Source organism: Xiphophorus hellerii, chromosome 8, assembly GCF_003331165.1.
Source record: "Xiphophorus hellerii strain 12219 chromosome 8, Xiphophorus_hellerii-4.1, whole genome shotgun sequence".
In the NCBI taxonomy this organism is placed as follows: domain Eukaryota; kingdom Metazoa; phylum Chordata; class Actinopteri; order Cyprinodontiformes; family Poeciliidae; genus Xiphophorus; species Xiphophorus hellerii.
Window position 1 is genome coordinate 1,362,578 of NC_045679.1, and position 202,626 is coordinate 1,565,203.

Here is a 202,626-nt window from a genome sequence, read left to right on the forward strand (position 1 = left end):
TATACGGTGTTCACTTCCTTTCTTTAAATCAGGCGTGGCTGGAAACGTTTTTCTGTTTTTAAATTCACATCTGTCTGAAAACTGATGGAAAAGATGATTATGATTTATTTATAATTCATGTTTATGGTGTCGATGGCGACTTAAACGAGCACAAATGTTGACAGAATTATGAAAATAAACCCGCAATAAAAGAGTGTGTGTGGGGGGGTGCAGGGGTGTGTGTGTGTGTGTGTGTGTGTGTGTGTGTGTGTGTGTGTGTGTGTGTGGGTGTGTGTGTGTGTGTGTGTGTGTCCCCTCAGGCTGAAGCAGGTTGAGGAAATCTGTATTCCATTAACTGGTTTAGCTGGGATCCAGCCCTCCTCTCACCCGTCTTTGGTGCGCTGATGCTCACAACCTGCTGCAAAGCCACATCTGGTTGTTCAAAGGCTCAGCCGTGTGTGTGTGCGCGTGCGTGTGTGTGTATGGTGTGTGTGTGTGTAGGTATTTTCCCAGCAGCTGCCAGCAATCTTTGCAAAGTGCCTTGGTGTGCCTCTCTCGCACACATTGCCTCGCACAAACACACATTATTAAAACCATTAGTTGGTGTGAAACAATGTTTTTTCTGTGCCTCAGAGCGCTGCGCTCATGTACAGTAGGTGTGTGTGGATGTGTGTGTGCCGCGGCCAGCGGAGCAGGAATGCACACGTGAACCTATAAAAGGAAAAGGTTAATGAAAAGCAGGAGCTCTGCTCACGGTGTGCATGTGGGACGAAGCAGCTTGTTATTTAAGGCGAGCTTTGAAAAGTAACAATTAGCCGTTTGCTTTCCAGCGCTGTGGAGACGCTGGTGATGAGCTTTCTGCCACCACCTTGTTGCTCATTTAAAACCCAGCTTTTCACGTTATCTGGAGATAAACTCACCGATTGTAGAAGCAGACATTCACCTGGAGGTGTTTAATATCTGATCTCGATTTTTGGGAACTAAAATTACAACATGTGAGTCAAACCAACCTGTTCCCCTCCTGGCCTGTGGGGGCGCTGCACCAAGACCCACTGAAGGAAACGACACAAAAACCTCTGAAGACACTGAGAGCAACTTCCTTCTTCACCAGATGGAAACAAGATGGAGGAGTCAGATTTTGGCGGTTGGAGGATTTCTCTTTAGTCTTTGGCTGAAGACCAGGAGACATTTTTGCTGCTAGCGCTAGGCTAGCACGTTAGTTTTAGTTGTATTTACCCAGAATGCCCCGTGCTGTAGTCCACTTCCTGTTTTTGGAGCGGTCTCCAGTCCGCTTGGCGTTCACATTCAAACCGAACCCAGATTGAGTTTTGTGGTCTGATGTTTTTTAGCCAGTAGCGAAACATTTCTGATCCAGGCTAACGGATTCTGAGTCCACATGTTTTCTGCATGTTTAGTACTCATATAAACCCTTGAACTGGTCCAATGTTAGCTTCAATCTACCAAGAGATTTTGCTTTCAGGTGTGAGTTATTTCTGCTTCCTTTAGTTTGGATTGTAAGGATTCTCTGACATAATTCAGCCAAACAGCAGATAAAATGCTAAACTTCCTCTGTTTTACTGAGTGGGAATGAAAACCGTCTGGTTTTGTATTTTCAGATGTAGCCTTGTGTGAAAATGTCACCCAGTTTTTATCTGTCGGACCTGAACTGGTGGTGCTGAGACGACATGTTTTCCTCACCGTGTTGCATAATGGATGTTGTGTCTTCCTTTGTTTGGGCTCATGCTGACCGGCAGAAGGTTCTGGAACCGGCTCTGCTTTCGCTCCCGTCCTTGGACTGACTTTAATGTTACAACATGAGAACAATGAACAACTGGCCCACATCACATATGATATTATCACCTTTAAAAAACATTAGCAAATAATACAGATTTTAAAGTTTTCTTTGAAATTAAATTGAACAAATTAGCTTATATTTTTATTAAAAGTTAAGTTATTTTTATCCCTCTTTTATTTGAGGGATAACTTTGTAGTTATTTAGTTAAATCTTAACATGACAAGTTCACAGTCACTACAGTCAGTTAGCTAACAATGTAGCTTACTAGCAAGTTATTCGTAAAGCTTTTGTGCTAACTAGCTTATCCGCTAACTAAGTTTGCTTTTAACATGCAGAACAAGATTTAGCTAGCTTCACCTAGCTAGCTTATATATTAAAATTTCTCAGGTTCAGCATCACTACAGTCTTGTTGCTAAGCTAAATCAAAATGTTTGGGTTTTACTAGCTAGCTTCATTTATGTTAGCTCTCACAAGATGTTTGCTTGCTGTCTTTGCTAACTAAATACTTTCCAACATTAGTTCACTGTGAGCTAATAAATTTAAGTTAGCTAACCAGACAGAGAAATACCAACATGATTAGTTAGCAATCACAACTAGCAGGGCAGTAAGCTAAAGCTGGATCGCTAATTAGCTGGCTAGCACAAACAACACAGTTTATTAGCAAGTTATGTAAGCTTTTGGGCTAACTAGCTATTCTTTAACTAGTTGGATAGTTTGCTTATTTGCTAGCAAATATTTTTTGTTCTTACGTTCTGATTAGCCCGTTATCTAACAACTTAGCAACAATAATTTCAAAACTTATCAGGTTCATGGTTTTGTTTCCAAGCTAAATTAAAATGTATACTCGCTAGCTTAATTTATGTTAGCTTTAACAACAAGTTAGCTAGCTGGCTGCCTTGTCAATATATTCAATTCAATTCAATTCAATATATTATATTTGTATTTTGTTTTAACCTTTTAAATATATTTTCCTTATTATTATTGTTATATTTAAGTGAATTATACAGCACTTTGGTCAACATCTGATGTTTTCATGTGCTATATAAATAAATTCACATAATCACAACATTACTTCACTGTAAGAGGAGTTAGTGAGCTAATAGATTAAAGTTATTAGCGTCCAACTAGCTGGCTAGCTCGTAATTTGTAGCGCTAGCTTTGCATCAGTCTGATTTAAATCCCTGCAGTTTCTGTGCTAAGCTTAATATTTCTGGGCTGAAGCTAAGCTCGTTTGCCCACATTATTATTATTTGAAATAAAAAACAGCATTTTTGTGCACAATAATTGTAATAAAACTGACAATAATAAAAAGTCTAAAGTATTTCGGTGGAAAATAAAAAAAGACCAGCCAGCGATTCCTCTGCAATCTGCTCATTTTCAGCTCACACATATAGAAGCACAAACACGATTTGATGAGATGTTGGAAGCTAAGATTTCCAACAATGAGTGACCTTTTGTTTAAATATCAACAGGCAGATGGCGCTCCGCCGCGCAGCAGCCAAAACTCTGAGTCTGGGCTTTTACTGGAGGAAGGAGCTAAAAATAAATCTGCTCAGCAACGGATCTTAAAAAACCTGAAACACTCAGAGCATCAGAGCAGAACCTCCGACTCACCTGGAGGCTCCTCGCCCCTCAGACGATTCTCCAACGCAAATTCAGATTTAAAGATTTTATTTTTCATAAAGAGGAAAATGCTTATTAATCAGCATGAATGTACCAGGTAAATATGCAGATTTAGCAGCTAATTTTCTAGCAGGTTGATAGAAAACAGTAAAAATATTACAATTAATATGCAGAACAAGATTTATTTAAATCATAAGGAAAGTGAAAACAGTCAATTTAAATATTATTCTAAATATTTTGATTATGTAGTAAGGCAGGGATGCCCAATGTGTGGCCCGGGGGCCATGTGTGGCCCTCTGGACCATTTTGTTTGGCCCCTTTGTCCATAGTTCAAGAATGGAAATTTTCACAAACAAAATAGACATTTATTTATTTAGATACAAGACAAAGTATTTTATTGTATTAACAATGTTTCTGTTTTCATTGATTAAACTGGAGCAACAAACAAACCCTGCAAAACCTCTGATGCAAAAAATGTAAGAAAAAAGGAAAAAATGAAAACAATAAACCTAAAAACAAAACTGGAATATATTTAACCACAATTTAATAAAACTGTTCAAAACCGCGTTTATATTTACAGAAAATAAGAACTGACCTAAAATAACTTTTTCTAAATGTTTTCTACAGTCAGACATTTTACATGATGTCATTTTTACCTTAATAATTCATGTTGTCATCAGAGCTTTAGTATTTCTTTTTACCAAATACTATTTTACTCCTGAGTAAAGTTTCCATATTTTCTTAGTAACTTAGATGAATAAAAACTTATTTTAACCAAATATTCACCAAATTTAGACACACTTGTAGTTTTTGTTAGTTTATACTGAAAGAAACTGATCTGGAATTATCTTTTATATAAATTATTTTCATTTTGATCCTTAAAATACCAAAATTCCCACATAACGTTTTATTTTAGTCCATCAGTCGATGCTTTTAGTAAGTAAATCTATTTTTACTAGTTAATGTTTAAATCAGTTTGATGATCTGAAGCAGTGAATTATACCAAACAAGCATCATAACTAGTAAATCATGAAAACTTCATGTTTGTAAATCTCTGGTGATTCTCAGTAAATCGGCTCCTGAGTCTGTTCCAGGTTTTGGTTTTGACCTGCGTTGCCATGACGTTTTGTCCCGGCTGCAGCTCAGCGTTTCCTCTGAAGTGGTTCTGATCGTTTTAAGTGGCATCTGAGCCGCCGCAGCTCCAAATAAACACTCAGGAACCACGAAGGCCGGCGAAACCAAACTAAACCAAACACTGCCGCCTCCATTTCAGGAGGATTCAGCATCGACCGCTTCTTATCCTCCCAGAATGCCTTGCAGCGGCGTTTGCCTCTCTTCCTGCTTTCTGTTTGCTGACTGAGCAGCGTTGCTTTCAGCCTCCAAACACACATGGCGACACACACAACGACACACACAACGACACACACGATGACACACACTTCGACACACGGCGTTGTGTTAGCTCGGCGGCGTTGAGTTAGCTCGGCGGCGTTGCGTTAGCTCGGCGCGTTGCGTTAGCTCGGCAGCGTTGCGTTAGCTCGGCGGCGTTGCGTTAGCTCGGCGCGTTGCGTTAGCTCGGCGGCGTTGCGTTAGCTCGGCGGCGTTGCGTTAGCTCGGCGGCGTTGCGTTAGCTCGGCGCGTTGCGTTAGCTCGGCGGCGTTGCGTTAGCTCGGCGCGTTGCGTTAGCTCGGCGGCGTTGCATTAGCTCGGCGGCGTTGCATTAGCTTGCCGCGTTGCGTTAGCTCGGCGGCGTTGCGTTAGCTCGGCGGCGTTGCATTAGCTTGCCGCGTTGCGTTAGCTCGGCAGCATTGAGTTAGCTTGGCGGCGTTGCGTTAGCTCGGCGGCGCTCAGTCGCTCCTCCGTCAGCAGAATCTGCGTCTGAATCCATAAATCAGCTGCTGGTGAAAATAAACATGTTTTGTTTTGTTGTTTGTATTTTTAGGAAGTTTTTGGGGCTCTGGACTGTTTCTGGTGTACGGAAGTCTTTCAGTGCCAGATTAAAGGTTAAAATGAAATTGTTTTAATTTGAACCAAATGAATAAGAAAAATTGTAAAACAGCTTTTTAGACGTCGTCTGGAAGAAATGGAGAGAAAATTTGCTTCATTTTGATCTGCTTTATGCGTCTTTAATGAATCGTAATTTTACATTTTTTAATAACTTTTACATCTGCAGGATATTAAACTCATCTAGTTAAATTGGTTTCTCATTAAAAAGAGAAAATTCTTGTTATTTTCTCGTGTTAATGAGAAACTTTCTTGTCACAAAACGAGAAAGTTTCATGAAATGTTCTTGTTTTAATGAGGAACCTTTTATTTTATGAGTTTTTTATAGTTTCTCATTATAATGAGACATTTTAATGAGAAAGTTCTCATTGTAGCTTATTTTGTGTTTCACATTAAATGAAAGTTTTCTCGTCTTAATGAGAAATTTTATTACAAGATAAAAACTAGTCTCACTAACTGAGGTTTCTCATTTTAATAAATTTCTCATTTTCACACGATTTGCATCTCGTTATAAAACGATTTCGCTCTTGAATCTATTTCCAAGTTCTGCCAGACACCTAATTAAATATTTATGAAGAAAGAACGACATAGTTTAATAACGTAAATCATGAATTTACTGTAGAAATGTATAAAATGTAGTCAGAAAAATGTTTTTCTCTTTAATGTTTTCTGTTTCTGTATAAATGTGAGATGTTTGGAGAGTTTTACAGAAACTGACCTGAACTTAACCTCAGCTCCCTCCTTCAAACTCGTCACCTTCTGGCGAACACATTTACAGTAAATACAAACTGGAGACACCTGTGTAAACTGCTGCCGCCCTCCATCTGCCTGCTTCTGCTGTCAGGAAAAACCAAAAAACTCCCAGAGAGGACGAGTTAAAGCACCTCATGGAGAGAAGCTCTGTGTTTTTAGCTGCTAGTTATCGTCACGTCCACCTGAGCCATCAGGTGGAGGTTCAGCTAGCTGCATGCTAACACATCAGCCTCAAAGAGGACAAAATCATGGAAAAAAAATCTAATATGTACCTCACAATTAGCCTAAATAATGTGAAGTGAGAAATTAGAAATAATCATTTTCAAATTTTACACCAATAAAACAGAATATTTTCCACAGAAAACGTTTAAACTGACAATTTCAGTTTATTTAAAACTTTTAATATAATAGAAATTTGGTCTAAAAGTGAGAAAACATAAACACACCTTTACATTTTCAGGTAAACATCAGTTTATAGTCATGTATTAGCTTAGCTTACCCTAGCTAATCATTTCTTTAGATAATCTTAGCTTAGCTTCCCTTAGCTATCTTAGCTGGCTTAGTTAGCTAATCATAGTTAGCTCATTCTCTTCACATGAAGCATACATTACTTTAGTTATAGTTTGTCTTATCATAAATATCTTCTGTAGGTTTAGCATACCTTAATTTAGCTAATCATAGTTTATATCATATATCTTAGCCTATCTAAGTTTAGTTTATTATGTATTTTATTTAAATTAAGCATATTTTAGCTTAGCTAGCTGTGGTTTGTCTAAAGCTTTAAATGTTTTTATTATTTTAAAATTAAATCTGGAACTAACAGTGAAGTCTTAAAATGGCACCTTCACCGTTTTATTGATGTTTTGTTGGTTTGTTTCAAGTTTCTGCTAATAAAAACCCACTAAGACGTTCTGCTGTTGGTTGATATAACAGCAGAATAAATGAACAGTTTAATCCATTAAAGTCACATTTGAGAACCAAACATTGACAACAAAAGCTTTGCTGTGTACATGCAACTAATAGCATTAGCTGTTAGCTGTTAGCTATTAGCTGTGTGGTATCCAGTTCTCCCTCCTCACTTCCCACCATTCCCCACAGCTGGACGATTACACAGGTGTTTGGCAAAAACACGCTGTTTGGAGCACAGAGGGGATGTGTGTTTGTGTGTGTGTGTGTGTGTGTTTGCTTGCACAGCTTTCCTGCAGGGCTTTTGTGTTTAAATGTGTGTGTTTTTATTAGCACTGATTCAGAGCAGGAAGAAAGCTGGTCTGAATCGGTGCTAAAAACTTTCACCACACGTTCTGAGTTTCCAGCTACGTCTCAGTTGCGGTCAAGCTTGTAACGCTTCAAAACAAACCAGCGTGGTTCGGGTTCCTGCGCCGTCTAGCAAAACAAAATGAGACTTTAGAAATGTCTAAGCTTTGTCCTAACCTGGACTGTCTTATACTAGCCTGTCTTGTTATTTAGCTTTCCTAGCTTCTCATCATCTTTAAAATTAGCTCGTTAGCTTCGCTTAAAGTTGACTTGTCTTGCTTTTACATTTTTTCTTTTCACATTTCAATCATCTAAACTTTTTATTCCCAAATTGATTAAAAATGTTTTTTTCATGTTGGAGGCAGAAAATGCTACCAAAACACAAACAAACATGTCTTGTAAAAAAAAGCCTCAACTCTGTTAGCAAGTTAGCTAATGCTAGCACCAAGAACGTCTCTGAATGTATTTGGTTAATTTGTTCCCAAAGATAAAAATTATTAAACAATACCAAGCTGTTTATGTATCAATAGTATTGAAAATACGCAGAATGATTATATATTGAAGGAGCTAACAGTTAGCACACAGCGCTAATATTAGCAGAAAGCACGATGCTACTGCTAGAAAAACAACAGCTAGGATGTCACATCAACACTCAAGTTCTTTTTTTTTAAATCATATAAACTATTATTTTTAATTAAAATATTATAAATCTGTCAGTTTATCTTTATTTTATATAATATTCTGTGATTTTGTGAAATATGACTGGAATTACTCAGAAAATGATACAAACATGAAACTTTACACAAAGTGGGAAGTCAAAGAAAATTATAATCATGTTTGCTGGGAAATCTTTTCATTATATCATCATTTTCATAAAATAATTTAGCTAATCGTGATTTTCTCATTTTATTAAAGTGAAGCATAAATTAGCTTAGTTAGTTATAGTTTGCATTATTGTACTTAGCCTATAGTCATAGTTTGTTTTATCATATGCAGCTTTTCTAGATTTTGCATGAACCTAAACTAGCTTAGCTAATCACAGTTTGCCTCAACTTATCTAAATGTATTTTAGTTTAGCAAATCATAAATAGCTCATTCTGCTTTAGTTGTGCATACCTTAGCTTAGCTATAATTTGTCTTATAGTTAGCTTCAGTAGTTTTAATATACCTTAGCTTCTCTAATCATAGATTATATTAACTATCTTAGCCTAAGTTTAGTTTAGCAGGTTTATTTAATTAATTTTATTGAAATTAATTAAATTAACCATATTTTAGCTCAGCTGGTCATTGTTTGTCTTATCATGATTTTATTTTTTATTTTTTTACCTAAATCGTATTTTAGCAAAACAGATTATTATTTTAGGAAGGTGACGTTGTTCATTAACTGTTTCTGCGGTGGAAGTTATTTCTATTTTAAAGGTGGAATTTGTTTGTTTTGTTGATGTTTGAAAGATTTTGTGGTTTCTTGCTACATTTGCTAACATCCTGTGGGCTAAGGCCCCCTGGTCCTTAAAGCCTAGAGACGCACCTGGAAGTTGATAAACATAATAGAAGCAAAGAAATAAAACAAATTGAAAAAATGAGATAAACAGGAGCAACAGGAGAGGCTAAATTCAACCTTTCTGCATTTAGACAACAAAAACAATCAAAACAAAAATGTAATTAAGGCTTAAAAAGTTTTTAAAACCAACAAACGAGGAATTGTATTTATTCTTTCTGAACAACATGAAGAGAAACGTGGAAACATAAAGACAAGAGAAATACTTTTCTACACTTCTGTTAAAATTTATCTGATTTTATAATATCATAAGGCTGGAAACAAATGGTCTTAATTTCAGGATATTTTCTCAGAGTTGAAGTTTGGAGCGTCTGAGTGGAACCGGTCCGGTTCTGGACGTCACGCCAGGTGAAGCTGGTTGTTGTTTGACCCGCTCAGACGGAGATACGGCGTCAGGCTGTAACTGTTCGTTCTGCTGCGACTCAAGGATGAAACTCAGACTAAACTGTTGCTCTAAATCTTCTTCCCTCCTTTCACACGCTGATAAAACCGGTTTATTCTGCAGCTCAGACAGAGAAAAAATACAAAATAAACCCCATAAAAACGCAGGAAATGCAACAAATTACACATTTAAATCAGCAGTAGTTTCTTTTTTTTAGGTTTTTGTGATAATTTTAAATACTTCTGAAGTTTTAACTGTAGCTGTCATTTGTGTGTTTTTTTTATTTGTATTTTTTTGGTTGAAATATTCAAACATAATCTGCAGAATTAATCAATTTATAGTTTATTTGATGGGATTATCTTTCAGAAAACAGTAAACTTTAATACTTACTAGGTCTATTTATCTGCTAATATTTCTTTAATAGTATAATATGAAAATAGATTCATAATAATACAAAATAAAGCCGTAGGATTATGAGAATGAAGTCAATGTTTTGATTATAAATTTGTACAAAAATGGTTGTAAAAATATGAGAATAGTTAGAATATTTTAATAATGAACTTGTACAAGAATAAAGTTGAAATAAAGTGAATAAAGTCAATATTTTAAGGATAAATCTGTAATCTTACGATTTTATTCTCTTATACCTAATATTTGCTAACTTTATTTTTACCATGTGTGTAGTTCCATATAACTTCTGTATATCTTATTATTACCCACATGCTGCTACCAGCTAGCTGGCTAGCCCCGTTAGCTCCTGCTCACATTTGGGACTTTCAGGCATTCAGACCAACAAACCTCCTGGTGAACCTGGTGGTGGCAGCATCATGCTGTGGGTCAGAGAAAAAACCCTGAAGTACTCAGAGACCTAATGGAATGGTTTAGATCAGGGGGGTCCAAACTGAGGCCCGCGGGCCGTTTGTGGCCCTTAAAATTATGAAATCAAAGTTATAAAAGGACGAGAAGGAAATTGGCTTTATGTGAGAGTAAAGTAATAAAATTTAAAATAAAGTCACGAGAAATAAATTTTAAATATTACAAGAATAAAGTTGTACAAGAAAAAAGTCTTAATATTGCTACAATAAAATCAGAAAATTGAGAATAAAACTCAAATGAGAAAAAGTCATGAAAGAAAACGGCTTTAAGAGAAACTTTTAATGAATTTAAAGTAATTTACTGAATAATTTCTAAAGTTCTAAAAAATAATGTTATATTTATGATTTGTTTTGAGCCACATTCATAAAACTGGAATATTTACAGCAGGAAAACTCCAAGGAAATGCTCTGGGTTTGTGAAGCCAACGTGCAATACTCTGGTCTTCCACCAGGGGGCGGATGATGATAATCTGATCTGATCAAATAGTTTAAGAGCAAAGCAAACATCTACATTTAGACAAAAATCAGAACTTCAGACACTCTTTCATAATCCTCTGAAAGCTGCAGTTATTCTAGTTGTTTCTATTTTTCTACCACAGTTTTTCCTTCCACCTAACATTCCACCACTACGAACTGAGAGCTTCTTCAGAAATGAGGCTCCATTTCTTGTCCTGCTACATCATCATGTAGTTTTTACTTTGTAACTGAATCACTTCAATAAATGAACTATTTGTGGATAAATCTTTATTGGAATTATGTTTTCCCTGTTTTGCACTTTTTTCTTCCACAGTTTTTCCTTCCACTTAACCTTCTACTAATATGTCCAGCCAGTTCAACCTCAAACCCCAAAAAGTTGTTGTGGTTCATGAATCCATAAAATTAAATTGACTTTTTTAAATTTTTGTATTTCTTGCAACTAAATCACGTTAATAAATGAACTATTTATGGATAAGTTTGTTCTTTTTTGCACCTTTTTCTCCTGCATTTTTTCCTTCTACTGAACTTTCCACTGATATATGCCTGAATAGATCCATCCAGCTTCTTCAGCCGTTACATGTTTGTGGTTCGACATTCCTGTGAAGGATGTCGATTAATTTTTTGGTTTCCATTCTCAATAATTTTCAGTCATCAAAATTGTGTATCAAGGAAATAAAGTATTTTTAGAATTTATTTCACTTTTTTATTTTAAGTTAATTTTTGTGACTAAACCAGTTACATAAATTAAGTATTTTTGGACACGTTTGTTGTTTTTTCACTGTTTTGCAAATTTTTCTCACAGATTTTTTCCTTCCACTAAACTTTCCACTGAACATATCCAAGCGGTTTCTTCAGTAGTGACCTTTTTGCAGCTCTCCCTCCCATAACGGGATATTTCTTCTTTAAAAACACAGTCACGTTCTTGTTTCCTGGATATTTTTATTGTTTTGTGAGGAAACTTTCCGCTCAAATTAACGCAACTTGAAACATGTCCCCCTGCGTGGCCTGCGTGGGGTTTTTGATGGGAATTAATGAAATAAATGCGGGTTTGGGTGATTCGTGGAGACGCACCTGTGTTTGTTTCCTAATTATCGCGGATGAAAGCAGCCAATCACCGCATCAAACCGCCAGTCAATCAAAGCGTCTCGTCTGTTTTCTGCTTCTTCCAGCTTTAGTTGTGCGCTCAGAGTTTCTGCTCGCTCCTGCAGCCGCAGCAGCTGTGAGCTAGGTGGCCGCACTCCCGCATTTATCACGCAGCCAGCCACGCATCCAGGCAGGCAGCGCCGCGCATGGGCTCCGTCCTGCGCACCGGGGGATCTCCAGCAGCCGCAGCCGACAGGAGCGCACTGCCATCCGGCTTGGGAGCAGCGCGCATCCCGCCTGGACTCTCCCTCTGAAACACTCAGCTTTTTCTTTTCTTTTCTTTTTTCTTTTCTTTTTTTGGTGGGTTTTTTGCGGCTGGAAAAGAAGAGCGAGTGAGTGCGGAGTGAGGGGGGGAAACACGCGAAAACACTCCCCTCTTCTCTTCTTTTTATTTCCTGTCAGTTTGTTTTATTTCCTGCTGCCAGAAACCAGGAACCGGGACTGAAGCGAGCCGCAGCTCGGAGGATGAAGCCGAACTAGCCCCGCTGGTCGCGGCTCCGCGCTCGTTTTTCTGGATTTATTCCGCTGTGGAGGAAAAAAAAAAAGCAGAAGAAGCGACCCGGTGCGCACAGAGCCCCCTCTACTCTTCCTCTTCCTCTTCCTCTCCTCTTCCCCCCTCCTGTCTCCTCTCCATCTCTCTGTCCGTCTGCTGTGTCCATGTTTGTAGGTGATTTAGCTAAAATGCACCATCATCAGCAGCGGATGGCCGCGTTGGGGACGGACAAGGAGCTGAGCGACCTGCTGGATTTCAGCGCGGTAAGGAGACGCGCCTCCCCGGCCGCCGGCTGCCGCGGCTCGGCGCCGCTGCGGAGCTCTGACTTTAACTTCTGATGCTTCTGTTGTTTGGAGTAACTTGCTCTTACAGAAACAAACTCTGTGCATATATTGTTGTTTGAATTTGATTTTTTGCCTGTGTGTGTGTGTGTGTGTGCAGACAATTGTGATGCTGCATCAGTAATTTTGTTGTCTTGTAGATGCCAAACAGCGATTTGAAAATGTTCCCAACATCCATGGTAGTATATCTCATTTTAAGTCCTTTTCTTTCTCCCTGTTCATGTGTCGCCTGATGATTTATTCTGATTTTTACTTAGTTTCTGCAGCAGGATAGAAATGATCGATGCTGGATTTGCAAAATGCATGAAAAAAAACAACCCAGCAGGATTTTATCTCTCCAAACTTTTAATTTCTTCCTCTCTGTTTGTGATGAACAGCTTGTGTTTTGAACTTGACGGACAGGAAATAGAGTCCCCCAGCTCTCTGCCATGTTTTTTTTTTTTTGCGCCTCTCCCCCTCTGGGAGCAACTTTAGTGAGGAGGAGGGAAAAGAGAAACTGAAACACCCAGAAATGCGCCGCAGCTCGCAGGGAAAAGCTCAGATTATGAAACGTCCGGATGCAAATCGGAAAGAAAAAGCAATTTAAGAGATTTAATAAATAATGTTTAAAATTACACCTTTAAAATAGAATGAGGCCTGCAGGAAAATATGTAGGGAAATATCCACAAATTATTTAACATTTTTCAAATTCACCACAAATTGACTAATTAATTCTTAAAAACCGTAAAGAAATGAAAGAGTTTTTTCATGTTAATTATAAAGAGTTAAAAACTGAATGTTCTTGTTTCCGTCTGCAGCAGGTCCCAATAAATCTGCTTATAAAAGTAATAAAATCACTGTAATCTAAACATCACCGTTTATTCCTCTAATTCTTCCACTTTTTTCCTGTTATCCTCGTATTTCTGCAACATCCTCCTGCGTCACAAAAACCCGTCAGATTAATGACAAACTTCATATCTAACATGTGAATTAGAGGATTTCTGGTGCCGTAGTTTTTATTTTCTGTTTTTGTTGAATTGGATCAGCATCCTTCGTCAGCGCGATGAAACAAAGGAGGGCAGCAGCAGCAGCTAAAACCAGCCTCCTCTCTAATTTATGCGATGATCTGCCTTCATGGCGCCTCACAGCCGTTTATCGATGGAGACGCTGATAATCCAGATTATCATCTTTTCATCCCCACCAGAAAAACGACTAAAACAGTCGCGTTCCCGCATTTCTCCTGAAAATCGTGGAGTTTTCCGTCAGGGTCAGGGCGCCAGCCGTGTCGCCGCTTTAACTCGGCTCGTGTTTCTGCTGTACATGTCTAGAGCAGGTGGTGACTAGGTGTGATGGTTTTCTGCAACGTTTCAGTCTGAAATGGATCGCTTCACTCCAGAATAAACCGGCACGTTTGTCCAAAGTGACTCCTGAAAACTAGTTTTACTCCTCCTGTGTTTTTGTCTCTTTATGATGACTGGGCGTTGATCGAAACGAGTCAGAGAGTCGAGTCTGTCCTCGTCCTGAAACACCTGAGTGAATTATTTCAGAGGTCATTGGTTCGGCTGTTGGACCAGAGACTCGGCTCAAAGTCGTCGGATGGACGACCTGCTCCACGTGTTTTTGTTTTAAAAGTCTTCAGACGAGACAAACATTCAGACTCGACCTTGATGTGGAAATCCTTGAGTTTGAGACGACTTGTTCCCAAACTTTCCGGCTTCAAACCAACAAACTCGTGACAATCCCAACTTTCTAACCTCTTAGATTTTTGGCTTCTTTAGACAAAATGAACTGACTGAACTTTGTGGACTTGATCTTTGACTAGGTGGCCCGTCTCGTAGTAAAAGCTAATCGGGTTTCCTGACTGTTTACCTTGAATTTAACTGAATAAAGAGACTTGTAGGCATAAGACAAGTCTTAACCCTTGTAGCCTTGACATGTTCCTGACTCGGGGATCGTAACTTGTATAAATCAGACTTCATGTTGTGTTTGGAGGTTTTCCATCGTGGATTTACTGGTCGCTCTTTTAGTTTCATCAAGTCTTTGATTTGGTGTACTAGACCTTTGACCTGACTAGATTTAGGAGTTGGGACCTGACTGGATAATTCTGGGACCTGGTGTTTGGATTTGCCTCTGGATAAGGAAGTGTTGATGTTGAACTTTGGATGCATGAAGAACTTTAGACCCATTTTCCGTAAACATAAAGTCACCATTTCGGGTTTGTCTGTAAATGAGGCGGTGCTGCTGGACTTGGACTAGGTGACTTGTACCCTGTAACTGTCTTGATTAAGAATGTGTGTCTGCATTAATCGGTCGTGGCGTTACTCTGTATAGACCGAGATTCAGATCTTGAGTCTTGGTTTCACCGTAACTTTGGACTCGTTGGATTGGACTTGGAACCTGACTCAGTTGGGATTTGACTCTGGATCCATTAGTCTTGACTGATCCTGCCATTTTTATACATGATCTGTTCTTTGCTTTGGGTTTACTCACCATACCGTTTGTCTCTGGACAGGACTTGGACTTGGGTCAGGATTGGCTCTCAGGATGCACCTGTTTGTCTTTATTTGGGACTTGCTACATGGGGCCTGACTTGGATGTTACTCATCTTGACTTAAGACTTGAATCTGGATGACCTGGCATTGATGTGTACCAAGTCTTAGGTCAGAAACTAAATGCTGGTCGTATTGAGTCTCTGTGTTCTTCAGACTTTCTAACCAGATCTTGACATCATCTGGATTCTTTGTCTGGGTTTAAAACTCATTGACTTGTTGAACTGTTGTACCTTGTCTTGGACTCACTCACTGTATTTATATTCATATTGGACTAAACAGCCCTAACCACGATGTAGCTAATGTTGACTAAGCATTTCATTCCAGATAAGATCATGATTTTTGGTGTGACGCTGTGGAAATCCAGTTTCAGGGCCTGAGACTCGCATGCTAGTCTTGGTTTGGTTTGTCAGGCTGCTGCTGTGACTTACCTTGGACTTGCTTATAACTTTTGCTTGTTGGACCTGGAAGCTACCTTCCTTTAGCGAGGATTGGTCTCTGGACATGTTGCCTTTGTCTTGACATTTCTCTTTCTCTACCATGGACTTGTCAACCGTAACTGTGGACGTATTGAACCAAACCTGAGGTCTCAATAGTTTGACTCTGGATGAATCACTCTTGGTGTTGTACCTGTTAGACTGACTTGTAGTTTCTGTGCCATAGACCTTCCTGTTCCTATTGATTTAGGACTTTAACTTTAATTTATCCGACCTTATCTTGAGCTAACCTTAGTTTCAGGGTCCAACAGAGTTGGGTGTTGCTGGTCTTGACTAAGGATCCTCCAAGCAACGTCTTGATATTGGACTTGCTCTGCAGTTTCATGGCCCTGGAGTTGCTTGTTATGGCACTTGATTGTACCAGATGTTGGCTGTGAGGCAGATGTTGTCAATCTTGAGTGAATAATGGACATAAACAGTTATTGGACCCTCAAACTACTGTACTGGTTGGTCTTGAGTTGAGATTTCTGACGTCTTAAACATGAACTGTTCCTCATGATTCACATACCCACAGTATCTTTGGACTTAATTGGCCAGAATCAAGACCTGGTTCAAGACTTTGACCCTCTTGGTGTAAGATTTGACTCGCAGTCAGTGGTGGACCTTCCAATTGACATTTGACAACATGTCAGATCTCCTACCTTATACTTACTTATAACTTTTGAGTTGTTAGATTGGACTTGAGAGCCGATCCTAGACTTTAACTGAGCCTTTTTGACTTGATGTGAAACATCCCTGTGACATGAAGACTAGGGTTTATAAAACTAACCCCAATCATGCATCAATTAGGACATTAAGTGACGCTGCCTGATGATCAAACCCAGTCCAAGTCATTATATGAAGACAAAACTATTTAAAACATGAAGATGACCTGAGAAAAGGCAGCAGATGTGCTGACGTCCAGCTGCAGTTGGGATGTTTTGGAGTGAAGCGTTTCATGCCACAGTGCAGTGATGTGACTGTAGAGATGTTTCTTGCTGTTTGCAGCGTCAGTGCTCTCAGAGGTAATCTGTTCTCTGTTTGTCTTGTAGATGTTTTCCCCTCCTGTTAGCAGTGGAAAGAACGGACCCACCTCCCTGGGGAGCGGACATTTCTCCGGCTCAAGTACGTCACCATCACCCCCCTTCCTCTCTTCTTCTACTTCCTCCTAATCCTTTCCTTTTCCTCCATCCTCTCTCCTTCCCTACACCTGCTCGCTGATGGCTGTTTGAATATTCCTGCAATGTTTGGGTTTTCTACTGGAGCGTCTTGTAGGCATTGCTGAGAAATGAGCTGCTTCTTTATGCTGAAGAAGTCTTTAGAGTAGTTGTACAGAGTAACTATTAAAACTTGTTGGTTAGTTTTTGACTGGAGGTTTGTGTTGTTTTTGCTCAGACTGTGTTTGCAGCACATTTTCAGTGTTATGTCCAAGGCTGACCAAAACCCCAAGGTGTTGATACGTATTGTCTTTAATTTTGCTGTGATGCGTAAACGCTGTTGCTCATGTTCACTCCTCATGGAGACTTCCTGTTTTTCTGATTTGCTGCTCTTATCCTTTCCTGCCGCTGTGTGTTGCTGAGATCGGAACATAACTCTGGTGATTACATTCATTGTTTGGGTTCAAAAGCAAAGAAACAAGCTGTGGATTTTCAACATGCAGTGTAAAGTTTCTCATATCGCAACTTTTTCACTCATTTTATTCTTCTGTTGCCACTTTCTGCTGTTTTTGATGGTGGTTGGTGCCGTTTGTTTTTTTGTGAATGTTTGTGTGTTGATGCTTTTAAGGTCTAAAGCTGGAAAATGTGACAGAAGAAGCCATGAAACGCAGTTTGTTGTTGTTCAGACTGTTGACAGCAGCAGGAGCTGATGGCGTTAAGGAATCAAAAACCTGAACTTTTAGGATTATTTTCATGCAGTTTGAAGATAAATTGTTTGCTGATTTATAAAATCCACATTGCTGTATTTGTGGGACGGCATCCAGGCAGCATTTAGGTGAAAACAACAGCTTAATGTGACCCAAATACGACTTTTTCACGGCTCGGTTCTGATCTTTTCACTCCCCAAAACATCTAATTTGAACCAGTTCACATGTGGAACTGAATCGTAAATGATGATTTTTAAAGATTGAAAGTTTTGTGGTGTTTTTTTTGTCTCTGAATGAGTTAGAAATGGATCGGTAGGCGGCGGCGGCGGCGGCGGCGGCCATGATGACTCGGTAAAAACGGAGCGCTGCTGCGTGACGTCAGCGGGAAGCTTTGGGGTCGTAAACCGTTCACACAGAAATCTGTAGTCGCATTTCATTAGTAGCAGAAAACAATCGGAGTTTATTACCAAGATCTGCTGTGGGAACCATTATATATGGGACCCATATGGGTAGAAAATACTGGGAGAACAAAATGGCTTCCATTCTGAGAATTATTGATCTGAAATGGCCAATATTTTAGGAAATGTGGATGAGAAAAGTTGCCAAACTTTCTGCAGATTTGAACCCCATACTGGTAGGAACTGGGACCCAGATGAGATGTTGGGTCAGTCTGTAGGCAACTGGTTTGATACAGAACTGTGGGTAAAAATGGGACCCATATGGATCTTAAACATGTTTTTCTAACTTAAATGAATTTCTTTAGTACCTGTTGGGAACCAGGATCAGATCTACATGGTGTCTAACTGGTTTGCAGTTATGGGACGTGTTTGGTAAATCCTACCAGTAGAACCAGTAGAAGGCACCATAAACCTAATTTAGTAATTAAGTTGTTTTAAGTGAAAGGAAATGATTTGGCTCCATCGTTGCAGGAAGTGTTTACCAATCTTTATAAAATTGTCATATTTATAACCTTCTGTTTGCTGGTTTTCTTATTTAATCAGAATTTATTTTCCTTTAAAAACCTTTAAATAATTTTATGTTCCCTTCATGTGTTAAACAAAGTGTGATTAGATTTAAAGCTTGTTTCTGTTATCAAAACAGTTTTTCCACATATTAGCGCTCACTAGCTAACTCATTCTCAGCTCAGACATAAAGTTAATTTATTTTTTAGCCATTAATAAAATCTAAAGTATTTTAAACTCAATCCAGACACCCCAACCTTTACACTCGACATTCATTTATTAGAAACTTTGTTCATGGAGTCAGACTCTATTCCAGCTAAAGAACATAGCTTTGGCTAATCGTTAGCTCTAGCTAATGTAGCTAACAGCTAGAGGAGCAGAGATAAACGGATATCTTTAAAGTTTTACTGAAAAGTAAAACTCATCAGATGATGTAGGAAATGGTTGAGGTTTAGCATCAGTTGGCATGAGGCTAAGCTAATGGGTTCAGATGAGGCCTGTAGCTAATGGAGTTAGCATTAGCTAAGGTGTTAGCTGTGTTTGACGTTTGTTTTGTTTTGCCTGTTGAACATGGATTACAGATGAACACAGCCCGTATCATCACCGCTCCACCACCGAGCTTTACAGTGAAATATTTGTAATTTTTGCTGCAACATGTTAGCATTAAATCAGAAATATTCTGTCATGGCTACAGAATTAATAATAACTGGATTTCTCTGCGATCAGAAATCATTCAATTCTTCCTCTGCCGCCCGTCGGTCCAACTCGACACTTCCTGTTCTAACGTCCCATCAGCAGCGAATCGGGTCGTCTTGTTGGCGCTCTGCCTCCAAGCGAAGCTCGGAAGCCATTTTGTTTCTTGGCTGGGAAGCAGAGGGACGGCGAGGTGTCGCCTTTGTTTACCGCGCCGATGTGCCTGGTTGTTGTTTTCGGAGAGGTTGTCTGCTCCCATGCCGTGAATGCAGATCGGAGGGAAGACGACAAATTTACGGATTTGGCAGCTCGCTCGCCCTCTCTCTCTCTCTCTCTTTTTCTCTCTCGCTCGCTCGGTTCTGTTGGGCCCGAGGTTCTCTAACTCATAACCGGAATGTTCCTTTAATTTTGATTCACATAGTTGTATAAGACAAACATACGTGCACCGCTCTCCTTGGACAAATCACACCCTGGTTCACACACACACACACACACACACACACACGCGCGGCCTGCCACCCCCGCTGTGGCTTTCTGCAGGCCTCGGCATTTTGATGAGCCGGCTGCTGTTAGTGAATGCAGCTAATTAGAGCCCTGTAGGCTCACACAACCACCAGGCTGGGGTTCCCAACCGCCGGGGCGCGGCCAGAGGCTGGGACGGGCCCAGAACAATCGGGGTCCTTCACACCTTTCAGACATGACTTTGGCTTTTTATCCGTAGTTAAACGCATGAAGAAACATCTGAATTAAAAATCTGCCTTGGTTACGATTTTCACTTAATTTGAGAAATATCTTTCTTGGAGCAAAAAGGGAATTTATTTGAGTAATCCAAGTCAGTTTCTCTGATTAATTAGAAGATCAATGAAAATGATCAGTTATTGACAAACTGCAGGGTGATGTAGCCAAGTGTAGGTGGTGGAAAGTTGAGTGGAAGGAAAAATAGTCATAATAATACAAGAATATGTCGTACAGCAAGTCAAAATATTTCATTAAAATAATGAAAGAACAGCTTTGAGGTCTGAGATGTTTTCCTCTGGGGAATGATGAACTGCAGGTAGCCTGGAGATGACCTTTGACCCTTCCCAGGTTGATGGGCGGCTGCAGCTCTGGGGTTCTTGCTGATGTTTTTCCACCCTGACATTGTTAACACGTCCGTTTGACGCAAAGTGGGAATTTTAAAATGTATTTACTTTTTTTTTATTTTTTTATAAATTGACATTTTTCATAAATATAATTGCAAAAATATGTTTATAGTTTTTATTTGCTTATCTTTCCACCTTAGCATTGTTAACTTGAGTTTGTGGTCCAAAGTGGCATTTTTAAAAAATTTTTATTTACATTTTTAAAATATGTATTTATTATGCATTTCTATTTTTCCAGGATTAGGATGTTTTTCTTCTTTTTTTTAATTAAGCTCTTTATTAATATTTTGGCTTTTGCACTTTAAAAAATGCTCCAGTTTCTGTTTTTGCAGCTAAAAATCATTTCTAGTAAATGTGTATGGAGGTATTACTCTGATTTGTTCGACTAAAGGAGAAAATATAATTAATTTCTGACGTTTTCTGTTAATTTATCATTTTATTCCAGTTTTAGCCACAAACGTTCCCAGCCTTCATTCCTCCTTTCATTTCCTCTGCTGTCATTTCTGTCTGAAAATCTGCACATTGTTGCTGAAGCGTTTAAATGAAAGCCGTGAAGCGGAGGTGAAAACATGTCGGATGCTAAGCTAAATCAGGCCCAGGCTAATGAATAAACCACAAAGAGCGACTTGTTTCCTGATGAGATTGGATTCCCAAATGACAGCTTCCCTCTGAATTAACGCCTTCATTCCGGGCCAGAAACTCCCCGCCGCACAAAGGCCTCCAAACACGGGCGAGCGAGGGGCGAGCGAGCGGTGCGGCCCACGGCGGCGGCGCCCACGTTCACCGCCAACCAGGAAGTGGATTAGGAGCTTTAATTATTGAGAGATTTCAGCGTTGTTGTTTATTTTGGGATCATCCCTGGAAAGATAAAGACACAGAGTGTTTCTTTATGTGTGTGTTGTAGTGTGTGTGTGTGTGTGTGTGTGTTATAGTGTGTGTTTCTTTATGCGTGTGTGTGTGTGTGTGTGTGTGTGTAATCTCCTGGATGAAGTCGTTCGGCTTCACTCCGTCCATCAGAACCGCCGCCGCTCGTCCTTCCTGGTTTCACTGGGAAACGGCAGAATGTTCTAGATCTGCTGGGAGTCCAGGTCAGAAAGAGCTGCAGAGGTCAGAGGTCAAACCAAGCGGAGCGGAAACCATGGAAACAGAAGAAAACGATCCACTGGTTTATGGAAGAGAAGAAACGAAAGAGACGAGAGAAAGTTCTGATGGGGATGGACCGGATCAGAACCACCGTCCATCCATCCATCTGTCTGTCCATCCACCAGAATGTTGAAGTTGCTTCTTCATAGTTTTCTATGTGAATCTGTTTAGTGCGGAGTGCCTCTGTCTCATTCTTCCTCTGCAGGTTTTCACTGGTTTCTCCTATTTCTGCTGATCATCTTCAGCTCAGACAGGTTGGGGAACATTTGAGAACATCAGTCTCCTACTGATTCTCTTTAGGATTCAGGTCTGGACTTTGACTAGGCCGTTCTACCCCATGAATCAGCTTTTACTTGATCCATCCCATAATATCTCTGGCTTCCTGTTCAGGGAGTTGAACCTCCAGCTCAGGCTTTCTTCAGGTTTTCCTCCTTTTCCGTAAACTCTGTCCCGCAGAATGATACTGCCACCGCCATGCGTCACAGTGGAGTTTATTTTTACCGATTCCTGTTTCTGATGAAACTTTTCCTGTTTTTAGTCGTAAAACTGGTGGCAGCTCATTCTGACGGAGTCGGTAACCGAGGCCAGAGACCGTCGCCGTGCTGCAGTAAAGCGGATTAAACTGCTGCGCTTCCACCCTGACAGCACCAACAATGCTCTTTCTCTGTCAGTCTCAGCGTTGGAGTTTGTATTATTTGCTCTGAATGTATTAATGCTTATAAATATCCGCTCCTTTCAGTGGATTTCACTCCATTCATTTCTCTTTTCCTCGTCGAAACCTTAAAGACAAACGCGGCAACGCGTCGCCCGCCAGCGAGCGTCACGCGTTAGCGGGGGAATCTGGGCGCACGCGGCCCGATGGCGCGCCTGATTTTTGTTCCCCTAATTGGCATAGCTTATTAAGTCACAGTTGGCAGCGGGGCAGAAAGGGGGTTGCTCTAATAACATCCCCTCTCCGTTTGATTTGATGCACTTGTTCGGAGGCCGATAACGCCGCCCCCGCCGCCGCCCTCCTGTCTTTATCCGGTGAAATGTGGCTCCGTTCCGCCCGTCACTCAACGCCGCCGCGGCTCACGGCGTTCAGAATAGAGCAGTCCTCGCCCCCCGCCGCCGCTCGCTGCTAAATTGTCTCGTTTTCCCCGGCATGGCGGTGCAGAACGGCTCACAAAAACACCCAGCCATGCTCCTAATTGTGCCTGGATTAGGGATTAATAGGCGTTTTTAGCTATAATGGCAAATATTATTAGCCCCATTTGCTTTTCTAATGCTAATAATGACTTTACTAATAAAGGCAGTGATTTCAAGGTTAGCGCCTGTGAGCTCCGATCGCAGCCGACGGTTTTCTTCCTTAAGCTCAGGAGAGCGGCGCTCCGCCGGGCCGGCGCGCCGCCGAGTCGGCAGCCAGATGTTTTCCCCCAAGATGAGGCCCAGAGGTGCTGAGCTGCTAGCTTTAGCTCCACTTTGGGCTCGAGAATCATTTCAAAACAAGCCAAACTTTACACTTTAAGTGTCTTTTACTTGGTTTTTATGTTTGTTTTCTGGGCTTCTAGCTTTAGTTAGGCTTTCAAATTGTTTAACTTCAAGTCAAATTTAAAATTTTACATCTATTTTAACTGTTTTTTATGTTCTTTGTGCTCTTTGCTTCCCACTTCAGGCTCCAAAATCAAGTCAAACTTAATATCTTAAACCTGTTTTTAGTTTTTTTTTTATCTTTTCTTTGTTGTTGTTCTCACTTCCCACTTCAGGCTCTAAACTCATAAAGTCAAATTTAATGTTTCAAATCTGTTTTTTTGTATTCCTAACTTTAGTTCCAACTTCAGGCTCAACAGTCATTTAAAATCAAGTCAAATTTAACATTTTAAATCTGTTTTGTTTTTCATTTTTGGGTTTTGTAAGGTTTCTCATTCCTATGCATTCACTACTTTAGCATGGATACCTGCAGAGGGAATATATTTATCCTCAAGTTAAATTTAATACCTTCAGATTAAAAAACAAAACAAACTGAACTCTGACTGGAAAGTGTTTCTAAATATTTATTCATAAATCACTGCTTCCACGTGAAAAAGGGAAAGTTTTATATGATTTAACTTCCACAAGGGCGCAGGAGGAACAAAAAAAAATCACTTCAGTTTTATTTATTTTCATATATTAAATAAACAAAGCAGCAGCGATATTAGTACTACTAAATGAGAAGTTTATTTTATGGCATACATTTTGATTAATTGTACAATTAATCACCCAAAACCCACGCGCTTCTCTGGTAGAAAATAAAGTTAATAAAAATACCGGACCAGGACGGACTTCCGGTTCCGGTTCGTGGCTGCGTGTTTATTTCCGGGTGGCATCGACGCTGTTTTTTGTAAGTTTTTCCTTTTTTTGGATTAATTAAAACTCCGGTTACAAACCAAGGAAAACGGAGGTTAGAGGTTTACGGATATCGGTGTGGAGTCGGACTTTTACGTGAATAATGTCGCTCTGTGTGTTAGAGCTAACGGTTAGCCAAACAGCTAACTAGCGGCTAGCCTGTTAGCCGCTATAGCGAGGCGCTGAGTCATGGACCGTCTGTCACAAAAATGCTTGTAACTTCATTATTTCTTATCCGATTTCTAAACAATATGGCATAAATTAAAGCTTAGAGAATCGCCGATATTTTGCTATGTAAAACACATTTTCTCCTTTAAACTGGACAATTTCATTTTACATAATTGAATTAATGAGTGAATATACTTTATTAATATGTGAGGGAGGTTCATAATTGCAGCTGTAGGATCGATAATTTATTATATATATGTTATGTTATAATGATATGAATGGTCCAGTTTTTGTTGTTTGTTGAACTTTCAGAAATGAAAGCGGCTGCAGTTCGCCACAGCAAAGGGGAAAATAACAGAAAAACAGATGAAGACACTCGTATTCTGCTTTTCTTTCTCATTCACTTTGTGGACTTTACTGTTCAAGCACACCTGTTGCCATAGCAACCGACTGACAACAGCCCCACTAACCCACAGAGTGGAAATCACTCATTCAGGTGTATCAGGAATGGACACCAAAAAACACGTAAAGAGCAGAACATTGAGTCCGTTCCAGTTTTGTTTTCAAGTTGGATGATTATTTTCTAATAATTAATAATAATCTGAAGTTTGGTGCGTTTGTTGCCTTGTTTCAGTGAAGTTTCCTAAGTTTCTAAGGTCACTGCTGAGGCCTTCCCGCCTCGCCGTTGCTGCAGTGAGGGTGTACTTATTTTCTTTTTGTCATCCTACCTGTAATTAGGAAACTTTTTCTGAAGCAGGTTTTTCTCTTTGCACCTCATGACAGATTTCAGGAGACAAACACAGATGATTAACTTATTTCCTGAATTCTTCTTCTTCTGCTCCATAATCACATTTCTGTTCATTCATTAGAACTGATTTATTATCTGAAATACCTGAAAACCTAATGACATCACCCTGTACTTTGCTGTTTGGAGCTGATTAGAAGAAGGCAAACATGTCGGTTTCCACGGCGGCGGCGGTGGCGGCTCTTGTTGAGCTATTAGCTGCATTCACAGGTGTCTTTTCTGTCGCTGCTGCCTCACAATCTGCTCGTTTCCTCGCCGCACTCAGCCTCACCTCCACGCATCGCGCTGATCTTCAGCTCCCAGCCTTTTGGTGAAGCCGCCGGCTCTCCTCGCCGCCGCCGCGGTCGGTCCGTGACGTCGGCGAGGTGCCGGCGGCGCCGCAGCGCGCGCGTTAGCGGCTGCTGGTTCCCACACCTGTTCGCTTGTGATGGTGGCTCCGGCGGCTAATTACCCGGTCCTTAAAAAATAAAGAGACAGGGAACGTCAAACCCGCCTGCTTGGCAATTACAGCGACGCTCAACACCTCTCGGCAACAAACACCACTCCAATTACAGGCACAGGATTATTCTGGGAGGCGGCGGCGGCCCGTGTTTATGCTAGTGGGTGAAAGACGGTGACATGCTAACTTGTTTTGGGAGCGTCAAAACTTGTGTGTTTTGGGTTTGGGAGAGGTGCTCCACCGCAGAAAATCACAGTCTGACCTCTTCATCCTCCCAGTAAACTGGTTACAGAGAACATATTATCCATAAAACCAATAAAATATATTTTAAAAGAGAAATCTGGACCTGCTGAAAAGATAATAGCTGTGTGAGTAACTGCATCGGTGCGGCGTGGCATGGAGGTCATCAGCTTCAATCTGCTCAGGAGTTTGGAAAAACTTCAACTACATTATTTATTTTGGTGTTCACACTTTTTCCTTCCACTAAACATTCCGATAATAAACTTTGTGAGCATCTTTAGGGATGATTTTTGTGTGGATTGTTCTTCTTATGGAGGCAGTTTGACTGTAAAGTCAGCAGTTACAACATGGCCGAACCCTCATGCCTCAGGATTAAAATTCTGTTTTATTTGTCTTATTTTTTATTATTCCAACTTTCCAAAGAAACTGAATTTAGATTTTTCATCAGATGGTTTCAGATTTCTGCCGTGACTCTTTGGGGTATTTTCACTCAAACATCCTGTCCTGCTCTGATGTTTGGTTCTTCTGCTGTGGTCCAGTTTTACTCCTGACCTTCAGCGTTTGGTGCGTCTTCCTGCTGAGTTTCCTCACTTCCTGTTCCGGTTCCTCCTCTGTGATCTCAGGAAGACCAAACAACAGAAATGAACTAAAATCACACTTCAAACTCGAATCATCGTCTGTCTGCGTTTAAACCTGGGAGTTAGCAGGACGTCCAGGCAGAGAGAATGTAAAGCTAAATGCTAACTGTTAGCATTCATGTTTCAGATATTTTTTATTCAAAATTTAAGTTTTCTTTTTGTTTGGATTGCAAAAATCAAATAAAAGTATAATTCTTCTTATGAAACTACTTTTAATTGATTAGATCCTTTGAAATCCTCCCAATGCCTGATTTCAGCTACGCAGCATTTGGTGTTAGCTCGTGGCTAATTAGCCAAAAACACTGAAAATGTAAGTGTTTTTCAGCCATTTCTGCTGTATTTGTCACATTATTTTTACATTTCTTAAATAAATATATATTGAAGGAATTATTGAAGACTTTTCTACATGAGAAACAACAAAGATGCTGACAACATTTTGTCTTTAAGCTAGCTACAACTTTTAATCATTTTCACATTTTATGGAACAAACTGTGTTACAGAACCTGAAGATTTTTCTTTTTCATATGTACACTGTGTAAAAGAGAAGACATGGATTATTAAACAGAAAAATGCTTTATGGTTTTATTTTCAGCTTGTTTCTCATTGGTCTTTTTCTTGTGTTGTTCTCCATTGACATTGTGAAATCTAATGCATTTCTATATTGTGTTTGATCAGCTCAGTGTTCAGATTTTCAGTTGGTTCCTGGTCAGTGGAGCATTGGTCTGTCTCATTTATATTTTATTTTCAGTCAGACATTGTTGCAGAAATCAATGCAACTAAAGATAAATTAATGGATCTTATTTTGAAAATAGATTTTTTAATCCTGTAAATGTTCCTCAGGAGACAGAAGGCCGACTTTGTAACCATCTTTATGTGGTTCTGAAGATCCAAACCCAGATTTCAGCCTGATCTCTGGTTTCCAGCTGTAGTAACTGAAACTCGATCGTTCCTCCAAAGATAATAACTTCAGTTTTGTTTCTGTTCACCTGGAGAAAGTTTTGGCCCCCAAAGCATCAATTGTATTAGACACAATATGCAAATCAAGCCACTTGATTAACTTGAGTAAAACTGTGTTGTTTTCTTTGCTGTTGGATTTACTTTTCCACTCGTCTTAATTTGGACCAGATCAGGAAGATGAAGCTTCAGTTCAGTCCATCAGTCAGTGAATAAAGTCTTTTGTAAGCCTGCAGTCTGAATCCCAAACATCCTGTTTCCTCCTCCGTTGTCATCCCAACACTTCCTGTTCTTCTTCCTCTCGTCTCACTCCGACTCGTTCTGCAGAGACGTCGTTCCTCGTTGGAACTGTTCGTTCGTTCGTTTGGCGGGTCGAACCATCCGGCTCAGAGCGAGGGGCGAGGCGGACGGTGGTTCAACCCGGCTTTTGTTTTAGGCTCGGCTTTTGGCAGCGCTTGCAGCTTCAGTGGCAATGCCAAGTTTCTCTCTCTCTCTGTGTGTGTGGGTGTGTGTGTGTGTGTGGTGGATTTAATTCACTACCAACCCCCTCTTTTCCACACACACACAGTCTGTAAATTGTCTGGAACACCCCTAATGCCATCTGGTCCTGTGACGGGCCAGACAAGCTACATGAGGGTGTGTGTGTGTGTGTGTGCGTGTGTGTGTGTGTGTTTTACATGCATGAGTAAAAACATAAGAAACACAAATTTAATGCACCTTTCCCCTGTTTTCTCTCCATGCATAAACATTCACCCAGATTAGCAGGATCTGAAATTTGTGCTAATCTGAACGTTTTCCTCCATATTTCCATCATATTTTTCATTATTTCTTTTGTTTTGTGTGTTTTAGGAATTAATTTTATGATTCGTTGTTGCAGTGCTGTGATTCGTTAAACTGTAACATCAAACAGAAAATGCCTGAATAAATCTAAATGCAGGAAGTGGTTTTCAAACAATGATTTTGTTTAATAATGGAGAAAAAACTGGTTGATTCCAGTTAGTTCTTCCTTGTTAAATCATGAATTAATTGGGATTAATCACAGCTTAGGTTCAACTTTACCAGCCACACCAACTTATCGAGTACCGCCTGACAACATGAAGTAGGCTAAAAGTTCCCAAAAAGCAAAACACCAGACGGCATTAAATAACTTCAAGATGAGAAATAAATCTTCTGAGATCTATTAGGATAAAATGTTGTAGAAACAGAAGAAACAATTTTAAAGTTTGTATTTATTAAACTCACTGGGTTTAACATCAAGCTAACTTTACTCTGTTTCAAAGCAAACAGAAATGTAAGAGAAATTTAAACCTCGAACTAAAAGTCGTATCAATACTATTGTTGATTATGGGACATTAATCAGACCATTCACTCAGTTTTTACTGGAAACGGAGCTGAAACCTAGTGGGAGTGAATGGAAGTGATGTTGGTGTAAAACTTCAGCCGAGTCAGAGAGCCCACAGCTGTTGTGACGTGAAAAACGGACGACGACATTAGCTGTTTCCAACCGTCATGCACGTTTTAGTCAACCTTTCAAGTGTTGCAAAAAAAAAAATTACTCAAACTTTTTATGAGTTTGGTGCCTCTGGTAAGGCGCAGACTCACAGTGGAGGGGAGAGTTTGCTGAGACAGAATTTATTTATCACAATAACTCTTTTTCAGAAAAATCTAGAGAGTAAAAGCTTCTTTTGGTAACTGAGTTTAGAATTTTGTGCTGGTGCTGATGGTCTAAACAGGAAGCGGTGCCACCAAATTAGATCCAGCCCAGGGCCCTAAAAGAGTTTGGGCCGGCCCTGGTAGATCAAACGTCGTTAATAAATCAGAAAAATTTGACTGTGATTATGTAAAAATGGTCAAATTGACCAAGTTATGTGGTTCAAAGGCAAACTTCCTGTTTGTGGATAAAAACTGAAATGATGGCGGACGTATGGAGCTCCAACGATGGAAAAGTTTTCCTTCTGAGGGGAATTTGTTTGCAGATTTAGTAAATCTCATGTCTCTGTGTTGAAGACCCCAAAGGAACGTAGCGTAGCATGCTGCGTTTTCGGTTTGGTTGGCAGAGATCAGGAGAATTTAAAGAGACGGAGCGGATTCACATGAATGTGAGGATCATGCGGGTTGACCTGAGGAGACCAGGCTGCTGGCTCCTCATTGGCTGATGAACATCTGGCAGTGTGTGTGTGTGTGTGTGTGTGGGTGTGTGTGTGTGTGTGTGTGATACCACATTGATCTCCTCTCTCACATTCCACTCTGTCAGGACTGAAAAGCAGGAGCTCCTCACTCCAAACATTTCTCTCTTCCTCCATCTCTCCATTACTCTTTTTTCCTCTTTTCTCTCTCCTTCATCTTCTCCTCAAACATGGAAGAAGATTCTTTTAATTTTAATAAGTTAATTTAAATTGTGTGTATCCTCTACATTGGAAGCAGCACTTGGTCAAAAATCTGAATTTTTTTCTGTTTTGTATAAAAACTGAATCAGAAACTTGTTGTAGTTCAGTCTGTAAACATCTCGTCACCTTTTCCAGTTTCTTCTTGTGAACAAACATTTGAAAACATCTGCTTGATGCTGCACATCAGTTTAGTTTGGTACCTTTGTGGAACTCAGTGGAAACCCCAGGTTGTTTTTTTCACATAGGTTTTTCTTTGGAACGTAACTGCAGATTTATTTTCCTTGGCGCCGAGTCGCTGAACCATCAAGATATTAGGAGAGGAAGATCGTGGATGTTAGCTTCTGTGGTAGCGCTAAAATGGTTTCCATTTTTTGTATTAATGCATATTAAGGTATATTTAGTGTTTGAAATATTAAAATCAGTAGTTATAGGTGTTTAAGACTTGGTCTCACTAATTTTAGTTATTCATGGGAGCAGAAATGCTAAATTGCTTCACTCTCTTCAAAATAAAAGCATGAACATGAACGGCTACTTGAAGAGAAGTCAATAATTAGTTTACCAAACAGCTAAGTAAAATGTTGCTTTTAAATTTATTATGAATAATCGCTTGATGAAGAACTAAGTGCGTTAAGCATTTTAAAAGTTAGCAAAGTGCTACATGACTAATTAGCGATGCTATTAGTGCATTAGCAGGTAATAAGTGTGCTTCCCACTGTCTGTTCAGGTGGGTGACTGTGGTTTGGGTGCTTTGAGGTGCCTGTTGGTTCTGGAACGGTTCTTTTGGGTCGGGTTCGTTTAACACACCTGGTGTCAACTTGACCTTTCACCTCGTGAAGGCTTTAGCCCCAAACCGAAGGTCTCGCCCTGAAGCTTCTCTGTCCGGGTTAAAACCCGCCTCTGAATGACATCTGCTGCTGTTTTTGAAAACTATCCAAGCTGCAGAATGTTAATTTAAAAAGTTGAGTTTGCCTGTTTTGAATTAGTTGTTATCTGTCTTGTGTGACAGGTTTGTGTTTGCAATAACTTGAGGCTGAAACCCCGTCTCTGCTCAGCGGTTTTAGCCTTTGGTTAAGAGGATGTTAAAGAGGACATTAGATGGCTGTTTAGAGTTTCCACTTCTCTCTTATTTTCCGGCTTGCTGCCTGTTGGATTGCCGTCCTCTGACAGCTTGAAGCCATTTGAGGAACCAATTATCCAATAATGCAGCTTTATGAAGTTCCAACCCTGCTGCTGTTCTTGGAAGGCAGAAGATTTACGACACCGGAGCTTTATGGGGAACAACCGTCGTTTGGAAGTGGGCGACATCCACGTCTGCAGAAAAACATTTGCATTAATGTCCGTCATTATCTGGGTTTAATATCTAAAGCAGCCGTAAATAACAAACACGCAAAACGCCTTGTAGCCCAAAGTTTGGTAGAGGCTTTGTGGTGTTTTTAGATTTTAATTATTGATTTGTTTAAAGATTTTAAGATGTAATCCTGACTCATGGTGACCGCAGCTTTTCAACGAAGATTTATTTTTGATCTTTGAGCCATTTTGTTTCCTTCACTGGAAAAACTTGGTTTTTATTCACGGCAGACATCTTGGACCGACCTGAGAGGAAGTCGGTGTTTGGATGGCATCAGGATGCCAGAAACAATCAGAAGATGACAAATTAAATTTATCTGTACAGCATTTTTTAAATTTCCTTTAAATTCTAAAAAGACAATTAACCAAAGAAAATTACATTAAATGGCAAAATAAGGATAAATAATAAACAATAGTAATCCAGTCTAGAATGAATCATTTGTTAAAGTTGTTTTTAATCAGAATCAGCTCTGACCAGCTGGGTTTTTAGTTTTGTTTCAAAGGAACTCAGTGTTTCGGCTGTTTTGCAGTTTTCTGGAAGTTTGTTCCAGATCTTTGGTGAATAGAAGCTGAATGCTGCTTCTCCATGTTTGGTTCTGGTTCTGGATGCAGAGCAGAACCAGAAGACCCGAGAGGTCTGTAAGGTTGCTATGGCAACAGCAGCAGATCTTTAATGTTCTCCAGCTGATAGAAGGCTGATTTTTTAACCGTCTTTATGTGGCTCTGAAGGTCCAAACCCAGATTTCATCCTGATCTCCAGTTTCCAGCTGTAATAACTGAAGCTGTCTGCAGACTCTAGATCTATAACTCTAGATCCATAACTCTAGATCTATAACTCTAGATCGTTCCTCTTTGATAATAACATCAGTTTTGTTTCTGATCAAATGGTGAAAGTTTTGTCACATCCACATATTTATCTGTTCAGTGATTGGAAGGGTTCAAAGGTCACCTGGTGACATCATAACATAGAGCTGTGCATCATCTGCATAGTTATGGTAGCTTATTTCCTGAGCTGGTGGGAGCATCTAGATGCAGAATAAGAGGTTCCCAGGATCGAGCCTTGGGGAACCCCACATGTGATTTCTGTTTGTTTCAGTGAAAACTTTCCTGCTGAAACATGCTTTGACCTTTTTCTGATTTTTATTTGTAGACATTTTTGAAAAACATCCTGTTTTTCATCCAGTCTGCAACTGGTCCAATAAAATGGATCAATGTTCTATCAATCGTTATTTGATCAGTTTTTCTGATGAAATGTAACCAAATGGATCTAAAACGATCTGCTGCATCTTTCTTGAACATGCACGCTTCACGTTGTGCCTGAATGTCTCATTCTGCAGCAGATCTGTGAGAATGTAACCTGAGACCTACACACACACACACACACACACACCCACACACACCCAGGCATTCCCACAATACCTCTCTCTCTCTCTCTCTCTCTCTCTCTCTCTGTGTGTGTCAGATGTAAGCCTTTTGTCTGCTCTCGACCTCGCCGCCCCCCCTCTCCGGCGTTGCAGGTGTTCATGGTGAAGCAATAAAACAAGTAGTGACTGTTCTCCGATCCGTCCCACGCTCAGACCCGGCTCGGCGTCGGCTCTGCAGGCCAGCGCCTCGCTGCAGCCAGCAGCCTGCACATTCACACGGATCCATGTGTGATTGTTCATAAATGGGTCAAACAGAAACAAACTGGACCTGCTGTTATCACTGCAGTCACTGGATGCATGGGGAGTTTAAACCACTGCTCTGCTGATACACTGACTGCTTTTCCTCAGAGTTTAGCTAGCTGTTGGATTCTTCTGTTTTCTAGTAAATGTTAATCTGAGCGAATGTTACTAACAATACTAGCTGCACTTTTATTAACAGTAAAATTGTTAAAAGTGGAATTATGAAAATTAATTTGCTTAATGGAAACAGGGAATTTTTTTTTTTTTTGCATCATACAAGTCGCGATGAACAACTGGATGTTGCTACTGGCAGAAACGGCAAAGAAGACAACAGGAAGTGGAAGCAGGATGATGTTTTTAACATGTTTTTTTGTGCAATAATGCGTATTTGTGAGTTTAGTACATATTTTCTGCTGAAATTGTGAAAACCATTTGGTTTAAGTGATGCTAACTCCCACCTGCAGGGGGCAGTGTTTCTTAAACATCATTGATGCCTCAGCCTGACTTGATGTCAAGTTACCAGCCTTAAAAAGTCTTAAATTCATTAAATGAAAATCAAATTTGGCCATAAATATGTTCATAACAGACAGCAAGTCGTCCAATAGGAACGTTTCATTTAAGTCGGCGCTGGATGCAGCCGCCGGATTGGTCTGCTTTGACTCTGTTTGCTAATTTCTAATTAACGCGCCGCATTAGCTTGGATAAAAACAGGAAGTTGCTCTTGGCTCTAGGATTGTCACGGGCATTTTTCGCATCAGTGTGTGGGTCAAAGGTCATGTACCTGCAGGCTCTGCGGTGGCTGCAGCGGTGCAGCGCGGCGCATGAATGCGGTTCCTGTTTGCCGTTTTGGCGGTGAGCACCAGACGGCCTTTCTCTTAATAATAATGATGTGAAATGTGAAACAGCAGGTTCTGGTCTCTGTTGGCGTAATGAGTCTGGTAATCAGGTCCGACAGACACACACACACACACACACACTCTGTGGTCACACTCAAACTCACACCTTAGGCATAAAACCACTGGATCACAAACTCTCTGTTATAAAGCGCCTAAAAGTTGCTAATTAATTTACTAATATTGAGAATAAAACCAAAAAAACTGGTGACATTTTTTAAGCTTTTTTATTTATTTAATTATTTTCTACTTTTTACCCCTGAGGTGCTGGAGTGCCCTCTAGTGGCTCAATGAAGCATTACCATTGGCTAAATTTACGTTTGATAAAATATTTGATGCCTCCTGGACATTTAAGAATGAATTGGGACAAACCCAGATGGTTTTTAACTTTCCCAGTTGGTTGTTTTAAGGTCTGATGTCTTTCCATCTTATTAATATGCTAAAATTAACTGATTATTATTATTATTATTATTATTATTATTATATTGAATCATTCAAAAGCAATTGAACAGCAGCAGCTGGTTATAAATGGGCTAATTTGACTGTTATAAAGTATTAGCTTCAGTGATTAGCTATTATGCTACTTGATAGGTAGAAGCATAACTCTGATGAGCTGTTAGTGTGGATGATTAGCAGTTAGCATTACTCCTCATAGCTTTTAGCAAGACTGGTCAGGTGATGGCATAACTTTAACTAGGTTATGTTGACTCTGATTAGCTGTAGGCATAGTTCTAATAGGCTGTTAGCTTGACTTTTGGTAGCTGTTAGCCTGTCTTTGACTAGCTATTAGCTTGACTGATTAGCTGTTAGCTTGTCTTTGATTATCCATTTGTATAAGACCAATTGTTGACTCTGATTAGCTCTTAGTTAAACTCTTAGCTTGCCTCTTGCTGATCTTTTCCATATTTAATCCAGTGGAAGAAACAAAGGTGTACTTATTTTTCATACAGCTTTTTGGGTTTTAAGAAAAAAAACATTATGGTTTGTGACATTCGTGATTTGATTTATGTAATTTTCTAACTTGGTCCAGATCATATTTATGACATTTCTGAACTGACTTGGACCATGAAAGGCCATAAAACTATTTTTACTTAAAAGAGAAACTTAATGAAAACGAGCCGCCTGTTTGTAACTTAAATCATTTTTGTTTGGATGATTGCTGCTGTGGCTCCAACACAAACGCAGACGCACACATGGGCGTCCTTTAATGCGTTTAGAGCGAGCTGCAGGGCTCTCCGGCCTGCGTGTCCAGACATGTCTTATGTGGTTTTCAAAGGGGAAGCCTTCACTTCACTTTACTGTGTGTGTGTGTGGGTGTGTGTGTGTGTGTTTCAGCCTGTTAGTAGGTTCTCTCTGAAAATCAATGCAGTTATGGAGTGCTGCACACACAGAGATACACACAAACTCCAGCGAGGCCTGTTCTCAGTCAAGTGTCACACTTTGCCCTCCTGACATCTGGTCCCTGAATCTCCTGTGTGTGTGTGTGTGGGTGTGTGTGTGTGTGTGTGTGTGCGTGTGTGTGTCTGTGTTTAATTTAACCAACCATTCCTTGTCTGTGTGACAGACTCTGCCAATACACTTGTACGTATTGTAAACCAAGCCAGCGTAGCCTGCTTGCTGCTCCGCGGTGACATTATTTGTTTAAAAACACCGACCTTTAAATCATCGGGCCGTTTCCTGTACGAACCAAGCATTCCTCAAACTCCAAAGAGTGTTTACAACGTTTTATAAATTCTGTTTTGTAATAGCTAAACATTGCATCACTTCACCATGAACTAATATTTCAACAATGCAGGATGGTTGGTAGGTTTGCCATACGGTTTGTGGAGAACTAAACTGAAATTTTACATTTAGAAATTCAGTAAAAGCAGATAAATACAGGTTAGCATTAGCACTGGAGCACAGCTAGCTGCTACAGGAAGTTAGAATCTCTTTAGCTAATGCTGAAGCGCTATACCAACACTGTATTCAGTTGAAGATTTATGGTCACTGCTTTAAATGAATATTAGCTTCATGCTGTTAGCTTGACTCTGATTAGCTGTTAGCTTGACTTTCTGTAGTTATTGATCTAAATCCAGACAGTGGTTAGCTTGAGCTAGTTTACCTCTCAGGTTGACTCTGATATTCTCAACAGTGGCTGGACTTTCTGTAGTTATTGTTCTACAGAGCCATGATTAGTTGCTGGCTGGGCTTCGAGTTGCTGTTTGTTTTTGCTCTGAATTGTTGTTTACTTACCTTTTGCTAGCAGTTTAGCTAACTCTGTACAGCTGTTAGCTTCACCTTTTATCACAGTAGCTGTTACCTCTATAGCTGTTGATCTAACTATGGATAGTTTGACCTAGTTCATCTCTTAGGTTGACTGGTGAATAGCTGTTGTATTAGCTCTGAATAGCAGTTAGCCTGGATCACATTAGCTGTTGGCTAGGCATTGAGTAGCTCTTAGTCTGACTCACAGTAGCTATTTGAGTAGCCCAGCCTGCCATTCAGAGCTGTAACCCTCTGCTTACCTTTGGGTAGCTGTCACTAGTTGTTGAGCTAACTTTGTGTAGATGGTAGCTTGATTTTTGCTAGCTGTCAAGCTAACGTTTGGTAACTGTTAGCATTACTTTGACTCGTTATGTTAAATCTGATTATCTGTTAACTTAAGCTAGTTAGCTGTCAGTTTGACGCTGAGTAGCTGTTAGTTTTACTTTGTTTAGCTGTCAAGCTAACATTGAGTAGCTGTAGCTTCAGATTTGCTTTGATTAGCTGTAAGCTACCTTTGAGTAGGTAAACTCTTAGTTTCAGTGTAGTTAGCTCTTAGCTTGACTCTTGCAAGCTAACACAGACAAATGAAAATATTAAATATGTTCTTATCTCTCTATGCACAGTGAATAGATATGGACTATTTTTTGTCATTTTCACCTAATTTTCAGTTTCTCTTCTCTCTGCTTTATGATAATTTCAAACTGTTAAAATTAAACGAGAATCAATGTGAAGGAATTAAAAACAGAGGAAGGAAAAGGGAGGCAGATCCCAGAGAGAAAAGAGGAACTGAGATATTATGAGGCTTTCAGGTGGGAATGAAACATGAAAAGTGCTTCCTCATTAAAGTGGTATTCTCCTAAAATATTTAAAGGTTGGATGAATGTTCATAATGAATCTTTGCAGCCATTAAGCTGTAATTGCTCTGTAATGCAGAAACGCGTGCAGGTCGGTCTTACTGACGGGTTTTTCTCCAGTTCTGTCGTCGTGGTCCGGCGTTCGGGGGGGGAGACCTTGACGAGGAACGAGGGGAGGTTGAGGTGAGTGGGAGGTTTGGAAGGACAAATGAAGAATGTGAGAGAGATTTTTTAACACCAAGCCGATATAATTTTTCACAGGTTACTTTTAAACGTGCTGCTCTGAAATAAAGCCTCACTTACCAACAGAAATAACTTATGTTTAGTTTTTTTCTCCCATTATGTGGCCTATTTTAAATGAAAGCTGCAAGATGTCGCTTTGGGAAAATAACGACCACCTGCTGAGCAGGTCGTTAAATAAATATGATAAATTTACCACATTCCTGGAGAGAACTGTATGGTGTTTTTCTTTTTTTAGGTCAGGGGACTTTCAGATGAACATTAGCTGTTAGAAAGGCCACAGTCTGGGAGCTGGAAAGCTAAAAGCTGCAAGTCCAAGTCATGTACGAGACATATTGGACTTGGAAACATTTCAACTAACATAAAACATAAACTTGGAGGTTTATGCTAAAGAGAAAGACAAACACTGATGGCAAGGGAGGAACAACTAGAGTAGCATTTTAGAATTGATCTGTAAAAACTAGTTAGGCGAAGCTAAGTTAGCAAGACTGCTAAACAAAGAATTAGCTCCGCTGTTAGCGTATTAGCGGATAAGCAGAAGTTTGCCCTCTGCTGCTTTGATGTTTGTTTTTATCTTGATATGAAGTAATTTGTTGTGTTTAGACATAATACTTGTGATAAGATGATTTTTTAAATTCCTGAATGATTTATGAGTCAGAAATAAGTTACTAAACAAGAAAGTGAAAATTTTTAGAAACTCAAAGTCTGAAGAATTGACAGATTACAAGAAAGACTCAATGATTTGATTTGAAGCATCAGATCAGAAGTGATTTTAAAAAGTTCAGCAAACATTTTAATCAAAATGTCTCGTCTCCAGGCTGAACAGAGTCCTTCAGGAGGGACTCAGAACCAGAGATGGGTGAAAAAATGTCAGAAATGCTTTGGACTGGCTGATGGCTGCGCGGGGCGGTGTGTTTAGGAACAGCGTGTAACAGGCGGAGGCTCGCCCCGGTTCTTGTTGAGCCTGTCAGGACCTGAATCCTGAAGCTCCCAACAGCTGAACTCCACAAAAACCAACATTTTTACTTTTCAACACACAAACCGAATCAGACTGACAGTTTCTGAACGCATCGTCCTTCTGATCTCATCAAACGCTCGACAACAAGTGCTAAGAGAGAAAGAGAGACTGTCTGCACACACTCTCTCTCTCTGTGTGTGTGTGTGTGTGTTGGTTTTCTACGTGTGTGTCCCTGCAGCTTTGCACCCATGCAGACATGCTAACTTGTTAGCGGCTTCTCACTCCTTGTTTCCAGAAAGGGAGGTGGCATCCAGGTGGCAGCTCACGATCCACCTCTCCCCGGTCGCCGTTTACGGTCGCCGTTGGTAACAACCTCGTCATGAGAAAAGAGACACAGCAGGGAGTCTTCAGGCCACAAATAGCTCTCACAGCTTACCGTCTTAGTCGCATTTTATTATGAAATATTGATTCGCTTCGAGCTAATGGCCTAAATTCTGACGACTTTGTTGACATTTTCCAATTGATGTTTTTCTGTGGCCTAATTTTAAATTCAAACCTGCAGCAGTTTAATTATTTTCCTAAATTTTAATTTAAAAAAAATACACAAATTATTTAAAGCATAAAAACCTCCGTTCCAATTTTAGGAAACACATGAAAAATATAAATAACAAACATAAGGAGGAAACCATAAACATGAAATTATTTCTGTAGCAAATGTGACTAAATGTGATATTATCTGAAACTATTAAACTGATGATCGTTTTCTGGAAGCAACCAGGAAACTAAACCCGAGAACCAACTGATTGGAAGAGAAAAGGGAACTAAATATTTAGCTTAATAACTAAAATATTTAGCGCCAAATATTTATTTTTACTAGCAGACAGTTTTCTTTAAGTATTTAGCTCTAAACTAAATATTTACTTAGGTATAAATTTTGTAACAACTAAAGATTTTTTTAACAAGCTAAATATTTAGCTTCAAAATAAATATTAGCTTGCTAACTAAACGTTTAGTTAAATTAGTTTAGTTTAATTAAATATTTAATTTGAAGCTAAATATTCAGATTCTAACTAAATATTCCTTTGGTGAAAACATTTTTTCTCTTGTGACAGGCTGAATAATGCTAATTATTTTTGACTAACTTTGCGAACAGCGCCCCCTATGCTCTGTGGAGTTCTGTGGTACTGCATCCTTCATCTTAATGAAAACTGTTGTAAAATTTGCTCCAGCCTTTAATCAGAGGTTCTGACTGATGTTCAGAAAGTTTTAGCTGTTTTAGTTGGTTAAATAAATATTTAGCTCTTTATTTGAAGCATTTTTTCTCCCTCATATTCCAGTTTTTGTTCATGTCGATGCTCAGACTGCAGAACAATAACCGAAAGTTATGAGTTAAAATCAATGTTTAACGTCGTCACATTAATTATCTTTTGATTTGGATCTGAGAGGAGAGAAGACCAGACGAAGTGACGGTTCCTTCCTCTCTGTTAAATAATTACTGGGAAAGAGAAACAAACACATTAGTTTCACTCTCGCTTATAATCACTCAGCCTGTGTGAAACGTTTGTAAATTAACCAGACCGAAAGTTTTCCTTTCTGAGCTCAGATCACTGACACTTGTCACTTTTATCATCAATTATTAAGAAAAACTCTCATTTTATCATTAAAAATAAAACTATTTACTTATTTTAGATGGTCCAGATTCTGTATCTGTGCTCGTTTCCAGTTTATTATCCACCAATATTCATTTTAATAAATCAGAATGTCTCTTAATGAAGTTTATTTGTCAGGTAAAAACAAACAAACAAGTTTTCCTTCATTTAAATAAAAAAATCACTGAAGTGTGTTCAGAGTCGTTGTGGAAGGTGGCGCTGTGGGCAAGAAGGATCTCCTGTAGCAGTCAGTATCGCAGCCAATACGTAGAAGCCTCTGACTGAAGAATGTAGCAGCATGACGGTTTCATGCTAACATGCTAACAGCCCAGTATCTGGGCACCAGAGACGATATTTCACAGTAATATGTCCTGGATGATGTCATCAGCTGCTAGCTAGCCGTGCTAATCCACTTCCTTTGCTTTTGCCGCCTTCCTTCCTGTGTCTTTTTAAATGAAATGAATGGAAGAGACGTTTGAACTTCCTCCTTCTCTCTGCTGTCAGGTGTTAGCAGAGCTTCCTTAAGATGCTAATTAGCCTCTCCCAGCAGTAACACCTTGTTGCCACGGTAACACATAACAATCGCATGAAGGTTAAACAATAAGAGCTAAAACTGATGTAGCTGCTCATCATCCAGAACCGAAGGGAAAAAATGTCCAAAAATAAAACGCCTGAACACAAAAGTAAAAAAAAAAACAAATCGGAGCGACTGCATCAGGCTGAACAATGTTCTATAAAAATTATTAGTAGCAAAGATTTCTGCTTTGGAAATTATTTTGTTTTTTGTCTCATGTAATATTGTAACGTTAAAGGTTTTAAATGTTTGGAAGCAGAAAATCATAAAAATGAAACGATCAGCCTGAGTAGAACTGATCTGTATATTATATTATACATTATGTTTTATTAAATTCCTGAAATAAATTAACCTTTCAATAATATTATAATGTATTCAGTATGACTATATAGTAATATTATTCCCTGTTTTTGGTCCAATACGTATTTTAATGATTAGCATGCTATTCTGCTAAATATTAGCATGTTAGCATCTCTACTTATATTTTAGTCATTTTAAATTAATATTGAGCTCTGTATGGGTGGCTAAGAAAAATAAAACATAAAATAAAGACATTAATTAGGAGAATTTTACGAGAATAAACTCGTACAAAATAGTCGAAGGAATACAAAAATAAAGTTTTAATTTTACTAAAACTACGACTTTATTCTTAATTTATTTTGATTTTATTCTCAGAATTTTATTTTCTTAGTGGCCCTAACACGCCATCATAAAATGGAAATTAATTATTAGATTCTTTTAAAATCATAAATAAAAATTACTTTTCTTGTTGGAAACTTTAACATTTGATTCACTTGTAAGAAATTAAAAATTATGCTGGTTTAGAAAACTGAACATATCTGCAGCTTTTGCCATTTAATAATGTCAGAAAGTGATTTTAAACCATTAGTGATGTTTAAAAAACCTTTTGAGTATTAAATTTAAAATTTGAGTTCACCTGAATATGAACTAAATAAACTCTGATGCTGGATATTCTGACTCAGCTGGTATTTTTGGTGAACTAAGTCGGAGAAAACGTTTAAAATCAGCCGCTGTCAGGCTGGAGGTTTGAGGTCGTTTCGTCGGCTCTGTGAGTGCCACTGATTTTCCCAGTAAATGGTTTCAGTGGTCAGCTATTATTAGCACTTTGGACCGGCGCCGGCACAATTCACCTGAGCCCCATTTTCACTTCCCCAGCAGCGCTGCAAGCCGACTCGCTCATAAGAGATGTGCAGGGCTTTTCCTGTGCAGGTGCAGCTGGTCGGCCTGTGAGTCTGCAGCTTTTATTTATACGCCGTTCCGACCGCAGAGACGCAGGACGCATAAATTTAGATGTGACTGTCGCAAAGGAATCAAGTTTCTCTCATCTACTGGTCATAAAGCTTCAGATTAAAAACATAACACAGATTTAATGTTTTTACTTCAAGAACTGTTACCTGAACTATAAAACATATGAGACGATTATTGTAATACTTAAACATTTATTCACCCTTTGGATGTTGCAAATCAATTATAATCAACAAATGTTGACGTTTCTGACAGAGAAAAACCCCCAGAAAGTGAAACTCTGCAGTTTTTGATTGTTTTCCGCTAATATGGAACTTTAGCCATAACTTCTGCCAAACACCATGTTGGTTTAGCGCTCTATCGCTAGGAATAATGTTGGTATACTGAATTAGCATTAGCTTTTGCTAAGAACTGTGTTATTATAGTGGCTTAGCATTAATGTTAGCTAAATATTGTGTTGGTGGTTAAGAGCTTTAGCATTAGCTTACTCTAATAATAATGTTGTGTAGCTCTTTAGTATTAACTTCTGCTAAGCACCATGTTGGTACAGTGCAATAGAATTAGCTTCTGCTAAGCCTTCTGTTATTATAGCACGTTAGCATTAATTTCTGCTAAATATTGTGTTGGTGCAGTGCTTTAGCATTAGCTCCCACTAGTAATAATATTGATAAGTGCTTTAGCATTAGCTTTCAGTAAACACCATGTTGGTGTAGCACTTTAGCATTAGCAGAACTAATGTGTATGAGCAGCGCTGTAGGGTTAGCGCAGCTAGCATTTTGGCGGTGCTCGCTACTGATATTTATCTTACTAACTGACTGAACTTTAGCCAACATTTATCCACGACTTTTGATTATTGTTAGAAACATTTCCTGCAGCTTGTTGCTGATTTTGATTCCTAAGATTTTCTTTTCAAAACTCAAAATTGCCGTTTTATGTCTGTAAATTTCCCTTGCTCCTCATTTCCCCAGTTTGGTTCATAAAGATGTTTGTCACATTTCCCAGCAGCCGAGTTCTGATTCTGTAGGAAAACCTGGTCGCTTCCTCACAGGAATCAGCGGGAAGAGCGTGACTGGAGGACACGAGCAGAGGAAGAGCTGATAGGACTCGAACCCCTCCGGCTTGGCGCTCAGCCATGTTTACACTTGACGACAGGACGCCATGAAAGAGCGAGGAGAGGCGCGAGATAAAAGGGAAGAAGAAAGGAAGTAGAGAGGGAGGGAGAGATGAAGGGAGGAGGCAGGAGGGTGAGAAGAAGAAAGGAAAGAAGAGGAAAAAGGAGGGAAAGGTTGTTTCTAGTGGTAATAAAGTCAGATAAAGGTGTAATGTTGGGTGGAAACTGCAGCTGTGACCTTTTTAAGCTAAATGCTACAGTTTAAATTTGGGAATTTATTAAAAACAAAATCAGAAAATCACAGTTTACATCATTTTGATTTATGAAGGCGTCTAAACTAAAACGTCAAGAAATGCAGCTATAATAAGGTGATTATTGGTAGATTTGTCCTAATCAATAGAGGCTAGCCTCCGTTTTTATATGTATATAACAGCAACAAACATGAAGGCTGAATATGGATCTTTAAAAACTGAAATGTTTGGTATTTCTACCAGAGTTAACCTGGAGTAATTGATGCGTGTTTGGCTGTTAGCATTACATACGATAGCTCAAAGTGGGAGGTAAAGACTGCAGACTTGAGCGCAAGTTTCCAGTAATCTCCACAGAGAGCGTGAATGATGCAACACGGTTGACTGCAGCTCGCTGCAAGGTGTGCAGCGACGCATGTCTGTGTGGGTAAACCCCCTGCCTGGAGGTTCATGTCTGCACTTCAGCTCTGCTGAGAGGCTAGCAGATCAACGCTGGAGTTTCTTTGGGTCTAAACGGCTGAAACAACAAACAGTGGATTTTTGTTTTCTCCAAGCCTCTCATTTAGAGCAGAGTTAGCCGTTAGCTTCATTTGAAGGTTTGAACTTGAATGAGAAACTCACCTGGTTCAGTGTGTAGCGCGCTCTGTGGAGCTAATGCTGCTATGTTATTCATTTTATTTATACATTAAGTAAATATCACATATTTATTGTATGCAAGGACAAAAACATACTACAGAAGAACTCAAGTGCAAACCAGTATTTTTACTTAGCTAACACATGTTTGAAGGCATTTAGCCATAGCTAGCCTAGCTTGTTTCAATATGCTAAAATAGTTTCGTTTCTTCATATCAGCATCAGAGTGGAGAACTGAAAGTGGATTTCTAATGAAACTTGTTAAATAAATCTCATTATTATTGTAGTTTTGAAATTTCCAAAACTCTTTGGTCAAGCTAAGCTAGGCTAAAAAATGTAAATAATTTGTTTTGTTTTGTGAGCAACGGCAACAACAAAAATCATGACAAGGTGAAATATTTGACATGTTTTTATTTATGAATCTAAGACTTTAATTAGATTTTTATGGGATTTTTTTCACTTTAATTAGATGGCTGAACCAGTTGATGAGCTAGGTTATGCTAAGCTATGCTACTCCATATCTAGTTTGTTAAAAAAAAATTTAAAAGGCCCAAAATAGCTCATAGTTGTTAAAATATTTATAAAGTACCTGTTTTCATTTTATAAACTGACCATATTTATTGAAATATTTGCCACCTAAACAAGGGTTAGCCTGAGATAGCTGTACAAACTTTAAAGCGCTAAGCTAATATCAGGTAAAATTATGGAAACTGTGACTCATTTGATACAAAATGATAATCTGTAAATGCTAGAATAAAGTATTTTATATTTTTAATTTTTGAAGGTAAAGTTGTTGTTAGGCTAAGCTAGGGTAGGCTAACGCACATACTGCATCTTTATTTACTTGAATTAAGCTTCAATTTTCCACAGTATTCTTCCAGCAGGGCAAATTTGAAAGAAATATTCCTCAACATCTGAAAGTTTAAGCGTTTCTCCTCCGCAGGCGGCTTTCCAAAACGCGAGCCAAGAAACCTGAATTATCCACCTGCTTTTGTGGCTCCGGAGCGGCTTTCTGGTGCAGGAATAACTACTTCGCTACTGTTGATTTAAAAAGGGGAAAATGGAGAAAAAGCGAAAGCTGTTTTTTATTTTCTCTGCTAATTAAACACAGATGTCCCGGCACAATTCTCTGAGCATGTTTAACACAGCACCGCTGTTTCCTGATTTACTGTCGGCCATCTTTCCACTTGTTGAGAAACCGCGCGGCTCCTCCTCATCCAGCCCACTGGACTTTCTCCAGCTTTCAGAAAGCTCTCCGCTCCCCTCTTCCTGTGTGATTAAACTCACTCATATCTGTGATTGCGTGAGCTGTAAGCTGGCAGGTGTCTATATGATAGAGTTTTACAAAGCCAAACACAAAAACCTCCGCTGAGAGGAAGGAGGCTTAATTGAATTGTCAAACACGGATCTACCCAGAGACTCGGTCTGACAAAAACTCATCCAAAACAAACCTTGTCTGTTTCAATATCACAGCGTCTCACTGCTTCATTGTGCGCCAACCTGTCTGCCTTTCTGCTGGGCTCCGGTTCTGTTCATTAAGTCTGGGAAATCCAGGTGACACTTAATGGAAATAAGGAATCAAGCAGATGAGAGACGGATGTTTCTGAAAGATTTGGATGCCAACATCAAATTGAAGGAAGTTTGATTTTTAATGCTGATTTCTGAAACTTCTCAGGTCAAAATGCTTCTAGATAATATCTATATTTTAATTCTCCATACTGGAACTAGTTACTACGCTGTACTTTTTACTTTTACTTTAGTAAGTACTACTCTTATTTGAGTAAAATTGCTCCTTTACCCACTGTGAGTAACTCGATTGAAGGAACAAATATGTTTTAACCACAAATTCACCAGATACACATCTGCAATTCTGGTTAAAGTTTATTTTGAAAGACTGATCTGGAATTATTTTTCTTTTGCCTGCAATTGTTATTTACACGAATTATTTTTACTTTGATTCATAAAACCCAAAATTTTCCATCTGATGATGTAATTTATGATGTTTTGATTAGTTGCTCAGTAATTCATTCGCCTTTTTAAAAATTACGTACTTTCTTACTTGAGTATTTTTTTGCGTGACAACTTTTTACTTTTACTTGAGTACAGTTTTTGGGTAATTTATCGACTTCAGATTAAAATAAGTGTTGTTGCTTCACTGTGAGCAAATTTTCTCTAACTGAGCAGTTATTGGATGGATTAGAGCGGCTGCAGCGATCCGGACAGGCAGGTATTTCAGTTTACCTTTAAAGTCCCGGGGATCTTGACTCACCTTAAGGCCGCAGCGGCGCTCAGAGGAAACTTCTAGAACTGTAAGTCCGGCTAGCTAGCTAGCTTTACTGAATTCAGAGTTAGCTTTGTTTTAGCATAAAACAATAACATATAGATTAAATACTAAGATGAAGATGTATTGATATGTGTTTATTTATGAATCTAAGATGTGAAGTATTCAGTTTTAGAGTTTTAAAATTGTTTGAAGGTTAATGAAATGGCGGAACCTGTTGCTCAGTTAGCCTAGGCTAAGCGGAGCTAACGTAACCTAGTTTTGTTCTAAACAATTTGCTAAAAAACGGTCAAAATCATTCCATAGTTATATAAATATTTACAAGCAACCAATAAAAAAAGCATATTTATGAACTGTCCATATTTATTTTAATATTTGACATTTAAACGGTAGTCAGAGGCATTTAGCCCGAGGTATTCCTGCTAACATTATAGCTTTGAGTCTGAGTGCCATAAATCCGGTGATATTACAGAAACTGACACATTTTTGGATGGATAGATGAACAAATTGATGGATTGTTGAACTAATACAAAGTAATTAGTTTTTGCAGCTTGTTGTAATTATTAATCACAAAGCCTTGTATGTTAATATTCGTTGGCATAACAAACTATTAGAGCTTGAAGTCCCATGTAGCTTCAGTAACTTCAGATTTTTGTTGTTTTTTGCTGCTAAAAAAAAGCTAACATAATGAAATGAGAAGATGAAGCTGTGTTGACGTGTTTTCATTTATAAATCTTAAATGTTTATCTTTCAGCTTTAGTTTTTATTTTTTATTTCATTTTTTATTTGGTTTATGAAATAGCTGCACCTGTTGTTTAGCTAGGCTACGCTAAACTACTTCATATCTAGTTCTGTTCTAAACACAGTTTGCAAGAAAAAAAATTAAAAAGTGGTTCATAGTTAATATTTATAAACTACCCACATTTATTGTAACATTTACAAAATGTCCATATTTATTCAGATATTTCACTCATAAACTATTAGCCCAGGTTAGCTAGCTCTAATGTCACATCTTAGCTAGGTTTATGAAGGCCATAGAATATCTGGTAAAATTACAGAAAATATGACACATTTTTGGATGGATGTTGGGATAGTTGCAGTTCACTGTTATTATCCATCACAAAGCTTTATGTTAATATTTGGCACAACAACAAAAAATAAATAGTAGCGCTTTAAGTCTCAGCTAGCTTTACTGACTTCATAGTTTCTGCTAGCAGCAAAAACAATCTCAAAACACTTATGTCATATGAAAACTGTATTGAGATGTTTTTATTTATGAATTCAACTTCAGAGTTTTGGATCGTTCAGCTTAATAATATGACTGAACCTGTTTGAGCTATGCTAAGCTAGTTCTGCCTTAAGCACTTAGATTGCTTAAAAAGTAAATAATCCCAAAAAGTACTTAAATATTTACAAACTACCCATGTTTGTTGAAATATTTGGGCAAAAAACAAGTTAGAGGCTATTAGCCTGAGCTAGCCCTACTAGCGCTGTAGTGGTAAGCTAGGTTTATGGAAAAGTTAAAGAAATTTGACTCATTTTAGGTTATATTGACAGACTAGCTTAGTGGTGGATGTATGAAGTTTTTCTGAAGCAGTTTTCATGCCTCAAAAATCTGATTTATTTCCATTTTTGAGTCATTAATTTAGCCTCCATCCCAGTTTGCGCTTCAGAAAAGTTGAGCTAACTTTCTAGCTTGTGACCAGTTTGCTCCCAGATCTTTGTTTTGGTTTCCTTTTTTCCGCCGGTGTTTTTTTGCTTTTGTTCTCCTGGTTGTGATGGTGTGCAGAGATCTAAGCCACAGTTGGCTGGGCTTCACATGGGCCGGCGTGGGGGGGGTTGTCAAAGGAATTGCCGCTCCGCTTATTCTTCCTCCATCACAGCGACGAAGACGAAAAAACACGAAACAAAAAGGATCGGCCTTCTTATTATCAATATTAATCTCTCTTTTTGGAAAGGCATCTGTAGGCTTTTAAAAACGGCGCATTCAAGAAAGCCATGTTTGAACTTGCTAATGTTTTCCCTCTCTCTCTGTCTACACAAACTATTCTCCCTCTTCATTCAGCTTGCCATTAGCTCTCCAAGCTGTTGTTTGTTTTCCCGCTTTAATGTTCCTCTATGAACAAAACGGCAGAGAGAAAGGGCCTGAAACATGAAGCGTGCTCGGTTTTAGTGTCTGTGTGCCATGCAGCGCGGCGGTTTGCTGTGGATGCCGCCGCAGAAACCTATTAGAGTCCAGATGTTCTAATTATAGAACGGCTCTGCTGCTTAATGACAGGAAACGCCGGGTGAGGTGTTTCAGCACAGAAACATGAATGAAACCGTCGAGCTCCACCTCAAGGCTGGAAATCGGATTTCCGTTTTCGGTGTCGTCCTGCTGGATACGGAGGGCTGGGGGAGGAAAACATTCGAGGCGCTCTATTTTCGTTCCTCCAGCTGTTAGAGGCGCGGCTCGGGAATCTGGGCGTGGTTCTGGTCCGTTTGGCTGAAATCACAGTTTGTCTCTTAGAGAAAATGTTTGGAGGCGAAGACACAAGCAACACTAAAAAAAGCGACTTTAGCAGAGCGATACAATTTGTACGGAAGAGGATTAGTGCCCATAATCTGTGGGGCGCGGTTTGTGAAATTGTAAAAATTAACAGCAATAATTTGGGTTGTTTAGACTGTCATAACAGAAAAACATGGGGGTTCGTTTTTCAAAGTCATATTTTCACAATGTTATTCATTCAATGTTAGTTTAAAAATGCTGTGAATAGTTAAACTAAATATTGAACCTGGTTAAACATTTAGTTTTCTAAATGAACTTTTAGTTTATACATTAAATATCTATGTTTTTAGTTTGATAGCTAGTTAGTTTGAAGCTAAATGCTTTATTTATTTTGGGGCTTAATATTTTGTTTGTAAATAAAATATTTAGCTCCAAACTAAAAATAGTTTTAGTGTGGAACTAGTTAAAATTTTATTTTTAAATCTATTTTTGATTTTTATTTTTATTTTTTTTCTTTTAGCAACAAATTAGCAGTAATTTAAGTGAAGAATAAGCAAAAAGGAAGATAAATGAAGAGAGAAAAGAGGAAATAAAACTAAAGGAGGTGGACTTCCTGTACTGGATGATGACATCACTTCCTGCTTGCTCAGCCACTCACACTGAGGGATTGTAGGTTTTAGACATTTTAAGCAGCTTTAATAGAGATGTAATCTGATTCTTAATTCTTACTGTCTTATTTCAGCATGTGTGTGTGTGTATGGGCATGTGTGTGTGGGGTGGGCGTGTGTGTGTGTGTGTTCTGGATTAAACATGATTGTAGTTCAGTAAAGGTACAAGAAGCTTTTCCTCCTCCGCCTTAAATAAGACGACTGAATTAAATGTTTGTTTCTCCGTCTGGTTTAACGTCCATCAGCTTCTCTTCTCATTTCTCTGTTTCTTTATTTATTTTTCTGCTCTAAAATATTAACCCCTTAAAGTTCCTGCAGTTTGAGCTTTTGAGCCTCATGCACGACATTCGGGACATGTTTTATTTTGTGTCTCACTTCAGTGTTTCAGAATATCAAACCAGTTTAAATATTTGCCAAAAACGACACAAATAAAACCATAATACTGTTTATAGATTAAAAGGTTTACTGAGAAAAATCATCCAAATCTATGTCAGAAACCAAAGATGAGTTTTGTCTTACTTACATTGGCAGTTTTGTTTTAAATATTTAATTAAGATGATAAATATTTAGGGAATAAAGTAAATATTTAGTTGATTCCCTATTAGCTCCTAGTCTATTACTAAGCTAAATATACTAATTATTTAGTTAAACAAAATATTTAGCTTTTGCTGTAGTTTAATTTCTCTGTTTTTGAAGTCTGATGGGTTTTGTTTCTTTGGTTTGTGTCGAGGTGATGTGATGATCTCAGAGGTTTCAGGATTAAATTAAACAAACTGACATGTGTCAGTTTAATTGTTCCTACGGAGCTCCAAACAGGTGCAGCGTTGGTGGCCCACATCGTCACCGCTGGCCTCATTTCTGTCTGTCAGAAACCTTTTATTACAAACGTCACCATGTTTACATCACGCGTTCCCCGGCTGCGGCTTTCCAACCCACTGACACCGTTTGGACCCGGCAGGTTGGAAAGTTTGATTCTCTGGGTTAGTGGGTCAAACGGACGCATCGTGGATTCATGAGTCCAGAAAAATATGTCAAATAATAAAACAGAAATCAGTAAAACAAGTTTGTTTCATTAATGACCTACAAGAATTCAGGTTCATTTGAGGTTTTAACGTCTAAAACTGTTTTTACAAATATTCAAACATCAGTTTGAATTTACACTTTCTTTTTTTTATACGGTTTAGTGTGATCATCACTTTTTTCGGGCTGTTACTAAAGAAAATATGTCTATAAAAGTACGGAGGAATGAAAATGTAACTTCCCTTAACTCAGTTTGTTTGAATAAATTGCAAAACTCTAATTTTCTTGGGTTTTGTGTAAACTTTCAGTTAGACAAAGTTCACAGTCTGTTGAAGTTTTGGTTTTTGTAATTCTTCAAGTAGGTAACCATTTATATTCATGCTCTTATTGTGAAGTGGTGGAGGCTGTTTACTGTTTCCTCTCCTTCCCTAATAACTTTATTTAAAACAAACATGTAGGAACAAAATAAAAAAATAAATCTAATGGTATAGAACATATGTGTATCAACATGGTTGAATTTAGCGCTTTAGATTATGGTAAACATGTTGGTCTTAGTAGAAATAATGTTAATGATTAGCGGTTTATATTAGCTTCCACTAAATACTGTGTTGTTTAGCAGAACTGTTTATGATTAGCACTTTAGCATTAGCTTTCGTCAAATATTATGTTAGCATAACAATTTAGCATTTCCGTTGCTAATGATAAGCAGCTTAGCATTAGCCTCCACTGAATATCATGTTTTTGTAGCACTTTAGCAATGGAGGAACTAATGTTTATGATTAGCGGTTTAGCATTAGCGTCCAGTAAATACCATGTTTTTATAGCGCTTAAATGTAGCACAGCTGTTTTTTGTTTTTTTTTCCATTTTTTTCTCCGAAGAGTTTTTGCGGCGCTAGTGGCTCGTATTTTTTTCTACAGTAGGCAGACAGGAAGGAGTGTGAGGAGAGGGGGAAGACATACAGCAAAGATCGTCGGGACCGGGAGTCGAACCCGCGAACCTCCAAACTTGGGGCGTGCTAACCCCCTGCGCCACCACAGCACGCCCCAGCACAGCTGTTTTTGATTAGGGTTCTAGCATTAGCTTCTGCTAAATACTATATTGGTCTATTGCTTTAGAATTAGCAGAACTTTTTTATTATTTTTGCTGTAGGATTAGCAGGTAACCTTTTAGTTAGCTTCGCTCACCGCTGATAACTGATTAGTTTATGTAAATATTCCCTAATTTTGGCAGCTTCAGTTCTCCATACAGGATGTTACCTTTGTGACACAAACAGCTCAGGGTGTAGAACTGACTTGTTGAATATAAGAAGAACTGATTTATTTTAGAACTGAATATTTTATCTATAAGTTGATATTTTTCCATAACATCGCCATAGAAAAACATGACTTTAATTTAAGCTACTTTATGACATGAATGTATGATTCATGCAGATTTTCAGACAACAGGCTGGGTGTGTGAGTGGTAGTTTTTGGACACTGGTGTTTTTGTCCACTCTGATCCCCACACATGCACACATGGGCTAACTGTATTAATAGGAGTCTGTTTTGTGTCAGGCAGATCTTAATAGGATCATTGTGAGAGACATGGGGCTGTCTGTCAGTCTAAGTTCATTAACTGATGATAGATAACCTGCAGAGTGTGTGTGTGTGTGTGTGTGTGTGTGTGGTTTTCGGACTGTGCCTCCCTGTTTGTGGGTCTCTAGTGTAATTTATAGCCCTCAATTGGACGCCTTATCAGGTGCAGGACACATGGACGCCTCCTTCTCTCCTCCTCCTCCCATCCTTTAACTCCAACTTGGACTTCTCTCTCATTTTCCTCTCATCCATCCCCCAATCCTCACTTTTTATTACCCAGCGATGCTTTTTATAATTGCTGCTCGTTCTTTCCTGATGTCTTCAAAACTTGTCAAACTTCTGTTTTGTTTTGTGAAAACGTTTCTGCAGCCGGACTGGAGACGTTTGGGTTGATGTTAGAGAGTCGATTCTGCTGCAGGTTCAGATGTTTAATAAAACATCTGGACGTAAAAACTGGAGTCTGTGGGGAAACGGGAGCGTCCATGGCGTTTCCATGGTTACTGAACACATGCAGCCGGGAATAATAGGAGGGTTTGCAGATATGATAAATGAATAATATCAGATATACTGAGCCTGGATGGATGGGAACATCTGGACCATCAAGTTTCTGGTTTTCCAGAGATCAGTTCCAGTTGCAGCTTCCCAGACCCGATGGTTTCTGTATTCAGTAAGAATTAAATAATTTCCTGTACTGAACTGTATTTTGAGCTAACGTTTTTCTTGTTTCCGTCCAGGTATGGAGGAAAGAACAAATGCAGCTTCATGGGCGAGTGGAAGTCGCTCCTCTAAGGTTTGTTTTGTTGCTTTTCTTCCAGTTTTATTATCAATCAGAAATACTTTTAATCAGAAGCATTTGATTTGGTTTTAATAACAAAACAACTGTTTTCATGTAGAAATGATCGGGTGTGTTTGTAAAGTTACACTGTCAAAAATTAACAGGAATATTTTTGGTTTATTTCATAACAGAAAAATTAGGGATCCATTTTTCAGTGTTATATTTTGACCATGTTATACATTTATAAATGTCATAGTTTGAAACTACATATGTAGTTATATGTAGTAAATATGGCTACAAACTTAATAATTAGTTTGAAGCTAATTATTTAGCTAAATATTTAATTAAATATTTAACTAACTATATATTTAGTTTGGTAACTAGGTAATCAGTTAGCTAACAAATAGTTAAATATTGATCTTGCTAACATTTAGTTTTCTAATGAATGGTTAGCTTGGAGCAAAATATTAAGTTTGAAGCTAATTATTTAGCTGGCTAACTAACTAGTTTGGAGCAAGTTCAGAGCTAACAAACTAAATATTTAGTTAAAACCTAAACACTTAGTTTGAAGCTAGGTGATTAGTTGGCTTATTAATTAGTTAGTTCAAACTAAATATTTATGTTGCTAACAAAATATTTTGTTTGTACATAAACTAAACATGTAGTTTAATAAAATTATTAGCTTGGAGCTAAATACTCCCATTCAGCTAACTTTCTGTTCAGCTAACTTTCTGTTCAGCTAACTTCCTGTTCAGCTAATGTCCCGATCAGCTAACTTCCTGTTCTTTCTGCAGAGTTACGCCGACGGATCGCAGTTCATGGCGTCACATGACAGCCTCTCGCCTCCGTACTCAAACTCCAGGCTAACAGGTCGGCTAACTTCCTTCGTCTCTTGGTTTGTCGTCCGACAGCCGCGGATCGGCTGCTTTGTTTTGGCTGCTTGTGTCTGCGAGTGGAGAAACGCCAGCCGGTGTCTTCTCGTTTACCCATGATGCTCTCTGCCTCTGGCGCCAGTTGTGAGCAAATGGCCACTGACACAGATAATCTGCCTCACACACAGCAGAGCCTAATTACCTTTGACTGGATGCATCAAATATGGAAGACCCTCTCTGACTCTACCTGCCGCCTTTCTGCTTTTCGCTGCTTTGATTCATACCGAACAAACAAACATTTTTATTTTACATGTTCTGATGGAAAGTTTAGTGGAAGGAAAAAGTGTGTTGCGGGAATAAATTCACATGCTTATTTGGAATTTTATTAATTATTGAATTGATGAATATTGTTGATCTTAATTATGTTATCTATAAATAATTATTTTCAATACAGAAAGTGAAACCAAATATAGACCCACTAAGAAGTCACATTTTGAGGACTTATTTCTGTTAAGTTCTGCTGTATCTAAGCACTTTAATGGAAAGTTTAGTGGAAGAAGAGTTTGGTTGAGGTGACTCAGGGCGCTATGTCATCTCCTGCTGTTGTTCCACTTTGTGTTTTATTCTTATTTTTATTCTCCAGCAAGATGTGAAGCCTGCAAACGCTGCCAAAAGTACCAATATCTGCTTTCATGATCATGATAAACTAAAGTAGTTGTTAAAAACAACCTGGTCTCAGGGAAATTCATACCTATTTCTAGGTATATAATTGCCTTTGTGACTATAAATTGGTGAATATTTAAATGTTTGTAAGTAAATTGGCTAAACAAAGAGAACAGTAGATGATATTTTCTTTAGTTTATTTTGTGAAATTTAATCCTAATCCAGTAAAGGCTGCTGGTGGAGCAGCAGGAGTGATCCATTGTGAGCTGGATGTGTTGTGACAGCGTTGTGATTACGGTTTGTGAATCAGAAAGGGAAATATCAGATTCTTCATCTGCAGCCGAGGAGCCGCAAATTTACTTTTATGATGCTAACGCTAAGAGACGGCGGCAGCCGGCGAAATGCGGCACACAGAAACATTTTCACCTTCTACCTCTGGATGTTTGGGTTCACACAACCAGATCACTAAATGATGGTAATACCACATCCTGTTGCTATGGAAACTACTATATATGTAGAAAATGTTAGCGCTCATTGCTAGCCCGCTTAATGCAGCGATTCCCAACGTAAAGGTTCAAAATGAGACAATATTTCCACAGACTTTCCTTTATTAATATTAAAACAACAAGATAAAACGATACATAAATGCCAACCCATAGTGATTATCAACCTTATTAGCATCATCCTGTAGCATTATGCTAGCAATTCAACATGAGTATTGTCCACTCTGCCCTCTAACGCTCTCTGGTTGCTATGGTAACCTCCTGGTTTTGTCTGTTAAATGTGCTGCTCTTCTGTCTCCTTCCCTATTGTAAAGAAAAACTTTGTTTTTACTCATTTTGCTAGCTTGTTGGGTTTATTTTTAGCGCCTCACGTGAACAAGAAGAGCGACTTGAAAGTCACAGGCAGAGAGAAGCCGGTCAATATAAACACTAAGATAATAATAAAAAAAGAAATACTGTAAGTTAGTTATTGTTTTGCTACCAAATAACCTGGATTAGGAGCCCTGGCTTAACAGACATGTTGTTTGTAGCATGCTAAATGTAAAGAACTACTGTAAACTAGCTAAAAATCGCTATAAATACTAAGAAAGCTAAACAAATTATCCCTAAGTCCATTGGGGTCAATTTATGTTTGTGTTTTTGATTTTTAATTTCACACATTTCTGACCTCATTTACAGTTTATCGTTTGGTGAATTTTGCGGCGGATAAAATAAATGATTTGTTCCACAGCTCTGAAAGCTCTCTGGTAAAACTAAACCAAGGGATTTTGCAGTTTTATCGTCTATTGTGAACATCGCTCTGGAGTTATTTCTGTGTTTGAACTATTGCCTTTGATAATCCCTTTCATTTAGTTGTAAATGACAGTTGTCTGTTTGGATTATACGCAGAGTAAACCCTAAAAGGAAGCCACAGTTCAGAGTTAAATAAACCCAACCTGAACATGTTAAGTGTGAAGCTGTCTTTCTGCCCCCCTCCCTCCTTTGTAACCTTGTGTGTCGTCTTTAAACCGACCCCCCGTGCAGATTAGAGTGATGTTATGCTCTAGATAATCAGCGGAGGGATTAGTGTCATCTGAGCGACCCCACTAGATTAATCTGCAGCTCCACACACACGTTCGGTGATCTAGCAATGAGAGGATGTGTGTGAGTGAGGTGATGTTTCTGTTCAGCCACGCCGGGCATTGAGTCAGCGGTGACTTCTCTGTGGTTTAAATCTGTGAGTTTTCAGTGAAGTGGTTGACATTTCTTATACTTTAGGGTGTTTAACACCAGCATCATGACCATGACCCCATATAAACACCAACACGCACACTAACTGTCACAAAACAAAACAGAGGTTCAGTGGTTTCAGCTCACAAAATAATGGTTAAATATATCAAATGTTTGCTCAACTTGTCTTGTTTTTCTGTATTTTTTACTCTAATAAGCTATTAGCTTGATTTTGATTTGCTGTTAGCATGATTCTGAATCGTTTATAGCTTAGCTCCCAGTAGGTGTTAGCTGTTAAATTATTCTGAGTAGCTGGCGTGTGTTTAACGGTTGGCTGTCTTTAACAACTAACGATTATTGTTAGCGTAACTCTCAGTAGTTGTTACCCATTTCTAAGTGGATGTTAGCTTAGTTGTCAATGGTTTTTAGCATAATGAGCTACTGTTTAAGGTCATGGTAGCTGTTAGCTTAGCTCTCAGATATTGTTAGTTTGAGTCAGTAAGCTGCTAGCTTGACTGTGCAGATTTAAGGTGGACTTTGAGTCATCCTTAAAGCTTGTTAGTTATTCTGTTAGCTTTATTCTGAAAAGCTGCTAGTTTGACTCTGTTTGGTTTCAGAAGAAATCTGATTTGTTCGTCCAACAGTCAGAGCGTTACACAGTTTGTCATCAATTTTTGTTGAGAAAAAATTGGTCAATAAAATAGTTTGTGGATTGTTGATATCAATGATGTTCCGTAATTCCAGCTTTGTTTCTTTTGCTGGCTACAGGCTGATTGAAACCTACGTTCTCATTTGTTCTGACTGTTATTTCATATTTTAAAGTAGAAAGCGAAGGCAGGAAACAAAAGGAGAAGCTGCTTATGTACCTGACGACGTGGCTCTCCTCCTGCTGTTGGTGCTGAAACGCCGTCTGTCTGACCTCTGTGCGACCTTATTAATGAGTGTTGAGCCATGAGGCCGGACCCCCTCTGAGGAGGTCACATCTGGACACTTTATTTAGAGCTACATATATCTGTCTCTCTTTTCGTCGCTCTCACTCTGAAACATTTCTGTTTTTCTCTTCCATCTTGTTTTCTTCATTTCCAACCTGAGTCGTCACTTTCCTCCATTTCTTGTGTTTTTGAGTCGTTAACGTTGAGTGTTTCTGTCCTCTTCTGATTTCCGTATCCTCCTCTCGGTGTCCTTCTCCACCCCAGGAGCTCATCACCGCGGCTGGGTGTCGTGCCTCGGTTTTCCCCTTTGGCACCACGCTGTCCCAATGTGCTGCTTTCAGCTGCTTCTGCTCTGAATGTTTAAACAAAGACAATAAATAACCTGAACCAAAAACATGAACAAAAGTACGCAAAACTTGTTGATATTCCACTAATGTCAAAATAACACAATTTCCCAATTGCGGTGTATCCAATAAATAAGAAATTCAATTAAAATCAGTTTGGTTATGCGATAGGTTGTTAAAAAACACCATCTTTCTACTACTTCCTGTTTGTCTTCGTTGTCATTTCCGCCAGTAGTAACATCCAGTTGTTGATCATGTGACTCGTGTGATGGGAAGAAGTGTTTCCATTGCAGTTTTTCAAAATATACTAACTTTGACCTATCAAAATGTGTGTTTTTTTTAAATTGGCATTTCCATCATTTTGTTATTCTAATTTGCACAATTTTATTGCAATTTTACTGAAATACACTAATACACCTCATCCTTGCGCAAAAGCTTCTTTTTTGTTTGAAAAACATATTTTTAAAATTTGTGTTTCTGTTCAACTTCACTCATTAAACTCAGTGGGCAGGATTAGACGATACCCTGTCGTCTGATTGGCTGCTTCAAACAGGAAGTCAAGTTAACTTCTTTCAATTTTGCTATGACTCTGTGCAGAAATAACTTTATTAATAATAATTAATACATTCTTTCTGTTTATATCCAGTTTTAATAAGCTAATGTTGCATTGAAATAAGTATATCATATGTTATTTTTTTACATTAATTTGGCACTCTTTGCTCTCCATAACAGGTATGTTTACACCAGAAGCCATTTTCCCATAAAAATCAACACAGGTTTACCTTACTGGAAGGAAAGGTGAACCATTTTCTGACAATAAAATGGGCTTTTATTATTATTTACAAAAAAATATATAAACATATGGGACAACAGTAATACCAAAATTGTATTCCAATTAAAAAAACATAGACTTGTGACTATATGTGAGATTCTTTTAAAGATACATTGTGAACTGGGTTTAAAGAAGGCAGATTTTTTCCTTCCTGGACGTTTTTCCGGTTCTTCTCGGCTGATTGACGTCGCCTCCGTCTCGTTCTCTGTGTTTTCAGTGGATGTCATAAATTGATTAGCGCTGCATTGACTTGCCTGCATTAACAGGGCGTGCTTTGTGAGCCGCTGTGGAGTATTTAGCGTATTATTGTTTTGAAGGGGCCGTGCATTACGTGTAAATGATCTGCTGTAATTAGATCTGACACGGTAATAATGGCTCTCGTCAAGACGAGAGGCGGAAACGCCAAACAGAGACGACTTTAACAGTTTCACGTTCTGCTCCCAGAAAGTTTTACTCTGACAAGTTTACTGGATGTAGCTAACCAGATTACACCTGCTTTCAATCATTTCATTGAAATGTTGGTTTTGTGAAGAGAAAAGCAGAGAAAACAGGAATTAGAGAGAAAAGTTTGAATTCAGTGATAATTTTCTCTTTTTATTCTAAAAATTAATCCTTTTATTTTGCAGGATATTAGGAAAATCTGTAATTCTGATGCTACTCCTGAGAATTAGTGAAATATGGTTCATATTGACATTTGAATGGTATGTTTTTGTCCAGTGTTGGTTATCTGACCCATTTAAATTGTATTTAAGCTAATATGAGTTTGTGAAAACAGTTATGTTACTGTTGGCTTAATCTCACAGCAGCTGTTGCAGCTTTATGTTTATATTTTTACTAATTTTCTTCCTTTTGTGTCTTTTTTTCTTGTAAAGGGAGGTCAGGATTTATTCTAATGTTATGACTTTATTCTGGAAGTATTACAACTTTAATACGGAGATATTATGATTTTTTCTCATTATTACAACAAGTCTGATAATATTATTACTAAATTCTTGTTGTTCTGATATTATCACAACTTTATTCCGATATTATTATGACTTTATTCCGATAATGTCACGACTTTATTCTCATATCAAGTTAATATACATCCATCTCTTCCCGCGTTCTCTCCCTCTGTTCCTCCGTTCTCCCTCCATCCCTCCGTTCTCCCTCCGTTCTCTCCCTCCATCCCTCCGTTCTCCCTCCGTTCTCTCCCTCCATCCCTCCATCCCTCTGTTCCTCCGTTCTCCCTCCGTTCTCTCCCTCCATCCCTCCGTTCCTCTGTTCTCCCTCCGTTCTCTCCCTCTGTTCCTCCGTTCTCCCTCCATCCCTCCGTTCTCCCTCCGTTCTCTCCCTCCATCCCTCCATCCCTCTGTTCCTCCGTTCTCCCTCCGTTCTCTCCCTCCATCCCTCCGTTCCTCTGTTCTCCCTCCGTTCTCTCCATCCTGTCATCCGTCCAGATGAGTCCCTCAGAGACCGAGCTCAGGTCACTCATGTTGCTCTGTGTGTGTTTTCTTCATGCTTCCCTCTCTCTGTGTGTGTGTGTCCTTTATCTTCCCATCTCTTCACGGCTCTGCTGTTATGTGTATGTACAGCAGTGTGTGTGTGTGTGTGCGTGTGGGTGTGTGTGTGGATGTGACAGACTGTGAAATGGTGCGTAGTAGCACCTGGGCCCTTCAGTGTTGATTGATCGGCTTGGTCATGTGGAAGAGTCCCATCTGGCCAGCTACGCTACTGTGTGTGTGTGTGTGTGTGTGCGTGTGTTGGTGTGTGTGTGTGTGAGGTGAGAGTGATAGAGATGTGCAGCATTAAGCAGTGTGTTTATTGTGAACGAGGGAGAGAGAAAGTGCTCCTCAGTTGTAACTGTGACACCCAGAGGCCAAAGATGAACCGGATTCTATCATCTGAGAGACGAACTGGGAATCAGAACTGGGAACCAGCGATTCATTAGTGATGAACCATTCATGGATTCATTTAGGTTCTATACAGAACCATTCATGGGTTCATTTAGTGATGTATAGAGGGACGAATGCATGGATTTATTTGTGTTGTTGCATCTTCATGTCATATAGAGACGGATTCCTGGAACCAGGCGGCAGAAGATTCACTGTCACCTTTGTATCAGATTTTCAAAATAAAAGCTTTAAGTTGTGAAAATGTTAGGGTCAGAGTGAGAAAAAAATAGTTTTAACTACAAGAATAAAATTATAATATGAGAATAAAGTTATCATGATCATTCATATTATGAGAATAAAGTCTCAATACTGCGAGAATGAAGTAATGATAAGTAATAAGAGTTGTATCAGTACGAGAAAAGTCATAATAATGACAATAAAGTAGTAATTTATGAGAACATGATAGAAAACTGAGAGTTTGCTCTTGGTTTTAAAATGATGAAATAATTAATGTTTTATCACATCAGAATGTTTCTGTGAATCATATTAGCATCGGGATATAAACCAGAACTTTACCTATATATTTTTATTGCTTTCTGAAGTTAAATCAGATAAAACTTCTCATGTTTTAGGTTTGCTAGAATCACCAAAGTTATTTCTATTTGCTAAATGCCGGGTGACGTAATGAGAACATTACTTATTGATTTTATTTTGACGTTCTTTGGTCACGTTTTGTTATCGGGGATAAATGTTGTTTGATTTGTCTGACTTTGGTCAAACCTTCTGGATTAATAAATAAATCTGACAGATTATTTCTGCCAGTTTTGTGGCTTTTATCAAGTATTAATAATTTTATTGATTTTAACTGACCTGAAATATGAGATGTTTGGTTTAACTATAAAAAATTAGAAAAAAACACAAGTTAGTTTAGATTATTTTCCTAATTACTGAAGACGTGGATGTCATGTTCTCCTGTCTTTCCTCTTTTGATGAAAATGAATGTTGTGTCTTATTTTTACCCCAGGAAACAGAATCAGTTCCAGTTCCTGGTCTAAATGTTTGAATGTTATAGGAAATGTTGGGAATACTATTATTGATGACTGTAATGGTGATGACATCACCATGATAGGGATGACATCACCGTTATTTCTTCTAAATATATGTTCCCAAATTAAAGAAAAATTAAATTCAAATAAAATGATTATACTTAATAATTAAATTAGACATTAAATTAGAATATAATTTTAGTAAATTGATATTTAAATATATTTAAATTATTGTAATTCAAATAGTTACATTTAGATTATTTGATTTTAAATTAATGTAATGTATTTTATTTTTAAGCCAAATTTAGAGCAATTTTTTAATTTAATTTAGTTCTTTTCACTGACAAAAACTAACCTGACAGCTGAATGTTTACTGGATAGAAATGATCGTTTAGGGTTAATTTGACAGATTCTTTAATGTTGCCTGCAGATTATATGTTATTACAGCTTCATGTTCTGTAATCCAGCTTATTATATTACAATCTCAACCTGCACATTGTCGCATAAAAAGCTGGTTTGTAAAAAGGAAAAAAGTACACAGTAGTGGAAATCTAAAATATTTAACTTTATTTGAGGTTTTATTGAACTTTTCACAGTTGCAGCTCATTGTTTTGGTTCAGCGACACAAATAAAGACAGCAGTGATGATGATGATGATGCAAAAATTCAAATATTTTAGGTGGTTTTAGTAAATCTGACATTTGAGGTGTATTTTATTATCCTGGTTCCAAATAATTCTCATTCTAAAGCTCTAAAAAATACAAAAAACTTTTGTTTTGGGTGGATGAACAGGTCTGGGTTAAAATGTGGCGTTAAATGTGACAGAAAGAAAAGCACATGCTGGTAGAAACTAAGACGGAGAGACAGATTAGGAGCGAAAGACGGGAAAAAGAGTCGTTTATTTGAAACGAAGCCAACTGATAATTAATGCCTCTGACATCACGGTGTTCTAATTAAGCCTGGCACTCATTAAGCCGTGTGTGTGTGGGTGTGTGCGTGTGTGTGTGTGTGTGAATTGGGGGGTGTCCGCTACCAGGTTTTAGAAAGGGGGATATGTTTATTTTTTCAAACAATAGAAAACCAGAAGTGGAAGAAACAACAGAATCAGAGTTTGGACTTGGCAGGGACGGTGCTGAACAAAGTTGTTGAGAGTTTGCTACTAGCGTTAGCCACACATGGCTAATTGTACAACTATCAAGATGGCTGAATTTCCTAGAAAAACACCCAGTTATCTTTGATTATACAGCAGCCTATAAATGTGTGATCCATTTGTTTTTTATGATTAAAGAGTTGATGCTGCAGTTGTAAAACATCTTCATAAACTTGATGATAGCTAACTGGCTAAGCTGCCATGTAGCGACTCACTAGCTAGTCTAAAATTAGCTAACATTCTCTCTGATTACTACGGATAACTGGGTTGATGTGTGATTGGTAGCTAATTGGCTAGGCTAACAGATTATCGCTAACTTACTGGGTTAAGAAATCCCAACTAACACACAGAAAGTAACTTCTACTAAATAAATCTCAGGAAATTTAGTTGCCAGTTATTCTAATAGGCCATAAATACAAGAAAACTCCCAGTTATTCCTTATTTATGCATCATCTTAATCAGTTTGTTTAATAGTTAAACAGCTAGGCTAGCAGGTTTTATTTACCAGGCTAAGCTAACACTTTAAACATAACAGATTATAAAAAATGAACTTACACATAATTCCTGAAGGTCAAAACAAATTACAGCTAACTGGGTTATAACTATAGGTTACAGCTCAATGAGTAAGCTAGCACACGATGGCTAAAGGGTTATGCTAACATATAATAGTTAATCTACTAGCTTAAGTCATGATAGCTAACTGACTATTAGACTGTCTTATTGGCTAGCCTAACAGATCTAATACTGCAGCCTAGATCTATTTTTGAAATTATTAGTATTTTAATGTAGTTTATAATATTCTAGGCTCAACGCTAACTTAAAACATGACTATCACCAGAGTAAGCTAAAGCTGCACATTTAAATTGCTAGCCCAACAAATACAGTATAGTTGCTTTAAGTTGTTTAGTTTTAAATATAAATTTAATGTTGGTTTTAACTGGCTAGGCTAATATTTTAAAGCTATCTGGCTTTTTAAAAATTGTTCAATTAGCTATAGCTAATGAGCAGGACTAAAAGGCCAAAGCTAACTTACTATGTTAAGACATGATTACCATCTGAATAAGCTAAAACATTACAGCTAAGTGGCTAGCCCAACACATGCAGTACATTTGGTTTAAATATCAGTTTTGGGCTTGGCTAACAGCTCATAGCTAACTTGCTCGGTGAAGATGTGATTCCACACCAACAACAGGCAAAAACTTTTAAATTCCAATCAATCGTTTTTAAACCCAGAAGATCCGGAGAGCCAGAAATTCAAGATTAGAGTGGAAATGTTGAGATTAACGAAGTTTAGTGGCTTTTAAACTGTTGGAGAAAATCATAAACAGCATGAAGTTATAATGAAGTTTGATGAGCTAGCATAAAGTTCTCTGTGGGATGCAAATAGTTAACTTTAATTAATTGAGTGAAACAGACCTGAACTTGGTTCAGACCTAACACTCTGGTTTAGGGTTAAATTACAGTCAACTAGATGATCAATAAGAAATAAACCTATAAGGTAAAAAACAAGAGATGTGTTGAAAGTATAGGGCAAACAAAATGTAAATTTTAGTGGAATCAGCAGTGACGGGTTCACCAGGACAGGCAGAGGTACCGGATAAAAAGTAAAGTTTTGGGATCTGTATCCATTTTTTTGATCGGAGGATTTTCAGATTGCTAATTAGGCATGGAGGGCTAGCCATCGACAGCTGCATTCATCATCATAAAACGTAATAATTAATGACATTCCAACAAAGAAAAATATGCAAATGAGCTCCCCTCATTAGCATTTTCATATTCAGCTCCCATAATGCTTTTGCTGACAAGGTTGTAATTAATGAAAATTCATGTCTCTTAGCTGAGGTCTAGATTGGATCGCATTCATTCGCAATCCCCCAAACGAGAAGTGGAGGAGAAAAAAATAAAAACCACGGCGGGGATCTCTGCCAAGTTTTTAGTGAGACGAGCGGCAGGGAGGAGGGGGCGCGAGGAAAATGGAGGTGGAGGAAGGCAGATGGCAAAGAGAGCGAAAGAGACGAGGAAATGGAGAGAGAGACGCAGAAAGTTACGCTACAGCTCAGACAGGAAGACAGGAACTGTACCAAAGAAAAACATTGTGATGTAACGTTACAAAATCACTGTGTTTGCAACAATGTAACTACAATTATATTATTATTATTATTATTATTATTGTAGTTACATTGTTGCAAAAAAACAGCGTAAAATGTATTTTTTACAATTTTTTTGTGCATTCCTCCTTAAAATATTTCTGAATCTGGGTTGATATTAATAGTGATAATTATTAATATTTTAAAAGAATTGTTATTTTGATATAATATGTTTATGATCTCATCACTTTAGTTTAATAATAAAACTATGAAAAGCTTTTTAAGTTCAAAACATTTCTGACTTATTATGATTTGTGCTTCATAAATGCCACAATATTTTTTTTATATATACCACAATCCCATAAAATAATACAAGTATAATAAAAAATATCAATAAAATGCACTGAATAAGATTAAGTTCAACTTCCTGATTTTATTGGTTTGATCAGATTTAATATTCTAATAATATTAATGGTTTATTCTTACATTATTTCAACTTTATCGTCACATCAAGGCTGAAAACCTTGAAGCTGCTTTTGACTCATAACTGGAACATTAATCAAAGTATTTGATATGTATTGATGAGTTTGATAGTTTCATAAAACGTTTGTTTCACAATGTTTTTATGATATTTTTATGATTTTAAGCACTTTGAACTGCGTTGTTGCTGAAATGTGCTGAAGAAACTAATACTAACAAACTTTGGTTTTGATTTATTCTTGCAAAACAACTTTTGTAAAAAACAAAACCCAAAACTGATTTTTATTTTTTTTGTACTCGGGCATTTTTGATGGCAATTTCTATAAAAATACAAAAATAGTTTTTTCTAGAAAATACAAAGAAATTTTTGAGTTCAAAAGTTAAAAATTTGCTCGTAAGAAAAACTCAGAAATTTTCTGATTTTCAAAATCAGAAATTTTGTAGCAAATTTCTGAGTTTGAAAATCTGAAAAATTTCATAAAAAAATAAACTTTTGAGATTAATTTGGAAATTTTCAGATGTTGAAAATTGTTTGCTTTTCAAACTTGGAAGATTTCCAAAAGATGAAAATTTGGGAAAGTTTCAAGTTAGAAATTCCCTTGTTCTAGAAAATGTCTTAGTTTCATCTCAAAATTTCTGAAATGAAAGATTTTTGAGTGTTTTGGAAAAAAATTTACTGTTTTTCTTGTTTTCCTTCTATGTAAAGTGGCCTTATTACGCTGCTGTACGTTGTAGAGTTGACCTGGATTCAAAGTCCAAATAAATAGAACCGGTAAAACGCGCTTGTCAGACAAGATGGCCGCCCTGTGCGTGCTGACATCACTGCGCTCTGAAAACCCACAGAGAGCAGCAGTGGTGGGAAAAAACCCAGATTTTCCTGGACTGAGAATCTGATTAAACCGTAACAAAACGTTTTCATCCAGAACCTGCTCAGCGATCCGGATCCTTCAGCCGTCGGGTCGCGGTTCCCCGGCCCGTCTCTCCGGTCAGGACCGGTACGGGTCTGGAACAGAGGGGGGCAGCATCACCCTGAAGCAGCGGCTGGTCAGAAAGCAGCCCGACGGGCCGGAACCAGAACCTGGAGAACCTGGAGAACCTGTAATGATGATAATATTTATCTTGTTGGACTCAGGGTTTCACAGCCTGCAAAGCTTCTGATTGGATCGACTTTAATGTTGCTTTTTATATTAGTGGAGTGGTGAACATGAGGCCACATAAAGCAGATCTGTTCTCTGTGTGTGTGTGTGTGTGTGTGTGTGTGCGGGGGTCGGTGTGTGTGTGTGTGTGTGTGAAGTGTTGGCAGCAGATAGCGGTTGCCCCCTGGGCTTTGCCAACGTGGCGCTGCCCCCTCTGCAGCAGCATGGCACAGCCTCCGTCTTTGTTGTGAAGCTGGCGCTCTCTCTCTCTCTTTCTGGGTTGTTTTCTTTTCTGCATATTATCAAAAAAACAACCAACATTTATTTAAAAAAACATAATATTCTGGATTTTAACAGTGGTTTAATTTTGTTTTATAAAGAAAAGTTGTAGAAAAGCAGATTTGTTTTTAAAAAAATGAAACATTAAATCTCATTTTGTGGGGGAAAATGTTTGATTATCATCTATAATCAGATAATGTAACTTCTGATGAATATCAGTGATCAATTCATTCAAATGAAATCAGAGGAACAAAAAATGTTTTTTGTTTTCATAAATTCAGATTTTCCAGGATGCAGGGACTTTAAGGTCCAGGATTTTAACCATTCAACCAGTTTTATTTTTGTACATAAATGGATAAATATTGTGTTTAAATCTTAGACTTTCTATTCTGATAATAATAATAATAATGAACGACTAAACTTTGAGTTTAATAAGACAAAAGAACCTAAAATTAATCAGCAGATATAATTAATGCTTCAAACAAATAATCCTGGAGTAAAAACTATACAGTATATCAAAAACAATCCATAACCCTCTGATGGAAACATATTTACATATTTTATAGATAATTTATGTCAGAGTTAAAGAGGAAGCTCAGTTTCTGTTTGTGAGGAAATCAGTGGGATTATAACAGGATTCAGAGTTTGGGATAATTTCTCTTCACTCTGAGCTGAACTGAATCCTGCAGCACTGCATGAATCTACACAGAAATATCTACGTTTTGATGCATAAATCATGACTGCTCATAGAAATACAAACATGACAACGGTTAAAAATAAAAAAATTAAAAAGGCATCACACTCAGCTGAACATTTAAAAAGTTACAAAACATAAACTGGGATTAATTAAAACGACTTTCTGTCAGCTGTTTAATAATTGAACAATGTTTCTACGGGAAAACATAAAAACTTTAAATGGCACAAATACATTTTATTTAAATCAAGAATCATTTTCAGTTTTCACTGGATCAAAATCAAAAATTAAGTGTAAATATTTTTAGGAAGTAAATAAACATGAATTATCAGAAAAAAGATGTAAAATAAGGTTTCTGTTAAACATGGCAGAGTGATAATTAGGTTGGCTTCCTCACCTGGGAGGAAAGTTTAAAATGCTCTTTGTTTTGTTCATAAAGTGAATAGTTGGTGAATAATGAGGAAACGTTGCTTTTTCTGTTTTTCTGCACCTGCATCAGAACCGGCTGCGTAAAATCAGATAAACATGAAAAATAAGCATCAAAGCTTTATTCAAAAAGAAATAAGATGTGAAAACTTTTGTAAAAAAAAAAACATGAAGAAGTACAAAAGCTTTTACTTTAAAAAAAAACATGAAAGCTTTTATTAAAAAGTATAAAATAAAGGTGAAAGCGTTGGCAGCAGTCTGAGTCGAGGTGCTCTCTTTGCGGTTTCGTCTAAACTGAACATGTTTATATTGTGTGAACAGATGTTTCCTGTGGTAAGCTTTTAGGTAACAGACTCACCATCTCTGAGTGAGTGTGTGTGTGTGTGTGTGTGTGTGTGCGCGCTGACACCAAGCAGGAGGGGAAAAGGCATTTTTTGGTTTCATTGTAACTGCTGTCGCTTTGTACAGCTGAAAGTGTTTTTGTTAAATATTGCAGCTTTCGCTTCTCTGATTGGCTGAGGAACAAATTCATGGTTTTCAGTCGACACTGAAGGAATTTCACTGGATTTACTGTCAAAATGTGGAGAAATTACAGATAAAATCTCACCCAGAAACTCAAAAACACCTGCATTTGTTGAACTCATGAATTATTTTAAGTTTTTATTGGCAAAAGTAGTATAGTGTTTTTAATAATGTCTGATTTAATGAGCTGCTCATATAATCTGAGATGGTTTCTAGCTGGATTAGATTAGGGGTTTCCAAATTGTTGGGCTCAAAAATACCAGCAGGCCTAAAGAATATCATTTATTAAAAACTGGAATCCCCACATCACCACTCTGCCACCACCGTGTTTGACTGCAGAAATGATCTGAACTTCTTCAGTTGTGTTGCCTTTTCACATTTTGTCTTGTTTCTAACTTATAGGAAACTTTTCAGAGAGAAATAAGAGCTTGTTTTAACTAAATAATTCCCTAATGTTGATGAAAAAATACTAATTCCATTTATAATAACTAGTTTTAAGTGAAATAATTGGTAAAAAATATGTTTTCACCAATATTAAGGAATGACTGACTTAAAACAAGCTCCTATATCGGCCTGTCACAATAAATCAATGAATCATATGATAAATTAAAAGAAGCTCAATACTTTTTATTTACAATATTTATAGTTTTTCTGTTTTCTGGATGATCAAAATCTTCAGTTTGATGTTTTGGTCTCAACTAGCTTCTTTTTTTGAAGGACAATTTTGTTTGCAGAGACTCTATGATTAATTTTATTTGTTGTTTTGTGTATTTATTTTGGATATTTAAAATGTCTTCCAGATCCAGTGATAAAATATTTATTATAATTTAAAGTTTATTGATCTTTGGAAATGAGTTCATTCATTATTTTGCCTGAAAATATTATCGTTTATTATAATAAGTTCTGGGACAATTTATCGTCCAGCTAAATCAGTTATTGTGACCTGTAGGTTATTGTTTATTATTTGCATCATTTATTTTTTTTGCAGCGTTTTGCAGTAATAATAATAAATCTGATTGCAGGAATGTTTCTTTAAGTCTGGATTTGCTGCAGCCTCAGGAACATCTGAGCCTTTTCAGGTTGTTACTTACATAAAGCAGAAAGCAGAATGTAGATTAAGAACTCACACCTCAGTCGTAACGCTCTACATCCTCCCTCCTCTTCCTCGCTCTCTCTCTCTCTCCCCCTGACGGTAGCCTCGTTCGCCCTCCTCTCTGGCTCGCTCCGTCTCTGTACCATATGGCGTAGCATGGTACATTTAGCTTGTCAGTGATAATGGATGACCATGGAAGCCCAGTTTTGCTTTAAGCGCTAGCTTGCTGCTTGCCGACTCGCTGTCTGTGTGTGTGTGTGTGTGTGTGTGTGTGTGTGTGTGTGTGTGTGTGTGTGTTGGGTGATGATGCTTTCGGCTGTGGGATGAGTGATCATGAAGCTGACGTTCACTTAACACACACTCTGACACACACACGTGGTAAACGTGAGGTTCGCTGGTGTTGATCCACTGCTGAGACGAATCTGATTGGCTGTCAGGAGGAGATCCTGATTTCAGTTTTTCTGGACTGATTCCTCAGGTGGTTCCCACCAAAATAAATGACGATATCACCCTCCAAAAAATCTGAGAAAACTATAATTTTATAATTTTCATTATAAAATAATAGGCAGGGCTGGATTTACGAGGATGGGGGCCCTGGGCTGGAAACATTTTGGTGCCCAATCCACTAAAGAAAAGTTATTTTGCTAATTCAAATATGCATAAACTGATTATACCAACTGATAATTTAAGCGTTAAGGTTTTTAGCTTTTGATTAGCTTGCTAGCTTAGCTCAGTTGCTAATGTCGCTATTATAAATTCACAAAAAAGCTCAGAATATTACATTTTTCTTGACTGGATCAAAGAGTCCAAAATGTACTGAAGTTAATAAAATATAACTGTTTTTCAGGGAGCAGATTTATTTCTATCATTTCATAAAATCGTTGCTGACATTGTAGCTTAGCTTAGCCGCTAACGCTAATTCAGAAGTTGTAAACGACGTAACTTTTTTGAAAATAATGCTATTTTACAAACATGTCATTTTGTTAGAGAGCAAGGCAGCTGTCTTCTTCTACTGGTTTTATATTAAAACTTGGTGCATTACTGCCCCCTATAGGATGTTTCCTTTATTTCACGTCATTTAAAATGGGACACGAACTTTTTGGTGATTATTTGGTTTGCAAATATTATACAGTGAAAAGTAAATTTCAGATGAAATTATGTTGAACTTCGGAAGTGATAATCTTCTCTTGGGATGGGAATTAATTATTTATCTTAATTTTTTATTAGCGTTTATTGGAGTTTATTAAATTAGTAAAAAGTCAAAATTTTCTCTTTTTGCCTTTTTCCCCTCATTAGCACCAAAAGTGTTTAATTAAATGTTGCAGGGTAAAATAGTATCAATAAAAACTGATGAAATTAATGAGCAACAAAATTATTTCACCAAATTTAGGAATGAAAAACTCAAACCAAAGCAGCTGAGGGTGAAAAAATCCAGTTTCTCTCTCAGATTTAGTTTCTTTGCGTAACGCTGCTGTCGGTTGGTTCCTATGGCAGCAGATGAGGGTAAATTAGTCGCTTCTCTTTTATTTTTCTCGTGTTTCCACGACTTAGCCAGGAGAAAGCAGAGGTCATGACCCCTGCTGGCACGCTGTGAATGGGAAGGGAGCTGAAAAAGAGCTGGAAGAAGCATGCTGGTGCTGCTAAAACCGGCCCGGATCCCAGCCGCTCTAACAAAGCGGTGTGATACCGCCGCCGTGCATCACCTAATACAATCACTTCTTATTCCAAATTTCCCTTTTTTTTCTCGTCTTTTAGCGGTTTGTGCATGTGCGGCTTGGCGATGGATCGTTTCCAGAGTGTGAAACAAATCAACGAGTTATCAGCAGGTGGGACTGGGAAAGGTGGCGACCGGCAGAAAACAGACTGAGAAAAGGTCAGGAGAAAGATCGCAACTGTAGCCGAGATAAACACGGGCATTGTTAGTCTTACTTTTTAGGAAAAAACAGTCACATCTTGGTTTAAAAAGATCAGTTTGAGAGGCTTATTCTCAATAAAATATCAAAATTAAAATGCAAAATTATTTATTTTTCCATTAATTTTCCTAAACACACCAGCTGGATGGTAATATTTTATACTTTTTGGGTTGTTTGGAATTTAAAAATATACATTTTATTGTCCAAGTTTATGCACAAAAACAAGAAATTTGACTTTCAGTATTTTAAGTGCAAAAACATTAAGAAAAAACCCAACAAAACATTTCAGTTTGGGCAAAGTGCAACTTAAAAACGATTTGATTTGAACTAAATGAACTCAAACAGCAACAGTAAATGTTTTGTCCTGCTGCTGATCCTGTTTTCTAATCAGCTCCAGTCGTTTTTTTTCTCCAGTTTTAAATGAATAAAAATCTCCATCCGCTCGTCGTTAACCAGAATCTTTGATTCGCAGTTTTTAGTTGTTTATTTTAAAACGTCATTTTCGCCGTCGCAGAATAAGTTGCAGCACATAACCGCCTGCAAACATAAAACCGGAGCGGACTGCATGTTCTGTTCCTTTGTGGGAAAAAAATGTTGTTTTGTTTTCCTTCGTTCCAATTCTGTTTGCTAGCGTAGCGGCCGTCAGCCGGTTGCCACGGCAACAGGAGGCGCGTGTGGAGGGGGGAAAAAAAAGCAGAGCGGTTTCCAGTTGTTTTTAGGTGTTATTTTCACTTTGCTGTGTCATTTCTGAAAGTTCAATAAACGATAAAAACTCCACTAACTGCATAGTCCCTTCGTAAAAAGTCCAGATATTTTTAACAATCATTAAAAGGTGTAAAACATTTCAGAAAGTCTTAAATTAAGTCTCATACGTTATGTAAGTTATGTAAAGAAAGTAAACCAATTCTCCACTTTGCTCAGAAACTAAACTGTTTATAGATTTCTATCTAACTCAAAACATTGGTAATTTTCTCAGCTGTAATTTAAGAAACATTTTATAGAAATCAGATGAGAAATAAAGTCGCTTCCAACATTTTTGTGACCGATTCATTCTCATCCCTCATCGGAGCAGCTTGGTTTAATAATGGCGCAGATAACCTAGGTGAAAATGAACTCAGCGTTTCGGCTGTTTTGCTGTTTTCTGGAAGTTTGTTCCAGATTGCTGGTGCACCAGATTCTTCTGATTTAAAAAATGTCTGCAGTTTCTACGATGCGAGAGAAGCCGTGTTTTCAACGGGAGGGCCGTTTTGAAAAACATCCCATAAAGTTTTTATCTTAAATTTTTCTGTTATTCAGTCAGATTATTTTTTATAAAACATTAGTTGAAATAATTTATTTAACTGTTGGCTCCCAGTCAAATTCATTAAGCTGGCAGGAAATGGAAAAGTTTGACAAGAAAAACTAAATTAGGCATCTAAAAAATCCTAAAAACTGTGGGAATAAAATAAAGTTTGATGTGATTAAAATGAAATATTTAACATTTCCTTATAATAAATGTATTTTCAAGTAATAAAGCCTTATTATTATTATTATAACTCCCAGCCAGCTAAAATCAGACGTATGAGTTAGCATTTATGCTAAGCTAAGTCAGGGGTGTCCAAAGTGTGGTCCGGGGGCCATTTGTGTCCCTTGAAATGATTTTGTTTGGCCCCTCACCACGACTCCAGAATGGCAAAAACAGTTGACCCAAAAAATGTCAAAATTAAAAATGTTTATTGTTGAGCAAAACAATAATAAACATTTTTGTTTTAATTTAGTGATTTTTGTCCCCCAGTGGGAGTTTAAATCTGCCAGCACTGTCGGCTAAATGAATGTAACATTTATTGAATAGTGAATAAAAACTTTCTAAAAGTTGATGTTTCTTTGCATGTTTTGTCTCGTTAGCCGTTTAGCTTCCTGAACCTGTGACTCCTGATGGTTTCCATGGAGAATAACCTCCCAACAAACTTGTTTACCCGTTCGTTACAGGTGCAGTCATTTTTTATTTCCTTTCTGAGCCGTCCCTCTGTCCAGCTTTTTCCGCCCTCGCTGTGTAATGTCAGGTGGGGTCTGCCCCGCTGCGCCGGCACCGCGCTGATCACCGGCTCCGGCGCCGTGTGTGGGAGCTGATGTGTCATTACTGAGCTGCCAGGTGGCTGAACTGAAGCCGCGCGGCGACATCGGCGGCGGGACGCGGCCCCCTCGGCTCCAGCTATAGGTTAGCCCGCGTACTGAAGGCGTCCAGGTGTTCAGGCGCTTCGTCTAAATACAGGGAATTACGCTCTGTCACCGACGGGGAGACGTTCTCCTCTGCAGACCGCAGAGAAACTCAACTAAAGTTTTACCAAACTGATGCTCTGCACCGCTGTGGGGAAGCAGTTAAACCTTACAACTGGAGAAAAATGCAAAAAACTGTTTTAAAATTAAGATTTTGTTGATTTAAAGTGAAACCAACCAAAATAAAGCTGCTCTTATTGGTTATATTATTCATTTTCTAGAATTATTTGGTCTAACTTCAGCAGCTCTTAAAAAATAAATCATTTAAACAGAACTGACCTGGCAACATGAAGCAGACTAAAAAACCACAACTGTTTTCCCAAGTTGTTTTTTTCCAGTTTATTCCAGGCGTTTGAGTCGAGATCATTTGTCTGTGAACGTAACGGTTGGAGGTTACAGCTTAGAAACGACCCAAACCGTCCGTCTGTGTTGGTCTGATCAGATCCCTGACATGACGCCACATAATTCATATCAATATCTCATAAACAGCGTTTCTCCTTAAACTGGAGAAACCTTCAAAACGTACAAAAGTCTAGATGCTAACCAGTTTTTTCCATGCATGCGAGGCTACATCATGGTGGGGCATCGTCTCCATGGTTACGTCCTCCATAGCACAGTGTTTGATTGCGTCTCTCTAACCCTGTTTATATAAACGTTAGTCTTCTTAACTTGTAAAAAGTGTTGACTGTAAATCTGTGGTTATACTGAAGGCTGGCGGCTGATTGACGGCTGCGATTCATCGCTGCCGAATCATTACTTGTTAAAAGTTATAAAGTAAAATAAATGTATTTTCTCTCCTTGTCTGTCTGTGCAGCCGACGGCGCAGCATCCTGCGACCATTTTTAACTAAATAAAACTGTTACGTTACAGATGTCTGTTTATTTGACAAGTTTTGACGTCCGCCTAGAGTTGGAGTAAAAAAAAAAAGTAGCAAATTTACGGTAAAATACGGGGAGCACTGATTGCCAGTATTTTACCGTAAATTAGAGACGTTTTTTTTTTTTTTACAATGTTACATTTACTTGGTGACATTTACTTGAGTAACTTTTCTTAAAATGTACTTCAGTATTTTTACTATGCTGTACTTTTTACTTTGACTTGAGTAATTTTCTTGAGTAAAATTTCTGTATTTTCTTCCCACTGAATGAAAAACAAACACAAAATTCACCAGACACAGAAACACACCTGCAGTTTCTGTTAAAGTTTCAGAAGTTTTTTATTGAAAGAAAAAAATCACTCCCTGATTTTATTTTTGTTAATTATATGAATTATTGTCATTTTTGTCTTTATATTTTGGTCCGTCTGATGATGTAATTTTTAAATATGAAATGATTGATAATTTGATCAGTTACTCAGTACTTGAGTAACGTTTTACCAAATACTTTTTTACTCTGCCTTGTATTGGACAGATACTTTTACCTGAGTGAAAATATGTTGAAGTATTTCTACTTTAACTTGAATATGTTTGGCTGCTCTGCTCTGTATCCGTCATGGCGGCCTGAGCTACGGTCTGAATAGCGTGATGTCACGTGGAAAGGGTCAACAGGTCAGTCGGCTGAGCGATGAACTGATTTTATGAAGCTTTTGGTTCTGCTACAGCTACAGCTAGCATAGCCTGTCATGAATGCTAAAGCTAGTTAGAAACCAACTCAACTCGACTCCAGTTTGACGTTACCTGAACCAAAGGAATTTTAATAACGTTTTACTTCTTATTTTTAAACATTTTCAAGCAAATGTATTTTTTTTGCTGCCCTTAAACTCATAATAATTTAGAAAAATGAGGAACAAAAAACAAACTGGTTTAGGAAAGCATAAAGGAGGAGACTCAACCAGCCAGCGTAGTGACAGAAATCAGAAAGTGATGCTGAACCGCAGGATCCTTTCACCTTTGACCTCTTCAGTGTGACAGCACCTGACCCTGCAGGGTCATTCCTCTGCCTCCATCTACAGGGAGGCGGAGAAATCACAAACTTCACTTTGGAGAAACGGAAACAGACGGTCTGTTTCACAGCGACGTGTGAGGGACAAGGAGATGTTTACGTTTAAATGATCAGAATAAAGTCATAATATTAAGAGAATAAAGATGAAATATCACCAGAAAATGTGTAAAATGACATGAAAATATAAATTTCTTACTGTCTAGTTTGTGATTCTTTGAAACGCTCAGTTTGGACAATCGTTTCTAAGTCCTGCTACTGATGATAATATGATGCTGATGTGTTTAAAGATGATTTAAATAAGTTCTGTTCATTAAATGTCACCAAACTATAACTTTACGAAAAGCTCAATATTTGCTTAAGTTTTTTCCTATTTTTAGTGATGCAGTTATAAAACGACTGCTTCGCTCTCCTAATATTACGATTTAACTTTTTTATTGTTGTGCCTTTTTTGATGCTGTTTTATTATTTTATTCTAGGAATATTATGACTTTTTGTTGTTCAACTTTATTCTAACTAAAGCTAATATTTAACAGCAAACTGAATATTTAGAATGGAGCTAACTGTTAATCTTGAAGCAAAATATTTAGCTTTAAACTATTTAGTTAGAACTATAACATTTATAAATGACTTATCATTTCGTATCACAGGCTAAATAACCCAAATTTCAGGTAAAAAATTTCTTATATCCTTCTAATAAACATCAGAAAATATTTATTATTATAATCAAACTGTTTTTTCTCCAGGTTTTGTTTTTTGGTTGGAAGAACACTTTGCCATCACCCTAATCTTTAGCTTCTTCCAGAGATTCTCTATTTGATTCAGGTCAGTTTCAGTTAGTCACAATCAATGATTTGAACCAAATTTGCCACCTTTAAAAGAACAATTTAGACTTTATTTAGATTTTTGCTGTAGATGTTAAAGACTCCATCTTGATTCCCAAAGAATTTTGGTTTTGGAGAAACAACAAATAAATAAATGAAAAGCCTGATTTTTCAAAGTGTTTACAGATGATTGTAAAACAATCAATACATTCTGGTATAAAGAAGTCAAATATTGATAAAAAATAATGTTTTCTGTCTCTAAATATATCCTAGATCACATTATATGATGCTATAAACGCCCCAGCAGTTGGAGCTGCAGTTTGCTTGGCAGTGTCAGTGTCGGCGCCGTACAGAGGAACTATTTTCAGTTTTCATGTTGGGTTTGTTTCTTGGCCTTCCCGACACTGCGAGCATAAAGGCGGCGTCTTTATTCCTCCGTAGAGTCAGGGAAGCAGCACGCCGCCGCGCCGCTCTCACTGCTCTTTGTGCCGCACTTTAATACTTCCATATTGTGCTGCTAATTCCGAATTTCACACCTTTTCTCTGGAAGCTACCTCTTTCTTTATCTGCCGTCTCAACCCGAAACGAGAGGAAACGTGTTAAATCCACCTCTAAGATCCTCTCAGTTCAACATTAGCAGCCGTCATCTGTCTGCTGAACAATAACACAATTTACAGCTACAACTGGAGCGCGCTTTGTTTACCGCGCAGCTAAACATTGTTCCATCAATAATGGACTCCAAACACAGAATCAGGCTTTGACTTGTAGGTAATCCTGAATGTTTTACAGGGATTTTTTCCTCCCATTTTGCTTTGTTTTATTGTCTTTGGAGCATAATTAGGGTGTTTCCTTCATTTGTTTTAGGTTTTAGGAGGAACATGGGCGCTGTGCCTCGTGGATGTAACTCCAGATGCTTTTTTTGTCCAAGGTATTTGAGGAAGTGCTGCCCGAAATCCTCAAGACAAAGACGGCAGATATGGTTGCAAAATTATAAACCCGGAGAGAGCAGAAGATGTTAGACTGGAAACGAGAGGCGGAAACAAACTACATCAAATCGATGCTCTAAAAACATTTTTTATGACTTTTTTGTTTATGGTGCCATTTCTGCTCCTCGGATCAGGTTGTACTGAAATGTGAATTTTCAAAGACGTTAAACTGGATATAAAAGACAAAAACACTAATTATACAAACTCAACATTTTAAAATGTTATTTTTTAGATTACAGTATCCTGTCTTCCAAGACTGAAAGGTTAATACTCCATCAGCTCATGTTAGACTTCGTGGTGGGATTACATCAAGCCTCCGTTTTTAAAAACATTTTATAATAATTCTTTGTTACATTGCCCTGTTTTCTGCTCCTCCTGTCAGATCGAACACCGAAAATGTAAATTTTCTGATGCTAGACTGAAAACAAAAGGAGAAACAAATGACATGAAGTCACCGTTTCTAAAAACATTTCTAAAAACGTTTTTAAGTTTACGTTACGCTGTTTCACAAGACTGGAAATGTGAATTTTGTGTGACGTTAGACTGAAAATGAGGCGAAAAACAAATTTAAAATCATTTTTATGAAAAGTTTATTATTATTATTGTTTTGTTGTCCTGTTCCTCAGATCAGATTAAAAACTGAAAACGTGAATTTTCCATCAGCTCACGCTAGACTTGGTGAGCGGATGGATTAAACTCAGATTTTAAAACATTTCTGAAAGCATTTCTTGTTACGTTGCCTGTTTTCTGCTCCTCAGATCGAAGCCTGAAAACGTGAATTTTCTGTGTTGTTAGACGGAAACGAGGCGAAAACAAATTACATCAACTCCCTGTTTTTAAAACATTATTTTATTTTGGTTGCCCTGTTTTCTGCTCCTCAGATCAGATGGAAGTAAAGACAGATTGACAAATTTACGGGTGTCAGAACTTGCCAAGTCGAGTCTGACCTCGACCAAAGTAAACGCCGTGCCACGAAGCGAGAAAAGAGAAGAAGAAGAAGAAGGAGGGATGCGCTGGGCGGAGGGTACGGAGGGAGGGAGGTTTGGGCTCTAATGCCAGCCTTATGCGTCTTTTAGTCGTTTCCGCCGTCGGGGCTTGGCACCGGCGCAGCATTGTCAGCACGCCAACAAAAATCTGCAGTGGCTGCCGCATTCAGTCTGAGCCCGACACACACAGAAACACACCGTGACGCACGGTTCGCCGCCAGTCGCCGGCTTTCGCTGAACAGAAGCTTCGTGAAGGGGGAACGTCTTAAACTCGATTCCAGTAAATAAATAAATTCACGTAGATGTCTCACTTACTTTTTCTGTTATTATTATTTCACATTAATGTTGTGTTTCTGACGTTGCGAACGCAGCATCGAAGCGTTTGCGGCGTTGTGTGGAGGTCCTGCTGCGCGGACGGCTCTGAGGCGCGGCCCCGGTTTGTCGCCTCCTTGTTGTTTGTGTTTGTGGGCTGATGCCAGGGTGGAGGAGGGTGGAGGAGGGTGAGGTTGGTAAAGGGGGGCAGCTTTAGATAATGAAGGTTATTTGGTAAATCGGGGAGGGGGGCCCCATTCACATCAACCAGGAGCAAATTTTGGTGCCAGAAGCTTAATTTTCATTCTGTCCGCGGCGTCCCGACCAAACAAAGAACTCTGGTTGGTTCTCCAACATCTCAACCTTTTATCTTATTTCACTTTTCATTCTGTTTTTGTTTAGCTTCGTCTTTGGTGATGGAAATGAGTAAAACTTGTACTGGTAGTTTATTTTTCATTGTAAAGTCGTCCATGTGTCTTTAAACAGAGCAGTCAGTGTTCCTACTGCGTTTCTGTCCCTCTGACCTCCATCCACATGCATCTTTTGAAACATTGAAATTTGATTTCTACTTTAGATTTTTTTTCTTGTTGCTGTTCTCTGGGTTGAAATTTGTTCAGTAAAACTACCAAAATCAGTGTGTGTGTAAAATTCTTAATAAAACAAGAGCCACAAATGGAACAGAAACCATAACATTCATTGTATTTCATGTCTCAGCAACAATATATTCATATTCACTCATTCATGCACATCTGTCCATTTTTGTTTGTTTTATTTTGTGATAAATTATAAACATTTGAACAGTTTTGATATTTTCTCAACTAGCTTAATGACGTTTTACAAATATTATTTTTCTGTCTGTCTCAGAAAAATGTCATATGAAAACAGTGAATAAAGATTGTAACCAATATATTGTTATAAAATATGCAATCATGTTGAATTCACTCATTTATTAATGCAGAAAAAACACCAGAAAACTTTGATCCTTGAACAAACGACTGAAACGAAGGCAGACCAGAAATTTATTATGAAAATGTAGAAAATATAAAACAAAACAGAAATAAATGTAAAAAGTTGAAGTTTAAACACTGAACATAAAGCAGTTTAATGTTTTCTACTCTACTAAATATTAAACACAGATTCCAGAAAAAACACATTTTAAGCCATGATCCAAAAAATGGGAACATCTTGTATTTTAGAGCTTCAACAAAATGGGTTTAAGACTTTGTTCTAATATTTATTTACTCATATTGGGCCCACAAGTTCATAAATGAGTCATATTTTTAACTTTAAAGCTATTAAATATGCTGTGCATAGTTGAGTTTGATCATTTTATTGTTCTAAAATATGCAAAATAGTTAAATTCAGTGGATTTATGAATGATAATCAATCACACAAAACAAGTGGGATCTTCCAACCAAGTCCAGAAACTCACAGTGAAAGATCCCAGCAGCTTTACTGGTAGAAAGTGAATATAAAGTGCTGTTGGCTTTACTAGTTAGGTTTTATATCAGGGATGTAAATCAAATGCTCCAGTAAATGAAAGCAGAATCGACTTCATGAACAATGGAGGTTTACAGCACAAAACAAAGCAAACGCAGCCAGGATGAAAGGTGGATACGTAGAAAATGATAATAAACAGGTCAGATCTGACAAAACAAGAACTTATTTAAGAAGGATTTTTACAAACTAGACAAATAAATTAGTATTAAAAAATAAAGCATCCTGGCTTAATTAGAACAGTTATTGGGTTTTTATTTAGATATCAGACAATAGAACATAATTCACATTATTGTTAAACTCAAAATAGACAACTTAAACACAGACTAAAACATTTCATTTACTCTAAAGTTTAAATTTAGAGCAGATTATTTTCAGATGAATAAACTGGAGGAGCTGAAGGTGGAAGGAAAGAAACAGAAATAAATGAGTAAATAAAAGCCTGGTTTAAACGCCTTACTTGGTTTTTTAGGTGGAAAACAATAGAGCAGAATTCACATCATTTATCAAAACACACAGTTACCTTCAAACAAACACTGGTTCATTAAACACATAAACTTAAGCAGATTAAATCATTTATTGTATAGTAAAGTATATATTATTTTTAAATAATGTGGTTGAACATTGAACCTGAAGGCAGAAGGAAATAAACTGAGATCAGACAACAGAGCAGAATTTGACCGTTATCACTGGTTCATTAAAAACTTAAACACAGACCCAAACATTATATTTATGTTAAAGTATGAATTTACAGCAGATGATTGTAAAGGAAGCGGAGGGATCTGCGGCTGAACGCGACGTTTTGCTGAAGGTAGAAGGCGACAGATGTGAGATGGATGCCACGTCTCTCAAGTTGTTCTCGGTGCTCGTATACATTCATCTGTTGTTTGATGTATTCAGTCGTTCCGGTGCCAAGGAATCGGTGCCTGCTGGGATTGCAGTGGGGGGGGTGGTGATGGCGGCGGCGGGCATGTCACCAGGAAGACGGTTCCTCATCGAGTATCTTCTGTTAAATTAACGGTGATCTCCCGTAAAAACGCCGAACGCGGGACGACATGGCCGCCGTATTGAAATGCGGTCGATGCTGTTGGTGTGTGTTGGTTAGTGTGTGTGTGTGTGTGTGTGGCTACCTCTCAGACTTTGTGGAAACTTCTGGACCGGTGCCCGGTGGTGTCATGGAAACGCTTGAATCGCTCAGAATGATTCATGTCGGCTCGGTCTAACCCTCCCCCAACACTCTGCATCAGGAGGAAGTTTAACCCTTCTCCTCTCCTCTCATCCCTGCCATCCTCATCAAATTGAACTATTAGTCATATATTTTATTAAAATGGACTCATTTTATGGGTGTCAAAGAATATCATTTCTTCCGAGTGCTTCCTCTCACACAGAGAAAAGACTTAATGATTCATCTAAACTCAGGGGGAAAATGGAGCTCAGGCATTTACTACTCGAACAACAATCTTGTTGTTTTCTTCCTTTGGCATCTGACAAATCTGAAACCAATCCAGAAGCCGATCGCTGGCAAACGTGACGGACGCAGTCAATCACCGCAGAGGAGAAAGGCAGAAGAATATGGCAGGTTTGGCTGGAAAAACACCTGCATCAGGAAAACACAAGAACATTCAAATCAAGGCAGAATTCAAATTAAACCAAACAATTTAAGTGAATCCAGAAACTTCTGAAACAATACAGCTGGTCAACGTTAAGAGCATTCTGCGTTACTATGAAAATTTAGCAAATGAAAAACATTGCAGGAGACACTTCAGAAACAAAGCTACAGACTGAAACTTGGTGTTTATTGTTACTAAAATGTGGAAAACTTGTGTTTTAAATGAACTTTTATCTGTAAAAATTCAGCTCAGCAGCCCCAACTGTCTGCATGTCTTTATTTTTTCTTTAGAAAACGAGTAATTAAAAAAAGTAATTACATTTTCCATTTTAATTACAACTAAAACGTGAATTTTTCTGTTTTTATTGTTGAAACTGGATGAGTAGAAATTGTAGTTTCATTTTCTACTTTAGTTTTCATGCTGCTATATTCTGAAAGCCGCCATAACTCAAATTTCATTGGCTACGTTTGTCACCGGAAAGACCATATATGGACGTTTGTTTTGGTGCCAAGGCCACAACAGCAGCCAACAGTTTATCCTCATCCAGCTAACATTTATCAGAATGTCAGATATGCGTTTATTGTACGTAAAGTCAATTATCTGTATTTTTCATGTTAAAAAATAGTGTGTACTGAAGAAACGGCGCCCCCTACAGTCACAGAATGCAATAAATGCAGAACGATGTTCCTGGCTAGAAATATCTAACTTTTTTCCCGCCATTTTTTAACATTTAACACAAACTTTCAAATTAAATTGTATTTTTAAAGGATAAAGCACAATAGTAGAGTAACTTTGCTTTTGTTTTCATTACAAGTTTATGAAACATGATCAAAGTGCCAAAACTTGGAACAAATGCACAAGTTAAGAAATTGATTAAAAAAGATAAACCTTTGGATTTATAGTTTGGCAAATAGATACAACCCTGTTGTTCCTGGAAGAGCCACAAACGTGTTGGTTATTGGTTTTTGAACCCATAGAAAAACACATGCAGTCCTGAGAGTTACTGATATTTATAGCTTCACATATGTATGCTTTTAACAAACTCATCATTGAATGCAGAGCAGTGACACGTTGTGAGGATTCTCCATAAGGAATCCAGATGCTCTCTGTTGGCCCAATCCAGTGAAATTAAATTAAAACAATGTTTATATGGAAAATAAAAAGATAAGGGGCGTTCATTTTCCCCAGGTCAAATTTAATCCAACAGATCAAGTCATCAAAACCCACATGTACCTGTTTTATTACAATACATATAAAAAGAATGAAGGAGGCTCAGTGCTGGCTGGCGGACCTGCTGGGTTTTAAAGGTTTCTGCTGTTGGATCAACAGAAATCCACCGTCTACTCGCTCGGCTTTGTGTTCCTGCTGACCTTTTGTCAGTTTAGCACCTGCCAATGAACCAGATAATTAAAAAACTCCAAAGGAAATGTTAAATAATTTCACTGACCTTTTAAACTTGGCATAATTTCAGGCAAAAATAAGAAAAACAACTTCTGTTAAACTAATCACCAGTCTGTGTGTCTTCAGTTCAAGTTGAGGATTTTAATCCTGTAATCTTAGATATTATATTACAAAGTATATATTAAACCAGCTTGTATTGTTTTTTGATAGGTTTTGTTCCTGTCACACCAGTGCAAACAGTGAAGCCCAACAGTGTCATCAATAATAAAGCCCAGAAAACTCTTGCTAATAACACCAAGCTAGCTAAACTCAGTTACCTCGTTGTAGAAAAGTAACTGATGTTCTTTATGCAACTTTACAAGTTGGACAAGTTTGGAAGTTGTTCCATTTCTGATTGTGATTCTCTACTTGCATGTTTTGCATGTTACACTTAGTTTTTTGTTGCGTACTTTGTAGTTTATGTTGCTTGTTTATTTAAAATTTGGTTAATTTAATTGTCAAAGTCAAGCTAGCATAACTGATCTACTTCCCTTTCCCTCACAATATTTATAATTAAAACTTTTTCCTGACTTTATCTAGTCATCATCGTGTTGACAAAGCACTGCGTCCCTTTTTCTTTTAGATGTCATGCATTCATGTCAGATTTGGGCCGTTATATTGACAGTTTGACTGCTAAAACCAATGCTAGTCATTGTTAGCTAGCAGCTTTTCGACGGCAGGATCTCACATTGCAATGTGTCTGTAGTTCCAGTTTGTTAAAGTTTTCCCCATTAATTACAGTTTTTGTTTATTTCAGTTAAAAATGTTTTCTTCATTTCAGTTTTTGTTATTTTATTAGTTTTAGTTAACAGTAACAACCTTGGTTGGACTGAGAAATGTTTTTCCACCTACATCCTGTGAGCAGGATCTTCTTATGACCACAATGTTTCCAGTCAATCTGACATAAATCAGCTCCAGTTTTAATGTAAGATTATATTGCTGGAATTTGGAAAAGCATCCAAACTTGACCCAATCCAGAGTTAATTTGGTCTGTTAGGAAGCGGTGTCATGATATCTAATAGCCCAGCTGAGCTTCCTGCTTCCTGTTAGCGCTCAGCTTGTAATGGAGCTGATTTGTGTTTCCTCTGTCTCTCTGCGCTGTGGATTAGCAGGGATTTGGTCCTCCTGGCTCACCGACTTCTCTATGGGCTTTATATAGCAGAGTGGCTTGGAAAAAGCCCCTCCTCCTGGTTGGGTATCTGCGGCCCGCTCGCTGGCCGACTGGGCCGCTTCGTCTCTTAGTCACCCGTCATTGAGCCTCTTTGGGCCGCCTGTCTGGGGAGAATGTCATTTGGGGTTAGCAGGGGAAATGCCAATCTTTAAAGTTTGGCTTTTGAGAATTTATGGAGTCTAATGTTTTCCGTTTGGGATTTTGAGGCTTTCTCTTAAATTCCCAAAGTCACCGGGTCATTTCTATTAACGGAAATCATTGGATTATAATGTTTGGTATTTGTTTAATGCTTAGCGTTCTATACAACTTGTAAGATTTAAACACATTTTAAATAAACAACAACGTCACTCTTTTTGTTATTTTAAAGGACGTTGCATTAAATCCAGGATTAGTGTAACCGTAGAAAAATTGGACTCATCCTTAAAGACCAGAATGACTGTAGACGTTGATGACACAACGTCAGAGTTTTGAATAAATTTATGGTCCAGTTTGAGGTGATTTCTCAGGCAGAGTGACCTTCATATTTATGATTTCTATTTCCTAAAGAAAGCTTAATTTAGACTGTGAGAATTGATTTCTATATGTTTCAAATCCGTTTCTGCCCTCAGAATAGATTCTTGTTGACTTAAGTGTTGCTGATTGTGCTGAAATCAAACCTGATCCGCCATTTTCTGCTCAACATGGCAGCATGTTGTGTGTCCAGACAAAAAGAAGTTCCAAAATTATAACGTGTATTTAAAACAAACTTGGAAGTTTCTTCTAATTTAGAAAAATACTTTGTTTTCTTTCTGGGTCTGTCACTCTCATGGTTTTATTTACAAGGTTTAGTTCACTTACATGAAGCGCAATGTGAAAGCAAACCGCACTAAAGGAAAAGTCCACTTTGAGTCCAGACCAAACAAAACCACTTCCTTCATCTGAATCAATCTGAATAATCCTGAGAGGTTAATCATTTTAGTTTTAACTTTGGTTCAGTTTGAGATTCAATAAAACAAAAATGTACAACATCATCAAAATGCTTTTGTTTAAAACTGATGATTATTCAAGCTGCTGCTGAAAAAACGTGCATTTTAATTATTAATTTGAGTAAATTATAACATTTACTGATTTTCACCAACAAAATCCACATTAAGGTGTAAAATGTAATATGATAAAAGACACATTACATTAAATATAATTTCAGTTTTCATGTTTTTATAGTGGAGAATTTTTAAAAATATAATATATTATTATTCTGTTAGTATTATCTAACAAACATAACAGGTTTGACTAGAAAAATTGAAACCACCCAGTTAGTTTTTCCTGTAATGGAGAACAAGTGTGGCGACCAGCAACAGGTGGGGGAGGGGCAGTGATACAGATGAGGAAGGCTACTTATGTTTTCTGTGACCTTTAATTTGAAATTCTTTAATCTGTGAAAACTCTGACAGGAAGTTGTTGTGGTAACCTTTGACCCCGGTATCTGCTCTGGGAAATCTGAAACTTAAATAAGAAAAATGCTCAGTTAATGTCAACATGGCTTCCGTTGTGTACATAGAGAGAATGAATCAAAACATTTTAATTTAAATCTTATTTTAAAATCTGGTTTTCCATTTGTGCAGACAGAAATATTTGGATCTCCTGAGAAATGGAAACTAATTTACAGAGTAATAATTAAGGTTATCCAGTATCTGTTATTTTTTCAAAGCCTCTCTGAAAACTAATATTCCACTTTAAAACCATTCAATTAAGATATGCTGTGTATAGATTTTTTTGCTGATTTCTCTCCATGAAGTAATTCATTTTTGAGGTAATAATTTTTCTCTGAAGGTAGAAAGCACGTATATTTTCCAGAAATATGTTCCCCGTCCAGAGGACGGGGGATCTGTGGCTGACCGCTCGGTTCCTGCCCCCTCTCCGCTTTTTAATGCCGTTCTTTCTTCAGCAGCCAAATTAAAATACCGAGCATTTTTGTTTGTGTGCTCGGCCCGAGGAGACGATGGACGGTGAAAATAAAGAGCCGTGGCTGAATTTATTTCAAAAATCTTGATTTAAAAATGTTTTGATAAAATTTAAAGCTCCTTTTGTAGATTTAGTGGATTTTCTCTTTAACTGAGGATTTTATTTTGTTTTCATGTAAATTTCTTTTAAATGTTTAGAAAATGATGTATTTATTTGATGATGACAGAATCAAACAGAAACAAATGAAAGTAGAGATGATTCCCTGAGTGAGTGTGAGCTGACAGCGTCGCTACGTTGACTCTTCGTGTAAAAGAGGCTCTTTCTGTCTCTGCTTCCAGGACCACAAAGAAAACAAAAAAATCTTCTCAAATGAAATAAAAACAATAAAAAACATGAACATATTTTTATAGAATCCCAAACGGATCAGTTCTGCAGTATATCTCCTGCTTTAGACGATGTGTTTATGGATGCGGTTTCCCCATGGGTGTTCTCGCCGCCTGCACATGTGTACTCCAGGTATTTTTACATAAACGCAGCGCTGCTCGCTGCTTGGCGATGGGGTATTTTTATTTAAGGCTGCTGTGCCAGACGGGATGAAGCTGCTGCCAGAACCCCCACAGCCCGGCGACTTGCAGCTCCATGCTGGACCCAGGCCTCCACTTCCACTTTAACACCAGTTCAGACGTCCGTTTTAAACGGTTTTTATTGTCTTCACAGTCAGGTGTTAAGTTATTTTTTGATTTTTTTGTTGTATTTTTTTTAAATTTGCAACATTTACAATAAAATCTCTTTCAAGGTATGACAATATAAATTTTCAGTACCAGAAATTTTGCTATTGCTTTTTTTTATCTAACATGATTTATTACAATTAAATGTAGATATTTTTACACTTTTAATGGCTTTGGTTCATATGAACCAAAACTTTGGTTGTGTGTATATATATATATATATATTTTAAATGTAAAAATCTGTTTGAATGAAATAGATTTTTTTTTACACTTTTAGCTGCTATGTTTCATTTTAATGAACCAAATGCTTTGGTTGTATGTATATATATATCAATATATATATATATAGATATATATATATAACATCATTTATTTGAATGAAATAGATTTTTTTACACTGGTACATTTTAATGAAACAGAAAATATATAGAGAGAAATATATATCTATATATTTTATATATACATCACTCTAACGTGATCTATTTCAATTAATTATATTTTTTACATTTTTGCTGCTTTGTTTAATTTTTTTGGACACAACCGTTGGGGGACTGTTGGCTCCGGGTTTTTTTGGTAAACGTACTCCAACGTTGCTGCGTTTTCTGGTGTGTGTGTGTGTGTGTGTGTGTGTGTGTGAACGGAGGAGCTCCAGTAAGGTATAAATATAAATACGTAGTGTATTCTACATATTTACATGTGTGTGAGAGGGAAAGCGCACATCTGTGGCGGTAATTTCCTGTACTTTGTGTGTGTGGGGGTGTCTTTGTGTACGTGCCAAACTGGTCCAGCTGGCATCGGTTGTAGCTGAATCCGAGGCCTGTGTATTGGACACACACACCCCCACACACACACACACACACACACACGGTCGACCACATTCCTATTCTATACGCCTGTAATTATCAACCTCTTCTGCATCGACTACCATGTTGGCATGCATTCAGCGCTGGTCTATACACGCCTGATTCCAGCCCTGCAACACGCTTCATCCATTTCATCCGCACCGACAGCAGAACGTAATTACACACTAACTGCGGTTTGATATTTAGACTGGCTGCAGATTTAAGGTTTTTTTTTTATCCAAAAAAGAAGGTCTGCGTGGTAAAAATAGTAATCGAAGCGGTCCCGCGGCTCAGAGAGGAGGGAAAGCCTGTTCAGGAGCCGCAGAGGAAATTAGCTTTGTTGTCTACACACAACGGCAGCCGGTGCGTTTTCTGAATTCATCAGACACCTTTTTCACAGCGACGCGTTGGTTCGGTTTGGGGTTTAAAAATAAAAGTTCCTCTCGTCACACGCTCATCAAGCTCTGGCCTGCTTCTACAGGCTCTGGACGTCTGATTTTAATCACACCAAAGATGTTCGGCGCAGTGATGAAACGGGGATCAGCTGAATGTAACGCATCTTCTGCAAAGGTTATTTCTCAATGTAATTATGTCTTTATGTTTCATCCCTGTAACAAAGACTTGACTGAGTTGGATTAAACTGAGATGCTGGAAAAAACAACAAAAGAAAAATATGGGAAAGAGAAATCAGTGTTTCCAAAGTGTGGCTCGGGGGCCATTTGTTGCCCTCACAGTGACTTTGTTCATCCTCCAACTGGGATTGAAACTTATGGGGAAATGTTTTATCATAAATGAAATCATCTACCACAGGGACTAGTACTTTTTAAAAATCAATATTAATTAAAACAAGCTCTTACATCTTGCTAAAAAATTACTTTTAAGTTAGTTTTGTTTTATTTCAAGTAGGCTAATATATTTGCACTAAAATACTTGGTAAGAGTTTCTGTTTTTGCAGTGTAGTATTGTAAAACAGAAACCCAACCCAATTTCATAATTTAAAAAAACTTAGAGCCACAAAAAAAACACGAGACTCGATGTTTTCCAGGAGTGAAGTCCTCTGCAGTCCCACTGGGATTTGGTTCTGGTCGGGATAAAATAAGACGACCAAAACCTTCGTGAATCAACCGTTTAAATTCCATCGTTTGTCACGTGTGAGGGATCTCTGCGTTTCCCATCTGGGCCGTTTACCTCTGCAACCGGTCCAGAACACAACGTATGAAGTTGAACCAAAAATGGCCGCCAGCAGCGATCATGTAGTGCATGTGTCAAACTCAAGGCCCGCGGGCCAAATCTGGCCCGCCGTAAAGCTTTATGATGTCCCAGAGGGACACGGAAACAGAACCTGGAAAATAACCGTCGTATGCTTAAATAATATTTTATCAATCAAATGAAAGCAGTTTTCAATGGGAGGATTAGAGAAAACAAAATCTGAAATTCTGACTTTTTTCTCAGAATTTTGACTTTTGATAAAAAAAAGTTTTCTTCTTCCATAGTTTTCATATATATTCTGCCAAATTACCAATTAATAATGTTCAGTATTAACTTTAAGAAGTACTCATTGACTGCAGAGGCGACTATTTATTCATATTTTAATGGCTTTAATCAATACATTTTACCACAGCCGGCCCTTTAAGGACATCCATAATCTCGATATAAATTTGACATCCTTGATTTATTGTTACTGCGTCTCTAACTCTTCTTATCAGCTGAGGTTTGAAGGAATGTGAAACCTCAAGTGGAAAAGCTGAAGCTCCTAAGTGGAGTGAAGGAAACATAACCACGTCTCAGATGTGCGTGTTCTTCGAGGGTTGGCTATTTTCTGGATTTGGTTTGTGACGGTTGCTTAGCAGACGCACTAATGAGTCTCTGAAGACAAATGTTTGTCCAGTGAGGCTCAGAGAAGAAAGAACAATGGCATTATAAATAAGAAGGCTTCAAAGTTGAAGATGCGTTTTGTAGTCCTCAGTTTATTCAACAGATATACCAGAGCAGATCAGTTCAGAGGGTCCAACATGGCGTCAATGTTTGGTGCAAACCCAAAAGGAAGCGTTTGGTTCTTGTGACTGTCTTTGCTTTTTGTGTGGATCTCTGCTTTCCGGGCAGAGCAGATGTGTGTTTTTAATTTTGCTGTGAGATCAGGGAACAGAAAACATGAACGCTCTGATCAGAACCGGCTTTGACTGTAATAACTTCTGAAAGCTGGTGGAACGGGATTAGTGTACTTAGGCCTGTGGCAATAAACGAGAAATCGATTAATCGTACGATAAATTAAAACTATCGACGTCATTTCAATTATCGGCATTATCGTCTCTTCCGACCTTTTTCTCTTTCTTTTAATGACACCGAATGAAAAAAGGCTCAACTCCGGTTCTCTCCACTGATCCTCCCTTCCTCATTTCCTTAGTGTAAAGCCCAGCGCACACTACACGATCTTAGAGCTGTCGGCCGATTGTTTGCCCATTTTCAAAACCTGACAGACCCACACATTAGCCGACAGAAATCCTAGGTATAACAGTTCGATCGGGTTCGGTCCTGTGTGGTGTCCAACAATGGGCACAAAATAATGGCTACAAGTTCAGTGAACTAATTTTAAAACCAGGCATTAATCAATGCATTACTACAATCTACCTGCAATGCATGTGGCTAGTGTCAGGTAAAGTCCTGACTGAATGAAAATCATTATAACCTATTTACGTCACGTTAACGAAGAACAGCTGAAAAGTTACCGGGTTTATCAACTGCGGTAGCAATTTCGCTCCAACTCCTCCTCTTGTCATCTCTATATTCTTTGCATGTTGAATAAACATTAATGTTGTTTCCACGTCGGCTGGACTTCGGGTTGCGCCGTGTCAGCTGTTTGGGATTCCCCGACGTAATTTCCCCTCAGAAAACACGGAGGAGAATCCGTGCTTTCTGATTGGCTGCCTGTCACATTCAACAGGAAGCGTTAAGCTCCCAGTCGGGGAAAAAACCCTGATTTAGATCGGAGCGGCAACGAGGATCTACCGTAACACACCACACAATCTTAGGAAGACCAAAGGTCTAAGATTGTTGTATGGGGAAAAATAGAAGCAAAAAGTCATGTAGTGTGAACTATTGCATCAGGTAGTTGATGTGCCCATCTTCTCTATTTAAATCTAATTATTACTGAAGAGCAACAACTTCATAATCTGCACTCTTTGGGTTGAATGCAGTATTTATTTCCACTTTGGCTTTATGTTGTTTAGTTTTTATCAAGTACATTTTTTGTTAATGGAGACTGAGAATCCATTTTGTTTTTGGTTGTTTTGTTTATTTTGTTTATCAGCTCCAGTGTTAAATATTCTTTTGAAAATAAAGTGTATCTATCTTTGGCAGGAAATCACATGCATTATTACGTCATTTCCATTAAATCAGTGTAAAAAGGTCTTCAGACAATATTATCGTTTATCGCAATAATTTTTTGAGACAATTAATCGCTCAGCAAAATTTGCTATCGTGACAGGCCTAAGTGTACTCTGTTCTCATGTCGCTGGGAAAACAGACCCGTTAACACACACACTGCTTCATTATTACACTGCACTGTCTAGTTTTTATAGGAGAAAGTTTAGATGATGTTCTCCAGAAAAATTACCTTTAAGTTTCACAAAGGCTCAGAGATTCCCAAGAAAAAACCTTTAAATTCTTGAAATATGGCCAGTATTTCTAAAAAAAAAAAAAAAAAAAGTGTTTTTCAAGTTCCAGGATGGAAAATGTCTTTTTATTTTCTGAAAAAAAATCTTCAAGTTTGGTGAAAAGAACCTGGAATGTATAGGGACAATCTAGAAAATGGTAGAAAGTTTAGTAAATTTTAGAAATGAAGGTTTCAGAAAGTAGTACAAGTGGTTTGGTGTAAAGTCACAGAATTGGTAAAATAACTGGTGAAACAATATCTGGAAGTCAAAACTAAACATTTTATAGATATTTTGAACTTTCCTGGTACCAAATGTACCAGGAAAGTTACTTAATAAAACACTCGACGTTTGGACAAGTGACATTCAGAAACTAGTCTGTAAATTTCACACTTGTAAGTATACCTGGAAAATGACCTTGAAAAGTTTGAGAAATTAACCCATAAAGTTTGTTAGACAAACTGTGTGTTCCAAAAAATACCAAGTATTTATTCACCGTGTAATGCAGCCCAGTTTTAACGTGGTTCCAAAAGTCCTGACGCTGAACGTTCTCTAAAAATAGCAAGTTCAAGGAAAGTAACTGTAGTTTCTGGTCCCTGTAAATTCTGTAAAATTAGTGTTTGAAATACAACCTATAATTCAGGAAAGCACCCTTCAAGTTTTGGAAAGTAACCCACAAGTTTGAGAAAAATCCTTTCTAAGTTCCTGCTAGCAATCTTTAAGTTTCAGAAAGGTAATTAAGAGTTAATTTATGAGAAACAGTATCTATATTCTGGAGAGTTTCCTGTAAGTTTCAGCAAGTTTTGTGTTTGTTCTTTAAAGTACGGCTCCAGGTTACCTCATAATATAACCAGAAAGTTTCTGAAATTATTCTAGAAGTTCTAGAAAGTAATTTGTAAATTTTAGGAAAGTAATCTGTAGGTTTCAGGAAGATAATCGTAAAGTTTGGGGAATTTCTTTGTTCATTGATGTAAACTGTAAACCCTTGAAAGTACCATTTAATAGAAATGTACTCTGTAACGTCATTGAAGTTTGTTACAAGTCATGGAAGTAGTTTAGAATAATCTCAGCTATTCGCGGTTCAGAATCTGTACAATTTTCTTATAAATAATTTACAGAAAATCCGTTTATTCACAGATCTCATCATAGATCTAAAATATTTAAAAGAAAATACAGTTTGGGGAGCCGAGATAACTCGGCTACATGCTAGTTGACACGCTACTAGCTAGCGTTTGCAAACCAGCCAATCCAGGAGCGCCATTTGTTTTCCTTGATGCTGATTGGCTGAACCACTGAGACGGTTTCCACTGCGCATATTAAAGCATATTTAGGTATTTAGGTGCAATCAGCCTTTTTAGAGGCCGTCTCAAGTATTTGCACGTAACATTTGCGCTAATCCCGACCAATGTTCATGTTGTTTTCTCTATGTTTGGTTATATGAAGAATAAATTGGTAAATATATGATTTCTAACATAAGTTTCACCTCTTTCAACACAGGAGAGAGAAATGAAATGAAGTGTGAAATGAATGACTACAAACTGTGTTGTCTTTTTCTCATGTAGGTAAATCGGAGAGGAGTTCTTACCCGTACGGCAGGGAGTCCAACCCACACTGCCATCAGGTCAGTGAGACTTTAAATGTGTCTTTTATCGGCGCCCAGCAGGCGAGAAGCCGGCAAGACGCTGGCCTCTGTTGCTGCTTCGCTGTGGGTGGAAACGTCTCAACTGGAGCAAAAACTCAAGAGCAATCTGGGTGTTCATCACTTTAACGTCCTGAATGACAGCAAACCACCACAAAATCACCCTGCAGCTTCTGACCACTTCTTCATCAAAACCTGGTGGGAAAGAATGTAAAAGTGCTGAAAAATCAACATTTACTGAAGTTAATTTACTTTAGAGTAAAGAAGTTATCACCAAATTCATTCCAATCATGATTTAATTCAGAATAAAAGTTCTTTGGTTTTAGATCAATTGTTTTGAACTTGGATTTCACTCCAGTTAATCCATTCCCAATAAACGAAAATTATTTCTTTAACAGTCGTTCAAATCATTATTATGTTTAATTTGAAATAAATTAAAAATATTCGCTCCATATAATCAAATTCTAACCTCATTATTTCCACTTGATTCCAAATAAATAAATTCAATTTAAAATTTCATCCAGTTCAATTTGTAAAGTGGAAAAGAATTATATTTATTCATAATATATAAAAGTTTCTCATTTTAACAAGTTTTTTTTAATATTAACAACTTTATCTCACTATAAAGATAAAGTTTCTTGTTATAACCAGTTTTATGTTTTGTTTTGAGAAACGTTCTGGTTTAATCAGTTCTATATTTTGTTATAACGGTTTTCTGCTCCTGAATTTACTCTGTAAATTCATTCTATTGAAATGTATTCAAATTCAAAAACACTGTATAGATCCCAAAGGAAAATTAAATAATATGTAATCAGTTTGTTTTAGTCCTACAAAGAGTCCAAATGTGTTAAATTATTAACATTTGATTCAAATCCGTCCAATTAAAACCAGTTTTATCCTCCAGATGATTTTAAAGCATTTCATACAGTTTGTTCAGATATTAGAATCGATTGTCTGAGATGGACAAAAATGAATCAATAAAGAAAAAAATATATATTTATATTTATATTTTTCCTAGAAAAGTTTTGATCTCCTAACTGCATGACCTCTGTATGTATTTATGTGCGATTATTCAAATTTAAAATACAGAAAAGCATTGATTGATGTGTCCATCTTCCTCATAAACAACATCTTTGAGGAATATTTTTATATTTCTCACAGAGGCTCATAACGTGGCCACTTATTTCCAACTTTACAAACTAACTGTAATTAATTTTAAATGCAAGGATGATATTTTGCAGATCATAGCAGCAGGTGTTATTAGGACTTTGGTGAAAGCTTTGTTTTGAATCTGCTCTCGTTTTCTGCTCATTTCTGGTGGAGCATATGCATTCATGCTAAAGTGCTGCTGATAATTAAGACGTACAGATGTTGCGTTTTGATTCTGCTGCTGGAATATTAAACAGAAAGAGTCTTCAAGTGTTGGCTCTACTTTGATGACCGCCAATTTAGAAAATGCATAAGATTTATCCCAGTGCAAGCTGTTGGAAATGTGCGGTCTGATGTTGTGGATTTCTGTTTATTTTTGTCACCCACATATAATAATTAAGGCTTATCAAAGTGCCATGATTCACACATGGCGAAAATGCTATGCTACAAGGTGCTGCGGATTATTCATGAATAAGTGAAATGAATTCATCAGATCTCCTGCAGATCAAAAAGGTTTGAGTTTCAGACGAGATGAAAGCTGGAGGATAATTGTGGAAAATTAGATCTGCTCAGTAAAACACTTATGGACGCCTCTTGGTGCTGCATCTGACACCGGTTTTCAGAAAATAAGTTGTACAGGGATTGTTTGGTGAGATAAAGTTTTCTCTCAGTCAAAATGATCTATAAATTCAAAAAAAGTTTGTATTTTCTTGGAAAAACCTCTGGAACGGAAAGTCATTTTAGACATTTATGCTAAAGGTTTGGCGAGTAATTTGAGTTTGTAGTTTTCTGGCTGATCACTGATCTTCACTTTATAGTTCAATACCATTTTTTTATTCTCTGAAAAGTCGCTAAATATAAACACATAGTTGCTAAGATGTCAACATTATTGTTAATTGCAGAAATGTGAAAGATATTAGCACCTTTTATTCACCCAAAATTAAGGAAATCGGGTCAAATTTATGGCTAGTACCACTAATATCCTGTACATTTTGCCAAACAACCATTTAAAGGTTTCCCCACCTGATAGCCTGGTAGACTCGGTTTGATTCGGGACGGAAATTGCAACATTTATTCTATTTTCACAATAGTTTAAAACCAACAAACCCTGTTCCCCTCCTGGCCTATGGGGGCGCTGCGCCAAGAACCACTGAATGAAACGACCCAGAAACTTCTGAAGACACTGAGCTCAACTTCCTCCTTCACCAAATGGAAACAAAAATGGAGTGGCATCAGATTTTAGCTATTGGAGGATTTTTCAAGCCATTTCTCCTGCTAGCGCTAGGCTAATGTGTTTGTGTTTGATTTACCCAGAATGCCCTGCGCTGTAGTCCGCTTCCTGCTTTTGATGTGATCTCCAGTTTGCTTGGTGTATTGGAACTGAACCAGAGTTCACTCTGACCAAACCCAGGGTTAGGGTTTGTAACTGTTGTTTGGAACTTGAAACTGCCTGTTACCCAGCAGGTTGTTGCTAGGCAACCAAAGAACAAATGAGTTAGTTGATTCCACCATCTTAGCTTAGCTAGAAAGCTACATTTCCCAGAATGCCTTGCGGTTCTGGATTGGATTTCAGTGAATGTTCTATATATTGAATATTGAATCCGGTGTATTATCTATCGATATCGATATTGTTATTGATTTATTGTCCGGCCCTAACAGGAAGTAACCTGAAATGTTTGTCATCCTGACTGAGTCGTAACATTTCCGTCCTGATCTGCCATTTCCAGCCTCCTCTTCCTTCCAGCTGCGGCTTTTGTCTGAGACGACATCAACCCGAAGAGAGTAGAAATATTAAATGAATCAAACATCGCTGCGTCTCTGGCCATTTTCCGACTGGGCTGCTGTCAAATTATCCTGCTCCAGAGTCTGAATGGCTCCTGATGGAAATTGTTGGATTAATTTACATGCTGGGCTGAGGTCCAACATCCTTGGCTGTTAGTGAAAGATTGAGAGAGAGCAGGAGTAAAATAAAACGTAGAGCGGGGCGGAGAGGTTTTCACTGATCCATGTTTATATCAGCAGTTTGCTTTTCTGATTCCTGATTGGAGGCAGTTTGTATCAACGTTTTGAACTTTACCCCCAAAGATGCCTGATACACTGGCATTCTCATTTTTTAGCATCCTTCTCACAATAAACAGTTATTAATGATTTATAGATGAACATTTGTGAAGTGATAGCATTTAGTTTTAATTCAAGTGTATTAAACTAGAAACTAGATTAAAAATACTTGGTAATACTTTGTGTTTTAGTGAATGTGTTGTAGCTTTATCTTCTGCTGCTTTGTCTCGGGTCCAGAGTTTATTTGAATTTCTTTGCTGGAGTTGAGATCATCTGTTTGTTTGTTGTTAGCGTATTTCAGAGGTGATGCGGAGCCGTAATGCGGCGGTGGAAGCATCATCCTGGGTCGTACGTCCCACCCATGGCTGCTATCTGAAGGAGCGTAGTCATGTGACTTTGACTGGGCCGCAGCCTGCGTCTAATGCTACAAGAAATAAAGTATTAAAAATGACTGAAGGCTTCATTTTTTAAATCTTGAAATGCAAACATGTGCACTTAAATCCAGGCACATAAAATCAGCCGTTTGCATAAATATGCGTCTGCCTCAGACATTATGCGAACACGCATGAGGGAAATGTATGTAGATGGACTTGAATTACGGGGTGCAAACTGCGTCAATAAGCTGCAGCAGGCCGAGTTTTCATCACCTGCTCAGACCTCCGCAGGTGCAGCAGCAGCTTCCTCGCTCAGTCCTCCACGAGCTGAAATGGCCCTTTAAACACTCCAGAGGCTCTTCAAACATGCTGACCTTTGACCCCAGATCTAATCTGTCGGGTCGAGAGACTGCGGAGTAATGGCTCTCCAACAGAACTTCACCACAAAGCTGCAGTTCAGCTCCAAACATGCCGTTTTTCACTCGTATAATCACATTTAAACGTTTAAATACTTTGATTTTCCTGTCATGTTTGCTCTGCAGTGTTTATTCACAGCAGAAAATCAGATTTTTTAAAAACAATTACTATAATTATGAAATTGCTTATAATTCAGGGGAGTAGAACACCTGAAAAGAAATTATTTCAGCTTATTGTTATTGGTAATAAAACACAAGTATGGAAAAAGAGAATAATTAGCTTTTACTTCTGGAAGACAATCGGCAAACATTGGGAAGAAAAAAGTGCAAAAACATTAATTACAGTAGCAGTGTGTCCACTGACTTCATAATTTTTGAAAATAAATTTGCTGAATGGAAACACATTAATTTTGAGAAACTCTTGAAAATGTGTTTTTTTTTTGGCCGCATTGGTTTCGGTTTATTTCACAAAGCTGTAATGGAAACATTTTTTTTTTGGCATTTTACGAGTCACATGATCAACAACCGGATGTTACTACTGACAGAAACCACGAAGAAGACAGACAGGAAGCAGTTGGACGATCATAACTCTGAACATATTGCATTTCATATTTAATTTATATATTACATTACATTTGGGAATATTAACAGTTTTGTAGAGATTTGTGATGGAAACACAGCTTATGAGTGAAGGAATTTTACTTAAAGGATTTCGGAAACTTTGACCTGTTTACGCCGAGCTGCAGGGCTCTAAAGACATCATTTGAAGCACTCTGTGTTTCGGCCGTTTTGCAGTTTTCTGGAAGTTTGTCCCAGATTTGTGTTGCATAGAAGCTGAATGCTGCTTCTATATGTTGGGTTTTATGGTTTTTATCCAAACCCAGTTTGACTTTTACAATTTTCTATTTAGATTTCACGTCGGAATATTGATCCTGTGTCTGATTCACACTGAAAATGCTACGCAAAATGATCCGTGTGATATTTTTTCCAGTAAGGTTTTCTGTTGTGTTGTTAAAACCAGTTTTTATCAGTGAAACATGTCAAGTTTTTTCAGTTTCAAATCTTTTTTTCAGCTAAATTATTTTCAGTTTCAAAAAATGTCTTTGGAACTACCTTTATGGCCATAATTTAGCTCCGTATAGTCGCTGTGTTGAGCTGTCAGTCATGACTCAACACCCCATATGTATCCCCTATCTGAGGCTCTACCTCCAATCCAAGCAAGGTCAGACGTTTAAGTTCCTTTTTCCTTTTAGTTTATAAACTTGATGGCACCCATTTAGCTCCATACAGCTGCTGTTTTTGGTTGTCTGGTTTTTATCAGTTTGAAACTAAAAAGAAAGAAAAGAAAAACCTAAAACCTGATCTCAAAATCAATTTTGAACTTTTTTTTTTCAGATTTAAATAATTATTTTTGGTAATTATTTGCATAAATATGCAAATATTTATGCAAATATTTGCATAAATATTTTTTGGCCCCAACTTTATGGCCCCAGTTTAGCTCCATATATTTATCTCTGCATTAATAAAGTAATAACTGCTGTTTTAATACAGTATGTGCACCAGCATAACTACTGTTGTCTATGCATGTTATTAGACAGTACTAGGAGATTATTTGCGTAGTAAAAACCAAAGTTTTGATTCATAAATCGGAGCGTTTTCCTCTCCAGCTGCTCTCCAGGTCCGAACGCTCAACACGCAGATCCAGCTGCTCGGGCTCTCCAGAGACTCTCAGCCGTCATTTAGTCTCATCTGCCGACCGCACAGATCGACTCGGCTTTATTTTGTTTTTGCCATCAATCACTAACGCACCTTAATGCAGACGAGCGCGCGCAGGCCTGTGTGTGTCGACGCCTGAGCTGTGACAGCTGACGGTGTGTGTGTATGTTTTGGTATCCGGACCACCCAGAGGATTGTTTACTGTTTCCATGTTATGTGAAATTATTAAGCTGTTAGAGATACAGTCAGGGTGAAAAGGAAGCACAGCCCTTTATGATATCTACAGATCTCATAAAAATCATTATTTATTAACGATGAAACCAAAATGGAAGAGTTGGGTTTGGTCCACCTTCATCTGCTGAACAGATGGACTCGGTCTGGAAAACTTTGGCCTACAGAAAAGATCTTGTTCCACTCAGTGAGGGTTTCCCTACCCGATAGTCTGGAAGAAATGGTTTAATTTGGGACAAAAATGCATCTCCAGCTGCTGTGGTTCTTTCTCTCTGCTCTGAGTCAAACCAACCTGTTCCCCTCCTGGCCTGTGGGGGCGCTGCACCAAGAACCACTGAAGGAAATGACCTGAAAACCTCTGAAGACACTGAGCGCAACTTCCTTCTGCACCAAATCGAAGTAAAAATGGAGACGTCAGATTTTAGCAATTGGAAGATTTCTCAAGCCATTTCTCCTGCTAATGCTAGGCTAACACGTTTGTTTAGTTGTATTTACCCAGAATGCCCTGCGCTGTAGTCCACTTCTTGCTTTCGGAGCGGTCTCTGGCCCGCTTGGTGTTTCCATATGCATTCAAACTAAACCAGAGTTCACTTCAACCCAACCCAGATGGAGGTTTATAGACAAATCGCTTTAATCCAACTCCTGTCCGTCTGCCTAGAAAGTCTGGTTCGGTTGATGTGAATGCTAATCGACCTCTGACCTCTGGTCCTCCAAAAACCGGTCTTAATTCAGATGAAGTGAACTCAGGTTTGGTTTGAATGCATATGTGAACGTCAAGCAGACCAGAGACCGCAAAAAAAAAACAGGAAGTGGACTACAGCGCAGGGCATTCTGGGTAAATACAACCAAAACTCTAGCGTTAGCCTAGCGCTAGCTGAAAAAATGGCTTGAGAAATCCTCCAACCAATAAAATTTGACGTTTCCATTTGGTGAAGGAAGTTGCTCTCAGTGTCTCCGGAGGTTTTTGTGTTGTTTCCTTCAGTGGTTCTTGGTGCAGCGCCCCCACAGGCCAGGAGGGGAACAGGTTGCTCAGAGGGTTTGGTTGTTTTGACACTAGCTGCTTTTCCACTGAAATTATGCAAATTGGAATAACGAAAATATATTTGCTTGATGGAAAGATGACAATCTAAAAAGAAGTCATCTGAAACTGTAACAAATATTGTGATTTATGTCACCAATTGAATCCATATCTATTCTTGAATTTTTTTAGATTGTGATGCGATGAGTTGCTTTTTGAGATCTCTGGTTTGCTTCCTGCTGCGAGACAGGTTTTGTTTAGGCCAGTATCTGGTGAAGTTGAGGTAAAACCGGTTTAAGGTCAGCGGATCTGGTTGCTTTGTGCGCGAGGCGGCTGGGTTTGTTCCAGAAGTTTCTGTCAGGCATCACGAGGCGACGCGGGGAGCTCCTCTGTCAGCCGCTTTAACCCTCTCCTCTCTCTGATGTGTCGAACATCAAACGCTGCGCTGTCACACGTTACACACACACCGCGCGCCAACAGCTGGTAACAGACACCGAGCAGAGCTGAGCTGTCACATCCACACTGCAGAGCTGACACACACACCGGCAGATCGCACACACTCCTCACATCCAGCCTCCATCAGACGACGAAGAGTCAGCGGATATTTTCCTCTTCCTCCGGATTCTTATCTGTGACAGATTAAGGGACGACCCGGGGACGTTTTAAAATTATTATTATTAAAGGACGACGTCTCACTCCGGTTATCTTCAAAAAGTATTCACACCCTTTCAACTTTTTCCTCACTTTTAACATATTTATTGAAGTCGAGAAGAAAAAATTAAATACTTTTAAGAATAAAAATCTGAAAAGTGTGTCATGCATTTCAGACCTAAATTGTTAATGCTGAACCACCAAACACATAAAAAAACTATAACATTAAACATAAAATACTTAACTGAAGCTAATGCTCAACTGCTACAATTATTTAAAAACAGAAGCTAAAGCAAATTTACTGAAATCATAAATTACTTAGCTTAAGCTAATGCTAAACTTTAAAATTTATTTAAAAAATAGGAGAAACTAACACTAAACTGTTAAAAACATAAAAAAAATTTAAAGAATCTAACACCAAACCGCTTAAAACATAAAATACTTAACTGAAGCTAATGGTAAACTGCCACAATTATTTCAAAAATTACCAGAAGCTAACACCAATCTTCTAAACACATAAAAGCAGAAGCTAATGCTAAACTTCTAAACACATAAAAGCAGAAGCTAATGCTAAACTTCCAAACACATAAAAGCAGAAGCTAATGCTAACTTGCTCAACACATAAAACATTTTTGGAAGCTACTGTAATGTGCTGAAAACATAAAATACTTACCTGAAGCTAATGCTAAATGCATTTTAAAAAGTAGCTGAAGCTAACACTAAAGCATTAAACATATTAAGAAATTACCGGAAGCTAATGCTAAACCACTTAAAAGTTTAAAAAAGATGTTTGGAAGCCAACACTGAACTGCTAACAAACTGCTCAGTTATCATTTATGTATTTATCTCTTGATCCATTTTAGCTTCTTCCATCTGATTTTTAACTGTTTTTTGAAAATATTTGGTTTTCTACGCCTCTTTAGCTGCTTTTTCATGATTCTGTCTTGTGTTGGTTTTCCTTTCTCTCCTGTCATTCATCATGGTTTGTATTTTTCTGTTTTTTACCTTTCCATCTCACCAAACACTCGGCTAATTGTTTTCTCCCTCCTGTCCTTAATATTTCCTCCTCCCTTCATCTTGAATTCCCCCACCTCATGCTTTCCATCCTTTTAATTGCATTTAGGATGCTGCCAGATACTGCGAGGTGTAATGTGCTGTCTGATTCCTCTCTAAGTGTTCTTAAATGATCACTATTTATTTGTCAAGCCAAGCGTTGAGCGCTAATTAAGGAGAAATGCTTTGAACTGCTCGCTGTGTGTGATTGGCTGTTAGCGTGTGAAGCCGATGGAAGACAGAGGAAGACGTCTTGTTGAAGTCAGTCCTGCTCTGAAGCGTTTGCTTCGTTTTTGGTTTGGTTGTTTACTTTATGGGATGAATCTACGACGGTTTCACGGGGAAACAGACTCAAACTTTCAGATATTGTTGGACATGATTGACCAGAACTGAACCCAGATCTAGTTGAAACTGTTTTTCTGTTGAGGTTTCCGTCCCAGCTCCAGTCATTGAGTCCCACCGTCCGGCAACTGTAGGATTCACTAGAAGCCATTTTTAACCTTCATAGTCCAACTGAGACCTCCAGTATCTCTCACCTGAGATTGGAGGTCAAAGTTGCAACATTTGTTGCATTTTCAGTTGCTGAAGCTCAAAACAATTAAAACATTTGAGCAACATGTTGCCGTCTTCATTTACCCAGAGAGACGATGATGGATGGATGGATGGATGGATGGATGGATGGATGGATGGATGGATGGATGGATGGATGGATGGTTGGATGAATGGATGGATGATAGAAGGATGAATGGATGGATGGATGGATGGATGATAGAAGGATGAATGGATAGATGGATAATGGATGGATGGATGGATGAATGGATGGATGATAGAAGGATGAATGGATAGATGGATAATGGATGGATGGATGGATGAATGGATGGATGATAGAAGGATGAATGGATAGATGGATAATGGATGGATGGCTGGATGGATGGATAATGGATGGATGATGGATGGATAGATGGATGGTTGGATGAATGGATGGATGATAGAAGGATGAATGGATGGATGGATGGATGATAGAAGGATGAATGGATGGATGGATGGATTCAAAGTTGGATGCTGGATGGTTGAATGATGTACGGTTGGATGTTTACTTGATGCTAAGATAAAGAAATATTGCTGCTCTGTTCATTATTGATTATTGATTTTGGTTGAACTGTTTGTATTCGACCTTCTGGACCGACAGGAAGTGATCCTGTCGAATCCGAGCTCTCTGATTGGCCAACCAGCCTCAGCCAGAACCAATCAAATCCAATCTTCTAGTAACAAATAACTGGACATCTTAATAAACCCGCCTCGGCTTGTTGAGCTTCCCATCCGTCGTTCCGTTGCCACTGAAACCCGTTGCCGTTGCCGACTGGGTCCCAGCTGCTCATACAGACCATAATAACCAAGACGGATCACCAGAGAGCGAGGCGGAGACGCACGGCGCACACAACCAATCGGACGGACACACCACCGGATCGCTTGACGCACAAAAATAAACGCATGCAGATACGAACGAAGCCGTCCTCCATGATGGATGGCTGCCTGAGTCCGACACAAGCAGCGTTACCGCAGCGACCGCCTCCTCCGCCCTCGCGCGGCTCTCACGTGTCATCAATTTCCAGCGTGAGAGACGCGAGGAAGGAGGGAGGCAGGAGGCAGGAAGGAGTCATTAATTACCAGGAAGTGCTGGCGAGGCAGCGGCGCACCTGTACGCCAGCTGACACACACACATCCCCGCGCACGCACACACACACACTCCTGAGGGAGTCGGACCCGGAGGCTGCTGCTGCTGCACGGAGAAAACCAGCCGAGACGAAGAAGCTGTGGAGGTTGTCTGGTCAATAAAGGATTTTAATTTAGAAAACCTTTGGAAAAAAATGTGAAAAATGGAGAAATACTTTTATTCTGCTCACAGTGTGTAGCGCTAGCTTAGCTAACAGCTAACAGTCGCTCCAGTAAACACCGGGAAGTGTCTTGTTGTCCTGATATTTACTGAACTGGACACTGTAAAACTGTAACATACAACAAGTAACACCTTAAAGTTACAATTATTAATGGACAACAAAAATATTCAATATTTAATTTTTCATGAAAAAAAGATTTAATGTCACCAATTGGATGAATGTGCTTACATATTTTCAACCTTAAAAATCATACATATTTTCTTGATCTTTTCTCCTTTTGCTGTTGCACACTTTTCAAAATGGCCGCCATTTTTGAAATGGAGAATATATGTTTGTACTAAAATCAGCAGTACTTGTTGTCAGTGGTGAGCACAGCTAACCAAACCGTTAGGTTCACTAAACACCAATTTGTTAAACAAGAATATTAGCTTTGCTAATGCTAAACCGCTAGACACATAAAAAATTTACAGAAACTAACACTAAGCATCAAATACTTAACTGAAGCTCATGCTACACTGCTACATTTATTTAAAATGAACAGAAGCTAATATTTTCAGCTAATGTGCTGAAAACATAAAATACATAGCTAATACATTGCTAAACTGCTAAATTCATTTTTTAAAATAGCAGAAGCTAACACTAAATCGCTGAACACTTTAGAAAATTACCAGAAACTAGTGCTAAGCTACTTAAAATGTTCAAAAAAATTATTTAAAACTGACACTAAACTGCTAAGTACAGGATGCTAACGAACGAGAACCATTTTCAGCCCAACCTTTAGACGCTGTTTCCTTGTAAATAAAAAGTTAAAAGCTTTTTAAAAACAAACATTTCCATGAATGAAGCGTTGCAGTGAACGCCTCGTTAGCTTGTAGCAGAACTCCTTTTTATGTTTGTGATGGTGGGACAGAAAATGATTATTTATTTCCTTGGATGTTTCTAGTGCAAATATTTAGTGCATTTGGGGAAAAAAAACTAGAAAACTTTTCAGCAAAGATTTAAGCTTATTTTAGCCAAAATGTCCTTAAAATTGATTTTTAAAGTCTTAGTTCAACTGACAGATTATGTCACTTCTAACATGGTAAAGTGTCTTGTTATAAAAGGAACTGATACTTTTTTAAAATCGATATTAAGGTGTCATTGATGTAAAACTTGCTCCTATGTTTTGCTGAAAAGTTACTTTTGTTTTATTTCCATAAAATAGACAGAAAATACACTGTAAGACTTTGTGTTTTTGCAGTGTGCTTCCTGTCTTTCTCGTTTTAAAACCTTTTAAGAAGTGATAATGGCCTCTGAGTCACTGATTTTCCACCAGAATTGTTCTGGACTCGGCTTCCCCACGTCATGATGCAGCCTCCACCGTGCTTCCCCGTGCGGACGGCGCGTTTTCAAACTGCTACTGCGACGTTTATTTCCGATTTAATTCGTCGAGAAGCATACGGTCCAGGTAACGAGATGCAGTCGGGCCAGACGGGCGTCCTCCTGCCTCGGCGACCCCGTCTAGTTGCCGTGGAGACCTGGCTTGACGCTCGGGTTTTTCTGCAGGAGAAAAGAAAGAAAGGCGAGCACAATCACTGAGACCCTTTTTGTTTTAGTGGGAACCTCCTTTTAGCCCCGATGGCGGGCGTGCACCGAGCCCCACCGGGGCGGCGGGAACACTGCGCGACTGTGCGCCTTTCTGTCTGGCTGACTTTATTTAAGACAAGGGCCCTTTTGTTTTTGGGCCCCGGGGCCGAGGGCGGCCCTGTAATTGGCCTACTTAGGCCCTGCTTAGCATGAGAAAAGTCTGCGCTAACTTTTTTGTTTTCAGACGGAACAGGTTCGCTGATGAGAATTCAGATCAGGAGGAGAGAGAAAGAGAAAACACCCTCCCTCCTCCGCGCCCGGAGTCTAAACACACTCCTCCGCCTAAAACACACCACACGCTAATTACTTAACGAGGAGCTGGGAAAAAAACATGTCAGAGGAGTCTATTTACGGGCGGAGGGAGAGGCGGCTTCTTTTTCACCTCCAACAAACTTTCTGCGCCACTTTGAATAAAAAAGAAACCCTCTCTCTGCCTGAATCGGCCCAGATGCCACTTGTTGCTGCAGAAATCACTGAACTTAATTAGCGGGACAATGTGTGTGTGTGTGTGTGTGAGAGAGAGAGAGAGGGAGCGCTGTGAGGCGTAAACAGAGCCGCGGCTCAGAGTCGGAGTCGGTTTGAGTCGGGAGGTGAACGTCATGGTTCTGGTTCTGCTGGTTCCAGGTAGGATCGGCCTGAAAAACACACATCTGTGACGTTTCTGGGTTTGTTTCGGTTAGTTTCTGCTCCGGTCCAGATATTCACACCTGAAATTATACCAGGAGTTCGGAGCTAGAATGGAGATTTAACCTGCAGTAAGTTCTCAAATAACTTTTTACTCAATTAAAATATTTAATACAGTTTATTTCAGAGTCTGTAATTAAGTAATCAAAATTAATTGGAAAAAATTATGTACTCTGGAAATCTTATGAAGTATTTTTAGTAGCACTTGAAATAACACTTTTTTTATTTTATTTTTTACATCAATTTTAAGAAATTATTTACTGAAAAGAAGCTCAAATTTCGTCCTGAAAAGTTACTAACAAGTTTGATTTTTCTTATTTTAAGTGTATTAAGATTTTTGCATTAGAACCTAAAATAAAAATATTTGGTCAGATTTTGTGTTTTTGCAGTTTGTTTACAAAATAAGAATAGATAAATTATTGAATAAGGTTTCAGGAAGTCCTGATCATTCAAGGAGCTTCTTTAGAAATGTGGGCGCTGGCGTTAGCGTTAGCTGCTTCCTGCTTAGCATTCAGATGCTAATTTAGGCTATCGTAGCTTCACTGATAGGCTAACTTCTTTTAGCACAACTTGAACACAACAATAGTCTTTTCTAGCGTCCAGTCGGATCGATTTTTGAAGCAGAAATTAAAATCCAGCGGACCAGAGAAGACGTTTCTGTTGCTAGCGGCTGTAGTTTGTGCATCAAATTTACAGGCGTACCAGAAACATACAAATATTCTTATTTTTATGTTATTAAATAATGAAAAGTAACATTTTACAGTCCTGATCCTGGTGTCCTATAGTATTATTTATGTTGATAAATGTTGTAAATGTGAGGTTTTAAAAGCTACTTGGCCGTCCTGCAATGTATAGCAAACCAATTTGTCATTTAATTTGAAAATTAGTTCCAAGTCAGTGAGAAAATTTTTCTGTCCAGATATTTTGTTTTGACTCTGAAGACTCAGCAGTCAAATAAAGAGAATGAGCTGTTTTTCAATTTGTCAAAAGAGGTTTCAATCAATCAATCAGTCAATCAATCAATCAATCAATCAATCAATCAATCAATCAATCAATCTTATATAATATAACTCATTTCAGCTACAAAGCAGTTCTAAATGCTTTCCATCATAAAAACATAGAGTAGTTGTATGGAGAGGCTAAACAGTGTAGGAACTGCTGCACAAGGTGGTGGTAGTATCATACTGTGGGTGTTTTAACTCTTTAATGTTTAAATCTATTTGTATTTATAAAAAAATTTAATACTTGACTTTTTACTGCCAAAATTGTGTAGAGACGTATTTAACGATTACACAAAAAGCCTAGAAGCCGATATTAAATGTCCCAATGAGCTAGTTGTAACTCTGACCACTAGATGGTGGCGAAGAGCTTCCAGTGAACTTATTACTGTGTGTAAAATATGCATCAATAGGCATTAATGGGATACAGCATGACTTTGTGGTGGTTTGATGAAAACGTAGCTTTGCCAAAGTCTGGAAGAACATCCAAACTTTTCCCTTTAGAGCAAAGAAAACGTTAAGAATGGTGTCCAAAAAGTGGCCCGGGGGCCATTTAAAGGCCTTGAAATGATTCTCACAGCGGTCCAGGTGATGCTAAGAGACGTTTAGCTGAAAAATATGGAGGGAAGTTTGGATATAGTTGTGATTTTAATGTTTGCAATGATAAATTCAAATTTCCAGCTCTGGTTTTTGTTTTGTTCAGTTTTAGATAAATAAGTCAGAACTAGGTGGATGCAGAATGTTTTTGTTTGTTCTGAATAAAAACTTCTAAAACTTCTTGGTGTTGAGGTTTAGTGAAATGTTTACTTACAGATCTATTTCATTTTGAGCAGTTTTTTCCTTTTGTTATTGATAATTATTTAGCTAATGCTATAATTGTTAATTATCTAGTGCTAAATAACGCTAACATAATTAGCCTAATGATGCTAATCAGTCTGTTTCTCTGGTTCTGTTGTGTTTTCGGTCGCCCGCCTCTCCTGACCCTCCAGGCGGTTCTGGGCGGCGAGCTGGCGATGGGCAGCCCCAGCGCGGCGTCGCCCACCAAGCCGGCGGGTCAGTACTACCAGCACTACGGGTCCAACCCGCGCAGGAGAGCGCTGCACATGGACGCCATGGGTGAGGCTCCTGTTCCTCTAAAACTTTTTCTACAGCAAAATATTTTTTATGTTATTTTTCTTTGAAACATCACAGAGGTTTCCAACATGAGGTTCTCAGCCCCAATGTGGGGCTAATGAGATGTTTTTGTTTTATTTATTTTTTTATTCTAAATTTAAAGACACATTAACACAAGTTCAACAGGTTGATAAATGGATAAAATGTTTTTAAGTCAGAAATCTCAAAATTATGTTAAAAATTTAGCAATTTATTAAATAAATTCCTGGCAGTGGCTTTATTAGGCCAACACTTTTGTAATCATTTTTATTTTTATAAATAAATACATAGAACTAATTAGAACTAGCTTCATAATGACAAAAACAGCTTTTTATCGCTTTATTTAATGTTAAATACAGAACTAATTTCAATATTCAGATTGTTAGGATGTTCTTATTTTCATTATTTAGCATTTACTTTTATATAATTTAATAAAATTAAGTAATTTTATATTATATTGTCCTTTTTTTTGCAAATTCATGAATAATCTCCACATACAGCCATAACAATTGCACATAAAATTGCTTAGTTTTATTTAATTTGCTAGCAGTGTAGTAAATGTACATTTTTAATTGAATAAAATGTTAATTACACGCTAATTAATAAAATATATAGTAACACAAGCAGAGTTCTCCTGTTAAGTGCAGCTTAAATTGTGCTTCTATTTTTTTACACTGAATGCTGAATATAAAAACATATTTTTGTTGAAATGTGTCACCCTGGTTATTGATGTTAGAATATTTTGCCGTCCTGATTTAAATTTCTACCAATCAGTGAGCAGCGAACATCTGGCTGAAACGGAGACGAACCGTGTTTGGTCGCTTTAAGAACAGGACATAACGAAAACCTTGGGGGCTTTCAGCCTTCAGACGACACACACACACACACACACACACACGCACGCCCAGACACACACACACACACTTTAATAGAAAACGCAGCTAATTTTCCCATCACAACCTCACCTGCTGAATTAATAGTAGCGTCTCCTTGAGAGAAACTCTGAACACTAATATAAATATTCCAGGAGCTGGCCTCTTTTTGTGCTGCTCTCTCTATTTTTGCCTTTTTTTGTGCTTCTCTCTCTATTTTCTCTTTTTGGTGCTGCTCTCTACTTTTTGCCTCTTTTTGTGCTGCTCTCTCTATTTTCTCTTTTTGGTGCTGCTCTCTACTTTTTGTCTCTTTTTGTGCCACTCTCTATTTTCTGCCTATTTTGTGCTGCTCTCTCTATCTCCTGCCTGTTTTTGTGCCGCTCTCTCTATTTTCTGCCTATTTTGTGCCGCTCTCTCTATCCTGCCTGTTTTTCCTCCGAAGCGTCTTTCTGAGCGGCGCTCCTGTTGACAGGAAGTGGAATCGCCTCTTAAAATCACCTTTTGCTGTTTTATTTCTCTTGCAGAGGTCCACACAAAAAAAGTGCGGAAGGTCCCTCCCGGCTTGCCGTCCTCAGTAAGTGATGCTGGTTTTTGGTGAATAAAAAGTGCTGATGTTTTCTTTCATTTGTGGGATTGAAGGATGTCCCTGCTGGGCTTCCGTATGGACAAAGTGATGATGATGATGATGATTCTCTGGTTTTAAGGCGTTTTTGTTAAATTACGACCTGCAGTTTGTTTATAAATAACAGAGGATGTTTATTGTATTGTAATATGTTTATTAATGTTTCAAATGTTTCATTATAGTTTTGTTTATTAGGGTGTTTCTTGTTTTTTGCAATTAATTTCAAGTTTCACAAGTTAAACACAAATTATTTTTCCTTTTTCAGTCAAAATATTTAGTTTTCTAACTTTAATATTTTACAGTTTTTTAGCTTTTGAGTTTTCTGAAACCGTTTTAGAAGTTATTGAAGAAGTTTCTCTTTACATTATTTTTAGTTAATTTCTTCATTTTTGTGGCCAACATTGAACGTATTAATAGTTTGTATAGTTACCGTTGGTTTTTTTTTAATGTTTTGCAGCTTTAGCAGTAATTCTTTAATTTTTAAGCTTAAATATTTTTACAGATTTGTGTTTAGCTTTTATGCTTTTTAAAAACTTCTTAAAGTTTTTGAAGAGTTTTATTTTTTAAACGTTTTAGTTAAATTTTTTATTTTTATGCTCAATATTGAAAAGTATTCACAGATTTTAGTTATTTATATTTAGTTTTTGTACCTGTAATTTAAAGCTAAACTTTTGTACTGATTGTTTTTTTTGAGCTTCTCATGATTTAAAGTTTTTTTATAGATTTGATTGTTTTAACGTTTTTGACGTTCTTTTACTTTTTTTTTTTTTTTTACAGATTTTACCGTTTTTATAGCTTCTAATTATAGCAATTGCTGCATTTTATTACATTTTAGTTATTTAGAAGTTTATTTCACTTCTTGAATTAGTTAAAACTTGATTTTGTTTTTTCACTGTTGATCCATATTTTCTCGGCTCTTTCAGTTATTTTCTGTTTTTTAATTGTTTTTCTTCCAGTTGTGTTTCTGGGAGCGTTATGTTTGATCGCAGCCGGTTTTATCGGATCGCAGAGCGTCTCTGTTTGCGTTTAACATCGATGCTGCTGCATTCGGGTTCCATGTTTGCTGCTTTTGCTGCTGTTTGGTTTTAGATTTGAAGCATTTCTTTAATATCTCGGCGTTTGTGTTGAAGTTGGTTTTTCTTTTTGTATCGGTTGCTGCTCGGGTCTTTGCTCGGGTCTTTGCTCGTTAACGATGGCTGAATATGCAGCGTGTCGGCGGGAGTCCGTTTTGTCCTTCCTTCCTTCGGCGGAGGAAGGAGAGAAGAGCGAACGGCAGGAGAGGGAGGACAGGAAGAGAAAGATGAGTGTGATCTGAAGAGTCCAGGTCAGAGGTCGGATTTTCCGTCAGTAAATCCTGATGGAAGCGTTTCTGCTGTTTCCACCTGCAAACTGCAGTTTCACTGGACGATCTGTGGCCTCTTGCAGGAACGCTGCGTTTTTTCTTCCTGGTTCTGCAGCTTCTTCCTCCACTAAACGTTGCTGGTAGCGAACAGTTTGGTTGTCGACGGCGTTCTGGATCCGTCCGGGCCGCCGTCGCCTGGCTTCCCGCCGGTTTGTTGGCAGGAGGCGCCGGTTTGCTGTGCAGGGGAGCAGAAAATGAAGCCGAAGCTTTGCAGGTTTAAGTTGGTTCTGTAGAGCCACCGGTTCTGGTTTCATAATCACTGCTCTGTTTTCTGTGATTTCTTTTTGAAGAAGAAGAAGAGCTGCTAACTTTCTGAACACCAAACCACTAAAACACAAACTTCCAGAAACATCTTGTTTCCAGGAGCTGCTGTTGTTTCTGTCTGTAATTACAGAAAATATAAAAACTTTGTGACTTTCTGTTGACTAAATTCATCAGAACTCGACTTTAAAATGCAGATTATTTCTGTTTACAAAACTGATGAAATACTGGAGGGACAGAATAAACATCTGATATTTATTTGATATTATTCCATAATATTCACCAGCAGTTGGCACCACGAGCTAAAAATGTAGCTATGCTAACTCTAATCATAAATATTAATTCTGCTAACGCTAAAACGCTAAATCAAGACGGTACTTATTTGACGCTAGCGCTATAGAGATATAATAACATGGTATTTAGTGGAAGCTAATGCTAAAGCATTATAGTAACATGGTTTTTAGTGGAAGCTAATGCTAAAGCCCTATATTAGCATGGTATTTAGTGGAAGCTAATGATTAAGCACTATATTAGCATGTTTTTTAGTGGAAGCTAATGCTAAAGCCCTATATTAGCATGTCTTTTAGTGGAAGCTAATGCTAAAGCCCTATATTAGCATGTCTTTTAGTGGAAGCTAATGCTAAAGCGCTATATTAGCATGGTGTTTAGTGGAGGTTTTGCTCAAAAGCTGCATTTCTGTGTCTTTGTGTTTTTGCCTCCAGCCTGCAGTGAAGCTCATTGTGTAGATTTGTGTAAGCTAATAATAATTTGTGGTTTTAAGTGTCTATATTTCACTCTGTGTTGCTATATTTGACACGTTCTCCACTTTAACATTCCTGCTACTTGGGTAGGGAAAACCAAGAAAGCCAAAAAGATGCAAAATTTGTCTTGTAATAAAACAACAAACAAGCAAAAATCATTAAAATCAGCGATGTCAGGTTAAAAACCACAGACTAGTTCATGATGTTCCAGGTGATGTTAATCAAATGTAGCCTTGATTTAACAGATCTCAGTGTTTAGACGGTTTTTCAGTTCTCTGGAAGTTTGTTCCAGATTTGTGGAGCATAGAAGCTGAATCCTGCTTCTCCATGTTGGGTTCTGGTTCTGGGGATGCAGAGCAGAACCAGAAGAGCTGGGAGGTCTGGGAGGTTGCTATGACAACAGCAGCAGATCTTTAATGTGTTGTGGTGCTAATCCATAAAGAAGTATTTTAAAGTCTTTAAATTTTACTACATTTATTTTAGTTTAAGCAGTCGAGTTTAGCTGCTGATTGCTACCGGCTGTACTCACCGTTAGCTGTTGAGTAAAGTTACCATTAGCGATCTAGGATACTTAATGTTAGCTGTTAAATGTAGATATCAACACCCACCATGTATGCTAACGGTTTGCAGTCTATTATAGTTAGCATTAGCAGCCAAGTATAGTGACTGTTAACTGGCAATGTACTTACTGCTATCTAGTATTGCAACTTATTGTTAGCAATATGGTATACTCACTGTTAGCAATCTAGTATAGTTACCATAAGCTACCTAGCATGCTTACTTTTTGCTACCTACCAAGTAAGCTAACTGTTAGCTATTAGCCATGCTAATTGTTAACAACATAGTATAAATATGTTTACTGTTAGCTACCAGCTATACTAATTGATAGCCGTAATAGCATCTCCCTGTTAGCAATCTAATATGTTGCCATTAGCTAATAAATATGCTAACTGTTAGCTACAAACGTTATGACCTGTGTTGTGTATTGTATACTTGCAGGTAGTGATCTGGTAGAGTTACCGTTAGCAACAGAGTACGCTCACTGTTAGCATCACCTGTGCTAACTGTTAGCAGTTGTTGGAGTTGAAGTAAATTAAATGTTATATTATATTCTGTATATTCTGATTAAATGATGATTTAAGTTGTTTGTTGTGTTTTAGGTCCAACTCTGTTTCCTTTTAGCCTCTTCCTCATGTTTTTAGTGACTCTTCAGCGCCGTTCCTCTATTTTCTAGTTAAGATGAGAAAAATTGACATATATTTTGTTGATTTCTTCATCTAAATTTTTAGCTTTAGTCGTATTTTGGACGATTATATTTGGCTTGTAGGTATTTGTTGAAGATTTGATGGGTTTGAACCAGATTTATCTGTAGACAGGAGTATAATAGTCGTCTGATTTTTAGGTTTCTCTGTGATATTTGACATCCTGAAGGCTGCAGAACTTTACAGCCTCGTGTTTTTATTGTTTTATGGGTTAGGTAACGTTTCCTTTGTGCTGAAACCCTCCCCCTCTGTTATTCAGGCGCATTAAGAGAATAGAAACAGACATTTTCTCTGCACATCTTTTCCATTTGCATGATTACACACAAGTGTTATTTAAGTTGTTTTCCTCATTGTTGTGTTGCCCTCCCATATGCTCCATTTAAGGGGAAAACTCTTGTCTGTTTTCTCTCATCTCTGTTTCACATCAACCGCAGACAAAATGGCTCTTTTTCCTTTAATTAATTCATTTCTGTCTCTCTTTTTCTCCCTGTCTCCCTGCGCTGCAAGTTTGTTATTGTTGTTTCTCAAATTTAGTTTGCTGAGCTGATGATTTACTTTGAGAAACAATTAAACGTCACTTGAGAGGAGAGCGTGGGACGTCTTTGTAATCAAAAGAAAATTAGGCATCAGTTGCTAACATTAGCAGGTTGCAGAGTTTCTTTGTTTTGTTTTTTTTCCTTTAGATATCATTGTTTTGGTTAATTTGTTGTCCGCGCTGATAAAGTCTGCAGCTCTTCCTCTGAGCTTTGCTAATGTCGTCTGAACGATGGAGGAAATCCAGATAAATATATCAGAGAAAATGAACCGTAAAAATGAAGCCATTACAGAGAAAACAGATCAACTGATTAACGGCATCAGGTGGCCTCCAATTGCAGCTTCATTTTATTCATTTGTTGCAGTAATAATGTCAAATCACTGCAGGTTTTTATATAAATATGACATTCATGCACAGAAACATAATTCATAAAATTCCATTAATATTTTTTTGTTGATTTTTAATCAGAAACACAAAGAACAAAAAATAAAATCCACATGAATAACTGAGAAATTAAATTCCTCCTCCACATTACGTCCAAAATCAGGAAAATAAATTAAATTACATTTTAAAAAGACTCACATGCTTTTTGTCTGATTTGTTTTCTTATCCTATTTTTTACTTATTTTACAAAATTCAACTTTTTGTCATTTAATACAAAATCAACAAATCAGAAGTACTTAGAGGCCAAATAAATGTGAAATAATAATAACAATGAAATATTAAAATAAAAATCAAATAGTTAAACTTGATTTTTGTATGATTTTCTGTATTAGAATAAATTTTATTTAGTTTCCACAATCTTTCAAGCTTCACTGAACAAATTTATTCTGTTTATAAGAAAAAGATTTGAGTCACTTTCTATTAAAACACTTACTATGTTTATTATTTATTAGTTTAATGAGTTAAATTGGGAGGAGCAAAGTCGGTGTTTCAGTAAAAGTCTCTGCTTGTTCTAAAAGCTTGGTTATAAAAATCTTTGTGATGTAATTAATGTTTTCTATTGCAAGTAAAATCATTTTTCTGATGTTAAAGTTATTACTTTAATCCAGGTTAAGTGGTTAAAAATTAAAAGTTTACTTGAGTTGCATTTGGGGGCCAAACAAAATCACTCTGAGGGTCACAAATGGCCCGTGCGCCTCATTTTGAACACCTCTACAACAATAGTTCTTAAGTAAATTTTTTGTTTGTTTTTGTACCAAAATAAATAAGCGTTTTAATTTCAGCAGGTTATGTACTGTGGACTCTGTAATCTTTTTGTTTTTGTTTCCTTTCTGTTCTGGAGGAAACGTTTCCGTCTGACCCAGAGCGGCCGTCCTCGGCGATCCGCCGCCGCCCGTCTCTGAGCGGCTACTTCCTGCCTCGCCGGCGCCCCCTCCCTCCGCGCCTCAGATGTGGTTTTGTTTAAAGTTGACAGCGTTAATTAAATTAAGCCGGGTCTTGCAGAAGGCGCAGTAGGAGAGCCGGCGGTCCCCGGTGGGCCGTGGGCGGATCAGGACCGGGGGCAGAGCTGCGGTTCGGTGAGCCACACTGCCCCCCGCAGGCCGCCCCTGGGACAGCAGCTGAGTCTGAAGAGACGTTTCCAGTCTGAGCTGCAGTTTGGGTTTTCCTCCTGACTCCCAGCGGAGCCGGTTGGATCTGAGGTCCGTTCTTCCACTGCGCGCCGGATTGTTGTGCAGAAACAGGAAGAGGAATTTAGAGCAGCTTATTGTTGCCTGAATCATCTGGCATCCTGTTATTTCTGCCCGTTGGTCTGAACGATTCCAGTTCAGTTTGATGCTGCTGCAGAAAGAAACACTTTAAAATAAACCACAGTTACATTTATTAAAATATGAGTTTGGCAGGAAAAATGCTAATAGACAAAAATATAACATGATTTTAGTAAAATAATGTAAGACAGTAATTTAATTTGATTTAATAAAATAATAATTGCAATCTAAAAGTAAAAATACATACAATTTATTCTGAATTAATTGTTAAAATTAAATTATAACCATTTTATAATCATTTAGTAAATTATTAAATAAAATATTTACTTTAATATTTTATTTATTAAAAATAATTCCAATATAGAAGTAAAATGCTTACAATTAATTTAGGATAAATTCCTCAAATTCAAATTTAAACTAATTATTTGATTTAATTCTCTAATTAAAATATTAATAATAAAATAATTTAATAATAAAAGAATTATTACAATATAAAAGTAAAAATCCATACAGTTAATTATGAATAAATTATTAAAATTAAATCCCAACTGAAATACTAACTTTTAAAATTATTTATTTTTATAAATGACTTAAAAACAAAAACAATTCAAAATTCTGATTAAAATCTTATAATTAAAAACTGCAAGCTGGTCATTTTGACAAGTTAAAGGGATCAAAAATATCATGTATATTAGTGACTATAACAATCAAAACAGACATATTACAACATTAGAATGAATAATTTTGACTTAAAACATGACAAATAAATTTTTTTAATTTTGACTCCTTTTCTAATGAAATCTAAATTCCAGTTTAAATATTGAAATAAATAAAAAAGCACCAGATTTCTCTCTGAACTGCTCCGTCCGCTGCAGAATGACCTCGGCTCCTCCAGAGTGAAGTGGTGCTGAAATGACGCATGTTTGTGTGTTAGCATGCAGCTGAAATTAGCAGCGCCGCAGCCGGCCTTGGCACGGGATGGCATGAGAAAAGAGGAGCGGACCCGCCTGCAGACAGCACAAAAACTGTTCCCTACAGAATAAACATTACTGCACATATTTAGCATTAATTATTGACTCTACTTCTCATACGTGTGAATTAGGTCCTCTGGTTTCTGCTGCTGCTGATTTCTTTGCAGCTTTAGCTTTTAAATCAAATGTTTTTCAGCAGATTTCTGATTTCAGACAAACTTGGATTTGGTGTGAAAGCTGCGGCCGCGTTAATGTTTATACAGAAGAGCCCCAAAGAGAGTTCAGCCAGGAATGACCTCATGCTTCTCACACACACACACACACAGCCGGACAGCTGTGTTTTCTGCTCTGTTTTCTGGATGCTTCACTGAATCATTTCTCATAAAAAAGCTCCTGAAATTCATCTAAACGTATAAATTCATGTTGGTCATTTAACACGTGAAGGAAGCAGCAGAAATAATGGAGAAATGTCGGAAACGTTTCCGTAGATTGACGTGTCGTTCGCTCGTGTTAGGCGCTCAGCAGTTTTCTTGGCTTCATCCCCAAAATGTCCCACACTGCTACGCCACAGCCGCCATTTTGTGTCAGATGGGAAGCTGGCTAATTGAATTACAAGGCATCCGTTTGTGTGTGTTGGAGTGAATAATTTGTGTATGTGTGCTCTCTCTGCAGAGGCTCTTTTCATAAAAGTTGTTTTTAGCACAAAACTGGACATAAATTCATTTTATATTGCTTTAGTTATATTCTGTATATTAATTTATTTTGTAATTACAGACATCTATGCTCCAATTTTATGTAGTTTCTGCTAAATTTGCTTTATTATGTCATAGTTTTGTTTTCTAGCTCTAATTCTGACTTATGGCTTTCATCTTTGGCTATATCGTGTTAGCTTTGCTAATGTTAGGCTAAATTTTGGGCCATGCTAGCTGAATCTGAGCTGTTTGTTAGCTTAGCAAAGTTATGTAATGTTCTCTCTAAAATGTTGTGTTGGTCTGATGCTGTAATGGTAGTCATGGTTACAGCTTGTTACCAAAAATGTATCAAACTGCAGCTAGCTTTGACCCGAATGGTGCTAAATTTTAACATTTTGTTCTGGTTACGTCTTGTTAGCTTTTGTGCTATGTTAGCTGAAACTATTTCAAACAACAGTTATTTCTGTTCCAAATTATGTTACATAATATCTACAGATAAGTTAGAAATTTATCTGTACAATCTGAGTGCTGTGGTAACTCTGTGGTTTGGATATATTATGCTAGCTTTGCTAATTCTAGGCTAACTTTTTTACCATGTTAGCTAAGCCTGAGTGTCCTCTGTTAGCTTAGCAAAGAATTATGTTATATTTTACCCCTAAAATGTTGTGTTGGACTAACAAGTGACGATTAACTTTTGCACTTTGTTCAGTAAAACGATTTGAAACTGCAGTTAGCATAGCATAGCTCATGCCGTTCTTTGTGTTTGCAGAAAGACCCAAGCTAGTCTGGATTTACTTTCAGCCTGTGAATATTAAATAGATTGTATTTTGTCTGAAAATCGTTGAAACTGTTGAGTTTGGTGAACAGAAAAACCTCCTAATGACATTTTAGTTTGTTTTTCAGGTATTAGTTCATCTCTAATTTAGATGTCTGGTTGTTGTGTGTTTGGTGCCACACATTAGGTGATGCTAAGCTAACGCCATGTTACCTTAGCATTAAACTGCTAAGCTAACAAGAATCCTAGATGAAGATTCAACACTCAAAATTTACTAATCATGAATTGTACACATAAAAAATTAGTTATTATTGTGTTGTAAATCACCATTAAGAAAAAATAAAAACATTCATTCATCTTCATCCTGCTAAAATAAATAAAAATAACATTTTATCAACATGTTGACTAATAAACAAAATCCCAAAGAGACCTTGGCTGTTCTTGTAGGATTAGCTTTAATTATTTCTTTGGCTCTAAGTTGGAGACACCATTGCTTTGTATGGATCAACAGCTCTAACCAAATGATGTATTTATGTTTTTAATTGAATATGTCTGTGTTTTATTATCATTAGTCACTCCAATTATGTTCCTGTAACATGTTTTAACATGTTTTAAGTATAGCAATCCTTCCTAATCACCACATTTTCCTGTCAGTTCTTGATCCCAACACCTGATCTTAACTGCTAAATAATAAAAAACGATTACAGTTTATACCTTACATCGCCTTACACGCCTTTTCCCAATGAAATGACCTCAGTTATTCTTGCTGCCTTCTTGTCCTTGTGAGGACAGTCGGGTTTATAAGGACCTCTGTTGCACACACATTGTCAGTTCCTGCTGCAGATGTGAACGCTCCCGGATGCATTCCTGAGCCGAACTATTTGGCCGCAGCCAACAGGCGGCTTTGAGCGGCGCTCTGATTCGCTCCAAGGCTGTGATGGAAATCACATGTTGTCAGACACACATTTTACTGACGCGCACACACTCCATGCAGGAATCAATGGCATAAAAAACTGCTTCAAGCCGTTGATGTTTTGTTGGAAAGTTCTCAGTTGTCGTCCTCAGCTGCACCAAAATGCCGAACTTGTCGGGTTTTTGGGTATTTTTGATTTATTTTTAGCGTCTTCATGGGAATAAAAAGTTACATTAACTTAATTTTTCAAGCTTTTCTTGTCATTTGAACCACATTAGGGTGAAATATGACTTTGTTTCTGCTGCTTAGTGTTTTATAGGAGTTTCTGACAAAAAACTGATAGTCCAGTAGATTTGGTTCAATTGGGACCGAAACTTCACCATCTGCTCCACCTGCAGCTGCTGTGGTTCTCTGAGTCAAACCAACCTGTTCCCCTCCTGGCCTGTGGGGGCGCTGCACCAAGAACCACTGAAGGAAACGACACAAAAACCTCTGAAGACACCGAGGCAACTTCCTTCTGCACCAGATGGAAACAAAATGGAGGCGTCAGATTTTAGCCGTAGGAGGATTTTTATTTTCTCTAGCGCTAGGCTAGCGCTAGGCTAACGCTAGGCTAACACTAGTGTTTGTTATATTTACCAAGAATGCCCTGCACGGTAGTCCACTTTCTGCTTTTGCAGCGGTCTCTGTTCCGTTTCACATATAGATTTGAACCGAACCAGTTCATTTCCAGATTAGTGAAGTGACCTCACACCTCACCAAACGAACCAGACTTTCTAGACAAACGGACTCAAGTCGGGTTAAAGCGGACTGAGCTGGTTGGGATGCACCTTAAACTTTCCTGCAGGCTGTAAAAGGGAACAGTTACAAATCTGTCCATTGGCTAACACCCTCGGTCCCTGTAGGGTCGGTGTCTTCAGCAGTCATTGGTGCTGGTATTCACCAATGAATACCAGCACCAATGAGAACACCAATGAAATGGATTGGCGACGTCCATTCCATCACAAGGTGAGTTCAAGAGTTTCTGACAGAAAAGTCAGTAGTTGAAATCAGAGAAGGTCCTTTGGAAAATAAAGCATGCTGTGCTGTGCTTGCCTGGACTAAGGATATTGGTACCTGGACTAAGGTGGTGGATGGCAGAGTTTAAGGATTTCCTCACTGTGCTGTCGGGAGAGTCTTAAGACTTGGGGGAAGGTGAATCCTTCACCTCATGGCGCCCAGGGTGAATGAGATCTGCCCATAGGTGTTGTAGATTGTTGTGGTTTATTGTCTCTTGTCTGGAACATTAGTGGAGCGGTAGATCCGGTTGGTGCTCCCAGTGGTAAGAACAGGGGAACCAGAGGGTGTGTTCTTACTATCGAGGGTTCACTCTTCTCATCCTCCCTGTGAATTAGTAATCCTGGGGGTTGGAAAGGACGCCCCAATGAAAACTCAGCTCCTGGAGGAGCAGATTGACTTTTAGAAGATCTTTGACTCTAACTATGTACCTTGAGGAGTGCTATAGGTGCTGCTGCAGTAGTGTGTGGTACCTGGGTATTTTTGATGGTCTATCTGGTTCTTGTGTAACCAAAGTAAGCATTGAGTACTCTGCCTCTTGTCTCCAATCCTGTTTGTGGAGTTCCTGGCAGGATCTCAAGGTCTAGTATCAGAGAGGAAGGTGCCCGGTTTGAAACCCTCAAGGTCTCGTCTTTGTCCTCTGCAGATCTTGATCTATTGGCGTCTTTAAGAGGCAAGGTTCTTTCTGGCCATGAGATTTTCATACTTCACAAGAAACAAAGTTTTAGGAAGTCCTCATAAATCCACTATACAGCAATTTCTGAATAATATTTCTCGGACATAGCAGAAGAAAACCAATACAAATGGCTGAAATGAGCCACTTGTATATCATGACTGTTGAGTCCAGTCACCTTTGTTGAGTGACTGGACTCAACCTTGAGGTGAGGAACCCCATCATCCACATGGAGGATCATCGTTCCTTGTTGGCACCTTGGTTTGGAGGTTTTTAGGGCTCATCCCAATCTGAGGAGACTTCAGGACAAAACAAGGAGCCATTGCAGAGACTATCCCTCCTTCTTGGTCTGAATATATTTGGTATCCCCAATAATGAGCTGGAGAGTGTTGCTAGGGAGAGGGAGGAATGGCTTTCCCTCTTGGATCTGTTGCTTCTGTGACCCCATCTTGGGTTGGAGGAGATAGATTGATGGATGGATGGATGGATGGATAGGCTATTAGCTGGTTCATGAACAAAGGCTGATTCATGTCCTTCTTCTTCTTGGCGCTACATGTCAGTTTGGCTGTGGTTCCTTTTTCCTTCAGGCAATGAGGTGACGCTCTAGCCAAATGACCACAACTCTTTCCACAAATAATACAGGGAAAAGTCAAAGTCCTCTGTTTGGCTAAAGACAAGAACCAGGATATTTTTTACCTTTGTATGGTAGGCTGTTAGCATCCACTGAGCTGAACTTCAAAGGATGGCTTAAGCTAAATAAAATATCTTTAGTTGAGCAAGAACATGGTAACACACTTCCACAAACTTTACAGCTGATATGTTTAACTATATTTAAAACCAGATGAAAAGTCTGGGCTTGGCAGACTGACTTTTCCTCCTGTTAAAACTTTATTGTACCCACTGCTGCCAAGTTCCACTTCCTCAGAGGGAAGTGTTGTTTTTCCTTTATTCAACAGATGAAAAGCCAAAGTTATGATATAATCATGGATAATTGAAACTGGAAGGATATATGGATTCATAACTGACCCTTTCCTAAAACTGTGTTATGTGGATAGTTGGATGTTTAAATGACGTTGTGAATTTAGAGTAAAAATAGGTTTTGATTTATATCTAGGATGTTTTATGAGCAAGAAGATTTAGTTAAAGGGATAATTCAGATTTTGTCTCACCGGGTTACTGTTAACATGTTTTCATAAATCATTATTTTACCTGTAGTATTGTTATAATCTCAAGAAAGATCAACAAAAAGGCCATTATGCTTTATGAAAACTGTTTTCAAACCAATGTTGTGCTGGAATTGGACCTTAATTATTTACTCGGCTGGCTGTTTAAAACAACAAAAGAGTTTTTCTATATTTATAAACTAAGATAAAATAATCTTAGTTTATAAACATAGAAAATTTACTTCATGTTCCTGATTGTTTTTCCTGTATTGTATTATTTTGAGGTTAATAGCAGTTAGCTTGCTGAACTAACTTGTAGCTAGCAGACTAACACCTAAAAGCTAGCTAGGTAGCTAATTGTTGACATCAATAGCAGTTAGCCTACTGCACTACGTATTAGCTACAAGGGTAAGCATTGAAAGCTAATTAGCTAATTGTTGAGATTAATAGAAGTTAGCACGCTGCACTGAGTTTTAGCTGTCTGGCTAACAAGTTAAAGCTAGCTAACTAATTGTTTACATTAATAGCAGTTAGCTTACTACTCTGCATTTTAGCTAGCTAGAACACAGACCATCAAGATCTGCTGAACGTAGCCGCCGTCACCTTAAACATCATTTAAATGTTTTATAATTTAAGTGGTCATGATTTAAAGTGGACATTATCAAAGGCTAGCTGTTGAAATTAAAGCCTTAAAGTGTAATTCACCAAGCAGTGGTGACGTTACAGTGACTTCAGACAAAAACAAAGTTTGCTTTCATACCAAGCAGTAACACCTCCTCCTCTTCTTCTCTCACACTCCAAGTTTTTTTTTTTGCACTTTTAAACTTTTTGCTAACCCCCCGCCAAGAGTTTCCCTCCAATTTGTTTCCTTTCTCGAAATGTTCCGTTTGTTAGGTTGAACAGAAAATCACAGAAAAATCACCATAAGGGCTGCTTTGCATTTTTAATTAAGAAACTAACATATGAATATATTTGCATATTATTGAGTTGCAGATTAAATCACGCATACATAATTAGCGTGCAGCAGCGCTCCTCTCCTCTATGCCTGCACTGTGCTTACCGGGTTTTTTATTATTTTTTTGGCAAGCTGCGGTTCTGATGGATGCCAGACACACAAAAACACACAGACACACCTTCTCCTGACACTCGCATGAGAAACACTCGAACAAAACCTCTCCAAACACTCGCAGTGATCTCTGTCACCCCATCGCTGTCAGTCTGAAAAATTAGCGTCTGATTTCCTCCGTCAGAATCGAGGCCATGTCAGATTTCTGATTACACCAGAAAATCAAGACTTTTTTCTTTAAAGTAAATAATTGACTTGAGGTCTTTAAACAGTTTATTAACTGTAAAAAAAAAAAAAAAAAAATTAAGTCAGGGCTGATGGAGTTCAGTGGAAAACTGTTATTAGCAGATTTACTACAGTGTGTCTTGAAGAAAAGTACAAATTTTACTGAATTTATTCATTTTTGTCTCAAATTTTCTCCTTATCCAGTTGATTAAACTCACTGAGAGTCAAGAGTTAATTTTATTTGAACATAAGGTCTTTTTTCCTCTTCATTCACATATTTTATACAAATGACCCAAACAAATGCACTAAAAAGACAAAAAGGCTAAAATCTAATCTGTGAAATTTAGAAACATGTTTTTTATTTAGTTTTTTTGTGGTTAAAATGCAGAGAAAGTTTTTAAAATTCTCTTTTTAGTTTCAAAAAGTAGAATAAGTTATTCATAAGTCAAGAATCTCTCATATACAATAACATTCTGGAAGGATATGACAAACCTTTTTCAGCTGAAAAAATGTAAAATTATTTTTACAAATAAAGTAAATTAGTGCTTTCGATTTTCTCCAGAAAAAAAATGTGAATTTTAATCTAAATGAAAAATTAACTCACCACAGTAGAGGATTAGCAGAAGTGTTCCCCACTAAAATAAATACATTATTTTGCATTAAAGAAGGTTAAATATAGCTAATAATCATTAAAAACTCTGAGATAAGATTTGATTTAGTGCAGAATGACAAGACGTTAATTAAATACCAACGTTAGCATCATTAGGCATTGACTGAACATGCAAATCAACAGAAATTAAACTTTTTTGTGGTGGTTTTTTAAATTTTGTGGTGATTTTTGCGCCCTGATATTTCCTGCCATATAATCGATATAAAACCTGATCCGTGGCTCTGTGTCCTGCTCAGCCACTCAGGACGAATAAACGTGTCATAAAAAGTAACATTTCAGTGATTTTTGTTGGCATTTTGCTCCATATAAAGTAAAGTTCAGATTAAAATGCAGATGTCGGATATAAAAACTGAAATAAGGAACTCTGGCTGCCAAAAATGTCCGTCTAGTTTTATTAATTTCTTAGATTTTTACACATGGATCCAATCCATCCAGCCCAGTTTTAAAGTAAATTTTGAAAGTAATTTTATTTCTGTTTTACCTGAAAAGGTCAAGATAATGAAAAAGCAATGCTTTGAATCCAGAGTCAGTGAAACGTTGCACCGCCGGGTCCAGAAGTCCCTGTTTGTTCCAAACCTTCATCGGTATCAAAAATATCCTTACTGTGTGCAATCAGAGAAGATAAACTGTGCAGATTCGCTTCCTTTCTTGTTTTTCTGCTTAGTTGCACTCAGCAGTGATTCATTGGGAGCGTTGGCTGTCACGTTTATGTAATGGGAACCGTGTCGCAGAACCAGGTGCTGCTACACCTGATCCCTGTTTATTATCACTTATGCTGCAGCATGAAAAGCCACCGGGGATTTCCTCCTCACGGTTCGGGTCAGTACTGTACTGGACGTAGCAGGCGATCCGCTGAACCACGGCGTAACGTCGGGGCAGAACGCAGTCAGGACAGACCTCAGCCTGCTCCTTTTATGGTTGGACGTTTTCTCATCTTCCTGTGTTGGTTTAATCCAGATAAATGTTCTGTCCTGGTGTGAACTCAGTGTTCATACCAGGAACCACCAGTTTGGTTCGTTCACCGTTAACTAACCAGTAGAACCGTTAGCTTTTGACCCGTTTCCTGATGAATTTAAACTAAATTCAAACAACTTTCAACAGATTTTAACTGATATTGAATTCATATAAGAAGTTTTATTTTGTTTTAGGACCAAAAATTCTGTCAGAATCCATCCATCCGTTAATTTAACCTTTTGTTTATCTTCAATTACACCAACCAAAAACCAATCATCCAACCAATCATCCAACCAACCATCCTCTCAACCAACCAAATAAACAGTAAAGTCTATTCTATTCTATTCTGCACCACCATCCAGCCATTATTTAAAACCAGAGACACATGACAGTAAAGATCTCCGTCGTATTGTGTGATCTGAGCGCCAGAACAGGAGGAAGACACGACCAAAGACGTCTCCAACGTCCAATGAGGTTTCTGGTGCATCATGGCCGTTGTTTTGTCCTTAAGATTGCCTGAAAGGGAACATCGGGTCAAGAATTGGCATCAGGTTGACCGTTTGGGTCTTTTATCTGGTGACTGATCGGCATAAGTTTTATAAAACTGTCTGAAGGGTTGATCTTGGGATATTAACATATTTAGAAATGGCTCCAAGACTTTCCCAGGTTGTGTAAATCTACAGTTCTCCTTAGATCCTCACTGGGTTCCCGGGACTTCCCAGTGGTTATCACTGATGGTCAGTCCAGTGAGTTCTGGTTTTAGGACCTTCTGCACCACTTTCCCAGACAAATATGAGCTTTGATAGTCCAGAGAAATGTTCAGACGAAGAAGAAGAACCATCGGTCGTCGAGTTTCTCACCACGGATTGGGTTTCTATTGTCAAACTCTGCCTCTTTAGTCCGTCTGATCATGCTTTGTGAAGCCGGTTGACGTGACAGAAGTCGAGGGGAATAAAGAACATCGTAAGTCAAACGACACGAAAGACTAACAGAGACGTCGGGCGCGGGGGGAGAATGACTCGCAGGAACACAAAGGAGCCGACAGCGGGAGAAGAGAAGATTGACAACTGGGCGTAGTGATTTGAAGGAAAATCCTGTCGGCGTGAAATCAGGATGAAATGTGAGATTATAATTCAACCAGGGATTAACTGTCATCTCAGAAGCAAAGACGGAGGGGGGGGAAGAGTGACAGAGGAGATAAAGACGGAGAGGAAGGAAGGAAAACTGGAGGGGAAACGGAGTTTAAAGGCAGAAAATGAATGGAAAGTTCAAGATGAAGGCGAAGTAGGACGAAGTGCAACAAAGGGATCAGGTGGGAGATTAAGTTACGAGGAAGACGAAGGAGGACGAAGGCTTACTGGGAGAAGAGCAGGATGAAGGCGTGGAGGAGGATGAGTGTGACTGGTGTCCCATAATTTAATGGTGCCAACATCAGCACTCGGCTCCAGGTGTTGATGCCGCTGCGCGCTCACCGGACCGACAGTGATGAACAGACACCAACGTGCTGAACTGCTGGAAACAACGTGAACTCCACTGTCCAGCCATTACTCATCCCAGGCAGAACTGAGATAAAACAAATAATATCACTGAAGGAAACCCAGATATCCTTAAAACTCAGCAGGAAAAACTCGTTTACGGGAGCAGAACGCTGCCAGGATCAGAGGAAGTGAATTATTTCAACAAAATGGACGAAACATTGGTTTAATTTATATAAGACAACTTGCTTAAAAATATGAAATTATACACCGATAAAAGACATTATTATTATTATTTCACTCTGTTTCTATACATTTTATTCATCCAATTTTATAGTTTGTTTTGAATTTACATGGTTTTATTTAATTTCATCATTCAAAATGTATTTAACTATTTGATAGGATATTTAAATGCTTAATATGTTGACATTTACTTATTTTAATTATTCATTTAGCTTTTTTACTATTTTTGACCTCCGTACAGGCGGTTCTGAACTTTCGGTGTCTCGCGACCCTCTGATGGATCCTGACCCCCATGTTGAGAACCACTGATAAAACAATCAACAAATGAGACAGAAACGATTCATTTGATTCAATGAATCAAATCAAAAAGTTTTGACACACAACTAAAACAAATCATTAAAAAAAGTTAAAATTAAATTTTTCTCAAAAATCATAAAACTGTGAAAAACATTTAAAAAAAAAAAAACAATCAGCCAATTCTGCAAATTTTAACTAAAAAGAAGAAAGGAAGCAGCGACTGGGAAACAAATTGGGAAAGTGCTGAGTCACTGGTTGCTATGGCAACCTTTGCTAGTCAGCCGGGGAGGGGCCAGAATCACGTTTCATCAGAGACCAGAAATTCGTCCACAAACAAAGCGACTCTGTGTGAAACTGAGGAGCATCAGAGCCGTTTTTAACGGTTGGTGTCAGAGAGCTTTCCTGTAGCAGTCTGTGTCACAGCGGCTCTGAAAACACAAAACAAAATGTGCAAAACTTGGAGCTCTGGGCGAGGCTAACTAAACTGTTAGCTGCACTAACCCCAAAGTGTTACATTAATGTTATTTTGTTAGACTAGCAAAAGCTAAAGCTATGACATTAAATTGAACCAGGCTGACACTCACCATTCATCTACAGTTATTTAAATGTTTTCTGCTGCATACCTCATTCATTCGTTTGTTGTATACTTAACATTTTCCAGAGGAAATGAAACTACTGCGTAAAAAAACTTCAAAATAAAAGCAATGCTTAACTACTTGAAGAATCCTTAACAGTCGATAATAAAAACATCAACACAGATGTTGAACTTTATTCAAATTAAATTAGCGCTTTAGAATGTACAATTAGCGAAACATTAGCTACACTGTTAGTGGAATATTAGCTTAGCGTTGGTGGAAGTGTTGCCACCACGTTGAAACAACTTCAAAATAATATTTTTAAATTATTCAAACTTTATTCAACTAAATGTTTACAGAAGAACCAAGTAAGTTAAGCTTTAGAATTTATTTAGAAAAATTAATCTAGGGGAAGCTAATCAATTCCAAAGTTAGCAAAAGCGCTAAGCTAAAAAGTAGCTTCACCATTAGCGCAGTAGAAGAAGTGTTCTCTTCACTGCAAAACTGACTTTAGATTGTTTTAACTTGTTGGTTAAAATAACTCAGAAGGAGGTTTTTATGTTTTTGTTTTGTTATCAAACAACAAGGAAAGTTTTGGCGCTCCGTGTTCATCACCTCATCCTCCTTTTCTTCTCCTCCATCATTGGGGTTGAATCCCTGGTTGCCGGGTCGCCCCCCCGGTGCCGGTTCCCCTGCAGCCGGGTCGGCCACAATGCTGGGAGCCAGCCAGCGCCGCAGACAGATGGTCCACTTATTAGATGTGCATCAGCCCTGCCTCCCTTCCTGCAGCTCGCGTTTTAATCAAATTAGAGCTGACAGAAGATGAGGCAGCGAGGGCGAGCGACAGGCTGGATGAGGGGAGAGAGAGAGGACTGAACGATGAATGATGACAAAATGAAAGACTGAACACAGTTTACTGGAGGACTGCCTCCACCCGCCTCACACTGCCCCACCCTCCTACGCTGGACTCCGCCTGATCCACACCTGGACTCCACCTGATCTCCACCTGATCCACACCTTGTCTACACCTGGACTCCACCTGATCCACACCTGGACTCCACCTGATCTACACCTGGACTCCACCTGATCTCCACCTGATCCACACCTTGTCTACACCTGGACTCCACCTGATCCACCTGATCTACATCGTTACCTCAGGTCAGACTCTATTAATTGCCTCCAAATCAAACAGAGGATCCACATGTGGTATTTGGTCAAGATGGCTCCTCCTGCAGCAGCTGAAGACACTTCCTGGTGGGCGGAGCCAAAGATCTATAGAGGGAGGAAGTACACAAGACGATGGATGGACGATTGGTTGGTTGCATAATAAATCTCTAATATTGATGTCATATTTTATTATTTTTACGTGCTTTTCTTGCTCTCAGACCAAAGCTGTGAAGAAGTTTGTGACGTGTTTCTCTGCCGATCAGCTTTGCTGCAGGAAACTCTTGATGAAGCATTGCATTCTGGGAGATGTAGGCTCATGTTCTTTAGGAACCTGCTGGTTTGTTATTTTTAATCTGAAGCTGCCATCAGAATCAGAACGCCAACATCATGTGGAAATATAGAAACAAGCTTTGTATGCTTTTCCATAAAGACATGAAGCAAAAGTCCAGATCCGTCATAAAGTTCAGGAACATTTTCAGGATAATTTTCCTCCATGTCTCCTATGAAGCGTCAGATCCAGAACGTTCCGCGTGAATCCTGCGTGTCAGTCAGAGTAATCCTGGTATTTTATGGTTTACCTTTCATTCCAGGACGCCAGCTGACACGTCTGGGTGAAACGTGATTCTGAGAGCAGCTCCTCTCAGCGCGTGTTTGAACGAGTTTAGGAGAGGATGAAAGGCCAAGCTGAACAATCCCAGCTACTCGGCTTTATTACCAGAGAAATAAACAAGTCAGGCGCCCCCTGTAGGCCAGAACCTTCTGCTCCTGTAAGACGGTTTTCCTACATCTGGATGTGATTTTTAAAAGGAGATCAAAATATTGGAGACAGACGGGAAATAGAGACGGGTTCTCTTTGCTGGAGAAAAAAACCCATTTGGACCGAACGGGACCCAGAACTCTGGGGAAGTCCAAGGAGATCCAGATCGTTCTACAGTAAATGGATTTGGTAAAAACTGTTAGACATATTAATAAAAACGGATGGATGGAGATGACAAAGGAAGAAAAACAGCATAATGTTTGTCCCATTCTTTATACTTTTCTATAAAAATGAGTAATTAAAGGGATTTTATAAATATGAATTAATAATTTTAAGGAAACGCCTCAACAAAAATAAATAAAAATCAAAGTGAGGAATGTTGAACATCTTATGAAGTTATACTCTGGTATCAGGAAATCATTTTTCCATAATAATGAGCTGGTTATGTCAGATTAAATCCAAGCTTTTTCTCATTAAACAGGTTTTTATTGTAATTTCATGTCTTTCTTCTGGTAACTTTGTGTCTAGATTATGCTAATATTATGACTTTATTCTCATAATTATCAGGAAAAAATCTAGTTCGTTGTAGAAAAAAAGCATAAATTGAAATATTCAGTTCAAGGTGAAAACACCGTATGGGGCCCCTGCTTCTGTCCCGCCCTGGGCCCCCGGGACGCGAACTCCGCCCCTGCGCTTTACGGTTCAGCTGACAAAAAAAAAGAAAAGTGAGCTCGCGCTTCAAAGGCACGCGGCAAAACTGCAGCTCGGCGCGAGACACGGACGATGATGAAGGAAAGATGGCTTCCAGATTTAATGTGGAAACTTGAAAGAGTGTCCGCGAGCGTCTGAGCGTGCGCGGACTTTTTTCCACGTGTGAGAGGAGCGGGGAGGAAGAGGAGGGACTGCTTCACCCTCTCTCTCTCTCTCTCTCTCTAACTACTTTGCATATTCCGCGTGCCTCGGCGCGGCCATATGGGAAAATGCAACTGAAGGAATTGACCGCGCGCAGGCAGGAGGAGCACGCGAGCGGAGCGGCGACACTTTGAGATCACAACAAACCCGAAAAGTTCCCAATTACGGAGACGAAGAAGAAACGAGACGCGACACGGGTTGGAGAGGACGATCCGAACCGAGCCGGGGAGGGGGGATTGACTGACTGCAGGGACCCGAGAGAACCGGAAGAAATTATTATAATATTGATTTGAAAATCAAAATAAAAATAGAGATAAAAGCGCTTCCCGCTGGAGGACCGGAGCCATGTACTGTGCCTACACCATCCCGGGGATGACAGGCAGCTCCCTCATGTACTACTACAACGGCAAAGCGGTAAGGAAAGCTTCCTCATCCCTGTCATCCCGCCTGGTTTTCCCGTCCTGGAAGGTTGGAGGAGGAGGAGGGAAGGAGGGAGGGAGAGGTAGAGGAGGTGTGAAGGTGAGGAAGAGGAGGAGGAGGAGTGCGCTTTAATTCCTCCTGCATGGGAAAAAACGCAGCGGGGAATAACGAGGAAAAACCTGCTGGGAGAATCTCTGCCACACTCCTTCACAGTTTCACTTTTTAAAATGGTTTTAAATTCATTTGCGGTAAAATACAGGAAAACGGAAAACATCCATGTTTTAGTCCGAGGCTCGTTTTTCCGTTTCTAATTTTCTCAAACGGGCGGAAAACGAAACAAAATGAGTCAAAAACGATTTGATTGAAATTTTAACTTATTTTCTTCTGTTTTAATATAAATAAGTTGATTATTACATTCTGTGGGTTTTACCTTTAATAATATAATATAAAACAAACTGAAATTAACGAGGAGAAATAACAAATTTAATGTAAAATAAGAAAGATTAATGAGGAGAAACATTTCATTCAGTTTATGCTTTTATTTAAATATAAATGTGTGTGTGTGTGTGTGTGTGTGTGTGTTCATACCATCCAAATAGGCCCAAATCACATCCAGATTAATTAAATCCACACCATTTAACCTGATTATTTGGTTTGCATTTTTAAAAAACATGTTTAATTTAAATTTAGTTATTTTTATTTGTGGGAAGTGAAAATATTTCCCGCGGCTCTTGAAGCAGACGTGAGAAAATTGTCCTGCAGGTTCGATGATCCGTCTGACCTCCCGTGACCCCGTCTGTCTCCCGGTGACCCCCACCTGTAAAACACCAGGAAGTCGTTTAGAGACGTGGGGGGAACGGTGCCTTCAAGTCACAGGTGCACTGGGGTTTCCTACACACCCACCTGTCAGCGAAGCATCCGTCCACTGCAGGGTGGAAATAACAAAAACGAGGCCAAAGACTTTAAAACTATTTTTAAAATTGTTCTCAAAATTCAAATACATTTTTAAAAAACAAAACTTAGATATTTTAAAATTGTTTTTCATGTTTTTAAACCAAATTAAATCATTTTAATCTGTTTAAAATGCTGACATGTTGAGTCTGATGTGAACTCTTCTGGAAGCGATCCGGACTTCGTTTCTTCTCGTCTTTCTCGCTCCGTCTTTGTGCTTCGGAGCCGGAGCGGCCCGATGCGGCGGGCCCCTGCCTGCGTGGCTCCGGCGCTTTGTTTGGCGGCTGGATGGCACATCGTGCCCGTCGGTGTTGATCCGGTGCCAAGCTGCTTTCAGGTTTCGCCCCCTCCGCCTGTTTACGCCCGCTGTCTGCTGGCAGACGGACAAACCCAGAAAACCCGCCGCTCCTCCTCGTCCCTGAAACCTTTTCTGATTTTTTGGGGGTCTTGGATAAAAAGCAGGTTGTGGTTGGAAGGCAGGGGAAGCGGCGCAAGGAGGAAAACTGGGGCAGGTTTTTTAAAAAGAGAGAAGCTGGGGGAGAAGCAGCGAGGCTCGGCGTGGAGCGAGGAGGAAGAGGAGGAGGAGGAAGAGGAGGGCCGAGGCCTCGGCTCCGAGCAGCGGCTGTCGGCTCTCTAACTTAATCTCCCGCGGCTTAATGAGGCAGCAGAACCCGGGCTAAAAACAAAAGGCCCGGCGTGGAGGCGGCCGGCGGCGGCTTTGTGATGCTAACGCAGCGTTTGAATATTCAGACGGATTTAATTAGGAGAATCCTGGAGCCGACCCGATCGGGTCGTCAGCTCCACTCAGACCCACAGAAAAAACAGCCTCTAATCCCTCAGTTTACATGAAATAATTTCATAAAATTGCTTTTAAAAAGAGAATTTTTTACTCCTAATTCTGAAAAAAAGAACAAATTTCCCTGCTGTAGGAAACTTCACCCAAAAGATTTTTATTTTGTCTTCGTTTTTATTTTTATCTGCTTTTCCTCATTAATAAATGAGTAAACAGATAATCAGTTATAAACGGATCTTTAATGTTTCTGAGTGTCGGTTCTGGTCCAACTCCTCTGGTTCCGGGCCAAACCCGAGTCAATGGCGGCGAGGTCCAGTAGGAGCGGACATCCTGTGGGCCAGGAGGCTGGAACTGGAGCACAGCATGTTATGCAATTAAAACTTTATAAATAGATGCATTGTGTGTGTGTGTAGGGGTGTGTGTGTGTGTGTGTGAGTGTGTGAGCGCATCCATTAGCTTCAGTCTCAGAAACATTTTTAAATTTTATTTCTTCTTCATTTATTATTTAATCTCTGAAATCGTCGGCCTCGGCGTCATGAACACGTTTTACTCCTCTCATGCTTTTATTTTGAAGGTATCTTGGTTACAGTCAGAACCATGGTCCGTTTGCAGAAATGGTCAGAATGATAGTCTGTGGATGTCCGGGTCAGTCGGGTTTCCTCTGGGTGCTTTAAGGCATCTGTGTGTGTGTGTGTGTGGGTGTGTGTGTGTGTCATCCTCCGTCTGGTCCAGTTAAAGCCTTACACATCATTCAGGCTTAAACTTAATCCCACCGCATCAGATTATCTGACACTGATGCCGCCGATGTGCACAGATACACCAAACACAGATACACACACACACAACCATATATAGACGTGTGTGTGTGTGTGTGTGTGTGTGTAATCAAGTTTGAATCAATCAGGTTTATTTCATTTCAGAACAAGGCAGTTCAAAGTTACATCATCAAAACTCAAGAAACTCCACAGATTAGGGTGATGGTTGGGAGGCCCTCCCACCTTAAACCAATGAGATGTTTTGGTTTTTTGACTCCAGTTGTTTTTTACCTTGAATATTAAAAGTGGGAATAATTTGAGATTCCATTAAAATAATTGACATTAGAAACATGAAGCAGTTTTCAGCTCCTCCTTCAGTTCCTGACAGAAACAAACGATTTAAAAAATCGGATCCTGCAGGGCGTCGATAAATAACTGCAGGTTTAATTCTGGTTATTTATTGTTTGTGTTTGTTTGTAGAGGCAGTGAAATGTTTCTGTTTTGTCCTGATATTAGAAGAGATTTAGAGGCAGAAATAAACGTTTTATTGCATTTTAAAAATAAAATGGACAAATATGAATGTTTTCTAATCAGTTCTTAATGAATCTAATGAAGATGAAGAATGATCATGTTTAAAATATAAATTTAATTCACTTTAAATACCTTGATGATAAAAAATACTATTAGATTATGTCAAAGTTTTTACATTTTGGGCAAATTTTAATTATTTTAGTTATTTTTATGCAAGTTTCTGTTTTTCTTTTGACATTTTCTAACATAAAAATGTAATATTTCAGTTTTAAAAGCTGGTTTTGAAGCCATCAGGCCTTGTTTTCCTGCAGATTATAATATTTAATGTTTTAAAGCTGTGGGTGAGTCAGGGCTGAAGGAGGAGGCCGAACGCTGGCCCGGGTCCAAACCCACACCTGCCGGGTCGATGTGTGGAAACCTGCTGCCAGGAAGTGATGCAGACTTTAATCATTCGTTCCCTGGATAGTTCCCTGGTTTGTTCCCTGGATCGTTCCCTGGTTTGTTCCCTGGATCGTTCCCTGGTTCGTTCCCTGGTTCGTTCCCTGGTTCGTTCCCTGGTTCGTTCCCTTGATCGTTCCCTGGATCGTTCCCTGGATCGTTCCCTGGTTCGTTCCCTGGTTCGTTCCCTGGTTCGTTCCCTCGCTGCGATTTCAAAGCTCGTTGTTTGTTTTTCATGTTTTTCAGTTTTGGTCTCGGATCAAAAACCCCGGACTGCGGGACAGAATTTCAATTTCATTTTTAGTTTCTCGGGTTTTCGTGACTCGGAAACTGTTGTGTGTGTGTAACCATGGCAACGCTGGACCCACACACACACAGAGGCCCTGGACTCGTTGGGCAGAACTGTCGCTCCGCTTTGCTTCATAAGGATCGTTTCAGCTGTTTAAATATTTCTGTGAATAATAATAATATTTTTCTTTAATCAAAAATAATTTATTTTTTTTAATTTTTGGTCGTCAATGAAAAGAAGGCATGATGTGTGGATTATACCGATTCAATCTGAGTTTAAAGGAATAATTTGGAAGTTATTTGTTCCATAATTCGAAGGTTTCCAGTTGGAAGCACTGGGAATACTGGGACAGTTTTTGGTTTTCTTTCTCACTAAGACTTTAACATCAGATACAGTTTGATTGTTGGTTTTCCCAGTTAAAATCGTTTTTCGGACCATCAGAGTGTCTTTACTACAGACCACTGTTGCGGTGTCATATTTGGTATGTTTATTCCCAGTTGGACGGACCGGTCGGGCTGAAACAGGCTGAATTTAGTCGCTCGGTTCCTGCAGAGGAAACGACGACGGTGGAAAAGAAAAAGGAGATTTGGGGGAAATGTGAGTTAAATCAGATGAAGGTGAATTAGCCTCTAAAGCTGCTGCACATGGAAATATTAAAACGTGCTGCATGATCGGCTCTGAATGAGCGATCTGGACTTCAGTTGATGCAGGAATCTGCAGCAGAAATGCAGATTTGGGGAATATTTGTTGCTCTGCAGCGACCAGCTGCTGAATGAGGCTCTTTGTAACGGAGGCCGATCCGTTTTACTCGGTTTTAAGCCCTTGACTTCAGAGTGCAAGGTCACAGCTGCCAAAACACTGACCATGCACGTCACACACACACGCACACACACTCCTGGACAGTGTGTGTGTCACATATGGGAAGGTGGGCCGCAGAATCCATCTGCATTCCTGGGATAGCTGGGAATCTCCATGGCGACCTGCGAGGAGCAGGTCCGACTGCGGGCGTGCGGCCGGACCGGCGCCGAGCGATGTTCCTGGAACACGCCCTCTCTGGCGGCCATGTTGGAAATGTGCAGACTTGGCAGCAGTGAGTCCTATCTGCTGATCGCCGTGGCGACGGGCGGATTAGGAAGCAATGCCCAGAGCCTCGTGTTCGATCGTTTCTCTGCTGATAGAAAATATTTTATTACTTTAATTTGTTTCAAAACAACAAATTTCACTGAAGTTAATCAGATAAAATAATTGTTGCTTTTCTGTTTTAATCAAAGTATTGAAATCATTTAGATTTAAGGTCATTTTTTAATTTCAGCAGCGTGGGGCTGGAGGTGATGAGTCTGCTGGAGATGAGGGTGATGGTGCAGAGGCCATCCACCCTCTGAGACTTTGAGTCATGAAGAATCAGTTCAGATCAGATCAGTTCAGATCAGTTCAGATCAGTTCAGATCAGATCAATTCAGATCAGATCAGATCAGATCAATTCAGATCAGTTCAGATCAGATCAATTCAGATCAATTCAGATCAGATCAGATCAGATCAATTCAGATCAGTTCAGATCAGATCAGATCAATTCAGATCAGATCAGATCAGATCAATTCAGATCAGTTCAGATCAGTTCAGATCAGATCAGTTCAGATCAGTTCAGATCAGTTCAGATCAGATCAGTTCAGATCAGTTCAGATCAGATCAGATCAATTCAGATCAGATCAGTTCAGATCAATTCAGATCAGATCAGATCAATTCAGATCAGATCAGATCAGATCAATTCAGATCAGTTCAGATCAGTTCAGATCAGATCAGTTCAGATCAGTTCAGATCAGTTCAGATCAGATCAGTTCAGATCAGTTCAGATCAGATCGCTGTGACATCAGTAACGATCAGCTGGAATCGTGATCACGATACGATTACTGATATTTACATCATGAGATCAACCAGTTTGATTTTAAAAGTTTTCATCACAATATCAGACACAAATTTCAAAACCGTCAAATCCTAAAACCAATCAGATGATAATCATCTGATCTTTCATTTCTATTGATTGTCAAGGCGTTTATGAATGATTTTCTATGTGCTGTTTTATCATAAAAACAGTTTTTTCTGTTGTTTTTAGCTTTTTGTCTCACTTCCTGCCAGATTCAAACTGACTGGTTGAATAAAAACTGTGTCAATCTAAACCTGCCTGGGTGAGAATAATCTGAACTGCAGATTTTTAGTCTTAATCTGCAGTTCAGAGCTGAAACCAAACCAGTACAAACCTGATTGGTGCGTCTCTTCAGGTGCTAAAATAAAACGTATGCCGATGAAACCAGTTGGTTTTCACCTTTATTGTTTTATGGTAATAGTAATGGTTTGTATCGGTGATAGATTTGTGGATTATGGATTATTTCTGCTGGTTTTGGATCTTTTTGCTGCTTCAGTTTGATAAAAACCTTCAGTTTGATAAAAACCTTCCCAGCTGCTCGTCACTCTGATGCTTTTCCTTCCTCCGGGTTCCTGAAGACGGTCGGCGTTTGGTTTCTGCTGCTGCCGTTTCCCCGTTAGCCACGTTGGCTGGAAACACCGCTCTGTGTGTGTGTGTGTGTGTGTGTGTGTGTTTTGGACCTAAAGCCCGTTCTCACATGTGCTGAGCTCGGGCTTCACAGCAGAAACACGAGCTTAAGTAAGTTAAGGTTTTTGGCCGGAGATGAAAGCAGAGCTGTGTGTGTTTCTGTGTGGAAGACACCATTTTAAACACTCCGCTTCACAGCGCTCCACTTTCCTACACACACACCCCACACACACACACACACACACACACACACACACACACACACACAAGCCTCCCAGTCTGCATTATCGCAGTGGAAAATGGGGCTGTTGTCGTTTTGTTTAGGGCGTGTGTGTGTGTGTGTTTAGTGGGTCAGTCATGCTGTTAGCGAGGCAGCATGGACTCGCTGATAAACACCAGACAGCTGTCACACTTTAAACAACAAGAGAAGCAAACTGCTAACCCAGAGCCGCTCAGCACCGGCCCAGGAACTGACCCGCCAGCGGGCTTTGGGCCTCTGATGATGGCGGCCATTAAAACGCCGCCTTCAGGTGTTTAATGTCACCTGGTGGAGATTTTAACTGAACACGGTTTTAATGCTGCTGAGGCCAAAACCTCGTGTTTCTCTGCTGATGGAAACGATGACTGAAATTATTCTGAGATTAAAGTCTAAATTTTTAGATTAATCTCACAATTCTTTGATGTTTAAGTCAGAATTTTAAGGTTAGTCAAAAAAAAATCTCAAGATTTGAGTCAGAAATTTCTGAAATGAAACTTTTTGCTCTAATCTCCATTTTCTCCTGAATCGCTTCCATCTTATTTATTTTTAACACCTCAAATAAAATTTAGAGCAAAACTGTTTATTCCTTGAACATATTTCTCCATCTGTTAGTAAATTTACACAAATCTGTTAAACTAAAGTACAAAAGATGATTTAAAATGTAAAAAGAATAGTAAAACATTGATAACTATGATTATTTATTATTTGAGCCATGGATATTACGTATTGTAGAACGTTTTATATTAAAACCAGTTTTTTTTCCTCTAATGCTGGTTGATGCAAATTCTACACATACCAAATGGAAGCACTTTGCTGACATCTAGTGGTCAAAGTTATGAGCGTAGCTACTCTAATTTGCATGTTGATTATATTTTGAACATTAAAGTGAAGGACTTGGAGCTGCTGAAACATTTGGATCCGATCTGAACTCAGAACCTCCATGTTTGATGAGCAGCGTGAAGCAGAGCCGCCATGTTGGGAGGCGACGAAACCCTGAGCACGAAAGTAAAAGCGAGCAGAGTGAAATCCGTTTCTCCTCCTCTCGTCCGTCTCTATCTCCCCATCTCAGAAAACCCAAAACATGCGGCCGGGCGAAGCGCGTCCTGCAGCGCCGCATTGATGTTGCGGTGATAGATGCGCCCATATGGTCGGCGTTAGCGCTGTACCTGATCGCAGAGAGAAAGAAGGAGGAGAATCAAAGACAACAAAGAGAAATAAAGAACGACATAAAGAAAGAACAAACAGAGAAGGATCCTGCAGCGCTGCAGTAATCAGCTCTTTGATCTGACGCCTTTATTATTCCAGCGTGGGCCAAATAATGCAGTCCTGATTGTATTGCTGGCAACCAGCGCGCGTCCATATGTTGGCTATTAGAGGCTCTCACTGTCTCCACGCTGCTGCTTCTTCTTCTGTGGTGCTTCGTCAGGGGTCACAGGGCTCATTCCTCCACGCTTATCTGCTTTCATTTGCTGCTCAGATTGCATGTGCATAAACAAAGAGCTGAGGAAAAGTGTTAAAAATCATCCTAGAAAAACACAGACTAGAAGTGCACCGATTGCAGTTTTCAGTCGATCACCAATCATTTAAAAGACTGATCTGCTGATACTGATTTTTATTTTTGTCTGAGAAGTTGCTAAGTTTACAACATTCTGCAAAAGACTTTCTGATTTTCAGAGCTTCGTGTTGGTAGATAAATATCAACCGATGGCTGATGCTAGTTAACAAAATAATAATAATTTTATTTATTGGAGAAAAATCTTCCAATCCAACCTGAGTTTATGTGAGAAAGTATTGACACCCTGAACCTGGTCGCTGGTTGCTTCAGCAGGCCGACCGGGGTTCATGATACGGACAGTTTGGGCCGATATCAATATTAAAACCCATATCCAACCTTTATCAATATTAAGTTTTTCTTAAATAATATTGATTTTGAGAAAAAAAACAGAAACAAAATGGACATAAATCAGTGGTAGTTGTTATTGTGTCTTGTCTCTATGCTGTAACTGCGAAGTAATTTCCCTGCTGTGATGAATAAAGTACTTCTATTCTATTCTAAATATTGGTTGTTAATTAATATCCTCCGATACCGATATTAGTGCAGATATATCATGTATTTCTAATAATTAGTAGTAATGAGTCTTTAACAATTTAACTGAGTTACATTTTGGGTTTTCTAGCTGCTACATCATGAGTTAGGTCCAGACTTTGACTAGGCCTCTTCCAAACCTTCATGGTCTCTACGTAGAACCAGAATCCAGAATGGATGGATGTTTTGCTTTTCAGATCTTTACTTCATTCCGTCATCTGGGTTCTGTAAGGCATTTATTTTGTGAAACTGACCTTTAATTTAAATTCTCTGAGTTCAGATGGAAAAGAGAATTATCAGTTTTTTGTGTTTCATGTCGGTGCATCACTAAAAATGGCCGCCCTTAAATGTTGACAAGGTTTGTCTCCGTATGACTTCTTGCTTTAACTCAACTTGACTTTGTGTTTTATTGCTTTGTTTGCAGTAAACAGTGATTTTCATGTTTAGTTTTTATGCTCTTATATTGATTTATTAGTGAATTCATGGTGTTTTCTCACCATTTTAAACATAAATTTATGTTTTTCAATCAACTCAAGTTTTATTCTACTAACTTTCTTCATATATTCACAAACTTTGACTGGAAATTACATAAAATTAACCAGTAGATGCTAAAGCATTAGCATCAAAGTGCAACATGTTTTATCTTAATTTTTTTTTTATGTTATGATTTTTTTTTTGCCACGTTGTGGAAAAATTGCATTTAAAACATGAAGCTACTTGGAATAGTGCGTTGTAACTTTTGTTTGCATTTTGTCGACAAATGTTAAAGAAAAAAGCAAAAATTTGACATTTTTATTGAATAAATTTGGATTTTGGTAAAAGAAGTCAGAAAAATTCACTGTTTTTGGAGTTAAATTACACTGAACAGTAGAAAAAGTGACGTTTTAAACTGAAAATTTAATCTGAATCAACTTGAACTGTTTTCATGTTGTTGTTTTTACGTAATTAAAGTTTACACTTCATGAGTTTCTTAAAGATTTTGACCCAAAATGTCCCTTCAGGCTGATGATGTCACTCTTTAGATTATAAAAGTTTTGGATTAAACTACAGTTTCATCTCCACATGTTTGACTGACGAACAAAAAGTCACAGCAAAATAAAACTAACCTGCACTGAAAAACCTCAAACACTTGAGTTCAGTAGAGTTTTTTTCTGAAGATTGTGCATGAAAGTGTTTAGTTTAAAATGAATCTCTGTATTCAGCAGATTTGCGACCAAATAATCTGCCAGTGGAAATATTATTTTTTCCATCAATATCAAGAAATTATTATCTTAAAACAAGCTGCAATTTCTTGCTAAAAACTTACTTATAAGTTAGTTTGTCAAGCGTTCCAAACCATTTGTACCTCAAACTAAGACTTTGTGAAAAATTATGAACTTTTTTTATTATTTCTTTTTTTATTGCCAATTTTTGGCAGGGTCAGTCCTCTGTATCGTGAAATAGTTTCTAAAAAACAAGCTAATTTACTGCAGGTAAAGCTGAAGGGTTCTGTGAAGCTGGTTGGGGGGAATTCCCCTGGCCTCAGACTCTGACTCAGAACGACGCGGAGCGTCTTCAAAGATGATAGCAGGAAAGTCCAGATGATGATTTTACTGTTTGTTCTCATGAAGACGAACAGGATGAGTCTGGTGGAAACAGAACCGCGGGGCCGTGACTCAGACTTTTAATCTTCATTAACATCTCAGTGGACCAGGGGAACCAACCGGCTGCGATCGGAATCAGATGTTGGGTTTAAGGTGATTTAATCTGCCGTCAGGAACGTCACGCGGCTCCTCCGCTCATCCACTGCTGATGCTTTCGCCCAAAAAGTCGCTACGTAAATTTCCTGCTTGTTGGGTTTGAACCGGGATCAGACAGAAGTGAAGAGCTGGACTGAGTTAAAACTTCTAGGATGGATGATAAAAGGACATCTGGAAGTCTCTTTGTGTCTGTCTTGTCTATTTTTAGACAAATAGGCGAATATTCTCTCTAAAACGCATTTAAAAGCAAAGGAAACCCGTTAATTTGAAATGAAATTCAGCTGCGATTCCAGGGATCTGACTCCTTCAAAACCTTTCATAGTATGAAAACATCCGGTGATGTAACGCCGGCGTAATGGCTGCACAGCAGGAGGGGGTCAGAGGTTAAGATCCTCACAAACCCAGGATGACGGAGACGAAGGATTAAGTGTGGTTTTATGTGGCTGTGCTGCTGATTTTACTGGAAAGTCATAAAAATGAGCAAAATGAAAAATATCCAAAGGAAAAATTATTTTAAATGTTTTTCAGGCTCTAAAGTTTTAATTCTGCTTCTTCAGTGGCGAGTAAAAGGGCGACTCAGCAGGAAATGTGAAGGTTAAAGCTACTGAAGAGGGAATGTATGGAGGACTGGTCCTGCCAAAATTACTAAAAAGTACAGAAATAAATAAATGTCTTGTTAAAGTAATGTGACAAATAGTAACTTTCTTAACTTATTTGGTTATCCAATGTGACCTAAAGTTTATTTTTCATTTTCACCAGTACTTTCACAATATCTTTTATTTTTCATTTTATTTCCAATTTTATTGGTTTATTGGTTTGATTTAAACTCCAGAAGTATTCACTCCCTTTAAACGGTTTGGTCACAGCCGCACACTTCAGCACATTTTCCTTTGTAACCAACTACCTTCAAATGTCTGGAAACCAGCACCAGAACACACCAATGTCTGGAAACCAGCACCAGAACACACCAGTGTCTGGAAACCAGCACCAGAACACACCAATGTCTGGAAACCAGCACCAGAACACACCAATGTTTGGAAACCAGCACCAGAACACACCAATGTTTGGAAACCAGCACCAGAACACACCAATGTTTGGAAACCAGCACCAGAACACACCAATGTTTGGAAACCAGCACCAGAACACACCGTACAGACCATGAAACATGGTGTCGGCAGTATCATGCTACGGGGAAGCAGGTCTGATTTGATCTAAATCCAGGAGAATCCTGGAAGAAAACCTGAGACTGTTCACCTTCCAGCAGGAGAACAAGGCCAAATGTACAGCCAGAGGTGCTATCAGATGGCCTAGTCAAAGTTAAGATCAAATCCAAATGGGAGTCTGTGTGTAAGACGTGAACACTGATGTTCACAGATATCTCTGAACAATATATTGCAAATATATTGTCAATATCCATATTCCAGTAACTGTTGCTAACAGAGCTAGCATTTTTCATGCTAATGTAACATTTAGTTAATTGGACAGAATTTCAGTGTAGCATATGCTCACACTGGACACTAATTACATTGCCTAAAGGGTTAAAGGTCACAGAGTGATGGAAACACAGAGGAAGAGAGAAAAGACAGATTTCACAGCTGATATTCCGATATTTACCGGTAATATTGCGATATTTTCTCATATTGTGTTCAGATGATCTTCATCTAGTCTGATGGAGTTTGATTTGTTTTGTAAAGACTCAAACGTCATTTCCTAGATGCTCACAGTCGGTGCAGACAGTGTGCTGAAAACAGAAGCACACCACACTTTTCAGATTTATTTTGGGGGGAAAATGTTGAAACCTTTTATTATGCAGTTTGTTGGTTTATCAGACTGAAATCCAGATGAAGAAACCGGATGTTTGTGGTTTATTGTGAGAAAATGTGGAAAAGTTTAAGCGGTGTGAAAACTTTAAAACAGATTATCGTAACGTTTCATTCACCTGATGAACTAAAGGGTCTAATTTACTCTATTTTCTGGGGTTCAGGTTGACCTCTGACCTGAAGCAGCAGGTCACAGGTCGCCCTCCGTCGGCCATCTTAGCGTTGGGATCGAGGTTCGGCTCTGCCCGCCTGTCTGCTCTGAGTGTCAATAATTAACATGCAGCGGCGGCCATCTTAGCTTTTTTGGCACGGGGTTCTTTTGATGCCAGCTGGTGCGTTGCCTTGGCAACGGAGTTGCCCGGCGACACGGTTGTAACGCTCCCAAACTTTCTCAGAGGAATCTGTGGCGGCCATCTTAGAGGAGGAGACGTTTGGTCTGTTTACCGCTGCCGTTCTCGCCCTGACAGAGCAGACGTCTGATTGGCTGAGCGCCACGCAGCGGGCGATCTGATTGGCTGTCAGGCAGGATGGGTTGTCTGTATTTAGATACTTTTTGTTTGTTTTGAATTTGCTGGGTTTAAAACTGAAAATATATATTTTCTTTGTTCATTTAGGTTAGTTTAACAAAACATTAAGTAAAAACATAAAAACTAACTAAAGTTTTTTAAAAATGTGACAAACTGACTCAATGAGGGACTTCCTGTTGTTTATATAGACATGAAATCACCAGATGTTTGTTACTGTCAGTGCTTCAAGGTGTTTTAATTAATTTAGTTTATTTAAAATGAGACTTCAGTCCTTGTTGACCAGAATCAGAAAAACAGATTCTGAACGCCAGGAGCAGGGAATTATGGGTAAAATGTCTGGATTTGTTTATTCTTTACATTGGAAATGGAATCAGATTTTTTATTTTGCTGTAACGTCTTCACGGATGGATGATCCACATGAACCCATCATGAGGTTCCACATCAACTGGAAACCAGTTTAAACTGGGCTGCCTGTGAGACGGCAGGTGTGTGTGTGTGTGTGGGTGTGTGTGGGTGCGTGTGTGTGTGTAGATTTGTTAATTACTTCATCATTGATTATTTATAAAACAACTTAATGAGCTGTCAGGCGGCCAAATGGCTGCAGACCAACAACCAGTCACCACTGGAGAGGAAGAGGAGGAGGAAGAAGAGGAGTCTTTCTTTTTGTCATCCATCACTCCTCCCTTCCTTCCTTCCTTCCTTCCTTCTTTCCTTTCTTCCTCCAATCCTTTGTCTTTTCTTTGTCTCTCCTTTCCTTTCTTCTTTCCTTTTTCCGTTACTCCCTCCTTCCTTCCATTTTTTCATCCTTCCTTCCATCCATCCTTTTTTCATCCCTCCTTCCTTCCTTCTTGCTGTTTCATCCTTTAAACCATCTGAAGTGTTTCTCTCTCTCTCCCTGCGTTGGTCGATCGAGGCCGTCCTCTCGCTAACGACGGCTGGCAGTCGGCAGCATGTGGCAGTAATTAAATCAAAGGAAGCCGCTGAAAGAGAGACGGTGGGGGAGAAAGAGAAGAAGAAGAAGGAGGAAAAAAAGCGTTTGCATGTCGGCTTCGCCAGGAAAAAAAAAAATCCTGGCAGTTAAAAGAAAAACGGGCGGCTAATAAAAACGATCGTGGAGGAAACTCGTAAAGAGCCGTCACCTGTGGAGAAGTGTTTTTGTTCTCCGGCCTGGAAAACCTACGTGCTCACTCACACACACACACACACACACGCCGTTAATCTGAGTGTGTGTGCTGAGAGTCACTGCTGCTGCTGCGATCAGCTCTAGAAACACGGAGTAAATGTTTGTTGTTGTTAAAGAAATGGAGAATAAACAGCAGAGAACAGCAGACCGTTCTCTGGGTTCAGCTAATCCAGATGATTTGACTTTTCTACAGGTCTCAGGATGTACGCATATCGATAAAAAGTTTAAATTTATATAAATATGTATTTAGTCATGGCAGGACTAATTCATATGTTGTATATAATTTTTTTAATATAAAACTTTTCTGTCAGGAAAATGTTTGAGTTGCTTTCTTTGTGTTCTGTGGCTTCAGGTGGTTGAGGCTATCGCTAACTAGCTACTAATAGCTAGGTTGCTAGCTAGGTTCAGGTCCAGGTTTAGCTACCATGAGCTAAGCACAAATTTATTTCCAGTTAGCCGCAGGCTAACTTCTGCTGCCAAACCATACGGTGCTACCAGCATTTGGTGCAAACTGCTAGCTAGCTAGCTTTATCCAAAATTACTTTGAATTTATTTTAAATCTCTATTCTGTTGGAAACTCAGATAATGTTGCATGCGTTTTGTACAAAAATCTAGCCAGCTAGCTAACTTTCTTGTCTCTTCAGTTAAATGCAATGATGTTTGTCTTCCCATTGGTTAACTTCTGTTGCCAATCCAGACGATGCTAGGAGCATTGTGTGCAAAAAGCTAGCTAGCTTGATCAGAAACGGCTTTGGGTTTATTTTAAATGTTACGGACACAGAAAAAAAGGATCAGAGAAAATAGAAAAGAAGAGAGGTGGGCTAGAAAGTTTAAAGGGAAAGAAGGAGACAAGAATAGAGAAGAGAAGGAAGAATAAAGAGAAGAAACTAAAATGTGTTTCTACACCAGCAGAAAGAGAAAAACGTCGGAGGAACCAGAGCAGCAGCAATAACAACGTTACTGAAAAGTTCTGATTAATACAAGATGCACTTTAGTGGAAATGTTGATTAAATCTGTTAAAGATTCAGAGGACGGAGTTTATGAAGGTGGCCTGAAGTAAGCTGGTCTGTGTGGCGGTTCTGCCGGGTTCAGTCTGGTTCTGTCTGATTCTTCCGGGTTTAGTCGGGTTCAGTCTGGTTCTTCCGGGTTCAGTCGGGTTCTGTCTGGTTCTGCCGGGTTCAGTCTGGTTCTGCCGGGTCCAGTCTGGTTCTGTCGGGTTCAGTCGGGTTCTGTCTGGTTCTGTCGGGTTCTGTCTGGTTCTTCCGGGTCCAGTCTGGTTCTGTCGGGTTCAGTCAGGTTCTGTCGGGTCCTCTGGTCTCAGTGATCAGCAGCAGCAGTGGATCTCTGAAAGGAAGCGGGTCCGTATCGTCTCTGGCGGCGGCTGCAGAGCTCTGGAGGCTCTTTGTGCTGCGAGGGGCTTTTCTCCCCCAGACCCTGAATGTTTCCATGAAGCCATTTTGTTTCCCATCATGGAATCCAGGCTGCCCAGTTTCCTGCCTGCACAGAAATCAAAGATTCTGCTTTTATCAAACTTTAGATCAAGGATGAATTTGACTCAAATTCAGAGCCTTATATGTTGTTTTGTTGGAGCCACAAACCTTAAGTGTGTTTTATAAAATGTGGGGTTTTATGAAATAGACCAATAGAGTTCTGCTTTATTGTAGAGTAGTAGGAAAATGATGCCTGGTTTTAACATTTCTTACTAAATGAAACTGCAGTCGATGGAACCAGCTTTCAATCAAATCACTAACTTAGCGTGCTAACAGGCTATTTGTTTCTCTCAGACGTGATGGAGCAGCTCTGGAACTTTAACTCATGCCACAGATTCTCACCTGAGCTTTAACTAGGCCATTCTCTCTCTCAGAATCTGCTCTGATCTAATCAGGAGTATCGGACATTTCCCGGTGGGCCGGTCCAACGTTCACAGCACAGTGCAGCATTTTAGAGGTTCAGAGGGTAGAGTAGTCGTCTTGTAATCAGAAGGTTGTTGGTTAGATTCCAGCTTTCTTCTGACCATGTTCCTCTGAGCAACGCACCTAATAATAGGTCTCCTACTGAACGTTATGGACTGTGGCTCTAGTTTAAGGTCAGATCAACTGGAAAAGCACTTTAAAAGTTCAGTCCATTTATCCTAACATCTCCTTCCTGCTGGGTTTAGGTCTTTCCATCCACCCTGCATGATGCTGCCACCACCGTGTTTCTTTGTGTGTTCTGGGTTGCAGGTCTCCGAGGCCTTCAGAGTGGAAATCAAACACTCTTATGTCTGATAATCACGTGACCATCTGGCTGAACTGGATTTCATTTACTTTAAGGAGCCTGAATTCTCCTGAGAGAAACGGAAGTTGAAATCACAACGGATGCAGTTTACATGCAGAATGAAAACTGTAGAGGCTGAAGGCTGTGGAGCGGTTCTCAGCGCTAACAGATATAGCACTTCTGGAGACACACACAATCCTCCAGCTAATTCAGAGTAATTAGTGGTCAATTAAAGAGCTGTGACATCACTGGCTGTCTGATGCTTTGATCTGGTGGCTCCTGGCAGGACCAGACGCCATCTTGAATCCATTTACAGGCCGCAGTGTAAACATGGCACACAACCGGACGCTCTGCTGCTTCTTCTGCTGCTTTTATGTCTCTTTGCTTCTGGACTTTCCTTTTTTCTGGTTTGTTTTTGCTCCTTTAATCCAGTTTTTGTTTTTAATTTTGACATCTGGTGAAACGTCTCCAACATTTGCTCTCATTTAGTTTTTATTCTCAGTTATTTGGGCTCATTTTTCCCTCGTTTCATGGCTGAAAGTGAATCATACAAATTCTGGTTGTTTGTAGCCTTTGAGTTGCTGTTCTGACGGTTTGTGTCCATTATGGGAACGTTTTGTCTCCAACTTTCAGAAACTATGAAATCTATTTACACTCTGCTGAGAGGAAATGTGGTTTTATGAGTCCCAGTAGTTTAGAGCTATTTTCACTGGATGAGATGTCCTTATATCTCATGAATCATAAAGTAACTGGTTTAAACTAACCAAACTTGGTTGTTTTTTTTAGCTATTTATTCATAAAAATACTTAACAACTGAGAAAAATAAACAGATTCTGAATTTTCTTTGCTGGTACAGAATGGAGCGGCTTCGTTTATTCGATCTTTATCAGCAGCAACAACAACAACATTTTGACCCATACCGATATCAGTATTGCAGTTTGGCTGATAACCGATATTTATTGGTATTATATACTTATGTCTTCTTATCTTTTCTACATCCTGAAAAAACAACATGCAATATTTGGTTTCATGTCAGGATTTAATTCTTGTGCAAGTCAGTAATTAGTTTGACCAGTTTGATGGTTTCTGACCAAAAGTTTAGAAAATGGTTGAACCAATGAAAAAAAGGAGAATATAAGTCAGTAAGAGTTGATGTTGCCGCATTGTTTGTTGTTTCATCACAGTTTAATAAAACATGTGTGGACTTAAAAACCTTATCATTTCTTTATTTATATGTATAACAGAATCATCAGTATGATGTTCTGAAAGGTCGTATTTCTGTTTTGGTAAAACAGATGATCAAGTAATCAAACATAATCTGTCTGAAATGTGGCTGGTTGTTGTAGAAAGTGTCCTGAATAAGGCTGCCAACTGTAAAATGTGTTCAGATTTAAACTTTGTGGGAACTGGTTGAAGAAAACCCAGTGGAGGCTTTGATTAAATGTTGAAGCATGTTAGCTGTACATTTCTCTAAGGCTGCAACTAACTATTATTTTAGTAATTAAATAAAAACATTGGCTCATTCTGCAGCCTTCTTTTATGCAATATTAGAAATATATTAAAGAGACAAACAATTCAGCTCCTCCTTATTGCCTATAATACAGTAACAGATCTCCTTTAGTGAATGTTTGATTATTTGTAACAAATTGAAACACTGACTGCATCTTCCTTCTTTATGAAATGTAAATAAAAATGGAGTCAGATTTTAGTGATTGGAGGATTCCTGAGTCATTTCTCCCGCTAGCGCTAGGCTAGCTAGTGTTTGTTCTGGTTGTATTTACCCAGAATGCCTTGCGCTGTAGTCCACTTCCTGCTTTGTTAGCGCTCTCTGGTCCGCTTGGCGTTCACATTCAAACCACTTCAACCGAACCCAGATCGAGGTTTGTAGGACTACAGTTTGCTTCTTTTGATCCGGCTCACACTGAACCGGACTGAACCGGCTCACGCTGAACCGGACTGTCCGGCTCACACTGAACCGGACTGTCCGGCTCACGCTGAACCGGACTGTCCGGCTCACGCTGAACCGGACAGTCCGGCTCACGCTGAACCCGACAGTCCGGTCTCTGGTTCTTAACGCTCAGCGTTTTTTCTGCCGTTGTTTTAAAGTGAAAACAACCAGGCTACTTTTCATCCGGTTCTGTTTAACTAGAAGCTTCAACGGTTTTCCTCCACCAGAGTCCAGTTCCTGAACGTCTCACACCGACTGGTGTCACACTTTCTGTGTGTTTCTTTGTCCGGACCCCCGGTGTTTTCTGTCTGAGTGACTCGACCCCCCCTTCAGTCACAGGTGCAACGCGCTCGAACACACACACATGCTGAGTCCACTTGTCTTCACGTAGGGGGCTCTAATCAAGCCTCAGGAAGCCGGAGCTCCACAGGGAGCTGTGTGTGTGAGTGTGTGTCGCAAAGTGAGCTGAGGAATGCGTCGGTCCATGAAACTCTCTGTGAGTGTGTGAAGGCGCTGCATGTTTTCAATTACACCCAAGTATTTTTGCAGATGTGAGTGTATTTGCTCTCTTTGTGCCCCGTTTCTCTCCGTCTGTCTGGTTATTTGATGTTTTTCCTCCCTCTCTCTCTCTCTCTCTCTCTCTCTCTCTGCTTATTTTTGTGAATCTTTAAAGTTGAATTTTGAACACTTTCCACTCCACCAGCTTGATGCAGTGGCGGATCCAGAGTTTTTTTGGGCCCCGTTTTAAAACCGTTTCATGTCTTCGTTTTGCTCTTGTAGTAAAGTAGGTCAGGTTTTCTAAAACACATGGAGGCTTTAAACGGATCCACCAGGCAGAGTAGAGAAAATTAAGTTTTTATCTGCAAGCCTGCCTTTCATGTGGGTGTAAGGCTACGCTAACACAGCAGGCTAAGTCAACACAAATCCAATTTTTTTTAACCAAATTTGACTTTTTACCAACTACAAATGTGACTCAAATTTAATTTTCTTTGCCAAAAAGGACCCAGATCCAACTTTTATACCAAATTCGACCAAAACCCGACTTCTTTTTTTTTTATCTAACTATTTTTAATGAAATTATATCCAAATCAGATTTTTTATTTATTTATTTTTAAACCAAATTAAACATTTTTAACCAAATGTGACTTTAATGAATAATAAACATGTAGCATTTCCTGATATTTTGGTTTTAGTACATAAACTGAAATGCTTTAGGTGGAGAAAATAATAACTCTTTACCTTCATCTTAGAGTTTCTCTAGTAAAACTGGTGGCTGGTTCTCTTTTTGTTTCCACCTCATTTGTGATGGAAAATATTTACAGACGGCCAAATTCTGTAAACTCTAGAGGCTGCTTTTCTCCCAGCTGGCCAGCAGTGTGCAGCAATAGATGGTGGATGTTTCTCCATGCAGGTGGAGAAAACTATTAAATATACTGGAGCATTTTGGCAGTTTTGTTGTCTTGACTTTTTAAAACTTTTGTCCAAGCCTTCAATTATGACAGTTTGAATAAAATGTTAGTTTGTTAAAATATCCATAAATCTGGAAGGATGGATTCATTTCCTGTCTGAGCGTCTGTTAGTGAAAATCATCTTGAAGTCAATAAGCTAATAGCAGAGGTAGTTTTCATTTAGCGCTGTTGCTAGCTTTGAAAACAGTTAGCTCTCTTAGCTTCCCCAAGTTAATGAAGTTAAAACAGCCAAGTAAAGTGCTAATTTACTTGGTTGTTATATAAGCTTTCAGTTGAGTAAAATTCAACATCTGTGTTGAAGTTTTGGTTTTAGACAGTTAAAAATACTTCAGCTGGTTACACATTTACTCTCCTGCTCTTTGAAGTGGGTGAAGACTGTTTGCACAGCACTTTCATTTCCTCTCTATTTTTCCCAATAACTAAAACTAGAAACATGTGGAAGCAAAACAAAACGGTAGAGAAGTAAATATAGAGCAGATTATAGAGCATGTGAATTATGAGGAAGCTAGCACTTTAGCATTAGCTTATGCTAGCTACTGCTCTAACGTCGTGTTTTAGCGTTGAAGTGCAACAAAGATTTTAAATTAGCGGTGCACACCAGTTATCTTTTTTAACCATTTAGCCTTATAGAAGGAATAATAATTAGATGTTTTTTTACACTTTCATTGTTTTATTAACAAAATATAAGCTGTTTTAGTTTTTTTATTGTATCATAACTGATACATCAGGCATTTAATGTAATTTATTATTTCTGCTTTGCTCCTTAAACCGCACTATGTTCTCTATGTCAGATTTTTGAGGAAATTATTACGTTTATTATTCAGGCTGTTGCTGGAAATCGTGTATCAAAAGTGACACATAAGGAGTGATAATGTAAAGATCTGCAGGAAGAGTTTACATGGTGCAAATTAAAGCTGCTAGTGTAGCAAAACAACCTGAAGTCTGAGGTTTAGCTTTTAATAAATCCAATCAAATTACCTATAATTTCAAAGATCATTTTTCTGTGCTCTGTTTTTTCTGCCTTCATATTTCGTCATATGGACTCAATTAGGCATCCATGCTCAAAACTGAGCTCACATCTGGTTCACATTAGTGCAATTGCAGGTTGGTAGAATAAAGGCCTCTGCTTGGAGGTGGTGGGTGGGATTTCCTTCCGCTTTCACACACACACACACACGCACACACGCACACCCCCACACACACCCACACACGCATGCACACCCCCACACGCACAAACACACACACACCTCCATGTGTTTTGAATCAGGAACATAATTAACCTTCAGAGGATTCAGAGGCCGTGGCTCAGCTCTCCGCTATAAAAATCCATCTAAAAAGCAGAACCCGTCCCGCGCCCCTCCCGCTCCTCCAGCACCGAACCGGAGAGGTTTGGATCGTCTGCGGCCCGTTTGATTCGTTTTCCCACGTCGGTCTCTGGACGGAGACGGGAAAACGCTCAGAGATTCAGAGTCACGACAATAAGCAACATCCAAGATGTCGCTGGGTTTTGGCAGGATTCAGCGCTCCGTACCAAACGATTTCTGTTCATGAAAATGCGAAGCGCTGACCTCCTAACTGTCTTTTTAATTTCCTACAAAGTGACGTATTTATTTATATATTTAAAATCTGTGAGGTCATTTTCCCAGAAGCAGGAAAATCTGTTAAAAGTTTTACACATTTTTACCGTTCATCACCTTTTGTTCCTTAATTTCTCTCCATATTTTTATGCATCAGATCATGGATTTTTTTTCACAGAAAACTTAAATAAAACATAAAATAGATTTTATGGTTTATCAATTTGGTCATCGGCGTTTTAAATCTTTATATAAGACATGGAAATTTGTACAAAATGGCCGAAGCTGCAGCTTTGAATTTCAGAATTTTACACGGAAAACTAAGTAGTGAAGTGATTAAAGTTTTAAATAACTTTACTGCACATTTATCAATTTTATGATTTAAAGCAACATTATTTTCATCAAACAAAGTAGAAAATATAAATTTATTTTAAGTTTTAAATATTTGGCAAAATAAATTAGTACAGTTTTCTAACAATTCGGTTTAGAAAAATGTCTCAACAACAAAAGCAGAACTTTTTTTAAATGTTTAAAAGTTTATGGCTGTTGCCCAAGTTTGTTCAGCAAAATCTTCAGTAAAATTAAGATCAAAGTAAAAATGTGGATAAGAGAAGAAGAAATATTTTTACACCAAATATTTTCCATTTCAGAATATCTTAATCTAAAATGACGTCTGTTAATCTGAGGTTCATCTCTAATAGTTGAGTTAAAGTATTTATACTGAAGGTCCAAAGTTCACTCAGGTTGAAGCTGAAGGTTCTGGTTTGAAAACAAATACTGCACAGGGCCACAGACGGCCCCCGGGCCACGTTTTGGACAACGTTGCTGTCCAGTTAATTTATCAGTTATTGATAAATCAGAAGGGCTGAATTTCGCCCCCTACTGGACAGTCGTGGTATTATATATGCTAGTGTTTGCCCAGGTAGAAATTGAGTTTTTTGTGTTCGGTTGTAAAGCAGCTTCTAGTGATTATTTGGCTTTTAGGACAAATAGTTTTTACAGACGATTAGTTTGATGAAAGTGGAACCAGGCTGCTGAGAGTCGCTGAAGAGCGTGGCGGCGCAGGCGGCAGGTGCAGCCGGGTGTTTGCAGCGGTTTGGTGACGGCTCACATTGCAGCACATCTGCTTCAGATGATCCTGTTCAACCTGAGAGGGGAGGAGGAAGGACGACACGCTGTCTCATTGGGTCGGGCTGTAGATTCACGACGGGCGTCAGAATCTAAAGAAACTCTGAAATCTTTCCAGAAAACGACCCAGAGGGGCCCGTTTATGTGATCAGGACCCCTGGGGGTGTCCAGGGTTTTGCCTGAGGGACGTTTGCAGCTGATCTTTAAACTTTGGCTGAATAAATCCAGAGTTTTTCATGAGAGATTGACCCGTATGGTGATGATGCTGCTGAGAAGAAATCTAGATGAAGAAAAAATATCTTGTTAGTATCTGTGGATCTATTCAGTCTGTTTCTATGCTTCGTGCTCTGAGCGACGTCAAGCTTTATTATTATTGCATTTTCTGAAGCATTTAAACTTTTATTGCAGTTTATTTTGCATGTTTGACCAACATAGTCAAAGTGTTTTATTCAGTTTCAGTTTCTCTGTTATTGGCTGTTATTTTTCTAACTGCACCGACTGAACAAATTAAATGTTTTTACATGTTTGACCAAAGTTTGTGAAGCTGCTGGTGAATTTATATGATCTGTTCTGGTGCAGAGTTATCAAAATAATTCATAATTCTGTAGATTTATGTCTGAGTTTAGAATTAAAAACGTTTTAAGTCGGTTTAGCTGATTTTCTGTATCGGATCGTTATCGGCCGATTCTAAACCTCAGGTATCGGTATCGGTGCTGGAAGGCAAGAAAGTGGATCGGTGCATCCTGAGTTTTTGTTTTTATCATCAGAGGGAATCATTTGCTGCTTTGTTTTCTTAAAATATTATGTTTGTAATTTTTTTTGAGCAAGTAAAACCAAATTTTAGCATTTTTAATGAATTAAAAACAAGTATTCAAGTTTTTCCCCACTTAGCAAAAAGTTTGGACTCGTCTGTTTGGTTTTGTTTCCGTTTCCACCAACGCAGCTCCTCCTTTTTATCCCAGAATCCTTTGCTGAATCAGAGCAATGAACGACCTTCAGGGTCCCTAAACGACCTTGAACAGTTTGAAAATGTACAGGATTGAATTTCAGCTTCAGGCTGAAACAGAGAAATAATAATAATAGAAATAAATCTGATCTATTTCATTGAGCTGCCTTCTGGTCAGCTGGCTGAAAATGCTTCTGCGTTTTTCCTTTGCTCATAGAAAAACTTTAGGAAACTGCAGGAAAAATGTTACCTAAAAACCAAACATGGCTGCTGTTTATTTTAATTATTATGACTATAATAATGAATATGTTTCATTTGTCTGGTCATAATCTGCATTTTCTGATCATTTATAACAAAAAGGCGAATCTGAACTTGTTTAAATTTGAATCTGCGTTTCGAAACTGGAAATCGGTGCAAACAGAAACTGTTTGTGTTTTAGTAGTAAATGTTGAAGACAGGATCATACGAGGCTTTTCTTCTTCTCCTCGTTTTCGCTCCTTTTCCCCGCTGAGAGCAGAGGTGGAGACGGAGAGGTTGAACAGATGCTCCTCGCATTTGGAGACAATAACTGGCAGAAAAAGCATCAAAAGCTGCATAACGACTAAAAGCCTCCAGTTTTTTCTTTCCCTCCTTTGTTTCCGTTTACCGTCTTTTCATCTCCGTCCAACTCGAAGCGTTTCATTCTGCTGTTTCCCTCGACGGTTCGGTCCGAAACGCTCCGTTCTTACCGATACTTCCCCTCCGCGGCGCTAACGCCGGGCCGATGTTTCCATGGCGATACTCTGCAGCCGCTGCGTGTTTCCAGCTCCATCAGGAACCAGTTTGAGCTGGAATGTGGCTGAATTTCTTCGGCCCGGGGCGACGCAGAGCCAGGCTTTGATGAAGACTGCGATGCTTCGTCTCCTGTGAAGATTCCCAGCTCCGTCATGCATCCCTCCTGTTGAGCAGAACCGGTTCTGGTTCAGAAACTGGGCCTAATCTGGGCTGCAACTCGGCTCTCTGCGGAGAATTTCTTCATTTTATAAAGGCAAACATATAAAAAATGAGGGGCTGATATCTACAGCTGAAACGATTAATCGGCTTAATCATGATTAATCGATAATTAGAATAATTATAATAATAATAATTTAGGTGGCTCTAATTAGGCAATTTTCTGAAAAATGCAACATATTCAGAGCAAAAATTAAGCCAGAAACTGCACAATATATAGATATATGTTTTACGTTTAATTTAAAAACATCTTGGTTTTAAATATGTTTTATCCAAAACTCCTCAAGTTTCAGTTTCAGCTTCACCAGGTTCAAATTCAGTCAAAGAATGATTTTATTGCATTTTTATTTTCTTATTTTAAAAATGTATTAATTGAATTATTTATTTGCATCTTTTAATGTATTTCTAATATTGTATTTAAAAAAGGCTTAAGTGGTGGGATAGAAAATCAGTAGAATGTGCCGGTTGTTTTTATCCGATTAATTGATTAATCATCAGTCACAGATGTTTCCTTTAATGGTTTTTATTTTTGGGGGGTTGAATATTCTCTAGAAAATTATTTTTATCAAATCTCAGCAACAAAAAAAATCAACTTTCTTCTAAATTGGCAGCACTGATTGCAGTCTTCTGGCCGATTGCCTGATTGGGATTTTGTTTGATTTTTTTTGTTGTTTGTCTAAATGTTGCTAAGTTAGCTGAGCGTCCATATATGTGACTTTATGAAGAGCAAAAGGTTAATTTTCAGACCTTTATGGAGGTAAATAGAATCAGTTTCACCTATAAGCCGATCGCTGATCACCCAAAAGTAAGAAAATCGGGCCAAATTATCTGTGCATCTCTATTTAAAATCAAAGTATAAACATGACTAATAAAAGAAAAACAGGATTTCTGTGAATCCTTAAAGTCTTACATAGTCTTGAATTCATTTTAAAAACTAAGCTGACCTTAAATTCATTTTTTACAGTTCTGAAATTTGTCTTGTTTTTCTCATTTGGCTTTTCAGGCTAACTCACTGCTAGCATACCCTGGCTTGCTAGCTTTCTGTTTAGTGAACTTTTATGAATAAGTGCAAATTTGTCGCCAGTTGGCCGGACGAAGTTTGTGTATTTCTGTGGTCTTAAAAAGTCTTAAATTACAGTTGGTAAAAACTGCAGAAACCTTATAAAATAAATATCGTATAAACCTTATAAATATAAATATCTTTAAATTGTTTCTTGAAGGCTTGAAACTTAATTTTTTGGTTTTCTTGGACAGGTTTATATAAATATTCAGCTATAAACTTTTTTAAGGTTACAATCAGTTTATTGTTGCATTTTTCCTCATTTATCAGCATAAATAAAATAAAATAGGTGAAACTTTCTCTGCTCTCTGATTGGCTGCTGCTGACTGTGGGAATGCTGCTGCTGCTGCTTCCATGTCTGAGAGAACAGGAAGTCAGGTTGTTATTGCGTCTCCCTGCATTCCTTCGACTCTAACACACTCTGCACCTGTTCATGTCTGTCTGCAGCACAGACACACACACCCACACACACACCCCCACACACACACACACACACAAATCACAGCCTTTCCACACCAGTCTGACAACACATTCAGTGGGAAAATATGTCTGCAACGCATGAGAGCCTCTCTAAATGTTTTCAGCGGGATCAGGAGCTTGGTCCTGTGTGTGTGTGTGTGTGTGTGTATGTGTGTGTGTGTGGGTGTGTGTGTGTGTGTGTGTGGCGGGTTCGGGTCGGTGAATGTGGTTTTATGATCAGAGTTGGGTTCTCAGAGGAAGTCAGAGTTCATCCCTGATGAAATCTGCAGACGCTGAGTGGAATCAGAGGATTTGCTGCAAGGTGCATTTCAGGAAGGAAGCGGCGACTCGCAGCAGCTGCTGCGCCGCCGCAGCAAACATCTGGAGGCGGCGCAGCGGCGTGGGCCAAACGGAGGTCCAGTCAAAGCCTGCGGTTAGTCAGGATGGGATCAGAAACAAGAACTGAATTCATTATTCAGATTTATGTTAAAACATTGGGTCAGAATGGGTCAAAACACAATACACTCATATTAGGAAGGTGGTGGCAGCATCATGCTCTGGGGTTCATCACTCAGTCAAGATGTTGGCCCAACTATCCACCCAGAACCACTTCAGAACCAACCCTGGTAAAACTGTAGCAGAACCATGTCAGAAAGTGTGTGAACTTGTAAGCTTAAGAAATATGAAGGACAAAATTTTAAGCATCTGTTTTTTTTAGTTTTTGCAGTTGTCTGTATTTTTTAATCATCATCAAAATAATAAAAAATGAAGCAGAAATCACTGAGGATGCACCGATTCCAGGTTCCTGGCCGATCACTGATCCATTCAACCTGCTGGATTCTGGTTTTCACCAACACAGATAGTTTCCTGTCTGAAACGTTGCTTTAGATCTGATTGGTTTAATCACAATTAATCAATTATTGGAATAATCATCAACAAATACTTTAGTAATTGATTAATCGTTAACTGGAGCTTCAGGCTAAACAGATTTTACTATCTAATTATAAATCAGTTTAAATTTATTAAAGTAATGCTATGTTATTGCATTTTATGTTTATTTTCTTATGTGAAAAAAAGAATTGAATTTATGTATTTGCATCTTTTGATGTATTGTTGATGTGTTTTACTGGAGAGCCTGCAGGATGTCCAGACTTTCTGAATAATCCATATTTGCAGTTCTGCTAAATGTAGCAACAAACTGGGCAGGTTGGCAGCAGTGAGGTGAATATTGTTAACCGTTGGAGAGTTTAGGACAGAAAACAGGAGGGATGACAGGAAACATCTATTTTCTTTTTTAAATCAAAGAAAAGGGCCATGAGGTTTGTGTTTGACCAAAATGACCCAAAAGGCTTTTTCTGTTTTTAATAATTCCGTCGCTGACGGTGGGAAGTGTTTCTGGTTTCATCTCCGTCTCCGCATGAACACATCTGTCTCCCATTCATATGCAAATCTAAAAAAGCGTCTGATGTTTTTATGGAGACTGAAGGCGGATCTGCGGAGAGTTTTCTATTTTTCATCAGGAAGGAGGAGTGAGCCGCGTTCCTCCAGCAGCTGTTCCACAGTTTACGTCATGGAGCGCCAGTCGGCGTCATGGCTCGCCGCTCGCACGCTACGCACATGCTCAGAGCGCGCCGCGCGGCGGCGACCCCCTGCAGAAACCATGACCCGCCTGAAACGCTTCCAGTTCGTCTTCACTGTGTCTCTGCTTGGTTACATGGAGTCCAACGTTTAAATCGATGTCAGATCTTCAGAACTGTTTGGTGAATTTGGTGCAGCTGTTTGTTTTTGGTATTTTAGTCATTGTTTGCATTTTTCTGTTTCTTTTGTACTTTCTAGAACTTTAAGGTCATCGTTTTAGTCGGCAGTTAGCAGGTTAAGAACCACGTTATCTTATAAAAACCTGCAAGTTACAAACTGGAAGCTTTGTTGTTACAGAGTTCGCTCTCTTGGAAACAAGATGTTGCTTTCCAGAACTTTAATGTCACTTTTTGGACATTAAAATTTATCAGAATTTACCATGTACTTTACTGGAAAACCAGGTTACTTCACAGAACATTCATGTTACTTTTGAAGACTTACAAGCTACTTTCCCTAAACAAACTGAGTGCTTTACTGGAAATGCAAAGTTGTTTTATAGAACTTAAATATTTCTGGAGTTTACAGGTTAAATACTGGAGCTTAAATGTTTATATGTCTGGAACCTAAAAGTTGTTTTCTGGAATATAAATGTTTGTTTCTGAAATTTAACGGTTACTTCCTGGAACTTGCGTATTACTTTCTGTAACCTGAAATGTTACTTTCTGGAATCTATTTGTACTTAAAGGGAACTTTGTATCCGTAGAGTACTTCCTTACCAAACTAAAAAATCTGTCCTGTTTTCCAACCAGATGTGATTTTGCTTCTTTTTGAAGACAACAGATGTGTTCAGATTCACTGGAAGTAAATTTATCTTGATCTCTTCACTTTTATTAAAAAAGAAAAGATTGTTTTTCATCTTTATTCAGTTTTCTGTGTTCAGTTATGAGTAAAAGGTTTGATGTAGTTCAGACTTTATTCTTTAATTCTGTAATATAAAACATTAAAGGTTTTTAAACCATTCTCTGTCTCTGCGTTGTGGCGTGAGTTGAAGTTGGAAATGATGTTTGTGTGAAACCAACTCCTGATGGAGATGCTGATTTCCTGACGTTTGGTGTTTTTGCAGGTTTACGCTCCGTCTGCCAGCACAGCCGACTACAACCGGGACTCGCCTGGTTACCCGTCCTCCAAGCCTCCCAGCGCCGGCTTCCCCAGCTCCTTCTTCATGCCAGGTGACACCAGACCAACCTTCACACCTGAAAACCCTGAAACAGATTTAACTCAGCTGACAGCTACCCTAGATTTTACTCTATTGTAACTTTGTCAAAATATTTACGAAATATGTTGTCAATGTGTTAAATTAGTTTCACTATTGTGAGAATTGGTATTTTCAAACTAGTTTTTTCCCTTTAAGCTTTGTTCCATCTTATAGAAATTATTCCCAGATTGTAACCTGATCTGGTTATTATTTGTCTGGTCTGCATGTTAACCAGGTTATTCTGGTGAAGCAGCGTCTGAATCAGCTTCATGCATGAAGCAGCGTCACGTTGCCAAACTGTACAAGAAGGCCTGAACACAGAGAGACGGGTTTTCTAATCAGGCAGGGAACGATTAATCACATTAATCGTGATTATTTGATTATTGAAATAATCGTCAAATAATTTAGTGATCGATTAATCGCTGGAGTACACAGAGTCTAAAAAGGCTGAGCGAGCAGCACAATAAAAACTGTAATAAACAATATAAATATTTTACATTAAAGATTAAGAAAACGTTTATCTTTAAATCTTTAAGTTTCAGCTTCAACTGTTCAGATTCAGTAAAATAAATCTCTCATTAAACTCTTTTTGTTATCCAAATATTAATGAGTTAATCCAATAATAATAACCAGATCAGTCCTGCAGAAAGAGCCGAGATGCTACAATAACGGAGCTCAAGCTGAAGGAGTGCTGTTACTGCATTTTAGCAAGAAAACCTTTATTTTCTTAACTAATTAATTCAATTCAATTGTTTGTTTACTTGCATTTTTATAGGTATTTCTAATACCTATAAAAAGTGAATTTGTTATTAAAATTAAAATAATTAGTAGAGGAAAAATGTGCTAACCTTAACAAATATGATTAAACACGATGTTTGACTGATGTTAACTAAAACTGTCAAGAAGTTTAAATGTTTTTGGAAGAAAAAAATAGGAAATAACCCAAAATAAAAACATAGAAATTTGACCTGTAAAGTCAGAAGTTTCCCTTAAACTCAAAATCCAACATGGCCGCCACCTGTGTGAAACAAACAAACAAACAAAATGCAGCAATAAACTAAATATTTAGACTTTAACAGTTGTATCTTAATAAATCATGAAAATACACCATTTGTTTTTAGTTTAGACAAACTGCTCTGGTTCAGAGTAAAGGAAAGTTTCCCGTTTGTCCGTCAGATGGTCACCACAGCGGCGACCCCTGGAGCAGCAGCAGCAGCAGCATGAGCCAGCAGGGTTACCATAGCAGCATGCTGGGGGGCGGGAACTCGGCGCACGGCCCCGCCCAGAGCTCCTCCTACTGCGGGATCCACCCTCACGACCGACTGGTGAGCCGGGCCGCCGGCGGCGCCGTCAGCCGGGCTGGAGGCGCCGTTAACGTTTCCCGTCTCTCCGCAGAGCTACCCGTCGCACTCCTCGTCCGCAGACCTCAGCTCCAGCCTTCCTCCCATGTCCAGCTTCCACAGGGCCGGCGGCAGCGGCGGGGGCGGAGCCAATCACTACAGCACCGCCTCCTGCACCGCCTCCACCAACGGCACAGACAGCGTCATGGGTAAGAAGCACAACATGAGATAGACCCGCTGGTTTTAGATGCAAACCTCTGCATGATGCTTTTACTTTGAAATTAGCTGCAGGCTTTTATTTTGTCCTGTGTTAAACTGCTAGAGTGGAAGTTGAACGTTTTGATTTTGCTGTTTTTAAGATTTTTTAGAATGAAGAGATGTGAATTATTTGAAAAGTTGAAATCTGTTGATGAAGCAATGCATCATGGGTAGACGATGGATGCTAGCTGCTGCGGCGCTAGAAAAGATTAATCGATTCAGTAGAGAAATTAAAAATTAGCTCCGATATCAGCAGATTAGCAGGAACAAATTTAAATTCTTAGCATGTCTTTATTCCTTCAAACGATAAAAACTGAAACTTGTTCCTTCAGTTTCTGATCCAGTTTGATGAACCTAAAAAGTTCTAAGAGACGTTTTGAAAGAATTTGGGCCTAAATTTTAAAACGTGTCGCATTATTTTATTTTTATCTAGATTTATTTCCAGTGAACTGGATCGTAGATGAACTGGTCAATTAATGATGTTAATGAAAGCTGTAGACGGAGTTTGGGTCTGGACAGAACCGATCAGAACCAAACAGAACCAAACAGAACCGATCAGAACCGTCCCTCGCTGTGTTCTCATCCTCTGAGGATGCGAGCCGCGCTGTGGTAATCCTGCGGCGGTTCTACTGGGCCGGCGGTGAGACAGGAAGCTTTAACCCAGGAACATATGCTGCTTCCTGTCTGACCCTCCAGCGGCTTAGAGCCGTCCCGATTGCCCTGGTTACCATGGAAACGGTCAGTGTGCGCGAGCGTAAAGTTTCCATCTGGACTCGGCTGTCAGGAGTAGGAGTGGGCGTGTCCATCAGCTGCTCCTGTGAGGTCACTTCCTGCCTGGCTGACCTCTGACCTCGTTCAGGCTGGAGGTTAAATGGGAATAACAGTCCAGGTTCTGGGGCTGGAGGAAAGGTCAAAGGTGAAATATGGTCCTGGGCTGGAAACGTTTGGAAAGAGAAAAAAATTATTTTAAAGTTCATCCATCCATCCAACATCCATCCATCCATCCATCCATCCATCCATCCAACATCCATCCATCCATCCATCCATCCCTCCATCCATCCATCCATCCAACATCCATCCATCCATCCATCCATCCATCTTCTCTCTCATCTTTTCTAACCAACCTGTTTTCATCCTTTCTAGATGTTCAGCGTCTGAATAATTAAACGTGTCGCCAACAACATGCTTATTTACCAGCTTGCATTGCTTCTGTCCCCTGTGTGTGTCGGTGTGTGGGGGTGTGTGGGCGTGTGTGTATTCATGTGGGTGTGTGTGTGTGTGTGTGTTTATGTCGGTGTGTGTGTATCACAGCTAACCGAGCACAGAGCGGCACCGCCAGCAGCTCCCAAACCGGAGACGCCTTAGGGAAAGCCCTCGCCTCAGTAAGTACCGCGCCGTTTCCCGGCGCCTGTCAGGATGCTAACGGGTGCTAACGGGTGCTAACGGACGCTAACAGATGCTAATAGATGCTAACTGACGCGTCTCTGTGCAGATCTACTCTCCAGATCACACCAACAACAGCTTCTCGTCCAACCCCTCCACCCCGGTCGGCTCGCCGCCATCACTCACAGGTAAACACGGGTCAGAACCCGATCCGGGTCAGAACCTGATCCGAGTCAGAACCCGATCCGGGTCAGAACCAGGAATGAGGAACATGACCAAACATAGCTGTAAAAACACAAACATTTACCAGGAAGTTCTGGTCCAGGTTCTAGTCCAGACATGTCAGGAATCAGTCAAAACTAAGTGAAAAGTAACTTTTGAAATAATCAATAATAATTATTTATTATTATGAATTATTAAGACTTTAGACCCGTATTGTTACGTCTTTTTTCTGGTATTAGGAGTTTGTTCTCCTATTATTACGACTTTATTTTTATTATATTATAACTTTTAGTTTTGCAAATGTTTTTGTAATATTACAACTTTATTCTCATAATACTATTAATTTTTCTCATATGACTTTCTTCACTATTAATATGAGTAATATTTTATTCCTCTGTTATTATTGCTTAATTATGAAGTATTTATTATTAGAAATGTATTTTCATATTATTATGACTTTATTCTGGAAATATAGGTTTATTTTCGTATAATTACACGTTTTTCTTTGATTTTTGCTTTTTTTCCTTCTAAAATATTTGGTTGCACATTCTAAATGTCTCCAGTGATAAACTCCGTATAAAATCTACATTTTAACATCACTTTTGTTTGTAAATTCCTAATAAATAGTTGAAGCTGGACATTTTGCGCTGATAAATCTGTGAATTAATTCCCGTATTGATGCTGTGTCCACTCCTCCTCTCTGCAGCGTCTCCTTAAAGTGAAAAATGACTTTTTCTAATAATAATTGAGTCAAATTTGTCTCTAATTGTCGGCGCTCCGCTCACCGTTTGATATTCCTCCGCCTCGCCTTGTGACTGATAGCTTTAATTACGAGCACCACTTCCACAAACCATTCGCAGACCTGCCGGCTCCGTAAACACCAGCCCTCTCCCCTCTTCCTCCTCCTCCTCGTCATCATCATTATAGCTGACTAGGATATTGCCTGCGAAACCATAATTGGTGTTTATCATTGTGTCAGAGTTACTCCACTTTTAACAAATTAGAAATGAAGCCTATTAGAGCAAACTACATGCAAATTGATATCCAAGGCGAATGCCGTGAGGGTGTTTTACACCGTCGGACTCGGAATAATTTAGCCGCCGTTTAATACATATATTTGTATTTGCACATGAATGTACCCAGGTGATTATGCATTAATTAGCATATGCAAATGAGCATGTAATATGAATAAAGGAGAGGGGAGAGAAAAGACAATGAAAAGGAGAAACACGTGCTAATGAGAAGGAATCAGAGGAACACGGTGGAGAAACATGAGAGCAGAGGGAAGTTTAGAGGAGGAGGAAATGAGATTTTATGAACATCACCTCTGGCTTTAACCAGCCCAGGAGAATAAAAGCTTTAAAGTTAACCTCACATCTCAAATTGTAGAGACAAACAAAACATTTTGGAGCAAAACGTGTGAAGAAGATCTGCACTGAAATGAATCCAGTACCAACATGGACTGAAAGCAGTTTTCAAATGCATCAGGCTAACAGTACGCTAACCAGAGTTAAGCTAGCACTGTTAGCCTCCTAGCTAGCACTGTGCTAGTACAGCTAGCTGACTGATGCTACGCTCACACAGCAGGCGAGTTTTTCTCACCTCAACAACAAATACGATTCGTTCCACTTCATATGTGGAACTAAATCAGATTCGTGTCTGAAAGGTTTCAAAGCGACTGCAGTCTGAACGGTCCAACCGCATTTTACCCGATTCTTATGACACTGATGTGAGAAACGGACCAGCAGAACCAGACACCTCCTCCAAAAAACTCAGAAATTATAAGATTCATCTCAGAAATTTTCTAGAAAAACCTTGAAAATGTCTGAGTTTCTAAAGAAAAAAACTCAGAAATATTAATATTAACATTAATGGAAAATTCAGAGTTTCAAAAAAACATTTTCTCAACTTTTCAGGCTCGGACTCAAAAACATAGAAAAATATTTTAGTGTTTTTTCTAGAAAATTTCTGCAATTAATCTCAAAATTTCTGATATTTTTGGTGGAGGTTTTATTTTTTTCCCATCTATAAAGGCCTGATTTTCCGCCGTGACGATCGGACCCGGCGTCTCCGTCCGCCTCATGTTGCTGTGAAGTCGCGTTTCTCTTCTGTCTACCTGCTAATGAAACGGGTCGGTTCAGAACCGAGCCGTCAGAACAAAAAGCTGCTTTCCTCGGCTGATAAACCACTTTCACCTTTTCAAAGATAAAGCCTGGTATTGGCGCGTTAGTGATGCGATGAGGCCGGGTCGGGTTTTGTCTTCCGGGTCCGTTCTGTCCGGGTGGGAGCGGGAAGAAACGTTTAGTTCGGCGCATCGAGAGCCTGGATTGGGTTCGGCTCCGGTCCAGGTGGTGGAGCGTCTGCAGGTCGCCGCAGATAAACCTTTTCTGAGACAGGAAGCGTCCTGATGATGTCATCGGATCCGCTGTGATGATGTCATCTGGTACAGTGTGATGATGTCATCTGGTACAGTGTGATGATGTCATCTGGTATAGTGTGATGATGTCATCTGGTACAGTGTGATGATGTCATCTGGTACAGTGTGATGATGTCATCGGGTCCGCTCTGTTGCAGCTGCCAGTTCAGCCGTCTGGTCGAGGAACGGAGGACAGGGAGCGTCGTCGCCGAACTACGAGGCTCCGCTTCATTCACTGGTGAGAAACAAACTGATTCTTGTTTCTTTCTTTTGTTTTTATAAAATTTAAATTTTACTTTTTCTCCGAAAATTCTGATTTTTGATCTCAGAGGATCAAAGTCAGAAATCTGAGAAAAAAAATTCTGAACTTTAAAATTAAAGTCAAAGTCATTTTGAAATTGATGTTTTTTGAGAAAAAGTCAGAATTCTGCAGGGAAAAGTGGAAATTTTAAAATTAAACTCAGAATTCTGAGAAAAAAATCAGAAAAATTTTAAAACTTAAAGTCAGACTTTTAAAATTAAAGTCAAAATGTTCAAATTTGTCATAATTCTGAGAAAAAAAGTCAGTTTTGTATTTAAAGTCAAAATTTTACAATTAAAGTTAGAATTCAGGAGAAAAATCAAAGTTTTGAAATTAAAGTCGAATTTATGGGGAAAAGTCAAAATTAGTCAAATTTTTAAAGTCAGAATTTAGAAAAAAGTTACAAGTTTAAAAGTAAAGTCAGAATTTTTCAATTAAAGTTAAATTGGAAGCAAAGAGTTGGTTGTTTTAAAATGGCAGCATCTTGTTGTGCCGCAGCAAAGTCGCATCGAGGACCGGCTGGAGCGCCTGGATGACGCCATCCACGTGCTGCGGAGCCACGCCGTGGGGCCGTCCACGGGCATGGCGAGCGCGCACGGCGACATGCACAACCTCATCGGAGCCGCGCACACGCACAACGGCGCCATGGGCGCGCTGAGCAGCGGCTACGGGACGGGACTGCTGTCGGCCAATCGGCACTCACTAATGGTAGGAGCTGTGATGATGTCATCGCCGGTCAGGGACAACCTGCTGATCATCCGTCTGTTTGTCCATCCATCCATCATGTTGTCTTCATTAATAGTGAACTTTTCATTTGTTTTTTTATCTGGACTACAAAACGCCGTGAATTCTGGGAATTTGAGTCCATAAGGTGTGAAAATGAGTTTAAACCTTTAATCTGAAACATTCTGTTCATATCAGTTTATCTCCCAGAGAACCTGCAGAAACAAACTTTACATTTAGCTGCTTCTCTGTCGCATCATGCAGGGAAACATGACGTCGTTTAGAGACGTGGAGAAAGACGTCCTGAGGCTGTGAGCTTCAGCGGTGATGTTTTCCACATTTAGACCTTAAAACAATAAACATAAAGAACCAAACAGCTGCGTGACATGAGGAGGGTTTTGACAGAGAGAGCCTGAAATGCGGCTCACTGCAAGCAAATCCAGATGCACCAACATGTTCCTCACAGGAACCGCAGAAACCTTCTACCTGACGCTCACCTGGGAAACAGCAAGTCAGGTTTAACCGCAGAAACAGATTCAGCAAAGATTCATGAAGAACTGAAACTCTCGTTTTAGATTTAACCTCCAGTTGGGAGTAATCCACACATGTTGCTTTTATAGGCTTTTAAAATGGAAAGTGACCAATAAAATTCTGTGATTAACTGATCATCATCATTTTCTGTGTTTCCATCAACGTCTTTTTCTCAGTTTATTTGTGCGCGTTGTAAAACGTTGATGGAAAAGGGAAAATCTGAAATAACTTTCTTAATTTTGACAAAAAAAGTTTTAACCCTCAATGGCTGTTCCAGAAACAGAGTTAATGTGCTCAAGAGGAGATGGAAACACGTCGGCTGATCAAGTTCTGATGTAGAAAACTTTTCCATCCATTAGTGGGTCTGGGCCTTACCAGAGGCACAAAGCTTGGAAATACTTCAGAAGTCCGATGTTTGGTCTGTTAGCTTTAGATTATTACAGCCATACGTAGCGTCTGATGAACATCCGATGAAATCAGGCTTTGCTCTAAACTAATAGAAAGAAACGCGACTAATTCACATTTAAGCTGGATGAAAACGTGGCTTCAGTTGCTTTAGGGTCACTGCTGATGTCTTCCCAAACTGACAAAATGTTGTTTTAAATTGTATTTTACTTTGAGAGAAGTGAAACTCTGGGTTTTAAAGAGGATGTACTTTCTTTTTAAGCACCAACTGAGAAGCTGCTTCAGTTTCTGACATGTTCTGTGCCGAAAGAGAGAAACTTCTCTGCTTCTCGGACAGATTTGGCTCAAAGCTCCACTGATCGCCGCAGAGATTTAGCTTGAGAAAACAGTTGGTGTTAAGGATAATATTTTTACCAGTTAGTTTTTATCTGTGTGGAAGGAAACCCAAACAGTTTTAATGTGTAGCTGGTGAGAAATGAGGATGAAGTGAGAGGTGAGTTTGCTTGTGGACTCTTTGGAGGCGTAAATGGCCGCCTGTGCTCCCGTTGAGGCCAGAGTTTGTGTTTATTCAGGGTGTGGAGTATTAGCTGGTGGAATAACATGCTCATTACCGCACAGCTGAACCTGCCGGAGGCATCGAAACGTCCTGGAGCGCTGAAATACTGAAGCTCGGTTACTCAGATCCGTTAAATGTCCAGGTCTGATCAACAGTTTATCACATTAACATTGGATTAATGTCAGGATAATGAAACTGAAGCTGAAAAATGTTCTTTAGGGCTTCATGATATGAGGAAAACATGACATCACTGCTGATATTGTTGCATATTTTGATGATAAACTGTCTGAATTGGTCCTTAGGTGTTCTATCTTTGTGTTTTTGTCTGATATTTGGCCTGAAGCCGGTTCAGTGCTGCCCTCTGTGGGCTGAACAGTGGCTACTGCAGGTGACTTGTCCTGTTGGTTGCAGTGATTCGGCTTGATTGAGCAGTAATGGAGCAGAGCGATCGGTTCTTCACATAAAAGTGTCCAGTAGCAGATAAAAGTCACCAGATTTGTTGCTTTTTTTATTTAAAGTTTCTAGTTTGAAAAGTTGTTAATCAACAAAGTGAAAAGTTGGCGACGGTGCTTCTGTAATCCTGACTAAACCTTCACTTAATCTGTTCAGCCCCACATTCGGCCACGCCCCTCAATGTATAACTCCGCCCATTTTTGGTAAAATTTTTCACATTTTGGGGGCGGGGCTAAGCTTTCACAGCAGGGTTAGTTACACTTTATAGGAGCAGTGTTTTGTATTTTCCAGGCATGTAGAGCCACTTTATAGCACAATGAAGTAACTATGTTGCCCTCATTTGGTATAAAAATATTATACATTTAAAATATGACTAATTTAACGCCTTGAAATTGGGCCTCTGTCTCTTTAAGAAGCCCCTGCTCTTTCTGAGGCTCTGCCTCCAGGAAGTCAACATGGCTCCTCTATTAACCCTTTAACGTTTTTACCTGCTCTGAACAGCTGAACGGTTGCCATGGAGATGAAAGGATTTCTCAAACATGCATGAAAAGAATCAAAGAAACGTTCCTGGGAATAACATTGTAACACAATGGAAAGCTTTAAATGTTGATTTTAAATACTGCTGCTCTGTTAAGTGAGAGAACATTTGGGTTCTGAAGCAAACGATGGTTCAATGCACACCTCTGAAAGTTTTGGAATGGCCTAGACAAAGTCTTGACTTAAATTCAGCCAAAGTGATGTTGCCTAACCATAATTTCTTTTGAATAATTTGACCAGGAACACGCTAGCAGACGGTTCTTCTCCTGATGTTTGTCCGTGTGTGTGCTGCGTGTTCAGGCTTTGTTGTTCTCTCTGTTCGCAGCGTAAACAGGAACTCTGAGAGGAAGACGGATGTTTGAAAAAGTGACGGCATTGTGTTTGCATCAAGCCTATTTTTCAGTTTTCCTCCTGCGTTTAACTCTCTCCTCGCCTGCAGTTTTTCATCGTTATTCCTGCTCTTCTGTCTCCACACACATTGCTCTTGTTTCGCCACATACTTACTATGTGACATCTTTGCTGCGATTCGTGTTTTGATCTTCCCGTCCTGATGGACTCGGCTGGCGCTGGCTCGCTCTGTTTTCATGCGCACGCATACACACAGCTGTCTGCAGTTTGGCAGCGCTGGGGCCGAGACGCTTGCAGGCTGAGATCATAACTCTGGGAAAACAGGTGGTAAGCTGATGTGGGACTGAGACATATACAGTTCACAGCTATGAGTGCATCGTAAACACAGAAGTAGATGCATATGTCCTAACAATCAGCGAGGTCGCCTCGGCGTTTAGGTTCAAGGTTTTGGCCTCCACAATGAAGCTAAAGGAACAGATTGAGGTAAGATGTCAGAAAATATGAAGGAAATTCATAACTTTCCTCAACCTGAGTGTTTTCTGCTTTACTAAAGCAAATCAAACCCAAAATTAAAAAGTGAAAACACCCTTCCTACTAACTAATCCTAAAAAGAGATGACATAAAGTCCAGTTTGTTCCAGTTTGATTGACGTCACTGTCTTCCTTTTCTGAATAAAAATAAAGTCAGTAATGTGTTAACAGAACCAGACTGAGCATAAATACTCATAAAACAGAATAACATGCTCTTAAAGTTGTGTTTTTTAACGATGTGGGAAACTGTTTGTTATTGTCTCTTATGCTTTTTGAGCAATGTTAACATTTTTAGCAAAACAAACATCTGGAATAGTAATTTTTTAAATATGCTAGGATTAGCACAGCTTTTCCACATAAACATGATTTTTCATAGCGGTAAAAACTGGAATTAGCATGCTAGCTTAGCAGTGTCCTAAGTTAAAAACCTGATCATCACTGGAAAAGGAGAAAAAACTTGACTATTATTTACTGATTGTTGAACCGTTAGCATGCTAGCCTTTGAGTTTTGCTTAAACTTTGTAAATAAACTTGTCACGGCTACAAAAAGCTCTAAGGCTGTTACTGTTTTTAGAAAAGTTGCTATGCTAAGTTAATTTTATAGCAAACTACAGGCTAATGTAGCATTCTGACATAAAACAAAAGATAAATCATTGGAAAAGAAAAATAGTTTGTAGTAATGATGACTGTTTCTTAGCTTTACAGTTTGCTAACTATGCTAAACAAACATTTCATGATTGGAGGAAAAAGCATATTTCTGAGAATACCTACTGCTTTTAGCATTTAGCTAGCATTGTAACAAAAAAGGCAATTAAAGAAGAAAAACGGCTGAGAATAGCTGGTATGCTAACTTATAGCTATAGCATGCTAACTATCATTGGCAAAAGGAGGAAAAACTCTCAGTAAGTGTTGGCAGTTTAGAAACAAAAGATACTTTTTCTAACTTATCTTTATGTAATTGTACCTTTACTAAACAAATGAGCCATTATTAAAAACAGAAGAGTAGTTCAGGGATTATTGTTTCGTGTTCAGGTAAAATCCGTCTCTTTAAAGAACGGTAGCTATGCTAAAAGTACTTTTTCTTCCTGGAAAAGAAGCAACAGCCCTGAAAGTGTTGCTCTGTGCAACAGAGGAATTGTTTTAAATTTGATTTTATAGCTCGTTAACTATGCTAGTAAAAGACTAGTTACCATCGGAGTACATTAAGACAACATTTATTCATGTTTTAGGAAGGTTAAAACTAAAAGCTACACAAGAAACCTCAAGCAGTGACTTTTACCAACGTGGCCTGGTTTGGGTTTATTCAGTTCTTTTAATTACTTAGGAATCTGCAAACAAAAGACTTAGCTCGATGTCATACATGAAAAACTATTTGAAAAGATTTGTGTGTGTTTGAAATAATCCAGGATGTCACGCGCTGTTGGAGACCGGGCTCATTTTTCTGTTCGTTGTGGGCACTGCGGCTTCTTTTAACTAAGTCATAATGGCTGTCTGGAAAGTCATGCTTCTCTCTGCCGCTATAAAGTCCTGCTGTTTGTTTTACTGCATAGCTGATGAGTTTGAAGGGCGACTCTGAAAAAGATGGGAAAGGTTAAGCGACTGAAACCCCCCGCTGCTCTCTGCTTCCATTAAGCAGCGTTACAGTAAGTGAGTTGACTCATAATCTGCGTCACTTTGCCGTAAAACCCCCTAATGCTTTGTAATGCTGTGCTTTTAGTAAATGCATTCCTGTAAGCTGATGAAAGTTGCCTTTACTTCTGTGCTAGTAGTTGTTCCAGTGAACGCTGAGCAGAGATATCATGGACGATTGTTTTAACTAATCCCTGCTGTGGAGAATCTTATGGAAAGCTTTCAGAAGAGCGAGAGCTTTGATTTCTGCAGATTAATGTTCCCTGTATTGTCAAGCACAACATGACAGTCTGAGTTATCTGAACATCTGATGATAAAAGGATTTATTTGTTGAACATCAGTCTGTGGGGTGGAAGCTGCAACGTTTCCTCCTTTTATGCTTTTTCATATTTTAATTAGATTTTAACCAAAATTTGTTTGGTTCTCATTAATTTGAAAGCATGTTTGCGTCCTATTCAAAGTACAATGTATGCTAATAAAGGGTGCTAAAATATGGTAATATTGTAATTTTAATTAAGTTCACCTTTAGTCTCGGTGTTAAAAGTGTGCGGCGCTTTATGAATATTTATGAAGAAAAAAAGGTTATGATCATTACACATCAGTGTGCAGCCTGTTGTTTATAAAGATAATTAGATAAATAAACCTAAACAACCTTCATAATTGCTTAATGCAACATTATGCATTGGGTTTCTATCTCATAAATAAATCTCATCATATCTGTGTAAAAATACATAAAGTTGGAAAAATATAGAACTTTGTAAGAAACATTTGTAATTAAGTAAATGAAGAAAAAATTCAGTTTGAAAATTCAGCAAAACTGATGGGATTATATATATATATATATATATATATATATATATATATATATATATATATATATATATATAATGTATATAATAATAATAATACATTTTATTTGTAACGCACCTTACATTTCAAAGAAATCTCAAAGTGCTACAAAGACGAAAATAGATTATAAAACGTACAATAAAACATCTCACACCAAATGGTAACAAATTAAAACTTACTATATATATACTAACTATTAAAGTAGCTAAAATCTTAGTTTTATACAAAAATATATTCTATTTAATTTTTTCATTTTGTGTAAAATAATTGAATGCTGATCCTGGTTTAAACTTGAGAAAATTAACAGGATTTAAGGAGTTTAGTTTAGTTAGTAAGTTTAGTTTTATCAGTCCCTCCAGGATTTAGTTTTTTGTAATTTTTTGCCGTCAAAATCACAAATTTTTAGTTGCTACATAAAAAAATATTTGCAAGGAAATTTACGATATTTGTATTTACGACTGACGGTAAATGTGACTTTTTTTTTACGCGTCGCATTGCGGGCTATAACCAGACATGAAGTAAGAGAGGCGACAGCAGTTTAGTAGAAGAAATGCTGCCACCTACAGGTGGGAGGTAGCATCACTGAAACTGGAAATGGAAAATTTGCAATAAACTCAATTGCGCATTTATGCAAAAAAAATCTGGGGTCTGTGAATTTCCCAGTAAAAACTGTCATATATAAGTTTGACTTATGTTTTGCTCCTGGTTTGAATAGTTCAGGTGTGTTGGGATCAGAGGTACAGAATTTATGCTCAACTTGTCGCCGTCTTTTGTTATTTTAGAGAAAAGTAACAGCTGCTTCCTGTGGAAAAATGTTTAAATATCTTGAAAATAATTTTTAAAAAATTAAAAATTGTGCAATAAATCCTGATATTGCTACATATTTCTAACCAACTTTATAATATTTACCTTTAATTTGTTTAGAAATAGTTCAGCATTTCTAGTCGCCTGAAGCTCATTTTGTCTCTTTATGAAGAATCCGATCAGAAACTTGAACCTTAATCCCAAATAAAAACAAACTGCCTCACATTTTTCCCTGTGACTCAGTTTTTCCCCTTCATCTTTCTTTAAATTTTCATAATTTCTCGTTCTGTGTGACATGTAGCAGAGTCTGCCACACGTCTTCCTCTGTTCGTTTCAGGCTCATTAGAGGAACACATGCATGCATGCATGTCACGCCACTGGAAAATGTTGCAGCATTTTCCAGCCTCCACAGTTTGCTGTGTTGTAACAGGTGCTTTCTGTCAGAGCCTTCATTCTGCACAGAGGAGAGACTGAGCGCTTTACGGCCATGTTTGGGAATGTTCACTTCTTTATTTACACTTTAAATCTCTGCATTCAGAACCTGACTGGTTCTGTTGCACTTTGGGGGAATTTTGGAAGATTTTCTTCACCCCCCTGTACTAGATGGTTTCCATTCTAGTCTTTATTCTACAAGATATGGGTGTAACTATTGATATAAACCAAAAATATGGTTCATCACAGTTAACTTTGATTTAACGAAGCAATAAATTGGTTTTTATTATTATTATTTGGAAACTGGAGGATATTTGAGAGGCTGGGGTTTATTAAGAGTTCCTATGTGTAGATTTAACATGTTGAATTAATATTAACAGATTTACTTCATGAACATTGGTCTGAAATGTTTCAACACTTAAACGTTTATATATTCAGAGCCGCAGTCCAACAGAAATATCTGTTAGAATAGAGAATGATTCTGTTCTCTTCTGTTGAACGGAGGTTTCAGTTCATTTCTCTGTATTCATCCCAACGGAAATCAAATGTTGTTTTAACTCAGATCATCCAGCTCAGATCTTCAGAGTTCAGGGTTTCTACCAGTGTTCTACCAGCCTGGCGGGCCACCAGGCTTTACTTGTGCCCCCACCAGGCTTAGCATTGCTCGTTTATTTTAGTCTTTTTAAAATGTTTGCATTTTTTAAGACTTTGGTGTTCAGGCATTAATCTTCCAATCTTTCAATAACACATTATTATTAAGTGAAATTTTTTAATTTTCTGCCAACTTTAAACGTTTTTAAACTCAAAAACACGACGAGCCGCTGGATGAACGGCTGCCCAAACTCTGGGCTTAGCAGGTTCTCTGGGGGAAACCTTGGAGCTGTTGTGGACAGGAAGCTTCTCCAGTAGCAGTCAGTTTCACAACGAATCTCAAGAAGCCTCTGACTGAAGACCTGAAGTCTCAGGATGATCATGAAATCTGAGCAGATTAATATCCATGTGCAGAGACGATATTTCTGTGTTAGATCTGGATGAAACCAGGCAATCACTGCTAATCCACCTCCTTTGCTTTTGCCACTCTTCTTTAAGGCTTTGTCTGGTTAGAAAGATTTGCATGTTTTGAATGGATCTGACATCTTAGCACCGTCTAAACCCAACAAACATAAAAACTGGCTGGATGGTAGAAAGTTGTTGAATGTAGAAAAACCTGAGCCTTGGTTGAGTTTGTCACCAAGTCGACGGTTTTTACCTGTAGAATCTGTAGTTTCCTGTAAACGCAGCAGAACGGTTGAGTTTTCCAGAGTGTTGTTGTCGGGTCGAGCCGGCGCTCGGCTCCAGAGCGCTAAACCTAAACAGTCTTTGTTTATCTCAGATTATACTTCCACTTTCATTACCTCCGCTTCTCCTTTTTTGTGGCCAAATGTGCTTCATCTGAGATAATTGGAAACGACAATTGGAAATTGCAGATATCCGGCTAATATGAGATGAAATATTACAATTTACAGAGTTGGTGAAACATTTCTCCTGTCGGTGGCGTGGCTGCGGTTTCGGGAGCGGACTTGTCCGTTACTGTTTACAGCCGCGTGATGAATCTGTCGGTGGATGTGTGTGTCATCTCAGCCCAGAGATTCCTCTCCGTTTTCCTCTCCTTCGTCTTCCTCCTGCCGTTTCTCTCTCTGCGACGATCAGCAGGATTACACATGACAGCCACTCAGCACCTCCGCTGCTCCCGTCTCCTTCTGCGATTCTTTATTATCCCGGCCGGCTTTATTGGAATTTCTCCTCAGTGGAAAAACCAAATAGGATGAAGGAAATAAAAAGAAATGATGAAGAGCGGTGATGATATGCTAAAGTTTTCAACATCTTGATTCTGCAGATAAATTTAATTCCTGTTTGTCAGCCTTCCAGGTAAAGTTCATCACATCAGAAGTGGAAATTTACTTCATGGGGAATAATCAATATTCACCAGAACTACTGGAAAGTAAACCTTTATGGATTTCTTAACTGTTAGGTTGTTTTTGTCCAAGTTATCATAATGTTAATAATAATTTGTGAGGATAATTATTGTTCAGTAAAATTAAACTTTTTGCTGTTTAAATATTTTTTTTCATAATTAATAATATCTCACTTTGGTGATGCATTCAAAGAACCTGGGACTTTCCTAAATGTGTGTTGGTCCAGTAGCAGCCATTAACTGGAAGAAACAATAAGTTTTCAGACTTTTGAGGGTCATTGAACGCACCACCACACATAACTATATTAACTTGTTTCACACTTTGCCTCCTCCACACATATAAATGTTATCTGTCTTGTTTTGTTAGTTTTTATTGACATATTTAACAGTAATTTGAGGTTAAATTGTGTTTCCATGCGGTTTTTTCAGCTCCATCAGGTGGGAAACCGGGCGTGGCTTTCTCTGACTAAACCAGCATCGGTTTATTTCTGACTTATTTATATTTCCCTCTCCGTCTGCGCCTCCTCGTTGAACTAAATGAGGGACTGCTTCTTAAAATATAAAAACCCTCCATTAAAAATGAACGCCACCCTGTCTGCCTGCCTCCCTGCTGCCATTTTGCATTTGGGAATCCAGGCGGCGATGAAAGGCAGAGCAAAAGACGGAGCTGCAAGTAATAAACAAAGGAGCGAGAAGAAGGAGGTCGGGGAAGGAGCGCGCACGCCGCCGAGCGCCGGCGACATTTTGTGATATTTGCATGAAGCGAGCGGGGAGTTTGGCATGTGGTGGGCAGGAGCGCGCTGTCAGCCAGCTGGATTAACCGGCAGACTGGGATTTGATTCCCAAAATCACTTTATTTACTCCACAGCACATCAGCAAACTGAAAGTGGGCTTTGCTGCATATCTGCCGCTCCAAACAGGACTGGATTAACTGGACCGGGTTTATACATTAACATAATGCAGTTATGTTAAAAGAAATTCAATTTAAATAAATTCAGCCGGAAGGTTTGGAAGCCGATTCAGTTTAATAAAGTTTCTCCAGTTTGAATAAAAATCAAATAATTCAGTAAAATCAAAGTTATTCTTTCTGAAATCAGTTCAGATTTAATTAAAGACCATTTGCATCCAAGTTTTTTATTTTATCCACATCGATTCACCGCAGGTTAACCCAGGAGTGTCCAAAGTGTGGCCCGGGGGCCATTTGGGACCCTGAGAATGATTTCATGTGGCCCCGGACTGAAGTTTAATAACGGCACAAATTTGATTCTCCACTTTTCCAAAGTCTGGACTAAAAGTGTATAAAAGAAAATTTCCCCACCTGTTGGTCCAGTAGAGACTCGGTTGCAGCATCTGTTCCTCTCCAGCTGCTGTGGTTCTGACCCAAACCAACCTGTTCCCCTCCTGGCCTGTGGGGGCGCTGCACCAACAACCACTGAAGGAAACGACACAAAAACCTCTGAAGACACTGAGAGCAACTTCCTTCTTTACCAAATTGGAATGTCATCAGATTTTAGCGATTTAAGGATTTCTTGAGCCTTTTCTCCTGCTAGCGTTGGCTAGCTAGCATTTGTTTCGGTTGCATTTACCCAGAATGCCCTCCGCTGTAGTCCACTTCCTGTTTTCGGAGCGGTCTCTGGTCCGCTTGCCGTTCACATATGGATTGTAACCGAACCAGAGTTCGGTTTTATGGTACAAACTGGACTTCCTAGGCAAACGGACAGGAGTTGGATAAAAGTGGATTGAACGTTAGTGAACAGAACTCAGTAACACTGAGATAAAATAGTTTTTGCTGCCAAATGTGGCACAACCAGCTAACAGGTTTAAACGTTTCCTGTTTGCTGTAATCAGATTCTGATCTACAGAGTTTGGTTCTGCATCAAACTCTGATGATCGTTAAAACAGAAACAAAGGTTTCTGGAGCGGCCTAATCAAAGTTTGGACTTGAGTCTAGGGCTGGCCGATAAATCAGTTTTATTGATTAATCAAATTTTTGTTTTTTGAAGAATTATTTTTTGGAAAAATCTGGATTTTTTTCCACCAATGAACTCATTGAGTGATGTCATCACGTCCAGGGCGGCCATCTTGTGTTACAGCTTCATTTATTTGGACTTTGGATTCAGGTCAACTTTACCACAAAATATAAGGCGTAGGCTACATTTTTTTACAAGAATAAATATTAATATTAGCGAACTCTAACATGGAAAATGTTATTTGTAATTAGATTTTTAGAAGGGAAAGCGAGGAAATAAAAATGATCATTATTTATTAATGGATCTGATGCGGTATGATGGAAATTACAGATTTTTATCAAAATCACCTTAATGCTGGAAAACTCCAGTTTCATCATTTAAAAACAGCTTTTTGTAGATTTCCTTTCTCTGATATTAAAATTAGTTTGATCTGAAATATTTAAAAATAACAAAGAAAAAACAGAAAAATGTGTCAGGAGGCAAATTTTGACTTTCCGTCTCGGTTCGGATCCACTGACCGTTCCTGCCGATGCGTCCCAAATTAAAAACAAAGCTGAGGGAAACGGCGGTGAGTGAGCGGGCGTTTGAGGCGCGTGGCGCCCGCAGACGTTGGCACCCCAATCAGCCGTACGCAGAACGAGTCGGGACCCATCCGGTGCCAACGCCGCCAGTCCCCACTGGAAGCCGCGCGCAGCCCTGGGAATTACAAATCCCACAATTAAACATATGGGCAATAAGATAATTGTCAGTTGTGCTCTGTGTGTGTGTGTGGGAGACAGATGGACAGGATTCAGTAAACTACTCTCACACACACCCTGGGGAAAAACAGGGAAAAACAAAAAGAAAGCCCAGACTTCCAGAACAAAAAGAAATTTAAATTTCTGACGTCTAAATTTGAATTTGAATCTAAAATCGACATAAAAACTGATGAAAGATGGGAGAGGACGGAGCGCAGAGGTGGAAACTCCTGAAGAAGAAGTTCTGCTGTTAGAAAGATGGACGATGCCCTCTGCTGGGCACAGGCGGGACTGCAACATCTACAGACGAGCAGAAAAAGATGCAAACAAAGGAATAAAAATCAAATGTCAGCTCTTAATTTTAGGACATAATGCTTTATTTAGAAAAATACAGTTTATAGGGAGGATAATTCATAATAAAACAACTGCATTTGTAATGATCAGTCAAAGAAATCCTCCCTAAATGAGTTTTTTCTTCCTTTGCTGTCATCTAAAACATTTAATAACATCACATTTCTTCAGAATGAGAAAAACATCAAAAATAATTTAAATATTTCAACCTGAATTTACCCAGAATAATAAAAGCATCAGTTATTTTGGTGCAAATAAACATCAACGACTCTTATTTCCTATTTATTTACTCCAAACATCGTTTTCTACTAGTGTTAAACTGATTCATTTAATCCAGTGAATTACTAAACATTACAGTCCAGATTAATACAAATAATCTCTGTTCTCCAGATTAATCAATTACTTAATCAATTATTTCCAATTACATCATATTTGTTAAAATAAATTAGACCAACTCACTCCAATTTCAGTTTAATCCAACACATTTAGCATGAATAAAGTCAAATTTAAGATTATTATTAAAAAATATTTAATTCCTAAATTTACAGTTCGTTCGTCTTAAATTCAAATATAATCCAGATGTTTTTTATTTTAATCCAAATGAATCCAGTTTAATCCAGTAAATTCAACATAAATAAACATTAATGTAAAACATCCTGTTATATTTAATCTGTGGATTTCTCTGCTCCCTGCAGTGTTCAGGTTCCCCACAGCGCCCTCTGCAGGCAGGATGTAACAGCTCTCCTCTGTTTGTCTGCAGGTGGGCTCTCACAGAGAAGATGGCGGCAGCGTGGGCAGTTTACGTGGCGGCCACTCCATGGGGGGTCAGGTGTCGGTTCCTCAGCTGCCGGTCCAGTCGGCGACCTCACCGGACCTCAGCCAGCCTGACCCGTACCGCGGTAAGGCCTGGCGCCGGTCCCACCTAGCAGGTTTAATCTGGGGAAGCCAGTTAATGAGGAAGGCTTTTATTTTGAAGGTCCAACATATTTTTTTTCATCACTGCTTTGCTTCTATACACACTTCATAAAAAATCCAATTTATGAATTGGATTTAATAAAGATAAAGATAGACCTTTATTTTGAAAGGCCAGGACCTGTGTTTATTGCTAGTTTAGGTTCATTCATACTTTATACAAACCTTTGTATTTACACTTTTAAAAGTTGGACTTTTATTTTGAAAAGCCCACACATTCATCTTAAATCTACTGTAACACTAATAATAATCTACAACTCAAAGTTAGTAATGATGCTAAAGCATAAAATGTTTTCAAAGTTAAAATGTTTTCAAAGTTAAAATGTTTCCAAAGTTAAAATGTTTTCAGAATAGTTCAACAAAATGTTTGTTTTGCTAACAAAATAATATCAGTTATCGATCATCATAGCAGCATCAATTTTAACATTTTTAAATCCATCCTGTAACATTTCAGTGCATTTCTTCCTAATAAACCAAACTCTGCCTTCATTTAGCAAAGCGTAAAATAAATAAATAAGCTGCAGACAAAGCAGAAAATGAGTCTGAAAAAGTTTTTGTGAATAAATTGGAGGAGCACTTCACTGCCTGAGCGTTAAAAAGCTAAAGAGGGGCAGAACAAATCTGCAGAGTGAATATTGAGGAGGAAGGCGGTCTGAGCTCAGTGTGCAGCAAATTATCCCTGAGCTGTTCTGTTTTTATAAGGCTGAAAATGAGTCGGCTGGCAGCAGAGTTCATCCAGCGGCGACCACAGCCAGCTGGGTAATGAGGTGAGAGGAGAAGAAACGCTGGGCTCTGGCAGGAGAACCAGAAGCTGCTCGTTTATTCTGCATCCCTTCATAACTCTGTCAAACTGCCGAGGCGGCAGGTCTCACCTTCACTCCTCTTCATCACCTGTTCATGTTAAAGAGACGGATCACAAGTTACCGTCCCGTCGTTATTAGACGATTACTGGCTGGAAATGATGCAGTTATCATGACTGACAGCAGCTAGAAATGTCCAAACGTCCATTATTATTATTATTATTATTATTATTATTATTATTATTACAGTAATCTGTTATTTTACTCTGCCCCAGATTTTTTTAATCAGGGGTTCCAAAAGTAGGGGTCATGAGACACCAAGTTGGCGGTTGGTTGGTTGGTTGGTTGGTTGGTTGGATGGATGGATGGATGGATGGATGGATGGATGGATGGATGGATGGATGGATGGATGGATGGATGGATGGTTGGATGGTTGGTTGGATGGATGGATGGATGGATGGATGGATGGATGGATGGATGGATGGATGGATGGATGGTTGGATGGATGGATGGATGGTTGGTTGGATGGATGGATGGATGGATGGATGGTTGGATGGTTGGTTGGATGGATGGATGGATGGTTGGTTGGATGGATGGATGGATGGATGGATGGATGGATGGATGGTTGGATGGTTGGTTGGATGGATGGTGTCACCAGTTAATCTTTTGGTTGAAGCACTGAGAATGGGATTAGTTTCTCCCCTGTCTGTTCTATTTGACCTTCGACTCCAGTTGTTCTATTTGACCTTTGACCCCTGCGGTGCCCCCGCAGCCCTGTCCGGCGGCCTCCAGGGTCAGAGCACGTCCTCGGTGAGCTCGGAGATCAAGTCTGAGGACGAGGGAGACGAGAACCTGCTGCAGGACAACAAGTCGCTGGACAAGAAGGACGACCTGGACAAGGAGCTCAAGGGCATAGAGAGGTCAAGATCTAGGTAACCCCGCCTACCGCCCAGACGTTCGCTTCCATCAAACCCCTCAGCTGGCCTGGGACGCACGTCTTCCCAACGCACCCCCACGCCCTGTGGGTGCGTTGGGAACCAGCCTCTGAACTTTGATGAAGTGATCAGTGTGATGAGAATCAGCTGAAAACCTCAGAGACTTCCTGCCTCCACCAGGCGTCTGCCTCTTAGTGCTGCCTCTACTGGCAGCTTGTAGAACTGCAGGATGTAACTTTCATTAAAAATAGGTTTTTACATATTTGTTAAAACTGTCGCTATGTTTGAGACAAACAATCTGAGAAATGATCGATCTCCTCCTCACATGTTGTGAATGCTAAGGCTAGTTAGCATAGCCACCCATGACAGCAGTGGTTAAACAGTTTTCCTGTAACAGTAAGTTGTTTCTTCGTCATTAGAGTATTAAGGAGTGCATTAACGACGATGATTGACAGCGCTAAGCCCCGCCTCCTGCCTCTGACTGGCTGTTAGAACATTTCTTCCAGCGACAATACTAGCTTAGAGAGAAGGTGGAGAAGGTCGATTTTTCACAGATTATCTGTCTCATATTAAACTGTCAGTTTTTACAGACGTGTAAAAAGATATTTTTATATGAAAGTTGCTGCAGCTTTAAGGACGAGAGGCGGATCTGAGTGGAAATGCAGCTGCTGGTTAACTTGGTGTCTCTCCACGGTCTTGAGCCTGGATTCAGCTGCTTCTCACACAACAGAGTAGAGCCCTCCGTTTATATTCCCAACGAACGCCGCCCCGCTGCGCCCTGGGCGGGAAGCCGACAGCACGGCGACCCGGCCCGGCTGCGACCGCTCGGCCTTCACTCCTCCAAAGATAAACGCATTTAACCGTTTATCTGGTTCCTTTGTTGACCTGGAGGACGACCAGATCTGAAACATTTGGATCCTGAACCCTGAGTTTGTACCCGATGGTGGCGGCCATGTTTAATGTCATGATGATGATGATGATGATGATGATGGTGTTTTTAATGCTTTGATTTAGTTTGGGAAAAAAACAAAGAATTGATTTATTTAAAATATGGGCCAATATTCATATCCAATATTGTTCCCCATTGGCCATTATATATATATTATATTATATATTATATATATATATATATATATATATATATATATATATATATATATATACAGGATTTCACAGATTTTCAGATTTTCTTTGGCAGTCAAAATCACAGATTTTGATATTTCTGAACCTACTTTAGAAATATTTGATAGAAATTTCACAATATTTTTTCCTGAGTTATGAGAGAATATTACTATAAAAAAGATCAAAAGACTCGGCAACACCGTTTGTTTCTTTTTGTTTAAGTCAAAAGCTGATAATTTAAAAGATGTTTTATATATTTTCTTATTTATAAACTTTTTATTATTTTTCATGCAAGACTTTCTTAAATTCATTTTGTAAAATCCTCAAATACATTAATCACAGGTTTTAAATTTTGTCTTAGCAGGATTTGTTAAATTTATATATTGTATGTAGGTTTTTGAGCCACTGCGTTTGATGACTCAGGGCGGCTAAAGCTAACCGTAACAAGCTGCTAATCCTTGCTAGCTAACTAACTAGCTAGCTTACTAGCTAACTAACTAGTGAGCTCGATGCCATGTGAGAAGAACAAAGCTGATGCCAAGAGCCAAAAAAAAACAAAAAATAGTTTTTTTCTTTTGAACTTCTCTGCCGTGATATTGGTCTTAAATCTTTTCATAATGGTCTTAAAAAGTCTTAAATTTGATTTGGTGAAGCCTGCACAAGCCGTGTAAATTTAGACTGACCTCTTTTATCCTGAAATCTCCTCCCTCCCTCCCCTGGTTCTCCTCTTCCTCCCCTCGCTGCTCCTCCTTCATCACTCCAGCAACAACGACGACGAGGATTTGAGTCCGGAGCAGAAGATGGAGCGGGAGCGGGAGCGCAGGATGGCCAACAACGCCCGGGAGCGGCTGCGCGTCCGCGACATCAACGAGGCGTTCAAGGAGCTGGGCAGGATGGTGCAGCTCCACCTGAAGAGCGACAAGCCGCAGACCAAGCTACTGATCCTGCACCAGGCCGTCGCCGTCATCCTCAGTCTGGAGCAGCAAGTCAGAGGTCAGCGCCAAACCAGAACATTAGGAGATCAGGGCGGAGACCTGGGGCCTGCACTGACAGGCCTGGTCCAGCAGGGGGCAGCAGCAACACCTGTTGCTTTAGTTTTCTATTTGCACGAGATAATTTTTGATCAAGATGATAAAAAATAGTTCATGGGGTTTTTTTGTTTTGTTTTGTTTTTCTTTTCCAGAATTCAGACTTTAATTTTCTGATATCAAGTCAGAATTATGTGTTTAAAGTACAAATTTAATTTTTACCTTAATTAAAGTAAAAATTTAGAGGAAAGTAAAATAATTTAAGTCAGAATTTTGAGTTTGGAGAAAAGATTCTGAGAAAAGACTTTTAATTCTGGAACTCAATTAAAAGATTTAATTCGGAATTAAATTTTTTTCTGAGAAAAAAGTCAAAATTTTTAGGTTTTAGTAAAAATTCATAGAAAAAAAGTCAGAATTTTGAGATTGAATTTAAAACTTTGAGAAAAGTCTGAATTTTGAGGTTGCAGTAAAAATTTTAAGAAAAAAAAGTCTGAATTTTAAAATTAAAGTAAAAACTTTAAAGAGAAAAATAAAAGACTTCTGAGATTTAAATCAGAATTCTGATTTTTTTTTCTCAGAAAAAGTCTGATTTTTTAGGTGTAAGTAAAAATTTTGAGAAAAATTCAGAATTCTTTTTGTTTAGTGGCACTAATCCTCTTCCGTATAAAAGAAAGTTATAGAAATCATCAGAAGACGAATGATTTTTGTTCTTCTTGTGTCCAGAGAGGAACCTGAACCCCAAGGCGGCCTGCCTGAAGCGCCGCGAAGAGGAGAAGGTCACCGTCACATCAGATGGGACGCCCCTCTCGCTGGCCGCCGCCCACCACGCCGCCGCCGCTGCCATGGGCGATGGACCAAACCCCATGGGACAAATGTAAACCGCAGCAAACTCTCCTCCCCCTGAATGGTCAGAAGATTTCACTTCTGCACTAACCTGCTGTCGTATCTTTAACTCAGATCATCAGCTTCCTAAATTTCAGGCCAAAAAACTAATTTCTCATCATTTGGCTTCAGATTATTCAGCTTCATGTTTTCAGGATTCAACGGAAAATCAAACGACGAACCAGAAAAATTTACATTTCGTGCAAAATCGCAAATGATCAAGTTGAAGTTAACAGCAGAAAGTTCCTCATACTTTAAACATTTTTAGTAATATTAGAAATACAAGAACAGAGCAGATTCAAAACGGACATTTTTAACTGAAAATGGTCAAAAACTGTTGAGTGAAAAGTTTTAAAAAGAAAAGCATCTGCTGAAGAAATAAAAACTGAAGATAATGGAAGAAAACTGACTCAAAACTTAAAAAATGAGTTTAAATATAAAATTTTAGCAGAAATTTAACTGAAAACTGCTGAAAAAAACTGAAGTTTACGACAGAAAATGTACAAATTTATAAAAATAACAGAATTATTAGAAACATTTGAATAAAAAATGAGTTTTAACTGCTGAAAAACTAGTTTTAATATCAAATGTTGGTTTTAAATTTGCTATGAAACCAAAATTAGGATAAATATAAATATATCTACACAGGACGGTTTTCTTTTCTCATGTAGATGTTTCTACTGGAATAACTTCAGAATAAAACGTCTGGTTTGATTTTAAAATCAACAATGGACTTTTAATTTAATAATAATAATATAATCATTTAGTAAAAACGTCTCTGATTGGCTGAACTTTTACTGCCTCTAACTTTATTTCCTCTTTAACTTTGTAGACTTGAAAACAGATTTTAACCTTTTAATTGTTTTTCTCTCCTAGATGAACTGAAGCAGCTGCTGACATTAACTTTTCACTTTTCTTTAATGTAGAAATACGCCCGGTTCTTCTTCTGTGGTTTTTTCTTTTTTGCCTTTAGCCGGCCAAATCATCAGCAGGAAATTAAAGTTGCAAAATTTTAATGAAACAAAGCAGAAAAGAACAACTTATCACAAATATGAGAAAAAGTTTTGACAGCGGTTCCCAAACTACGGGTCGGGAACCCTGGAGGGGTCATGAGACGTTAAGTAAAGGGTCGCAAATGATTTTTAAAATCATAATAATGACCCTTTAGTGTATGGAAGGCCAAATGGGGCAAAATTAAGTAAATAAATGTACCATTAAAATGTAATACACATTTTAAATGTTAAAATTAAATACAAATTTTAGAAAATAAATTCCTGTATTTTTAAATAATGTTAAATAACTATTTATGTTTTTAAGAGGTCAAAGGCTGAAAAGTTTGAGAACTTCTGCTCCAGAAACAACAGGGATTGTATTCTTTATCATTTATTGTGATAAATTTCTTGTCTGTGTGAGAATTTTGATTTATCATTTTCATGATAAACTAAATTAATGATGTTTAAAATCCCCAGAACTGGGGACAATCCGTGTTGTTGGGATTATTTCTGCAATATTTCTGTTTGATTATCCGTACAGTTTAGGGACGTACCAATATATCGGAACATCAACTGTGTCGATGTACCTTTTTCCAAAAACTATAGTCAAATCTGTAGAATATTGATAAAAACTGATTATCGGCCATAACAGCAGAATTAATATCGATTATTGATATCGTTTCCCTAACATATTTGCCTAAAACAAAAGAATAAATTGTTCTTATTGTCACTTTTATCGTTATCATAATAATACTGAAAGATATTGTGATAAATCTTTAAGTCTATATGGCGCACCCTTACTGCCAAAACATTTGCGGTATTTTTATGAATTTAATGTCTGTTGGGTAAAAAGTTTCTGGATGTTTGTGACCCAAATTACTAAGATATTTTAAAAAAGCAAAAACTACGACTGAAAAAATAAAAACGCTTTTTGTTTTGAAAGGTTCTGAAAGTCTGTCCAAATAAACGGCCAAATTTGGACCTTTCAGATTATTGCAAACGGCTCCATGTGGCCCCCGCGCCTCACTTTGGACACCCCGAGCACAGCGTCTTGTAAAGTCGCCTCTTCTGACCCGGTTTCCGTTTCCTCGGCAGGTCCAAGGTGCCAGAGTTCATCAGGATGATGAGTGACCACTTCCTCTGACGGCGTTTTCCACCAACCAATCACGCGCGCCGCCTCTCGCTCCAGCCCGACCAAGTAGTTCCTCCGGGTCAGATCCGCCTTCGTCTCCTCTGTGATCTGTCGTCTCCTCTTCGCCGCCATTTTCTTCTTCTTCTTCTTCTTCAGTCGAGAAAATCGGACTTCAGAATCGCATTCGTCGCTTTCCGGACGTTTCGAAACGGCAACGGACAAATTTCTTTGGATCCGCCCAAGGAACTCTTGTGCTACGTGTTTTATCAGCATTCCCAGGACAAAAAGGCTCTATATAGATATATATAGTAAATATATATATATATATGTGTGTAAGAAAACAGAAAAAGTTTAAAAACTTGAGTCGGGCAGCGAGGAAGGTTGGGGTTAAGGAGGGAGCAAACATATCACAAAGTGTTTAAAGAGATTCTTGTTTTTTAACGCAACATTTGCGCAGCGGTTGAGCGCAGCCTCGACACGGCTCTCTAGCGCCGCACTGTGGATGAAGCTGTGCCTCACCTCCTCACACGCACACGGAGAGGATTCTGAAAAAAAACTCCCTCAAACTTCCCCAGGAAAGCTTAGGAAGAAGACAAACCGGCACCCCGCAGGAGCGCTTAGGTGCTTCTCTGCAAACCTGCACAAACTCATCGTGTTTCTGTAGAGGTAAAAGTACAAAAACGCTTGGGATTAGCGACCAAACGGCCCGGATAGAGCGAAGAGTCACTGAGCAGACCAAACGGCGCTAACGCTAGCTTAGCTCGACAAATCACGGAGAGATGAAGGGAAACTTGGACTGGACAGCAAAGCGAATCACATTCCTTGAGCCTCGCTACTTGAATCAAGAGCTCCAACATGGAAACACAAAGCGAGGGTCAGAGGAGGCCAGGGAACAATCACCATGGCGACGGGGAAGCATTCCCGCTCCGATCCCAATCCTGCCCGCGCTCCGACACCGGTGAAAGGGGGCTTCAAGATGGCCGCCGCAGGGCGTTAAAGTTCAGAGTTCATCCTGGTTGGACCAGGGAGCATCTTCACCAGCAGCATCAGAACAGGAAGTGGAAACTTTACTTCCACAGTGGCAGTTTCCATTAAACAGGAAATTAAATTAAGTTCAAACATGAACAAGTCGTTAAAAATCAAGGATGACGAAGGTCCGTTACCATAACAACTATTCCTGGACGATAATCAGAGGTGAGAAAAGTAAAAAAATATTTGGCAGAGAAGTTTACTCTAGTACTGAGTAACTGATGAAATATTTAAAAATGACATCATCAGACAAACTGGACCAAGAGACTGTCTTCAGTCAGAGGCTTCTTCAGGTTCACTGTAACACAGACTGCTACAGGAGATCTTTCCTGCCTACAGCATCATCATCATCAATAACTCTTTCAATTGAGCCAAAATATAGAATTAAGTGGATATTTTAGTATTTTAGGGACCAAAATGACAATAATTCATATAAGTAGCAATAAAACAAAATTTGACAAAATTTTTCCAAATCAGTTTAAGTGAAAAACTTCTGAACCTTTAACAGAAACTCCAGGTGTGTGTCTGGTTTCGGTTAAAACAGTTTTGATTTTCATTCAGTGGGAAGAAAATCCAGAAATTTTACTCAAGTAAAAGTAAAAATACTCTAAAAAGTAATTTTTTGTAACCAGTTTCAGTTTTTAATACATCAAAACTTACATGAAACCATTGGGACATTTCCCAGTCTGGAAGCCTCCTTTCACCCCAGTTTGACCAATCCATCCCAGTTACTGGACTGAACTGGCCTTACCCCCCCGACCTCCAACCGATGCAATTTGAACACTGACAGTTGAACCGACGTGCCTTTCTTAGAGTCCATATCATGGAGGAAGACATTTCCTGGTCTTTTAATAGGATGCAAGCTTAGGGAAACCTGTTGTTAGCGGTTAGCTTCTATGCAGTCAGGTTTTTTACCAGACCTGGGAATTTAAAAAAAGATAAAAAGGTTAAAAAAAGTATTTTTTTGGATAAAAAATAAAACAAAAAAATAAACTGTATTTAATGTACTGTATGCTTACCTGTAAGTAGACGGCGTGTTCTGGAGTAGACGCTTCGATTTAGCGAGACCAGCCCCTGTCCCAGTCCTCCCAGTCCTCCCAGTCCTCCATAGCCCCAACCCCAGGTTCCTGTCCAACCCTCTGTCCACGGTGGACAACTGCGTCTCTTCTTGTATTATAGCTTATCGGCTTTTTATCAATATTTGATCGGCTTGTCCGTAAGCCAATGTAGTCTTCAGTACTCAGTGTGTGGTTGTTTGTTGTAAAACTATTTTTTTCTTTTGCCCCTCTTCTCTTGCTCTTTCTTTTTTTAAAGAATGATTTTTGTTTCTTATTACTTTTTTGTCTGTTCTGGTTTACATGTCTAATAGAAAAACTGTAAAAAGAATAAAAAAACTAAACGAAAGGGAAACAAAAGAACTCAATTCGCCATCCAGCAGCATCGTTCAAATCCCAAACATCCAACAGGAGGCAAGGAAACTGGAAAGAATCTATTTGAATAAATAAATCGATCTATATATAAATGTACAAAAGTATATACGATATATAACGAGGGTGCCGTTTCTGTTTTTTATTGATATTATCAGTGTTTGTTTTTGGGGAGGAGTTATTTTGTCACAGACTGAACCGACAGAAAACGGCGACGCCCCTCAGTGTTAGAAATTTTCACCTTGACTGCTCCGTATTCTTCGTTACGGCAAGTACGGCATCCTGCACGGGACAAAAATAACGGGACCGGAGTTCCACAGCAACAACAACACACAGACATTTGTAAATTGTATGCAACAAAAATTGCAAACTTTACCATTATTTTGAAATTGTGTATGTAAAAGTTATATTTTTACATGTAGACGGTTGTTATTTTGTGTTTTAGGAATATGTTGTACCGTTTTTCTTTTTTGTTTTTTGTTAAAAGATGAAAAAGTACAATTCAGTGTGTGTTGAAAAAAATGTGTCACATTGAAAATGTAGTGAGATCAAAAGTTCAGAACTCATTTGTTTTTTATTTTTACTACGTTTTTATCTTTAAGGGTTTCAAGTTGAGGAATCAGAAGTGAAAATATTCCCGTTTGTTTTTCCCTCGCAGCGTTCCTTACGTCTCCAGTTGCAGAAATGTGTGTAAATAGTCATCAGCCGGTTTCCGTGGAAACGCTAGAGGCACGACGATCACGACAGCGAACGCTGATTTTTACCGGTGCCAACCTTTGGTTTTGGTTTTGGTTCGGTCAGAGCCGACTCGCCAACAGTCCTGATAGATTCCTGCCAAAAATCACAGCGTTTGGATATTTTTTTTAAACTGTAAAAGCGAGTTGAACACATCTGTGGAAACGTCTTTTGGATGGTTGAACAAATTTTTGGACAAATTTCAACTAACTCTGGTAGCCAAAGAGTGTAAATCAGCTCGGCGCCCCCTGGTGGCTGTGGGTCGACTGTGACTGCTTTTGTTATCTGGAAGAAGGCGTGTAAATGTTGAATGAATGGAAAACCCTCAGCACCTGATTGGAGATTAATATATGATGATGATATTAGGAGAAGATTGGAGCGTTGCTAATATAATGCCAACAATCTCATCAGCTATTTCCCCAAAAACGGATCGGATGGAGAGCAAGGCACTGCAGTCGCAGTGTTTAGTGTTTGCCGTTCAGACTGAGCTGCTCTGACTTGGACCTGGGTCAAACACTAGGATCGAATCTGCTAAATGTGTTTTAGTTCATGTTATTTTTGAAATTTTTCATTTCATATTTTCTTTGTTGTATACTCGTCTCCCAGGTTACAGATCCTCATTTTGTTCCCCTCCATCGGTTCTATTAGCGGAGCTGTTAACTTTTCGTTCCTTGTTGTACATACACGCCTCATTTCTCTTTTTCAGTGACTGTGCCATGAGCTTTGTAATCTGTTAATCTGTACCAGTTTAACTGCAATAATGAGTTGAATTCAAAATGGACTTTTTTCTGTCGTTTTTATATTTGTTCTTGTGTGATTGGTTGTGTTTTATGAAAAAGGACAGTTAAATATAAACCATACAGTTTCAGTAAGACGTTGACATTTAGTCCATCTGATTTATTTAACTTTGTTTCTAACTCAAAATGTTTGGATGTTCATTTAAATTTAAATGTTCTGGTTGCTGAAACAAAAATTATTTGGCCATAAAAAGAAGCAGATCGAAAGATAAAGTTCTAAAAACCAACAAACAAATAACAAAGGAAAACATTTATGTATAATACAATTTCCAATCACTTCATTCATTTCTTATTTCTAATAAAATTTCGTTCAAGGAGTTAAGGTTAGCATTTTAGCTTTAGCTTCTGCTAAATATCATGTCTGTTTAGTTAGCAGTGCTAAGCAGTGCTAACTAAACAGCACTGATGCCTCCATCTTGTTTCCATCTGGTGAAGAAGGAAGTTGCTCTCAGTGTCTTCAGAGGTTTTTGTGTCGTTTCCTTCAGTGGTTGTTGGTGCAGCGCCCCCACAGGCCAGGAGGGGAACAGGTTGGTTTGACTCAGAGCAGCTGGAGGTGGAGCAGATGGTGAAGTTCTGGTCCAAATCAAACTGAATCTACCGGACCATCAGGTGGGGAAACGGCTCTGCCATAAACAGGCCCCGGCATTTGCACAAAACAGAAAATGAATGTTAATAACTGGAGAGTAGTAGGAGAAAGTTGTACGGTTCCCTCCAGCAGCCATTAATGCCAAAGGTAGAGACCTGGGTTCTCAGCTTGTTTTCTCTGTTTACCTGTCGGCCATGTGCAGAGCCATGTGCAGCGCCATGTGCAGAGCCATGTGCAGAGCCATGTGCAGAGCCATGCTGCGGCTCGGCGTTAGCGCTCTGCTAATAGCTGCCTGGAGCCTCTGGGCCTCAGCTGAAGGCGAGACGCCGCTCAGGATGACAGATGTGATGCGTCAGTCAGGAGGTTCTTCGGTTTGTTCCCACCGGCGATGTGACGTCAGCTTACCTGACGCTGCAGGGAAAATAGTTCACATGCTTCAAAGTATTAGTTTTGATGTGAATCCATCAAGTCGACTTCAAAGCCAGGCGTCGGTTGATGATTCCAGATCAGCAGCTGATTGACACGACTTAAAGAACGACCTTCCCTCACTGCCACAAAATCACATCTTTAACTAAAACTTCACATTTTTCACAACAAATTTAGTTAAAATTGTTGACTAGATTTTGGTTTCTGTAGAAAGTTATTTATAATCTTTCCTATTACAGGATAAAAAGGTTTATGCAAAACAAAAACTAGACCAGAATTTGTTGGGTTACAGAAAAAACTAAAATCATTTTTAAATCATAACTATTAGTTAATCATATAATGAGATTTCAGTTTGCTCAGTTCTGTTTTGATTTGTGTTGAGGCCTCTGTCACTTTAAATACAAATAATCTGATGCTGGCCACGCCCCCTGCTGTTGGCCACGCCCCCCAACTCAACGTTTACATTCGCACGTGAAAACAGATGCACAGTTATACAACCATACATGTTTGACAAGCAGAAGTGGAGCCTCCTTTACAACCAACCAGAATGCAGCAAGTGGTTTCTAGATGGTAAGTCAACAATGAAACACTCGTCTTTTCCAGCAGCCATTGTACAGAGCATACAGCGGGAAAACCAGCTCACCAAATGAAATGGAGCTCTGTTGGGGTTGCTAGGTAACGGATGGAACTCTGCCGGGGTTGCTAGGTAACAGGCAGTGCCTCCTGATTTGTGTCGGTACATTTTGAAGGTTTTTGAAGCGGCTCATTTTCCAAACACCAGAAAACAATTTATTGCCCAAAAACAACTGGATTTTTTTTAAGTGCTTCATCTGCTTTAGAAGCAGCAGAAACTGGATTATAAAGCGATTCTCCCATTAATTCATCCAGTTTCATGTTGACCCAGGATGACAGAATAAATGATCTGAAACCCAAAACTGATGCGATTCATGACCTTCTGACCTCTGAGACACAGGCTGATAAATGTGGATCTGAATTTGTGCCGGTCTGTTTGCGGTTCGGGTCGCCAGGTTCTGGTTTTAACGTGATGACAAACAGAACCTGAACCGGGTCTCTGCACTCGTCGACCTGGCGGTCGGGTTTCCACTGGAACATGGACGCTCATGTTTGAGTCAAATGTTTTCCAGAGTTCAACTTTATCATCATTTTCAGCCTCAGTCACCTGAACAGATTTTATCTGCTTTATGAAATATTAATCACATTCATCCCTGGAGGTTCAGGTCCAGTTGAGACTGAAAAACATCCAGTCATTGGAGAAACCAGTCAGGGTGATAAAGCGGTTCTATCTGCTGTATGTCTGTGGCTTTTATAATCACAACCTGTCCAACGTTTTGTCCCAGAACTCAGAGATAAGAAGCGTTGAGAACCGGTAATCTGTCCCAGCCTGAGGCCGGACCTGGTTCTGCCCTCCTGTTTGGTTTTGATATCATTTTTCTTTGTTATTTCGTGTTTAAACCTGCTGAGTAAACAAGCAGAGAGAACAGAGTCGGTTCTAATTCGACTGTTTTTAACATGCTGGGTTGCATAACTGAAATATTTCTGTGCTGCTCAGAAGCTGCTGAAGTTTTTCAGAGGTTGAACTTCAACAACAACAGATTTTCAATGAGTTTCAATGAATATTTGGTCCAAAAATATTAGATTTATCAATTCATAACACAAAACCTTTAGTATGATAAAACTGCAAAATTTATCCACTAGCCTTGGGAGCAAACTTTATTTTTTATGTTATTAAATATAAATAAAACTTTAATCTATACTGTTACACCAATTTAATTAACATTTTAAATAGAAATGTTAGCTTAAACATTGTATGCGTTTCGGTGTTAGCCTCATAAAATAACAGCAGCATCACTCAGTGTGTTACAAATAACAATTAAGCCGTTAGCATTGTTGTTAAAAAACTGTTTTTAAAAACTCATCAATATGTCAGTGCAGCTTTAGCATATCAGGAAATTGTGCTAACCTTTATATTTCAACTGTTAACTTGCAAACAATGATCAGTTATTGTCTAAGCAGCTCAGCAGGTAATAATATCTAAACTATGTTAGCATCATAACATCTCCTGCTTAATATCTGACATATTTCTGCTAGCAATCCTAGCAGTATTTTAACATCTTTATGTAGTTAGCTTTAACAATTATTACATGGTTAGCATGTCAAAACATGGTTAGCATCAGTATTTCCATGTATTTTAGCAGTTTATTTATTTCTAATGTTGCTATAAATTATAAGCATTTTCATTTTAAAGATCAGTAATATGAGCATGTTAGCATTTTGAATACATTTTAGCATTAATAGCTAGCATTAGCATTGTCCTGAAAACTGTTAGCATTTTTACATTAATGTTTTTTGCTTCAACACTTGAAACTGTTAAAGAGTTATTATTAGAATTATTAAATGTATTCATCTGTTTACTTTTGCTCATGAAGCTAACGTCATAGCTAGCCTCAGAGTCTGGATAGTTTTGAATATACATGTGGGATGACTGTCACATTTTCTTTAGATTAGTAGTTTGTCTGCTGTTTTTGTAATTCAATCACTTTATTTGAAACAATGTACAACAATGATGACGATCTCTTCAAAACCATAATGGAATGTGAAAAACTAACATTACAAATACATCGAAAGAAAAACAACATCAGCAAGAAGGAAACGGAGGATTATTGCCGTCTAACCGCAGACGTACCGAACCTTCAGGCCGTTACGTAAGTTACTGCCGCTGTGAGTAAAGGTTGAGCTCACCTGGACGCTCCCCTCCGCTGCACGTTTCTGTTTTATTAGCGTCGCACCCTGCAGGAGCCGAGAACCGACCACAACATTTCACCTGCCAACTCACAATCAGCTGCTTTCAAGGTCAACAAGTCGGTTCAGAAAGAGAAGGAACCACATTACAGTCAGATAAATAACTTTATGTTCTGTAAAATAATATGGTTTTAATTGGAAGAGGTGATGTAGGTAATTTATTCAGAAATGTTCAGAAATGTTCTGGGACATTTGTGATCCACAACTTTGTCACAACAGATCAGCTTTACAGGAATGAAGGATTTGAATGAAGCGTTACTCACGGCCATTGGAAGCTGTGTGTGTGTGTGTGTGTGTGTGTGTGGGCGTGGGTGTGTGTGTGTGTGTGTGTGTGAACTGTTTATGGGTGGGTGTTTCCAGCTTTTGATCGGAGGAATGTGAGGCGTGGCTGCAGCGTTTCCCAACAGAGCAACACCGAGTGACGCCTTTGGCAACCGGCAGCTGGTTGAGCAACCTGCGGTACCGTCAACCCGGTTCGCTCTCCTGTCCATCTGGTCCTCATGAAAGTTAATGAATCTGGTTGAAATTAGAGAGTGGGTCAACAAGACATCGGACTTGAACTTTGACATCGTAAGCGTAATTGCTGGCCACGGTAACCATGGCAACAACTTTCTAAACATTGTCCCAGTAGTTTAGTCAGGTTGTTAAAGTGTCGACACTGGATCATACACATTTAACTCACTTCTGCTGATTCATTTAACACCTCAGCATTTTTGCTAACTTTAGCATTTTTGCTAGCTGGAAGCTTTTAGCGATTTTAGTTTCCCTTAAATTATTTCTGGATAAATTCCAGAGAGATTCTTTGTTTTAGCTCATTTTTAGGCTGATTTCTAAACTTTCAGTTGAATAAAGTTTGACTTTTGTTTTGGTTATCAACTGTTAATTATTTGTAGGGAGTTAGACATTTATATGTATATATGTATATTTATATATCTATAAATATAAATTATATTTACATTTATATATCTATAAATATAATTATATTTACATTTATATATCTATAAATATAAATTATATTTACATTTATATATCTATAAATATAATTATATTTATAGACATAAATTTGAATTTATTTTGAAGTGGGTGACTTTTTTCATCAGCAGTTCTGTTTCCTGTCCTCCACCTGAGATGCAGAGCAGCAAATGTTTGTTCTGTACCCAGAATGCAACAGTTTAAAATCTACTGACCTCCTCTCTGTTTTCTGACCGAAGCCCCACTGCGGTCAGTCAGGCTAAATTAGCAAAACTAAACAACTGTAAACTCCCTGAAGCTCAAACTGTGCAGGAAGTTGTACATATTGTGTAGCATTAACATCTGATGGGTTTCAACCCAGCTGAATTGTATCTGTTAGCGCTTTAGCATTAGCTTCCACCACTCTGCTACTTAGCAGAACTGATGTTAGCGCAATAGGATTAGCGCAGCTGTTTTAACTGTTTTTAAAGCTCAGAAATGTCCAAATCCACTGGTGTGACTTGTTACTGGTATCTACAGCTTCCTGTTAGGATTTGATTTTATTTCACGGTGGAAATGGGCTTCCTCCCATCTCTACAGCTACAGGGTGAAATCTGTTAAAGTTGGAGAAAAAACTGAGCTGTTTTAAACCAAATGTCAAATTCTGATGCAAAGATACATTTTATAATTATTTTTAATGTTTCAAAGTGTTTTTAAAATCCCTTCTAATTGTCATCGGTGAAAACTACAACCGTTTGGTTTGTTATTTTGGCATTTAGAGCAGAGAACATTCCAGAAATATCTAAGCAGGGACAGATTCCTTTTTGTTATTCCCATAAAAGGTTTTTACACAGTCAGAAAGGAAAATTTCACGCCTCTGAAAAACTTTCTAATCGGAATCCAAACCATGTTGGTCTAAATAAAACACCTTCTCCTGCGGCGCTCAGCCCCTCCCTGTCTCCTCCCACGGTGACTCTGCCTGCGTCAGGAGCGCCGGTGCGCCGCAGGTGAGCTGACCCCGCCCACGGCGCAGCCTCAGACCGCAGCCTGTCAGTCGGCGGCAGAACAGCGGAGACTCCGAGCAGCGAACAGGTAAGAGGCTGATGGTTGGTTTCACCTGCTGGGGTCAGAGATCCGGGGCTGCGTCACCCACAGAGGTCAGGAAAGTGACTTTAGTTTGGAGAGACGCTCTTAAAGGGGCCGCAGCTTAACCAGAACACCTGCTGATCTGCAGCAGGTGGAACTGAACCTTAAATAACAGTTTGGCTCAATTATGTAGCAAAATGGCTGGAATTAGTTTTTAATCCCATCAGAAGGTCTTTTTATTCCAGAGTGAACAGTTCAGGAATCAGTGTGGAGATTAAACAACAATCACCTGCAGTGACGCTGGTGACACATTAACTCTCCTCAGGACCAGAACCGGCCAGCTGATCCAGTTTAGACCATAAATCCACGTTTTTCCTGCGCGGAGATGAACTTTGCTTTTTATCAGCGTGCAGGTTTCATTCAGCTGTTTGAGGAATGAATGGAATCAAATCGATTTTGCTCTACGGAGCGAGACGTTTGCATACCAGAGAGTTTCTCACCAGTGAGACCAGCAGTGGTTCAGGAGACGCCATATTTAGAGTTCAGCTGGAAAATCCTCCAGTTTGTCTGAATCTTGAATGTTTTTTTGCGTAAACTCGGTTTGATCGGGGACCAAAGTTGCATCATTTGCTACATTTTTCTCTCTTGTCAAACGAACCAAACTGTTTGAGGAACCTGTTCCCCTCCTCGCCTGTGGGGGCGCTGAAGAAGTCACTGAGCGCCACTTCCTGATTCACAAAATGTAAACAAAATGAAGTTTTGTCAGATTTTAGTGGTTGAATAATTCCATGAGTTATTTCTCATGCTAGCACTAAGCTAGCTAGGGTTTGTTTTGGTTGTTTTTACCCAGAATGCATTGCACTGTAGTCCGTTTCCTGCTTTTAAAGCGGTCTCTGATCCGCTTGGCGTTCACATATGCAGTCAGGTTCACTTCAACCAAACCGACTCGGGTTTTTAGGCGACCAGAGTTCACACCTCACCAAACGGACCGGACCGGACCGGACCGGACTTCCCAGACAAACGGACTGGAGTTGGATTAAACATGTCCGCCAAATCAATCCAACCAAGCAGAGTGGGCCAACATTCCTCCGCTGTGACGCTAAAGACTCTTTAACTCATTAACAGCAGGGAGGGATTATTTTACACATCAGGTCGTTTTGGATCAGATTCTTCAGTTAAGAACCGAATCATTAGAAATGATTTTTATTTGCTGAGGTTAATTTGTTATTAAATAATCCAAACAGAGCTGCTTTCACTTCACATCATAAAGTTTATTTATGTTTAAAGTCCTGTTGGTTTATTCTGATCCAGGTACAGAGACAGAAGCTCTTAATCAGTTGTGTAACTTCTCTGTTAGCGGTTCTGACTCAGTCGATCCAAACAGGACCGGATCCTGTAACTCCGTCCGGCGGGCGGGTCCGGCTGGACTCTGGACCCTGAAGAGCAGAACCGCACAGCCGCTGCCTGAAGAGGTTAAAGGTGAAACCTTCACGGCCGCGCGGGTCCAGTCCTTCCCAGTCGCTGTCTAGCCGGGGTTTTTCACCGTTGGCACGGCGACAGCGTTCATGTAGCTGCAAGCTGGGAATGAAGTTTCGTTTTTATTAATTTGCTTTTAATGTTTTTGTTGTGTTTGAAGTTGGCAGCTCAGATAAAGATCTGAAATCTGAACTTGGCTGCAGAAACGATGAAAGTCTTTAAAGCTGCTGCTGATCATAACTAACAATAATTAACAATAATTAACAATAATTAACAGTAAAGCTAAATATATTTAGCTCTGTAAACACTTTCCAACAACGTTGAAGGTTTTGTGGTTTGAATATAAATATAATATAATTTATTGTCGACTCAATAAATAAAAAATGTTGATTATTTTAAAAATATTTCTTGATAATTGCAGATTTCTGATCTGTAGAAACAGTTTTGTCCTTTTGGTTGGGAACATTTTAAATTGAAATAAAACCTCATGTTTAAGTTTTTTTATGGAAAAACTCCATTTATTGAACTGCAGCTGCAGTCTAAAAAAACTAATAAATACTGAAGTAAAATCTCACAAAATGCATTTAAATGTGTCAAAAAAAGCTTCTATTAACCAACTAACTCTTTAGTTTTAGCTGCTACCGTAGCATGATGCTAACACTTTTACTGTTTTACTTTAATTTAGCTCCTTAATCATATTTGACTCATTTTTGTTTATATTCTGTTCCTCAGAAGATGGTTTTTAGTTTGTAACTCATAAATTTGAAATAGACAGTTTGTTGGTTAAAAAAGCTTTAGCAGAAGCTAACTAGCAACACAAAAGATTAGCGTGTATCATAGCGTCAGTGTAGTTTAACATGATAACTGAAGCTAATTTTTGAGTCGAGCTTTTAGTTGGAAATATTTTTACAGTTTTCTGCTTTGTTGCTAGAAACTCCAGACCAATATTTATATTTTAATAGGTAAAAGTGCGGCTAAGATTGGATTAGCTTAAGCTGCTATCTTTGCTAGCTTAGCCTCTGCTAACAGAAGGAGGCTTCATTTCAATGCTACTAAATGCTAATAATCTGGAGATGCTCAGGACTTTTTTATAGCATATTTTTATATTTAGTTTGGCCTGATTTTGTATTGTAACTCTGGACAGTGCTATAGCTATGGCTGCTTATGCTAAATGTTGCTAGGCTATGAAGCATAATGTTGTTTTTTGTAGTAAAACTTAAATAAAAGATGTATGCTAACAGAATAATTTCAGCATTAGTTTGGCTTTAGTATAAATTTAAAACAGAAATATGAAGTTTAATCTGAGCTCTGATGAATCACCAGTTCATGTATTTTTCACGTTTTCATTATTGCCTTTGAACTCTTTCCTCTTTGTAAAAAATAATGAAATCTGTTAGTGTCGTCTTTCTGTTTCTGTCCGCGGTGCGTTCAGTGGACGGCGTTCTTTCCTTCCCTTCAGCCCAGGAAGTTAACCAACCAGACCAACAGGAAAACACAACTGTTTTCTCTCTCAGGCTTTCTCGGCACACGCCCACCAACGAGTCTCTCCCTTTTTTAGACATTTTAACCTACAGAGGTGTGGAAACGCCGCGTTTCCTGTCCCACTGGCCTCTTAATTTACTAGGTAGGTCAACATTTAGGACATTTGTCCAGCTGGGACGTGTTGGTTTTTCTCAGAATTGTTTTTACTAAATAACAGCAGCTAACTGGTACTTCCTGTCCTGCTCAGGTTGCAGGTTAGTGGATTAAATGCTGCTGCTAACAAGTTATGCTAATCCACTGTCTATAGTTTTCTCCTCTGTTTGAACGGCGCTGCGACTCGTCCTTTAGGAATCCCTCGTCTTTGCGGTTTTGTCGTGTGTAATGTCCAGCAGACGTGAGCTGACCCGTTCTCCTGTCTTTGTTTGGACTGGGTTTACTGGTTTTGCTGGTCTTTACAAACCCAGTGGGTTGTTTCCAGGCCTCTGATCCGGGTCAGTCTGGGTCGTTTTGGGCTGCAGAACGTTGACAAGATGCTAAAGTTCTGAAAAATAATTGTTTTCAAAGCTTTTATTTTGTTAAATTCAACTCAGAACTGGTGGTTTTGATCTGGAGATATAATTTAAATGTTCATGTTCGGACATTTTGTCACCAAACTAAGAATCATCTAAATTTCTCTTTTTTCAGCTAATTATTCGTTTCAACGTAAATCTGTTCTTTCTGCATTTCAGTCGCTGGTTTATCAAAATAAAGAAATATCCTTAAACTTTTGTTTTTAATTTCAACCCAAAACGATGCCTTTCACCAATCATTATGGCCCAATAGGTCAGAGGTCATCAACCTTTACATCCCTTTGAGTTTTTAGCCTCAAATTCTGCAAAACTCTTCAAAAACAGATATTTGATCAACTGTAAAAATGTGTTTATTTGATGATTAAAGAACCAGAAATTGATTTCTATTAGTGACACCCAATATATCGTGATAACATCGGAATCGGCCGATATTGGTTTAATCATTTCTTAACATATCGATCTGTAGGTAAAACTGGGTGGATATGAACAGCCGACGTTTATTTCCATCTTGTTGTCGTGTTTCAGAAAGAGGACGGTCAGGTGGTTGTTGTTTGGTCATGTGACAGTGATGCAGTGAAGGATTGTGGGTAACTGAAGAAAATCAGTGCTTGTGGTTATTTATGTCAGAATGGTAGGAAAATAAATATGATATTGGTAAATATCGGTTATCGACCAAAATGTTCATCCCTACCTTCCATCATTGTGTTTTAAAGAAAAATCAACTTATACCAAAATCGAGTTAATATATTTTCATGAAAGAAGAAAAAACATAATTTAGTTCTGACCTAATTACTAAAAAATATTAAAAATGAAATTTTGTGCCAATATTGTGTAGAAATGGCATAAAAACAGTAAAACTGCAAACACACATTTTAAACATTTAAACATTATTCTTTGTCATTTTTGGTGGTTTGTGAACCCCTACGGAGGACCTTAAGAGCCAAATGTTTGCTCCCGAGGTTACACACATTATTTTTTATAAACTTTTTTTCTTTCTGCTGATGTTTGATGTAATCTGGCTTTCTGCCTGCCTGGGTTTTGTGACTCTTCCAATTTCCATAAATCTGGTCTGTGAGAAAGAGTCTACCTGGATGATGTCACTGTTTTCACAGAGCTTCTCCCTCCCTGCTGATTCCTGCTTTCACCAAGACCTGAGCCTTCAGTCATGTCATAAAATGATCTCATAGTATTTCAGACATTCCTGCTGTTGTAGCGTCATTATGCTAATGAGGAGATGAGAGCTGGAAAAGTTTTTAGACGCATCAGAACCTTAAATAATAACTTATAAGTAACTTTTCAGAAAGGTATAGAATCTGGTTTTAACTTAATTAATCCTTAATACGGATTGAAAAAATAACATTTGTTTATATATATTTGCTGGTCGCAGTCTGTGGTTTTAATAACTGGAGAAAACGTCACGTTTTTATCTGCTTCTGTTCAGATGTTGAATTTTAATTCAACTTTAATTAAAGTTCAGTCATTATTTTAAAAAATTGTGGGTAAAAATAGTTTATGATGGGATTTTTTTGGCCATCTGTTGTAACCTCCATTTGTGAATTCCTTGAAGTAGAAATATTTACTATTTAAATATTTTCACAAATGGAAAACCTCTCAGTCAGATTCTACTATCATATTTCTAGGTTGTTCCTGTATAAACTGCAGGATCAGGATGTTTTTTGTATTTTAGCTTCTTTTTGTACATAATCCTGAAATCTTTGCCATTTTCTGTTTCATATTATTTAAGATGAAATCCTCCAGTGAGTTTCCATGCTGCAGTTTGATGTAGGGTGGAGTCTGTCTGTCTGTCTGTCTGTCTGTCTGTCTGTCTGTCTGTCAGCTGTCAGGATGTTTTTTAAAGGTGGGAAGTCTGTCTGTCTGTCTGTCTGTGTTTTCAGGCTCTTCTTCTTCTCATATTTACTCACTGAACTGCTTGTGTTGTTCTGCGGGTGACGAGTTTAGTTTTCCTTTAAATCATTTCTGCAACACAATCCGAGTCAGTTTTAGCTCTATAGATGTAACTTGAAGCCGAAGTTCTAATTTTAGACACTTTTCTCTTTTAAGATAATGTTTTAGTTTTTAATGAGGTAATTTTGAATAGTTGTGTATTTTTCTGCTTGTTTTGGTGTTTTTGTCTCTGGAGGGTTTTAGTCAGGAATGCATCACTTGTTGCAGCATTTAGCTGGTCTTTAACTCTGTCCTTTGTCTTCTTTGTTTACCTCTTTACTCATTATATGTCAAGCTGTCTGGAATGAGCAACACCTCAAACAGGCATCTGATGACTTTTTCTCATGAGCCCGTAGGAATCCAGGTGATGAATCTTCCCACAAAAAGAGGATCAGGGATCTTTATCCCTCACCACGTCCTTTCAGCTCTCAGTAGAAGCTGATTTAATCTGTTAAATCTTTCGCTCTTAATGAAAACACAGGATTTTACTGTAAACTATGAGTCATTTCTAAAGAGAGATTTTATCACTCAGAGTAGTTCATGTTTGGATCGGCCTTCAATGTTGTTTTTTTAGGTCTAGTGAGAAATATTTAGAACTATAAGTAATGGCTGTGCATGATAATAGATGTTAGCTAAGTATGCTAACTACCATTGTATTGACATGCTAACTGTTTACTAACATAAAATGTCATCAAAGATTAAATTTGACTGAATTTAATATTTTTGTGAGTTTTTAGATTGCGTTGTTTTGATAAATACTAACATAAGGTTTGGAGTTTGGCGCTGACGGCTAAAGGCTACTGGCTAGCTGCTAATTATGCTAGCACAATGTCTAAAGACATCTAGACTAAATGTTAAGAATAAAAGTGGAAACAATGTGTTGAGAGTTGAGGTTCAGTTAAAAATAGTCATTTTTGGCTGAATCAAAAGAACATTTTAAATAGACATTAGCATATTTAGTTAGCCAAGTATGCTAACTAGAGTTGTACTGATGTGCTAAACGTCTAAATTGTTGTGATTAAAGACAAAATTTGACTCAATTTGATCTATTTTTGGTGTTTTAGATCTATGTTTTCATAAATGTTTGTGTTTGGTTTGTAATTTGATGTTGATGCTAAATGCTATTTGTTTTCCACTAAATATGCTAGCATGGAATATGCTAAATGATAACGGCTAAATATGTCTGTGTGATGGTTAGAAATGCTAGGTTTAGCTAACTGTGCAAGAAATGCTAATGCTTCCTAGCTTAAGGTGATAAATGCTAACGGTAACATCCAGCGGCGTTTAGCTGAGAACGGTTTTTACTGAACGCTGCTCCCAGATCTGAGTAACTCTGCTGTTCTTCACTAAATGTGACGTATTTTGGCTGAATAAGCGCCGAGGCCGACTAGACTGGTGAATCATGAGGGATGATTTTCTTCTTGCTCGTTTTAAAAGCGTGAATCAGTGAAAAGCTGATCAACTGGCAGGTTTGACAGCAGATATGTGAGGAATGAGGGCGTGAGTTTGAACAGATATTCAAACCAGTTTCCAGAGGTAACGTCTTGTTCTCTCACTAAACTCCTGATTATTCTTCTGACTCCTGTTGCCATGTCTGATATTTTCCTCTCCGTTTGATGTTCGTTTGCTTCCTTGATCGTTTCTGTGGTTCAGTGACTTTGACTTAAACAATGAAACTGAAATGATTTAGTATTTTCAAAGAACTTCCTGCATGTCACGTTTGGGACGTCGTGATCGAAATGTTTCCTCAGTGAATCAGTCTGAACATCTGGCTCAATCTGGAGTCACTCTGGAGTCAATCTGGAGTTAATCTGGAGTTAATCTGGAGTCAATCTGGAGTCACTCTGGCTCAATCTGGTGAAAAATACAAACAAAAATCATCCAAAGAACCAAAACATTAAAATAAATGAATATAATTTTCTGTTATATTAAAGTTTTCTTCAACCAGTTTCCTTTTGAAATCTCTCTAGAAACAAATTATATTGCAATTAATTAGAAATATTTTATTAAAACCAAACTGACAGGAAACTTTCATTTCATTTTTCTAATCAGATGTTCAGCATCAGATATTAATATAAATCTTAAGGTTTGTATTAGAAATGAATTAATCAAATTTCATTAATCTGTTGGAGTGAAGCTGAATTTTCTACTTAGTTTTAATTTTTCAGTCTTTAGTTTCTGATTTATTCATTAATTGATGGTTATAGCAAAAATCAGCATAAACTGAAGATTTTAGGATTATTAATGAAGAACAGATTATTTTAAAAGTTTTTTACAAATACTTGTTTCTGATTATTGTTTCTGATTTTTGTTTCTGATTCTCTAATATCGTTTTTTCAACACTAAAAATAATAAAATCTCCAAACAAACAGTTCTCTCTTTATGATCACAATAAGTTATATTGTAAAATAAATCACAGTTAGAAGAAAAGATTTAATATTCTGATCTCTACTGCAACTAACGATTGTTTTTAGTTATCGATTAATCCATCAATTATTCTGACGATTAATCGATTAATCATATAAAAAACTTTCTGCATTAAAAGATGCAAATAAACATTTTAGTTTCTGTTTCAAATAAGAAGAAAAACATTTTACTGCCTAAAATAAAAGCAGCGTTGATTCAGTGAACATCTGATCATTTCTAGATTAATTGATCAATTTTTGCATTAACTGATAACTGAATTGCAAAAGATGCTTAATAAGATTTTTTTATTTTTAACCAGGTGAAGCTAAAACTGCCAGTTGATAAATTTTGGGTCGATCAGATTTGTAGATAAAAGTTTTATTTAAATCATAAATTAAAAATGTGTTTTTCTTTCATCAGAATTA

The 202,626-nt window shown here is 38.7% G+C and overlaps 1 protein-coding gene and 5 long non-coding RNA genes across 14 annotated transcripts; 1 reads left to right on the forward strand and 5 right to left on the reverse strand.

Moving 5' to 3' along the window:
- Positions 1–3,428: 3,428 nt before the first annotated feature.
- LOC116724986 (uncharacterized) lies at positions 3,429–11,961 on the reverse strand. Its single transcript, XR_004340302.1, has 2 exons — positions 11,772–11,961; positions 3,429–9,465 (listed from the first exon to the last, which is right to left on the reverse strand). It is a non-coding gene; the product is annotated as an uncharacterized LOC116724986 (long non-coding RNA).
- A 59-nt stretch (positions 11,962–12,020) lies between these two features.
- On the forward strand, positions 12,021–188,439 carry tcf4 (transcription factor 4). Of its 9 annotated transcripts, XM_032570801.1 has the most exons (21): positions 12,021–12,175; positions 12,246–12,599; positions 12,818–12,856; positions 16,734–16,806; positions 51,931–51,986; positions 52,766–52,841; positions 91,768–91,826; positions 106,703–106,829; positions 108,262–108,311; positions 157,744–157,849; positions 159,052–159,200; positions 159,271–159,424; positions 160,785–160,855; positions 160,966–161,044; positions 163,653–163,732; positions 164,294–164,503; positions 177,365–177,503; positions 179,149–179,308; positions 181,197–181,426; positions 182,185–182,335; positions 184,431–188,439. In XM_032570801.1, the coding sequence occupies exons 2-21, from the start codon at positions 12,501–12,503 to the stop codon at positions 184,477–184,479; spliced, it is 2,157 nt and encodes a 718-aa protein (XP_032426692.1). In that variant the 5' UTR covers positions 12,021–12,175; positions 12,246–12,500; the 3' UTR covers positions 184,480–188,439. The 9 variants fall into 9 exon arrangements, with proteins under 9 accessions (XP_032426692.1, XP_032426695.1, XP_032426694.1 ...); XM_032570804.1 differs by lacking the exon at positions 12,021–12,175 and having other exon boundaries at positions 12,193–12,599; positions 182,185–182,368; XM_032570802.1 differs by lacking the exon at positions 12,021–12,175 and having other exon boundaries at positions 12,241–12,599; positions 179,149–179,296.
- Positions 54,097–68,679, reverse strand: LOC116724984 (uncharacterized). Its single transcript, XR_004340300.1, has 3 exons — positions 68,149–68,679; positions 64,889–65,390; positions 54,097–56,502 (listed from the first exon to the last, which is right to left on the reverse strand). It is a non-coding gene; the product is annotated as an uncharacterized LOC116724984 (long non-coding RNA).
- On the reverse strand, positions 113,642–118,099 carry LOC116724988 (uncharacterized). The gene is made up of 2 exons (XR_004340304.1): positions 115,131–118,099; positions 113,642–114,377 (listed from the first exon to the last, which is right to left on the reverse strand). It is a non-coding gene; the product is annotated as an uncharacterized LOC116724988 (long non-coding RNA).
- LOC116724987 (uncharacterized) lies at positions 129,959–130,340 on the reverse strand. Its single transcript, XR_004340303.1, has 2 exons — positions 130,197–130,340; positions 129,959–130,110 (listed from the first exon to the last, which is right to left on the reverse strand). It is a non-coding gene; the product is annotated as an uncharacterized LOC116724987 (long non-coding RNA).
- Positions 188,253–192,582, reverse strand: LOC116724985 (uncharacterized). Its single transcript, XR_004340301.1, has 2 exons — positions 192,228–192,582; positions 188,253–189,452 (listed from the first exon to the last, which is right to left on the reverse strand). It is a non-coding gene; the product is annotated as an uncharacterized LOC116724985 (long non-coding RNA).
- Between the last annotated feature and the right edge of the window lie 10,044 nt (positions 192,583–202,626).

Excerpts from the sequence above, each read along its gene's own strand:
- tcf4 (XM_032570801.1), top strand. The coding sequence starts at position 12,501 with ATGTTTGTAGGTGATTTAGCTAAAATGCACCATCATCAGCAGCGGATG. Across the intron at positions 51,987-52,765 it reads GTGGAAGTCGCTCCTCTAAG|AGTTACGCCGACGGATCGCA; the intron begins GTTTGTTTTGTT and ends TTCTTTCTGCAG. Across the intron at positions 164,504-177,364 it reads CCAATCGGCACTCACTAATG|GTGGGCTCTCACAGAGAAGA; the intron begins GTAGGAGCTGTG and ends GTTTGTCTGCAG.